At 37.9% G+C, this 263,067-nt stretch overlaps 1 protein-coding gene across 2 annotated transcripts; it reads left to right on the top strand.

Moving 5' to 3' along the window:
- Nucleotides 1-42,014: 42,014 nt before the first annotated feature.
- Nucleotides 42,015-205,297, top strand: LOC134531092 (pancreatic lipase-related protein 2-like). Of its 2 annotated transcripts, XM_063366628.1 has the most exons (12): nucleotides 42,015-42,123; nucleotides 86,071-86,157; nucleotides 90,107-90,220; nucleotides 95,372-95,495; nucleotides 96,372-96,531; nucleotides 104,709-104,812; nucleotides 108,444-108,571; nucleotides 113,183-113,326; nucleotides 135,813-135,926; nucleotides 153,274-153,379; nucleotides 171,424-171,554; nucleotides 204,951-205,297. In XM_063366628.1, the coding sequence occupies exons 1-12, from the start codon at nucleotides 42,048-42,050 to the stop codon at nucleotides 205,022-205,024; spliced, it is 1,362 nt and encodes a 453-aa protein (XP_063222698.1). In that variant the 5' UTR covers nucleotides 42,015-42,047; the 3' UTR covers nucleotides 205,025-205,297. The 2 variants fall into 2 exon arrangements, with proteins under 2 accessions (XP_063222698.1, XP_063222699.1); XM_063366629.1 differs by lacking the exons at nucleotides 153,274-153,379; nucleotides 171,424-171,554; nucleotides 204,951-205,297 and adding an exon at nucleotides 152,822-153,004 and having other exon boundaries at nucleotides 42,021-42,123.
- Nucleotides 205,298-263,067: the final 57,770 nt, after the last annotated feature.

Raw genomic sequence — 263,067 nt, 5'->3', positions numbered from 1 at the left:
GCAAGTTGCTTAACCACATACCCCTTTTGTGATGTGAGGCACTGAATGTTGCAGAGAAATAATGACATTTTTGCCAGTAACCACGATAACTGATGTGTGAAGCTGTGTGTAGTTGATATGGAGAGCTGCCGAGTGCTAGCTCTGCAAGGATGATGCTAGTTCCACAGGTATGACTGCAAGGCTGTAGTGCTGATGTTGTCTCTAGGATGCTGAATGTCAGACTGGTTGTAACAACCCTTGGTGTCGTAGTACACACAAATTTATTATTCGTCATCATCATCACTATCCCCCAAGCCACTGTCCGTTCCTTCATCCACATCTTCGTTCGCCTCTTGCGCTTCCTTTGCGGCCTCGATGCAGGTCATAACAGCCTGATATATATAGGTAATAAATTCCTCTTCCTCAGGGAACTCAGCGAGAATGTTGAGGGCAGACGATGTAAGGTGGTAATGTATATCATTAAAGTCCATACCTATGTGGCGACGTACCACCTCCATTACAAATTCCCGAACATCGTCCATCGTTACACTGTTTAAATAACAATCGCAAACACTCTCCGCGCAAACACTGGTGGAAGCCATGATGATAGGAGCGCGGTTAGAAGCAGACTACCACGTTAGCGGAGCGATGCTGTGAGGCCCTAGAACTCAACCTTCAATGCATTCCCGAAAGTTAACAACAGCCTCAACGAACCGTTACACATTCCAAACCTCCCCCCCACCCCTCTCTCGCGAAGCAGACAAAACAGATGTACGCCACAGGAGCTAGAACAACTGAATAGCCAAATATATATTTAGACTGCCCAACTTCATAAATGACATGAGATAATTCCTGTGCGATAATCATACTTTAAATAATGCAATGTATGTATAAACAATAATCATTCCTAAGTACTTGAAAAAAAAATGTAAGTGAGGTGTTATTCACCTTTAGCGCTTCTCGATTTCTGTATCTGCTACCCACGAATTAAATTGAGACGGGAAACCCCACCATTTCACAAAAGACCGGCCATTTCTTCGTTTGAGAACTTTTTCCACCAAATATGTGTCCGGATACATCGTAGGCTGGATCTCTTCAGCATAGAAGCCACCACGAATAGGCTTGTGGTCCAAGTCTTCGAGGTAGTAGGTCCTGGGTTCCGATTCACGAACGTGTGTCACACGGAAAAGTTCAGAACTCCAATTCGCCGTGAAACCTTTCTCAAAGACACCTTTCTGCTTGGAGATTCTCACAATGTCACCAACATTAGCTTTATGCTTGCGTGTATCTTTCTTCTTCGTGTTGGTGAATACAGTCCCAAGTAGACGATCATCCTTTACATCTTTAGGCTTCATTTTCGTGGTAGAATGCACTGTGGAATTATATTCACTTATAAGTTTCGACAAAAGATCCAACCATTTGTAATTACCATTAACTGTGAACTGACGCCACATCCTGGTGCGCAATGTTCTGTTAAACCTTTCTACTACAGAAGCTTTAACATTACTAAATGTGGAGTAGTGATTTATAGCATTCTTTTTCATCAAAGCCTTGAAGGCTGCATTGTAAAATTCCTTGCCAAGATCTGTCTGTAGGTGTGACGGTATACACCCATCACGTAGAATGTCTGCCATAGCCTTGGTTACATCAGCTGCATTCTTCGATTGTACAGGTCTAGCCCAGGCAAACTTGCTATACACATCGATGACTGTTAGCATGTACGAAGCCCTTGTTTATTCGTGAATATGGAATCATCTCAACAAGGTCTGCCTGAAATAAATCATTAAGACCATACACTATAACCTTACGACGTTTGTAGTTCCGTCTTGCAGGAGCATGAAGCTCTCGGGCAATCCCGGCTTTACTCATGATATGTAACCTGCTTCACACAGTTCTTCCAGAATAGTCAGTATTTCTTTATTGTGACCAGTATGTCCGGCCGATTGCGAAGCCAGTAACAAGCGAAGTCGAGAAACTAATTCATTTGGATCATCCCAGTAAATATAATCCTTTTTGTGCTTCAAATCAAATGTTTTTTGCACTAGTCCACTACCTTTCTGCTGCGGTCCGATACCTCCAAACATGTGATATATAATGCCGAATTTTGGATGTTCCAATGTCTTATAGTGTCCAGTAAAAGCATTATTATTTTTAAAATATCCATTCGTGATTTCAAGTAAATGTCTATACTGTTTTAAGGCCATGTCGGAGTATACAGATGGATCTCGTGTGAATAGTAGTTCGTATAAGCCAGGTGCAGCCCGAACAACTTCATCATTCACACGCACCTCACTTTTGGGGAGAAAGAATATTTCTGAATTTCCTATAAACCATCTGTTTTTGCGACGATATACTCCATATATGACATCATTTACTCTAGGGTTAAAATTACTTAGATATGTTTGTGCTTCGTCGGTATTGGATTCATCTGATGTAGTAGGTTCTGAATTCTGATGTTTCCTATACCATAGATTCAGTGGTAAATCATCATCGCTGCTACTAGATGTAGCCTTAGGTTGAGGGTTTTTAAAAGTTGATTGTAAGGGTTCTTGTTTCACAATGGGCGCAGGTGCTACCTTTTCAAGTCGGGAAGTAATTGGTTGAAAAATAGCTTCATTGATTTCATTACGCTCTAGGCGAGCCCGTTTTGCTAATAAATATTTAGCACGTACATTCTTAATGACGTGGTCTAGCTTATCTGCCTCGAGCGACATAACTGAAGACAAACAAGATAACTGAAGTCTTATATAGCTCTAAACCTGAACCGATAAATGTTAGATCGATCGCACTTGTGTACCCAGATTTACATCCTACGATTTCTAAGGCCTAGTACGGGGAACGGTTTAGGAGTCGCAGGTTTCGGTAGAGCTATTGGTTTAGGAGCAGCAGGCTTCGAACCTGTATTGATGAGAGAAAGTAATTTATGGATATCATTCTTCATACTATCGATAGTGCGAACCATTTGTGTAAACCTCTGAGTGTTGCCTGTGCTACTTACACTTATTGACTGCAAATAATCTGTTAAGTTTGATGTTAGAATATCTTTAACCCCAGTCAAAATCGATTCACGCAACTTTCCTTCAAATGAAAAGAGCTTATTTTCCAACAACGAAGTAAACATGTCACTTAATTTTATTAGCATTTCAGAAAGATTTTTATTCAGTTGATCCACCGTGTGCTGCTTATTTGTTTCCATAGTATGCAAGTAGTTGGTAAGCTCTAATTGTACACTTCTCATGTCAGTGAGTGAGCTATGAGTCCAGTAAACCGTTGCTTTAACTCATCCGAAATGGTTCTTAAGGCATGAGTAATCAATCCGGAAATACCGTCAACATAGTTTTTATTAACAGCATCATCAGGATCTCTAGGTGTGGCCACGCGTTTCAAACGTTTACCACTCGCACTACAGTGTCCATCATATGTAGGAATCAAACACGACTCATACTGATGTTTAAGACTCCCACCACCAAACTTGGAGATGCTATAGTTCATTCTTCAATAATGCACAACTATGAAGTGGTCGAAACCGCGGCGATACCTACCTTTTTGTAAAGGAAAATCCTTTACAATGACGAGAAATCCGTGCTTAATGCTCCAGCATAAGGAGCACATATCTTTAAATTTCTGAAATGGCATGTCTGTGTTTACATGATCATCATAAGCGTGACGTCAATTAAGTTCGTCCATGCGGAAAAGTACTATAAAATTCGCGTTATCGCGGAGCAAATGTTTGGGTATACGGCTATATGTCTGACACAGGTATATGCAGTCTACCTTGGCATGTCTGCCCATGGAAAAGTACGCTTTAATTATGCCTTGCTTCTCGCACGCAACATCGTCGAAAATAATCACCGAATTGGCCCTTGCATTGTCAGGAGACACGACATCTGTATTATCGCTAAATGGAAAATACTCCAGTCCATCCACCGATTGTAGAATCGTAGCCAGTCGCTGGTACTTTGGTTGTTGTAGTGATTTCGAGTATAGGTACACGTTTTCGAACCGAAGACCGTTTGGTTCCTCTAGTAAACTCAGTAGTACACACGTTTTTCCACAGTTGGATGGGCCTGCGATTATGCATCGAACAGTTGAGGGTAATAAAGACCCATGTCGCGAGTCACAAGCATCAACTTCATCATCATTAGTGATGCGCACTGGTAACGACTCGCTCTGTGCTACGAGCTCCATGACACTAAGTGGAAACCTATAAAACAGACATACTTATAAGGAATACTATCAGTTCGTTGTTATGGCTCGAGCAAGAAAGAAGGTACAGAAAGACGGAGGGTTAATAAATTCTGTTATTAACAAGCTACCAATTGAACTACACCTGCCAGGATATCAATACTGTGGACCAGGGACGAAATTATCGAAACGACTAGCACGTGGTGACCCAGGCATAAATTCTCTCGACAAAGCTTGCAAGCAGCATGATATTAGCTATTCACAAAGCAATAATCCAAGTGATAGGCACCTAGCCGATGGTATATTAGCAGACACAGCTGCGCAAATTGCAAATAATTCAGGGACAAAATTTGGGGAGAAAGTTGCGGCTTGGGGTGTAAATAAAATCATGCGTGTTAAACGTAAACTCGGATCGGGTATAAGGCACAAACCCATGAAGAAAAAACAGAATAGGAAAGCCCACACAAAGAAGGGTGGACTGTTGCCCTTTATTTTCCCAGCGCTGGCTGCGCTAGGTAGTTTGATTGGTGGAGCTGCAGGTATAGCCAAGTCTGTTAACACCGCTAAGAACCAGGTGAAATTGCTAAGTCAAAATGCTCAGCATAATGCTACAATGCAGGCACTAGCACGCAATTCAAAAAACGGGTCCGGACTCTTCTTGCAGCCTTACCCAGTTATGGGAGGAGGGGGAAGGCAGGAACCCAGAAGCAAGAAGAAGGGATACAAGAAACAATAATAAATAACTTACCGAAACGTCCTCTTACCAATGTAGACTTAAAGGTAGCAATAAAAAAAATTTAAAATTCCATACTTTAGAAATGTGTTTATGAGGAACAACTTGCCAAGAAAACCATGGCATAATGAATGTGCTATAATTAATTTAGATTCCTCGGAAGGGCCTGGAAGTCATTGGGTTTCCTTTAGCAAGAGGGGACTGAATGTTACATATTACGATAGTTTCGGAGATTTGCCTCCACCATTAGAACTGCTACGATATTTGAAACAATCTAAAATAACCTACAACTATACTAGACAGCAGAGGATAAACTCATGGAACTGTGGTCATTTATGCATAAAGTTTCTGCTCTCTGTATATAAGAAACACAAGTAAGAGTTTAGGCTCACAGTTCAAAAACGAGGGAAAGTTGCACCACGTAGAGAGACGTAATCGTATAACCTGAAATGTCGATCACGTTAATACTAACAGGAAACAGTTCGGAACTATGTTCCACACACTTTCCTCCCCTAGAACTTAGTGGAGGGGAGTGGGAAATGGCTCTTGTTGACTTCCACACCTATAATAGCATTCCTAATGTTCATGAAACAAACAATATATTTCGATATATCCTAAAGGGTGACGAGCAGCCACGTGAACTGGTTCTACCAACAGGCAGTTATGAAATTGCAGACATTGAGATGTATGTGAAACAAATGCTACCTACTGATATCTCCTTCACATTAAGAGGCAACCCCAACACACTACAGTGTGCAATGTATAGTGATGTAGCAATAGATTTCCGTGCTAACGATACTCTACGAAGCATGCTTGGCTTTGAAGCTGGAATCTACAAGGAAGGAATAATACATGAATCAACACTGGCTGTGAATATCCTTCCAGTTAACGTCATACGTATTACAACCAATATCGTCGGCAACAGTTTTCTCAACGGAAAGGTAAACAGCACGCTACATGAGTTTGCTCCACTTGTACCACCCGGATATAAAATAACGGAACTACCAAAAAGTCTCATTTATACTCAAGTCACCGTCAAGAGAATACAGGAACTGATTGTGCGGGTTGTTGACCAGGACGGTTACCTAATTAACTTTCGAAACGAACAAATCACTTTACGTCTACATCTGAGGAAATATGGGCGTGAAATACTTTAATCTGTATAAAGGTAGGGGAGTGACGAAACCTAGAGTCAGTAGATCACGAGACCTCAAGCGACTAACACGTGTAAATGTACGCTTACTTAAGAATTTGGGGTATAAATTTAATCAAAATGGCCGATAGTATTTTAGAAATTGAACAGCCGATACAATACGATGATGACATTACCAAAAGTGAATACCATTCTTATAGGCCATTCCTACATGGTCCCTATGAACCAAGCTCTGAGGTAAGAATTTCAATACAAAATGCTGATATCTACACTCTAATCTCCAAGAGCATTCTACGCATACGTGGCACTTTCACCAAGGCAGATGGTACAGCACCGGATAATGCAAAAATTATAAACAATGGAATAATGCACATGATGAGTCGGATAGCATATGAGCTGAATGGTGTTCAGATTGATGAGTGTCGAGATGTGGGGACTGTATCTACCGTGAAAAACTACTTTTCACGCACAAGTGATGAAAATGGACTTAGTAAAATGTCAGGGTGGAGTCTCGAAGACAACTACAGCCTTCCTGTTACTGCAGCTGGACAGTTTGAGATTTGTGTGCCACTAAACCATCTGCTCGGATTCGCAGAAGACTATAAGCATATTATCATAAATGCAAAGCAAGAGCTAGTGATAGTATTGGCAAATACATTTACTAATGCCATTGTAGATGTAAGTGTCCAACCACAACAAGTGTCACTAACTCTAAATAGCTTCGAATGGCTTGTACCACAGATCACTGTTTCACCATCCCAAAGAACACGGCTTCTTCGACTGGTGGAGAAGGGAAAAAATATCGACCTAGCTTTTAGATCGTGGAGCATAGAATCATATCCTAGTTTACCACATGCTCAAACAATTTCTTGGAATGTGAAATCGAGTTTTTCCACAGAGAAGCCACGGTATATAATCGTAGCATTTCAAACCGCTAGACATAACACCATTAATGCTGATAAATCGAGATTTGACCACTGCAATGTAAAGAATATCAAAGTATACCTCAACTCAGAAAGCTACCCCTACATTGATTTAGAAAACAATTTCACTAATGGATATTACTTACTTGCATATAACATGTATGCAAACTTCCAGTCGAGTTTCTATGGACGGCAGTGTGCACCGCTTTTGACTCCTCAAAGTTTCAAAGACAGAGCAACTCTGTTTATGTTTGATGTATCTCGTCAGGATGAAAGGATTGCTTCAAATGTAATGGATTGCAAAATTGAAGTTACAACTTCAAGGAACATCCCTGCTTTAACTCAAGCCTTTGCGATTATACTACATGATAGACTTGTATCGTATAACCCAAGAGACAAAACTGTTAAAATACTATCCTAGAGAGGATATTGGCTTAGTCTCGTCTCGACCACCATGACGAAATGTGTAAACCTCCAAGGCTTCTCTAGTCAGTATGGGTTTATTATCAAGTAACTTAGCATTGCAGATGAAGAAGGAAATGTAATAACACGTAACTTTCAACCTCCATTTGAATGGCGATATCTCACCAGGAAGCATCAAAAAACAAATGCTTGGCTCACTAGAAATTTTCATGGTTTACAATGGGAACACGGACTCTTTCCTTATGCTTCAATACCCAACATATTGGCAAGTAATCTGACCGGACCTGTCTTGGTTGTAGGAATAGAGCAGAAACGGTGGCTAACTAACTATTGTAAGCATCATGTGCTAATATTAGATGTACAAGCAGAATATGACTGTCCATCATTGAAAGAATTAAATAAATTGTACGCGTGTAATAATAATAGATGTCCAGGTCCGATCTCAAGACACAATGCGAGCCTGCTTAGGGCTTGGATGGTTGATCACCGCGTTGGAATGTTGGAGGCCGCCAGCAAGGCTGTGGGGACAACAACGGAAGCAATGGTACATGTGACTGGACTGGAGGGGGGTCCTAACGGTATAAATTGAGGTCAACACCCTAGACACAGCAGTCAACTCATAGTCGAGTGGGTATAGTGCTGCTGCTACAAATTCAAGCAAATGCCGTTCGATCCGTCTGCAAAGTACGCGGAAGTAACGCCGGGATTCCGCCGTGTGAACTACATCACCGAAGATGGATACTTCCAACTAGAGGTCTGCAACTTCGGTCATCACTGGACCAGTGATTGTGACGAGGAGGCTCTGGACATCATCGAGACATCCTGCAACAAGGTAGATTGTGTCGTCCATTATCTAAGACCTGACAGTACATTCCCTACAACATTAGAAGCGCTTAAGGCTGCATCAGCGACTGAAACTATAAGCTCGGAACCAGACTATTCCTCAGTAAGGTGCGAGTTGCGGCGCAACACCGATCCGGAGGCAGTTATTAGTTGGAAGGAACAGTGTGACGGGTTTATTCACAACACCACCTACGTTAACCATCATTGGTACACATCCTGCAGCTTTCTACTGTGTAGACTCTACCGCTTCTTTCCCCACAGTTAAATTTGTAAGCTAAGAAGAAATTTGAAGCTTTGTGCGGTTGTTATTATGTCTTCGCACCATGACATTGATTTCAACAGCTTGTGGCGGAATACGTGTGAATGTATTAGGACCATACCCTTAGAGGACATACCAAGTGAAGCAGAGGATGAGGGAACATTTCTACACAATTGGTTTGAAATCGAGTACTGCAGACAACGTGGGCAGTGGTGGTCACGTGAAGAGCCGTGGGGACGATCCCCTGAGCTTGATCGTTCACCAATAGAGTCATCACGTCAAGTTTTTGGAGACGTTACCTCAAATCATCCTGCTCGTGAACCAATGTTACCACCAACCATCGTTAGTAACGATGCTGTCGAACAACTGCCAATTGCATCTCGTCAATCACCTCCTACATCAATCACAGAGAGACCGTCACCTCCATCAATTGTGGGGAGACCAGCACGGACATCGCATCTCATGCTAGGAACGAATCTAACATCTAACTGTATGAACGAGAGTGAATTGTCAATTAACATCTCATAGAGTATAACATACAACTGAAAATAATTTTAACAATGGACTGTTCTAATAAATGCTCTACTCTATGGAATTGCATAACAGACATATTTATCCAAGTGATACATATATTTTTAAATACGACCCTCGACTCGTGCGATGGCAGTCGAGCTGAAACTGTGGTGGTGTAAGGACCTACAGCAGAAGTAGTTAACCAAGATGTCTAACTTTCAACCGAACAGGATATACTCCAGTGTAACGCCTGGGCTAGGCACTGTTGATTATAGTGAGTCTATCGACGGGGTTTTAAAAGATTTTCGGAGAGTTGTGACGCTGTGTTTCACGTGAAACAGGTTTTAAACCCAGGACCTCAAGATACGCCTCTAGAAGTTATCAACTGTCTGGGCTATGGGCATTGTAGTGTGAATATGATGAGAGACGATACAGTTCTCCCTGCAACGCCTGAAGAGGTTTTCGCACATGCATTCAACCAACCAGCTATTCAGTCACCACCAGCATCTGCATGTGGTCAGACTTCGTCAGTCCAGACATCATCTAGCTGTACCCAGATGAGTCCCACATCGCCAGCACCTACTACATCAGTAGCAGTCCAGCCTAAACGACGGCGTCAGCTTCGCCTTCCTACATCTCGCAAGAGTCGAACCCGAGAACTCAGTCATCTAGGTCCGATCAGTGAAAACACCACTCAAGTATGTTCCACAGAAACCACTAGTGATGAAAGAACTGTTGAGATTGCTCGTGTAGCTGTACGTTCATTACTTCTGGAACTATTGAGCAAAGTATAATATTTTTTATATAAATTTTCTCTTTAATATGTATTTCAGAGTATATTATACCCTATGTAACTTGTAGTTATGCTTAATATTTAGGTATTGGGTCTCTGGTTTATGTAAATAGGTTATATTGACTTTGTCACTATTATGTGCAGTGTGTGAATATAATGTACTTTTATTACTCATTATTTAATTCTTTTAAATCAATGATTTTTCTTATCCCTTGCTGTTTGTAATAAGATTTAAATAAATATGTGTTTAACATTTAAGTTGTTTGCTTTAATTTCAATTCATTTAATGGTCCCTCTTATTAAAAATTGTTTTAAATTCAGAGTATTTTTAAAAAGTTGTAACTATAAGTTATTAACCTCCTCAGCTAGAGTGATTGCTTTAATACATAAATTCTAACACTACCTTCGAGATGTCTTCCGCCACTACGAGAAGAAGAGAGAGACTCTACACAACACCAATATTTTATAAATACTGTATCATCAAACCTAAACATATAAAGGCATACATATATAATAAACGTAGTTTAGAATATGGCTACAGGTTCCAAACTTATCTCGACTTGCATCGACTGGTTACACATTGCATAACACTTGTAGGTTTTTTAATCAAACTTGGCGCCATCCGGCGACAATGCCTTGAATTAAATATGGCCGACAGTGGCGCCATCTGGTAGCGACTTTATAAATTAAAGATGGCGGAAACGGAGAACTTGGTGAATACAGGCTACCGACTCGTCTCGTCTTGTCCCCCCGACTTGTCTCGACTGTCTAGACTTGTCTCGACTCGTTCCCGACTTGTCTCGACTGACTACATAACACTTGGCGCCATCCGGCAGTAACTTTAAGAATTAAAGTTGGCGATGGTGGCGCGCTCCGGCGGTAACTTTAAGAATTAAAGATGGCGACGGTGGCACACTCTGGTAGCAACACTAGGAACTAAAGATGGCGATGGTGGCGTCATCTAGTATCGATTATATGAACTAAAATATGGCGACAGTGGCGCCATCTACCAGCCAACTTGAGAACCAAGATGGCGGCGCCTCTGACAACTAATTTTTGAATTTGGCGCGCGATACTAGCGACATCTACCAGCCAACTTGAGAACCAAGATGGTGGCGCCTCTGGCAAATAATTTTTGAATTTGGCGCGATATACTAGCGACATCTACCAGCCAACTTGAGAACCAAGATGGCGGCGCCTAAGGCAACTAATTTTTGAATTTGGCGCGCGATACTAGCGACATCTACCAGCCAACTTGAGGACCAAGATGGCGGCGCCTATGGCAACTAATTTTTGAATTTAGCGCCATCTGGTAGTCTGTGCTGGAATTAAAGATGGCGGCTGCATAATAATTTTAATTTCAAATGTGGCGCCTTAGGTATGCATTAAGGAAGGCAAAACCCCCCTCCCCCCAATTTATCATAAACTTGCCGTCAGTATGTAGCATATATAGATTATTTGTTCCACCATATCCCAACTGGTCTCGTGGTCTGGTTGGTAAGGTGCCTGCTTTCTAACCTCGTCATCCTGGATGTTTTCACGTCCCATGGATCGAATCCCAGCCTCGGCACTGAAAATATTTTAGTTAAAGAAAAAAATAAAATAATTCCTGCTGCTACCTGGTGGTGACCAACAGAACTATATGATGTCACAAGATGGCTGCCTCCAGCAGCATATGGATTAGCATAGATTGGCATACAGATTAGCATAGGATGGCATACGAATTAGCATAGATTGGCATACGATTTGGCATAGATTGGCATACGAATTGGCATAGATTGGCATAGATTGGCATGGATTAGCATAGATTAGCATACGGATTAGCATGGATTATAATACGGATTAGATGACGTCATCCAAGATGGCCGCCGGATCCTGGATCCTGCGCCTGTCCTTGAATCGGTATTTCCTATCTACTAATCAAAAATGTTTACATCAGTTCTGGACACTCCTATGTATAAATTATTGACTTTTATGTGACTGATTTCAGTTTCTCGGTTATCTGCCAAACTATTTGAACACCTATATGGTGCCACTCATGCTGCACATTATCTTTTTTTAATTTACGTCAATTTGTATATTGATATTTTTAAACTTTTAATTTGTTATTATAGTAACAGCACCACTGCATTTTAGGCGCCAGCAATTTAGTTTAGTTTTAAAGTTATCAAAAACACATACTTACCAAACAGATAATTTTCCAGGCTGAAGAAGTTGGAATATTTTAAATAGAAATAATTTATTAAGCATGTATTTGTTACTAGCAGCTTTTACATTTTTGTGTTGTAATGATGAAATGTTTTAAAATTAAATTTAACAAAGTTTGGGCCAACTATAAATATTAGGTACATTATAAAACCATTTAATAACAACTACGTAAGTTTTATATAAAAGTATTCACTGGGAATTGGGTCCATGTCGAGGTGCGAGGTTCCGATCGATCTCTGACGTCATGGCCACCTCTGAAGTCATGGCGGCTATCTTGGATGACCTTGACCTTGACCATAGATCTTGACCATGACCTCGACCTTGACAATGACCCTGGTGGCCATTTGTATCCGCCATTTTGTTTTTCCAAAATTGTGATTTCCTACATTTTTAAATTATGACATCACCCTTGACATTTTTGTTATGACTGCCATCTTGGATTATAGACTTTTCACCATATTTAAATCGAATGCCACACTCTAAAGTTGCAATTTTCATTATGGCTGCCATATTAAAAATCTATCGTTTTTATCCGATTATAATGGGAAAATTGTTAAAATAATAAATAATTAATTAATTATTTTAAAAGAACATCCTCCATTTTAAAAAAGTCCACCAAATTGAAAATCCGTAGTTTTATAGTAAATCATTTTGAAAATTTGTTTAATTCATAACAAAATTATATAATTTAACTTTGATAATAAAATAAGGGTATTGGGTTCGAACACAGTGAGGTCATTTGATTAAAAATAGTGACAGATCCTACCTCCACGGAAGCCACCAACAGACTGACCTTCCACCACTAATGCAAGGCAGATAAGTCAGTCGGCATAACGTCATGGCCGCCATCTTGGATCCAACATATTATTTTTGTCTGCTAGAGTACGCTGGTGCCATATTAGTTTAATCTTTATCCGCTAGAGTGGAGTAATTATTTATTTCCAGGGCACCCCACATCTTGAAATTTGGCCACCATTTTAAAAATCTGAAATTTTTAAGCTAGAAAATAGGGAAAAATTCCAAAACTATCAAAAAATCGCTTGTTAAAATAATTATTATTTGATTGTTTCCTGTCCTTGGTTTGATCCTTGCTCGATACAAAAAAAAATACAAATTCAGGTAAAAAAATAAAATTATTTTCATTTTACATTGAAGTTACAGGTTCAAGAAATTAAACAACAAAACTAAAAATAAAATATATTTTACATAAACCATGCACATCCAGATGTTGGCTATACACCTTCAGTCAGTGGCCAGGAACATTCTGTCATCAAACAGACACGACCAGTTGTACACTAAACACGTCCAGTTTGTGGTCAGCCATACATCAAATTGGTAGCCAGGCTCATCCAGTTGTATGCTAGACACCTTCAGTCAATGGCCAAACATATCTAGTCTGTGACACGTCTTGATGTAAGCTAGACACGTCTAGTCGATGCTCAGTAACGCATGTCCAGTAAGTGGCCAGCCACATCCAGTTGGTAGCCAGGTTCATCCAGTAGGTGGTCTAACACATCCAGTCAGTAGCCAAGAGGTATTTTTCTTCGATACTCGGTGAGTATTTTAAACAGTTCATGCGCAGAAGCCAGGCATCTTCGAATCACGAGGCCAATCATATCCTGAATACAGGCTTGTCGATGTTCATTAGTCAAAAAGGAAGTAAAATCGGGTGCACTTTTAAAAAAGGAGGCACATTTAAAAAAAGAAGCATATTTGGAAGGACATTCCACAAAAAGGAAGCACATTTGGAAGCACATTAAAAAAAACACATTTGGAAGTACATTCGGTAAAAAGAAGTTCATTTGGAAGCGCATTAAAAAAGGAAGCACATTTGGAAGCACATTAAAAAAAAAGTAAAGCTCATTCTAGAAGCACATTTGGAAGCACATACAGAAAAAGGAAGCACGTTCGATAAAAATGAAGCACATTCAAAAAAAAGGAAGCTGTGTTACGAGAAATCATTCTTAGTTACAATTCAGATTAAGTAATGTATAGAGATTAATGCACAAAAAATTGTCTTCAAATATTGAAATGTATTAATGTACACTAAATGTTAATCTGTAGAATCAAGGAAGAAGGATGAGCGAGTCTTTCAGTAATTCGGTGAACATCTAACCTCGTTAACGAACAAATTCAAGTGTTCTCATGTTGCAAATAAACTTATAATACGAAACTCGAACACGAAATTAAATGTAGAATTCTTTTAAATAATGCTGAGGGTGATAAATATAGGAACAGTATTCATTTCAGAGAAAACTGGTAAAAAATCTTTCCCCTTTCTAAAACCTAAATATTATATCAAAAGGGGATGGGGATTGAGCAATGTATCGACTGCAAACTCTCACAGCTAACCCCACTTCCTCGATTCATTTTCAAGTGTAAGTGTAGTGCCGAGTGTAATGGATGAACTTTAGTTACTAGAAAGAGCTGTTACAGTTTTAAAGAGGGTGGCCATTGACCAAACTGAACAAATCAGAATACAAAACACAGACTCTTTGATGTTTTCAAGAACAATCACAAATTTCTTGCACGTGAAATGATGTATACAGGCCCACAGCTGGAAAAGTCTTTAAAAACTTTTACAATATTGGGACAGGTAAGATGTCAGTGTGTGTGTGTCTATATCTCTTATCTCACATTCAAACAAATAACACAGGGAAAAAATTAAGTGCGATTACAAATATTTTACCAAACCAACTTCAAAAGATAGAATTAATATTCGCCCAAAACAAGTTATAGTGAATTTGCCTTTTCAATGAGTGGCATAACTTGTACATTCATTAATACCCAAAACAACATGGTTATAAATTGATAATTTTAATGTTACAAAAAACAAGTCAGTACATTACATGCCAAAGTTACTGTTGTACACGTGAAGGTACTTCAGAACTACGTCTTTGCAAAAACTACATACAAACGGAGTAATTCCATGATTAAATATTACAAAATACTTGCAATTCTTTGCATTATATTTCTTAAAAGGGTGCGAATGCAGCAACGTGGCATGGCCTCATTAGAGTTTAAACCTTGCATATAAACTAAATCTGTTCCGTTCTACGAACCCACTACCATGACACAAAAAATGCATAGGCGACTGTATCTCCTTAAGGCCCATTGGAGGCTACAAGCAAGGAAAGTAACGCGCGAGTAATGCAACGATATGCAGGGAAGTTACAGCTAGCATGACTAGATCAATTCCTTTAAATCAAAATGCCAGTTACTAAGGAATTTATCTACGTTCCTCGCACAACGCATTGCATGCCCGTGGATACTCGCGTAACAAATCAATGACCAAGCCGATGAACCAGTTGCGAGACAAAAAATGAAATTCATCACGAGTTCTAACTAGTCCGTACTCCCTCATCAAACTAGACGCATGCATTACTGAAAACATGAAAAAACTTATGTATTGAAAATAGTAATGACAAACGTAATTTTGACAGGCAGGGCCGAAAGGAAATTTAGAAAATTGAAAATTACTGCTAAGTTCTGAGACAACTTACATTTGAAACGCCGCCCTCATGCAAAGGCCGAGCAAAACTAAATTAAATTCGCGGACATACATGTTGCCAGCTTGAAGGCAAGACAGCGAAGAAGCCTCGACACTCGCCAATGTCATATGATGTCACAAAGCGCCTACTGTGCAGGGTCAGGGGAAAGCAAAGGAGGGGAAATGGGGTGGGGATAGTCTCTCGTAGCGGTCAAGCTCTTCGAGGCAAGGCGCGAAGTTCAAATGTCAGTCGCCGGCGACCCCGACGTCGGCTCACTATAACTAGGTTTAACAAGATGGCACTATTGATTTCTCAGGGCTAGCCGATCAACAGGAGTACCATAGGTGTTGCATGTAAATGCCTCAACGATAAACCTTTGACAAATACCCGTATACCGGAATTACCATCGCGTTTATGAGGTTATAATTCATTAGTCTCGTTGAGGGTGAAATTTTAGTTTGCACCAGAAATGCAATGAAATATGCGCGCATTACATAACATAAATTTAACAGGTTGAACGTACAATGCGTATGCATGCAGAAACTGCAATATCCACGAACCAAAGACGTCAAGATAGTGAAACCACGCGCAGCAACATGCACCCGTATATATCAACGTTCGTGAACATCGGGGGACGTACTAGCCATGTTCGTGGGCCAAAGTAAACTTTATGGTAATGAAACTATCTTTGAATACATTATTTAAACTTGAATAGTCATAAAAAAATAAAAATACTTCTTAACAACTTTTCAAATGCCTATAAACATTTTGTTGGTTATCTAAATTATTATGAACGCGGCGCTACCTTTAAAGTATTTTTCAAACTGAGATTTACCGTCTATTAGATAACTTAAAACAAAATTTACCAAAAACATTTTAAAACACATATTATAATATTAAGTATGTGTATGTACTTTTTTTTTTTGCTTAATCGACATATATTAGTCTATAAATACTTTCTACAAACAAACCTTAGCCTTATTTTGCCTATTAAACAATTAACATTTAATAGTAAAAATTTCATCACGAAATTCTTTTATATTTCATGGCTTTGACTATATGTAGGCTAACAATTTGTGTGTCTTTACATTATGATGAACGTTGCGCTATCTGTACATTTCAATGTTAACTAAGGGTGGCCAAGATTGTAATGTGAGCATTTCAACATATTTTTAAGTTATTATTTATTTTTATGAATATATATTATAACATTAAGTATTAAAGGATAGTTATACTGTTAAAAAGTTTACTTTGGCACACCAATACGCTTATTAAAGCCCCAAATGTTCGCTAAAGTTATTATGTACGGAAGAATCACATGGGTCAACTATTTTTTCGAGATTTCTTAGACTTACACAGATGGCAGCACCGTGTTTACACCAGGGTATGTTGATTTTAATCAGCATGATTTCAATCGTGATTTTAATCATGATTTAAATTATGTGATTTTTTTTAAATCAGTGAATAAAATCAATTTATAATATGATAATATGAACGTTAATATTTCCTATACCTACTGTATTGTTTAAACCAAGTAATCATGCCTACTTACATAAAAATTGACTGCTGCAAAGACAGAATGAAAATTGAATAGTACTTAATTTCTTCTACAATGTATTTACGTATAGTTATTTTGAAACACTTGTTAAATATAGGTGGGTGGAATGTACATTTAAATGCCACCTCATTTTCTCTCTTCTCTCCTCTTCCTCATGTGTTTGTGTTGTGTGTGTGTCATATATCTCCTTGGCAACAGGTTTGTCTTCCAACAATGTCAAATGCTATTTTTAGAACTATAGGAAGGAAATTTTCAGTTCTTTGGTATGTCTGGTTTGGTTCAGTCAACATTAATAAATCGACTGGGTACAGAAAAAGCTGCAAAACTTGTATTTTTGTTTTAAATTTTAAATAAGTAATATTTTATGTAGAAGTTTTACTTTGAATACTCTCGTATGTGTGCTATTCTAAGAAGAAGAAGAAAAGGAAATTTTGGTTTTGGTTTAAATTACTTTATTTAGAACAATTGGCCTATAAGACTATAAGGGATGACAGAAGTGACAAAGTTTCATTTAAATATGATATATTTTCAATGATATAGAAAATAACTACAGGACATCTTTTTTTTACTAACATTAACTATGTTACTGTACTAAAAATTTTCATAAAGAGACATCATTAATGTTTCCTTAAAACATTATGCAATGTAAAATGTGGTTATTTCAAAGAAAGAAAATTAGGCTAGTTGTCTTTACAAAATGAATTAATCTGTTACTAATTGTACTGCAGAGCAAAGTCAGGTAATGAAAACAGTCATGAAAATGTACTTATATTACACAGATTACAATTTTTTATATTTTAAACAAAAAATCGTATTTTAATAAAAAAAAAACGATTTTAATCCAAAAAATTTGATTTTTTTTTTTTTTTTTTTTTAAATCTGGATTTTTTCATACCCTGGTTTACACTTTACGTTTCAATCGACTTCCGTTCCATTGATGAAATTATACTGAAAGCCTAGATGTTCACAAAACAAAAACTATTTCCTACAATAGCCACACCTTTACTTGATTATCTATGCTGATACAAATTTTATTCATTCTTAAGAAACTCACCACACACACACACATTTGAAACTTGTCTTGTTGTGACACATCGGCTTTCAATCCGAATGATAACTGGCATATCATCTCTAGAAAAGATAGCCCTGTAAAAAATGCATAGTGGAAACAAAAGTTCATGTTTAAATTATACATTCGTTATCTAACAAACAAACTATAAAATTGAGCAGCGAGCTTGATACAACGTTTTTAATTCTTTCATAAATCTATGTCATTTGTACCTATCACAGTTCCTCTGCATAGGAAAGTTAGCAAATTGTCACAGATGGATATATATATCGCTATATTGCTTTCGTTTACTTCTGAAATATATTTGTGTGACCTTCTTAAATCATACTTAAATATACGTTTTTCAAATGTGTTCCTCTTACAATACAAAGACAATTTTGAGCAAACATTTCTATCCATCCTTTCCTTAGGTTCACTTTCTTATGGGCAGATTGCGGGTGTTCATTGGTTCTACTATGGCAGTAAATAATTCATGTAGAAATTTATTCGTTTTTTTTTCATTAATTTTTTTTAGGAATAGTTATATCTCGCAATTTTCTGAACTAGCATTCCTTTAAGAGTCTAAAACACAAAAACCTAGTATAGGTGACCTTTAGTGTGGAGTTGGACTGAATTTGGTACATTTACATATGACCGATCTCGAGATTTTTTTTTTTTCATTCAGTTTGCAAAAAGTAAATTTTCCTTCACGGTAACAGTTCTATGAAGGACAATCTTGGTGGGAACAGGACATTTGTTTTTAAATATGCCGTCACTACCAATGAGCCCATCGGGAGATGCTTTATGCTGATAGAAACAGTACTTTTTCGTCAAAGAAAAGTCCTAAAAGAATTATGGCTAAGCCCAGCTTCTGTTCCAGCTGACATGCAGCGTGGGTCAGAAAAGTGTAAATGCGGACACAAGGCAACTTAAATCCACCAGATAGACGCTCAATGTACCCTTTATTCCTTTCTTTTCAAATAAGAGTTATACAGGCAAGCGACTAAAGTACAGTCAAGTAGCATGTTGTCACATACTGTGACGAGCATAAAACTAGCGGTGAATAACGTGTGGATCAGGTAGCATGTCGCTTAAATGTTCGACGTGGTGAAGTCTAGTGGTGACTGGAGCGAGAGACAAGAAGCATGTCATCCCACGGTGTGACATGCTGAAGCCTAGTGGTGACTGGTGCAGTAGTCAGGTAGAACCTATCGGTGAATGGCACGGGAAACAGGCGGCATGTCGTCCCATAGTGCATCGTACTGAATAGCGCGAGAGTCAGGTGGTATGACTTCCAATGGTCTAAGTCTAAGGCGTGAAGTCTTGCAGAGACTGGCACGGGAGTCAGGCAGCATGTCGTCCTATCATGCAATGCGCTTAACCTAGCGGAGCCTAGCACAAGTGTCAGGAAGGATGTCGTCTTATGGTGAACATTTCTGAAGCCTAGCAGTGACTGGCGTGGGAGTCAGAAAGCATGTTTCCCCATGGTGAAATGTACTGAAGTATAGCGGTGATTGGCGCGGGAGTCAAGCAGCTTTTCGTCCCATGGTTCGACGCGCTGAAGCCTAGTGGGACTGGTGCGCAAGTCAGGCAGCTTATCGTCCCATGGTGGACATGATAGCTGTTCAACCCTGTTGGCAATCAGTAGTATATGAATGGGGCTCCGACGGCTGGCGCCGGCGCGTGGTGTGTGTGTCCGAGCCACATCTCTGACGTCACGTCCATCTCTGACGTCACGGCGGCCATCTTGGATGAGTGTAAAGGGACACCGCGTAACGGGACACAGCGTAACTGGACATAACGTAACGGGACAAGTTGATCACGGCGGCCATTTTGGATCCGCCATCTTGGATCCGCCATTTTGGATGACGTCATTGTGTTCTCGAAAATTCCGGCGATGTGATTTCCGCCATATTGGATGATGACGTCACCGTTGCAATTTCCGTTACGGCCGCCATCTTTAACTTTTTTATTTATTATCAGATTTTAATGAATTTTTTTAAAAAATTATAAAAAAATCCATTTAATAAAATTTTAATAAAAATATTTAAAAAATATACTTTTACGACACGGAGTTCGGAGTCCTCGGTTCGAACCCGGTGAGGGCAAAAAAAAATTAAAAATGGCGACTGATCCTTCCCCCGTGGTGGGTGCTAGCAGACTGACTCCCACCACTTTTTTCAAAGCATATATATCGTCACCTAGTATGACGTCACGTCCACCATCTTGAAATTTGGACGCCATCTTGAAAATCTTTATTTATTATCCGAATTTAATGAAAAAAAATTCCAAAATTCATCAAATAAATCACTCATTAACTTACATATTGATTCGATCAGCTCCTGTCCTTGGTTCGATACCCGATCGATGCAATAATGTTTCATTTTATTTAAAATATAATAATTGCCATAAACCATGTTCAAAATTCATTAAATAAATTTGTAATCTATATACTGATTGATTAGATCGACTAAGGTCCTTGGTTCAATCCCAGGCCGATACAAATCAACTTTAATTTTTTAAAAAATACCACTAAAGTGTAAGGTTTGAGAAAATAAAAACCCCGCAAGTTCTTTTAAAAAAAAAATTTATTACATAAATTCTACACTACTACAAGTACAAACAAATACACAGGCAAATTACTAAAGTTTTGTGGATTTCTCGATTCAAACAGTCTTCTTGTTGTATGGACCAAGTCCTTTACAAGACTTTAAATGTCTATTCAGTTTATCAGGTCGACATATTGGTACACCACAATTTTCACACAAAGACGAATTATCAACTTCATTAAAAGGACAGTGATATATTTCGTGTCATTGTGCACTTTGAATATTTGCTAATGTTTTGTTACAAAATATACAGCTTGGTTCCGATGAATGTACAGCCAGTCTATCACAATTCCTGAGGTGCCGTTTTAATCTTCCATATTGTACAAACTTGCTTAAACACCTGTTGCACTGATATTTAATGCGTTCAGAGTTATTATTACAATTGTGTATTACATAATCCCGTAATTTCAAGTTTTTGATCTTCTCACAGTACGTGCAGTCGGGTGATGGAACACCGCTGGATGCTCCTTCCTTCATCAATGCCACTGGAACTGTTGACACCCATTGTAACACTGATGACATGTTAACTTCTGAAGCCTTTGAGGTCTGCTCTGCGGAAGATGTTGCACGCATCGAAATCTCCTGCTGTGCTGAGAGAGCAGGTGTAGCTGTAGACGTCGTTGTCATCGTGCTCTGCACTGATCATGGTAGACCTTCGATCCAGGTTGGTGTAGATAGTGATAATAACGCCATCGAGTTCTCAAGAATAGCTAGATACTGTTCTATTAATCAAGTCTAACTATCCGATCCGTTCATTACCGCAGCCAGAGACGGACTGAAGTTCATATCACCAGGGTCTCACTTATATAGACTCACCAGCTGGTACAACACATGAGTCAAAACAATAACCATGTTCATTATACTTCTCGGAGCATTTTTTATAATGATGATGTAAGCTATCAAGACGTGAAATTAGTTTATTACATTTTATACACTGAAATTGTATTCGTTTCAGTAAATTATTCGGACAACTGCTTCTTTCATGTCTGCGAGCATTTGAGGTTATAGTAAAAGATGCGCCACAATATTTGCACTGACGCAATGTACGCTCTTCATTAATTGAAGTCTGGAATGCAGATGGTGAAACTTCAGCTGATGATGGAACAGCACGTATCGTTGTCTCCTCTGCAGTCGGTATCGGGATCTCCGACTCCATCATCGCTGCTGTCGGTAAACTTTCTATTCCAGTCGACATAACTAAATCTCACGAAACTTACTGGAGAGAGCACGTCCGTACTGCACCGTGGTCAGAGGTGAACTGCGGGTCCAGTCGTCTGAACCTCGCTTATATACCCTCGGTCTACTGGTATGCTACATGAGTCAAAATAATGTCTGTATTTAAAATTATTTTTTTATTAGGTACCTAAAAATTATAGAAATAAAAACACACACAAGTTCAAGTTTTACACATTTATTTATAAAACATACACAAATACACATTAGGTTAAGGAATCAAGCATTTTCACAAGCAAAGTCTTTAATGCCGCACACACTGTAACATCAACTCCGGTTCCAACTGGTTCGCAGGCCACGGGATCAGGAACACAGGTTACCCGCTGGTCATCTTCTGCGATGTCGACAACTCCGACAAGACATGGTCGATGACGTCTGTGACCACGTCTACGCCTGGGCTTTGGCTCAGTGCTAGTTGGGACAGATTCACTGCCTGAACTGCGACGACGAGACACACACCGTTTGGACGTCTGCGTAGAAGCATCACAGGTCGCAACAGGTTGCAACACGTCCATGTTTGGTGTTGCACGTGCAGACGAGGCGACTACCTCAGCGATGCTAGCAGGAAGGATTGTGTGTGGTCTCATGTGATAGACGGCACAGTTTCCAGGTTCGCAACAATCTACCAGCTGCTGGGTCGGTTCGTAGGACACAGGAAAGTGCGCAAACCGCCAATGCTGAGCGCCTCCATCACAGGTTTCTGTATATGTACGTAGATACCCGGAATCCCAGTAGCTGTACTCGACACTGCTGAAGCTAGGTCTTGCGCTCACGTACACGTTAGCAGGATGAAACGTAAACATCTTCTTGCAGGTCAAACGTCAACTGAAGGCACGTACGTATGTACGCCATTTATATATGCAGGCTCCTACTAACATTGTGTGTGCCATTTCTGCATTAACTGCGAGTTTGTACAGGCACAGACACGTTCGAACTTGTCACGTAGCTGCACATCGTATATTGCACTAAGCTTGCGCAGGGAAGGACAGCCGTAGTCGGTCTGTAAGTCTACGATTTCAGCTGCTCCGTCGTCGCACAGTTCTCGTAGCCATTTCTTCTGTTCATGTCCGGCAACGTATATTATTTCGTTTTGCAGTAGTAAATCTTGAAGTGTGTTTTTCACTTGGTGGTACGGAATTTTTCCTTCGTCCCACTCTAGTCCGTGATAATATTTACATAGCCATTCGTTCGACCGTTTACTTTTTTCGTCTAGTAGTTTCCACGGATACAGAGGTCGGAAAGTACGTGTTCGAGTCTTGTCTCCGGAGGTGACGCTAATTTCCTTGATCACGAACCCATTTTGGCTCTGGAAACCTTGCAGGTTGCAGTACATCTTGTCGCTACCAATGCTCGGTCGTAACTAAATTATCATAGAAAACGAAACCGTATTTATGTCAGAATTTTTACAAGTTTGTCTCGACAATTGTACGAAGCAAGCCAATCGTGAAGTATCAGACAAAAAGCATAGGTGTTTGGCGGAATATTTCCGCTAGTCGTTATCTTGATCCTACAGTCGATGATGTTTGAATTTATTCGATCATCCTGTTTGGAAATGTCAAACACCATTAACGGTGCCTTGTTCTTGAAACTGTCGGGACTCAGTATCGGTGACTGTCTCCGCCCATAGTAAGCTTGCTGAAACTTGGCATACATTTGATATGCTAGAAGAAATCTTCCACTTTCAAAATCCATGTTCATGTCAACGTACGGATAACTTTCGCTGTTTAAAAATATTTTTACATTGCGTATTTGACAGTTATCGAATACGGAGCGACTTACTCCTGCATTGAGTTGTCTTCCGGTCTGAAGCCCGACGATGATGTATCTTGGTTTTTCCGTAGCGAAGCTGGACTTTACTATCCAATTGATACGCTGACTATGAGGCAAGCCGGGATAAGTTTCCAGGCTCCAGGATCGGAATGGCACATCGAAGTTCTTACCATTTTCTATGTTCTTCAACATCTTGACTCGTTCAACGGTGCTCACTTGGATGTGGGGCAGCATCCACTCGATAGACTGTAGTGTTAGCGAGACATCTTGAGGGTTTTCTGCAGCGGCGACAATTGCATTAATGTGCGTGTTGGCTAGAAGTAGTACGAGCTCTTGCTTCGAATTAATGATTATATGCTTGTAGTCCTCAGCGAATCCAAGAAGCATGGACAGAGGAACACAAACTTCGAACTTCCCTTCGGCATAAACCGGAAGCTTATATTCATCCTCGAGAGCCCAACCGGCCATCTTTGCAGCAGACAGTTCATTTGACGTGAGCGAAAGGTAATTTTTCATAGCAGATGTTATGCCTACATCTCTCGTCTGGTCTACCTCGACACCATTGAGTACATAAGTAATGCGTTCGATTAGGTGAAGAATACCATTGCAGGATATTGACGTCGTTGTCGGGTGCGTACCATCCGCTTTTGTCAGCGTGCCTCTTATACGTAGAAATGACTGTGAAGGTAAAGTACAAATATCTTGGTGCTGTACAGCAATGCGTACTTCCGATGGTAGTGCGTATGGTCCGAGCAGGAAAGGTTGGTACTCGTGCAATTCCATTTTCGTAATGCTGTCATCAAAAATGACCGGATCTTCCACGTTGAGGATTTCGTCTTCCATATTTACTCGGCACTTGTCCAATACTGAGAAGATACTTTATGTTGTCAGGTGTTAATGCACCGATGTCTGGTAGAGAACTGTTCTTATTCACGACAATACGATTTCTTTTATAACTGTTCGGTGTTACGAACTTTATGCCCATCGCTTCAAGTGCAGACGTAATGTAATTTCTTCGTCTTGAAAATTCACCAATCGTCCTCGCTGGTCAACGATTCTGACGACGACTTCGTGTGCGCACTTCACGACGACTGGAACGTAAATGATACTTTGCGGTACTTCTACCAGTTTATATCCTGGCGGGACCATCGGTGAAAACTCGTGCAGCATGTTGCTTAGTCTTCCGTTGAGATACATTCCACTTGCCAAATTACAGTTTATTCTTATGACATTCACAGGCAAAATGTTTACTGCACGCGTAGATTCGTATGTTCTTCCTGTATCATACACCTTTGATTCGAATCCGAGCATCGTACCTATGGTGCCAGGTTTCGTAAAGTCGACATTTTCACTGCATGTTAGAATACTTTTTTGAGTGTTTGGATTCCCACGCAGTTGAAAGTCTACATCCTGTGGTAACATATCCCTGATGTAATTTGCAATGTCGTCAATTTCGTAAGAGCCAACAGGTAACTGTATTTCATGAGCGGTCCCATCGCTTTTCAGGAAGCAGATCTTGCAGTTTTCCTCGTCAATGTTCGGTATGGCATTATACGTTTGAAAATCTACGAGTCCGATACACCATTCTCCGTCTAAATCCAGAGGCGGGAAATGAACCGCCCGCAGCTCAGATGCGTGACCTGTCAAGGTAAGTGTTATCGACATGACTAATAAATTATCATCACTGCACAACCTTTAAGTAGCAATTTTTATTTGTCAGCTATTTTTGTTTGTTAAAAAGCGAAGACACAAGTGTCCGCAGTTTGTTTTATTAGGCCTCTGTTCCGTTTCGTAATTGTAAAACAACGTAGTGGACCGGCCCAGGTACCGCCTAAGTTCGGGCGGAGGACGTAAATTTCCAAAACTATCGTAGTACTCGGCCATGTTTCCCGTCTTTACATAGGCCACCCAGTGCTTGCCGCGACCCGCCGACGTGTCTAAATTAATTATGGCACGTTCATGCGTTTTTGGCTTGCTGGGCAAAGTGTCTCGCATAAACACGCCGCGAAAATTTGGTATTTTAAGTTTGCGTGCGTACTTTATTAAATCTATATTGGTGAGCGGACGTTTCGGCAAAGAACTTAGGATTTTCTCTTTACTCGTTTCTTTTTCATGCCTCGACCTGTCTTGTGAGGTCGCAAGTACAGTCCTGCGCCGTTTTTTTTACCGATGGCAATGGCTTCCATGCTGGCATTGTGTCGCTGTGCTTCTTTTAACTGCTTGCGCTCATTCTTCGAAGTGTTGACTGCCCGCACTATACCGCTCGTTGCACCGATGAGGCCGCCGAGAGCACCCAATGCAGGCAAAAGCAAAGGAAGAAATCCTCCTATAATCTTCTTGTCGAGAGTCTGTAATTTTTGCTTGGCTTTCTGCACGCCTGCACCAGTCTTGCGTTTCTTGTTCTTGCGTGAGTTAGTCTTTGACTTGATGTAGCTGGTTCGACGAGCACCCAGTCCTAATTTCGTCTTTGCCTTCATGATCTTAGATACGCCCCACGCTGCGATTTTCTCTCCTAGTCCCGCGTTCGACGATTTACTTATATCTTCGGCTTCCTGTGCCAATATCTGATCTGCTCTGTGCCTAGATTCCAGATCCTTGCTTAATGAATATGCGATATCGTGCTGCTTGCACTTTTCGTCCAGAGAATTAATTCCCACGTCACCGCGAGCTAACCTTTTCGCTAGTTTAGTCCCGGGGCCGCAGTATCTGTAGCCGGGAATGTGTAGCTCAAATGGTAGGTTGTTTATCAGCGAGTTCACGGGTCCTGCACCGATGTGTTTTTTGTTCTTACCTCTTCGAGTCATTACGCAAAACTGACCAGAAAGTATAAATGTGTTTGATTTTATACAATTACTTTAGTACAATGCAGGTCGTCAAGCAAGACGTGTGTTTGCCCGTGCGCATTACGCAAGACGATGTATTTAGTGCGCGTGAATCACGACATGGCTTACTGTTGCCTTCTGCCGTACGGTGCATAATGGCGGGTCCGTCCAACTGCGGTAAAACGTGTGTTTTACTGAGTTTACTGGAGGAGCCAAATGGTCTTCGGTTCGAGAACGTCTACTTGTATTCCAAGTCGTTGCAACAGCCAAAGTACCGGCGCCTAGCTACTGTTCTACGCTCGGTGGATGGTCTGGAGTATTTTCCGTTTAGCGATAATACCGATGTTGTACCTCCAAACGAAGCATAGTCTAATTCCGTGTTTGTTTTCGACGATGTAATGTGCGAGAAACAAGGCATAATACAAGAGTACTTTTCCATGGGCAGACACGCCAAGGTAGACTGTGTATACCTGTGTCAGACGTACAGTCGTATTCCAAAACATCTCCTACGAGACAACGCGAATGTCATAGTTTTGTTTCGCATGGACGAACTTAATTTACGTCATGCTTATGACGATCACGTAAACACCGACATGACATTCCAGGAATTCAAAGACATGTGCTCCTTGTGTTGGAAAGAAGAACACGGATTCCTAGTCATAGTCAAAGACTGGCCTCTATATAAGGGCAGGTACAGACGAGGTTTCGATCAGTTTATCGCCAAACATGAGTCATAGCATTTAAAAATTCGGTCGTAGCAGTCGAGACTTACGTACTGCTCTCAAGTCTCATGACGGCGATATCCGCAAATTCATTTCGCTACTGGCTCAAAAAGTAGACAGTGTGAAAAAGGAATTACTAGAGTATCTCGTTGCCATCGACCAGCGTGTGGAAGCCTCGGATTCTCGCATTCGCGACATGATCGAAGTATCGAATGCACAAAGACGGGACGATCTGAGGACTTTTCAAAGTAGTCTGAAAGCATCACTATCTCACTTGTCAACAAATTCAGATTCAGCCAAACACAAGAAAGAAGTTTTTGCGACCGAATAAAAAAGTATAAAAAGGAGGTCATGCAATAAGTTTTCAGCCAGTATAATGTCAGACCTGGCCAGTGACCTTCATCGAGCTATAGAGTCTGTTCGTGAAAAATATCTACTTGCTAGACGAACCAGACTTGCACGTGAGATGGCAAATGAGGAGATATTTAAACCAATCACTAGTCGTCTCGACGAACTTAAAAACAAGGAAGAACCGGCCATCATTGTGAAGACAGAAGTTGAAGATGAAATGCCAACTGTAAAGAAGAGAAAGTATGAAACAGATCGAGAAGAAGAGGACTTAACAAGTACAGAGTCCATGCACAAGAAAAAAATACCGAAAAAGGGACATCAAATTAATGCAATGGTCCGACCATACCTGATATCGTTTACGAGCCGGAATAATGACACGACCTACGGAGTGTACAGAAAACATAATAAATGGTTCCTCGGTGCTAAAGAAATAGACTTTCTACCAGGAAATATCGTGCGCGTAGCAGAGTTCAAAACGCGCGGGACTCCGGGTCTGTACGAATTGCTGTTTCGCAGGGAGCCTAAAGGATATTCTCACAACGACTTACAAGAGTACAAAAAACTGCTAGAGCTAACCAATGCACATTTTCGCGATAACGATCCAGATAGTGGTGTATATAAAGACGAAGATCATGAAAAAATGGACATTCTCGCAAATCTCTTCAGTGAACTAACAATACATGGCGAAGGTTTAAAGAAGCTAGAAAGTGGTCAGATATTTGACTATGTATATTGGGATGATCCCAATGAATTAGTTGATCGCCTTAGAATTCTACATGCTTCGCTTAGTGTAGGAAACTATTCGCACATCAACGAAATAGTCTCCATACTTGAAGAACTGAGGGAAGCCGGCTACATACAATGAGTCGAACCGGAATCGCTCGCGAACTTCATGCTCCTGCTAGACGAAAATACCTTCGTCGCAAAGTCATAGTTCGTGGAATTGATGATTTATTCCAGGCGGACCTTGTTGAGATGATACCGTATTCCCGATTGAATAAAGGTTTCAAGTACATGTTGACAGTCATCGATGTTTATAGCAAGTTCGCTTGGGCTAGACCTGTAAAATCAAAGACTGCAACTGAACTAACAAAGGCCATGAACAATATTTTGCGTGATGGACGTGTAGCGTCGCACCTGCAAACGGACCTCGGGAAAGAATTCTACAATGCAACCTTCAAGGCTTTGATGAAGAAGTATGGCATCAAACACTACTCTACATTTAGTAACGTCAAAGCCTCTGTTGTCGAAAGGTTTAACAGAACTTTGCGTTCCAAGATGTGGCGACAGTTCACGGCTAACGGAAATTACAAGTGGCTTGACATCTTGCCGAAACTAATAAGCGAGTATAATTCCACGGTGCATTCTACCACGAAAATGAAGCCAAAGGACGTAACGGACAATCGTCTGCTTCAAACAGTGTTTTCCAACACGAAGAAGAAAGATCCACGAAAGCGTAAAGCTAACGTCGGTGACATTGTGCGAATCTCCAAGCAGAAAGGTATCTTCGAGAAAGGTTTCACTGCGAACTGGAGTCCCGAACTTTTCCGTGTGACACATGTTCGTGAATCAGAGCCTAGGACCTACTACCTCGAAGATTTGGACCACAAACCTATCCATGGCGGCTTCTATGCCGAAGAGATTCAGCCTACGTTGTATCCCGATACGTACTTGGTGGAGAAGATTATAAAACGAAGAAATGGACTGTCCTACGTCAAGTGGTGGGGCTTTCCACCTCGCTTTAATTCGTGGGTGGTTGATGCAGACATCGAGAAATCCACAAAACTTTAGTAATTTGCCTGTGTATTTGTTTGTACTTGTAGTAGTGTAGAATTTATGTAATAAATCTTTTTTTAAAAGAACTTGCGGTGTTTTTATTTTCTCAAACCTTACACTTTAGTGGTATTTTTAAAAAAATTAAAGTTGATTTGTATCGGCCTGGGATTGAACCAAGGACCTTAGTCGATCTAATCAATCAGTATATAGATTACAAATTTATTTAATGAATTTTGAACATGGTTTATGGCAATTATTATATTTTAAATAAAATGAAACATTATTGCATCGATCGGGTATTGAACCAAGGACAGGAGCTGATCGAATCAATATGTAAGTTAATGAGTGATTTATTTGATGAATTTTGGAATTTTTCTTCATTAAATTCGGATAATAAATAAAGATTTTCAAGATGGCGTCCAAATTTCAAGATGGTGGACGTGACGTCATACTAGGTGACGATATATATGCTTTGAAAAAAGTGGTGGGAGTCAGTCAGCTAGCACCCACCACGGGGGAAGGATCGGTCGCCATTTTTAATTTTTTTTTTGCCCTCACCGGGTTCGAACCGAGGACTCCGAACTCCGTGTCGTAAAAGTATATTTTTTAAATATTTTTTATTAAAATTTTATTATTTAATTTTTTTTATAATTTTTAAATAAATTTCATTAAAATCGGATAATAAATAAAAAAGTTAAAGATGGCGGCCGTAACGGAAATTGCAACGGTGACGTCATCATCCAATATGGCGGAAAACAAAATGGTGGAAAGTTCGAGAACACAATGACGTCATCCAAGATGGCGGATCCAAGATGGCGGATCCAAAATGGCCGCCGTGATCAACTTGTCCCGTTACGTTATGTCCCGTTACGCTGTGTCCCGTTACGCGGTGTCCCTTTACACTCATCCAAGATGGCCGCCGTGACGTCAGAGATGGACGTGACGTCAGAGATGTGGCTCGGACACACACACCACGCGCCGGCGCCAGCCGTCGGAGCCCCATTCATATACTACTGCAATCATCTCCATCCATTCTTTGTAGCAGGGAGTTTTAGCATTATTTTGTTCGATGGTTTAACAAGTATATCAATACGTACTCGCTTTAGTCATAACTCGTACTTACATTTTAATGCTTAATACGATTCAAAAAAATCCGACTATCATACATTACTTAAATATACTCTTACTACATTATCTACAAACTTATTCCCACTAATTTGAAGGGCACCTTAAAAATTAATACCTTTTTGTAATTAAGGTGATTTTTGTCCGTATCTTTTTTAATGTCATTAAATGTCTTTCTGTGATAAATAAGTGGACATGACACTAGATGAACGAGCTGGTGTTGCAAAATACACTTGCTACTGCCTTAAATCTTATCTTAGGATAACTTTGTAGTAATATATGCAGGGCCTCAAACTGTTAACTAGTGTGCTGGCACCATTTCAGGAACTGTACGACATCAAGATTAAGTTGAAGAATATATTACTAAAGTAGAAGTGGGAAAACTAAAGTTAGCTGATAAATAAATAGACTTGAAGGTCTGGAAGTGTTTATTGCAGTATTGTCATGAAGTATGTATGCTTCTAAGTTCATAAATGTTTAACAAAGAAATATTACTTGTCACGCTTGGTGTACAATCTCTGGCAGTGCCTGATAACGCATTGACAATGGAGCAAAGGAATAGTTTAGAGGTACATGTGGTAGCTTTGCACGCCGTAAAATATAGTTTCGGTGATTAGGTGGTATTATTGAAAATTTAATCTTACATTTTTACATCAAGATTAGTACAACTTTCTTAAGTGTTTAGTTAATAGTAAACAGAAATAAGAGCAAAATATAAAAAAAAAGAAAACTTTTCATTTAAACCAAACCCAACAGAGTAAATGAACAAATATTAGTATATTAATCACATACACAATTTGTTCAAAAATTCAAGGTGAAATGTTTCGAAAGATATTCCTTATGGAATTTTATGTAGTCACAAATTAATATTAATCACATATACAATTTGTTCAAAAATTCACGTGAAATGTTTCGAAAGATATTCCTTATGGAATTCTAGGTAGTCACAAACAACGTATATTTTATTCTAAGGGTGGTATTCCCTCTTTAAAAATATCCTTTGAAATCGTTGTGTGACCAATCACCACATCAACTATTGTAAATTAATCTTTAATTAATGGATAGTGCTTTAACCTAAGGAGTTCTTCGCTTTATAAAGTCCCTGTTTATATTCAGAATAATAAGAGGTGTCATCTTCTTATTGAAAACAAAGTTTTAGCGTTGGAATGTTATGGATATATTATGCTAATACACGGAGAAGAAATACTATGTGAACAAAAATTCCCCTTCTATTAAAACTCCATAGGACACGTTGTTTCTGCATGGAACGCGTGCAAACCTTTCAGTGGCAATAATGGAATGCCTGGAAGTCGACAATACACCATGCATGCAGAGGTAATCTCGTGGTAGTTAACCAGAATCACCATTCCCGGCAGTTAAACTGAGACGCACCACGGTGGTTTGGGTGAGCTGGCTGCCATGCAGTGTTTCTCTGGCCACGTGTATAAACATAGGTCTCAAATAAGCTGTCTGTTGTCAATCTGTATGGTGACAAACAAACGCGGTGTTCTACTTCTTGCCATAATTTATAACTGTGTTTAGCTCTATGTGCAACAAGTATTGCGTGCTATAATTAAACTTCTGTGTGCGTTTTACGTCAGAACAGCAGTATGGTGTATCAAAATAGGTTTTTTTATTCATAAGGTTTTAAGTATCAATGAAAGACATCAAATATATATTACATCGGAATGCACAAATGTTGACTACAGAAGTTAAAGAGTGCCCCCCCCCCCCCCTCCCCAAATCATCATAAATTTTTTGAAACGTAGAGTGTGTTCATAAAAAGTTTAGTAATAACAAATTAGGGGAAAATTCCTTAGCATAAATAACTTTCCACAAAAATGTTTAACTCTCATAGTTATTATGCCCAAATACAATTATCTAAACAAGATATTTAAATGTTATATCACCATTAGGAATTGAAATAGGCATCGACTTATACATTTGCTATCTATATTTACATAAGTATAATTATCTGAAATATTTCGGGTCAGTTTATAATTAACTCTATGCAATACAAAATATAATTAATAAATGTTCCCATACACTACAAGGATTCATATTCAATCTCCTATTCACCGATAATGTAAAAGTATAGTTCTACATAGCAAACTAGTAGTGTGTAATAGTATTTCCGGAAACTGGCGCCGGCGCGAGGAGCCGAAGCTGGTCCGCCATCTTGGATTTGTGACGTCACGGTGGCCATCTTGGACTCAAAAACTCCTCAAAATTCCTCAAAAATGACTCAAAATGACTCAAAAATTCCCGTTTTGATGAAGAATTTCTCGTTTTCTTCCACAAAAATTCTAAAATTAGGATTCGAAAAACCACAAAAGTCGTTTTGCCTTAAAAACCACGAAATTTCTAATATAGGCTTAAGAATCCATTATACAGCCACCGATAAGACTCTTTTAAGATTATGACGTCACCATTGCAATTTTCGTTACGGCAGCCATCTTGAAAATCTTTTTTTATTAACCGATTTTAATGAAAAAAATTTTAAAATTTATAAGAAATTCAGCCTCCGTTAAGCCATTTCTAGGAATAAGGATACCATGACCGCCATCTTGGATTATGACGTCACAGTTGCCATTTCCGTTACGCATGCCATCTTTAAAATCCGCAATTTTTATGTTAGAAAATCGGGAATGAAATTAAATAATCGAATTAAATAATAAAAATCTTAAAAACCACTGTTGCACGTATTGTTACGGTCGCCATCTTGGATTATATAAACGTTGCATGTTTCGTTACACCCACCATCTTGGTTGAGTAATGTCATCGTTACACTTTATGTTACGACCGTCACATTGGATCCTATTAATGTTGCATGTTTCGTTATGGCCGCCATCTTGAAAATCTTTATTTACTATCCGATTTTAATGAAAAAAGTTCAAAATTCATCAAAAAATTAACTTATTAGAATCCTGATTGATTATATCGATTCCCGTTCTTGGTTCGAAACCGGTGAGGGAAAAAAATAATAAACACCATCAGATCCTTCCTCCACAGAAGCCAACTACAGACTGACCTACCACAAATATCAAGGTATATATCGTCGCTTGTATGACGTCATGTCCGCCATCATGTCTTCGTCCGCTGGAGACCGCTGGAGACCGCTGGCGACATGTTAGTATAATTTTCTGTTCACCATACCTTTAACCTCGTCTGTTGGCATTGAACTTTGTCATTGACCTTGAACTTTGACCATGACCTTGAAATTTGACCTTGACCTTGATCTTTGACTTTGACCTTGACGTCCATCACGGATCCATCTTTTATGTTCAGTACATGCTACCATTAGCTACCACACGCTAGTGGTCATTGCCACCATCATGTTTTTGTCTTCTGGAGGACACCATTTTGTGTGTACTCGTCTTACCATCATGCTAGTTTTATTCTAACTTGCTGCAGTGCAGTAATCATTTATTATTACTGTGGTGTCCGCTTTCTTGAAATTTTGGCACCATCTTGAAATCATGTAATTATTTAGCTAGAAATGCGGGAAAAATTCCAAAAGTCTCCGAAAAAATAAATTATTAATTTACAAATTGAATCGAAGGATTCCTGTCCACGGTTCGATTCTTGACCAGTGAAAGTTTTACTAATTATATAAAAAAAAATTAGATTCTGTTTTCCATTACCTTTCGCGGAGTTTATTAATCATTCACACTACGAAAAACAACTCAAGACAATATACCTGACCAACGAATTAAATACAGTGCCCATTAGCCTAACATGAAAGTCTAATTTTTCAATAATCTGAATAACCTATAAGCCGTTCATGTACAAAGCCACACATTCAGACCAATTGTCTTCAGACAATGAGACCGAGGCATGTCAATATCAGATGTATAGGCTAGTCATTTCAGGACCGCATGGCTTTCTTCGTCGTTAGCTAATTATATTCAATTAGTCCATATTGACATTTTTTAAACATACTAAAGGACCAAGTGACCTTGAAAAATATTTTAGTAACACCAAGAGGTTTTGATCTAGTAAATATTCAGTCACTAAATATTGTACTACGCACAATCAATGAAAAGGCAGCACATTTGTCATTGGCTCCAATATTCATTGGCTCCAACAGGTTCCCAAAGGCTCCATCAGTATTTTGGCTCCAACAGTCTTTTGGCTCCATCAGTCTTTTGGTTCCATCACTCTTTTGGCTCCAATATTCATTGCCTCCAATATTCATTGGCTCCAATATTCATTGGCACCAATAGTCATTGGCTCCATCAGTCTATTGATTCCATCAGTCTAGTGACTCCATCAGTCATTGGCTCCAACTGTCTTTTGTCTCATCAGCACCTAATATATTTGGCTAGAATTCTACGAGTCTAAGAGTCTATGAGGCCACAATGCTACGAGTCTAAAAGGATCTAGCTGGTAACGAGTTATACATGGCTACGAGACTGCGAGGCTACAGAGCTACGAAGCTTCTAGAACACGAGTTTACGTGACTGCGTGGATACACGACTACAAGTCTGCATGATTACTTGACTACGAAGTTACTCGACTACAAGGCTCCAATTGCCGCATCTGTATTCCTCGGAATTTTCTCTTTTGCTCCAACTCCACCAGCAGCATTACGTTATAAGATTACAAGACTACTTGCTTACATAGATTCAAGTCTATGAGGCCAATATGACTATGTGACTACGAGCCATGAGGTTACGAGACTATGAGATTGAAAGTCTTCAAGGATATGTGATCGCTAGGCTATAGGACTACGTAGCTTCCAGAACGCATGGTTACGAGACTGCATGGCTATTTGGCCGCGTGGCTACGAAACTTCATGTCTCTAACTGACTACAATAGCACTATTCAGTGGTGAGAGTTAATTTATCTCATGCAAAGGTTCGTGTTGCAAGTAGTTCCGCTTTTCCACATCAGATGACGCCACGTGTTGCTTGCAGGTAAATAATATTTATTTCTTTTATGCGGGATGCGGGATGCTCATTATTGATCGCATAAGAAGGATGGCTTCGTTAGTCTCCAAGGAGAAGGAAGATCGTCCTTCCTGTTAGTGTTTTTCAGATTTCTCACGGTCCGCCATCTTGGATTGTGATGTCACGGCGACCATCTTGGATGGGTGTGACCTTGACCTTTGACCGCACCCACACGATTGATCGCAAGTACACGGAAATACCATCATAATATTGACATGGATAATCGGGAGCACACGGAGAAAATGCCACACATTTTCTTTGATTACATAAAATTTAAAAATTTTATAAAAATTTAAAAAAAAATTACAAAAAATACATTTAATTCAAGCTTGAACTAGAACTTTATCTTTGCTCATCAATGAGAAGTTCTCAAGCTAGAATTTTATGTATTTTTTGTAATTTTTTTTTATTTTTACATTTTTAAATTTTTTTAAATTTTATGTAATCAAAGAAAATGTATGGCATTTTCTCCGTGTGCTCCCGATTATCCATGTCCACATTATGATGGTTTTTTCCGTGTGCTTGCGATCAATCGTGCGGTTTCGGTAAAAAGGTCAAGGTCACACCCATCCAAGATGGCCGCCGTGATGTCACTATCCAAGTTGAAGGACCGTGAGAAATCTGAAAAGAACTAACAGGAAGGACGAACTTCCTTCTCCTTGGAGACTAACGAAGCCATCCTTCTTATGAGATCGATAATGAGCATCCCGCATCCCGCATAAAAGAAATAAATATTATTAACCTATAGCAACACGTGGCGTCATCTGATATTGATAAGCGGAACTAATTGCATCAAGTACCTTTGCATGAGATAAATTAACTCTCACCACTGAATAGTGCTATTGTAGTCAGTTAGAGACATGAAGTTTCGTAGCCACGCGGCCAAATAGCCATGCAGTCTCGTAACAATTTCGTTCTGGAAGCTTCGTAGTCCTATAGCCTCGCGATCACGTAACCTGGAAGACTTGCAATAGCATAGTCTCGTAACCTCATGTCTCGTAGTCTCGTAGACATGATGAATTGGAGCCTAGTAGACTTGAAGCTACGAAAGCAAGTAATCTTATAACATAATGCTGATGTTGAAAATGGAGCAAAAGAGAAAATTCCGTCGAAGACACATGAGGCAATTGGAGCCTTGTAGACGAGTAGCTTCGTATTCAAGAACTCATGCAGACTTGTAGTCCTGTATCCTCGCAGTCACGTAAACTCGTGTTTAGAAGCTTCGTAGCTCTGTAGCTTCACAGTCGCGTAAACTTAAAGATACGTAGTCACGTAGTCCACTGAATGGTGCTATTGTAGTCAGTTAGAGACATGATATTGCGTAGCCGCGCGGCCAATTAGTCATGCTGTCTCGTAACCATGCGTTCTGGAAGCTACATAGTCCTATAGCCTCGCGATCACGTAACCTTGAAGACTTTAAATAGCATAGTCTCGTAACCTCATGGCTCGTAGTCACGTAGTCATGATGTATTGGAGCCTCGTAGACTTTAATCTACGTAAGCAAGTTGCCTTGTAATCTTATAACGTAATGCTGCTGGTGCAGTTGGAGCAAAAGAGAAAATTCCGTCGAAGACAGATGCGGCAATTGGAGCCTTGTAGTTGAGTAATTTCGTAGCCAAGTAATCATGCAGACTTGTAGTCGTGTATCCACGCAGTCACGTAAACTCTTGTTCTAAAAGCTTCGTAGCTCTGTAGCCTCGTAGTCTCGGAGCCATGTATAACTCGTAACCAGCTAGATCCTTTTACACTCGTAGCATTGTGGCCTCATAGACTCTTAGACTCGCAGAATTCTAGCAAAATATATGAGGTGCTGATGAAACAAAAGACAGTTGGAGCCAATGACTGTAGGAGCCAATAACTGATGGATTCACTAGACTGATGGAATCAATAGACTGATGGAGCCAATGACTATTGGTGCCAATGAATATTGGAGCCAATGACTATTGGTGCCAATGAATATTGGAGCCAATGAATATTGGAGGCAATGAATATTGGAGCCAAAAGAGTGATGGATTCAAAAGACTGATGGAGCCAAAAGACTGTTGGAGCCAAAAGACTGTTGGAGCCAAATGACTGATGGAGCCTTTTGGAGCCTTTTGGAACCAATGAATATTGGAGCCAATGACAAATGTGCTGCCTTTTAATTGATTGTGCGTAGTACAAAATTTAGTGACTGAATATTTACTAGTTCAAAACCTCTTGGTGTTACTAAAATATTTTTCAAGGTCACGTGGTCCTTTAGTATGTATAAAAAATGTCACTATGGACTAATTGAATATAATTAGCTAATGACGAAGAAGGCCATGCGGTCCTGAAATGACTAGCCTATACTCTGATATTGACATGCCTCGGTCTCATTGTCTGAAGACAATTGGTCTGAATGTGTGACTTTGTACATGAACGGCTTATAGATTATTCAGATTATTGAAAAATTAGACTTTCATGTTAGGCTAATCGGCACTGTATTTAATTCGTTGGTCAGGTATATTGTCTTGAGTTGTTTTTCGTAGTGTGAATGATTAATAAACTCCGCGAAAGGTAATGGAAAACAGAATCTAATTTTTTTTATATAATTAGTTACAACTTTCACTGGTCAAGAATCGAACCGTGGACAGGAATCCTTCGATTCAATTTGTAAATTAATAATTTATTTTTTCGGAGACTTTTGGAATTTTTCTCGCATTTCTAGCTAAATAATTACATGATTTCAAGATGGTGCCAAAATTTTTAAGATGGCGGGCACCTCAGTAATAATAAATTATTACTGCACTGCATCAGGTTAGAATAAAACTGGCATGATAGTAAGACGAGTACACACAAGATGGTGTCCTCCAGCAGACGAAAACATGATGGTGGCATTGACCACTAGCAGGTGGTAGCTCCTGGTAGCATGTACTGAACATAAAATGATGGATCCGTGATGGACGTCAAGGTCAAAGTCAAAGATCAAGGTAAAACTTCAAGGTCAAGGTCAAAGTTCAAGGTCAAGGTCAAATTTCAAGGTCAAGGTCAAAGTTCAAGGTCAATGACAAAGTTCAATGCCAACAGACGAGGTTAAAGGTATGGTGAACTGAAAATTATACTAACATGTCGCCAGCACACTCTAGCAGACGAAAACCAGATGACGGTCCCCAGCGGACGAAACAAGATGGCGGGCATGACGTCATACCAGCTGACGATATATACCTTAATATTGGTGGTAGGTCAGTCTGTAGGTGGCTTCTGTGGAGGGATGATCTGATGGTGTTTTTTTTTTACCCTCACCGGTTTCGAACCAAGGACGGGAATCGATATAATCAATCAGAATTCTAAAAGTTAATTCTTTGATGAATTTGAACTTTTTTTTATTAAAATCGGATAATAAATAAATATTTTCAAGATGGCGGCCGTAACGAAACATGCAACATTAATAGGATCCAATATGACGGTCGTAACATAAAGTGTAACGATAACATATTACTCAACCAAGATGGTGGGTGTAACGAAACATGCAACGTTTATATAATCCAAGATGGCGACCGTAACAATAAGTGCAACCGTGTTTTTGAAGAATTTTGTTATTTTATTCGATTATTTAATTTTTTTTATGATTTTTATAAATTTTCCCGATTTTCTAACATAAAAATTGCGGATTTTAAAGATGGCTTGCGTAATGGAAATTGCAACGGTGATGTCATATTGCAAGATGGCGGTCATGGTATCCTTATTCCTAGAAATGGCCTAACGGAGGCTGAATTTTTTATAAATCTTAAAAAAATATTCTTTAAAATCGGGTAGTAAATAAAGATGATCAAGATGGCTGCCGATACGAAAATTGCAACGGTGACGTCATAATCCTAAAAGAGTCTTATCGGAGGCTGTAGACATGGATGCTTAAGCCTATATTAGGGATTTCGTGGTTTTTTAGGCAAAACGACTATTGTGGATTTTCGAAATCCTAATTTTCTAATTTTTGTGGTAGAAAACGAGAAATTTTTCATCAAAACGGGAATTTTTGAGTCATTTTGAGTCATTTTTGAGGAATTTTTGAGTCCAAGATGGCCGCCGTGACGTCACAAATCCAAGATGGTGGACCAGCTTCGGCTCCACGCGCCGGCGCCAGTTTCCGGAAATACTATTACACACTACTCAAAATAAATGAATAAATGACCAAAACATGCACTTATATAGCTATGTACTTATCTTCATCAGTGTTCCAGCACCATTATCTTATAACATGTTTATAGGGCGCGTTGCCGTCTTGTCAGGCGATTCATATTTAGTACTAGCTGCCTGACCCGGCTTCGCACGGCTATACTAATGGAAAAAAAATTAAGCCACATCTGCCATTTACAGTAATGGTAAATTAAAAAAATTCAGTGAAAATTTATTACAATGCTGTATAATATACCGGAGAGAAAATGAATAGCACCGATGGTTTCCCGACTCGTGCACGAAACGTACAACTAATGTACCCGTACTTCGCTACGACAGTCTACAGACAGATCACTCTTGCGCCGCTCATTATACATGCCCCTCCTTGTGGGTACGCCACTGCCGCGCGATGCCCGTTGCCATGGAGACGCAGAAGGCATGAACAATGCAAAATTCTGTTCTCATGCAGACAAAGTACCCACTGTTGCCTGGTTTTAACCACCCATGGGATCTAATTTTCGGTAAATGTCATCCTGCGTAACATAAGGAACATTACTGTGAAGTTTCAAGTCTGTAAAATATATATATTTGGAAAAAAAGGGCAATAAAAAAACAAATTAAACACAGAGAGAGGGAAAAAACAATAGTTTAGGTTTGCGATTTAAAGTGATAAAAAGTATTTAAATACTAATTGAACTCTTATGAGGGTACTGATTGCTTCGTTGTTAATATCACACGGGTGTTTTTTACTTGTATAAGAAAATTAAGAATGATAAGGCATCTAGTGCGTGGCAACAATGTTAATAGGCAATAGGAAATAAACTTCTAGCGCCTGCGGCATTGTCAACACACACTTCGTACGTGTACTGCATGTTGCATCTAACCCCCTCCAACACATTTGATTCTAAATTGGACTTTTAGTAAGGATCCCTAATGTTATTGATAATATAATATAGCCTATAGCCTTCCTCGATAAATGTACTATCCAACACTGAAAGAATTTTTCAAATCGGACTAGTGGTTCCTGAGATTAACGCGTTCAAACAAACAAACAAACAAACTCTTCAGCTTTATAATATTATTATAGATTTGACACTCATGTGTAATTCGTCAAAAACAACTCATGTGAATGTGTCCCACCTTACTTTTTTTTTATTTCGTTATACTGGTTAATATTGGCTGTTGAAAAATCGATTTCAGCTTATTGTGACAACATGTTGTAATATGATAAAAGTGTAGTAACAGAGATTTAATTAATAAAGGGGAACAGTATTGCCGAAAATGTTACCGATTTGTTTAGTTGCTAATAGGAACTGGTATTTCATTAAACTCAGAATTGATATTTAAGGATATTTTAGTAATAATTTTAAATAAAAGGAGACAAATATGAATTTGAATTATTTTTTGTTATGAACCGACAGGCATCTATGGTGTTTCTCGGAAAAATCCTGTACTTAACATATATATATATGTGTGTGTGTGTTTGTGTGTGTTTATATATATACACTAGTATCACTCATGTAAACCTTGCTTGAGTATCGTGTTTCCGTAAATATTAAGTGGCTTATATAAATTATGCCCATCAGAAATGAAATAAAAAACTACTTGAATACAAAAAAATTATGGTGTAAAATAATTCACAATGTATGACAAAGCTATAAAGTCAAGATGGCTTCTACAAGTCATGCAGATGTTAATTTCTTTTAATAATCAAGCTTTAATGTTCAAAGAATCTTTGCCGATAAAGCCAGATTTGTATTTATTTATTTTTGTTTGTCAACTTCGAAAGGAACATTGATCCCGAAGAAAGGCTGCTTGTATTACTTGGGCGTGCAGTGGGGTGGTACATTATTGATTGTATTTTACGAGCTACTCACTCACCTGCGAGAAACCCCCTGCGCGTGCGAGTGTGTGGTTACTCGCTCAGCGAATGTCGACTACACAAAGGGAGTGTAACTCGTTTATTAACCCACGATGGCTTCTCCGTAACGATAAATATTTAATCTTGGATAAAATCGCTGATTTTAATTGGTTTTAAGTCTACGGTAATAATTTAAAAAAATAACAATTTGTCATATTTTTTTAAAATAATTTTGTACTTCGACTGGTTATTGAAACTTTAAATACTAATCAACGTACAGATATGGCAAGCGAGTAGCGAGAATAGAAAGGCCGGTCACGGCTGGTAGCCTGCCCGATCATAATGATCTCGCCAAGCAAGATTGTTTGCATCGAGCGAGTAGCTAGAGGAGGTACTAAAGGGTTGCCGGAGAGGTGCTGGGGGGGAAGAGAGGGGAGGTTACTGAAGCACCGCGCCGCCAGCGCCGGCGCCCGCGAAGGACGACCGCGCGGTGACGTCACGGCGCGCGGGGAATCAGGGCTCCGCGGAAGGCCTGCAGCCCCTCAGTAGGCTGGAGACGCGCGGTCGAGCGACAGTCGACGACATGGCGGTGACGCGAGGGGTTGTCCTGGCGCTGCTGCTCGCCGGGCTGTGCGCGCGCTGCTCGGCCCTCGTCGTGGGTGAGTGCTGCGTCACACCAGTTCAGCCAACTGCGTGGCGAGGATTTGGCTTAGGCAGCACCCGGCTACACGCGAAGACAGCTTTCTCCTAGACCCCTCTCTTACCATTTTTTTATCACGTGAAAATACCACCAAGACAATGAAATATATTTACTGTCTCAAAAATATACCTACACATATTATATAATATTTTTGAAGTGACCTTTTTTTTTTTTTTTGGGCGTGATGAGAGTAAAATTTCAAGGCCTAATTGTAATGCATCGTTTTCGTGGAACATTGTGAAAAGTTTTTTTTTTATCCTAACCTAACTAAAACTAAGTGTATTTTGTTTGGGAGGGTCTGGGTTAGGGAAGACTCTAGGTGCGTCCCAGGCCGAAGCCTTTACGCCTATTCATGCTGGGTTTAAGCCATGCAGACAAGGGAGCATGCATCGTGTGCTTGTTCGGGGATTGGCCAGCCATGGCTGCGATTGGCGCCATGACTAACTCCCCTTCTTAATTCTAGACTATAACTAGATTAGTTGGGCCCAGGTAAAACCTCCATAGACAGAGGGAAAACCCTGGGCACTTTCATGCGGGATGCAAAATTTCATGCATTAATTACGAGCAGGTTGGTTACAGGAAACAGAAGGATGGTTCTGGAAGAAGAGTTGGCCAGAGTAGAAAGAGTCTACCATGCGGGGGTTGGGCGCTTGGACTGTTGTGTCCGCTTGTGTGGTTTAGTGGCACTGGTTTTTTTTGGGGGCGACTTAGTCGTTTCCCCCCAGCTGCCAGCCAGCTGAAACTTAAGACTAAGTTGTATTCTAAATCAAAGTTTCTGGCGCGAAAAGAATGGAGAATAGGATGCGGACGGTGCAGAGAACTCGTCGGGCCTCGTTGCCCTGAGCGGGCCTACGTGGTGGCGTGCGCCTCAGGTTGAACCCGCCGTGCTGCAGGGATAGGCGGGTCGCGCCGGTAGGGACCCGCCTGCGCCTGACGCCACCCCGACTTGCTGGCATCTAGTAAGGGAGTATTTGGGCAGAGGGCAAAACAACGGGGTTTGAGCTTATTGTTTTGCACCGCACCACGAACCATATTCGCAAGAGAATGGTGTTCTTTTAAGTACATATTATTTTAATTATTTGTTTGAATTATTCTTTTTAAACGGTGTTATATTAATATTGTTTTAGCTGTGCAACTAATTTTTTTTACTGGTATAATGCTTTTCATGCTTTAGTTTGACTGGATATTTGTTCGTCACAAAAGAGTAATATATTAACTATATCACTCACCGAACTATAATTATGAGCCCACGAGCGTGTAAATATGTTAAGTCCATATTAACAGTTTTTATTTTTGTTTTAATCATATTTATAATAAATACCAAAATGTTAGGATTCTTAAATATTTGAAAAATAACCGAAATCAATAAAATCCCAGGCTGTTTCATTTTTGGAATTTTTTTCTTTCTCTGTTTATCTCTCTGTCTCTCTCTTTATCCCTCCTCTGATGTTTTACCTCTTACGTTAAACTTACGAGTCGAGGTTTGAATTGCCAACGAAGTTTCACTTCTAGCACGTCTACTGAGTTACACTAGCTCTTTTTTTTTAGTCAAATATATGTTTTGAACATTATTTTAAAACTCTTGTGTTAAAAATTACTTGAATATAAACGTTAATAAAGCTGATTTTGCGGTTCATTACGTGTACATTACGTGTCCAGTGCATACATTGCGTGGTCATTGCGTGTACAATGCGTGGACATTGCGTGTACATTGCATGTCCAGTGCGTACATTGCGTGTTTGGAGTGTACATTGCGTCCAGTGTGTGTACTGTGTGTACTCTATGTCCAGTATGTCCAGTGTGTGTTGTGTTAACTATTTGTGTACTGTGTGTCTAGTGCGTACATTGCGTGGTCATTGCGTTCGGTATGTGTACTGTGTGTACAGTGTGTGTACTTAGTGTTCTTTTCTTTTTTTGAATGTGTGCCGTTTCGTTAAATGCACGTAGTCAAATCTGTAGTAGTTCGTAGTAGCTCTGAATATTTACTAGTCCAAAACCTCTTTGTCTTGATAAAATATTTTTCAGGAATTCTTGGTCCTCTTATAAGCGTAACTCATGATCCGTTGGTCTAATTTATTGTAATTAAGTTTATGATACTTTAGGTCTGACAGTTCGAAGACTTTGTCTTGTCTGGTTGATGTATGTTATATTAGCTATCGACGATGATGATCTTAAGGTTCGGAAATGTTTGGTCTATAGGGTAGGTGACCCAAATATGAGACCCGGCCTTAATATGAGACCCTTGGTTATCTCGACAAGTAAGAGCTGCTACCTATCAGCCGCTCTTGGAACTACTAGCAGCCTCCATTTCCCGACCACGGATAGAGTGAGACATTTATCTGATGCGCGCGAGATCCAAAATAACAGTTTATACGATTTTCTTCATTTTGAGTTTTCGTAAGTGGCATCTTGCAGCTTTATTATCAACATAGAGGTACGTTTATATTAATTATCCATTCATACTTTCTTATGAGCAGTGAAGTAAGCTTCCATGTGTATAAATAAGGAACTATGGCAGTTTAAAATTTCAGCATTGTTGATGTGTTTTGTAGCGGCCATGACAAGGTGCCTAATATGAGACCACTTACATGTCCTAATTTGGGATAGGGTCTCATATTAGGAGTAAGGGTCTCATATTAGGTGATTTAGATTTAAAATAATACTGTCGCTGTAAGAACAGTAACTAATAAGTTTAATTATATATAAAATATCTTAAAATTTTGTGATAGAACATAGTTAGATATGTAGGCCCTGCTGAGAAGGCCAGGGAAAGCCACGTTTCGATCATCTGCTTACCTCCACACTTATCTCATAAGATGCAGCCGTTGGACGTAGGTTTTATGTTACCTCTCAAGAAGTAGAAGACTGGCTGTGCCGAAACCCAAATCATGTGGTTACAAACTTTACAGTGGCTAAACTTTTCAGTGGCTAAACTTTTCAGTGCTGCATACCAAAGAGCAGCAACAATGGAAATATATGTTAATTCTTTTAATAAAACAGGCCTGTTTCCATTTAACCGAAACATATTTCGTGATTATGAATTTGGTGCTTTCTCTAAATCATTAAATGGCCAAGAAACTAGAGAAGAAAATGGAGCTCAAGAGAATTCAGATACAGCCATTTGTAGAGAAGACTAGAGCCACCCAAGAGAAACTTCGATGCAGACAGATCAGCCATGTTGCAGCAGTGTAGTTAGGCCCTTTATCAGACCTGTGGATATTTCACCACTACCAAATTTTCCTTCAAAAGAAACATCCATTAGATGTGGCAGTGCTAATGTTATCACATCATCGCCATACAAAACAAGCTTGGATGAAAATGTCGCAAGAAAGAAAAAGGCTGAAGCTCGTAAGAAATTGGTTCTTGGGAAACAGAAAGGAAACTAAGCTAGACCTACACAAACCATATCTCGCAACACGGACAAATTAAGGATTACTACCAAATCATTCATCGCTGTAGATTCTGAGGACTCCAGTGACGAAAATATTTCGCTGCATGACAGTTCAAATGAAAGTGATGGATCTGAAAGTGATGGATGCAGAGTGTTTGTTATGCGGGTGCCTTTTCTCAGAGGACAAACATGGCGAGAAATGGCGGCAGTGCCTCAAGTGCTATGGGTGCGCTCATGAAGATTGCGGAGCTGATCCATGTTTTGTGTGTCCTCTGTGTAACAAACAAAAGTGCAAAAAGTGACTAAATGATATCAAATATGGAATTTGTAACATAATGTAGGGGGTGTCTCATATTAGGAACACATTTTTGTTTTCACAAAATTTCGCATTTTTTTTATTTCTTAGTTTAATTATTTTCTGTATTAATACAAGTACTCAATCCTGTTTTGAAGTAAAAGTGCATTACATAATATATCATATAAGACAAATAAATCTACCAATAGTGGTTTTAATAACAAAATATAAATATTTCAAAAAAGGGGTCTCATATTCGTTACACTTGCCCTACTACTGACATTTTTCATGACCTGGTGTTGTGGTCGGAAGACACTTGGGCTATACGTATAGCATTTCCCATGAACTGGTAGGGATGTATTCTAAGTATCGAAAAATTAGACTTCCATGTTATACATAGCGACAACATATTTAATTTTTGGACAAGTATATGTCTGGAGTTGTTTTTATCAGAGTGACTGATTAATAAACTCAACGAAAGGTAATGGGAAAAAGAATATAAAATTTACTTTAAGCTTTAGTTATCCTAATCACTGGCCGAGAATCAAACCAAGGATGGAAATATATCGCGCCAATCATGATAGCAATAATTGAATTTTTTGATGAATTTTGAAATTTCCCTGTATTTCTATGTCAGTAAATACAAATTTCCAAAATGACTGACATAAAAACTTACTGAAGGCTAGTAGACTAGGAGACTATGCTATTTTAGGATTTTGAACATGATTTATCAAAAAAGTATTTTTAGGCAAAAATAAAATATTTGCATCTTTCAAGGATCGAAGCAAGGACAGGAGTATATAATTCAATCTGAAAATTAATGAGTGATTTTTTTTATGAATTTTGAACTTTTTCCTTAATTTCTAGGTTAATTATTACGAATTTTCAAGATGGCAGACAACACGACTTTTTGAAGGCTGGTAGACTAGGAGTCTATGTTGCTTTTATGATTATGAAAATAATTTATTGATATTATAATTTTAAAAATAAAATTAAATATTATTGCATCACCCAGGGATCGAACCATGGACAGGAGTCGATCTAATCAATCAGTAAACTATGAGTGATTTTTTGATGATTTTTGGACTTTTTTCCCGACTTTATAGCTAAATAATTACGAATTTCCAAGATGGTGTCCAAATTTAAATATGGCAGTGCCACAATAATAATAAAGGATTTCTGCACTCTAGCATGTAAAAATTAAACTAACATGATGGTAGCATATTCTATCATACAAAAACCAGATGGTGGACTCCAGCAGACAAAAACAAGATGGCGGACGTGATCTAATACTAGCTGGCGATGTATATATACCGTGGATTAGTGGTGGGAGGTCAGTCTGCCTGCGGCTTCCATGGAGTTAGGATCTGTTGTCATTTTTTTACTCTTACCAGGTTCTAACCAAAGATTCGTGTTTTATAAATTTTTTATTAATTTTTTAGTTTTTTCCCGATTTTCTAGCATTAAAATTACAGATTTTCAAGATGGTGGACCATAACGAAAAATGCAACATTTAGAATCCAAGATGGTGTCTGTAACTAAATGTGCAACAATTATGTCATATATGTCCAAGATGGCGTGCGTAACGAAATTTGCCACATTTCTAGAATCCAATATGGCGACCATAACGAAATGTGAAACGGTGTTTTTAAATAATAATTTATAATTTTTTATTATAAATTTTAAATTATTTCCCATTAAAATATGATAAAAATTATGTTTTGTCAAGATGGCGGCCGTAACGAAAATTGCATAGGTGATGTCTTAATTCAAAATGACGGAAAACTAAATGGTGGATCTTATATGGCGGATATAAGATGGCCACCAAGGTCAAGGCCATCCAAAATGTCCAACGTGACGGTACAATCCAAGATGGCAGCTACCCATCAACATTCACACCCAGAACCCAGGCGCCGGAGGAACTATTGTACACTACTAATATACAAAAACTGCCAACCAAAATTTGACCATTTTGCGTAGTTCAACCCCTAAGGGATGAATAAGGGGTGACTATGGTTATAAAATAAATATAACTTTTAATTTAATCAAGTGTAGTAAAAAAATTTGGGTAACAATAAAAAACATACGTAAACTACCAATCATAATTTTACCATTTTTCGAAATTCAAACCCTTTTGTTGATAAAATGAGTGTGTGTATGAAACCAAATCTAACACTTCCAAATCAATTCGAACTAGAAGTAAGAAACTAAGAAAAACTTTTGTATAGAGTTACGTTTTGCTTTTTTTTTTTTTACGTTTATTAACTTTCGTCTTTTAATGGGGGTGAAACGGGTTAAGTTTTCATTTATATTAAAAAATGTATCTTCGATACTAGTTAAGAAATTCCTAAATGGTAAGGCAATAAACAAAAAATTATTATTTCCATTTTAAAATATCATTCTTAAACTGTTTTGTTATTATTAAATCTTTTATGAACCTGACAATTTATTACGCCAATTTCTTAAGTAAAACTGTTTGGAATAAATAACATACTTGTCTTTCAGTAGTAAGATATCATAAATACCCTGTAATAGCGCAAGCGAAGCCGCGGGTTTAAAAGATAGTTTTAAGTATGGGTATTTCGCGTCTGATTAATATTTACGTCTGATTAAATTTACATGCAAATCTGCTGGCCCAAGAGTCGGTTACAGTATATTTACGGACTTTTCAAAGAAGTTACCTCAAATAAACGAAGAGTTCGTAATTTAAAAAAACTGATTGTTCGTAGAAACTACGCCGTATGTCGACTTTCGAGTTGTACGTTTCGTCCTAAACAAAGGGAACACACACCTAGGAAAATAAGTTTTTTTTTTTCTTGCTGTAGACTTAACCTTTTGACATGACAACGTCTAGTAAATCGATGAACGCCGGCTGCACGCACGAAAACGTGTCCCGTTACAAACATTGTTCCGTTACGCTGTGTCCCGTTACGCTGTCGGCGAGTGCAGTAATAATATGTTATGTTACAATTGACTAAAAAATTATGGTGATTCACATAATTGATGATAGATATTTTATTACAGTTTATTTATATGAAAACTTGTTCATAATTATATTTAAACTTTATAGCTAAACGCCAGTTTTTAAAATTAATTACAAGTCATCTACACGTGAACTGTTTCGTCGACTGTTTATAAAATGAAGTGAAAAGTTAATTTGGTTTTCATTGCTTATTACAACAACAATTTCGGAAATAAAGGTTAATTATTCTTTCATGTTAAAAATCTTATTACTAGTATAATTTCAAGTATTTAATCTTATATAATTAAAATAAAAATGATTCAATTTTATTCATAAAAGTATGCAATCATTTCATCAATGTTTTGTTATGACATTGTCACGTTAAACTAACGTCTGTAAACCGACTTTACAGAAAACAATTTTTTTTAATATTTTGTTAATATACTAAAACAATTCTTTTGGATTCATATTCTACATAAGTGAACTCAGTGTCCGTACATTTAAGAAGATGTTCGTGAATTTACAAAGATACCTGGATAATAATTTGTAACCAGCGTTCGTCGTTGTCCCAAAGATCTTCGCTCAGCGCTCACAGCTCAGTGGTGCAACAGGAAATGTGGTCGAACGAAGAGCAAACCAGCCTGAGACTGGAGATCACGCCTGGGCTGTCGAGGTGCAACTGCCACTAACACTGTGCGTGCCGACGCTGGTCAGGCGAGTGTTGTGCTAGGGCGGATACAGATTGAAGGCTAGGAGAGGGCCAAATGACATTCTCAAATGCAATTTTTTTAATTGCAATTTAAATATTTAGTACATATTTTTGTGGTCCAAAAAACGTTATAATGTATTTAGCACTGCAGTAAAATTATATATATATTTTTTTAAATTTTGGTAATATATGATAAGGAATTTGGATAAAATCTGAAAATTATTCAGGTTTCATGGTGGAAGGGAGGTAGGGGGGGGGCATGCCGCTATGCCCTCCCCCTCCCTTCCTTCTGGATCCGCCAGTGGTGTTGTGCGATCACCGGATGTGGAGGACCGTGCTTCGCGTTACGTAACGAGCGCTCCCCGCCCGTTGCCGCGTGCTCGGTAACGTCGACCGACGTCGCGGCGATGCTGGAGTCCCGGCAGCACGGCGCGAATAGAATTATTCCTAGCCTTCTTTCACCAAGGATAGAGTTCTAGCACAAGCCAGAAGCTATTTTTGTGATTTTTACAGATTTTTTTATTGGTGATTCACTGATCTTGATTTGGGAAAACGCGCGTTAGTTTCCTCTGTGTGCTCTTGATTATTCCTGCCATATTTTGATGGTTTACTCCTTGTGTTCCTGATTATTCCTGTCAATATTTCGTTGGTTTTCTCCGTGTGCTTATAATTATTCCGGTCAATATTTTGTTGGTTTTCCCTAAGTTCTACTCGTCATTCCTAGCGAAATTTCTGTTGGTTTTCTCCATGTGGTCCTGGTTATTCCTGGCAAGACTTCTGCTAAAATACTCCAAATATTTTGGTTATTCCTGAAAAAAAATCCCTGCATGTGATTTTTTTTTTTGTACTTAGACAAGCAATTTTATTCAGAATTGAGTTTAAATATGAATTTCTCTAACCAAATCTACGCTTACAATATGTTTTATCAAGTGGATTTCAGGTAAAAAAAAATATATCGTTACTCAGGTGATTTCTATGAATTCAGATAGTTCAGAAACGCTATCGTACAAGAAAACTTCCTTTTTTTATTACCGACGACCAGTCCAAACATCATTTGAAAACAAAAATCGGACGTTCATTTCAGTAGAAGGTGCTTATATGTAACCCACTTTTAATATGGAACCAATCGATATTTCAGCCGGGAGGTGCTGCACTCGCGTGGTGAGTGGCAAAACTGGCTATTGAGAAAGGAGACGTACGAGCTTGTTTTCTGGTTTCCCAAAATACTTTTGGGGTGAGTTGCGTCAATCACTGTGAACTTTGTAGTGTAGGCAACCAAATTTTACCTCGTGTGTCGTTATTATGAACTATCCTTCTTGTCGTTTACTTGGTGTTTAATTGTTTTTATCTTTTCCTTCAGACCCATGATAAAAATTTTTTAATGACGATATCCTAACTAATATTATAAATGCGAAAGTGATTTTATTTGTTTTTTACTTGTTACGCTTTCACGCGCAAACTATTCGACCGATCATCGTGAAATTTAGTACACGTGTTCTCTAGGGTATAGTAAAGAATATAGGGCACTTTATATATTTAAAAAAATCAATATTTTTCCTGAAGTGCCAAAAAATTTATATTGGTATGTACATTATATTTGAAAGATTTGTGCAATGGGAGTGCATGACTTGATGTAAGCTTTTGGACATACGCCATTGCTAAGCACATGTATGTCTGTAGAAGAAAACTACAATGACTAAAAGACAAAAAACACAAACTAAGCCAAAATTTATGTTGTCAACAGGATATATACATCACACAATATTACATGACAGGAATATGGTCAATGGACTAAGAGAACAAAAAAAACACAAATGAATAATTGAACCCCAAAAAAATTCAACACAACACTTGAAACGAGACAAAAACTCAACAAAACGAAAAGTTTTCGTATCTCGCCTTCCGGGTGCATTCAAGTGGACTTGTTCACACAATGGTTAGAACATGTCATTGGTTATGTAAAACTCACGGAGGAAGATACAGCTCTCACTACTCCCACACTCGGAATGTTGATGTCAATTTGGCACGGGAAAATCACACGACTGCGTGAGCCACAAGTTGCAACCGCTGGACCGCACATTATTGGGTTCCCTGAAGACACATTTTTACAAAGAAAATTTCAGGCAGTGGATGATGCACAAAGACAAAGTTCCTGTACCGTACGACATATGTGAGCTTACAAACAATGTTACACTGCTATAAGCGAATTCAATGTGACAGGCATATTTCCTTTCAACAGAAATGCATTTTCAAATGCTGAATTTCTTGCTGGTCAGCATGAAGCAGCATATGCAGCAAATGCTACAGAAGCAGCCAATTAGGCACTTGAAATAGCGCCAGTACTATTTTAACTGTTCACTTTGTACAATGAAAAAGTTAATTCCACCCCTTTCAATCAAGATAAGTTATGTTATTTATTAAAATAATACTCGTCATACGATATTTCTTTTTTTAACAATAAATATTGTTTGTAAGAAGACGTATTTAGTTATTGATTTGTGGGTAAGGTTCCTTATTACCTTCACCAAAAACATGCCACCCACTTTCGACTCCTTCAACCAAATAAAAAATTGGTTTCCTTCTCCTAGCCTCAAGCCCGCGACGTTACGGGAATAGAGATTAGTTTCTAATAGAGAAGTCTGTCGCATCCACTATTTATGTAGTGGTTTTGATTCCAGCTCTAACCTAAACAAACTTTCCTGTTTGATCACCTACGCGTGGAAGAGACCTATCCTCCCGGAAAATATTAAAACTTATTTTCGTGAGAATTTTATTTGTGTACCACATCTAACCTAACATGCCTTAGACTTTTACAACAGCAATATATGAAGACGTACGAACGCAGTATTTAGTCTCCTGACTGGGGTCAGTGAATAGTACATTTCCTGGACAGCCCACCCGCAAGGGGCCCCGCGGGTGTCGTGCATGGACTGAAGATGACACATACTGAGTCTTGTGTGTACGCACGGCACGCATTGGCTCGCCTCGAGATCAGGATGCCAGCAATGGCGTGTGCGTTTGTTCGCAAACTTTACTTCAACAGACACGCCCTTTAGTTCACACGATTTAGAGGGTTTTTTTTCTTTAGGTATACTTCTTTAGGCACGTTATGAAAAAATTATGAGTGTGAATTTTTACGATGCGAAAGCACCATGAAACTAAATTATCACAGGATGAAAACAGACTATAAATAAATAAAAATTAAATATGTGCTTTCGAATCATATACTTTATTGATTGATGTTTATACTGATCCAAATAATTAAAAACATTGATTTATTGTGAATATAAGTGATTTAAATTGTGTTTATAAACTTTTTAAAGTGTATTTTCAAGTGTATTTATATAAGTGATGTTATCTTCCTGTGTATATAATTTGTTTTCATTATCAATTCTAAACTATTACATTATTATTTAATAAATACTTAAAATTAATCTATTATAATTAACATGCAGCATATTTGTATTTTCCATTATTAGTTAAACTTTGTCTCAGTTGTTTTACTAAATTAAATAATTAATTTTATATACGTGTTTACATTGATAATGAATACTGAGTATTTACTTATTTTTTTTTAATTTGATTGAATTTATATTTTAGCAAGAGTATTTGTTATATCACTCCAGTCCTTTTGTAGTATAATAATTTATAATTAATTATTTTCATGAAAAATTAAATTTATTTTTTTATTAAACCAAGTAGGTAAGTGTTAATTCAAACGCATGAAAATAAGTACAGGCCACCATTTTTTTATGTTCTTAAACATTGTATTTTGTAGAGAAAACTTTGAAAATAAATTTTGGAAATACGTTTTCTTGTTGAATTTCAACACGAGCAACATCTGATAATATTCAATGTCGACTTCTAGCAACAGTGTGAGTGTGGACTGGAATCTGAGCGCAAGGCTCTCTTCGCCTCATGAGCAGTCCTCGGGCACAGCCGGACCCGCGCTATGCCGCGAGATCGCCGCGGTCTCCGTGGTCGCCACGTGTCCGGGCTGAAGGCCGCTGCTCTTCGTGCAAGGCCTTCGCGCCGCTGAGCCTCGCGTCGAGCTGGTTCGCTCCGACTGCGGTGGGATTACAACGCAATTTATAAACTAGGGATCGTCCATTAATCACGTGAGGCTCGTAAGGGGGGGGAGGGGGTCGGGAAAAATCACGGAATATCACAAGGGGGGAGGGGGGGGGGGTGTAGAGAGATATCACGTGTATTTATTTTTTCGCCCGATTTCTACTTAACCGAAAAGCGACGCGTGACCTTGACTCGCCGTAGCCAGGCAACAATATCCCCGCCCGCCGCAACATGAACCACCCGGCTCGGCTTGCTAGTCACCAGTAAGGCTGTGATTTTGGCGCCGAATAGGTACATGCGTAAATCACATATAAGCCTTTTCTTTATTATTTTTATGCCAGTGAGAATAAACCTGCAACCTTAATGTGTGTCTGGACATTTTTATCACTGTGCTTAATTTTCCAGAATTAAATTATATTATACATATATTTAAAGATAATATTCTGAAATTTTTAAAAATATTTTGTACCAAAAAAATACACGGGGGGGGGGGGGAGGGGTAAGTCTGAAACCTCGCCATAAATCACTCGGGGGGAGGGGGGTTAAAAATTTGCTAAAAAAACATCACGTGATTAATGGACGACCCCCTAGTTTGAATGCTCTACAAAGATACGTTTCAACGAAGATTTAAAGTGTTTAGTATTGGAAGCCATTTCACACACCATTCAAGTACATGGCATATTTTAATAAACATGTAAAATATAATAAACATTAATTTTTCTTCGAGATGTGGACTTCCCTATGTTTTTTTAATCATCCAACGTGTAATTTTTTTTTACAATGGCTTCTTTACCTATTTTATCAATAAATGTTTTCAAAGACACGTACCATTATGGCGACCATTTTTTTTTATAAATATATCCGCTGTACCTGTATCGGAGGTAACATTTGAGATAAATGTCTACTCATATCATTACATTTGTATTATAAAGATTATTTTTGGACTTTCAGTATATTTAAACATATATACAGTAATACTTTGATCTAATTTTCTTCCGAAAAGCTTAACTACAGTCGTTAATAAAAGCAGGCTAGAACAGCTCTTACAAATATAAACAAACGACCGCCATATTGGTATGTGAGTATCAGAAGAAAAAAATGGAGACATAAACGGCTTTACGTCTGACGGCTAATTCTCCATCTGTACCTTTTCCTAATCTCAGGCTGTCTCCTTTTTCTTCCTCTGTTCCCTATTGGTATAACTTATTCCTGTCGCTCAATCAATAGCCTCTCTGATGTTTGAACAGATATTACATTACTGCCTGGGAACTCCGTCAAGTCGTTTTTGTCCAGCTGTTGATCTGCGCCATGTTTGCGGGACACTGGAAACATTGCTTCAAGTGAAGTTTTAAAGAATTGTATTTTATAGAAGTGGCTGTGTTTGAGGACGGAATTTAGAACACATATCTGTTAACCATCATCAGTTATTGCCAGGCACTATTTCCGCAATGCTTTATGTGTTTCAATAAGGCGACGGTAAGGCGAAAAATAATTTCAACTACGTCACAGCATGCCATCACGTGGCAATTTTTTACACCATGATTTCAACAAATACCGAAAATTAAAATATTTATACGTGACTGAACAGATGTCAAATCATACCAACACTGCAGTCAAATCAGTGTGTTCACTCGGTTAGGTGTTTGCCTGTATTTGCTTCGTTTCAGCGCAGTATAAAAGGTGCGACACTCGCTGGTGCATATAATGCGATAACGTCTTTAAGGGTAAGGCTGTGAACTCTCAGACTATCTTTTCTTCGAGTACAGGGCAAATATGGGCGTCTGAGAGGTGACAAGTTTTTATGGGATAGAAATTAAGATCAATGATGATGCTTTAGCAAGTCCCTATGGTGATTTCAAGAATATGTTATTCAGAAGTGTTGTTTTTAATACACGTGTTCGTCACTTTTACTTAAAAAAAAAAAAATCTTACACAAAGAAACTGGAAACAAAACTACCATTCCAACTTCAATAGTTTTTTATGTTCTTTGTAAACTTCGGTATAATTTATTTGTTTAGCTGTTTTTAAACCACGTGTGCTATTTTGAAGCTCTGCCCACCGTTTGGCTACCCACGTTGATTTCACTTACGATGAGTAAATCACACTGTTATGAATTCAACGATACGATGGTTGCAAGAGCCAGTGCCCCTCACTTTACAAAAAAAAAATCGAAAGTCATGTCGGTTGCACACAAATCCAAAACTGTATTACTATACTGATGTTTACAAAAAAAACTCCATGAATTTTATATTAAATGTATGAAATTAAAATATTTCAGTAAATTTGGAGAAAGCCTACATAAATTAAAATGTTATTTGCATTGACAATGTGTGTGTGTGTGTGGGTGAATATATAATAAATGCAATCAATTAAATCCTAAAAAACATAATGAAATTTGAGTAGGCAAGTAGTAGATCAATAAATGTCGTATAGGAAATAACTTAATGAAGACCCTCCTAAGGGTCCTGAGCCCTGCAGAGCCGACCGCACATGACGCGTGAACACGTGTGCTGCGTCGCTGCAGCGGTACGAGCGCTGGTAGGCCCGGCCGTCATGCCAGGTCCCGACACTCCAGCCAAGCGCTGCAGAGCGCAGCAGACTTCTTTGCGCTGTCCGGTGCCAGGGTTAGCTTCGCGCGGCTCAGCGTTCTTAGAGTCTCCCTCTTCAAGCGCTTTTTCCTAGCGGAGGTCGGCGTTGCACGTGGCAAGTTCTGGATGTAATGTTGCTGCATGAGGAGCTTCTTCCGACATTCTTCTTTACATCAACAAATTATGGACGTGGTGACCTCAATATTTATTACTTAAATTGATACCATTGTCTACAATACTTTCTTATATCCCTGCTTTAGTAAATATCGTTTGTCTATTTGTGGCTAAGCTGCAAGTATGTTTTATATTTACCAATAAAATTGTGCAGTGAATTAAATTAGTATCTTAAATGGCGCGTAGCTCCCTTAGCAATCGTTTTTGGAAAAGGTGATGGCCATGTGTGGTAAGGAACCTCAGACTCGTCATTGCAGGTGTTGCAGTGATTCACGCGGTGTTTCTCGCCTCGGCGGTTTTCCCCGGCCTGGTTGCGCGGACAGCGGACAGCCCCGCGCCGGGCGAGGTGTGGAGTCACCTCGGACACGCCTTGTTTCCACTCAGATAACCAAGGACTTGCGCACGCCCAGGTCCCGGTAGTCACGCGAGGCCTCGCAGTCTCCATTCCCCGACGCTGCTTCGCCGCGAAGGAGACCCAGTGCCACGAGCGCCCCACCGAGCAAGGAAGCTATGTGGAGAGAGTACTTCTTGGACATGAGCCTTTGAAGTTTTGCACTGTTTGGCATGGAAAAAATTCAAGAACGCAAATTAAGAAATGAAAACACAAACCCACAGGGAACAAGGCTAAATCAGCTGATGTCAAACAGATAAACTCAATGATGAACCTAAACTGGTATTGTGGACAACCCAGCGACGACAGCAAAGAAGAACACGTTCGAACTCAAATTTCAGACAGCGCAAGAATTCCGTGGAAGGAATTTAGTCATGAAAAAATAATAATAACAACACCACCACAGACGAGCCAGTGAGCTAAAGAGACTTTTTCAACAGTAACAGTAAATGCAGGAAGACCACAAAAACCTGGACAACGCAGAAAATATACCAATGCAACGATGGATATAAACAGACATTATAGACAACACAACGGCCACAACACCGACGAACACAGTAGGTTTCCTGTGACAGCAATTGCGGCGTTTCGGGAACTCGCATCTGTTCCCGTCATCAGGCATAATCAGACCGGCATGGCAAACAGTGCAAAACTGCAATGGCGTAAATTCAAGAAATTGTATTAAATAATAATTCACCATTGCACGCGAATAATTTTAAAGCGAACCTAAAAGTCGTTTACTTTTTAATATAAATTGTTGACTATAGGAACTACCTATATATATGTAGTTTTTAAGTTTTGAAACAAATGATAAAGCACTTTAACATAGTAACATAGTGTTTTGGTTGTTCCGTATTGGAAAATAGACAATCTGAATATTTACGGTGAATATTCTCAGCAACGAACCAATATATATATATATATATATATATATATATATAAATAAATAAATATATACATATATGTATATATATGTATGTGTGTTGAAAATATCGTAACTTCTGTCACAATTGCAAAAAAAAAATTACAAACGTGCACACGTCTGCACATGTGCTCATGACAGCCATGTTTATTTAATTGCTACCGAGATAATTTAGCATTGTCAAAACATATTCCCAAGTATAATAGTTTGCAATTTATACTCAATATGCCTCTCCATTAATATCCCCATTCCATAAATTCGGAACTAATAATGTCTATAAAATTCCTTTTTGAAGCGAAAATTCTTTGGGCGTGATGAGAGTAAAATTTCAAAGCCAAATTGTAATGCAACGTTTTCGGGAAACATTGTTGTGAAACGCTTTTTGCGCGGAAAGGACAGAGAATAGGTACTTGTCCAAAGAGATATAAAGAGAGCACTGTGCTATATACTTATGTTGCGGGTATCGTTTTCGTTCTCCTCTTTGTGCGCCGAAAATAAATAGTACCGAAAGAGATATATGAACGAAAGAATAAGACAGAGAGTGTGCACATGCACTTGTTTCAAATATAGATATTGAAGTCCTATACAGTCAGCTGTGAATGACTTGTATATTATACTAAAATCAATCCACGTGATTCGTCGACAGGAACACGGTCATTACCGATAGTGAGCAATTGCTCAGAGAAATCTTCAGCAGATGTATCGTTCAGCAATGCAACTCTCATGTTTGTTGTCAGCTGAAGTTTATTCACATAGCGCCATAGATTCGATGATTTGTGGCAAGCGTTTATTTCGTCGGCAGCAGTTGATCTTTGAATTACGGGTAATGTTTGACGGAAATCGCCAGACAGTAAAATCATTGCTCCTCCAAAACATATCGAGTCATTGCGTAGATCTTTCAATGTTCGGTTAAGTGCTTCCAATGCACGTTTATGCGCCATTGTGCATTCGTCCCAAGTGCTGTCAATCTGTTTTTTTTTTTTTAATGTGGTAATGCTGTAGTGTTAATTCGAGTGGGTGATTCATTTTAATTAATTTTAATGATAAAAGAAAACAATAAATCACAAAATGGGTAAAAACAATTGTCCCAAACATGGTGACGACAAAAGGTTTAGAGCTTTAGTTTTTCTTACTCTCTATACTTTATTCTTTAGAATAGCTTCGCGGCTATTGCTTGGCGGACATAGAGAAATAACACTCACATTTTGTACGTCTGTAACTTTTTATGTCTATGGCCAACCTGCGTGACATGAGTTGTCAATTGCGGAATATGGCGGAGTTAAAAACCTAATCTATTTAAAAGTTATTATTTTTCCTGTGAATTTTATCAACATTTTAATAGTTATTCTGCTATTCGGGGCGGAGACGAATCCAACAAATCAGAGATCATTCAAATTGGCCCAGCCGTTCTTGAGTTATAAATGGTGTAACTAACCCGACATTGTTTTATATATATACCTATATATAGATTAAATTTGAAAAATAAGATTTTCGTCAATTTATATAATTTCACAATATTTAGTAGGCTTTGTTTATATCGCGCCAAAGACAAACTTAAAGAAAAGAGTTCGCACATTGTAAAGAAAACCATTTCGCTCATGTGCGAACTTTTCTTTCAGTTTGTCTTTGGCGCGATATAAACAAAGTCTACTAAATATTGTGACATTTAATTAAATAAAAAGTGACATTTAATTTAATGAAAAGTGAGAGTGGGTTATGATTATTGTGAACAATATACTTTTTTGATTTTCTATTTTTTAGTTTGGTTTCCTATATAAAGCGTGTTTTTTTTTAGTTTTTTAAAACTATTATTTATTTTTTCCCCCGGGAACAGGATAGAAAGTATTCTATGTCCGTATCCTGGTTTTAAGCTACCTCCCTACAAATTTTTAGCCAAATCGGTTCAGCCGTTCTTGAGTTATAAATAGTGTAACTAACACGGCTTTCTTATATATATATATTTATATATATATATATATACATATAGATTTGCTGCCAATGCGCTCGCGTTCCATCTTGTTCAACCAGCAGCGCAGAGAGCGCTGTTGAGACAGTTCCTGCATTTTCCGCATAGATAGTGCTATATTTTATGGATTTCATGTTTCTTTCAGAGATTTGGCGTGTTCCAGATGGCATAATTGTTTAAAAAAACAGTAACATTCACAGTTTTTGTATTTATAATTTTTTTCTCTTTCTCTTTCACTTTCTCTCTCTCTCTCTCTCTCTGTATATATATATATATATATATATATATACAGAGATATATATATATATATGCCGTTTTACCCCTTACTATATACTTACGAGTCAAGGTTTGAATTGCCAAAGAAGTTTCACTTCTATCACATGTACTGCGTTACATGCGCTGTTTTTATTTAAGTCAATATATTTAAGAAATGTTTATGTTTTATTTATGATTAAAATTTTGTTTTTGCTGTTGTCTTTTTCTCGAGCGCACAGTTTGTTTTTGGTAACCATATCCCGCCCCCTGGAGCTGCCCACACCACCCGGGCCGACTGCACACTCGCTCCGCGTGGCCTCCCGCCTCGTCTCCTGCTCACTCAAGTTAACATTGCGTGTGTTTTCAAGCCATAATCTTTTCAATTTTACCAACCCGCATTTTAAAAATTTGAATATTTTAAGTAACTAATATTTGCACAGGTTTTTTTTTTGTAAATGGAACAAAAATATTCATGTAAAATTACAGATATGTGTACATTTTAATGAAAATAAATGTATCACTGCGAAAAATTTTCTGCAGTAATACTAAGTTCAGATTATTACCCGGGCATTTAATGCGTTGTGTTGTCCGAGTACCTCCAACAGTTAAAAGTTATTTGTAAATATCGTTCCCTGAATAGCTTTACAGTATTGACTGCGCACATAACAAGCATAAAAAAACAAAATAAAGTGCAATTGTTTAGTATTCGATTCTCTTTTCTACAATATAGAAAATTTATGCTTGAATGAAAAATCTATTTAAATATTAAATTACTAACAAATTTTCGTAATGAATATTCAGTACTGTTTCCAAAAACGAATTTCATATATGCAAAAATAACAATAGCCATTTGTTGTACAAAATTACAATATATTTCATGTAGTATTACATACTTTTTCTTGGCAACTGGTTTCTAAAGAAATATTTTGTAAAATTACAGAAATTTTTATTTGCGTGTAAGTAAAAACCCAATCCGTGAGTAATATTACGATATAGAAATGAGACCAGTTTTTAACTGTTGTATACTTCAAGATGAGACACAATTAGCCTGTGCGCTAAGCCGAGGAGTAAGTGATGGTGTTGGTGATGCCTGGTGGTGCAGTCGGGTTTACCAAGTGGAGCCGCAAGTCGCGACTGGAGTATTCGGGACCGGGACTGAATTTCAGAACCGGGAATTTCGGTACCAGTCTTCAACGTAACCGAGAATTCCCGGTACTTTCGGTACTAGGTAGTTTTTTCTATTATTAATGGTGCAGTAGTCTGTGATTAAGTAGTAATAGTAACGATTTGGACGATTAAATAAGTTTTCGGGACCAAAGGTAAATAGATAATCATATGTGTTACAATATTTTATTACAAAAAAAATGTATCTTTTAATGTGGAAAAAAAACACTTTGTGCTCAGCCTTACTCTCAAACTTTAATTTTGAGGAAAAAATATTAAAACAAATAATCGTTTTTGCATGCCAAATCACAGAATTACCAACTTAAAATAAAGATTTTAATATTTTCATTACAAACTTAAAAGAAAGTTATCGTTTTTAATAACGCATAGGCTTGAACACCTCAGGCACAAACACGGAGCAGTCCTAACACCGACTGGCGCCCGAGGGGAGCCCGCATCATCGCCTCGCCAGAGGAGAGTAGCGAGTGATATTCACCTTAGCGCACAATAAAAGTACCGAAAGTACCGTTAGAACCGGTAGGCCCTAATCGATTTTAAATACCCAGTTCTTCTAGTAAGTATACCAATAGTACCAGATATCGCCGGTAGGCTACTTTCGGGACCCGGTATATCCCGGTTCGAGCCCTAGTCGCGACCGTGCTGCCGGCCTTGGCCGAGTCTGGAAGCCGCGAACCTGACCGACCTCGGCGGCTCTGCTCGGAGCACATGCCTGCGGCGTGGAGGAGGACTAGTCAGAACCCTGGGCTGGGCTGGTGAACTAGTTACGTACCGTCCCCGCATTCAGCCGTGTGCCCCCCCCCCCCCCCCCCCCCACCACCATTTTCCCTTTTCCACAAAAAACCAAAATACTTCAATACAAAACTCACTGTATCTGAACCAGCCTACTTAAAAATTAATACTTCTCAGCTCTGTCTGCTCCGTGCTTCCCAAAGGCGGGGCTACAGTTGTGGCAGTGTGGGTATTCCTATTCCCAGGCCCCAGATGCTAACCCATTGATTTTGTCAAACGAAAAAATAAAATCCGTTTCCCGCCATTTGGTTTTTTCGGCACAAATCCTTGATGCTGATTGATCAGCCATCGTACATGTCACGTGTTTTGAGGCGCGGCAGCTATTGGCAACAACAATTCGGTCTGCTCAGGCTCTAACCTTACAAGAGTTATTGTGCATTAAGTGTGTTACATGTCCCGGCAACACTTAGCAACATAATATTTGCTTAGGAAACACATGAAATAATGGTAGTTTGTGCTTGGAAAGAACATTTACTTCGGTTAATGGCAAAAAAATATATGTTTACCTCAATATCCTTGAAATATGATGTTTTTTATATTTCAAGAGGCATACATTCAAAATATCTTAGTTATGGAAAATTTAAAATCTTGCTTCAGTGTGTTTTTAGGTACCTGAACATATTTTATTAGGAATTTATTAAGACTGCTTACATAAATAACACTAGTTATTTAAACACATAAAAATATTACGCAAACTTCAAGAACATTTCGATCAATTTAATGGATGTAAAAGTAGAAAATAAATAGATTTTTAATTCTAAAATATCTGTAAAATCATGACTGAAATAATTGTTGAACAGTTTGTAGAAAATCTGTGTGAACTTATGTAAAAAAAAAACGCGTTTCATTTTTAATTTTAAATCATTTTACTTAAAAACTATTTTTTATACTTGGAAAAATGAAAAAAATGTCCACAACAATAGAAGTCACCAATTGTGTATGCAATAAGAGGATGCACACACTATATATTGTTACGAAAGTGAGCAAGGCCGCGACATGTGCAGGTGAACAGCTGGCTGACATCATGTGGCCATGCAACATGAGACGTTCCGCGCGCACCTGGGTCGCCGCTTCCTCTCCCTCCAGCCCTCAGCTCGCTGATAGTTTGACATCCGAAACCTGACAGCTGCGGAGTTACGCGAGCCGCCGACACGTGTTTCGAGAGATTTCTGCCGTCGGGTCAGCGCGGAATGACGCGACTGGCCCCAGCCACGCTCGTGATTTCTGGAAAGCGCCTGGGCTGATATAAAAGCCGGGGTATGCCGGCCTTAGAGAGTCAGTCAGTCAGTGAGAGTTCAGTCAGTCAGAGTTCAGTCGGGAGCTTTCCCGCGGTGGAGTTTCCGTGACGATTGTGCCGCGGGTGCGGCAGAGTGGCGAAGTCCTTGGACGAAGGTTCCAAGGCAGGAGTTCAGTGGAGTCGGGAGCTTTCCGCGGCGGATTTCCCGGGCGATAGTGTCGCGGGCGTGGCGGAGTCCCGAGCGAAGTTCCGAGCGAGGCGTCGAGTGGGTCCTTGGCGAAGGGAGGTGCGACGGCGGCGGCGGAGTCCTGCGACGGAGGTACGCGAGGGGTGCTGCGGCGAGAGTTGCGTCAAAGGTGCGGCCCAACGAGGTGTGCGAATTGTAAGAAAAGATACGAAGAAAAAATACAAAATGTTAATTAGAGAAAAAAGAAGATCATCTTGGCTTAATTTAGTTACCAAGAAAGGAAATGAAGATCCTTGGGGTGTAATATATCGATTATGTGCTGAGAAGAGTAAGCTTCCTACAGAAATACCAGGCCTTGTTGTTAATGGATTACAGATATGCTCTATATCAAAGAATTTAAAAATTATTCTGGATGGACTTCTACCGGATGATTGTTCTGCAGACGAGGATGAATTATGCAAACAGAAGAGGGAAGAAATGAATCAAGTTCCTGCTACTCTTCCCATACCTGAGTTTACAATACAGGAGTTAAGGAAAATTATAAAGGAGCTAAAGCCGAAGAAAGCACCTGGACTGGATAATGTAACTGTAGAAATGCTCTGGAGAGTATATACTAGAATGGAAGATGTATTGTTGAAAATGTATAATAGGGCCTTGTTCCAAGATGTTTTCCCCAGTGCCTGGAAAAAGGGTTTATTGAAAGTCATATACAAAGGATATGGGAAGGACCCTTCACTGGTTAAATCTTACAGGCCTCTTACTATGTTACCCATTTTGGGTAAAATATATGAGCGCCTAATAAGTAAAAGACTACATGCTTACTTGGAGAAAGTTCATGGTTTACATAATCGCCAATACGGATTTCGCAGAGGTAAAAGTACAGAGCTGGCTCTGATGGATGTGCTTTCTACAGTTGAATCAAGCTCATATGAATATATAATGGGAATAACAATCGACATATCTGGGGCCTTCGATAATGCTTGGTGGCCCCAGATTATGTTTCGATTGAAGCAACTGAGGTCTCCCTCAAACATTTATAAAGTGATACTTGATTTCTTATGTGATAGAGAATGTACATGTCAACAGGGACATGTTGTATATAATAAGACATTAACCAAAGGCTGTCCTCAAGGCTCAGTCCTTGGTCCACTTCTTTGGAATGTGCTATTTGATCCACATCTTAGAGAAGAGTTACCAGAAGATTGTGTCATATATGGATACGCTGATGATAATTTTTTTATTAATCCCTGCTAATTCAAGATTCATGCTAGAAAAGAAGTCTGAAGAGGCTTTAGGTATTGTTCACCAATGGGCAACTGCTTCTAAACTAAAGATTGCTCCAGAAAAAATGGAAGGTATTTTACTCAAGGGTAAACTTAGTGTTAATAGACCTCCCACAGTTCGCTATGAGGGACGTGTTGTAAGAATTAAACAACTTGTTAAATATTTGGGAGTACAGATTGGGACTGGATTCCGATTCCACGAGCATATGAAGTACATAACGAAGAAATCTGCAATATTATTCCACCGATTACGATCTACTACACCTGTTAATTGGGGCTTAAACTATAAGACCCTAGAGATTATTTATAAAGGAGTTTATGTGAGTATATTAACATATGCAGCTGGTGCTTGGAGTCGCATTGCTTGTCAAGTTCATCCTCGAAGAACTTTATTATCCAGCCAACGAACTGTACTTATTGCTATAACTAAATCTTATAGAACAATTTCAACAGATGCACTCCTAGTTATAGCCGGACTCATACCCATTGACCTAGTTATATATGAACGTGGGCAAGTATCCCAGTTAAATAGGGATAGGAAGATCTCTGTGGCAGAGAAGAAGGAACTTCGGCGGAATGTTATATCAAGATGGCAGGAAACTTGGGACTCCTCAACAACAGGAAGACATACATACAATATTATACCTGACATTAACGCAAGACTTAAATGTCGGTGGATCACACCCGACTATTATGTATCGCAATTTCTCAGTGGCCACGGAAATTTTAAAGCAAAACACTATTCACTCGGATTAGTACAGTCACCTTTTTGTCAGATTTGTGAAGTAGAAGATACAGTACTGCATGTTTTAAATCAATGTAAGAAGACAGAAGATATCAGAGAAAAATATACTCAAGAATTACTGACACTAGGATATGACTTTCGAGATCTTCGAAGTCTTATCCATAATAAGAATTCTTTTGAAATTTGGAGAAACCTAGTAACAGAAATGGGGAAACGGTTAGAAGAATTTGACCGGTGGTATGCAACTGTGGAAACGGACAGCGATGAAGATTGACTGTAAGAAAATTTTAGAAGAATTTCTCTCCAGTTGATTTATGTGATAAACATTATGAAGATACACTCTAAATATAGATGAAGAAAATTTAGTTCTGGTTATGGAATATATTTAAGGTTTTTGAAGAAAGAAGGAAAATTTGTTCACTTTCATGATGTGATAAAAATAATAGTCTAAAACCCCTTTTTAGGTGAAGAAAATATTTATTATAATTTTTGGTGATGGCATATATTCAGAAGATTCTGAAGAAAGAAGAAAATTTTTGTTTAATATTATTTATTTTGTTTACTTTAACATTTATTTGGATAGAGGAAATTAATCTTACATGAAGATATATAATATGCATATAACATTAACTATGGGGACAAGTCAATATAATCTCTCACTAACCCCGATAAACCTTTTGAAAATAAGTTAATATGAAGATTATATGATTTGAAGATAAAACTATTACTAGATTGATAAATCTCCTATTATACCCTAACAGGGATTACATATAGGAACGAAGCAATAGAAATATGCCTTTATTATTTATTGGAGTAATCTGTAAGAAAAGAGTGGCGGGAGTGGGTCCTGACCTATCTGGGGGTGGCGCTGAGGTCGGGCAACCGGGCTTAAAAACGAGCTGTAAACTGCACGGCGAGGTTCCCCCTTTAGCCTTGTAGTCGGTGAGGAGATTGAGGCAATCCCGAGATCTCTAGGCCCGCCTGAGGTTTTCACGCACCATGGGAAGGTGATTGTCGCCTGAGGTGTCGGAACTGTTGCTGGTTCTAGTATCCAAGACATGATCCAACAGGTCCACGGAAAGGGTGTGTGATGCGATTATATAGCCTCTCCACATCAAGTGGCAACCCTCTGCCTCCACGTTGGCACCGCTGTTGGGGGAGGATTGTGGTGGCTATGTTGAGAAGGGTGTTCCTCAACCTCTGGTCATAGCACCTCTCTAACTAAAGAGGGCACTGCCGGGTCCAACTCTGCCTCAGTTGCATCCTCAATTGCATGTATGAGACTGGAAATGGTGAAAGGGCTGAATCTGCGGGCAACAGCAGATGCGATAGAAGCCTTTCCAGGAGGTTAGACGGCCGAGCCTCGGTGCATCGGTCCCAAAGGGCCCCATAGTGAATGGATCAGGCCCTATGGTAAAGGAATTGACTGGGTATGGTGGTCGTGGTGTCGGGCTCCCGGGCCTAAAAACGGGCTGTTAACTGCACGGCGAGGCGTCCCCTTTAGCCTTGCAGTCGGTGGAGGCACTGAGGTAACCCCCAGGTGTCTTCTGCCCTGCCACTACGATTTTCATTTTCTAGCTGGGGCTTACGGCGATCGTCGCCGGATGGGAGTAGTTTCACCCGGGCCTTAATCGGCTGTAAACCCGTCGGGCCGAGGTACGGCGGGTCGGGAGGCGTGCCGAGGCGACGAGGTAGCCTTGGGCTCTCCCTGAAGAGTGATGGTTTGGTAAGTTACCGTCGAACAGTCTGCCGACGAGGCCAAAAGTCGGTCGTAGTACGGGGAGAATCCACCATGTTTGAATGGTCCCCGCTGAGGTTTCCTCTAAGGCCCAGGATTCTTGTTGGGAAGGACTCGTACTTGGGAGTGGTGCCCCGAGTGCTTTAGGGGCAGGTATCAGGGCTCCCTAGCCCGATGACATGCCGACGTGTTGAGCGACGAGAATGCTCCGGTACCAGCCTGGTCAGCTGGGAGAGGTTGGGTAGGCCTCCACCGGACCGCGGGTTCGCTGGGTGATTGAGGGGTCCCAGTGTGAGGCGGGAAACTGGGGCAGGCGCCAGAAGCGATGTCTCTAGAGGGCTAAGGGAGCATTCCAACTTACTGGTTAGCCGAGTCCTGGTTGCGTATGCGGCGTATCCGCATCCACGCCCATGGGGGCCCTAGCCTTAAAAACCCTTCTGAGGCGTGAAGGCTGGGTTATCAACTTGGAGGAGAGATCCTCAAAACTTGTAAGAAAAGAGTGACTGGGGAAGCAACATTATTTTTAAGTGCAATTGATTATTTGCTATTTTAGAATTGTATATGTAAGTGACATAAGTAGTGGCAATAAATAAAACTGTAGTGTAATAAAATCTTTAATTGGGCTATCCTTTACGAACCCCGCGGTAAATCGTAACAATATTAATGAAGGGGTCTGCATACTTTTAATGATAGTTAATAGGTTTAAGTAATCCCTAGCAGTAGCGGATCAAGAGGGGGGGCTAAGGGGCTCAAGCCCCCTCCAAAAGCATCTGGGTCCACTATTGTTTCAGTGTTTGCCTTGATAAAGCCTAGCCTCAGCTGGGTCAAGCCCCTCCCAAACCAAAATCCTGGATCCGCCACTGATCCCTAGCACTTAACATTTCCCAGGAATTATAGTTGAATTCAATTTTTTTTTTTTTTTTTTTTAGATTTTTTGCACGAATACTAAGAATCTTGTTTAAACTAGCTCAATTTTCATAAATTATCACTTCCTACAATATTTTGCACTAGTTTCCAAAAACTGTTGTTATTTTGTGCTGTTCTTAGGGAGAAGTGTGGTTGCCCTTCCGATCCCCTCCCCCTCCCCCCCCTGACCATTTTATCTTGAATCCCTTGGTATGACAGCTGAGGCAGGCACTCTGAGCCAAGTTACACAACACGGTGCTGTTACCAAATCAACATTTGTGACGTAGAATGTTTTGTGTATGAATTTTGGACATAGCTGTTTTTCGTCTCTGTAAACATTAGAAAAATACCCACAGCTAATGGTGGTTTTGCAATCACAGAGAAAATGAAAATAAGCAACTGGTTATATAATATAATTTGCGGTGAAACTTTAATGAAAACTTGTAAAAATAAGATCATAAATGACTAAGGAATGTTTTGTACATAAATAATATTTCGTCTTAAAAATTTTAAATCTGGCATTAAACAGTCATTAATATACAATTTTTAACTAACAATCCAATCTGTTTACTCAACAAATGAAATTTTTTTACAATTTTTTGGAAACGAAAAGTTGAAAAGGACGATACAAACTACAGCAACCACCAGTAACATAATTATCTGTGTTTACGTGTATCAAGGTCAAGGCGAGACTGTGAGTCCCTGAGCACTATGAATCACTGGTATTTTCCCGACTAGCTGCCCGTAAATTACGCGTCACGGGAACAGGCTTTTGCCGTTACCGGTTGGCCTTTTCGACAAACAGACACGATGTCTTAACACCATTTAAGTAAGGCTTTACGTCGAACGGGTTTTCACAGAAAAACTAAATGTTATTTAGTTGCAAGTATCATATAGGTTATTTTTATACGTAGGTAAATATATAAGTAAATTACATATTTGTTTATCACATAGTACATCAGTTATGTTAGGTCCTAGTCGATAAGCTTCGGTCTAAGCAAGAAATATCACATTTTATTGATCTTAAATGGTAACACTTCACCTGAAATTCAAATTTAGGTTGTATCACATTTACTTCATCTTAGATCGCAACATTGTGACTTGAAATATAAAGTATGTCATGGATCTCAGCTTTTTTTATGTGTGTGAAAACCATAAACCATTTGGTACTGGTTCTTACTAAGGTCATTGGCAGGCCACTCGAAAAGAGGGTTTGGAGGTTGGACGTCACTGAACTTCGTTTCAAAGCGACACGTTGGCTGTCCTGGACTTGGGAGCAAGTGGTGGTCTTTGGGTTCGGTCTCACACAGAAAGTTTATAATTTAACATTTATGACACTAACTTTTATTTGTGTAATGTCTGTTAATTTTACACAGTATTTCTCTTCCATTTGTTAATTTACTACAAAATATGTTCAACATTTCTTATATTTAGTAAATATATGTAGAAAATATTTGTGACAGAATCACAAATTTTGATAAGTATCTGTTAAGTCATTTAAATATTACTTAATTAAAAGTAATACAAAAAATTTAAAAATTAACATTTCATAACCCCGAGCCTTAATTTATAACTACGTGAGTGACGGCAATGATTGGCTTGGATCTATTATCTTTTCTTGGAGAAAATTTTGTGAGATTAAAATGTGTTAGATATAGTTTGGTTACATATAACTCGCTGCCCTCGGTGTTATTGTGGTTATTGCTACTGAATTATTCACTCAAGTTTGCGAGTTTGAGTCCCAGCTTAAGAGTATGTGTATTTAGAAAAAGTTAGTGCCTGGTTTTCCAAAAATCATTTTGTAACTATCCGGTGACTCATACATTTAACCGTTAAAATTCAATCGTGTAAAGTGAAATCATTTTAAAACCACCAAACATTTAGTTTGCACTCAAGGAACTTCTACTCACAAATAACAAAGCCAGTTTTTTGTGATTTCAACTGTCACAGTACATTATGGGGTTACAGAGAATAAGAATTGAGAAGATCTTGAAGCCTGAGCTGAAATACGAGACTAATTTAATATAGACCCAAACATACCATATTCCTTCAACTACGCTTGATGGAGACATAAATGCAATACGCAGAAGACATCTTTTTTTCTTGTACATTTCCCACCAAGTGAGTGAAATATAATGTTGCAGATACACTTTAAAGAACACAAAATAAGATATAAAATTGCTATGTAGAAGCAATTTTCAAGACAGAGACCGTTGAATCTAAGAGTAAGTTTAATTTTATACAAACACTGTGTAAAAATTCCAAAGAAGATCTATTCAAAGAAATCTTAGAGATTGACCTTACTCTAGAGAACTATGATAATCCGGTTCAATTGGTCATAACAATCTCGCATGTACACATACTCGCAGCTGTAGAAAAACTTTCTTTTCTGGGTTTGACAGAGACTAAAAACATACTCTGGGAAAGTATGACTATCTTTTCGAAGTATCCTTTACTCGAAAAGATTATTTATGCAGGCGAAGATCTCTTACAGGTTAAATTGGTTTATAGGCGAGAGAAATGGTGCAATATAGTGTCATATTTATAAGTGAAATAAAACAGTCATAAAACACGGAAACTGCTGAAAATATTGAACAACGATGGTAAAGCTACTCCACCACCGCATAAAATGGCACATAAGTTGATATCTGCTTAGTATATACATCTAGAGACTATCATTTGTCACAGTTAATCCAGTGTTTATTACAACATAAACAATTCTTTATCACTTCTAATAACAAAAAGAATGGCAGAAATCTGAAAAACAGCCTTTCAAAAGGTATTTTACTAACTCTGCTACATTACAATATCCACACTAAAGACCAAACTATTAATCCTATTTGTGCAGATGATACAGAGATTACTACTCAGGGCAAAACATTTGAGGAGGTGACAACACTCCTTGAACACTTAGCTGACTATTATGACACGAACCACCTAAAGCGTAACTCTGGACTAAACGTAATTCCCTACATTCTATCTAATAGTTATATAACCCAAGAGGAACCTGGATGTAATTATGAGAGATCATTAGCTATCCCACTGATATGCTCTTAGGTATCTGTGTATGCAGCTTATTCGTACCACTCACTTTTAAGACTCACTGGAAGGACACGAATGCATGCCATTTAGAGAAAGATTATACAACAGTAACGTTGCTGATACGTTGGCAACACGCACTGCATAATACGCTAGGATAATGGTTCACAGTGCATAAGGTGCCACCGTAGTTAATAAGCGGATGTACATTGGTTGCAAGGAGAGGACCATTAAAATATTTTGTGTAGGGCATGTTGTCTACTTGTCAGGCACTGCAATTTACTTTTTGACACGTATGCATTCCGTAAAAGCGGCTCACTAGAGTATGTTCCAACATAATTACTTTTTTTTGCGGAATATTGAAGTACTGGATAGTAATATAATCCGATAAATCGATGATATTTCGTGTTAAAATTTAATGCGAAGGTTTTCATGTTTTCACAGGTATAAGATCTCTGTTATAAGGAACATTGTTCACTAATTTGTTGCTTGGTTCCAAGAAGTCTCTGATAATTCATTAGAAAACATTAGGAAACTTTTTATTTTAGTGAATTTAATCCACTTAATAATCTCTTTAATAAATAGGTGGTAGATATGTTTTCGTCTTGCATTTTCTTAAAAAAATCACTTTCCGGGCCTCGTAGGTTTTTTTTCGGAAAATTCCTGTATGTTATTATTAGAGTGATAGTGACGAATTCAATGTTTAGTGTCCCACTACAACAATGTAATATCAAAATGTAGTAATTATTGTAAATATTTCCTTTAGAACGAGTGACATTTATTGCAATATTATAATATTGTTTACCTGCTAATGAAGCGTGATTTAGGTTATACAGACTGAAACACAGTAATTAAATGAAAATATTTATAAAAGGAGGAAACATCAGGAGAAATCGAATTTTAATAAAACCTTGACTAATAGAACTATAGTAGAATCTCAGTGGATAGGCATGCATTTAAACTAGTTATCTATATTGCACTCAATTAACAAATCCAAGGAGGAAAGCCGGAAGTGTGTAGTAATAACTTACTTACTGCTAGACGTAACCACGTCTAGCAGAAGTCACTATGCAAAAAAAATTATAAAAAATTACAAAAACAGCTTCTGTCAGCTTGTGAACTTCTCCGTTGTCGAGAAAGAATAGAGTTCTAGTACAAGCCAGATTTTTTGTTTCTATTTTAAATATGTTCTGTGATTTTATGTTATTAAGAAAAACGTGTTATGGTTTTCTCCGTGTGGTCCTGATTATTCTTGTCAATATTATGATGGTTTTCTCCGTGTGCTCCCGATTATTCTTGTCAATATTTTGATGGTTTTCTCCGTGTCCTCCTGATTATTCCTGTGGTTTCTTCAAGTGATTGTGGCTATTTATGAGAAACCAATCTCTGCATGAAGGATTTATTACTTAATTAGACATGTCATTATATTCAGAGATAAATTTAATTAGTGAATTTCTGCTACTAAAAAAAGGACTTGCAATATTTTTACCAGATGGAATTCAAAAAATAAACTACCATTACTCAGTCAAATAATAAGCTCTGAGACATCTGAGAAGTACTAACATGCAAGACAAACTTCCTTCTGCTTGGTGTCTAGCGAAGCCATCCTTCTTTTGCGATCGTTAGTGAGCATCCCACATCCCGCACAAAATAAATAAATAAATGATATTTACCTGCAAGCAACTCGTGGCGTCATCTGTTGACAAGAGTCGGGACTTCTTGCAACAAGTTATTTTGTATGAGATAACTTAACTCTCGCTGATTAAATATTAAAATAATTCTATTTAAGAAATGGATCTAATTTAAAACTCTCATTTTGTATCTGGCATTAGTCTCAGTAACTAATATAAATCCTGATTCGGTGTCTGTCGCTGTATCGAAAGAACACAGGTGTAAGTTTTGCAGCAAAGAATTTATCTTGAGAAAGAATGGAAGACAACACGAGAAGAATGACTGTGTTAAAAATCCACTACGCAATATGATTAGTTGTGTTCGATGTAGCAAGTCGTTTACGCGAAGAGAGAGCTTAGACATGATAGAACTTGTAACGCCAAGCCTGCGTACAAGATAGAGGACAACGATGGATCTACTAGTATAAAGAAGAGTGGTCTGCGTTACGTCAATAATTTTCCTTGTCTTGGAAGAAATTATGTTCATGGCTCTTCCGATCTCGACAAAGAACTTAAATTAAAGGACGTTGATGATTTATGGAAGAATGAAGACAATGGAAGAATCCTTAACGTGAAAAGTGAGAATATATTCAAATATAATTCAAGTATATCTTTCCTACTTTGTAAAAATGATGGACTCCTAAAATTGAAGCATGACGACGATGAAGAAGCTTTGACATCGACGATATCGAATTCTTATAGTAATCTGAGTGAAGACGATGTATTCTACGGTGATGGTGACAGTGACTCTGAGGCTGATGATAAAAGCAAAGAATGTGATGAAGCACCTAAAGCTGACAAGATCGAAGACTGTGATGGTGTCCTGAAACCGAAACGATGGAAACGTCGTAATAAAATAAATTATCCTAATCAAGCTAGTGATGAACACTGAAAAGTTAGTGATATAAAAAGTATTTATAATTAACATTCCAGGAACATAGTAGCAGAAGAAGTTGATTACACATCATGGGAAGATCCTAACATATTGGTTGACCGGCTAAGACTTCTACATTCCTCGCTTTGTGCAGGAAACTATTCGTGCATCAAAGAAATATCCTTCATACTCAAACAACTGAGGGAAGCTGGCTACATACAATAATGACTTAAGTTATTTTACCTGCATTTGTATAATGATGAGAAACAAAATAAATAATTTAAATTAAACAATTGTTTTATTTCTTGTATCCTAATTTCTAACTAAGACTTAGTACTCGTAACACAGTTCCTTTTTTTTCTTTGTGCTTCCAAATGAGCTTTCTCTTCAAAGATTGTGCTTTCGATTGTGCTTTCTTTTCTATAGTTGTGTTTCCAAATGGGCTTCCTTTTCGATGATTGTGTTTCCAAATGTGCTTCCTTTTCGATAATTGTGCTTCCAAATGTGCTTCCTTTCGTTAGTTGTACTTCCAGATGTGCTTCCTTTTCCATGATTGTGCTTCCAAATGAGCTTCCTTTTCATTGATTGTGCTTCCGATTGTGCTTCCTTTTGTTGATTCTGCTTTCGATTATGTTTCATTTTGTTTATTGTGCTTCCGAATGTGCTTCTTTTTGATGGTTGTGCTTCCGAATGTGCTTCCTTTTCTATGATTGTGCTTCCTTTTTGTTGATTGTTCTTCCGATTGTGCTTCCTTTTATTTATTGTGCTTCCATTTGTTAAATGTGATTCCGATTGTGCTTACATTTGTAGATTGTGCTTCCGAAGGTGCTTCCGTTTTGATGATTGTGCTTCCGAATGTGCTTTATTTTCTATTATTGTGATTCCTTTAGTTGATTGTGCTTCCCATTTCGATGAATGTGCTTCCAAATGAAATTCCTTTTCGATGATGTTTTGACTCGTGTATTATAGTCAATGTATCGATTTTACTAGCATATTGTTCCTTCTGTTGCGGGTATATAAGCGAGTTCTCAGATGGTGTGATTTTCAGTTTGTTTTTTCAACGACGGTGTAAGGATCACCTAGTTTGTCTCATCTGGTGCATAAGCGGCGTAATTACCTGTTCTTGCGAACTCGATGGCATCTTTACCATCTTTAACGTCGAACTCGATGAAGGTTGTACCATCGACTACGGGAACCCTGACGTCAGTGTCAATGATGATGGTGCAGATCCCGTTGTTAACGATGACGCCAACACTGGAGGAAACTTCAACAGTCGTGGTACCACCAGCAGAAGAGAGCTTAATTACTTCAGTACTGGCTGCACAGGAAACCTCGACGAACGACGTTTCGCCCTTCAATGGATGGTGATTCGTCAACAACTAACGAACATCGGTGCCGTTACTGCGACAAGATTTTCTTAAACATCAGCAATGCTCGACGACACGAGAAGAGAGAATGTGCTAAGAATCCTCCTCGCAAAATGTTTAACTGTAACCAATTTCGTAAGCATTTTGCAAGGCATGATAAGTTGAAAAGACACTTGAAGACATGCAAAGGTCCTGCTGCGCGGCAGAAAATAAAGGTTTATATACAACAGCGATGAATTGATGTGCATAACAGTGCACCGGGAATTGGTACAACTGCTGCAACAACATCATCTGGTTCGGATCTAAAAGGTTCGTCTTTATCAACTAGGTATCCTTGCGGCTACTGCAATATGACGTTTGCATTTTCTGATGATGCACGAAGACATGAACGAAGTAAATGCATGACGAATCCTTCTCGTATAAAGTTTCACTGCGATGAAAGTCATGTTTGGTTTACACGTATTGATAGTCTGCGACGTCATGCGAAAAACTGTAAAGGTGAAGTCCGTATGCCTACTGCTGAACTACCTGCAGAAATTACGACTACTCGCTTTAGATTGGAGACTCGTAAGCGTATAAGCAAGAAAACATATGTGCAGCAATCGATTGCTATGACACCTGAACATAAAACTGAACCTAAGACTGTGTTCGGTGCATTAAAGGTGAATGATAATGGTTTCTACTTAGCAGTCTGCATTTCATGGAACATTGAAAGACTACTATTATCTAAATACGTTAAGTGAGCTGAAAGATATTTGTACTTTTCTTGACGCTATCAGGCAGAACATTATCAATCAGCTTACTGATGACGTAGCAACAAACGGTCCATTAAAATATAACTTGTGGTTGGACTGTATACATGGAAAGCCATATCCGTTCGATGACAAAGTGAAGAAGTGTGCATTCATGACAACGGCTGCAGTAATTTACAGTTCTAACGATGTGAAGCAAACTGTTTGTTAACAACGGTGTTTAGAAACAAGAAGAGGAGGACTATGTCAGTAAATTTTCTGGCTGGTTTCAGTCTAGTATAAACTGATTGGAGCTAGGAATTAGTCATTTCACGCCTATGCAGACCTAAATGATTATATGATCGCTAACTTTCGCAAGTGACCCTGTAGTTGAATATAAATTATGTAATAAAATGTATTTTGTAAAAGAACTTGTGGTGTTTTATTTCTCGAACCTGTCACTATTATGTTACATGGATGTAATATTAAATTAATTTTTTGCATCGTCCAGGATTGTACCAAGAACATAAGTCGATCTAATTAATCAGTAAATTAATGAGTGTTTTTTAATGAATTTTGGGATTTTTCCCGGATTTCTAGATCAATGATACAAATTTCCAAGATGGCTGATATAAAGACTTACTGAAAGATGGTTTATGTTGAACTTAGGCTACTTTTAGGATTTTTAACATGATTTAATGATGTTATTATTTTTACATAAAATTTAAAATTATTGTTTCCATAAAATATCGAACCAAGGACGGTAACTGATCGGATCAATCAGTATAATGATAACTTATTTTTTAAAAAATGAATTTTGGAATTCTTCCCGAATTGCTAAATAATTACAGAATTCAAACATGGCGCCCAAATGTCAAGATGGCGTTTGCCTGCACTCTAGCAGGTAAAACTTAAACTAATATGACGGTAGTACACTCTATTATACGAAAACAAGATGGAGGCATACAGCAGACGAAAACAATATGGCGGATGTGATGTCATAGTAGATAATTATATATACCTTAGTATTGGTGGTGTGAGGTCAGTCTGCTGGTGGCTTCCATGGAAGAAGGATCCATTGACATTTTAATTTTAGACCTCGTCGGGTTCGAACAGAGGCCTTCAAGGCATAGGTGCATTTTTAAATAGTATTTTATAATATTTTTACTAATAATTTTTTTAGGATTTTTTCATTAAAATTGGATAATAAAGATTTTCAAGATGGTGGTCATGACGTCATACTAGCTGACGATATATATGCATTTTTCGAAGCGGTGGGAGGTCAGTCTGTCGGTGGCTTCCGCGGAGGAAGGATCGGTTGCCATTTTTTTTATTCTTGCTCTTACCGGGTTCGAACCGAGGACTCCGAGCTTCATGACGTAAGTGCGTTTTTTTACATTTGTTTATTAAAATTTTATTCATTATTTTTTTATAAATTTTTAAAAAAAATCCTGATTTTCTAGCATAAAAATTACGGATTTTCAAGATGGCGGCCGTAACGAAAAGTGCAACGATCTAGAATACAATATGGCTTTCGAGGCCAAGGTCAAAGTTCACCAGTGGAGTTCAGAGGCTGTATACATGGATGCTTAAGCCACTATGGGGACATTTCAAGCTGCTTGTATTTTTAAGGACTAAAAATGGTAAATTTTCCGTCGGAACAGGAATTTTTCCCACGAAAAAAGAATTTTTTTGATTGTTCGAATCTTTTAAGGTTTTTTGTCCAAAAAACTCGAAACTTTGGCGAAATTTGGGGAAATTTTGACAATTTTGAAGGTCAAAGGTCAATATCAAAGGTCAAGAGTAGTATGTAATAGTTCCTCCGGGCACAGGCCCTCGCAGGAGGAGCCATAGGAGCCGACCACCATATTGGATTTGTGATGTCACGGCGGCCATCTTGGATGACCGTGACCTTGACCTTTGACTTTGACCTTGACCTTTGACATTGAATTTGACTTTCAAAATTAGCCAAAATTTACCCAAATAACCTCAAAATTCGCCAAAATTTCCAGTTTTTTTTTTTAAAAAATTCCGTAAAATATTCTCAAAAACTTTAAAAAATTAAAAATTTCTCTTTTCGAGGAAAACGTTCTCGTTTTCCTCCACAAAAATTCAAAAATTTGTATTCCAAAACCCTCAAAATACTTTTGCCTTAGAAAGAACCCAAATTCCTAAAAGTGGCTTAAAAGTCATAAGAGCTAGCCGCTCTAAGCCGCAGACGTCATCTAGGAGTATGACGTCACCGTTGCAATTTCTGTTACGGCCACCATCTTGAAAAACTTTATTTATTATCCAATTTGAATGAAAAAAAATTTAAAATTCATAAAAAAAATCAAATAATAAAATTGTAATAAAAATATTTTTAAAAACATTTACGACATGGAACTCGGAGTCCTCCGTTCAAACATGGTGAGAGCCAAAATAATAATAATAATGGCATCTGATTTTTCCCTCATGGTGGCTCCTGGCAGACTGACCCCCACCACTTTTTTTCATAGCTTATATCATCAGTATAACATCATGTCCGCCACCTTATCTTCGTCCGCTGGAGGCCGCCATCTTGTTTTCGTCTGCTATAGTGTGCTAGCACCATGTAGTATAACTTTCTGTCACCATACCTTTGTCCTCAACTGTTGGCATTGAACTTTGACCTTGACCTTTAACATTGAACTTGACCTTTAACTTTAACCTTGAACTTGAAATTAAACCTTAACCTTGAAATTTGACCTTGACCTTGAATTTCGACCATGAACTTTGAACTCGACCTTTGAAAATTGAACTTGACCTTGAACTTTGTCCTTGACCCTGAAATTTAACCATTACCTTGACATCCATCTTAGATACGTCATTTTGTGTTCAGTACTCGCTACCAGGAGCTACCACCTGCCACAGGACATTGCCACCATCATGTTTTCATCTGCTGGAGGACACCATCTTGTGTGTACTCGTCTTATAGAGTGCATTACCATCATGCTAGTTTTATTCTAACCTGATAGAGTGCAGTAATAATTTATTATTACTGTGACACCCGCCATCTTATCATTTGGGTGCCATCTTGGTAATTTATAATTATTTAGCTAGAAATTCGGGAAAAATAACAAAATTCATTAAATAAATTTATGATTAATATACTGATTGGTGCGATCGATTCCTGTCCTTGGTTAGATTACTGGTCGATGTAAAACATTTAAATTTATATAAAAAATAATAAATTCATAATGCATTTGGAGCGGTTGGAGTTGTTGGAGTCAATGACTGATGGAGCCAACTAAAAACTGATGGATTCATAGACCGATGGAGACATTGTATCCTAACTTAACATTGACGATCGCATCCTACCAACTTGAATGTACGTGACAATGTACCTCCTTTTCGTTAAATGAGCTTTCGTTTTGTATAATTTGCTTCCTTTTGATTGATGGTGCGTCCAAAATGTGCTTCCTTTTTTTTTTTTTCGCTTTGAAATGTGCGGCCTTTATAATTGTGCTTCCAAATGTGCTGCCTTTTTGTTGATGGTGTTTCCAAAATGTATTGTCTTTTTGTTGATGGTACTTCCAAAATGTGCTACCTTTTTGATTATGCTTCCAAAATGTGCTGCCTCTTTGATTGTGCTTCCAAAATGTGCTGCCTTTTTGATGATGGTGCTTTCAATATGTGCTGCCTTTTTGATGATGGTGCTTCCAAAATGTTCTGCCTTTTTGTTGATGGTGCTTCCAAAATGTGCTGCCTGTTTGTTCAATGGGCTTCTATTTTTAATGTTGTTTTGACTCGAGAATAATAGTAAATGGTTCTTGATTTGACCATCGTATTATTCCATATGGTGCATGTATATAAACGAGTCCTAGACAGCAGGTCGCTCCGTTTGTTACTGTCGTCGACGGTGTAAGAATCACCTAGTTTGTTTCATCTGGTGCATAAGTTGTGTAGATTACCTGTTCTTGAGAACTCGATGGTATCTTTACCGTCTTTAACGTTGAACTCGATGGAGGTTGTACCATCGTCTACGGGAACCCTGACTTCAGCGGCGACGGAGCAGATCCCGTTGGTAAAGGTGACGTCAACACTGGAGGAGACTTCAACTGTCGTAGTACCACCAGCAGAAGAGACTTAAATGCCGGTATTGCTGGCTGTACAGGAAACCTCGGCGAACTCTGTTTCGTCCTCGATGGAGACTTCAATTGGTGATGATTCGTCAACAACCAACAAACATCGATGTCGTTACTGCGACAAGATTTTCTCAAACATCAGTGAACTATTACGTGTGTAGTAGTTCATGAACTAGGGTCTTTACCTATCTGAACTATTATTCAGCATATAGTCTCTATGGACTATTTATTACTCTGTTGAGTATAGACTCTTTGGTTAAATTTTAATATGTCTCTGGGCGCCACCCTTATGTAGTGTGGTACATAAGAGAAAAGAAGAAATAATTTCACACTTTAAATCTATAATGGGCATAAGATTGGCAACATGTAATTTGAGATCATTAGGAAAACAAACATATACACAATAAATAATAACAGGGTAACATAGGATTAGTCAAATAATCTTTAATCAAATAAAATATAGTTAATTAATGGTTGTACCAGTGGTATACTATTATGTTTCCTTAAATAACAGGAGGTATGTTGCACACATGATAAAACACACTAAAAGTTCATACAGTTCAAACTAATAGTGTCTGTTGCTCTTAATTCAGAATCGAAAATTGGTGTGAGAAAAAAAATTATGTTTATTTTATTATCTTCGTAATTTAAGTTAATTTTAGTGTACCGCGGCTGAATTCAATGTGTAATTGCGGTAGAGCATCATGAGAGCTCTGTCTCATTTCACCTCTGGGTGTAATAACTAATTAAAGTGTAGATCAGGATACGTAATTGGCTTTAACAAATGTTTATCTCAATAGATCTTTAATGTGTTCAGCACAAAACTCAATGTTCATATGTCCGTCGGTAATATTAAAATACGTTAATGCAGAAAACAGTTCGTTCAGGATAGCATCATGAGTCGGTATTTTACTCATGGTAATTCACTTATAATTACACGTCATATAGGACGTGCCCTAATTAAACAACATGTAATTTATACTCAAACGACGATTTAAAACATCCTAGTAATAGGATGATCTACTTATCTCGTAGATATTTCTGATTTTTAAGGGGATTGAAACCCGGGCTATGTAGCCAACGCCGTCGTTGTTCCAAGACTTTTTCGTTAATTTCAGTAATGACGCTTATCTTAAGTAACATGGCATTTCATTGACTTAATTATCACATCAAAACAAAATACATACACTTAACAATACAACTTAATATGCCAAAAGTCTTAAATTTAAAACATGATTTTTCAACAATGAAAGTTTTGTTATGCAAATTATGTATAAAAAGTTCAATTTGCCGTTTAAGTCAATTGCTCCCTAGAGGGGTCTTGCTAATTTAGCTTCAAAGTCACTTGGGCTACGCCATAGAGTATGGTAGTCGTAGATATGTCCAAATACACAACAATAGAGCAAAACATAAAAAAGTCAACTAATAATAATATTAATTAAAAATGTTATTTATAATAAAAACAAAACACTTTCTGTGTGTGGGACAGTCATGTAACAGCACATCAGCAATGCTCGACGACACGAGAAGAGAGAATGTGCTAAGATACCCTCCTCGCAAAATGTTTAGCTGTGTGTAATATCATAAGCAATTTGCAAGACAAGATAATATGAAATCGCACATGAAGATATGCAAAGGTCCTGCTTTTCGGCAGAAAGTAAAGGTTTCTATACAACAACGAAGCATTTATATTCATAAGAGTATGCCTGGAGATGGTGCAACTGCGGCAACATTAGTATCTGGATCGGGTCTGAAAGGCTCGTCTTCATCACCCAGGTATCCTTGCAGCTACTGCGATATGACGTTCGCATTTGCTCATGATGTACGGAGACATGAGAGGAGTAAATGTACGAAGAATCCATCTCGCATGAAGTTTCGCTGTGATGAGTATCATGAATGGTTTACTCGAATTGATAATTTGCGACGACATGCGAAAAACTGTATAGGTGAAGTCCGTGCGCCTACTGCTGAACTACCTGCAGAAATTTCGACTCCTCGCTTTAGATTGGAGAAACGATAGTGTACAAGCCAAAAAACAGATGCGCAGCAACCGATTGGTATGGTATCTGGACATGGAACTAAACCTAAGACTGTGATCGGTGCCCTACAGGTGAATGATAATGGTTTCTACTTGGCGCAGTCTGCATTTAGTGGAACATTGAATGACTACTATTATCTAAATATGCTTAGTGAGTCGAAAGACATTTGTTATTTTCTTGACGATATCAGACAGAATATAATCAGTTTACTGATGACGTAGCAACAAACGTACCTTTGAAATATAACTTGTGGTTGGACTGTATATATGGAAAGCCATAGCCATTCGATGAAAAAGTGAAGAAGTGTGCATTCAAGACATCGGCTGCAGTAATTTACAGTTCTGACAATGTGAAGCAAACTGTTAAATACAGTATCCAGAAACTCTGTCAAGAAGAGAAGGACTATGTCAGTAAAGGTTCTGGTTGGTTTCTGTCTAGCATAAATCGATTGGAGCTAAGAAATAGTCATTTCACGCCTATGCAGGGCTAAATGATTATAAGATTGCTGGCTTTCGTAAGTAATCCTGTAGTAGAATACAAATGATGTAATAAATATTATGTTTGTAAAAAGAACTTACGGTGTTTTATTTCTCGAACCTGACACTTTTCTGGTAATTAAATTAAATTTATTTTTAGCTTCGTCCATAGATCGAACCAAATATCGATTCAATATGTAAAGTATTGTGTGATTTTTTCGGTGAATTTTGGAATTTTTCCTGAATTTCTAGGTGAATAAATAAATATTTCAAAGATGGTGGACATAACGGCTTACTGGAGGCCGGTAGTAGATGATTTTAAGTCTATTTTAGGACAATGGTCTTGATTTATTGAAGTTATTTTTTACATAAAATTAAATTTTTTGCATCGACCAGGGATTGAACCGAGAAAATGAATCGATATATAATCAATCATTACTTTAATGAGTGAATTTTTGATGAATTTTGAACTTCTTTTCGTTAAAATCGGATAATAAATAAAGATTTTCAAGATGGTGTCTGTAATGATAATTGATACAGTGGTGACAATTCAAATTCCAACGACTGGACTCGTGATTTGTTGATGGTCATCGCGAAGGCCAAAGGCACGGGGAACTGCAGCCGTTTAAAATCGAATGGCAAGTCCGTTGGAATCATCGGAATGCAAGGAATCAAAACATCCTCTCCTTTGTACTTTCCTTTGATAATCGTCGCCTCGACGACGAGCTATGTCAGAAAGTCCTCTCCTTGACATTGTAATGAACACTGTACAACAACACGGAATTGTTTTCATAGTCACTGAAAAACCACCCCAGTACTGAGGTGAACAAAAAAAATAATTATTCAAACCGGTCGAGCCACTTTCGAGTTTTTGCGAGACTAACGCACAGCAATTGATTTTATAGAGACTAACTAATGCCTGCATGCGTTGCAATACCTCTTTAATTTTAAAGTAGGTCTACATAAACAGAGCGTGTGTGAGTGTGTCTATCCCACTCTATCTCTGTACCTCGCTTTAACTCTCTATATCTCTCTATCTATCTCTATCTGTATAGCTCTCTCTCTCTACGCCTATCTACACTACTATTGTAAAGAGGAAAGATTTGTTTGTTTGTGTTGAATAGGCTCCGAAACTACTGGACCGATTTGAAAAATTATTTTTCCGTTAGAAGCCGACATTATCCCTGATGAACATAGGCTACTTTTTACCGCGTTATTTATTAACCACATTATTTAAGCAACATATTTTAATTTTTCTATGTTTGTAATTCAGTAACTAGCAACGTCCGTCGCCGTCGTGTCTCTCTTGACGCTCGTGTTCCCACCACCGCCTGCCTCTGCTCCCGCGCCCCGCCCACAACCCGCTCGGCTAGCAGGCAGCAGCATTTCACCTAAGCGTCACTGCGCTGCGGGAGGGGAGTCAATGTCACTAAATAAAGTGCCGCGCGGCCGGCTCCCTACGCAGCGGTTGTGTGCGATTTCGTATATTTTTCCTTGAAAATATTTTGAATTTTTTATAATTTTTCAATCGCCACTTCATATACAGGCTAATTCCTGTTCAACATGTAAGCAAATAATTTAGTATTAGTTGATGTAGTATTTAGTTTTTTTAATCATTTTAAAATCCCCAAAAGATAAAGATCTCAACTTTCTAGAAATAGTTTACAGGCTAGGGCAATAAAAATACGTCGTGATAGAGAATCTCCATCAGAAACTGAAAATCGTCTTGCAAGTCAGAGAGAATACGCGTCGCAATCGCGTGCAAGAGAGTCAAGTATTGAGCGTTCACGACGGCTTGCTGAGCAAAAATTGCGAACGACTCAAGTCCGCGCGCGAGAGTCGAGTATCGATCGTTCGCAGCGGCTTGAAGAACAAAATATTAGAAATGTACAAGCTCACGCTAGGGAATCGAGCTCTGAGCGTTCCGAACGCCTTCGGAATCAGAGAGAAACACAACAGACGTCAACGGCTAGAATTCGCAATTGAGTTTTAGCTCACAGTAACAGATCGGCTTTCAGATACGATCCACAGATTGATTATGCTCAACAGTCTTCCGTCCAAAACGGAGCCATGAATAAGATCTGCTCTAAATGTTCTGCCAAAAAATGGGTCGATGAACCTAATGGTTTGTGCTGTGCTTCTGGAAAAGTCAGTCTCCCCAATATTCAGGAGCCTCCACAGCCAATAAAAAGTCTTTTGAAAAATAATCATTCTCTATCCAGACATTTTTTAACCAACATACGTAGGTTCAATAGCCTATTTCAAATAACTTCGTTTGGCGCGAAAGAATTTAGATAACAAAATTTTATGCCCACTTTTAAAATAGAGGGCCAAGTTTATCATCTTGTAAGTAGTCTTTTACCACCATCAGGCCAAAATCCGCAATTCTTGCAGATTTATTTCATTTCAGACGCAGAACTGTCAATATGATGGAAAAAATGATTTTGAGACTATAGTCGATAGCGTGAATAATAACAAAGAAAAAATTTTCTTTTTGTATGCCCCACGTGGCACTGGAAAGACGTTCCTTGCAAATTTGATACTTTCTAAGATAAGACAATCAGGTAAGATAGCAATAGCACTTGCTTCGTCAGGAATTGCTGCAACGCTCCTAAAGGATGGAAAAACTGCTCATTCTGCTTTTCAACTTCCGTTATCTGTAAATATTGAGTAACAATCTAGATGTTCTATCCGCAAAAATGGACAAAAAATTAAATAAAACACTTTGAGAATAAAAATAGGTGTATAGAATAGTAGCTGGATACAAATAATAAAATAATCATCAAATTTATTATATCGAAACCTTCTAATATACTCTATTTTAGTAACCTCCAGTACAAAAAGAAGGGTGTAGGTGTGTATAATGTGAATAATTTACTAAATAATACATAAAACAAAAATAAATACAAAATATACTGAGAGAATGAAAATAGATTCAAGTATATAATAGTAGCTATAGGTAAGCACAAAAAAATTACAAATATAACCAAAATATATGTACTGTAGATACGCGCATAGCTCCGAACGACTGCAACAAATGTCTTATTTTTTTTTAATGGGTACACCAACCGTGCGAAGCCGGGCCGGGCCGGGCCGGGCAGCTATATTCAATAAATTAAGTGTTTCTGACGCGGACAAAGTCGCGGGTTTCAGCTATATATCATATAGTCGTTAATTTTTGTGAATCAATTTTCACAATGAAGTACTATTTGTAACGATTAAAAATTCCCACGCGGACGAAGTCGCGGGCCACGGCTAGTGATATATAAAGGACACTATTAGTTTTGGAAACATTAAGATGATCTAAACTAAAAGTATTGTGAATACTTTAAGTCATTCTTGAATATAAATGAACCCAGAATTACCATATAATTACTGATTCCCTAACTTGGTACTTAGAAAATACCTTATTATTGTTGTAGTTTATTAATATATACCTACATGTATAGTCTCATGAAAAAAAATGTTAATAATGTTGGAACTGCATGGGATGCGCCATTTCAGCGCACATCACGTGCATAGTTTTAAGCAAGAATGATAAAATGCCTGGCAGTGGGCACTTCATCCAGGCAGGTTATTGATACCACTTTCTCGTTCAGATTATTTATAATGGCAGAAATTTTCGATATAGCCTACACATCCTGAAAGCTACAATCATAATATTTATGATTTGTGATACATACATCGTTCAGACTACGTTCAGAAAAATTTTAATTTAGTTATAAAAACTGACAGAAAACCCTTATGAAAATTAGACTATATATTATTTAAAATGAGCCAAATGAAGCAAAATGTTTTTGTTTTTTACAGGAAAGGTAGTAAAAACAATCCACGATGCGGCCCATACTACTGGAGACGTTTTAGTAGATACTGTCGAGAAGATACCCGTGGTTGGAGGTAAGATTTGATACTTTAATTATAATTAACAGTATATATTTACTTGCAACTACAATTCTCAGAATTGTAGTGATGGAAGCTATTTTTAAATAATTAGCTTACTAGTAGTTTAAATACACAAAATTCTGTAGTACCTCATACAGTCAAGTTTATGGAAGACAGAAGAGTCCTCTGTGACTGTGGTCCCTGTGGTATTGTTTTACTTAGCGAGGGTCAGTGGTTCGACCCCAATCGCTGGTATGAGATAGTTTTAAAATACCAAGTCTGTAACAAGTATTGCGGAGCTTTAATAATTTAGAGGTCCTATTAACATAAGCCTCTGCGCAAAATTTTGCGGCGTAAACTCTACCTTTTTTTTCCTGGAAGATAAGACAAGAATAACCAAATATACGCAGCAGTGTGTATAGTCAGTTTACTCGTTGTAGTAAAAATGAAGAATAAATTGCAGCTATAGGTGACAGAGTATGTTACAAAGTTTAAAATCTAACTTACATAAGTAAAACGCTATGGGCGGGAATTGAATTAATCTGTGAAAAAATGTGAAACAGTTTTGTTTGACCCGCATTTCGTGCGAGTTAGTTTTATTACAATAAGATTGTCTGATTCGTATACTGAGGACTCTGCGTTATACAAAAGCTCAAGGGTTTCTCTAAACTAACATATATAGCACCGGATAAGGAATTAATAATTTTTTTCGACAGCAATTTTATTAGATACGGTAAAACGCAATGCCATTGGCCCAGGATACTGGGGAAAGAATCGCTCATGGGCTATAGACAATAACCATCCCAGATTTTACCTTAAGTGATTTCAGAAAACCACTGAAAACCATTTTCATGATGATTATACCGGAATTGATAGCCGGTCTACCGGAATGCAAGTTCAGTGTCGTACCTCTGCGGCACCTCATTCCATTCTAGAGCTTAGTATTTATTGTTAATTGGAATGTGTCTTATGCTTGACCTAAATTTTATGTTACCAACTGTCACCACATTCATGTGATGACCATAACAAATACATTCTAAAGTTGCCAAAAATTGATTATCTTTAATGTCGTGATTTATCTAAAAGGAATTTACTGTCTTTTTTTAATCAAAGACTCAAATGAGTCGATACAGTTCTTCACGGAGTGGGTTGTCATTAGGTATTTATTCGTTTGGGTTCCACTCCAAGTCATTAGTAGAATATAGACCCGGACAGACTTGTTCCGTAGAGTGAAGTCACCCTCGTGGCTGATAGAAGTGTTCTTTGATTGCTTCGTGATATCTGATGCCAAAATCTCCATATTGTAAGCGAGGGTTATAGTATTCATTGTTTCAAGATGGTTATTGCTCTCAACACCTCGAGATTCTAAGCCGACTTCCCTGCGCGTTAATGAATTAGATGACATAACACCAAGTTAGTTACAGCTATTTATGGTTGGATGATAGTTCACTTGCGACCCAAAATTGGTGGTTGGGGTTCTATTCCAGACGTTTTAGTGAATCTGTGGGTTGTCTAGGGGTGCTCACTCATAGACCCTTTTTCTCATGAAATCCATCAATGCACCATTCTCATTTCATCGTCCCTCATCGTCTCTAAATGACCCCGATGTAGACGAGATTGTAATCCCGACTTCGACCCTTTATTAGAGTTGTTAGTTACTGATTCACTGACTAGAGCTTCTGGCGGGTGAACCAAAGGCCCGGGTTAGATTCCCACAAAGGGTCGCAGATTTTCCCACCTGTGGCAAATTCCCTTTTTGGGTGCAGGACCGAGTGTTGTGCGTCTCTCCTCTTCCATACTGCAGAAGGCAATCAGTGACCACTGCAGGAACATCTAGTCTAGTCCTCCCCAGTAATTCTATGGCTATCTCCTCGTTGCCATGGTTTAGGTTGTAAACCAGTCTCCAAATTATTCACCTGAACATTATTAATTTAGTCCAATGTTTTTTTCTACAATAGTATTAGACACAAAACTCCTTATAAAAGCAAACAAACAATGACTTATTATAAAACTCCACTGACGTATTCTACTGACAGCATCTGGGTTGCTGGCATGCTGTTTAAAATCAGTCACACTGCACACTCACTGAGGTCAACGCACTTAACATAAGCACGGTACAACAGGGCGCATCATTATCAATCGTTTAACCTCAGAATCTTTTTATTTCCTCACGTTCGTTTGGCCTTACATTATTCAAAGGCAGGTAGGTGTGGACCACTGTAACCCTGCATGGGAATAAAATAAACCAGTGCTTCTAATCGCAACGGCTACTAAACATTTTTGGAAGAATCAAGGCTATTCTACAACAGTCCGAACCTATGGGCGGTCCGTGACCTTATCCTAATGTGAATGAGGTCATTTTTGCACTGAAAACTGTGCGGTATACAATAGCGATGTCAGATATATAAAACCACTGATTTCTTAAGCAGTCACCAGAATGCATTTAATATAGAGTACCAGAATAATATATATATTTTTTTTAATTTTTGATATTGTTTTCATGCATTGTATATGAGTAAACACCTAAGTTATGAATATTCATTTAACTTGTAAAAGTTGTGGGAGTTCAATAATATGAAGTTTTTCGGTAAGGCAAAAGTAAATTCTAATAAATGAATTGTAATCACACGCTAAAAATTAATACGTGTGTTCTGCCTTTAAAACGCACCAGTTGTAAACAGACAGCACTGATCAAATAATTCGTCTTCGTCTTCTCGGCATCCTATTCCTACAACACCGTCCGTTCTTTTCTGTTTACCTTTTTGAAACGGGAATCCGGAATAGTAAACGTCATTAGTGTCCTTCCATGCTACTGTAAGGGAAATTAATATTGGAATTTTTACAAGGTTATTGTGCGTTGTGAGAGTGTTTATTCGCCTCATCAGCTCAGAGTTCGCCAACTGGGTCCTGCACAGCTAGAGGCGTCTTATGTCAGTCAGAACCTGCTGGTCATTGTACAGAAATCGTTGACTTGCAGCATGCAGGCGTCCCGCGAGGTCGCATGACGAAAGTTCACTTGCTTTTTATGAGAAAAACTTTCAGTTGGACGTGTGTAGAAGTAGTTATGTTTTAAAGAGAGCTGGAGTAATGATACTTGTATCATTAAGTCCGTAAGACGTAATTTGTTTGTGGAATGATAGTTATATACGAGTATAGCGGGTTGGCTACCCTATAGTCTCAGTAGGCGCTGCACTCGAGTCGCGCACCCCGGAGGGAGTGAGAGCATCCAGCGACCGGAGCTATACAGGACAGATCTGTGCAAAGGAAATAAATAGCCTGTTAAGGAACCGAACAGGCATGAACTAGTTTTTTGAGTATAGCTCATGATTACCCAGACTAAGGCAAATCCTTAACCGATAAATGCGATGTTCCAGAGATCCAAATTTCGCCCACTACGGTCCTGTCCTCTCCGCAACCTCATCCCACCTCCTCCTCCATCTGCTTCCTTCCTGAGTTTACTCTGGTTGTGTCATACCCCCATCCCACACAACGCCATTATAATACCAAAATACACAGATTGGAACGAATTTGTACCAGGGAGATTCGGACAATCGCCCACACCACCCATTACGTCAGAGGGTCACGTGGACCAATCAGCGGTTAGTGCCTGTAGAACGCCATTTGGGGAACTGCAATTGTATATGGGCCTTCATAGGTCAAAGGTCTAGATTCAAGATGGTGGCCTGATCTGGCTTGAAGGTTTACAGTCTGTGATTTCTCTTCAAATACTTTCTGTATCTCGCTACTCTGGGTTTTTTTTTTTTTTCCCTCGTTTGGTGTATCGATAATTTATGGTTTATTTGTCCATTTTGCCGCATTTTACAGGTTTCACAAGTGAAAGTGACCATGCACTCTGTCATAAGTTACATAGACTGCACGCGCACCTAAGGAATGTGCGGATCCACCCCCGGTCTTGAGGAAGCTACGTATCGCAGGCACTCGGAGGAGAGCTTGTCTGTTGAAGGCGTGGCGGGGACCCTGACGGCGAGTGTGGCGGACGCCGCCCACGACGTGGCAGCGACGGTCGGCGAGCACGTGGGCGACACCGTGCAGGCGGGGCTGGACGCCGTGGCTCCAGGTGCTTCACGCCCTATTAGCTTCAACAGTTCTTCAATTTGATTACACATCAAGACATTTTAGTTGACCATAGCATAGAATCTTCTGACAGTATTATTACAGTAGTAGCCATTACTGACAACATATTTTGTACTAAATGCCAATGACTTCACACGATGAATTAGTTGCAGAAACCAGTCATTATTAACTTAAGCCATTCCATTTAAGTTGTATAAAATGCCAGTTTTTGGAAATGAAACGAAAAAACTGTTATGGCTCAACAACTGTTGAAACCAGGATGGTGTCTTTCGGTTTATAATTCTGCTCCTCAGGACAACAATTTAGATTTTTAGATTTTTAGATTTTTACAATTAGTTACAGTAGCGGATCCAGAGGGGGGGCTATGGGGCTCAAGCCCCCCCCCCCCCAAAAGCATCTGGGTCCACTATTGTTTTAGTGTTTGCCTTGATAAAGCCTAGCCTCAGCTGGGTCAAGCCCCTCCCAAACCAAAATCCTGGATCCCCCACTGATTAGTTATAATATTAGTTATACAATTAGTTATACAATTAGTTGTATGGATGAAAAGTTGGACAGAGTAGAAAAGAGTAAACCATTCCCGGGGGTAAAGGAGGGGGGCATGGTCCGCTTTCATATTTTTATCCATTGCTGGTTTTATGCTCTAAAAATATCAGAGCTTGTCGACCCGCCGAAGCTCAGTGGTCGAGAGGTCAGAAAAGGGTTACCCGCAAGTGGGTACGTGGCGGACGTTACCCAGTGAGCCTATGGGTTTACTCGGAGTACCAACTCCCTCTCCCTCTACTACGCATTCCGTCAATGCTCCGTCCTCATCTTGTCACCCCTCAGTGTCTCTAATGACCTCGAATACAACGAGACGGTAAGCATTTATTCATTCTTGATGTCACTGTAGACCTGTTAGTCGGGCAGTAATGATGTAGGGGGCGCATCGTTTTGCCTAAAATCGTTTTGCCTAATCGTGTTTCCCAACCTTCGTTTGCCCAAAATTCATTTTGCCTAAAGTCTATTTGCCTAAAGTTGTTTGGCATAAAGTCATTTTTCCTAAAGTCGTTTGCCTAATGTCATTTCGCCTAAAGTTAGTTTGCCTAAAATTATAATCGCATGCTTAAGTTCCCCTAAAGTCGTTTTGCCTAAAACCGTTTCGCCTAATCGTGTTTCCCAACCTTCGTTTTGCCTAAAATTCATTTTTCCTAAAGTCTATTTGCCTAAAATTCATTTTGCCTAAAGTCTATTTGCCTAAAGTCTATTTGCCTAAAGTTTTTGGCCTAAAGTCGTTTTTCCTAAAGTCATTTTGCCTAAAAATAGTTTGCCTAAAGTAGTTTTGCCTAAAATTATAATCGCATGCTTAAGTTCCCCTAAAGTCGTTTTGCCTAAAACCGTTTTGCCTAATCGTGTTTCCCAACCTTCGTTTTGCCTAAAATTCATTTTTCCTAAAGTCTATTTGCCTAAAATTCATTTTGCCTAAAGTCTATTTGCCTAAAGTCTATTTGCCTAAAGTTTTTGGCCTAAAGTCGTTTTGCCTAAAGTCGTTTTGCCTAAAAATAGTTTGCCTAAAGTCGTTTTGCCTAATGTCATTTCGCCTAAAGTTAGTTTGCCTAAAGTCGTTTTGCCTATAAGTTTTTTTACCTAGTCATTTTGCCTAAAATCGTTGTGCCTAAAGTCGTTTTGCCTAAAATTATAATCGCATGCTTAAGTTCCCCTAAAGTCGTTTTGCCTAAAACCGTTTTGCCTAATCGTGTTTCCCAACATTCGTTTTGCCTAAAATTCATTTTGCCTAAAGTCTATTTGCCTAAAATTCATTTTGCCTAAAGTCTATTAGCCTAAAGTTTTTGGCCTAAAGTCGTTTTGCCTAAAAATAGTTTGCCTAAAGTCGTTTTGCCTAATGTCATTTCGCCTAAAGTTAGTTTGCCTAAAGTCGTTTTGCCTAAAAGTCATTTTGCCTAAAGTCATTTCGCCTAAAGTCGTTTTGCCTAAAGTCATTTTGCCTAAAGAACATTTTAGGCTAAATGACTTTAGGCAAAATGACGTGTACTCATGATGTACACCGATTTTCCAAGTGCTCTGCGTAGACGACTTGAGGATGTGCGACGATATAAACACACATGTACTATCCATATGTTTAAAAATTGGATGTACAAATGTTGATTATACCTTGGCTCCCAGAGCCTAATGGGTGGGCATGGCGCCTACTAAGGGCGCGTACACTGGGAGCTCAGGGGTAGTCATTGTCCGCAGTTGCTAATTCACAATATAAAATTTACCCCTTTAAAATGTTTGCATGAGTCTTTTCTGTTAGTTTCATGAATATATTGTTAGAAAAACTTATATTGACAGTGACTTATATAATTACAGGGGAATAAAATTATAAACTTCATAAACGTAAAAACGTAAATATTTACGTACGTAGGTTTGAAAAGGCATAAATAATAGCTTTTCCTATACTTCCTTAGTTTGAAATTTTCTCACTATAATTAATATATTAATTAAGTAAAGAGAACATAGAGCATATTACTTAGGCTAAAACTTTGTTTTAACAAATTAAAAATTGCGAACAACCAATCTTAATATATATAAATCTCGTGTCACAATGTTTGTCCTCAATGGACTCCTAAACCACTTAACCGATTTCGATGAAAATTGGCATTTATGTGTAATTTTTTCCAACTTGAGAGATAGGATAGTTTTTATTTCGATTAATGGTCTTAATCTGATAATTTTAGAGTTTTCTAATGTGATGTATGTATGAGTTGGCAGAAAATCACCACGGCAACGGCTGTAGCATTGTTGATGCTTCATTCGTCTCCATGGCAACGACTATTTCATTGTTAGTGTAGTCCTCATCACTCATTAAATACAGACCACCAATTTTTAGATATATACAGGTAAATAACTATACACTGGTAGAACAAAGTCGGTCGGGATTTGAAAGTGATATAAATTATTCAAATTAAGAAGACAATTACTAACTACATCTGATTTCTAAAAAGGTCCAGTGAACTCTTTACCAAGTCAACCGATTTCGATGAAAATTGGCATTTATGTGTAATTGTTTCCAACTTGAGAGATAAGGTAGTTTTTATTTCGATTAATAGTCTTAATAATTTATAATTAATAATAAACTGATTATCAATGTTGATTGGTGTTTAAGCCCGGGAAACAGTGGGTACTTCGTTTCCATGACAACGTTGCGTGCTTGAGAGTCGGGAAACCATCGGTGCTATTCGTTTTTTCTTCGGTACATTACAAAGCATTGTATTAAGTTTTTGTCAAAATTAATTAATTTTCATTTTATTTCATTTATTATAACTGTAAATAGGAGATTTGGTCTCATTTCCCCCCCCCCCCCCCCATAAATACAACCGTGCGAAGCCGGGTCGGGCAGCTAGTATAAATATAGAAATTGAAACATAAGTTTTGAAAATACTTCATAAAGATGTATTATGGAAGTGAAACACAAACTGTTGGTATTCCAGAAAGAGAGAGAGGAGGTTTGATGTTTTTGGAATTCCTTACAAGCAACGGTACTATTACATAGGTACAGATGCTTACTGCAACTTTACTTTTAATATTTTATTTCAACTGTATAAAGAAAAGGAACACATTTCTCCACTACAGACTTGTAATTCGTACCTCTTTGGAACTGTATATTATGCATTTTCTTTTAGTGTCATGTTTTACAATTTTAACAGGTATTTGTTAATTGTTACTTTTAAAATTGCAGAAATTTGTATGTTCGAGATGATATTGTGCTAGCTGTGATATGTAGAACCTTTGTAGCCCTCAGGTAAGTTATGCAACCTGTTTGGTTATCAGTTTGTTGGCGCACTATTCAAATGGAATGTTAACCCCTGTTATCATCTGGAATTGTTTTAAAAATAGGTGATAGTGAACCAGAAAGTATAGATTTTAAAAAAGGCTCTTCTACCATTATGGAGGAAAGATAGATATAATTTTGGCTTGGCCCAATTTATGGCCTAACGGATATTCTAGGCAGATATCCGAATTAAATACTGTTTAAATTTAAAGCCAAAAGAGATTGAAGTATTTTTGCTATTTAGTATGTGCGATAGAAGTGTTACTGCAAAGATATTTGATTATATAAAAATCAATGGTTTTGTAAATTGCCATAGCCATTTTGGTATCTTCTGGATGAGTTTAACTGTTCTTACATAACTATTTTTGACTGCTTGAACTTAGATCAATTAATAAACAAGCTTTGATCAGCAATTTATTCTGCAATAGTTAATAGCTAAATCCAGAGGTAATGAACGGTGATTTAAGAAACCTCTGTCGTGAACCGACTGAGATAAACATTTTCATAATTCTTTTTGCTCAACCGAAAGAATTGAGAACTAATATCAAGTGCCTAATGTTATTTTCACTAATTAATTAAAAGTTTTTAACAAACTTGTGAACTTTAGTAATACAGAGCACCAGCTTAATTCCTTAGCTAGGGAATCAATATTTTCTTGATTATACTAATGTGGAAAGTAGTGTTTTTCTCAATAACAAGAAAATTTTATTTTATTTTGATACTTGTAATTTTATTCGTTATAATGGTGTACTAAAATACATAGTGCATGTTTGTTGTTAAGTTTATGTGTGTTTATGTTGTTAAAGAAAATATACACACAGAAGTAAATAAATACTGAAAATTTGGAAAGTATACAGGGCAACAAATGAAGTTCAGGGTACTAGTGAAGGCTTATAGCTACGTTTTACTTATTACTTCTTAGAATTCAGTGAGTATAAACAGGTTTTTTTCACATTCTCTAAGATGAAAAAACAAAACATTATTCTTTAATAAACCCGCCAAATTATACCAACTATTAATTCACAATTTTAACAACATTTAAAACTACCACAGGAGTGACATAAATTGTATGTGGTCAGTAACTGCTGGTTTCTGTGTAGATGGGTTAATAAGGGTTAATGGACTAATTAATCATAAATGCATCCATTGCTGAGATGAGGTTGAAACCCATGTTACCAGGATATAGAGGCAGGAGAATTTACCATTACATCAGCAATATCATCTTCTATAAAAATATCATTTCATCTGACAGTTTTAAATTCATTATCTGGTTTTTGACTAATGAGTGTAAATCTCAGAATAAGCTCATGCTTCACGTTGCAGCTACCCCCTGCTACGAACATCTGGGATGCTTCCCCATGATGGGGCCGTGGTGGTCCTTAGACAGGCTTGTACCTGCGCCACAGACTCCAGAAGACATTGAAACCAGATTCTATCTCTACACAAGGTACGGTTATGAAATACACTGTGCAGCATCTGCAGATTCATTGTTTTCCGATCCTTTTTCCAGTTTGTCTGCAGCTGTCCAAAGTGCTAACTAACGGTGGACTTTCGTAGAGTTTCTAGAAGTATTTCGTTCACAGTTAAAGAAAATCATCCTTTGTTCAAATATTACTGTGCCTTTATTGCTTCTTATTTGATACATAAATATTGCTTGGTTATTAATTTAACTGTCGACACTTTCCACAATATACTTAAGATATTTTTGATCATAATTTTTTTTTAAATATAAAATTATGCAAAAATTAAAAAAAACACAAATAAATGTGTACATATATATTATTATAAAATTTTAGTTAAATCTTATTAAAAACTTATTACATCTATTTAAATCACTTGATACTGCTTGAACCTTCTTTCAAAAATAACTTGATTTTTACCTATTCATTTCTCAGATTTCCTTTAGCATTTATTAACTTGAAATTAATAATATATTAAGTTTAGATAAAATAAATGTGAAGTTGTTTCATTCAACTTAGTCATTACTTTTATTTTAGATAAAATTAAACTCTTAGCTATCTCGGTATATTAGGTATAAACTGCATCTTAATTTATTCTACAACGCCTAACTTCATGAATATTGGATTGACAACCTTTCAATTTTTTATGATTCCTGTAAAATACTTAGTAATTTATTTAATTTGATTTTTACGCAAGAGTTCAGTGACAATATATTTATGAAATATTTATTTTGCAAATAATGACGTATAAATCTGTACCTTGAAGGTCCTGTGACTGTATGATTATGTATATAACTTGGACAGAGTGATTTCCGTGACTTAGTACAAGTGTGCCTGATGAATTCTTCCTTGACTCTCATCAGGGCACAGCCTGAGCGTTACTACATCCAGACCAGACCCAATGTCTCTGTGGATGGGTCAGACTATAACGGCAACCGTGTTACTGTAATGATTACTCATGGGTTTGCCAGTAATGGAAATTCTTCATGGCTGGAGGAAATGAAGGATGCAGTTCTGAACAAGGTAGGTCGTCTGATGTCTTTATGTATCATTAGGGGCATGCATATTTTGGGATATTTTTTCAAAACTAGTTGTCTGTATTTCGTGATTGGTTAGGTTTTTCTCAGGTTCATGTCTACTGCAGGTGCACAAATCCCATCCATTCAATGTGGGAGCAAACACGTCCTGGTGGCACCAAACAGGGCAATTGCCTTGCTTGCAGACGACCGCCAATCACACCGGGAGAAACTGCTGGCGCAGGCATACTTGTTTGCAGTCTAACAGAGTTCAGATCTTTTTGCAAAAAATGCATACCACCATGCACCATCCATTCCACCACGTATCGAAAATAACATTGCTGTAGGTACAAAGACTTGCATGCACGCATTTGACATAAAAATAAGTCTTCAATTAATATAACATGTAACCATTGGGAACCACCCCGATTGGAGTCTCGGTGGTTGAGTGGTCGGACCACTCGCCTCTCGCAAGGCCATCCGAGTTCGGTTTCCAGGCCAGATCGATTCCGGAGTTTTCTAAAGTAGGAAAAGTGGCGGACGTTGCCATGAGCCAGCGGGTTTTCTCAAGGTAATCCTATTTTACACAATAACACATTCCTTTACTGCTCCGTTCACGTCACTAACCATCTTCGTCGCTTATGACTTTTATGTCAAGGAGATGTTCAAACTCAGTTTATTTATTCATTCAATCATTCATTAATTGCCCTGATTGTCATTATATTGTACACGTAGCGTAATGGGAACCGTTATGGGGACACAGAGCATCATGAATGAGTGTATTAAAGAATTAATTGACGCAGGCACCATTTCATGATGTGTCAGACTTGAAGACCCAGTGGGAGACATAATACGATCTCAGGGTGTGTCGTCACCCAAGTGGCACTTGACTCCTGTTCGAGCGGAGCCGAAACCTTTCCTTGCTCTCTGCGACGAGGAATGCAAGCACAGCAAAGAAATACACTTCGGAATCCTGGCTTCTTTTACGGCGTTCCACACGTTTCACTCACACACCTTTGCTTCCTCGTAATGACCAATGTTGAGCGAAATGAGTTTTTACGTCCTTTATTATGTCTTTTCATCCATGTTCAACATTAGTTAGAACTATAAAAAAGGTAAAGAGATTTGGTGTACGGGAAGTCCGTATCGTGCCACAATAGGCTACTAGACAAAGAATATAAATTCAAATTGGATGATGACATTTGTCGAACAGAACAAATAATAAACTAAAAAGCCTGACATCACATTGAGGATGAAGGAGGTGGGTCTTCAGACAAAAGAAACTGTTTAAAAACCAAGCGCCAGTTAAAAAATTGTCCAAGTGAGAGGTACAGACCTACTGGGGAAAAATAAATGTGTATATTTTCCCATTTTTTAGTTAGGGCCTATTTTTTATTTTCCTGTGCATGGCGTATTAGCTGTTGTGTTAAAAGATATGAATCCTTTTTATTATCATTACAATCCTAAATATTCAATCTCAAATGTTAAAAAATATATTTAAGTGTCTAAGTAGAGAAAAGTGCCACATGGCCCTCTAAACTTGCGCTTGTGTAAAACATATTACGAGGAAACAAGTACATGGTAAAACAAAGCGAAATTTTAAGTAGCCAAATGAATAAGCACTTTCTACCTTTTCCGGGATTTTTAGAATACTGGGTGAAACGCGCAGGCATAGCCTTAGAAGAAAATGATGGTTACAATATTTTAAAGCCATAATGGATTAAATAATTTTACTAAATCAGCAATTAGAACAAGTTAAAATGAAACCCTTTTGTTTGCGGTTAGAGAAACATGACTCAGGATATTAGCATAAAATTGACAGTTAAAGCATTCGTTTTGGTATATGTTGGCAATGTTTGATAGCTGTATCATTATCACAATGTTTCCTGCTGTGAGGATATATTTTTTTGCAATAACTGATAAATTTATAAATTCACCTATTGTTATTTTAAGCCAATTACCTTCAGTTCAACAGCTTAGGAGTTCTAATTAAGGATTTTATTTTGAACATACGCCATGGTTGGTTACACTGTATATCATAAGAAACCTCAATAGCGGACAAAAAATATTAAAATAAAATAAAATACAACACGCAGAAAACAGCAAAATTCAGCCGATGTCAAAAATTCCAAACATAAGCAGCACAGAAAAGTCCGTGCAATGAATAAGTTTAAAAATTATTACAGCACAGACGGACACAGAGGGATAAAACGAGACAGGAATGTAAATAGAGAAAAAAACGACCTTGAACAACACAGCGACAAACGGACAAACCCAGCGATAATAGTAGTATAGTAAAGGGAATCCGAGTGCTGGAGACTGGACGTGGTGGTGGTCGTGGTAGTTTCTGCTGCCTTGGAACCAACATCTCCGAACACGTCACGGTAGCCAACTTGGATGACCTTGGCACTTGAACTTGACATTTCACCTTGACATTTGACCTTGACCTAGAAATTTGAGTTTTAACTTTGATCTTCACATTTACCTTGAATTTTGACCTTGACATTTGACCTTTACCTCAACCGACATCTCGACACTTTTCTTTACGGCCGACATATTGAAAATCCGTTATTATTATCCGATTGTTTTCGGTCCTCGGTTCGATTACAGGCGAGAGAGAAAACATGTAATATATTGGTACAAATTAAAAAAAAAAATCTTAATTACAATTTAAAAAAAAAAATAAATAAAAATTATTTTAGTCACACCCGCCATATGGGATTCTAGATTTCGTCACGCACGCCATCATGAAAATCTGTACTTTTTGTGCTAGAATATCGGAATTTTTTTTTTAATTCATAAAAAATTAATCAGACATCACGATTAAACTTTACATTATGCCCGCCATCTTTGATTCTAGAATGTTACAATTTCTTTACGGCCGCCATTTTGTATGTGTATGAAGTCATCATTGCACTTTATGTTACGACCGCCATCTTGGATTTTAGAACATTGTAATTTTAGTTATGGCCACCATCTTTAAAATCCGTAATTATTAACCGAATTTAACAGGAAAAGTTTTAAAATTCATAAAAAATTTATTTAATACAGTTTTACTTATATATCGCACTTACGACATAGAGTACTCGAATCGAACCTGGTGAGGAAATAATAAAAATGGCGACAGATCCTTCCTCCACCCGACAGACAGACCTACCACCACTAATACCAAGGTAGATATTATGCCAAACAGTATGACATCATGACAGTCATCTTGTTTTGGCCTACAGTTGGATCCGACATTTATAGTTTCCTTCTGCTAGAGTGTGCTATTGACATATTTGTTTAAATTTTGACCGCTAGAGTGCAGGAATAATTTATTACCGTGGCATCCGCCTTCTTGTCAGCCGTCTTGGCCACCATATTGAAATTCTCTTAGTATTCATTTGGTAGCCAGGTGCATCCAGTAAGTGGTCAGACACATTCAGTCAGTAGCCAAGAGGAATTTTCCTTCGATACGCGACTATATTTTAAACAGGCCATGGCCAATTTCAGGTGTATAGAACAGTCGTCTCCAAACCACGAGGTCAATTACAGTCTTATCGATAAACATTCAAAAAAAAGAAGCACATTCTTAAAAGAAAGCACATTCTTCAAACCGGAATCACATTCAAAAAATGAAGCACATTAAAAAAGAAAGCACATCAAAAAGGAAGCAATTTAATGAAAAGGACATACATTTGTAAAAAAAATTTTACTCAGTGGGATACTATCTCATCGCAGGGATACGGTCTCATCAGAGGGATAAGATATGATTACACGCATACGATTTCGTCACAAGGATACGATCTCGTCGCAGGGATACATCATCAGTACGATACGATAATACAGGCTTGACTACGTACATTTAACGAAAATTATATGCATTTTCACGAACATTCAACTCAATAGAAGGCAATCGTCAATTTATGGTATGTTTCAATGCCTTCAACAGTCTTTGGCTCCCAAAGTCATTGGTTCCAAAAGTCATCGGCGCCAAACGTTTTGGCTCCAAATGTCATTTGTCATTGGCTCCATAAGGCTTTGTCTCGAAAAGACTTTTGCTCCAACTCTCTTTGACTCCAAATATATTGGGCTCCAATGGTTAAAATTTTTTTAGAAATTACAGAAACAACTTTTTCCAGCTTGTGAACTTCTCCTTCGTTCAGAAAGGAATGAGTTGTTGTACCAGCAAGTAACTGTTTTAATTTTTTTAAATATATATATGTGTGTGTGTGTGATTCAGTGATCTTTATTTTTAAGAAAACATGCGTTAGTTTTCTCTGTGTGCTTCTGATTATTTCTGCCAATATTTTGTTGTTTTTCTCCATGTTCTCCTGATTATTTCTGTCAATATTACATTGCTTTTCTCCATGTGCTTCTGATTATACCCGTCTTTTTTTCCTCCAAGATCTTCTGTTCATTCCTATCGAGGTTTCTGTTGATTTTCTCCATGTTCTCCTGGTTATTCCTAGCGAGACTTCTGCTACTATTCTCCTAGTGTTTTTTTTTTGTTTTTCTTGAAAAAAAAACCGTTTGTATTTTTTCGAACTTAGACACGCAATTTTATTCAGAATTTAGCACTTAAAATATTTTTTATTAGATGGGTTTCAGGCAAAATACAGCCTTAATGTCTTGCGAGCCCTGATCGTGTGAATAAATTTGAAAACTAATTTATATTTTGGATTTAAAGAGTGATTGTTTCATTTCACGAAATATTATTTCTTGGAGCTGTTGGAGCAATTGGAGCATTGGAGTTATAGAGATTTTGGAGCTGTTGTAGCATTGGATCACTTGGGATATTGAAGCTGTCGCCGCATTGGAGCACTTGGAGCTGTTGGAACCTTTGGAGCAATTGGAGCTCTGGAGCTGTTGGAGCATTCAAGCAGTTGGAGCTGTGGACCATTTGGGCAATTGGAGCTGTTGGATCTCTTGGAAAATTGGAGCTGTTGAAGCATTGGAGCTTTTGGAGCAATTGTAGCTTTGGAGATGTTGGAGCTGTTTGAACATTGGAGCGTTTAGAGCTCATGGAGCACTTGGGCAATTGGAGCTGTTGGAGAACTTGGACAATTGAAGCTGCTGGAGCACTTGGAGCTGTTGGAGCCTTTGGAGCTATTGGAGCACTTAGAGCTGTTGGAGCCAATGAAATTTTGAGCGAAAGACTGTCGGAGCCAATGAATTTTGGAGCCAATGACTTTTGAACCATTGACTTTTGGAGCCAATGACTTGGAACCAATGATTTTTGGAGCCAAAGACTGTTGGAGACAAAGACAGCTGAAGTCAAAGACAGTTGGAGCCAAAGATTTTTAAAGCCAATGACTTATGGAGCCAATGACTGTTGGAGAAAATGACTGTTAGTGCTGATGACTTTTGGAGTCAATGACTGTCGGAGCCAATGACTGCTGGAGCACTTTGACAATTGTAGCTGTTGTAGCATTTGGACAATTGGAGCATTGTAGCTGTTGGAGGACTTGGGCAATTGGATCTGTTGGAGCACTTGGAGTATTAGAGCACTAGGACCATTGGAACACTTGAAGCAATTAAAGCATTGGAGTACTTGGAGCTGTTGGAGCGAATTACTTATACACCTTATCCCTACGATGATATCGTATCTCTGCGATGAGATAGTATCCCACTCAGTTGAATTTTCGTACAAAAGTGTGACCTTTTCGTTAAATCTTCTTCTTTTTTAAATGTGCTTCTTTATGTAATGTGTGTCTTTTTGACGAATGTGCTTTCTTTTTAGAGTGAGCTTCCTTTTTTTTAATTTTTATCGATAAGACTGTAGTAAAGCCATGATTGACATCGGGGTTTGGAGACGACTGTTCTATACGTCTGACATTGGCCATGACCTGTTTAAAATTTGGTCGCGTATCGACGAAAAATACCTCTTAGCTACTGACTGAATGTGTCTGGCCACTTACTGGATGCGCCGGCTACCAAATGAATACTAAGAGAATTTCAAGATGGTGGCCAAGACGGCTGACAAGAAGGCGGTTGCCATGGTAATAAATAATTCCTGCACTCTAGCGATCAAAATTTAAACAAATATGTCAACAGCGCATTCTAGCAGAAGAAAACTATACGTCGGATCCAAAATAGAAGCCTACTGTAGGCCAAAACAAGATAACTGTCATGACTCCAAACAGTTTGGCATAATATATACCTTGGTATTAGTGGTGGTAGGTCTGTCTGTCGGGTGGAGGAAGGATCTATCGCCATTTTTATTATTTCTTCACCGGGTTCGATTCGAGTACTCCATGTCGTAAGTGCGATATTTAAATAAAATTGTATTAAGTAATTTCTTGTGATTTTAAAACTTTTCCCATTAAAATCGGTTAATAAGAACAGATTTTCAAGATGGTGGCCATAACGAAAATTGCAATGCTCTAAAATCCAAGATGGTGGTCGTTACATAAAGTGCAATGATGACTTCATAGACATATAAGATGGCGACCATAACGAAAAGTGTAACAATATAGAATTCAAGCAGGCAGGCATAATAAAAATGTAAGTCGTGGCGGCTGAGGTCAAGATGGCGGCAGTTTAATTAAAAATTTAATTAATTAATTTTTTATGAATTTAAAAAAAAATCCGCTTTTCGAGCACAAAAATTACAGATTTTCAATATGACGGGTGTAACGAAAAGCCCAACGTTTCTAGAATCCTATGTGGCAATTTCTTATTCAAATTGTATTCAAATTTTAATTAATATTATTTTTATAATAAAATTACATGTTTTCTCTCGCCGGGAATCTAACCAAGAACCGAAAACAATGGGATAATAATAACGGATTTTTAATATGGCGGCCTTAAGAAAAGTGCCGATATGGTGGTTGAGGTAAAGGTCAAATGTCAAGTTCAAATGTCAATTTGAATGTCAAAGGCAAAGTTCATTGTCAAGGACAAAGTTCAACATCAAATTCATAGTTCAAGGTCTAAGTTCAATATCAAATTCATAGTTCAATGTCAAGGTTAAAACAGATAATATTCTAGTTCAAGGTTGAAGTTCTAGGTCTAATGTCAAGTTTAAAGGCAAAGGTCATCCAAGTTGGTCGCCATGACGTCATCAATGATGTAGGTTCCAAAGCAGCAGAAACCACCATCACGTCCAGGCTCCAGCGCTCGGAGCCATATTCTATATGACTGATAATACTAAACAGATAATGTTGACAACACAACGACAACACAGAGACACAGGTGAACCCTGAAAACAGATATTCTGGACACCACAACAACGACAGCGCAGACGAGCACAGTAGGTTCCTAGATATCAGTAGTGACGTTTCGGGAATTGAGATCTCTTCCCGTCCTCAGGCACAAACAGACTGGAAAAACAGGGGTCAAAGCTGTATATACCACCGTTGCATTGAATATTCTTTGACGCATCAAACCACCTTTTTTAGATGTAGGTCTATTTTGCTGCTTAAAACCCATGACCCTTGAGAAAGGAATTCGCTCAGTAAACAAGAGTGGCAATGCCACGGGATTGGGCTGGAGGTCGTGGCGTTTTCAGACGACTCCGTCGATCGCATCACGCACATTGAAACATGATTGTGGAGGCAACATAAGAAACGGGCCGTAGCCCTGAACGATTCATATGTGTTTAGGTGTGAAGTAGGAACTGCCGCCTAACCCTCTCGCTTGCTGCATTCGCCTCCATGCTGTATTATGTTCTCTTTTTAATTTTAGTTACATTTTATACTTAGTTTTTGTCCTTAAAACTCACACTCTCTCTTTCCTGATCTTGCCAGTCTTCCTGGCTTCCTGTTCTTCAGAACACAAACCCTCGTATAGTTAAATATATTGCACTCCCTTGTGTTGCCCGTGGTCATCCGCGTTTACTTCTTTCTGGCGAAGAGCCACGATCGGTCATTTCTGTCCAACCATTCCTCTAACGTGGTCGTACCCTCATCATGGCTGTAATTGGTTCTCTAAAGCTCGTTTTATGTTTTAATTTCCTCAGGTCCCTTCACTCTAAGAAATTCAGGCTTATTTCAACCATTATTTCCCCTGCAGTTACTTTCAGATTTTACTAAATTAATATATAGGATTTAATTTTAACGTTTGTCTCCACCTAAACGTTGTGATACACATGTAAATATTTATGTATACATTTAGCATATCTTAAAGTGAAATGAACAAATAGAAGCCTATCAAAAAGAGCAGAGGAGTTAAGAAGCAATGTTTTGATTTGGTCCTCAGATTGATGCTAACGTAATCATAGTGGACTGGGGAAAGGGCTCCTCCAAACTCAACTACTTCCAAGTGTCAGCCAATACCAGAGTCGTCGGTGCAGAAATTGCCAGGTAAAGACAAGAGTGCCTAGAGTCTCGAATGAGTGCATGTGTTACGATCATCACATAATACCATTGGTCTCTTATTCTGTTTTAATATAAATACAGTCTAATATCTAGGGATCAGTGCCATGGTCTAAAAATCTATTTCTAATCAGAAAATATTTATCACGACATTCCTGAAGAAAGGCAATTGTAATTTTTGTATGCATAACTTAAATTAATGTGCAATTTTAAATCAATGAAGATAAATGTAGGAAGATATAACATCAAGATAGATTTCTGTTTAAACCTTCAATATCTTGAATTTCTCACAAAATTATATTCTGCTGAACAATCAAAGTATGCCTTTTCTAAACAAAATAAATTAACCAAGGTTTTTCAGACTAATAATAATGGAGTGTGTGTCTATTTGTCATATGTAAATATAAAAATGGATTAATGTATTTAAATTAACACTGGTACATGGAGCACATACATCTTAGGTTAGATACATAATGAAATTACTTAGAAGAAAAATACACATTGGAAGTATTGGTTTTGAAATAATGCTTTATCACCAAATAATTAAAATTGTTGTATCTAAATAAAAGTTTATGTAAGATTCCTTAAATGACATATATTTTTAGATTACTTTAAAAGTAACCTTGCATACAAAATATTTTTAAGTTATTTTTAAAATTATTGTAACCAAAATATTTTTAACGTGGCAACGATCCTCCCTTAAGCCTGCTGAGCCGTGCACACCTACAAAGTAAATCTGGTTGTCATAACAATGCCGTACATTGAGAATATGATATACTTTGTAAGTTGTTCTTCCACAGACGTTTACCACCTCAAACAGGTCGAGTCAACACCTATGTCAATTAAATGTGAATAGACTAGTATGAAGTAGTAAAAGTATGCAGTGTTGGTGGTAAGCATATACATCCCTAGAAAATCTACTAATCAGCGCAACGTCCAGCACCATAGTACACTTGGAAACAATTGAAGTTGGTTGCGCCACAAATTGCACCATTATTGTTTTTTGCAAAAATCAAGTGACGATCTAGTAATGGGCTAGAAAATAATTCATGCATTGAATTCCGAAAAAATAAATCAATAGCATTCCCCCTTTTCTTTTTCCTTCATTGCCCAAGTAAAATGTCTTGTCTTTACTGTTAAGTAAGGGCGTATTTTAAAATTATGTTAATGCCCCATTAAACCAATGCCAGCAAGGACAGTACTGTAACAATTGCATCTACTAAAAATATTAATATTTTGTGTGAAAAAAAAGTACACACGAAATCTAAACTGATAAAGTTTTAATCAACTTTCAAGTAATATATTTTTAATGTTATTTGGCGTAGTCAGATAGTTTGTTTGATTTGTTTTTAATAATAGTTGCAGATAAGGAAATGGCTACATTGAAGGGACTTGAACTAGGCATTCTATGGTTCGATACATTCTGTGATACGGCACTAATCAAGACGCTGGCATTCAGGTTTTTTCTGGTGGATCCGTGCCGTCGACCTTGCCCGCCCAGTTCTTATTGCGTTGCCAAGGTTTCCAGTTCGTTCAGAGTTCATCATCACTTTCAGTTCTCACTTCAGTGAAGTGTTTCCTGTTTTCTAGCGGGTTACATTTCAACTTTCGCACTTGGTAATCCCATGGCACCGAACGTCCCGATTAAAGAACTCATTTCACTTTACTATAAAAATTGTGTTGCCCTTCCCTTGAATGGATCTTGATTATGACAAAGTTACTGCGAAAAGTAAATACCTCTCGTGTGGTCGAATGTTTAGTAACCAAAACACGGATAACTTGCTGGCACCTTAATATGACCTTTCAGATGATAAAAAATTGGCACACGCATATAGGGAAACAAAGGAGTTAAAAATATTTACAGAAGTGTTATTATTTCCGAACAAAGATGTTAAAGACATAAAAAAACTGTATATTGACGTGACAACGTCTAATAATACGATGAAAGCCGGCTGCACGCACGAAAAAGTGTCCCGTAACGCACATTGTCGCACTACGGATGTGTCCCGTTACGCTCATTGTACGCATGCGCCGTATCTCTCTTCCACTCGATTGGAACAACAATCGATTTGACTTTTCAATCATGTTTTCGTCGTTTGAATTATTAATATTATACAATTTAACGATCGTCCACCGATTTTTAGCACAATCGGTACGGTTATTTAAAAGTAATGTGGAATTTTCAAATACGTTTTTAACGAACAATGGTGTTTTACAGTAACACATAATAATTCAAATTACACCCGGAATCTTTTGCACAATGTTTTAAAAATATTGTAAGACTTTATAAATAAGTTTGGTGTATTTGGGATGCGTATTTGTTATAAAATCGTATTTTAAAAACGAAATATTATTATTACCCTACGGTGATGCTATCTATGTGACAGACGCGAACCGATCGAATCGTACTCTCTATCAGCTGCTGCGGGAACCAGGCACTCGTTAATACATATTTTCCTTTGTTTATCGCGATGGGCGTTATTATTAATGAATTATAAATTAAATTTCATGCCCGGGGCCACAATTGCATATCATTTTGAGCACTGGAAGACATAAAAATGTAAAATATTCTCGACGAATTTTAATCTGTGGTTTTGATTGCTTATTAGGTACAACAACAATTTCGGCAATAAAGGTTAATTATTATTGCATTTTAAAAATCTGATTACTAGTATAATTTCAACTATTTATTATTTTATTATTATTAATAAAAGTAGCATCTGTCGGCGAGTGCAGTAATAATAGATTTTGTTAGATTTTTGATTACAGTTTATTAATATGAAAATTTGTTCATAATTATATTTAAACGAAAAGTTAATGTGGTTTTCATTGTATATTACAACAACAATTTCGGCAATAAAGGTTAATTATTCTTGCATTTTAAAAATATGATTACTAGTATAATTTCAAGTATTTATTCTTTTATTATTAAAAAAAGTAGCATCTGTCAGCGAGTGCAGTAATAATATGTTATGTTACAATTGACTAAAAAATTATGGTGATTCACATAATTGATGATAGATATTTGATTACAGCTTATTTATATGAAAACTTGTTCATAATTATATTAAAACTTTATATTTAAATGCCAATTTTTAAAATTAATTACAAGTCATCTACACGTGAACTGTTTCGTCGACTGTTTATAAAGTGAAGTGAAAAGTTAATGTGGTTTTCATTGCTTATTACAACAACAATTTCGGCAATAAAGGTAAATTATTCTTGCATTTTAAAAATCTGATTACTAGTATAATTTCAAGTATTTATTCTTTTATTATTATAGTAAAAATGATTCAATTTTATTCATGAAAGTATGCAATCATTTCATCAATGTTTTGTTATGACGTTGTCACGTTAAACTATCGTCCGTAAACCGACTTTACAGACAACCAATTTTTTTTAAATTTAAAAACGTTCTATGTTATGACCACCAACATATATTACAGAAATAACAAAATGTTTTAATTTCTAAGATTTTGAGTGCATTGTATTATTTATCTGCTGGAATCAGACAACTAAGCCCATCTCTAGAAATATCACTACACCACTGTATTTACGTTGCAAGATATGCAAACAAATGTTTTGTGTTGCAATACAATGAGTGTTGTTGTGTTCACAGGGTTTGTTTGTACCTGCAGAAAAATCATAGCATGTCCCCTAAAAGACTTCACCTCATTGGCCACAGCTTGGGAGCTCACATCATGAGTTATGTCAGCAAGAATGTAACAAGAATAGCAAGGATAACAGGTTTTATACTCCATTGTTTTCTAAATAACTATTATTCCTTGTTCCTAATGTGCATACTAGTTTAAATTTAGAAAATATGTGTACGGTTGCTTGATTAACGTATCCGTGTAATTTTTCTTTCTTGTCTAGTCTTGTCTTTTACTCTTTTTATAGTCATTTTGTTCTTTTATAATTAAGTAGGTACGTTTGTAATAATCTAATATAAATCTCAAACATGTGCAGATACACGTATTGGTAATGTAAAATATTATAAATAATCTCACTGATGAACTGGATGATTTCCTCTTCTCTCAAGTCAGGCATATTCGTGGCCAGTGTAAGGAGTCATTCAGCATTCTGAGAAACCCTGATTGACTGGATCTGGAGTTAAATCTGACTTCGGGGTGCGAATCCACTGTCTTGCCGCTGCGTAACCTCGCCCTGGCTTGCATCCTATGTGCATATAGGTTTATGAAGTGTGTTATGTTGTATTTAAATGGTTTTAAAATGTATCAATAGCTCATAAACACTATCAAAAACAAATAATTTTTCCAAGCAGCATTCTTTTTTAATTTATTTAAAACAATCTATTCTCGTATAAGTAGTTAATTTAATCATAATGACTATAACTTAATGACTGCAACTGTATGACTTCATATATGTTAATAATAATCTATTTCAGACAAACCAGCTAGAGAGCAGCACGGGACGCAAGTGATGTCTATAGCCTTTTTAGTTTATGAGTTTTTTCTCAAATACATGAATAACTTCTCTCTTAATACATGACATCACTTTAGCTCTCATGCTTTAAGCACACTATGAATTTAACCTAACAAATATAAGTTATATTAATCAACCAAAAATCAGATGAGTAAATATTAGGTTGTACTTATAAATTATTTTAACCTAACAACGCAAAGAAAACCCTTTATTTAGTGAGTGATTTGGTCAGTATAACAGACAAAACTACATTCAGTAAATTTTCTCATTTGAAGAGGACGTCACCACGAAGATCTGTTCTCGCGCGTCGCTCCCCCCCCCCCCCTCCCCCCACACACACACACACCCTGTTCAAAACAATACTTCTACCCTTTCCCACCGCAGCGCTGCGATGTCACGTCTTTTTATGTGTGCCGTCCCTCTCTGGCGCCTGTGTTAGACATAAATACGGGTGGTCGGGGCGGAGCCTCCGCTTCTTTCGGGTTTTAACTTTGATTAATGCTTTTGTAGTAAAATTTCACTTGCGTTGACCTCTACGACGGGAGCCTCACGTCTGCATGACTGAGTTCAACTTAGAGTTTTCAGTTTGTTAATAAGTCAAAGCAATCACGTCATGATTTTCGTAATTGGTTACCTTGAAACAGTACAGGCTCGTATAACTTTTTAATGTATCTGTACTTTAGGTATAACTTTTTATGTGCTGCGATACTATAAACGTCAAGTAAGAGTGTTAAAAATATGTGTGCGTAGTAATTCTAAATTGTTGTAAATTCGTTTTATATTTCCTAGAGGCGTAATTTTTCAAATATTTAGTGTCATAAATAGCTTCAGACACAAAGTATAGAAACGTGATTGAAATTCGCGCTGTTTTGTATTTGCATTGAATATTTTAATTTGTCAGTTTTGAATTGGCCAAATTTTGCCATGCTAATTTATTTACCCATACTTGTAATTTTACTAAACTGTTTAATTTTTGTATAATATTTAAGCATAATTTTCCTCTTTGATTTTTTTTTTAATAAAAATTACCGGAACGTACCTAAAAATTATCTGCTATTATATTCATTCCTTAATTACTTTATAACACATTTTCTGGTGCTCTGCACTTTGGTTTCTGGAACCCACCCTATATATATGGTTTCGACTTTCTCGTAGTCTTGTAGTCTGTCGGGATTCGTGTGGTCCCGGGCGCTACACTATCACTTTAAATATTTTTTACTGTGTTAAGAACCCAATTAAAGTTAAATCTTTAGTAATATTTGGAGTTGTATAAACTGCAATCAAATTCATTCTTTTAAGGACTCATGTGACTGAGAACATTTAGTTGAAGCATATTTATGGACATACGCACTTTTTGGACATATAACATATGGACATATGTCATCATAGATAATACACAAGAATAGACAAGAAAGATATATTCATAAATGCAAAGGAAAAAAGAAGCTAAAGTCAGCCAATGGCAGGTGTCAGATCTTGCTGCCTATTTTTTTTTTTACTAATTCCTGCCACAGAATTATGTGTGCTGTCTTAAGCATTTAACGGTTGACTGGTTGGCTTTCCTTTTTTATATATGTGTATTCATTTTTCTTGTCTTTTCCTGTGGATTATCTACGACATACAGTGAAAACCAGAAAAGGTGTAGTTGCATATAAATGATGTAAATGTAATTGAATTGAATTGTTGTTCACAACATTAGTAGCTGGGCTGTACTGTTGTTGCAACCCTCAGTATCCCTACTATCTGGTGGCAACCCTCCTATCTGGTGGCATCCCTCCTATCTGGCGGCATCCCTCCTATCTGGCGGCACCCACCTATCTGTTGGCATCCCTCCTATGTGGCGGCACCCCGCCTATCTGGTGGAATCCCTCCTATCTGGCGGCATCGCTCTTATTTTGATTGCACCCCTATCTGCCGGCACGTCTCCTATCTGGCGGTATCCCTCCTATCTGGCGGCATCCCTCCTATCTGGCGGCACCCTCCTATCTGTTGGCATCCCTCCTATGTGGTGGCACCCCGCCTATCTGGCGGTATCCCTCCTATCTGGTGACATCTCTCCTATCTGGCGTCACCCCACCAATCAGGCGGAATCCCTCCTATCTGGCGGCATCCCTCTTATTTTGCTTGCACCCCTATCTGCCGGCACGTCTCCTATCTGGCGGTATCCCTCCTATTTGGCGGCATTCCTTCTATCTGGCGACATCCCTCCTATCTGGTGGCATCCCTCCTATCTGGCGGCACCCCTACTATCTGGTGGTATCCCTCCTATTTGGCGGCACCCCATCTATCTGGCGGCATCCTTCCTATCTGGCGGCATCACTCTTATCCGGCGGCACCCTTATCTGCCGGCGCCTCTCCTATCTGGAGGCACCCCACCTATCTGGCGGCATTCCTCCTATCTGGTGGCACTGGCGGGTGTGGGTCTGATCCCTTTGGGGTAGGTGATTGCTCTTTTGAGGTGTCGGAACTGTTGCCAGTTCTAGTATCCGAGACATGTTCCAACAGGCCCACAGAAAGGGTGCGTGGATGCGAATATATAGCCTCTCCTGCACTTATGGCAACCACCTGCCTCCTCGTGGCACCGCTGATGGGGGTGAAAGTGGTGACTGTGTAGGGATGGGTAGCCCCTACCTCCAGTCATAGCGGAAACCCTGTTAACTGAAGGTGGCTCTTCCGGGAATACCCCTGCCTCAGGCATCCTCAATTGTCTGGTTGGGTACTAGAAATGGTGGAAGGGCTTTATCTGCGGGCAGCAGCAGACAGTGATTGAAACCTTTCTGGGTGGTTCGCCTGGGCCAAGGCCTGTAAACCTGGGCTATTGCCTCATGTCGGGGGAGAGACCGTGATAACTTCTAGGTCCTCCACTCCCCCAATCGGTTCGAGATGGCGGACCAGACGTCACCGAAATTGGTAGTGGCACGGGGTGGACCTATTGTGGAATAGGCCCCGCTGAGGTTTCCTTTGTCGGCCCAGGACCACAATTGGTGTCGGCTTCGTACTAGGCGGTGGGGGCAAGCACGAGGGTTCCCTAGCCCAGAGACATGCTGACGTAGTGAGCGACGGAGACAGCTCCGGTTACCGGCCTGGACAGCCGGGAGAGGATGGATAGGCCTCCACCGGACCGCGGGTTCGCTGGGTGGTTTGAGGAGTCTCAGTGTGAGGTGGGAGATCGGGGCAGGCACAGAAGTGATGACAACTCCGGGGGGCTAAGGGAGCATCCATCTTTCTGGTTAGCCGAGTGAGGTAGGGGGTCGAGGTGGTACACATGCTGGGATGGGTAGCCTCAGCCCCTGTGTATAGCCAATGCTCTATCGCCCTTCCTGATTACGTATGCAGCGTGATCCGCATCCATGCCTGTGGGGGCCCCAGCAGGGTGGTATGGCCTTTTGGCTAAGAGCGCGGGGTTAACAAAGAAAAGGGATGTACTTTACTCTAATTTATTAATTCACTTATTCAATCAAATAGACTCGATCTTACATTTTGTTATATATTATATTCTATTTCATTACATTTATGTAAGGAAATTTACAGATAATACATCGCGATAGTGCTTTGGAACTCTATGTGTCAACACAAATGCTGTTACCAGATATTTACTACGTGTTAAATGTGGGTTGTGAAATGTCACGCAAGACTATTTACACTTGCATAATGTTTTATCGAAATTATGTAAACAATGCAGTAAACATGAGGTGACAAAATTTGTGATAAAACATTAAATCCAAGACAACTAGTGGGATAAATTTTATATTACAAGAAAATGAAATTGCCAACATGGCATGTGAGTCCGAGTCTTAATTCATTCATTCATTCATTCGTCTCCTTTAAACTTGCACATGCCACTCACACTGTAATTTGCTTCACATATTCTAGCGTATGTCCATAGTGTGATTGAACTGCTCTGTCTTTCAGGCCTGGATCCAGCACAACCGTTGTTCGAAGACTTCCCCAACGAAGTTCTCCTCGACCCGTCTGATGCCGTGTTTGTAGACATTGTGCACACGGATGCCGAGCAGTTCCTTCCCTTCTTGGGACTAGGGGTGGTCAAAGCCCATGGTAAGAACTTTAAGTTTTAGAGTGAGCCATTGCATGAATTTGACTGTACAACTTAATTTAAATGTACAATAATTTTATACCTATTGTAGAGAAAACATAAAAGTAATATCAACTTATAATAATATTTTATGTGATAATTTAAATTTGCTTACATTATCAGCAGACTTTTATCAATTAATGCTTTCTCATTTCCATAAGGGAAAAAAGATACAATAGCTTATACATTTATATTCAGGATGTTAATTAGTTAAATTAATGTTTAAATATTTGATTTTCCTTTAATTTTATTGAGTACCATCTTGAAAATCCTTTTTTTTTTTTATCACAGAAAATCTGAAAAATTTTAAAATTTATACAAAACTAATAAATTATATTTTGATAAAAATTATTTAAATAACAACATTACACATATCATTATGATTGCCATCTTGGATTCTATAAATCTTGCACATTTCGTTACGCCCTCCATCTTGGACATAAATGACATAATTATTGCGTATTTTGTTACAGACACCATCTTGGATTCCAGATCGTTGCACTTTACGTTATGGTCACCATATTGAAAATTCATAATTATTATGATAGAAAATCGGGAAAATATTTAAAATTTATAAACTAGTAATTAATCAAATTTTAATAAAATATTATTTAAAACATACACTTACATCCTCGGATCGAACCTGATGAGGTCAAAATAAAAAATATCTACCGATCCTTCCTCCATGGAAGCTGCAGGCAGACTGAACTTCCACCACTTATGCCAAGGTATTTATATATATATATATATATATCGCCAGCTAATATGATTTCAGGTCCGCCATCTTGTTTTCGTCTACTGGAGGCCACCAAATTATTTTTGTCTGCTAGAGTGCACTGCCACCATTTTGTTTAATTTTTACCCGCTAGAGTGTAGTATTCATTTATTATTACTGTGGCAACCGCCATCTTGAAATTTGGATGCTATCTTAGAAATTCTTAATTATTTTGCTATAAATTCTGGAAAAATTTCAAAATTCATCAAACAAATCACTCCTTAATTTATTGATTGATTCGATTAGTTCCTGTACTCGGTTCTATCCTTGGGCAATGCAAAAAAATGTAATTTTATGTAAAAAAAATAATAATTTCAATAAAATATGGTTGTAAATCCTAAAAGAGACTTAATTTTCTCATATACCAGCCTACTGTGCTGCCAAATAGTATTTTTGGCACAATTCTGAATTTGAATTTTTTAAATATTCTGTCGCCAGTCATTTTAATTTTTTTTGCTGATAGAACTTAAACTTTTTCCACCTCCTGTACACTTCCGTTTAATCTTTGTCAAACCTGTCTCCCCAATCTTTCCCAGCATAAATCTAATTAGCCAACCATCTAATGACCCAGCAAGTACTATCGTCTTATCACCGCCTTGGTGCAGATACGTCGCCTGAAATTCGTCTCTGAGCCGTGACCGGAAGTGCTATGTCCTGCAAGCTATTAGGGCAGGCTGTTTCTAAGACCTCACCTGATAAGAGCACTACATGGCATGATCTAGAGTCATTTTCACCAAAGTCCAGTCACGCCTCCGGGCTCAGTAGAGCCTCGTTCCCACTGTCATCGCAGTTTCCTCCCCTCCCCCCCACTTCTCTCCAGCCTTTCCTGGGAACTAGGGCCAGTTCACTGGCCGGCCAATAACACCTGCCTGTCTCAAGGTCTCGACACTAGTCTTCGAAAGTACAGCCTCTGACCTCTAGTGACAGAGTTGCGAATTATTTCCCCTGGGTATTTGAACGCCCGCTAAATGCCTGCCCCCTGGCGTCTCCCGCAAGAAACAGTACCCCGTAGTTCCTTTCCAGGCCACCAGAGCGTTGGACGAGTCCCTTCCATAAGCCCAATGATTTAGCAGTCGCCTCGTGTGAGTCGATCTCTCCTGGTTTCGGACACCCCTCAGTAGGTCGCGCTGACATCGGCCAGTACTACCAACTTCGAGATATCGAAGTCAGTATTTCTCGACAAACCCCTCGGTAATCTTCGGAACCTTTCGGACTGGAAGCCGAAGCCTCCTGCCTTTGAGTTCGCTTCGAGCCTTGGCCGAGGACGGACGCGTCTAGCGGAGCTGCGAGATTCCAGGAACAGCCTGTTTGCTCGCACACAGGCCAGGTGGTATTCCCAGGTTTTTTCTAAGAAGTGTAAGCGTGCAAAACAACCCGGGTTGTAGCTAACCCTACAGCCTAGCCACAACCCGGCTTAATACCGGGTGCGTGGTCAGTGGGTGTTAGTGCGTTGTAGGGTGTAACTAGCGACATGACTGACCAGTTAAGTGACGAGCAGGTGATGCAGGAGTGTATCGATGTGCCCCTGCCGAGCGACGACGAACAAGAAATGTCTAGCGACGACGGCTTTACAACAGTCGTCTCAAAAAAACAAAAAACGGGAGGAAAGGACGAAAGACTGCGCCCCCCACTGACGAACCCCGCGATCGCCAGGCAGCAGGCCGAGCGACTTCGCAAGCAGCCCGTCAGAAGGGCAAACAACTCGGCCAGTCAAACGGCCGCCAACACGTCCGCAGGTTCGAGCCCTGCCCCGCCAAACCCTGCCCCTCAGGCAAAGAAAATGCAGGTGAAACCCCTGTATGTATTTGTTGATTCTGGCCACAGCTACCCGGCCATTAAAACAGTGCTGGATGCAGCACTGCAGGAGCGCTGGTCGTGCGTCAGTCGCGGCCATGACCAGCTCATGATTCACACTGCCACTGTGGAGGAGTACCACAGGGCAGTGCGTGCACTGGAGCAGGCCGGAGTGCAACACTCTGTGCTGCTGCAACGGGACGAGATCCCGAACAAGTTTGTGTTTTGTCGAGTGCATAGCAGCACCGACAAACAATTCATTCAGGCCGAGTTCGCCGCAATGGGTCTTCCAGTGCAGAACTTCTGGTTTCTGTACAACAGGCAGACAAGGCAGCCTATAAATAAGTTAGTCGTAGAGCTCCCGAAGGCCGTAAATCCAGAAAGGATTTACGACCTGAAGTCATTCGGAGGCCTCAGCATTCGTGTTGAGGACTATCGACACCCCAAAGGCCCCCTCCAATGTGGCAACTGTCAGAGGTTTGGCCACCCCGCAAAAGGCTGCAGAGCCTCCCCTGTGTGCCGATGGTGCAGCCAAGGGCACAAAACCGAGGTTTGCCCCCAGGGAGGTGACAGGACGAAGGCAAAGTGCGCGCGATGTGAAGGCCCGCATTGCGCCAATTACAGAGGCTGCATGGCCTACAAGAGGGAGAACTGGCGTCACCTCCCGCAACAGGAGCGGAAAGACAGAGAGCTGCAGTCCAAACGCGCATTGCGCGAAAACAAGCGAGCAACAGCCGCGGCTCAAGTCCGCCCGCCCCCACAACAAGCCGGCCCCTCAGGCTACTGCCCCCAGCCCCCAAGGCAGCCGTGGCGAGCCCCGAGCTACCCCACCCCCCCGCAATGGCAGAGCCCTAACCAATACTCAGTGCTGAGCGATAGGCATGAACTGGAGTATCCTGTCTTGGCAAACCCACCCAGACCTAGAGGCCAGCCCCTGCCCCAGAGGCCCCCGAAGAAACACCATTCGGGGCACAAAAACGGTAAAGGCCGGGCGCAAGGTCAAGTGATGGATCAGCCAGGTACTACGGCGCCACCCAACTCCACCACTCCCCCCAGTGATTCCAAGAAAGTCGCGCCTGGGCAACAACAAGCCAGCCCGTTGCAGACTGACTCACCAACAGTAATGCCAACTGCTTCAACGCAGCTAAATCCCGCGGAGAAGCCAGCGATGGACGCGAGCGACTTTCTGAAGCTCGTAGGCCAATCGGATGCCATTACACAGGACCCTAACCTGGCACACGTCCTGGAACCAATGGGCATTTTAATGGCTATTTGGTGTAATCCGTCCAAGTCAATAGAGGACAAAATAAAAGCCACCACGGGCTTCGTGACAGCATTAGCGGCCAGCTTTAATGCTGCACACCCTTAATTTAGGTTCTGCCATTAATACTACCCCCGTAGACAGTAGATTAAGTACCATCCTTTACTGGAATGCGCGAGGAATTAGAAATAAAATAATCGAATTTACCGATCATTTAATTAAACATAATATTAGAATCGCGGCGATAAACGAAACACACTTAATTCCAACAGATCGTCTAACTATCTTAAATTACACTATTTATAGGCGCGACCGCGATACCAGAAGTGGAGGGGTTGCCCTACTAATCCACAGAAGTATACAACATAGTGAATTTCATTTACCTGAATTTAATAAATTAGAAGCTGTGGCAATTACTTTTAAAGTCAATAAACAACAAATTGTGCTTATTTCGATGTATGCACCACCGGGCAGGTCACTAACTGAAAACGAGCTGGACATCTTATATGGCTCAGCTCCCACATTCCTAGCAGTCGGCGATATTAATGCCAAACATAAAGACTGGAACTGTCGGAGCAATACAGCCAATGGCCTACTGCTGCAAAGACACGAGTCTAACAAAAATTATCAAGTACATGCTCCCTCAGAGCCCACTCACGATAGCGGAGTACTAAGGCACAACCCCGATATTTTAGATATTGCATTAAATAAGAGAGTTCAAACGGGATTCGAACTCAGAGTCTTTCACGAAATGTCGTCTGACCACTTTCCAGTACATCTACTATTCGATGACGTGGACACTGACATCAGTCCTCCGAGAAAAATTAAAGACTACAAGAAAGCTGACTGGAGAGGCTTTCAGACGTATTTAGTCGATAATTTGCCTGCAGCCGATGCTGCCAACTTCAAAACAAAAGATAACATCGAATCAGCAGTCACTGAACTTACAGTTAAAATTCAAACTGCAATTAACTCGTGCATCCCAGAAAAGGTGGTTAGATTTAAGCAAGATGAACTGCCGGTGTATATTAGGGATTTAATTTCTCAGAAAAATAGATTAAGGCGCGAATATACTCGACGTAGGCAGCGCGACATTAAAGCGAGAATTAATGAATTACAGAAAATAATTTCCGATGAAATAACTCTATGGAGGAGCAGCCAATGGGAGACGAAAGTCTCTCAGCTACAGGTGCAAGATGGTAGCACCTGGAGTATGACAAAGCGATTCCTTCATAAGATAGATAAAATACCTCCACTACAAACACGCACTGGGTTCGCTTTTACACCGACAGACAAAGCACAAGCCTTCGCGAATACCCTTGAATTAGCCTTTCAACCTAATATCGAACCCTGTGACCCGCAATTTAATGCCAGAATATACAGAGACCTTACAATTAAACTTAATCAGCCTTTAACCTCAAAACCTTACTTAACTCAATCTCAGGAAGTTAAACAGGCTATCAGGCGTATGAAACCACGTAAGGCACCGGGAAACGATGGCATTCAGGCAGTAGTCCTTAAGAAACTGCCCGATGAAATTTTGGAATACCTAGCTCAATTAATAAATGGAATACTTAAACTACAGTATTTTCCATCGCAGTGGAAAGAAGCGAATGTGATAGTTTTTCATAAATCCGGAAAAGATAAGACACTGCCCCAAAATTATAGGCCCATTAGTCTGCTGAGTACATTGTCAAAAGTAGCTGAATGCATAATTCTACAGCGACTAAATACTCACATTAAAGAAAATGACGTACTGCCGGACGAACAATTTGGTTTTCGCAGCGCGCATTCAACAACGCATCAACTGGTCCGTATGACAGAACAAATAATAACTGCGTTCAATCAGAATAGCTATAATCTCGCAGCGTTTTTGGACATAGAAAAAGCCTTTGATAGAGTACTTCATGAAGGCTTAATTTATAAATTATATAAAACTGGCTTCCCCGATTGTTATATTAAATTACTGGCCTCGTATTTAGAAAATAGATCGTTTAGAGTCACGACAGAAGGAGCACAGTCCGATTTAAAAATAATTAAAGCAGGAGTCCCACAAGGCAGCATCTTGGGGCCGGTTTTATTCAATATTTATATCCACGATATGCCTAAGCCCGCACACCGATCAGTTCAGTTTGGCTGCTACGCGGACGATACGGTATTGTTTAGCAGATCTAGTATTCTAGAACTCGCAGCAGACAGATTACAAACCGCGTTAAATTCAATAGAACAGTGGTGCACAAAATGGCGAATTAAGGTAAACCCTACTAAATCAGAAGCTATAGTTTTTACGCGTAAACATCTCCCGCCACTTGAAGATAGACCACGACTAACACTTTTCAATGAGCAAATTCCTCACAAAAATGTGGTTGAATATTTAGGCGTACACATGGATAGGAAACTACTATGGCGCGATCACATAGAGGCGAAAAGAAAAACAGCATTCACTAGGCTCATGACCCTCTACCCCGTCATGAGCAGACGTTTAGGTAGCTCTGTTAAAAACGGAATAATAATTTATAACGCACTAATAAAACCAATAATCACGTATGCAGCGCCGGTGTGGGCAACAGCAGCGGAATCTCACTTAATCAAGCTACAGAGAATTCAGAATAAGAGTATTCGTATTGCGACAGATGCGCCTGTGTATTGCCCCGTAAGGGCTATACACAGAGAGCTCAAACTCGAACTTTTAAAACATTATTATTTCCGAACTGCGCAAAAATTCTATGATAAATGTGCCATAAGCAGAAACCCATATATTTCATCACTGGGCGAACAAGATCCAGAGTTGCATGGAAAATATAAAATGCCAAATTCAATCTTGGCTCACAGACCTCCGTAGTGTGCTGTGGCTGGCTGAGCGATCGGCCAATCAGTCTCCCGCGAGTTGAACTTAAATTATAGACATTAACGAATAATTTGCTTATTCAAAATGGTCCGAAGCACGCAGGTGTAGGTTCGGCTCCCGGGAGTTCACTGCCTGTGCTGTTAGGGCTGACTCCCTATGCACGATGGGCATGGCCCGCCTGGCAGGCTTCACCTCCAGTGCCGGTTGTGTTTCTGAAAGACATGGGATTTTGAATTACAAGCTTGCAACAATGCCAGAATGCGAATAGGTCTTGACTTAATTCACCTGTAACTTTATACACCGACAGTTCCTCTATATTTAACTAGTAGTATAGTAGTAGATATTAGAGATTTGTAAATTAGTAATAAGTCCTAGATACTAAGTAATAGTCATCAAAAATATATATTTCTAAAATAATAATAAAAAATCTAAAAAAGAAAAAAAAATTAAAAAAAAATTGTTTAGTTCTTATTTTAGTTTTATCTTAAGCACTGCACGTCCATCCCTGAGTTGGGTGTTTGCATATTTCGTAACGAAATGCCTAGTTTGTAAGTCATTTATCTTTTTTCTGTTTTAGTTTCTTAGTTTTTTAGGTGCTGACTGGCGGCGGAGTGAGTGGTCAGTGCAACCACTCACCACCAGGGACGCTTGCGTCCCTGGTCACTAAATACAGTCCTGGATAAAAAGCAAAGCGGACTACGAGTCCAAGTTCCCAACCCCCGCATGGTAGACTCTTTTCTACTCTGTCCAACACTTCATCCAGACCATCCTCTGTCTCCTGTAAACTCCTACACGTAATGCATGCCAATTTGCATCCCGCATGAATGTGCCCAGGGTTTTCCCTGTGTCTATGCAGGTTTTACCTGGGCCCAACCTATCTCTAGTTATAGTCTAGATTTAAGAGTGAGGGGAGTTAGTCATGGCGCCAATCGCTGCCATGGCTGGCCAATCCCCTCCTAGCACATGATGCATGCGACCCTCTCCTTGCATGGCTAATCCCAGCATGACTAGGCGTATAGGCTTCGGCCTGAGACGCACCTAGGTCCCTCCCTAACCCGGACCCCTCCAAAATACACTTAGTTTTAGTTAGGTTAGGAAAAAACAAAAAAAAAATCCTGCCTTTCTTTTGATTGTCGTCGTCTTTTAATTACGAGTCGCTGCCATCCCAAACTTACTTCGCGCCGCGACTCCAGACTGACCACGCCGCATTGTCGGCATCAAGACTTCACTCCGGTCGTTGTTTAAGATGTAATCAGCTCGGCAAAGGATGTGACCCTACAACTTTAGTAATTAGTAACTAGCCAGTCTGTGTACCTCGTAGAAGTAGTCATGCTTCGTTAATCATACTTTATTATATTTTCTATTCTTTTGAATCATGGAAACGTCCGTGACAACCGCGGGTTCGTGAGCTCCCCACCCTCGCTGACGCTGGAAGCCATCTCCCTGTATGGTGAGTTTTTGACAACCTTTATTCCCCGACCATCATCGTGGTTAGAAGGCATTTTCTGCCTATTTTGCCGAATGTCTGTGAACCAGTTCTGAAAATGTTTGTTTCGGATCTGTTCACAGACAGGGTCCAAGGGCCGGATGAGGTTCCAAGGGTCGGATGCGGACCTAAGAACACCGCCCTTGAGTCCTTCCTCCAGCAATCAGGACGACTAAGGCGCCATGACGGCTCGTTAGCAGGCCAACTTCGGCCAGCAATCGTCAAACCTCTAGTCCTTCAGTTTTTTTTATATCTTCAGAATAAAATTAAATCACGACGTTGAAAAGATCGGAACACCATAAATTTTTCTTTCGGGACTTTAATTGCTCTAAGTGTTTTGGGATTGTAAATAATTAACCTGTTAAGTAGTATGTAAATGACGGTCCTGAAACAGGATTCAGGATGTGGTTTCGGTATCGGTGTCCGCCATCTTGGATTGTGACGTCACGGCGGCCATCTTGGATGACCTTGCCCTTGACCTTTGACATTGACCCCGGCGGCCATTTTGGATCCGCCATCTTGGATCCACCATTTTGGATGACGTCATTTTGTGTTCTCGAACATTCCAGCGATGTGTTTTCCGCCATTTTGAATTATGACGTCCCATTGCAATTTCTGTTACGGTCGCCATCTTTAACTTTTTTATTTATTATCCGATTTTAATGACTTTTTTTTAATTTATAAAAAAATTAATTTAGTAAAATTATAATAAATTTTTTATAATAAATATACATTTACGACACAGAGTTCGGAGTCCTAGGTTCGAACCCGACGAGTGCAAAAAAATAAAAATGGCAACCAATCCAACCCTCACAGTGGCTGCTGGCATACTGGACCCCACCACTTTTTTTCAAAGCATATATAACATCATCTAGTGTGACGTCATGACCGCCATCTTGTCTTCATATGCAGGAAGCCACAATCTTGTTATCGACTACTAGAGTGCTCTGATGCCATGTTAGTTTAATTCTTACCCGCTAGAGTGCAGTAATAATTTATTATTGCAGCGACACCCGCCATCTTGTCATATGGACGCCATCTTGGAATTGTGTAATTATTTAGCTAGAAATTCGGGAAAAATTCCAAAATTCCACTACGGCCCAGGTACTGTCGCAGTTCTGGTGGAGGCCGTAAATTTCCAAAACTATCGTAGTACTCGGCCATTTTTCCCGTCTTTACATAAGCCACCCAGTGCGTGCCTCGACCCGCCGACGTGTCTAAATTAATGATGGCATGTTCGTGCGCCGCGGAAATTTGGTATTTTCAGTTTTCGAGCATACCTGAACAAATCTATATTGGTGAGCGGACGTTTCGGCAAAGAACTTAGGATTTTTTCATTCGTTTCTTTCTCATGCCTCGACCTGATTTGTGAGGTTGCAAGTAGAGTCCTGGGCTTTTTTATTTTTTACCCATGGCAATGGCTTCCATGCTGGCATTGTGTCGCTGTGCTTCTTTTAACTGCTTGCGCTCATTATTCGAAGTGTTGACTGCCCGCACTATACCGCTCGTTGCACCGATGAGGCCGCCGAGAGCACCCAATGCAGGCAAAAGCAAAGGAAGAAATCCTCCTATAATCTTCTTGTCGAGAGTCTGTAATTTTTGCTTGGCTTTTTGCACGTCTGCACCAGTCTTGCGTTTGGTCTTGCGTGAGTTAGTCTTTGATTTTATGGAGCTGGCTCGACGAGCACCCAGTCCTAATTTCGTCTTTGCCTTCATGATTTTAGAAACGCCCCACGCTGCGATTTTCTCTCCTAGTCCCGCGTTCGACGATTTACTTATATCTTCGGCTTCCTGTGCCAATATCTCGTCGGCCCGGTGTCTGGATTCCAGATCCTTGCTTAATGAATATGCGATATCGTGCTGCTTGCACTTTTCGTCGAGAGAATTAATGCCCACATCACCGCGAGCTAACCTTTTCGCTAGTTTAGTGCCGGGGCCGCAGAATCTGTAGCCGGAAATGTGTAGCTGGAATGGCAGATTTTTTATCAGCGAGTTCACGGGTCTTGCACCGATGTGTTTTTTGTTCTTACCTCTTCGAGTCATTACGCAAAACTGACCAGAAAGTATAAATGTGTTTGATTTTATACAATTACTTTAGTACAATGCAGGTCGTCAAGCAAGACGTGTGTTTGCCCGTGCGCATTACGCAAGACGATGTATTTAGTGCGCGTGAATCACGACATGGCTTACTGTTGCCTTCTGCTGTACGTTGCATAATGGCGGGGTCCGTCCAACTGCGGCAAAACGTGCGTTCTGCTGAGTTTACTGGATGAACCAAACGGTCTTCGGTTCGAGAACGTTTACTTGTATTTCAAGTCGTTGCAACAGCCAAAGTACCAACGCTTGGCTGCTGTTCTACGCTCGGTGGATGGTCTGGAGTATTTTCCGTTTAGCGATAATACCGATGTTGTACCTCCAAGCGAAACAAAAGCCAATTCCGTGTTTGTTTTCGACGATGTAATGTGCGAGAAACAAGGCATAATACAAGAGTACTTTTCCATGGGTAGACACGCCAAGGTAGACTGTGTTTACCTGTGTCAGACGTACGGTAGAATACCCAAACATTTGCTGCGTGATAATGCGAATGTCATAGTTTTGTTTCGCATGGACGAACTTAATTTACGCCACGCTTATGACGATCACGTAAACACCGACATGACATTCCAGGAATTCAAAGACATGTGCTCCTTGTGTTGGAAAGAAGAACACGGATTCATAGTTATAGTCAAAGACTGGCCTCTATATAAGGGCAGGTACAGACGAGGTTTCGATCAGTTTATCGCAAAACATGAGTCATAGCATTTCGAAATTCGGTCGTAGCAGTCGAGACTTACGTACTGCTCTCAAGTCTTATGACGGCGATATCCGCAAATTCATTTCGCTACTGGCTCAAAAAGTAGACAGTGTGAAAAAGGAATTACTAGAGTATCTCGTTGCCATCGACCAGCGTGTGGAAGCCTCGGATTCTCGAATTCGCGACATGATCGAAGTATCGAATGCACAAAGACGTGACGATCTGAGGACTTTTCAAAGTAGTCTGAAAGCATCGCTATCTCACTTGTCAACAAATTCAGATTTGGCCAAACACAAGAAAGAAGTTTCTGCGTACGAATAAAAAAGTATAAAAGGAGGTCTTGCAATACGTTTTCAGCCAGTACAATGTTGGACCAGGCCAGTGGCCTTCATCGAGCTATACAGTCCGTGAAAAATATTTACTTGCTAGACGAACCAGACTTGCACGTGAGATGGCAAATGAGGAGATATTTAAACCAATCACTAGTCGCCTCGACGAACTTACAAAAAAGGAAGAACCATCCATCATTGTGAAGACAGAAGTTGAAGATAAAATGCCGACTGTATAGAAGAGAAAGTATGAACCAGATCGAGAAGAAGAGGACTTAACAAGTACAGAGTCCATGCACAAGAAGAAAATACTGAAAAAGGGACATCAAGTTAATGCAATGGTCCGACCATACCTGATATCGTTTACGAGCCGGAATAATGACACGACCTACGGAGTGTACAGAAAACATAATAAATGGTTCCTCGGTGCTAAAGAAATAGACTTTCTACCAGGAAATATCGTGCGCATAGCAGAGTTCAAAACGCGCGGGACTCCGGGTCTGTACGAATTGCTGTTTCGCAGGGAGCCTAAAGGATATTCTCACAAAGACTTAGGGGAAGTCCGGGCAAAGCAAATAACTTAATTTTAAACTAATATCTGCATGTCACTAAATAACTCAGGTGACTGAAAATTGTTGTGTTGATTCGTTGTTTTATGTACTATTAAGTTTTGCCAAAATTAAATTTTATTTTAAATTATACATTGTTTAAATTATTTATTTTAAAGTATCATACACATTATTCGCTTTGCCCTTGTATAGGTCCAAAGCGAATAAGAGTAAAGGGCAAAGTGAATAACAATGATATCAAAAACAATATTAAGCAAGTACAATTTAGCTACGACTTGACAGCTTAAGTAGCAAGTTATTTCTCTTGTAAATAATAAGCTTTAATTTGTCATATTTCATTTTTTTTTTCATAAACAATATAGGCTGCAAATTAACTTTCTTAATGTTAATGTAGGCCCTATTATTTATATTGCAATATAAAAGTCCCAACTAAAGCATATTCTGAAATTCTGTTACACTTTAAAACATCATGCTTGGGATGTTGCAGCGTTATATTTAAATTCTGTCACCTCACTCACACTCACGACACAAATATTGTCCAGTTCCACAATATGAAGTGCAGGACTCATGACTCCAGAGTTTGCACAGAGCACACTGAATCCAGTCTTCTGTTGGGGGATCCTCATATGGTGCTTCACATATTTGACAACTGTATTCTGATGCTGTGCTTTCGACGTGTTTTTCACTCTTCTTCAGTATCAACAATTTTTTCTTTGCTGAAACGTGAAGAGTAGTGCATTTTTTAGCATTTTGTTTCAGTTTCAACTTTTGGTAGACCTTAACTGGAGTGCTAGTCAGTACTTCAGCTTGCTGGGATTTTCTTTTTCTTGTGTTTTGCTTGCGAGATGCAATTGGCAGGGGTCTAATGTCTCTTGGACTAGTCCTGGAAGCACCTGATGGTCCTGCTTCACCTTCTAAAACATTTGAAGTGCCAGGGACAATGCTGGAACAATAATTGCTATGCACTACTGATTCTCCACTACCATTTTCATTTGCATTTCTGTCTGGCACTAAAGCAGGAGCATAATCTTCATCACCAAAGATATTTGGGTTGTAGGGCCACAAGCCAGCAGACTTGAATCCGCTTACAGCATTCTGTGTTGAGGCAGCTTTCAAGTATGCTGGGCAAAGCAATTTAGAAATATCGTATTGGTTGATAACTCTACCAGCATGGTTCTTCTGAAACGAATTTACTTCTTGTTCAAAGTATTTCTTCAAAGGCCCGTAAACAGCTCGGTCAAGAGGCTGCATTTTGTGAGTGGTGTGTGGAGCAAAAGAAAAGACACAAAAACCACATTATTTTCAGTGGCAAACTGAAGGGCAGGGTAAAATTTGTGTGATTCGTGGTTGTCAAGCAAAAGCAGAATTTTTTTTTCTGGTTTAGGGCGGACATGTTCAACAAAGAATTGCAGCCACTGCAAGAATGCTTCACCATTACTCCATCCATTGTCTGTGCACGTTGCTTGTGTTCCTGGTGGCGCATCATCCAGCAGTCTCTCTAGCATGCGCTTTCTAGCAAAAATTAAGAAGGGTGGAATGAAACCTCCAGCAGCATTACAACAACAAATCACCGTAGTAAGTGTTCCTCTTTCTGCACTTGAGATTATTCCTACCTGTTTCTTTCCACAAACTGAGAGAATTTTAGGGGGTTTATTTGTTGTCGTCTGAATGCCTGTTTCGTCCATGTTGAACAATGTGCTTGCACTCACATTATATTTCTCCATCTGGTCCCATAAAATCTTGTAAAACCTATCAACTTGCGGCCGATTAAAGCCCCTTGCTCAAGCGATTGTTGTCGGTTCCGGCTGTCTGAGCGAAATTTCAGGATGCCTTTGCTGAAATCCCATAAGCCACTCATTACCAGCACTACGATTCTTATCCCAGTTTGATGGATGAGCTATGTTGTTCTTCTGGGCGAAGTCATATGCTAGTCCCATGAATTCACGTCTTGTCAAACCGTAAAAGATGCTGTCCTTTTCTTGTATATATTCTAAAAGTTCAATTTATTGTTCATTTGTGAATACAGTTCTGAACCTACCAAGCCGCTTTTTGCTTGAACCTGACTTACAATATCTATAAAGAGTTGCAAAGGGTATTCCATATTTTGTAGCAACAGAATTTATTGAATTAACTTCACATTCTTCCATCGCTCGTTTCATGGTTTCCTCCGACCAGTTTCCTTGGTTGGTTGTTCCTTGTATTTATACACCATCTGTGGACAGAGTTAATTTTGATATAAAATGTCGTATACTGATTGTATGGTGTAATATTTATGAGCATTACGGAAAGTATAAAAAATTATTAACTTATTATAAAAACACATAGGCCTAAACTTAGAATTTTTTTTAATTTATTCATTAAGTGCGAGTTCCTACCACAACTGTATGCTTGCAGTTATAAAATTATGCCAGTAAACTAAAAGTTTAAGAACAACAAATATGTGGTAGGATTAAAAGCACTGGAAGATGAGTGTTTAAAATCTTAGTATAAAATAAGTTTTGTATAGAGTAAAAAGTTCCTGCTTCGTAATTATAATACTTATATTTTATAACTCGGTTTTTATACAGTTCAATATTTACATGTTAAAGAAATTTAACCGTTTTTTACATACAGAGAATAATATATAATTTACAAAAATAAAATTAATTCTAACATTGTCAACATTCCACGAACAGCAGTTTATTTTCCACTGTAATTTTCGGTGTTATTCTGCTGAATGATACGACATGCACACTCGGGACACTTTAAATATCACTATGAATCATGTTTGTATAACAAAATTGTTGTCAGGGCAAAGTGAATAGCTAATAATATTAATCCGGGCAAAGTGAATAGCTATTCACTTTGCCCTATTCACTTTGCCCGCTTTGCAGCCATTACAGAACAATGAGAGTAAATAAAATTTACTGACACATTACTATTTACGTTATATGCTATACATGTAGGCCATTGTATGGGTATCATATGATACAGTAATAATTATTCTGTCGTTAAAACTTCTTGAGTAGTTTTAAAAAACTCACCTTTATAAAATCTTAACAAATCTGGCAAAATCTTTTGTAATTATCTGTATGCGCCGTTCCTGTCGATGTCCATCTCGTACCGAGTTCCTTCGAGGGCCGATAGGTAGCTCCACCTCCTGGGCGAGTAGGCTAGAGCCATCTGTTGTCATTCAGTTAATACTGCCTTTATTCGTTTTACCCGGCCTATTCTCTTTGCCCGGACTTCCCCTACAAGAGTACAAAAAACTGCTAGAGCTAACCAATGCACATTTTCGTGAGAACGATCCAGATAGTGGTGTATATAAAGACGAAGATCATGAAAAAATCGACATTCTCGCTAATCTCTTCAGTGAACTAACGATACATGGTGAAGGTTTAAACAAGCTAGAAAGTGATCAGGTATTTGACTTTGTATATTGGGACGACCCCAATGAAGTAGTTGATCGTCTTAGAATTCTACATGCTTCGCTTAGTGTAGGAAACTATTCGCACATCAACGAAATAGTCTCCATACTTGAAGAACTGAGGGAAGCCGGCTACATACAATGAGTCGAACCGGAATCGCTCGCGAACTTCATGCTCCTGCTAGACTGAAATACCTTCGTCGCAAAGTCGTAGTTCGTGGAATTGATGATTTATTCCAGGCGGACCTTGTTGAGATGATACCGTATTCCCGATTGAATAAAGGTTTCAAGAACATGTTGACAGTCATCGATGTTTATAGCAAGTTCGCTTGGGCGAGACCTGTAAAATCAAAGACTGCAACTGACGTAGCCAAGGCCATGAACAATATTTTGCGTGATGGACGTGTACCGTCGCACCTGCAAACGGACCTCGGGAAAGAATTCTACAATGCAACCTTCAAGGCTTTGATGAAGAAGTATGGCATTAAACACTACTCTACATTTAGTAACGTCAAAGCCACCGTGTCGAAAGGTTTAACAGAACTTTGCGTTCCAAGATGTGGCGGCAGTTCACGGCTAACGGAAATTACAAGTGGCTTGACATCTTGCCGAAACTAATAAGCGAGTATAATTCCACGGTGCATTCTACCACGAAAATGAAGCCAAAGGACGTAACGGACAATCGCCTGCTTCAAACAGTGTTTTCCAACACGAAGAAGAAAGATCCACGAAAGCGTAAAGCTAACGTCGGTGACATTGTGCGAATCTCCAAGCAGAAAGGTATCTTCGAGAAAGGTTTCACTGCGAACTGGAGTCCCGAACTTTTCCGTGTGACACATGTTCGTGAATCAGAGCCTAGGACCTACTACCTCGAAGATTTGGACCGCAAACCTATCCATGGTGGCTTCTATGCCGAAGAGATTCAGCCTACGTTGTATCCCGATATGTACTTGGTGGAGAAGATTATAAAACGAAGAAATGGACTGTCCTACGTCAAGTGGTGGGGCTTTCCACCTCGCTTTAATTCGTGGGTGGCAGATGCAGACATCGAGAAATCCACAAGACTTTAGTAATTTGTCTGTGTATTTTTTTGTACTTGTAGTATGTAATAAAAGTATTTTAAAAGAACTTGTGGTGTTTTTATTTTCTCAAACCTAACATTTTTTTAGTATTTTTTAAAAATTTTAAAGTTGTTTTGTATCGGTCAGGGATCGAACCAAGGACTTTAGTCGATCTATTCAATCAGTATATTTATTGACAATTTATTTAATGAATTTTTGAATTTTTCCCGAATTTCTTGCTAAATAATTACACAATTCCAAGATGGTGTCCATATGACAAGATGGCGGATGTCGCTGCAATAATAAATGATTACTGCACTCTAGCGGGTAAGAATTAAACTAACATGGCGTCAGCGCACTCTAGTAGTCAATAACAAGATTGTGGCTTCCTGCATATGAAGACAAGATGGCGGTCATGACGTCATACTAGATGATGTTATATATGCTTTGAAAAAAAGTGGTGGGGTCCAGTATGCCAGCAGCCACTGTGAGGGTTGGATCGGTTGCCATTTTTATTGTTTTGCACTCGTCGGGTTCGAACCGAGGACTCCGAACTCTGTGTCGTAAATGTATATTTATTATAAAAAAATTATTAACATTTTATTAAATTAATTTTTTTATAAATTTAAAAAAAGTCATTAAAATCTGATAATAAATAAAAAAGTTAAATATGGCGACCATAACGGAAATTGCAACGGTGACGTCATAATTCAAAATGGCGGAAAACACATCGCTGGAATGTTCGAGAACACAAAATGACGTCATCCAAAATGGCGGATCCAAAATGGCGGATCCAAAATGGCGGCCGGGGTCAAGGTCAAAGTCAAAGGTCAAAGGTCAAGGTCATCCAAGATGGCCGCCATGACGTCACAATCCAAGATGGAGGACCGACAATCATAATCCACCGCCTGACGCCTCTTTCAGGAGCCCCTATTATATACTACTCTGTTAATTGTTCTGATTTTATTTTAATTGTAACTAATGATTAATGGTAGTTTTATAATTAGGGCTGGCCCATTTTTTAGATAATTTGATTTTATATACATGTTAATGTAATTGCAAAATCTTAATACATTTGTCAATAAATATATCAAATATTATCTTATTGTGAAAGTAGTCGAAAGTTAAATAAACATAGAGGTACTTATATCTAGACGAAATCATTATTTTGCCTTTTGAAACTACAAGATCCACCAGTTACACAAGTCATTAAGAGAGAATGAAGTGTGACAAAATAATAACAGAACTTGGGTTCACTCTGTTATTATGGAAGTAACACTACTATAAGCCGTTATGACCACGATATTGGTAATTTGTATTTGTTGACCAAGAAATTCGGGAAAAAATTCCAAAATTCATAACAAAAACACTTATTAAAATAATGATTGATTCGAACGATATCCATCCTTGGTTGATTCTCGGCCAGTGAAAAGGATAACTAAAGCTTAAAATAAAGTTTTTATGAAACGACACACATTTATTTTCCAATATTAATAACAGTAATGTTATTTTAATTTTGTACAGCTCAATTAAAACAGAATAGAAATTAGCATTTTGCTATCGGAATTAATTTAAAATATCAATAAACTGTACTAGTCCATACACATAAAACATAAACACGACCATTTTCGTTACTTCTACATTTATTTAACACGGTATGGATGTTACACAGGTATTCAGCATATCCTCTCTTCACGTAAAGCTACTTTCGTGTGTGATCCGTGGAAAAAGCATCTGTCTGCACTCTGCTTAAAATAAATTGTATATTTTGTTTCCCATTATCTTTCGCGAAGTTTATTAATCAGTCATCTAAGATAAAGAACTCTGGACGAAATAAAAATGCTGTCGCGATGCCTAACATGGAAGTTTCTTTTTCGATGCATGAAATATATCCCAACCAGTTCATGTACAATGATATACGTATAGGCCAAGAGTCTTCGCACCACGAGACCAGGTCAGGTACAATGTCAGACGTATATTCCAGATGTCTCCGAACCAAGAGGCCAATTATGTCCTGAGTAAAGACTTGGACGCACATTAAAAAAAGGAAGTATATTCAATAAAGAAATTAAACTCGTCAAAGACGAACTATATTTAGAAGCACATTTGACAAAATGAAAACAATCCAGCTTTGGACAAAAATTGAACTCAGTAGGATACAATATCATCGCAGGGATACGATCCCGTCGCGGATATATGGCACAAGGATACGATCTTGCCACAGGGAAAGTATTTGGCTCCAATAGTATTTTGCTCCAAATGTCATTGGCTCCAAGTCATTGGTTCCAAATTTCAAGTCTTAGGCGAAAAAGCTTTGGCTCCAAATGTCATTGGATACAACAGTCTTTTGATCCAACCGTCTTTGGCTCCAAGAATCTTTGGCTCCAACATTCTTTGGCTCCAAAATTCATTGGCTCCAAAAGTCATCGAATCCAAAAGTCTTTGGCGCCAACTGTCTTAGGCTCCGAAATTCATTGGCTCCAAACTACGCATGGTCGGGCACACTCGTCACGTATTGCAGACGAGTGCTGGAGTCAGGTTGCTGATGGCCAGAATTCTCGTCCACGCGCCGTCTCTTATAAGTCAGGCAATTGCACGTCTTGCTGTGCGTAATATGTGTATCTTTGCGAGTAAACTCGCCCTGGCATTTCATGCATGTAAATGAAATGCGACCAGGATTTAACAGGCACTGGATTTTCTAATGTCGTCTGGCATCATGCCCAAACATGAATTCCTACCCGCAAAACTTGCACCGTGAACCTCCTGTTTGTCCAGCGTGCCAACACAAGTTATAATGTGGCGGGTAAAATTATCTTTCCGCGAAAACGTTATGCCACAGATATGGCATGCTGACCAATGTTGCGGCCAGGATTAGCTTCATGAACTCTCTCGTGCCGTCTAGTATTACGGCTTACGGAAAACAATTTGCCACAGTAGGCACACCCATTCCCCGATGATGGTGCACATACTTGAGAAGCCCCCGGTGTGGAGAGCTCGAGGGCTCTGGACACGGGCTGGCAGGATCCCGAAGTCTAATGCTCGGCCACGGGAACACCAGACGCAGTTCTCTTCATGATGAAGTCTGTAACACCAGCGAAAAAAAATATAGCAATAATAACAGCAAATTCGCACACACAGCGAGACAAATAAACATACATAAAGACAAACACACACATACATACAGAAACAAATAAACATTTACATACATAAAGACGAACACAGAAACAAATAAACATACATGCAGACGAACAGACAGAAAAACACGCGAATGAAAAATTAAATAAAACTTACCAGAAGAAAAAAACAGACAAAGAAAAGTGTACTGCACGCACGCTCGAAGAAGGACTGGAACGCCGTACAGAGAACTGGTTGCAGAAACCTTAAACATAGAAAGGGTACCACCTGACTAAGTAGCCTATACATGCACACACTTAATTTTTTTGATGGTGGGCCATATATGTTTTTTTTTTCATGTACTGACCTGAAATGTAGCAAATCTGCGCTGGACTCCAGAGGGCAGACAGATGCTTTTTCCACGGATCACACACGAAAGTAGCTCTATGTGAAGAGAGGATACGCTGAATATTTGTGTAATATCCATACCGTGTTAAATAATTGTAGAATTAATGAAAAAGGTCGTGTTTATGTTTTATGTGTATGGACTAGTACAGTTTATTGATTTTTTTCATTTAATTCCGATAGCAAAATGCTAATTTCTATTCTGTTTTAATTGAGCTGTACAAAATTAAAATAGCATTACTGTTATTAATAATGGAAAATAAATGTGTATCGTTTCATTAAAACTTTATTTTAAGCTTTAGTTATCCTTATCACTGGCCGAGAATCAACCAAGGACGGACCTCGTTGGAATCAATCATTATTTTAATAGGTATTATTAATGAATTTTGGAATTTTTTCCCGAATTTCTTGGTCAACAAATACAAATTACCAATATCGTGGTCATAACGGCTTATAGTAGGCTGGTATATGAGGAACTTAAGCCTATTTTAAGATTTACAACCATGTTATATTAAAATTATTATTTTTTTACAATTAAATTTTTTTAATCGCCCAGGGATCGAACCGAGGACAAAAACTGATCGAATCAATCAGAAAATTAAGGAGTGTTCCTTGCTGAATTTTGGAATTTTCACAGAATTTGTAGTTAAATAAGAACCTATTTCCAATATGGCATCCAAATTTCATGATGGTGGTGCCACAGTAATAATAAATGAATACTGCACTCTAGCGGGTAAAAATTAAACCAATATGGTGGCAGTGCACTCTTGCAGACGAAAATAAGATGGTGGCCTCCAGCAGACAAAAACGAGATGGCGGACATGACGTCATAATAGCTGGCGATATATACTCATATATATCAATATAAATATATATATATATAAACCTTGGCACATATGGTTGGAGTACAGTCTGCCTGTGGCTTTCATGGATGAAGGATTGGTCACAATTATTTATTTTATCCTTCCCGGGTTCGAACCTAGGACTTAAGTACATGTGATAAGTAATATTTTATTCAAATTTGATTAATTAATTTTTTTATAAATTTTTAACAAATTTCCGATGATCTAGCATAACAATTACGAATTTTCAGTATGGCGACCGTAACGAGAAGTGCAACGATCTGGAATCAAAGATGGTGTCCGTATCAAAATGCGCAATGGTTATGTCATACATGTCCAAGATGGTGGGCGTAACGAAATGTGCAAACTTTATAGAATCCAAGATGGTGACAATAACAATATGTGCAAAAGTGTTTTTAAATAATTTTTATTAAAATATTATTAATTAGTTTTTTATAAATTTTAAAATTATTCCCGATTTTCTAGCATAAAATATACGAATTTTCCAGATTGTGGTCGTAAAAAATTGTAAAACAGTGATGTCATGAATCAAAATGGCGGAGTGTTCTAGAAGACAAAATGGCGGAATCAAAAATGGCAGAAAGTTCTAGAAAACAAAATGGCCGAATCCAAATGGCGGACCCAAGATGGTCATTGTGGTCAAAAGGTAAAGGTCATCCAAGATGGCCGCCGTGACGTCAGAGCAATCAGTCATTGACCCCATCCTCAATCCTCAGCTAGAAGCCAGTCTTCAGATCCCCATTTATACTCTACTTTTTTGATTAGTGTACGAACAACAAAACCATTGATTATAGAATTCATTAACTTAAAGAGTGATTACACTTTCAACAAGCAATATTACATATAAATACTCTTATATTGTGCTAACTTGACTGAATGTAACTCTGCAGTTTTAAGGTAAAATGTTAAGTTACTAAAGGGTAAATTTTGTTTCAAAGTTGATTTCAAAAAAACCTCAAAAACCACAAAAATTACCTAAGTACATATCATTACGCGCATTAAGTATCCTATGCACGTAGAAGTAATATACAAAATGTTCCAGGTAAAAATTGTAAGAGTATCAACTTTAAACTTAGTAGAATTTTTGTTCAAGGTCACATTTAAAGAGTAACTTAAAATTTTTTAGATAAGGCATGTGTGAGTACTTCTTTGTTTTTATCTCGCTTGCAGCGCAAAATGGTGTCTCCTGAGCGTAAAGTGTTTTGTGATCTGCAATTTGCTAAGAGTTAAACTGTTTTTTCAGCCCCCTCCCTTCCCCCCCCCCCCCCCGGTTCGACAATTAATTGTAATCTTTTTCTACGAGAGTGTTTGAACGTCTAAGTCCCTGACCTTTGGATAGGTCGTAATGGTCGAGACGAGACCTCTTTTTCGCTGGCCTCCACGTTCACCAGACGTAACGCCATGCGATTTTTTTTGGGAGGCTTTATAAAAGATCGGATCTATGTTCCGCCGCTACCTAATGATTTTCTAGAGTTGATGCACAGAATTACAGAGGTTTCAATTACTCCGGAATTGTTAACCAAATTGAAGGAATGATTGGACTTTAGGTTGTATGTTGCCGTATAACTAAACGTACACGCATTATACATTAGTTAGAAAAACTAGGTTAGTTCACCTTCAATTTGATGTATGATTTGTTGTAAATAGTCTAGATGAAACTGTTATAATATACCATTGGAACTGGGACATTCTTCTATGGACATCCTGTGTATTGATTGAGTTGGTGTCTGTTGTCACTCCGCAGGTCACGTTGACTTCTACGTGAATGGCGGCAACAACCAACCCGGCTGCAGCCTGAAGGACCTCATCAAGCCTAACATCACGTCCATCGCGCAACTCGCCACAACTCTGGTGGAAGGCAAGTTGCCGCCGGCCCCTGGGGAGGAGGGGGGGGGGAGAGGGTTGGGATGCCAACAGTATCATGGATGGAGGGAGGAGCATGTTGTCAAAAAAAAGTTTTTAAATGTTTAAGTTCCAGGTTTTCTCTCCTTTCCGAACAAATGTAATCAATGCTCAAATTTGCATAGTTTTCAAGCATTTCATAGTTACTTCAGGTTTGTGTGTTCATCTCTGGTTACTGTGGCGTACTCCTACCTTGTACCACCTTGTAAAATGTATGATAAATCTGGCTACATTGCACTTATTATCAAAATGTGACACATGTACGCACATGTGTATAGGTAAGTACATATATCATAATAATTTTGTTTATAAAAGTGGTAGGGGAAAGGTGGGCACCAAGCGAGTTCAAGACTTGCAAATAAGTTATAGTCAACTGCCCCAGTGTGGCTTCACCTTGTCCTTTGATATACCAGTGTGCTAGTACAGTTGTGTGGAAGCTATCAGTTAAGACATTTTATTGACTAGCGAAGTAAAGCACTAACTGATACCGGCCACGTCCTTTGGAAATTTTGTCTGCAATCCGTCTAGTTTTAATTGCATGTAAACACTCGTCCACAGACTGTACTGCCAGCTACGGGCAGCTTAACTGGGGAGGGGGGCAAGGATTCTCAGCCCCCCCCCCCCCTTCCCCAAAATAATTATTAAATGTTTTATTTCCTTCCGTCCCCCAATAATTTACGCACTTTTTTAATTATCTAGAAAACCACATAAATTTAATTGAGAAAAATTTATGGTTTAAATGATGTTACACGTTCATATTGAGTACACTGCCATGCTACTTTAAACCTTTTACCCTATAACGATAAGGCTTGGCTGTGGCACTATTAGTAAAGGATGTAGGTGTGCCTAAGCGGGTGACATGATTGTTTTCGTGTCTATGCACGAACGTCTACATCATCTCTGAGCTCCGACCGGTGGCATAGCACTGAAAGCTACATAAATACGTCCTTATTAATCTACGGAATGGTTTAATGTTTTACGTAGCACAGATAGTCACGCGCCGGCGGGATCTCCATAATTACAGTGGGCTGTTTCACACCGACTCTTTGCTCATAGTAAACTGAGTCATTACAAGAGGTGGTTTATTACCCACGACCATCTTCGCATAAGCATGACGCCTCAGTGATCACAGCCACAAAGATCACATTGCGTTTTTTCTTTTCTCTTTCAGTATTTTGTAGTATAAGTATTAAAACCTCTTAAAGGCTGGTATTATCTACCAGTGTTGTGTTACCGACTGTTGAAAATAATCAACAAGTTTTTACTAATGTTTCAAAAATTATTTATTTTTTAAGTAAAAATTCAGTTAAGATTACATCAATAAAACAAAATAAACATAGAATTATGTGCGCATACTAGGAAACAGTATAAGTATACATAAGGGTTTACACAATAAAAACCATTTAAACAAATAAAATATTAAAGGTTTTATCATAAATTTCATAATGTATGGAGAGTTAGCTTCAGTGCACTTGGGGGCATGTGTTCATAAATTATTTGATAAAGTAGCTAAACATCAACGAAGTGACACAAAAGTTTGGGCATCTAAAGAAATGTATACACGAAGATATTGTTTCGAAGATTTGATTCGCTATGTTATTATAGTATCAGTGGGTTTTATGGCACACATCACCTATTAAATAAAATCCGTGAAAACTTTACAAAACTTATGTAAAATATTAATCAAATAAACTAATATAATCAAGTGAGAGGGTGAATTTTTTTGAACTAAGCATAAATAGGTATTTATCTACTCACACGTATGATAAGGAAAATGATACCAGTAGTATAGGAATGTATTTCCGGGCACAGGCTTCAGGCTGTGGTGCCTGTGGTGCCGACCACCATATTGGATTGTGACATCACGGGGGCCATCTTGGATGAGTGTGACCTTAACCTTTAACGTTGACCTTGACATTTGACCTTCAAAATTTGCCTAAATTTTCCAAAATTTAACCAAAACTCCTCAAAAATCACAAAAATTTCCATTTTTTCGGAAAAAAATCCCTCCAAAAATTCCTCAATTCAAAAATTAGGATTTCGAAAATCATCAAATGTTATTTTGTCTTAGAAAAAACCCAAATTTCTAAAAGCGGCTTAAAAGTCCTAAGAGCTAGCCGCTTTAAGCCGCCGAGGTCATGACCTTGAAAATTAGGATGTCAAGGCAGCCATTTTGACTCATGACGTCACCGTTGCAATTTCCGTTACGGTCGTCAACTTTAAAATCTTTATTTATTATCCGATTTTAATGAAAATAAATTTAAAATTTATAAAAAAATTCAATTAATAGAATATTAATAAAAATATTTAACAAATTACTTTTACGGCACGGAGTTCAGAAACCTCGGTTCGAACCGGGTGAGGGCAAAAAAAAATAAAAATGGTGTCCAATCCTTCCCTCACAATGGCTGCAGGCAGACTGACCCTCACCACTTTTTTCAAAGCATATATATCATCACCTAGTATGATGTCATGTCCGCCATATAGAAAATCCGTAATTTAAATGCTAGAAAATCGGGAAAAATTTTAAAAATCATTAAAAAAATTAACTTATCAAATTGAATAATTAAAATTTAATTAAATATTACTTATAAACCACTGTCGCACATATCGTTACGGTCACCATCTTGGATTATATAAATGTTGCATGTTTCGTTACGCCCGCCATCTTGGTTGAGTACGATGTCATCGTTACACTTTACGTTACGACCGCCATATTGGATCCTTTTAATGTTTCATGTTTCGTTATGTCCGCCATCTTAGAATCGTGTAATTATTTAGCTATAAATTCGGGGAAATTCCAAAATTCACCGAATAAATCACACATTACTTTTCATATTGAATCGATATTTGGTTCTAGAAAAGTCTCAGGTTCGAGGAATTAAACACCGCACGTTCTTTTACAAACATAATATTTATTACATAATTTCTTTTCTACTACAGGATCACTTGCGAAAGCCAGCAATCTTATAATCATTTAGCCCTTCATAGGCGCGAAATGACTAATTCTTAGCTCCAATCGGTTTATAATATACAGAGACCAACCAGAACCTTTTCTGACATAGTCCTCCTCTTCTTGACAGAGTTTCTGGATACAATGTTTAACATTTTGTTTCACATCGTCAGAACTGTAAATAACTGCAGCCGAAGTCTTGAATGCACACTTCTTCACTTTGTCATGTAACGGATATGGCTTTCCATATATACAGTCCAACCACAAGTTATATTTCAAAGGTCCGTTTGTTGCTACGTCATCAGTAAGCTGATTGATTATGTTCTGTCTATTATCGTCAAGAAAATTACAAATGTCTTTTGACTCACTAATCGTATTTAGATAATAGTAGTCTTTCAATGTTCCACTAAATGCAGACTGTGCCAAGTAGAAGCCATTATCATTCACCTGTAGAGCACCGATAACAGTCTTATGTTTAGTTCCATGTCTAGACGCCATACTAATCGGTTGCTACTCATCCGTTATTTTTTTTGCCTGTACGCTCACGAGCCTTCAACCTTAACCGAGGAGTCGAAATTTCTGCAGGTAGTTCAGCAGTAGGCGCACGGACTTTACCGTTTGATTTTTTCGCATGTCGTCGCAAACTATCAATTCGAGTAAACCATTCATGACACTCATCGCAGCGAAACTTCATGCGAGATGGATTCTTCTTGCATTTACTCCGTTCATGTCTCCGTGCATCATGGGAAAATGCAAACGTCATATCGCAGTAGCTACAAGGATACCGTGCTGATGTAGACGAACCGTCCAGACCCAAACCAGATGTCGATGTTACTGCAATTATGCCATTTCCAGACATACTCTTATGCACATCAATCATTCGTTGCTGTACCGAAACCTTTACTTTCTGCCGCGCAGCTGGTCCTTTGCATGTCTTCATGTAGGTTTTCATATTATCTTTTCTGGCAAACTGCTTATGACATTTCTCACAAACAAACATTTTACGATAAAGGTTCTTGGCATATTCGCTCCTCTCGTGTCGTCGAGCATTGCTGTTGTTTGAGAAAATCTTGTCGCAGTAACAGCACCGATGTTCATTAGTTGTTTTCAAATCAGCAACCATCGAAGCCTCCATCGAGGGCGAAACAGCGTTCGACGACTTTGCCAGCATTACCGGCATTAAAGTATCTTCTGCTGGTGGTATCTCGACTGTTGAAGTCTCCTCCAGTGTTGACGTCGACGTTGCCAACGGGATCTGCTCCACCATCGTCGTCGCTGACGTCATGGTTCCCGTACTTAGTCGATGGTACAACCTCCATCGAGTTCGACGTTAAAGACGGTAAAGATTCCATCGAGGTCTCAAGAACAGGTAATTACGCGACTTATGCACCAGAAGAAACAAACTAGGTGATCCTTACACCCTCAACGTCAGTAACAATCTGAGCGACCTGCTGTCTAGGACTCGCTTATATACATGGATCGGATGGAATAATACGCTAGTCAAATCAAGAACCATTTACTATAATACTATAGTCAAAACATCAATGAAAAAAGAGGATCATATGATCGAAAAAATTCGATGAGTCTCATAAGATCTCGTCTCATGAATTCGATCTCTCCAGTATATGCTAGGCTCCAAGAGCTACAATTCGCGCCATCAGATTCAAATGCGCCCATAGCTACAATTCACGCCATTAGATCCAGAGCTCCAACACGCAATGTACGCAATGTACGCGCAATACACGCAATTTACACGCAATCAATGTAATGAACACACAGTACACGCAGGAAACAAAATGAAGAAATAGTACACACAGTAAAAGGAACGAACACGTAATGTTCTCGCAATGTACGCAAAGTTCACGCAATGTACGCAATGTACGCAATATACGCAATGTACACACAATGTCTACGCTTCGTTCGCGCAGGACAAGCACTTAATGAAAACGAAGCACGTTTGGACGGAAATTCTATAAAACGAAAGCTCATTTAACGAAAAGGAGGCACATTCTCTCTCGTTCATTCAACTCGGTAGGATGCGATCGTCAATGATAAGTTAGGATATAATGTCTCCAACAGTCTATGAATCCAACAGTTTTTATTTCCATTAGTCATTGGCTCCAATAGTCATTGGCTCCATCAGTCATTGACTCCAACAGTATTTTGGCTCCAAACATCATTGGCTCCAACAGTCATTGGCTCCAACGGCCTTTTGCTTCATTAGCTCCAATGATATTTGGCTAGAATGCTACGAGTCTAAGAGACTATGAGACTACAATTCTACGAGTCTACAAGTCTCCTCCAACTGCCTACGTGTCTACGAAGCTCCAACTACTCCAGCAGTTTTATGTTATAAGATTACAAGACTACTTGTTAACGTAGCTACAAGTCAACGTGGTTACTTGGCTACGTAGCTACAAATATACGAGGCTCCAAGACATCATGACTACGCGACTACGAGCCATGAGGTTACGAGAATACGTGACTACGAGTCTTCAAGTTTACGAGACTGCGAGGCTATAGAGCTACGAAGCTTCTAGAACATAAGTTTACGAGACTGCGAGGATACAGGACTACAAGTCTACACGAGTACTTGAGTACGAATCTACAAGTCTACATGGCTCCAATTGCGGCATCTGTCTTCGGCTGAATTTTCTCTTTGGCTCCAACTGCTACAGCAGCATTATTTTATAATATTACAAGGCTACTTGGTTACGAAGCTACACATCTACAAGGCACCAAATTTCGCATCTGTCTTCGACGGCATTTTCTCGTTTGCTCCAACTGCTCCAACAGCATTATGTTATAAGATTTCATGGCTACTTTGTTACGTAGCTACAAGTCTACGAGGTTCCAATGCATCATGTCTACGAAGCTTCCAGAACACAAGGTTACGAGACTGCAAGGCTACAGGACTACGAAGCTTCCGGGACACGAGGCTACATGGCTACGAGACTACATGACTCTAACTAATTACAATAGCACCATTCAGTGGTGAGAGTTAATTTATCTCATGCAAATTAACCTGTTTAAAGTAGTGTAGATTATTGTCAACATATGACACCACATGTTGCTTACAGGTAAATATTATTTTGTTCTTTAATGTGGGATGCGGGATGCTCACTAACAATAGCAAAAGAAGGAGGGCTTCGCTAGACACCAAGGAGAAAGAAGTTCGTCTTACATGTTAGTGCTTCACAGATGTCTCTTGGCATATTATTTGACTGAGTAATGGTTGTTTATTTTTTTAATTCCACCTGATAAGAATATTGCAAGTGTCAATTTATTAGCAGAATTTCACTAATTAAATGAACTCTGAATAAAATTACATGACTCATTAAGTAAATATCCTTCATGCAGAGATCGATTTCTCACAAATAATCATGGAGCACTTGGAGAAAACCATCAAATTATTAACAAGAATAATCAGGAGCACACGGAGAAAACGTAATGACAAGAATAATCGGTAGCACACGGAGAAAACCATAAACATATTGAAAAGAATATTCAGGAGCAAACATAATGACAATAATAATCGGGAGCACACGGAGAAAACCATTACACTTTTCTTTGATATCAAAAAAATACTGAAAAAATATTTAATAAATAACAAATAAATTAAAAAATTTTAAATTAAAAAATTAAAAAAACAGATTCTGCTATCTTGGGAACTTCTCATTGTTGAGCAAAGATAGAGTTCTAGTACAAGTTAGAATTTTATGTATGTTTTGTATTTATTAATTTTAATTTTTTTTAAAGGTTTCGGTACAGCAACGAATGATTGATGTGCATAAGAGTATGTCTGGAAATGGCATAATTGCAGTAACATCGACATCTGGTTTGGGTCTGGACGGTTCGTCTACATCAGCACGGTATCCTTGTAGCTACTGCGATATGACGTTTGCATTTTCCCATGATGCACGGAGACATGAACGGAGTAAATGCAAGAAGAATCCATCTCGCATGAAGTTTCGCTGCGATGAGTGTCATGAATGGTTTACTCGAATTGATAGTTTGCGACGACATGCGAAAAAATCTAACGGTAAAGTCCGTGCGCCTACTGCTGAACTACCTGCAGAAATTTCGACTCCTCAGTTTAGGTTGAAGGCTCGTGAGCGTACAGGCAAAAAAAAAAACGGATGAGCAGCAACCGATTGTTATAGCGTCTGGACATGGAACTAAACCTAAGACTGTTATCGGTGCTCTACAGGTGAATGATAATGGCTTCTACTTGGCACAGTCTGCATTTAGTGGAACATTGAAAGACTACTATTATCTAAATACGATTAGTGAGTCAAAAGACATTTGTAATTTTCTTGACGATATTAGACAGAACATAATCCATCAGCTTACTGATGACGTAGCAACAAACGGACCTTTGAAATATAACTTGTGGTTGGACTGTTTATATGGAAAGCCATATCCGTTACATGACAAAGTGAAGAAGTGTGCATTCAAGACTTCGGCTGCAGTTATTTACAGTTCTGACGATGTGAAACAAAATGTTAAACATTGTATCCAGAAACTCTGTCAAGAAGAGGAGGACTATGTCAGAAAAGGTTCTGGTTGGTCTCTGTATATTATAAACCGATTGGAGCTAAGAATTAGTCATTTCGCGCCTATGAAGGGCTAAATGATTATAAGATTGCTGGCTTTCGCAAGTGATCCTGCAGTAGAAAAGAAATTATGTAATAAATATTATGTTTGTAAAAGAACGTGCGGTGTTTAATTCCTCGAACCTGAGACTTTTCTAGAACCAAATATCGATTCAATATGAAAAGTAATGTGTGATTTATTCGGTGAATTTTGGAATTTCCCCGAATTTATAGCTAAATAATTACACGATTCTAAGATGGCGGACATAACGAAACATGAAACATTAAAAGGATCCAATATAGCGGTCGTAACGTAAAGTGTAACGATGACATCGTACTCAACCAAGATGGCGGGCGTAACGAAACATGCAACATTTATATAATCCAAGATGGTGACCGTAACGATATGTGCGACAGTGGTTTATAAGTAATATTTAATTAAATTTTAATTATTCAATTTGATAAGTTAATTTTTTTAATGATTTTTAAAATTTTTCCCGATTTTCTAGCATTTAAATTACGGATTTTCTATATGGCGGACATGACATCATACCAGGTGATGATATATATGCTATGAAAAAAGTGGTGGGGGTCAGTCTGCCTGCAGCCATTGTGAGGGAAGGATTGGACATCATTTTTTTTTTGAACTCACCGGGGTCGAACCGAGGACTCTGAACTCCGTGCAGTAAAAGTAATTTGTTAAATATTTTTATTAATATTCTATTAATTGAATTTTTTTATAAATTTTAAATTTATTTTCATTAAAATCGGATAATAAATAAAGATTTTAAAGTTGACGACCGTAACGGAAATTGCAACAGTAACGTCATGATTCAAAATGGCTGCCTTGACATCCTAATTTTCAAGGTCATGACCTCGGCGGCTTAAAGTGGCTAGCTCTTAGGACGTTTAAGCCGCTTTTAGGAATTTGGGTTCTTTCTAAGACAAAATAACATTTGAGGATTTTCGAAATCCTAATTTTTGAATTGAGGAATTTTTAGAGATTTTTGGCGGGATTTTTTTTTCCGTAAAAATTGAAATTTTTGTGATTTTTGAGGATTTTTGGGTAAATTTTGGAAAATTTAGGCAAATTTTGAAGGTCAAAGGTCAGGGTTAAGGTAAAAGGTCAAGGTTACACTCATCCAAGATGGCCGCCGTGACGTCACAATCCAATATGGCGGTCGGCACCACAGGCACCACAGCCTGAAGCCTGTGCCCGGAAATACATTCCTATACTACTGATACCATTATTATATGTTTAAAATTAAGATGTGATTGTTTCAAAAATATTCAAATAATGTAGGTGTCAGTAAAGTTTAATTTTAATCATTCGGTGCACATAATCAAATTAAATGGAAGTGGAAATGTCAAAGATGACAAAATATAAATTGAAGTTAAATACAAACACGTGTGTTTCATAAATTTTAAAATAAGCTATCGTAGAAAGAAAAAAAAAGTGGTAAGCATGTGGGTTTTCTCGGGGTAGTCCCGTTTCACACACCAATTTATACCCCATCTCATCTCCCCTCATGCATTCTCCTTTCGATAGGGCAGCCGGCTCCTCTGAGTGTCACCCCCATTATATTCATGTAGACCCTTGCTTCAGGCGGGTCACTATATGTCGATTTTCGAGGTACTTTTTACAACATTACAAATTTCAACCTTATATAATTTTTTTATGAATGAAATCTTAAATATATCTGATATTTAATGTGTTTTTTATTTAAAAGTATTGGAATTGTTCACAAAAATGTCTGACAGTGGCGCAATATCAGCAATATTCTTAAGTTGCCACTAGCGGAGCCGCAGGTTATAAGATAGTTATTTATAACTTACAAGGACGCTTTAAGTTAACTTGTTTAAAACAAATACCCATGGGGATCAAAAGAAAGAAACACAACACTTTACTTATTTAATTTAAAGGGCTACACAGCACTGAAAGGGCGGATGTCTTGTGAAGCTGCAACACACTGAACAATCACTCATACAGCGCTCATGTACTGCTGTGGTACAAATGCTGGAAAAGGATTGGTGAAGGTCGAGAAGGGATTAAAGTCTTACCAGACTCACAAGGGCAAAGCCCCGGTCAACATCAACCTAAAAAAAAAAAAAAAAAATTCTTCTGCTACTACTCGAGCTCTCAACTAAAAAATAATGAAGTATAGACTCTACTCGAAGGTATAAATCCTGAATGCCACTTTCCTTGACTCAAAATTTGCAGACTGGAGTACTCCTAAAAAACCCATCAACTCTCAGCAATATTTGCCACGTTTACCACTCGAGAGAAATCTTGTTTTGGCCTTAAATGGAATTTTTTTATCCCAGCTTCATTGGTGAGAGAAAAGTGACCATCAAAGCCTAACAATATTTAATTTAATAATTATTGAAGTTATACTTCTTTAGGCACATAATGAAAAAAATTATGAGAGTGAATTTTTATGATGCATGCAGACTATGCAAAAAAAATAACATAATATGAAAAAAAATCTACATACAAAAAAAAATTTCGTGCAAATAATTAATAGAAATAAAATAATAAAAGGACTGGAGTGATATAATAAATATGATTGGTAAAGTATAAATTCAATCACATAAAATATTTTTAGTATACACTTTGTATTCAACATTAATTGGAACATGTGTATAAAATTAATTATTAATTACAAAATAATTTATTAATTTATAATGCATATAAATTATACATATGGAACATAACCTCATTTTATATAAATACACTTGAAGAAGTTTATAAACACCATTTCTATCCCTAATATTCACATTAAATAAAAAAATTTAATTATATGGACCAGTATTCAATATCAATCTCTAAAATCTATGTTGCTGGGAAGTTAGCAAGAGGCCAGACAATATGGCGGCCTAATAAGTCGTACGTGAGTGACTGAGTTTGTACTAAGTTGTCACAGTGAATAAAGGTTGTGTACGAACTCATGATGCATTATCATTCAGTAATGAACTACAACATGGTGCAGTCGTCAGGATCGTGAGGGAAAAAAACAAGAAAAGCTTACTCCCACAACCAAAAGTGAGACAATGGCGACCGGCGGGGTTGTTAAACTCCCACCAGATTTAGATCTGCAAAGGAAAACAGCCTACAATGACTGGAAATACTGGGAAGCCGAATTCGAAGACTATCTCGTCAGCACAAGGCAAGATGGGGCGAGTGATAAAGTGAAAATATCCCTCCTTAGGAACATGGTGGGAAGTGCTTCGGCCCGCATTCTTGCGTCACTCAATATCCCGGAAGAGGACAGAAGAGTGTACAAAAAGGTAAAAGAGGCAATTGAGCGGTATGTTAACCCCAGGGTGAATGAAGTGTTTGAGCGCTATGTATTTAACCATAGGGTGCAGGAAGAGGGGGAGGGCTTTGAACATTTCCTAACCTCATTGCGTTTGTTGGTGAGAACTGCAACTATAACAGTGCGACAGCTGAAGGAAGAAATGCTGAACAGAATACCAACGAGCGGGAAAGCGCCGAAGACAAGATGCTACGAGACCGAGTCGTGCACGTAATAAGGGACGAGAGCACACAGGAAGCCATGCTCCGTATGGACAACTTAACCTTAGAAAAAGCTGTAGCACATTGTCACGTGTGTCAACAAAGCAGACTGCAAGCCAAACACATCCACAAAACAAGTGAAGAAAGTGCAAGTGTGCTGGTGAACTCAATAAAAGAATGTAGGTACAGGGAAAAGTCTCGTGCAAAAGGGCACAAGAGTTAAGACAGTGACTTTCAGTGTGGGCGATGCCAATCCAAACATGGACTCAGGGCATGCCCTGCCTATGGTAGGAAGTGTGCAAAGTGTGGTAAACTCAATCACTTTGCTAACTCGTGCAGGGTCAAATCAGTACAAGTAATTGAGACTGGTGATTCTGAAAGCTCAGACGACTCATTGTATTGCAATAGTGTAAAAATGTGAGTGTGAATGTCGTGGAGTCTAAAAGGGGTTACAACATGAGTAACCTGATGTATCCAAATGAGTGGCATGAAACCATCAAGGTCGAAAACACACAAATGAAGGTAAAACTTGATACTGGAGCCCAGGTTAGTGTACTGCCTTTAAACATGTTCCGTCAAATCAATCAACAATTTAATGTAGAACCAACACGTGTTAAGTTAAAAATTCTGGATGGAGTAATTAGGCTCACAGGAACAGTTCGCTTAATGTGCAATGTTTGTAATTGTGAGGCCTATATTGATTTCATGCTGGTAGATTTAGCTATCATGCCACTATTGGGTCTGTCGGGTTGCGTAGCCTTAAATTTAGTGCAGCGAATAAGCTCTGTCACAGAAGACAGCAAGGAGCAGTTCACAGAGGAGAATAGGGATGTATTTCAAGGACTCGGGTGCTTTCCACAAACTGGAAAAATACTAATCAAACCAGGAGCAGAGCCAGTTAGCAGACCACCTAGGAGGGTACCGGTAGCTTTACGCAAATCGCTTAAGGACGAACATGCATGTTGGTAGCGAAGAAGGTGATATAACGGGTGGATGATGTTGACGAAAGGGCTTGGATAAGCAACCTTGTAATCACAGAAAAGCCAAACGGGAAGATTCGATTGTGCCTTGACCCTTCAGATTTAAACAAGGGGACACTCAGACATGGCCATACTGTACCTAAGGTTAGGGAGATAGGTGAGCAACTGCCAGGCAAAAAACTATTCTCTGTCTTTGATTTACGAGAAGGGTTTCATCAAATTCAACTCAAGGAATCATTCCTTAAATGTTGCTTCTCCAGTCCTTACGGCACATACAAGTACCTAAGGTTACCCTACGGAACTTCCAATGCCCCAGAACTGTTCCAAGATCTAGTTGAACGAAATTTCTCTGACATTCCCAATGTCATCATTTACTTTGATTATTTGATGTGCATGGGGGAAACCGAGGCAGAACATAATGATACAGTATTTTGGGTTGTCGAGAGAGCCAGAGAAAGGAACATTAAATTTAACAAAGAAAAGCTTCAATATAAACAAACAGAGGTAAAGTATGTGGGGCATTTGTTCTCTATTGGGGTAATGAGAGTAGACCCAGACCGGATAAGGGCTCTCGTAGAGCTTAAACCCCCCTCCTCTAAGAAGCAGCTACAACGAGTCATTGGAATGTTCAACTATGTACGATGCTTCGTACTTCACATGGCAACCACAATGGCTCCCCTGTGTGAACTACTCAAGGCTGGGGTAGAGTGGCAGTGGCTACCGGCACACCAAACAGCCTTTGACAAACTTAAAGATAGAATATGCACAGCACTCACATTAACCTCATTTGACCCCACAAAAGAAACTACCCTCGAATGTGATGCTTCTCAGCATGGGCTGGGTTGTTGTTTATTTCAGGAGTCCCACACAGAGCCAGGTAGGCTGCATTTATTTGCTACAATGTCACGGGATCTTAATGACACTGAAAATAAGTACTCCCAGTCGGAGAAAGAAATGTTAGCCATTCATTTTGCTGCATCCAAATTCCATGAGTATGTTTATGGGTACAAAGTGAAAGTGCAAACTGACCACAAACCACTAGTCTCCATAATGCAGAAAAATGTAGCTAACATAGGGTCATCTCGTCTTCAACATCTACATCTCAAGCTGTTAAAATACTCCCTTATGGTATACTGTGTTCCTGGAAAAGACCTACATTTTGCTGACATTATGTCGCGGTCCAACTTGAATTAAACTACTGATGACCCTGACATGCTAGAAATAGTCCACATGGTTAGTGTACATTTACCAATAAGTGAGGGCAATAGGAGTTCTTTAGCAAGGAAACTGCCTAAGATCACACTCTGAAATTAGTTGCAGAAATGCAAGTTCAGGGCTGGCCACCTGCCAGCAAGGTGAGAGAGGACTGTATATACTACTACAACTTGCAGCATGACATACACATGGCAGGGGGCATATTATTCTTATCTCACAAGATCATAGTTCCGAAAACCCTCAGATCAGTTGTACTGAGGTGGGTCCATGAAGGGCACCTAGGTACAGAGATAACAAGAGCACGGGCACGGCAGCTGTTTTATTGGCCAGGTATGTCAGTAGACATTGAGAAGTGGGTCTCAGAGTGTAGCACATTTGAAAAGTTTAGGTCAGCAAACTACAAAGAACCTTTACATCCCCATGAGGTACCAAAACTTCCATACCTCAAGGTGGGGGCTGACATTCTTGAGTATTCAGGTAGGGCATTTCTAATCCTTACCGACTACTTTTCTCACTGGCTGGATATACACCCAATAGCGAGTAAGAGTTCAAAATCAATCATTGGTGCAATGCAGGACGTATTCAATGTCCACAGATTCCCACAAGATCTTGTCGCTGACAACGTGCCATTCCTTTCACATGAATGCCAGGTGAACTTTAAAGGTAAAGGGATCACACTGGCTACTAGCAACCTCCATTACCATAGAGCTAATGGGATGGCTGAGAAAGCTGTTGGTATTAACAAAAATATATTGCGTAAAAGTACAGTAGAAGGGTCAGATTACAGAGATCTCTTTGAGAGAACACAACGCCCCAGTGACAGGGCTACAGGCTTCCCCTGCCCAGATATTGTTTAGTAGGACCATACGAACAAGGATGCCGACAAGCATGGATGCACTTAGACCAGTAGTTCAGGCCTACACTCACAAATTACTCTGCACTAAACAAGAAAAGGTAAAAAATTGCACGATAAAACAGCCAGACGGACAGAGACAGCGTATGAACAAGGAGACAGGGTAGTAATCAAGACAGATAAAGAGAATCAGTGGGATACAGGTGTAGTGCTGAGGAAATGTAAAGAGCCCAGGTCATATTGGGGTGCTGAAAGATACGGATGGAGGGCAGGTTAGGCGTAACACTAGTCACATGACGACTTCAAAAACTAAACGGGGAGAGCAGGAGGTAGTAACATCTGAAAAAGTAACTCACGCCACCCACAGTCAACACACACATACTGAAAGTCCAGTAGCCGAGGACGCTGAGCAGGCCACACTAAAAGATGATGAAGTAATGGGCACACAATTAGAAAAAAAGGGGAGCAACCCAAGGGAGTTTCCCATAGAGGAGGGGTTTAAGGTATTTGAGAGTATGCCCCACAACCAGTCAGGCAAGAGGGAATCAACTATCTCCGACAAGAATGAAGTAGATGGGTAGGTATGTCACTAGAAGTGGTAGAAGAGTCATTGCCAAGATACCATTAGAGTTATCATAGGAAACGTTGTAAAAGGGGGAGATGTTGCATGCTGGGAAGTTAGCAAGAAGCCAAACAATATGGCGGCCTAATAAGTCGTACATGAGTGACTGAGTTTGTACTAAGTTGTCACAGTGAATAAAGGTTGTGTACGAACTCATGATGCATTATCATTCATTAATGAACTACAACAGTCTAAGACTTAAAAACAAATATATAATTTTTAATTGCATGTCACCATTTTTTTCACCCTGTGAAAATTTTGTTACATGGTAAATGTGCATCGTAAAAATTCTCTCTCATCATTTTTTCATATCACACCTTTAAAGTATAACTTTGAGAAGGCTGCATGCAAATAAAACTTATGTATATTTTTAACTCTTTATACTTTAGTGATTAATATTGAATACTAGTCCATATCATTAAAAACATTTATTGTGAATATTAGTGATCGAAATTGTGTTTATAACCTTTTTCTAGTGTCAGGTTAAGTTTCCATAGATATAACGATGTCAGATTGCTTTAAACCCCCATTGTCGCAGGGAGTGTCTGTGGAAGGTTTGGTGTTCTCCTGGCCGTTTTCATGGGAGTGTTTGTGAGGTTATGTTTCAGTTTGTATAATTTATTTGCATTATAAATTACATTATTTAATAAAAAATTAAAATTAATAAACTAGAGTTAACATTCAGAACATTTATTTTCATTATTAATTGAAATATATCTTGATTATTTTACTAAATTACCGGTACATTAGGTATTAATTTTATATGCATGTTTACATTAATATTGAATACTGAGTAATTATTTTATATTTTATTAAATTTATAATTTACCAAATGTATATACCTATGTTACTCCAATCCTTTTATTATTTTATTTCTATTATTTGTTTGCATGCAAAATTAAAGTTAGTTTTTTATTACGCCAAGTAGGTAATGACGCCGTCCCCGCTACCTCTGAGTATTTAGACGTGATTTTGTTCAGTTCGTGTTCTCAGGGAGGGTTCGGCCTTGTGGCTAGAGGTAGGGGTCAACGCAGTAGGGCCCCCCGAGCTGTTGAGGCCACTCGGGACGCCTGAATAATAACACAAAACCTCTTCAGATAGTTGGTGAATTTAATACAGCACAGCCCAATACATGGTGCTGCCCGTTCTGGCCGTAACGGTTTGCCCGACGCGACTAGTCACACGCGCAGCTCACTTCCTCAGTGGCGGCTCACGATTCTTATGCGCGTGAGGGGCAGACTCGTATACGTGACGCGAAAGTTACAAAAGACACTCTGACATGGCACACGATATTTTGAAGCACAATACACTACACTAATACCTAGCTCTGGATAAACTGGGCTAGCAACACGTAGGCCCGTGTCTCCGGCGACTCTACGTGGTGACTAGGTGTGTCCCAGGGACTGAATCGTTATTAAGTTTGGTGGCGCACTGCAGTACGACGGTGATACATAAGCCCTGACATGACGAATTACACTTAGGCGAACAACTATTCCGCTAACACATTACACTTGATAAACTGGGCTAGCAACACGTAGGCCCGTGTCTCCGGCGACTCTACGTGGTGTCTAGGTGTGTCCCAGGGACTGAATCGTTATTAAGTTGGATGGCACGTGTCGCCTGCTGGCTGCCCCGTGCGGGCCAAAACTAAGTAGCCTGTAGGCTAGGTTGGGCGTGAAGCGCCGACGTAAAAACACATACTCTCCCCACAGTACTTACGTATGACGTAAACACTCATCTCGGAGCACTGATTGAATTAAGTTAAGTACCTCATGGTAAATTTAGGCCGACCGCGGAACTGTACAAAAGGTTGAAAAGAAATTACACTATGGAAAACTACATGTCGGTGAATGCAAAGGTTGAAGGTTCCGCGTTGCGCGCAGGCTGCCGGCCTGGTTCAGCTCTCGAAGGACACTGGCGGTGTCGCCGCGCGCGACCCCCCTCCCCCGCCAGCCCTCCCGCGGAAACGTGTGAATTTCGCGGGAAACTGAACCGGCCAGGTTCGGGACAAATCGCACATTGAAACATGATTTTGCAAAGACTTAATTATTAATTAATAAAAAATAATGTTTAATAAAATCCTGTGGAAAAACATAATTATAACAATTTGTTGTAGTGCGGCGGAAGGATATGCCACACCCGGCCGGATCCTTGCGCCGGTGTAGCACTCGTTGTATGGCGTTCGCCTCGTCGCACGAACTGCACTTTGCTGCGCGCACGGGCGCGTTCGGTGCACACGCTTTTGCGAGACGTTGATGAGGCATAGCGGTCTATGCGACAGAGGAGCATTGGCGGTCGGCGTCAGTAAGTATAAATTTTAACACACAGATCTAATAGTAAAACATTCGCAACAATAGTAACACTAAAAGTATGAGAATTGGAATGGTGTACTTCCACAATTTCTCAAACATATACATAAATTAATCCAAACTGACTTATCAAAATGTCTTCACCTGAATCAAATTAGGTAATTGAATGCTTTCCATATACTGAGAAGAATAGTTAACTTTAAATTCTCCAGTGGTGAATGATTTAACAAGTAAATGTGTATTGTGTAATGTTTTTCAGTCATAGCTGACTACGTGAGCTGTCCTCATGGCCGTTCTTACGAAGTGTGGACTGCTTCATTGCGTTACGATAACTGCACCTTCCTAGGAGCTCTCGAATCACAAAGGTACAGCAAAAAATTAATTTTTATATACTTTTATGTAATGCAAGTTAGGTACTTTAAATTAGTTTTACAAAATTCTAGAGCATGCAAAGATTTTGTTACAAAATTGACTTTCTAAGAAAAATTATTATATATTTAGTACCTACCTTAAATGGTGCGAAATGTTTACTTTGTAGGTAGTTGCAACCAAGCTCTTGTTCCACAGAGCTAGGCAGCGCAGACTCTGGGTTCTTGCTCCAGAGGAAATGGGTTTGATACCTGATCCAGTTATCCCGATATCAATCGATTTTTGTATTTTCTGTACATATTTATAGATTAATACAGAGATAATTTCTTATACCATCGCCAATTCCTTCAAAAATATCTAATCTTAACTTGTGATGATGTGATTTTTGTCTAATAATCACTATAGAAGCACAGTTGAAATAAATTTAATCCACACAACAGACTCATTAAAATTAATTAACTTAAATTGGTTGTAAAAAATATAGTGTGCTTTTTTGTTCATGATTCCAGTTTCACACAGGACACCAAAAAGTGGGTAAAACTAATGACTAGAAACTGAAACCCACTTAAAGGTCTCTTTACACACACCAGTGTCGTGACAGTGCCGTGACAGGCCCGCGAGTGCACCAGCGAGGTGAAAAAATTTCTTCCAGGAATTCGAAGGGTGTTGTTCAAACCCAACCGCGGCGTGCCCGTGGCAGTGCAGACAGCGCTCTCGCCGACGCCGCGCCATGGTCGTCGTGTTTCTTGCCACTGATATTTTCTCGTTTCACGGCCGCGCCACTGGCAGATTTGTGAGTGTCGTATAGTGTTTAGACATGAATGACTAACAACTCATTGAATTAGTCCGTGGCAATACTGTTTTGTATGATCTGTCAAATCCTAAATACATGGACACAGAATTCAAGAATACCCATGGACAAAAATAGGAGCGGAAATGAATACAACTGGTAAGTAAATACATGTATATATAAGTAATATTTCATAGTATTGGCAATGCAAAAGCACAGAGGAATTTTTTCATCACTGTACATACTGGAAATATGTAAAAGGAGTACATTAATAATATTTAATCAAATGGTACACAATTGGTGTAAGTAAGCATAGTATCAAAATTGTAGGTAGTGACACATATGATCATATGTTTTGCACAGTGTACTTTAGTTGTGACTATAAGTTTAGAGTATATTTAGCTACTTCTTTGCCAAGGCAGAGACCCTGGCTCGGAAGAGAAATAGTTTGTGAACAGTTCTCTGATACGAAATGCACCTGTCGTATCATTGCCCCCTTGCAAATGTAAATTACGTAGTGTGTGATTCCCTCCCCCCCCCCCTGCCTAAATCCACTTCCTGAGTAACGTAATTATACATATTTCTATCGTATTTTTTAATGAAGCTATGCAGTAAGCAAGTGGCCAGAATTATGTCATCTACGTACTTTGGTACGGATTGAATCCGCCTATTATAAAGTCTAAACTTTTGAGACAATATTCCAAACGCATTTTCTGATGTCCTCCTGGCGCGACTCAAACGACTGTTGAAGCAGTGGCGTCTCGTCAGGGCAAGCAAGGCAAGCAGTGCTTGCCCAGGCAGTTTCCAGACATTGTATTTTTTAAATAAATATTTTATTCAGAATAGTGTTTTACTTTGGCTCGTGACGTTAGGTGTATGTATTTTTTACACTATCTTCTTGGGACCTAGTACTGTGCGCTGTGCGCTATAAGAAATGAACTCGTTGACACACAAAACATGCTGTTTTAGAAGCGTTGCTAGGTTTAGAAGCGCTGGTAGGACCGCTTTCAGCAGGAACGCTGCCGCAGTAGTTTCCTTTCGGAAGGGGGGGGGGGGTGGCATGGTACAAAGGTTCAGGGAGGGGATTGGCTGTAAAAACACGTGGTAGAAGCTACGAAGGTAGCGCTTTCTTGCCGAACTGAAGCGAACATGGCCGAAGCAGACGGTGGAATTCTTCCGCCGACTGCTTCGGCTATGTCCGCCACAGTTCGGCAGGGCAGGTGGCGAGGTCGCGTTTCAGTCGGCGGTCGTCTCTCGGGGCGCGCGCATCTCTCTCGCGGGCTGTTGGCTGGCAGTGCGTGGGGGATTTGTGGGCGTACGGGAGGCGGCCTAGCAGTGCCAACTGATACCGACCGCGTCCCGCGGGTGGCGGATACGGGAGCCCAGCTCGAGAGTTGCAATCTTGCTGGGGTGACTGTGAATAACCAATAGCAGTCCGCGGACCAATGGCCGGCCTGTGGAGTCGTTATTACGGCTATCGGGGTGAAAGGTAGCCTGAATGCAGCTCGGCGCGTGGCAGAAAGCAGTTCCGTCGGTGAAGGCACCGCAGGGGAGCTCGATGTGCCCTAGATGCGAAATGTATACGAACTGCGGGCTGGAAATTTCGGAGCTGTGAACTGCCGCGCGCGCAACAGAACTGAACAGCATCGTAACTCTGAAGGAAGAGATGGCGGAGCCTTTAAGTTGGGGCCCTGTTGGAGCCAGTGGTAGCCTGGGCGGCGCGACCTTCAACCGTCCCAGGATTTTGGAGGACAAGAGGGTCCGACTCGCAAGATACTTAATTCGCCTGAACGACTTACCCCCACCCTGGCTTGAAAGGTTGTTGGCTGTTGACTGGAAGAAGGAAGATGAAGATGGCGCAATTTCAGGCTGCCTTTCGCCCCGTACGCCCGCAGTTCGAGCCGGTTTACTGGCTAGTCTGCCCACATCTGGTTTAACTGTGGCTGCCTGGGCAGCTGGGCTGGGCTGACGAGTGAAGTCGCCCGCCCCTGGGGGCGCATGCGCCCCTGGTTAATAATAACCCAGGAGTACCCAACATTTAAATGCGGGCCGCAAGGCCCAATCACCCAACTCCAGCATGGTTGATTTTTCAGCCCCTCCAACTCTTCTTACCTGGACCCTTCTTCCCTCTTGTCCAGTAGTTACCTGCTTGCTTAATGCATGTTAATTGATCCCCGCATGACCCGGCCCAGGGTTTTCCCTGTGTCTATGCAGGTTTTACCTGGGTCACATTAGCTAGCTTTTAAGCTAGGCGACCAATGGGGCGTCAGTCATGGCGCCAATCGCAGCCATGGCTGGCCAGTAAACCCCAATAGCACACGATGCACGCGCCCTTGTCCCGCATGGTTAAAAACCCGCATGGTAGTGTGTATAGGCTTCGGCCTGAGACACACTTAGGTCCTCCCCTAACCTGGACCCTCCCCTTGCACACTTAGAATAATTTAGGCTAGGAAAAAAATCGTGGCGTTTCAGGAATGATTGACGTGCCAGTTTCTTGGTACACGTACCAGTTAACAGAGTTTCTGATCACGTATGAAGATAATTTCTTTTGTGTTGGTACGAAAAATACCAAGATTTAATTTTTACTATTCTAGTACATTTTTATGAGGTTCTTCTCTTTATTTTAAGTACTTACTTTGCCATGTGTTGTCTGTTTATATATTTTGTACCAGATAACGATGATACTACACTCCCACTTAGTATATAAGTAATGTAGAGTAGGTATTTTACTATCAGAAAATGTAAGTCAAACATTATTTTTTAAAAATAATTTATTTAAAAAAAATGTCAATTTTTCTACCTGTGGAATAGTCAATGTTCAGTTAAGAAAACTACTTAAATAGCACCATTTTGTACCTTGAAATCATATTTTCCCGGGGGAGGGCCCCCGGCCCCCCCCCCCCCCCCCCCATGTTTTGATGTGAACGGAGTTGTTGCTTCCCCTCATATAAACCTCACGCCTCGCCACTGTGTTGAAGCTACGCTTACTGTCATTAAACTCATCTCCTAGATAAGGTCACATCAGATAGGTTTTGAGAGGAAAAGCCTCATCAGCAACAAAAAACGTATGGGACGTGAGTATCAGTGTTTGGTATGGTAGAATCTGCTGGTACATTCAAAGAGCCTTGCTGAAGTGCTTTACCTAAATTTGATACTGCAAATATTCCCCCATCACTATTATTGCCATATGCCCCTACATCGACAGCAATAAAGTTACAGTAAGCGTCTACAAGTGCCAACAAAACTATAGAGAATGTCTTTTTGCAATTAAAGAAAAGTGATCCAGTGTTCGGAGGAGCCTGAATAGTGTGCTGAAACATGACTGTCCCACGCACAGAAAGTGTTTTGTTTTATTTTAATTACATTTTTAATTATTATTATTATTTGTTGACATTTTTATGTTTTGTTCTATGGTTATGTATTTGGACGTATCTGCAACTACCATTCTCTATGGTGTAATCTGAGTGACGTCGAAGCTCAATTAGCAAGACCCCTCTAGGGAGCAATGGACTTAAACGGCAAATTGAACTTTTTATTCTTAATTTGCATAACAGAATTTTCATTGTTGGAAAATCCTATTTTAAATTTAAGGCATTTTGATGTATTAATTTGTTTTGTTAATTGTCTGTGAGTGATTTTGAACGTGTAATTAAGTCAACAATCTTAGTGTTTCGGCCAATCAGCGGCCGTGTTACTTAAGCTAAGCGTCACTACTGAATTAACGGTACAGAGTCTTGGAATAACGGCGATGATGGCTACATATCCCGGGTTTAAATCCCTTCAAAAATCAACGAAGATAAATAGCTTGGTAGACCATCCTACAACTAGGATGTTTAAAACGTCGTATAAACCTATAGTACATGTTGTTTAATTAGGGCACGTCACAACTGACGTGTATTTAGGAGTGATTTACCGTGAGTAAAATACCGACTCATGATGCTATACTAATTTAACTGTTTTCTGCTTACAAACATCGTAATATTGCCGACGGACTGTTAAATATTGCATTTTATTGCTGCGCAAGTTAAAGAACCTATTGAGTCAAACATTTTATTAAAAACAATTACGTATCCTGTTTCTACACTTGATTTTGTTCAAACACCCAGAGGTGAACTGAGACAGATGTCTCAAGATGCTTTACCGCAATTATCTATTGAGTTCAGCCGTGGAATTAAAAATCAACTTTAATAACGAACACTACAAATAAACATTATTTTCTCACGCTAATTTCTGATTACAATTTGAGATTTCAACAGACATAATTATTTTGAACTATATAAACTTTTGTTTTCTTTCTATCATGTGTGCAACATAACTCCAGTAATTTTATAAAATATGAATAGTATACCACTGGACCAACCATAAATTAAGTATATTATTATTTGATTAAAGAATATTTGTGTTAATCATATGTTTCCCTGTTGTCATTTTACAGTGTATGTGTATGTGTCCTTTATGATTTCAATTTGTCTGTTGTTTAGTCTCATGCCTTGTGAAGATTTTTAAATTGTGAGAATATTTAATCTTTCTCTTATGTACCACACTACATTAGCCTTGACCTATTAAGGAATTTAAGTTGTGCATAAGGGTGGCGCCCATATATCAATTTTAAAAATAATCAAGGAATATATATATTTGACAGAGCCATAAATAGTCAAAGAGAATTATTTATTATGCAAATCTTATTACACTAAGAGCTTTTTAACTGAGTGAAGTAGAGTGTATGAAATAGAGTAAACATTATTATTAAATATAGTAAAAGCAAACTATTTTTCTCTCTAATAAACAACACTCATTCTCCTTCTACCATTCCTGTACTTATTCAGAGTTATATTCAGAGTGGCAACCCAACTAGTGGGGCCCGATTTGTTTGTGTGAAAATATGATAGGTTTGTTTACATGCAAGTATTTAATTGAACTTTCAAGTGCGCAGGATATTTGTTGTAATTGTTAATTGTAGTATTGTTAGAGGTCTTACACAATGGCTCAGCAGACATACAATCTAAGAAGTAGGGCCAACAGTATGTGTGAAGAGTGTCCCACGACTCACAGCTCTGACAGTGACACATCGTCGGCCATGGAGGACTGCATTTCACCAGAAACAAGAGTAATGGATGCACCTACACACTCACACGCGCAGCATAGTGAGAGGTTAGGGCGGCCAGTGTCACTTTATTCCCACAGGGGGGGGGGGGGTAACACAAGAACATGACAAGACAACAACTGCACCGGGAACATCCACAACGAGTCCTGACATGACACTAATGCTACAACAGGTGTTACAACCGCTCACAAAACAGGCCGAACACACAGAGCAATCTGAGAATAGGATAATGTCCCAACTCACAATACAGGCCGAGCAATCTGAGAGCAGAATCATGTCTCAACTCTCCAGGCAGGCAGAGCAGATGGAGGCAAAGCTAGACATCACTTGTTCCAGTGTACAAAGTCTGGAACATAGTATAGAGGAGAAACTAGTACAACAACAGAGGGAGATTGATCAGGTAGTGGAGAAGGTGACTCAGACAGTTGAGCGGGTAAGGGAGTTGGAAACACAACTACTAGCCATTCGCGAGAATGTGACCCTAGAACAACATGGTCTGAGGGAGTTTTGTCAGCGCAGTCAGGTCAGCATGAGGGACGAGCTGCATGGGCAGACTCGACGACTCGAGGTCAGGCTGGATGACATAGAGGTGGCGACCTCTAACCTACGAGATTGCCTGCAGAATATGACTGTAAGTCAGAGTCATACACCTGACACAACTGGTAGTACACAGCGAGAGGCACCTGAAGTGCCACCTACAGGTACAAGTAGACAGCTGTACACCACACCTGGGTGCAGTTATGACACCCACCCTGCAGAATCACTACCTAGGCAGTCTGTAGAGACTAGGGCAACAGTTGAGCCTAGAGCAACTACAACAACAACAGAGCGCCAGCTGGACCCGGTAGCTCTGATGCACCACCCAGCAAAGCTGTGGGCTGAGGCCATGCCTACTTTTGCAGGCAGAGCAAATGAGAGTCCTATGAGGTTCCTCAGAAAATTCGAGGAATATGTGGCCATGTTTAACCTCACCGACGGAGAGACTCTGAAATGTTTGAACAACGCGTTAAAGGGTCAAGCATTCTATTGGTGGGAGCTGACCAGCACCAACACCCACAGTTTCACACAATTCAGGGAGCTGTTCAAACTGCAATTCTGGAACATCAGAATCCAGAGTAATCTGAGGGCACAACTCCACACAGAGAAATATGACCCAAGGAAGGGCACATCTCTGGAGGCACATTTGTCTACCATGTACGACAAGACCAGGTATTTGGACCTCCCTATGACCGATGAGGAGTTTGTGGCGGCCATGTTAACACAGCTGCCGCTGAAATACCAGAAGCAGTTGTCTGGCCTACACTACCGTAATGTCACTGAGTTCCGTGACCGGCTGCTCAACTACGATAAGCTCGAGAAACTGGATCGAGTGGTACCCAGGACAGAGGAGGCAGACCGAGCACCACCTCATCAGAAGCAGCACCAGGTCAACCCTTACTGGCAAGGACGTGAGGGGAAACAGAAACCGGAGCGCCAGGCCGCAGTCAACTACATGAGCTGGCAAGCAAGTGGGGAAGCACCTCGTGGTAACGGCGGGCCCTACCACAACCGATACAGAGGGGCACCCTACAACAGGAAGCGTACCTGGTGGCCCAGCAACAGGGGATACCACAGTGGTGAAGAAGGGGCAGAACGAGCCAGGAAGAGTGCTCGCTATGAAGAGAGAAGGCGGTCCTACTCGCCGGAGCAACGGCCACCCAGGGAGTCCCGCAACTACGGTCGTCGTGCCTCATCCGATGACGAGAGAGAGTATCATTACAACCAGCATCGTATGATGAAGGAGAGACAGTACCACGACCAACGCGAAGATTCCCGCCTGCCATACTACCGAAGCCCCAAGACGACAGACAGCGGTGGAGGCAAGGCCCACTACAACCACCCGTCTGAGCAACCGGCGTCGCCCAACAGGACGTTTCGCCAGAGCCAACAACCTGGAACGACCAATCAGCATGGAGCACGTCCATGCTATCTACTAGAAAACCCTGTTGCGGCAGAGTTTAAGTCCGCAGTACAGGAAGCAGCAGGTACCAGTACATGGTACAATAACAACAGAAATGTGCCAGACTCGCAGGATGCGCGAGTATCAGCAGGCACATTGTACTAACTGGATAGGTCCGAGGCGATCAACCCTATCTACCTGCCCCGACTGAGTCAAGAACAAGAGGAGAAAGATTTAACCACCGGTGAAGAGGTGGAGGAGTTTATAAGCAAGAAGCTTACAGCAGAAGCTGCAGTCCGCAAGAGGAGGCACCCCGCAACAAAATTAGCAACCTTCAAAATTGGTGACCTAGTGCTCAAGAAAACTAATTTAGTGAGCAGAGCTTGGGAAAATGTTACCAAGAAATTGTTTTTATTGTTCGATGGTCCATATGTTATAACTGGAACCATTCATGAAAATTGCTATGCTTTAGCCGAGCCATCAACAGGCCAGTCAATAGGCCGTTACAACATTGCACAGCTGAGGGAATATAAGAACCCTACCACTGCAAAATAAATATTGGTCGATGCACTAGTTAATGTTTACCTCATTGTCATGTGAGCGAGTAAGCTGGAGTAACAGCTGAGAGCAGTCTGTATGTGATTGCTAGCACAAGAGCCATGTAATCCCCGTGTTTATGATGTGTTATGTTGTTATGTTTATGGTACGCCAGGAGAGGCGTAATATAGCCGTTGAGTATACCCTTGCGTAAGAGCGGAAGTGTAATTCCCGCCAGTGTCCTGTGACGAGGTGAAGTGACATGCCACCCGCACTGGGATTTTGAGTAGCCAGTGAAGCTATTATGGGTATAAATTATTTATGAGGTATTTGAGTATTTTACGGCTTATGTATTCTTCGATTTGGGTACTGACCCACTAACACTAACACATATTGGGAAGCACTAGACTCGCCCTATTTACTGTGAAGAGCTATGTAATTATCTAGCAAGAAGACATGAGTGTAACTGTGTTCGACAAAACACATGTGAGATGTTATTTCACCTAGCTGTGTACATATGTGTAAACACTGGCATGCAAAGCAGTTCTACAAGCACAAAACACTTTGCAACTACAAGCAAAATTATTCTAGGTTACCTTGTTATGGGTTATTCCAGTTGATATTTCGTTGCACTGAGACACTTTTTCTTGCAGAGATCACCACAATTTAAAATGAAAGAGATATATTATTTCTTTGGTTTGATATGAGAAAACTAATGAAATTTGAAGGAGTAATCCTTTTTCTGATGTTTTAGGTTGGTATCACTTGGGGATACTGATTAGAAAAGTATGCATCTATTTCGCATACAAAGCCAATCTGTTAGTAGTGTTGAATTTAATTAGGTTTTATTCCTATATTTGTTGTTAAAGAAAAAAAAAGGGGGTATGCTGATCTGCTATGAAATGATAACAAGAAATTTGCAGAAAACATCTATTCAAAGTTTTATTGTGAAAAGGACCCTATACAGAAAATTTATAAATTTCCACTATACGATGAGCACTCGATTTTTCGAAGTTTGTTTATTATGTATTTTTTTTTGAAGAAGAATATTGGTATAGGCTGACCTGAAAAACACAGTGTAGAATCCTATGTCGCGAGATGACACGCTCTTGCAGTGAGTGTCCACAGGCCTCAATATAAACAAACTTCAAGCTACACTATTCTCCAAGCAAAAGAGAAATTTTCAAGAAAATATAATTTTTTTTTGTCTTAAAAAAAATACTAATTCAGCTCTGAGAAAAGAAAAAATTGAAAATTTACTACTCAGCAGGAACTGTTGCAAGCTATCCTGAAGAACACATGTTTTGTTTACAATTGATAAGATAGCATGTTGCTATCTACACCGAGGCCAGGAGCCTCAGACACATTACAAGGCTCAATTCCTATAAGGAATATATTCGTGAAAAATGAACGTGAATTTCCGACCCAGCGAAGCCCGCTGCGGGTCGATAAAACACGATGAAAATGAAAGTGAAATGAAAGAGCACCGAACAGCTGATCTGCTCCGATAGTCGCCAGAGTGAAATCGGAGACCACCAGTCAGATAAGAGTTCAAGTTACTCACTCGCCGAGACGACTGAGAAAAAGATGAAAAAGAAAAAGAAAAAAAGAAAAGACAAGAGAATTCGCCCGCTGCTGTAATAAAAGAGGCGGATGAAAATTAAACAAGAAAAGAAACATATAGTGTGATTTCTTTCACACAGCCTTGTCACCTAGCTAAAAACACTTTGTTTAGCTAAAAACATTTTTTTGTGTAAAGAATGTATTTAAAATCTTATTAAAATCAGGCTATCATAATAACAGCCTATAACACTGTATATAAATGTAATGTAAATGTTATGATATGATATTGTGAATTGTAAATTTTTGTGAATTGTTGATGAAATGTAGATGTAAGATATACATGAAGCTGATATGTGAAATGATGTTGTGAAGCATATAGGCAGCAGTATGCTTAGACTGCAAGTAAATAGACATTGGAAAATCACATCCTAACAATATGAGAAATATATTAATTTTCCAATTAATTTATGCAAAGTTGTAGTAACTTGAATTTAAACATTCCAAGAAATATGTTATTCATGTTTAATGAGCTTATTGTTGATTAAGCTAATATATTATTCTTGTTAATAGGTTACGAACCGAGAGTTATCTAAATGATTTTATTCGTTATTGTTACATTAAGCATTAATATTCTAAGTATATTTGGTTGGCTAGTGGTATGCATGCTTTAAGAATAGAAGTTGATAGGCCTGCAGACACTCGTGCTTGCAAGTGCACGATCACACATGTTATAATTGATAAACTTTGATTTACGAACGAGAGGTTTCAGTTAAGTGAGTGCAGTGATTACACTCAACAATAGGAGCGAACAGAGACGCGAATTCCTTCGGAAGTGTACCTAACAATGACGTGTGCTGCAAACGATGTGCTGGCGCCGCGGTGCTCCGCCCCGTCACGCACTGGGCCAGGACCAGGGCGGCAGGTGCCGTCGCTCCGAGACGACTACCCCAGCGGGAGCAGGTGGCGGTGACCCCGTCTGCTGTTCCGTCGCCGCCACGCGCCTGTGACGTCAGCCGACGTCCCGCGCCGATTTAGTCGGCAAGGCTGTCCAAGGGCAGTTGAATCACCACCCGGTGATGTATGGTCCCAGGTTCGCCTTCCACAGGATGCTGCCAGCACCACGGATGGAGGCCGATCCACTGCTACAGTGATGACCTGGATAAAGTCCCATTGTTATGCAACATGTACATTTCCTCACATTTCCCTTGTGATTGCGACGAATACTTACTGTGAGTATTGTCCTCCGAGTGCACTGCATCCAACTTAGTTCCAGGACTGACGATGCCGAGAACTTCAACAAGATTGCAAGTTTTCCCGCGAAAATGCACCGACGACCAGCGCAGGTCTGAACTCTGTGACGGAGTGCCGCGTACTGAGGGAATAGTCCACGAATCAGGAGGAGGGGTGCGGGACAGGTGTCCTTTCTCGCGCCAAAGTTTTTTTTCTTCTCCCTCTTTCTTTCGTCGTTTTGTGGTGTCGCGCGAGTCGTTGCCTGGCAACTAACTTTTTTATTTAACTCAAGCAGCGAGTTTCCAACTGAAAAGCACATCGTGTCTTGTTTGAAATTTTGAAAACTGCAACACACTATGCTTATCAAGGGCGGCAATTCTGTGCTGAAACATGACTGTCCCACTCACAGAAAGTGTTTTGTTTTATTTAAATTACATTTTTAATTATTATTATTATTTGTTGACATTTTTATGTTTTGTTCTATGGTTATGTATTTGGACGTATCTGCAACTACCATTCTCTATGGTGTAATCTGAGTGACGTCGAAGCTCAATTAGCAAGACCCCTCTAGGGAGCAATGGACTTAAACGGCAAATTGAACTTTTTATTCTTAATTTGCATAACAGAATTTTCATTGTTGGAAAATCCTATTTTAAATTTAAGGCATTTTGATGTATTAATTTGTTTTGTTAATTGTCTGTAAATGATTTTGAACGTGTAATTAAGTCAACAATCTTAGTGTTTCGGCCAATCAGCGGCCGTGTTACTTAAGATAAGCGTCACTACTGAATTAACGGTACAGAGTCTTCGAATAACGGCGATGATGGCTACATATCCCGGGTTTAAATCCCTTCAAAAATCAACGAAGATAAATAGCTGGGTAGACCATCCTACAACTAGGATGTTTAAAACGTCGTATAAACCTATAGTACATGTTGTTTAATTAGGGCACGTCACAACTGACGTGTATTTAGGAGTGATTTACCGTGAGTAAAATGCCGACTCATGATGCTATACTAATTTAACTGTTTTCTGCTTACAAACATCGTAATATTGCCGACGGACTGTTAAATATTGCATTTTATTGCTGCGCACGTTAAAGAACCTATTGAGTCAAACATTTTATTAAAAACAATTACGTATCCTGTTTCTACACTTGATTTTGTTCAAACACCCAGAGGTGAACTGAGACAGATGTCTCAAGATGCTTTACCGCAATTATCTATTGAGTTCAGCCGTGGAATATAAAAATCAACTTTAATCACGAACACTACAAATAAACATTATTTTCTCACGCTAATTTCTGATTACAATTTGAGATTTCAACAGACATAATTATTTTGAACTATATAAACTTTTGTTTTCCTTCTATCATGTGTGCAACATAACTCCAGTAATTTTATAAAATATGAATAGTATACCACTGGACCAACCATAAATTAAGTATATTATTATTTGATTAAAGAATATTTGTGTTAATCATATGTTTCCCTGTTGTCATTTTACAGTGTATGTGTATGTGTCCTTTATGATTTCAATTTGTCTGTTGTTTAGTCTCATGCCTTGTGAAGATTTTTAAAGTGTGAGAATATTTAATCTTTCTTTTATGTACCACACTACATTAGCCTTGACCTATTAAGGAATTTAAGTTGTGCATAAGGGTGGCACCCATATATCAATTTTAAAAATAATCAAGGAATATATATATTTGACAGAGCCATAAATAGTCAAAGAGAATTATTTATTATGCAAATCTTATTACACTAAGAGCTTTTTAACTGAGTGAAGTAGAGTGTATGAAATAGAGTAAACATTATTATTAAATATAGTAAAAGCAAACTATTGTTCTCCACAACAACAACTCTACCATTCTCCTCACTCCTGTGTGTATACAGATTGTATACACTCTAAATAGACATAAATATATATATATTCAATAGTGACGTGCTTCCCATTAAACGCTCCTATGCAGTTTGGAAAATTCCAAATGTCATTAAAGTCCTTAGCGATGGTCTTCCACATGTCTTCTGTGGGCGTAGGCATCAATTCGTCCATTAAATTTTCTGTAATTATTTTGCATGTTTCTCGTACAATCTTGTGGACTGTACTATGACCCATGCTATAGCTAAACGAAATCACCAGTAGTCAAATACCTGAAAGAAAAATGAAACGTATGTATCCACTTAATGGGAAACCATGAATCATGCATACGTTTGTGTACATTGAGTTCAAATGTCAAAAAGACAAAAATGCACTAAATATTATTAAAGTTTAAAAAAATAATTTGAAAATTTGCCACAGTCCACAAAAAATGAGCTAAATAAACCAAATTTCCAATACAAACCACAATATGTAATAATTGTTCAAGTTGTCACAAGATATTCCTCCATGTAAACAAATGTATTAATATTTTCCTACATTTCCCGCTATATCTCAAAATCTGAACATTCTTTAAAATGTTCTAATACGTTCGTAATAGCTTAACCCCCACACTTCCTGAAACAGAATAAACTATATTTTTAATCTTTTAGAATAATTGCAAAGAATTTTATAATTAAAGCACAAATTGCTGAAATTAAAACAAACATTTCAACAGATTACAAATTGTTCCCAGACTACTGAAATAGTTCACCATAAAACGTTTTCAAAAAGTTTTAAACTTTTCAGACAATTTTCCGAAGCGTTTTAACATTTCTTGTATCGCAACAATTTGCGCCGATTTTGGAATGACGTCCTGCATATAAACATATCGATATTAGAAACACAGTACAACTAAACTGTTCATTTGTAAGGTAAATTAATAACACAGAAATGTTATTTAACTAATATTATTTGCTATGTGTTTCAGGCCCGTTATGTAAAACTAGATGGGGAAACATCAGGGATAACTTCAGAAAGTCGTTGAAGGAAAATAAAACTGTGAGTGATCAAAACTCCAAAAATGTGAAGCTTTACAAGTATTCTGAGCAGTTGAGCTTTTCGAAGGACTATTTCCAGGAGAGGGAGACAAGGAGAAATATTTATGAAGCAGCAAGTAACGAGGACCTCAGAGGCGAGGTTGACGTAGATGAGTCTATATCTTGCTACCATGAATAAGATGCTGAAGACCAAACAATGGAAGCCAATACGTCTGTAACTGTACAGTCACAAAGTCACACTTGGACCAATCCAAAACCAACAGGTTCAATTCAAAGTGTAATACCACGAAAGAAAACAAAACACTGCAACCCCAAAAACTGCCGCTGCTACAGTAATGGAATATCTTATACAAAAGAATGAAAGTGGGAACTGCTATTCGCCGCCACTACAACATCGCGGTGATGCTTTTCTTTGTGTAATAGCTCCATCTTTGAAGAAATTGCCGCCTCATTATTGGCATTATGCTAAATCAGATATTTTTTCTGCCGTTCAAAAGTATGAGTTGAAACTGCTTCTAGACCAGCAGCAAGTTCCACAGTCGTCTGGCTCATCACACGGATCCACCCCTAAGTTTCCGGAACAACCTTCCCCTGCAGGAAGCTCTCATCACTCTTCTTTAGAGAATGTATATCAAACATCAAAACCATCTACTGATGAAGCCCAGCCAGCCACTCCAGTCAACTTTTCATTGCAAGAGTATTACCACAGTTATTCAGAGTGAAAATAAGCTAAAAGGAACAGTTTGTGACATTTTCAGCTTTTCTTCTCATAGTCGCGAAATTTAAAATGTCTAAAAGTAAATTGTTTTCACGTATTTGTTTTCTAAGAATATTGCACATACTTATACTTACATACATATTAGGTTTTCATTTATTGTGTAGTTATATATTCCTAATATACAGGATTGTCCTGAACTACAGGTACAAACTCAGTAAGTTGATTATTTATGAAAATTAAAGTATGTTGATACCTTCAACCTTCAACCTTCAACCTTCGTAACAATATATATTACATATGTGATATTTAATTACATATAATGTAGGTATAGTTGTAATTAATGATGGTGGATGGATACTGATTTCAGATATTTTATTCTACTAAACCTGTCACATATTACTTTTATTCATGTGTGTTGGTCATATACCAGCTTACCTCAGGCATATAGCGAGCCGTTCTCTTGCTGTGATGGCTTTCCTCCAGTGAGTGTCCCGCTTTTGCAGATAATCTTCCAATTTCTTCAACAGTAAGTTGAAAGGATTTTCTGGCATTCTAAAAAATTCATAAAACTTTGCTCCATCGTCTGTCAATTGACTGTACAAAGTAGCAAATTCCCCTTCTCTTCCTCTATTTTGCTACACCTGATGGACCCACTTCAGTTTTTTCACTTGCACTTCCTCTTCTTCTTCATCCAAAATCACAGCAATAGCCAAGAGGTCATCCTCCGAGCATGTAGCCATCTCAATTACTGCTACACGCCGGGTGAAACACTGACCATTGTGACTAAACAGCACTGTGACATCACGGCCGGTGGATTCACGAGCCGGTCACGGCACTGTCACGGCACTGGTGTGTGTAAAGAGACCTTAATCCTGCTGTTAAATCCCTACGTACAACTTTACTTATTCATTGCTAACTCTTTTCCCCGCCACCTATGAGACAGAGTCCGTAGGCGCGTTTTTTAACTTTCCGCTAAGAAAATTGAAAATTTTAAAAAATCGGGAAGTTATTGGTTTTACCCAGTTTTTCTAAAATCGAGTTGTTATCAGATCTCGACGTTTAGAGGCGCTAGGAAGCTTCCCTGAATGTTTTCCCTCGTTTCCCTGTATGTAACCCTCTTATAACTTTTGAACGGCTTGACCAAATGGAATGAACTAAGTGGGGTTCCAAAGAATTCCACTAAATTTAGATTTACTAAAAATTTGAACCGATTCGGACCAGTATATTTTGAGAAATCTCAAAAATAAAAAAGTTGAAACACTGTTTTTTTAATAAATTTTTAAAAGCTTAGCTAATCAGCTCTAAAGCTTAAAACACTACGTCGATCGCTGCAAACAAGGTCAAAATCGGTTAATTCGTTTGTGAGTTATCGTCGTTAAAAGAATTCGAAAAAACTGATTTTTTGGAATAACTTTTAAACAGCTTTACCGATCGACTCAAAAACTAATCAACTCTTAACTTTAAAAAACGTCAATCGCCGCTAATCCGGTCGAAATTGGTTGATTCGTTCGAGAGATATCGTTGTCGGAAGAAAATAAAAAAAAATTGTTTTTTCGGAATTTCTTTTATCGGAAAGTTGTACAGATTAAACAAAAAATTTTAAAAAATGTGTTTACAATAAAAAAAAAAAGATCATCAAACTAAGTTAAACATTTCGTTTTGACCGGATTCTCATGAGCATTGACGAACCCGATCAACTTTGGAGCGCTGTAACAGCGTTTTAAATGAATGAAATTAAAAAACATTATAGAGAAAAAATTTTCTCAAAAGACGATCTACAAGATTGGTCTCAGGTATTTTTTTTGTAAAATGTATGGGAAAAAAGTTATAGAGCAAAAAAGAAAATTTTTATAGAAATTTTCTTACTTTTTTGCTTATACCTTCTTTAATTTTAAATTTAGGGCAAAATGTTATATAAACATATTTGTAGGCAAAGCAATTTGCTACAAATTATGTTTTCACAAATTTTTTGTAGAACGCATAGTTTCCGAGATATCGCGAAAAATGTGTTTGCACTCCTTTTTCCAAGATGGCGGCCGGGAGACAAGGGTGGCGACCCCACAAACTTGAGGTTAAGCTTCTATTGACCCCCCAAACATGTCCCAAAAATAAAATTGTGTCCTCTAAAAAAATGCAATATTCGGTCCTTAAATTGTAACATGTCAATGGACTATTTTCATCTTTGGGACTTTATTTTACTGCACACATTTTAATGTTCTTTAAATTTTTTCTTGAATCATTTAGTTTTTCTTGCCCATTATTAAAAATATTTTTTTTTACTTGAATCAGTTAGCTATCATGTTGAGGCTCTACCCCAGCCACTATGTTGGATTATTACATTTTTACATGTTTATTTAGATTTTAAAGATTATATCCTGTTTCACACTATAATTGTAATGTTCATTAAAAACTATTAAACTTGTAGACTTTTTAGTGGCTAAATTTCAAAAACTGAAAAATAAATATATGGCATATTTTTTTTGCATAATATCATTAATTTAAATCCCATATGCTGCCAGTCTGTCTCTGGGGGGCTGTAAAATAACATAAATTGTTCTGGAATATATAACGCTATCCGTTTTGCTAATTAAAGTAGCAAAATCTTTAAAAAAAAAAAACCTTTGGCGGCAGCTGGCCACTCCAACAGCAGCGGACGGCAGGGCAGTACCACGTCAAAGTTAAGCCACTCTTTAAGTTTACTAGTTTAACAGTGTTTAACGTAAATATTACATTATAACCAAGAATGGTACGCACACCCTATATCTTCGGATGTTTCACTGTATAATGCAAGCATTGCACTATCTGTTTTTTTTTTTTTTGCAAACTTTGTCGCAAGATATAAGCTTAAAATTATCTGTTCTCTGCAATAATGTTTTGCTGCATCACACAAGAAGTTCATCTTACATGCTGCCACACCTGGGTAAAACATGCAACTCAACTTCTACAGTATTATTTTTGACAAAAAAATTATGATTTGTAATGGAAAAACCTTCATGGTGGGTAAGGTGTAAGGCAGAGAGTTAACATATCAAAAATCAGTTATGTTTATTTTTAAAATGTGTTAGTGATAAAATAATTTGATAATGTTGAACCATTATATGCCCAAAATAAAATTTTGACACTGCTATTCTTTTGGTTGTCTAATAAAAAACATACTGCTGCAGTTATCCTCAAATTCGTTCCAAAAGCAATGTAACAACTTACTCTTCGAAACAGTTATGACTTTGTTTATTCTCTACAGCAATGAAGACGGCAGTAATGAAGAGGGACGTGGTATTCTAGACATTGTTGCTCCTCTAGGGCTGTCGACAAACCTTTTTCCTGCTAGAGGGTCCTTCTATGTTAAAACCAGCGGAACTGAGCCTTTCTGCCGTAAGTCACTTCATTTTTTACTTTATAATTGATTTTTAACTCGTATAATTTGGTTGTAACGATTATATTACAATATAATTAGCCAAGAGATCTTATTTTTCACCCACAATTGTTTGTTTGTTTGTTTTTGACAGGTGTCTAAGACTAAGATTCACAATAATGGAGAGTAAATCGACACGAGTTTATAAAACAATGAGTGCATATACTTAAAACTCATTGTTATTTGAATGTTAAAAATTGCAAGCTGAAACCAAACAAAAGCAAATAATCAGCATAGCATTTGGGTTTGATTTTGCTATTGACAGCTTTTCCGACTGCTTATTAGATTGCACACATGCACACTATGATGTTTGTCTCATTAAGTAAATTCAATACCGGAAAAATTGCCACATATAAATACACTCCATAATTCTAAACATTATATAAATAAAAATTATAATAATAAATACATTATAAAGTAACAATTTTGTTTTAAAAACATTAAAACCGATACATTCAGCTTGACAAAAAAATGCTGAACTTATTTTACTTCCACCAATTTATTTTAACCTTCTGCGGTTATTTCTTATTTCTGGAACTATTTTGACCTTTGCAGTACTTGCAAAATATAAAATTGCATATTTTTGACAAACCGAATGAGTGTATACAAATCATTCATGTTCAGCCATAGTGATATTTTGGAGTTGATCATCTTATCAGTTGGGATTGGGAAAGGAAAGGAAGTGTTTATATCCTATTAGCTGACAAACAACCCAATCAATATTCATTTTTAGGTAGGTAAGTCTCAGTGCTGAAATTCTCACGAAATTTTTTTGCTTTACAAACCAGGAGAGATTATATCAAAAACGGCTGTTTTGAATCTGATCAGAAGACAAGGACTTCAAGATATTTAGTCTAATTGGCGCTTCTGCCAATATTCAAATTTTTGGCTGAAATAACTGAACATAACAAAAGTGGCTGCAGCAACATAATATTACAAAACTGCCGGTTTTACTCTTTTTTTATAGTTTTGAGGACTCCAGTATCATGTTTATTAGCATAGATCTAAAAAAAAGTCTTCAGCTTACATTGTAGTGGTGGAAATGAGGAGAGGTAAGTTGTAACCACAACTCGTAAGGAAAAAACACACTTGTGTGGCCATGCATACACACTCATGCACTTAGGTTTGCGTAGACATTACATTTATGTAGGGTTCAGATATGCCTCTGAGCCAATGGCGGATCCAGAAACTATTTGAAGGGGGGAGGCAGGTCAAACACTGTTGTGGTTGGCGAGTGAAACCAGACCCATGCTGTAAATCACAGATTTCCCTTTTAAAGCATTGAGTTCTGTGGCCTTCCCCAAGGAAAATTAGGATTTAAAGAATGCAAAAAAAAAGGGCTATTTACGTGATTTTTGGATCTAAACATTGAAAAAAATTTAGTCAGTGCTCAAGCATAATGAAAAGGCCTCATTTACTGCACTGGGCAAAGAAAAAAAATTCTAGAATTAACTTGAAAAGATGTTGATATGTCCAAAACATTTTTATTGGACTTTAACCTCCCAATTGGAACAATGAAACTAAACCACCACATATACATTTAAAAGCTTATATTACACTGATACAATTGATTTAAGGAAGAATATTAAGGTTTTTTTTTCATTGATGCTTCAAAATCAATTTAGCAATTAAACTCTGGTTTGTTAACAACTCCTTTCTACAAAGTATGTTATTCAAATTAGGTGTCTTTCCAAGCCTTATTTGAAATCTAATTAATTATTTAATTAAAACTAAGGAAATCTTTAGCTTATAAACGAAAAAAAGTACTTAATTCACAAGTAAGTTCACAAAAGTTTTAATAGCAAGAAGAACACATCACAATTAGGCCTACAAAATTAAAAATCCAATGGAACAAAAATCAGGGACACTTATCCAAATTCTGAATAGGCAGAGATAGTTTTCTAATTTTTTAACTTTAACATACTTCTTCAAAGTAGTTGAAAAATTTACATGTCTGATAAAATCTTTAAACAAAAACGTAATCTGATGTAAAACTTTCTGATTTAATTCAGGTGGTTTTTTCTTTGACAAACTTATCACAAATTGTTTGTGTTGGCTAGTTCTTGGTTCACATCACAATTTTCATGACTTTAGAAGGCTAACTTTGAAACCTAAGAAAATAAGGATGATGGTTTTCCTGAATAAAAACAAATAATTTGTACTACTCAGTTATTTGTTGTTTTTTTTTTGCCATAAACTGCTTTTTTTATTGAAATGTTAGCTATTTCTCTGAATGTAATACACACATTTAAAAATAACACTTTTTTTGTTAACTTTTAATTAGAGATGCTTACCGCAATTTAATCTGCCTCTGCAAATCAATTGTACATCTCGTAAAATTATATTGATGTATCGCCATATAGACATAAAATGGTGTATGTTGATGCAACATTATTTTAAAAGCATGTATTTGTAATGTAATGCAAGGACCCCACGTGTTGCTGCGGATGGGAAGCTTCACTCGTGCAGTGGCCAGCTTCTGAACTAACAGTCCACAAGTGTTAGTCCTTTCCCTGGCAGCCCCTACAGTGGAGCAGTCATGGTGCGAGGAACGGGAGCAGTACCCTGAGAAAACCCTCTCTCTGCTGGCAATGTCCTCTGTGTTTCCTAAGAGGAAAAATCTAGGCGTGAACCCATAAAGGGTCGAGCCCCACTGCCAGGTAGACAGGCCCCGATTTCACGTAGCCATCTCTCTAAGCAGATAATCTGTAGCGGCCCCCTTTCTTTCCAGTTCCCCCGAAATATCATACAATTTTACAAATTTAAGCTTATTTCTTATAAGAGTAGTGTGTAATAGCCGTTTCTGAAACTGGCGCTGGCGCGTGGTTTCGGTATCGGTGTCCGCCATCTTGGATTGTGATGTCACGGCGGCCATTTTTGACCCAAAATTCCTCAAAATTCCTCAAAAATGACACAAAATGACTCAAAATTTCCCGTTTTCGAGGGAAAAATTCCCGTTTCGTGGAAAAATTAGGATTTCGAAAAACCACAAAAGTCGTTTTGCCTTAAAAACCACGAAACTCCTGATATAGGCTTAAGCATCCATGTCTACAGCCTCCGATAAGCCTCTTTTAGGATTATGACGTATTGCAATTTTCTATACGTCCGCCATCTTGAAAAACCGCAATTTTTATGTTAGAAAATCGGGAAAAATTTTAAAAATCATTAAAAAATTTAACTAATAGAATTAAATAAAAATCTTAAAAACCACTGTTGCAGTTATCGTTACGTTTGCCATCTTGGATTATATAAATGTTGCATATTTCGTTACACATGCCATCTTGGTTGAGTAGCATGTCATTCTTACACTTTATGTTACGACCACCATATTGGATCCTATTAATGTTGCAATTATCGTTATGGTCGCCATCTTGAAATTTAGACGCCATCTTGTAAATCCGTAATTTTTATGTTAGAAAATCGGCAAAAATTCCAAAATTCATCAAAAAATTAACTTAATAGAATTCTGATTGATTATATCGATTCACGTCCTTGGTTCGAAACCGGTGAGAGCAAAAAATAAAAAATAAAAACGATCAGATCCTTCCTCCACAGAAGCCACCTACAGACTGACCTACCACCAATATCAAGGTATATATCCTCAGATAGTATGACATCATGTCCGCCATCTTGTCATCGTCCGCTGGAGACCGTCATATTTTTTTCGTCTGCTAGAGTGTGCTGGCGTCATGTTAATATAATTTTCTGTTCACCATATCTTTTACCTCATCTATAGGCATTGAACTTTGTCATTGACCTTGAACTTTGACCTTGGCCTTGAACTTTGACCTTGAAATTTGACCTAGACCTTGAAAATTGACCTTGACCTTGAAATTTGACCTTGACCTTAAAATTTGACCTTGACCTTCATATTTGACCTTGACCTTGAAATTTGACCTTGACATTGATATTTGACCTTGACCTTGATATTTGACTTTGACCTTGTCGACCATCATGGATCCCTCATTTTACGTTCAGTACATGCTACCAGGAGCTACCACATGCTAGTGGTCATTGCCACCATCATGTTTTCGTCTGCTGGAGGACACCATCATGTGTGTACTCGTCTTACCACCATGATAGTTTTATTCTTACCTGCTACAGTGCAGTAATCATTTATTATTACTGAGGTGCCCAACATCTTGAAATTTGGTAGCCATCTTGAAATCATGTAATTATTTAGCTAGAAATGCGGGAAAAATTCCAATAGTCTCCGATGAAATCAATTATTAATTTACAAATTAAATCGATGGATTCCTGTCCACGGTTCGATTCTTGACCAGTGACAGTTGTAACAAATTATTAAATAAATTTTAGATTCTGTTTTCCATTACCTTTCGCGGAGTTTATTAATCATTCACTCTACGAAAAACAACTCAAGACAATATACCTGGCCATCGAATTAAATACAGTGGCGATTAGCCTAACATGAAAGTCTAATTTTTCATTAATCTGAATAACCTATAAGCCGTTCATGTACAAAGCCACACATATAGATCAATTGTCTTCAGTCCATGAGACCGAGTCATGTCATTATCAGACGTATAGGCTAGACATTTCAGGTACGAAAGACCTTCGTCGTTAGCTAATTATATTCAATCAATCCATCGTGACATTTTTTATACATACTAAAGGACCAAGTGACCTTGAAAAATATTTTAGTAACCCTAAGATGTTTAAACTAGTAAATATTCAGTCACTACATTTTGTACTACGCGCAATCAACGAAAAGGCAGCACCGCCAACGAACAGGCACCACATATGGAAGCACCGACAAATAAAAGACAGCACCGCCAACGAAATGGCAGCACATTTGGAAGCACCGTCAACAAAAATGCAGCACCGCCAACGAAAAGGCAGCTCATTTGGAAGCACCGTCAACGTAAAGGCAGCACCGACAACGAAAAGGCAGCACCGCCAACAAAAAGGCAGCTCATTTGGAAGCACCGACAACTGAAAGGCAGCACCGACAACGAAAAGGCAGCACCGCCAAAAAAAGGCAGCTCATTTGGAAGCACCGACAACTAAAAGGCAGCACCGCCATCGAAAAGGCAACTCAATTAGAAGCACCGACAGCGAAAAGGCAGCTCATTTATCATTGGCTCCAATACTCATTGGCTACAATATTCATTGACTACAATATTCATTGGCTCCAATATTCATTGGCTCCAATATTCATTGGCTCCAATATTCATTAGATCCAATATTCATGGCCTCCAAAATAAATTGGCTCCAATTGCTCCAAATGCTCCAACAGGCTCCAATAGGCTCCAAAAGGCTCCAACAGTCTTTTGGTTCCTATAGCCAATGGCTCCTATATTCATTGGCTCCAATATTATTGGCTCCAAAATACATTGGCTCCAAAATTCATTAGGTCCAATATTCATTTGCTCCAATACTCATTGACACCAATATTCATTGGCATCAATATTCATTGTCTCCAATATTCATTGGCTCTAATATTCATTGTTCCGATATTCATTGGCTCCAATATTCATTGGCTCAAATTGCTCCAAATGCTCCAACAGGCTCCAAAAGGCTCCAACAGTATTTTGGTTCCTATAGCCATTGGCTCCAACATTCATTGGCTCCAATATTTATTGGCTCCAAAATTCATTGGCTCCAAAATTCATTGGCTCCAATATTCATTGGCTCCAATATTCATTGACACTAATATTCATTGGCTGTAATATTCATTGACTCCAATATTCATTTTCTCCAATATTCATTCGCTCCAATATTCATATTCCATTATTCATTTGCTCCAATATTCATTGGCTCCAATATTCATTATCACCAATATGCATAGGCTCCAATAGTCATTGGCTTCAATATTCATTGACTCCAATATTCATTGGCTCCAAAACTCGTTGACTCCAATATTCATTGGCTACAATATTCATGGGCTCCAATTGCTCCAAATGCTCCAACAGGCTCCAAAAGGCTCCATTAGTCTTTTGGCTCCATCAGTCTTTTGGCTCCTATAGACATTGGCTCCAATATTCATTGACTCCAATGTTCATTGGCTACAATATTCATTGGCTACGATATTCATAGGCTCCAATATACATTGCCTGCAATAGTCATCGACTCCAATATTCATTGGCTCCAATATTCATTGGCTCCATCAGTTATTGACAACATTAGTCTTTTGGTTCCAAAAGTCTTTTCAAAAGGCTACATCAGTCTTTTGGCTCCAACAGTCTATTAGTTCTTATAGTCATTGGCTCCAATAGTCATTGGCTCCAATAGTCATTGGCTCCAATAGTCATAGGCTCCAATATTCATTGGCTCCAATATTCATTGACTCCAATGTTCATTGGCTCCAATATTCATTGGCAACAATATTAATTGGCTTCATTATTAATGGGCTCCAATTGCTCCAAATGCTCCAACAGACTCCAAAAGGCGTCAGTCTTTTGGCTCCAACAGTCTTTTGGCTCCTATAGTCATTGGCTCCAATAGTCATTGGCTACAATATTCGTTGGCTCCAATATTCATTGGCTCCAATATTCATTGGCTCCAATTGCTCCAAATGCCCCAACAGACTCCAAAAGACGTCAGTCTTTTGGCTCCTATAGTAGTAGTATATAATAGGGGCGCCTGGGACTGGCTTCTGGCTGAGGTGCCGAGGTGCCGACCGCCATCTTAGATTGTGACGTCACGGCGGCCATCTTGGATGGTTGTGACCTTGACCTTTGACCTTGACCTTGAATTTGATCCTCAAAATCCGCCAAAATTGGGCAAAATTTGCCCAAAATTCCTCAAAAATCGCCAAAATTTCCATTTCTGTGGAAAAAAGTTCCGCCAAAAAATTTCAAAAAATTCCACAAATTAAAAATTTCTCTTTTCGAGGGAAAAATTTCCCGTTTCGAGGGAAAAATTCCCGTTTTTAGTCCTTAAAAATCCCAGCGGCTGAAAATTCCTAAAACTGGCTTAAGCATCCTTAACTCAAGCCTCAGTTAAGCCATTTCTAGGAATAAGGATGTCATGGCAGCCATTTTGAAATATGACGTCACCGTTGCAATTTCCGTTACGCCCGCCATCTTTAAAATCTTCATTTATTATCCGATTTTAATGAAAAAAAATTTAAAATTTATATAAAAAAAATCAATTAATAAAATTTTAATATATTTTTTTTTAAAACAAACATTAACGACACGGAGCTCAGAGTCCTCGGTTCGAACCCGACGAGGTCAAAAAAAAAATAAAAATGGCGACAGATCCTTCCACCACGGAAGTCACCTACAGACTAACCTACCACCACTTTTTATCATCATCTAGTATGACATCATGGCCGCCATCTTGTCTGCGATGCTGGAGACCACCATCTTGTTTTCGACTGCTAGAGTATGCTGACGCCATGTTAGTTTAACTCTTACCCGCTAGAGTGCAGTAATCATTTATTATTGCTGTGACACCCGCCATCTTGTCATCTGGCCGCCATCTTGAAAATCCGTAATTATTTAGCTAGAAATTCGGGAAAAATTCCAAAATTCATCAAAAAAATCACTCATTAATTTACAGATTGATTCGATCAGTTTCAGTCCTTGGTTCGATACCCGATCGATGCAATAATGTTTAATTTTATGAAAAAATAATAACTTCAATAAGCCACGTTCAACATTCTTAAAGAGACATTAAAACCTTTACTGTCATCATCATCCTATAAGCCACCAACACCAACATATTGGTAATTCATAATTTTAATGCTAGAGATTCGGGAAAAAGTTCAGATATCATTAAATAAATTTCCAATCAATGTACTGATTAATTAGATCGACTAAGGTCCTTGGCACGATCCTGGACGATGAAAAAAATATCAATTTAACATAATAGTAACAGGTTCGAGAAATAAAACACCACAAAGTCTTTTACAAACATAACATTTATTACACAATTTCTATTCTACTACACGAACACTTACGAAAGCCAGCAAATTTACAATCATTTAGTTCCGCAGCGGTGTGAAATGACTAATTCTTAGCTCCAATCGGTTTATACTAGAAAGAGTCCAGCCAGAACCTTTACAGACATAGTCCACCTCTTCTTGACAGAGTTTCTGGATACCATTTTTAACAGTTTGCTTCACATCGTTAGAACTGTAAATTACTGCAGCCGATGTCTTGAATGCACACTTCTTCACTTTGTCATCGAACGGATATGGCTTTCCATATATACAGTCCAACCACAAGTTATATTTCAAAGGTCCGTTTGTTGCTACATCATCAGTAAGCTGATTGATTATCTTCTGTCTGATATCGTCAAGAAAATTACAAATGTCCTTCGACTCACCGAACGTATTTAGATAATAGTAGTCTTTCAACGTTCCACGAAATGCAGACTGCGCCAAGTAGAAGCCATTATCGTTCACTTGTAATGCTCCGAACACAGTCTTAGGTTTAGTTCCATGTTCAGACGTCATAACAATCGGTTGCTGGGCATCTGTTCTTTTGGTTGTACGCTTTCGTGTCTCCAATCTAAAGCGAGGAGTCGAAATGTCGGCATGTAGTTCAACAGTAGGAGCACAGACTCCACCTTTACATTTTTTCGCATGATGTCTCAAACTGTCAATTCGAGTAAACCATTTAAGGCACTCATCACATCGAAACTTCATGCGAGAAGGATTCTTCGTACATTTGCTCCGCTCATGTCTTCGTGCATCATGGGAAAATGCGAACGACGTATCACAGTAGCTGCAAGGATACCGTGGTGATGAAGACGATCCTTTCAGACCCGATCCAGATACAGACGTTGCAACAGTAGTACCATTTCCAGGCATCCTCTTATGCACATCGATGCATCGTTGTTGCGACGAAACCTTTACTTTCTGCCGCACAGCAGGACCTTTGCATGCCTTCATGTGCGTTTTCATATTATCTTTTCTGGCAAACTGCTTATGACATTTCTCACAAACAAACATTTTACGATATAGGTTCTTGGCACATTCGCTCCTCTCGTGTCGTCGAGCATTGCTGCTGTTTGAGAAAATCTTGTCACAGTAACAACACCGATGTTCGTTAGTTGTTGTCGATTCGGCATCCATTGAAGCCTCCATCGAGGGCGAAACGATGTTCGTCGAGTTTTCCTGCACAGCCAGCACTACCGGCATTAAAGTCTCTTCTGCTGGTGGTATCGCGTCTGATGAAGTCTCCTCCAGTGTTGTCGCCGTGGTTGTCAACGGAATCTGCTCCTTCTCCGTCGTAGATGTCGTCAAGGTTCCCGTAGTCGACGGTACAACCTCCATCGAGTTCGACGTTAAAGACGGTAAAGATGCCATCGAGGTCTCAAGAACAGATAATTGACACGACTTATGCACCAGAAGAAACAAACTAGACGATCCTTACACCGCCGACGTCAGTAACAAACTGAGCGATCTACTGTCTAGGACTCGCTTATATACATGCACCGTATGGAATAATACGCTAGTCAAATCAAGAACCATGTACAATAATACTAGAGTCAAATCTACAAAATTAAAAAAGAGGATCATTTGATCGAAAAAAAATTCGATCTCTCCAATATACGCCAGGCTCCAAGAGCTACAATTCACGTCATCAGATCCATCTACATTTTGCTCCTATGCTTCAATTGACCATTAGCTGCAAGTTCTCCAACAGCTCCATCAGCTCCAACACGTAATGTACGTAATGTACGCGCAATACATGCAATTTACGTACAATAAATGTAATGATCACACAGTACACACAGGAAACGGAACGTACACACAGTACACACAGAAAACGGAACGTACACACAGTACACACAGGAAACTGAACGTACGCACAGTACACACAGGAAACGGAACGTACACACAGTACACACAGAAAACGGAACGTACACACAGTACACACAGGAAACTGAACGTACACACAGGAAACAGAACGTACACACAGTACACACAGGAAACGGAATGTACACACAGTACACACAGGAAACGGAACGTACACGCAATTTACGCAAAGTACACGCAATGTACGCAATGTACACAATATATATGCAATGTACACACAATGACTACGCTTCGTTCGCGCAGGACAAGCATTTAATGAAAACGAAGCACGTTTGGACGGAAATTCTATAAAACGAAAGCTCATTTAACGAAAAGGAGGCACATTCTCTCGTTCATTCAACTTGGTAGGATACGATCGTCAATGATAAATTAGGATATAATCTCTCCAACAGTCTATGAATCCAACAGTTTATATTTCCACTAGCCATCGACTCCAACAGTCATTGGCTCCAACAGTCATTGGCTCCAACAGTCATTGGCTCCAACGGCCTTTTGGTTCATCAGCTCCAATGATATTTGGTTAGAATGCTACGACTCTAAGAGACTATGAGACTACAATTCTACGAGTGTACAAGACTCCTCCAACTACCTTCAAGTGTACAAAGCTCCAACTACTTCAGCAGCATTATGTTATAAGATTACATGACTGCTTGTCTACATAGCTACAAGTCAACGAGGCTACTTGGCTACGTAGCTACAAGTATACGAGGCTCCAAGCCATCATGACTACGCGACTACGAGCCATGAGGTAACGAGACTACGTGACTATGGGTATTCAAGCTTACGAGACTGCGAGGCTACAGAGCTACGAAGCTTCTAGAACATAAGTTTACGAGACTGCGAGAATACAGGACTACAAGTGTACACGAGTACTTGACTACTTCTTAGCTTCATCAGCTCCAAATGGCTCCAACAGGTCCAACAGCCTCCAAATGCTTAACACAGCTCCAAATGGCTCCAAATGCTCCAAACGACCTCCAAATGCTTGACAGCTCCAAATGTCTCCAGCAGCTCCAAATGCTCCAACAGCTCCAAAAAAAAGGCTCCAAATGCTCCAACAGCCTCCAAATGCTTAACACAGCTCCAAATGGCACCAAATGCTTGGCAGCTCCAAATGCTTCAAAAGGCTCCAAATGCTCCAAATGGCTCCGAATGCTCCAAACGGCCTCCAAATGCTTGACAGCTCCAAAAGGCTCCAAATGCTTAACACAGCTCCAAATGCTTCAAAAGGCTCCAATTATCGCATCTGTCTTCGTCGGCATTTTCTCTTTTGCTCCCACTGCTCCAACAGCATTATGTTATATGATTCCATGGATACTTTGTTACGTAGCTACAGGTCTACGAGGTTCCAATGCATCATGTTTACGAAGCTTCCAGAACACAAGGTTACGAGACTGCGAGGCTACAGGACTACGAAGCTTCCAGGACACGAGGCTACATGGCTACGAGACTACATGACTCTAACTGATTACAATAGCACCACTCAGTGGTGAGAATTAATTTATCTCATTCAAAGGTACTTGTTGCAAGTAGTTCTGCTTTTCAACAACAGATGTCGCCACATGTTACTTGCAGGTAAATAATATTTAGTTCTTTTATGCGGGATGCGGGATGCTCACTAACGATCGCAAAAGAAGGATGGCTTCGCTAGACTCCAAGGAGAAGGAAGTTCGTCCATCCTGTTAGTGCTTCTTAGATTTCTCAGAGATTATTTGACTGAGTAATGATATTTTTTTTTAAATTTCCACCTGATAAAAATATTACAAGTGCTGATTTATTGGCAGAATTTCAATAATTAAATGCAACCTTGAATAAAAAATGACATGACTCATTAAGTAAAAAATTCTTCATGCAGAGATCAATTCCTCATCAGTAACCAGAAGCACTCGGAGAAAACCATCAGATGTCTAGTCAGGAAAAATCAGAAGCACCCAGAGAAAACCATCAAAATATTGTCAAGAATAATCAGGAGCACACGGAGAAAACTACCATAATATTGTCAAGAATAAACGGGAGCACACGGAGAAATCCACCATAATATTGACAAGAATAATCAGGAGCACACGGAGAAAACCACCGCAAGTTTTCTTTGATATCATAAAATTTCAGGGAAAAAAATAATAAAAAATAAAAATAAATTAATGAAAAATTTAAAAAAAAATAAAAAAATACATAAATATATTCTGTTAGCTTGTGAACTTCTCATTGTTGAACAAAGATAGAGTTCTAGTACAAGCCAGAATTTTATGTATTTTTTTATTTTTTTTTAAATTTTTCATTAATTTATTTTTATTTTTTATTATTTTTTTCCCTGAAATTTTATGATATCAAAGAAAACTTGCGGTGGTTTTCTCCGTGTGCTCCTGATTATTCTTGTCAATATTATGGTGTATTTCTCCGTGTGCTCCCGTTTATTCTTGACAATATTATGGTAGTTTTCTCCGTGTGCTCCTGATTATTCTTGACAATATTTTGATGGTTTTCTCTGGGTGCTTCTGATTTTTCCTGACTAGACATCTGATGGTTTTCTCCGAGTGCTTCTGGTTACTGATGAGGAATTGATCTCTGCATGAAGAATTTTTTACTTAATGAGTCATGTCATTTTTTATTCAAGGTTGCATTTAATTATTGAAATTCTGCCAATAAATCAGCACTTGTAATATTTTTATCAGGTGGAAATTTAAAAAAAAATATCATTACTCAGTCAAATAATCTCTGAGAAATCTAAGAAGCACTAACAGGATGGACGAACTTCCTTCTCCTTGGAGTCTAGCGAAGCCATCCTTCTTTTGCGATCGTTAGTGAGCATCCCGCATCCCGCATAAAAGAACTAAATATTATTTACCTGCAAGTAACATGTGGCGACATCTGTTGTTGAAAAGCAGAACTACTTGCAACAAGTACCTTTGAATGAGATAAATTAATTCTCACCACTGAGTGGTGCTATTGTAATCAGTTAGAGTCATGTAGTCTCGTAGCCATGTAGCCTCGTGTCCTGGAAGCTTCGTAGTCCTGTAGCCTCGCAGTCTCGTAACCTTGTGTTCTGGAAGCTTCGTAAACATGATGCATTGGAACCTCGTAGACCTGTAGCTACGTAACAAAGTATCCATGGAATCATATAACATAATGCTGTTGGAGCAGTGGGAGCAAAAGAGAAAATGCCGACGAAGACAGATGCGATAATTGGAGCCTTTTGAAGCATTTGGAGCTGTGTTAAGCATTTGGAGCCTTTTGGAGCTGTCAAGCATTTGGAGGCCGTTTGGAGCATTCGGAGCCATTTGGAGCATTTGGAGCCTTTTGAAGCATTTGGAGCTGCCAAGCATTTGGTGCCATTTGGAGCTGTGTTAAGCATTTGGAGGCTGTTGGAGCATTTGGAGCCTTTTTTTTGGAGCTGTTGGAGCATTTGGAGCTGCTGGAGACATTTGGAGCTGTCAAGCATTTGGAGGTCGTTTGGAGCATTTGGAGCCATTTGGAGCTGTGTTAAGCATTTGGAGGCTGTTGGACCTGTTGGAGCCATTTGGAGCTGATGAAGCTAAGAAGTAGTCAAGTACTCGTGTACACTTGTAGTCCTGTATTCTCGCAGTCTCGTAAACTTATGTTCTAGAAGCTTCGTAGCTCTGTAGCCTCGCAGTCTCGTAAGCTTGAATACCCATAGTCACGTAGTCTCGTTACCTCATGGCTCGTAGTCGCGTAGTCATGATGGCTTGGAGCCTCGTATACTTGTAGCTACGTAGCCAAGTAGCCTCGTTGACTTGTAGCTATGTAGACAAGCAGTCATGTAATCTTATAACATAATGCTGCTGAAGTAGTTGGAGCTTTGTACACTTGAAGGTAGTTGGAGGAGTCTTGTACACTCGTAGAATTGTAGTCTCATAGTCTCTTAGAGTCGTAGCATTCTAACCAAATATCATTGGAGCTGATGAACCAAAAGGCCGTTGGAGCCAATGACTGTTGGAGCCAATGACTGTTGGAGCCAATGACTGTTGGAGTCGATGGCTAGTGGAAATATAAACTGTTGGATTCATAGACTGTTGGAGAGATTATATCCTAATTTATCATTGACGATCGTATCCTACCAAGTTGAATGAACGAGAGAATGTGCCTCCTTTTCGTTAAATGAGCTTTCGTTTTATAGAATTTCCGTCCAAACGTGCTTCGTTTTCATTAAATGCTTGTCCTGCGCGAACGAAGCGTAGTCATTGTGTGTACATTGCATATATATTGTGTACATTGCGTACATTGCGTGTACTTTGCGTAAATTGCGTGTACGTTCCGTTTCCTGTGTGTACTGTGTGTACATTCCGTTTCCTGTGTGTACTGTGTGTACGTTCTGTTTCCTGTGTGTACGTTCAGTTTCCTGTGTGTACTGTGTGTACGTTCCGTTTTCTGTGTGTACTGTGTGTACGTTCCGTTTCCTGTGTGTACTGTGCGTACGTTCAGTTTCCTGTGTGTACTGTGTGTACGTTCCGTTTTCTGTGTGTACTGTGTGTACGTTCCGTTTCCTGTGTGTACTGTGTGATCATTACATTTATTGTACGTAAATTGCATGTATTGCGCGTACATTACGTACATTACGTGTTGGAGCTGATGGAGCTGTTGGAGAACTTGCAGCTAATGGTCAATTGAAGCATAGGAGCAAAATGTAGATGGATCTGATGACGTGAATTGTAGCTCTTGGAGCCTGGCGTATATTGGAGAGATCGAATTTTTTTTCGATCAAATGATCCTCTTTTTTAATTTTGTAGATTTGACTCTAGTATTATTGTACATGGTTCTTGATTTGACTAGCGTATTATTCCATACGGTGCATGTATATAAGCGAGTCCTAGACAGTAGATCGCTCAGTTTGTTACTGACGTCGGCGGTGTAAGGATCGTCTAGTTTGTTTCTTCTGGTGCATAAGTCGTGTCAATTATCTGTTCTTGAGACCTCGATGGCATCTTTACCGTCTTTAACGTCGAACTCGATGGAGGTTGTACCGTCGACTACGGGAACCTTGACGACATCTACGACGGAGAAGGAGCAGATTCCGTTGACAACCACGGCGACAACACTGGAGGAGACTTCATCAGACGCGATACCACCAGCAGAAGAGACTTTAATGCCGGTAGTGCTGGCTGTGCAGGAAAACTCGACGAACTTCGTTTCGCCCTCGATGGAGGCTTCAATGGATGCCGAATCGACAACAACTAACGAACATCGGTGTTGTTACTGTGACAAGATTTTCTCAAACAGCAGCAATGCTCGACGACACGAGAGGAGCGAATGTGCCAAGAACCTATATCGTAAAATGTTTGTTTGTGAGAAATGTCATAAGCAGTTTGCCAGAAAAGATAATATGAAAACGCACATGAAGGCATGCAAAGGTCCTGCTGTGCGGCAGAAAGTAAAGGTTTCGTCGCAACAACGATGCATCGATGTGCATAAGAGGATGCCTGGAAATGGTACTACTGTTGCAACGTCTGTATCTGGATCGGGTCTGAAAGGATCGTCTTCATCACCACGGTATCCTTGCAGCTACTGTGATACGTCGTTCGCATTTTCCCATGATGCACGAAGACATGAGCGGAGCAAATGTACGAAGAATCCTTCTCGCATGAAGTTTCGATGTGATGAGTGCCTTAAATGGTTTACTCGAATTGACAGTTTGAGACATCATGCGAAAAAATGTAAAGGTGGAGTCTGTGCTCCTACTGTTGAACTACATGCCGACATTTCGACTCCTCGCTTTAGATTGGAGACACGAAAGCGTACAACCAAAAGAACAGATGCCCAGCAACCGATTGTTATGACGTCTGAACATGGAACTAAACCTAAGACTGTGTTCGGAGCATTACAAGTGAACGATAATGGCTTCTACTTGGCGCAGTCTGCATTTCGTGGAACGTTGAAAGACTACTATTATCTAAATACGTTCGGTGAGTCGAAGGACATTTGTAATTTTCTTGACGATATCAGACAGAAGATAATCAATCAGCTTACTGATGATGTAGCAACAAACGGACCTTTGAAATATAACTTGTGGTTGGACTGTATATATGGAAAGCCATATCCGTTCGATGACAAAGTGAAGAAGTGTGCATTCAAGACATCGGCTGCAGTAATTTACAGTTCTAACGATGTGAAGCAAACTGTTAAAAACGGTATCCAGAAACTCTGTCAAGAAGAGGTGGACTATGTCTGTAAAGGTTCTGGCTGGACTCTTTCTAGTATAAACCGATTGGAGCTAAGAATTAGTCATTTCACACCGCTGCGGAACTAAATGATTGTAAATTTGCTGGCTTTCGTAAGTGTTCGTGTAGTAGAATAGAAATTGTGTAATAAATATTATGTTTGTAAAAGACTTTGTGGTGTTTTATTTCTCGAACCTGTTACTATTATGTTAAATTGATATTTTTTTCATCGTCCAGGATCGTGCCAAGGACCTTAGTCGATCTAATTAATCAGTACATTGATTGGAAATTTATTTAATGATATCTGAACTTTTTCCCGAATCTCTAGCATTAAAATTATGAATTACCAATATGTTGGTGTTGGTGGCTTATAGGATGATGATGACAGTAAAGGTTTTAATGTCTCTTTAAGAATGTTGAACGTGGCTTATTGAAGTTATTATTTTTTCATAAAATTAAACATTATTGCATCGATCGGGTATCGAACCAAGGACTGAAACTGATCGAATCAATCTGTAAATTAATGAGTGATTTTTTTGATGAATTTTGGAATTTTTCCCGAATTTCTAGCTAAATAATTACGGATTTTCAAGATGGCGGCCAGATGACAAGATGGCGGGTGTCACAGCAATAATAAATGATTACTGCACTCTAGCGGGTAAGAGTTAAACTAACATGGCGTCAGCGTACTCTAGCAGTCGAAAACAAGATGGTGGTCTCCAGCATCGAAGACAAGATGGCGGCCATGACGTCATACTAGATGATGATAAAAAGTGGTGGTAGGTTAGTCTGTAGGTGACTTCCGTGGTGGAAGGATCTGTCGCCATTTTTATTTTTTTTTGACCTCGTCGGGTTCGAACCGAGGACTCTGAGCTCCGTGTCGTTAATGTTTGTTTTAAAAAAAATATATTAAAATTTTATTAATTGATTTTTTTTATATAAATTTTAAATTTTTTTTCATTAAAATCGGATAATAAATGAAGATTTTAAAGATGGCAGGCGTAACGGAAATTGCAACGGTGACGTCATATTTCAAAATGGCTGCCATGACATCCTTATTCCTAGAAATGGCTTAACTGAGGCTTGAGTTAAGGATGCTTAAGCCAGTTTTAGGAATTTTCAGCCGCTGGGATTTTTAAGGACTAAAAACGGGAATTTTTCCCTCGAAACGGGAAATTTTTTCCTCGAAAAGAGAAATTTTTAATTTGTGGAATTTTTTGAAATTTTTTGGCGGAACTTTTTTCCACAGAAATGGAAATTTTGGCGATTTTTGAGGAATTTTGGGCAAATTTTGCCCAATTTTGGCGGATTTTGAGGATCAAATTCAAGGTCAAGGTCAAAGGTCAAGGTCACAACCATCCAAGATGGCCGCCGTGACGTCACAATCTAAGATGGCGGTCGGCACCTCGGCACCTCAGCCAGAAGCCAGTCCCAGGCGCCCCTATTATATACTACTTATAGTCATTGGCTCCAATATTCATTGGCTCCAATATTCATTGGCTCCATCAGTCATTGACACCAACAGTCATTGACACCAACAGTCCTTTGGTTCCAAAAGTCTTTTGGCTCCAAATATATTTGCCTAGAATTCTTTGAGTCTAGGAGACCATGAGGCCACATGGCTACGAGTCTAAAATGATCTAGCTGGTTACGAGTTATACATGGCTTGCGAGGCTACAGAGCTACGAAGCTTCTAGTACACAAGTTTATGTGACTGCGAGGATACAGGACTACAAGTCTGCATGAGTACTTGACTTCGTAGCTACTCGTCTACAAGGCTCCAGTTGCCGCATCTGTCTTCGAAGGAATTTTCACTTTTGCTCCAACTGCTCCATCAGCATTATGTTATAAGATTACAAGGCTGCTTGCTTACGTAGCTTCAAGTCTATGAGACTACGACCCATGAGGTTATGAGTCTATACGATTGCGAGTCTTCAAGGTTACGTGATCGCGAAACTATAGGACTACGAAGATTCAAGTCTACGAGGCTACTTGGATACGTAGCTACAATTCTACGAGGTTTCATTACATCTTGTCTACGCGACTACGAGCCATGTGGTTATGAGACTACGTGACTACGATTCTTCAAGTTTACGAGACTGCGAGGCTACACAGCTACGAATCCTCTAGAAAACGAGTTTACGTGACTGCGAGGAAAGAGGTCTACAAGTCTGCATGAGTACTTGTCTACGAAGCTACTCGTCTACAAGGCTCCAATTGGCGCATCTGTCTTCGTCGGAATTTTCTCTTTTGCTCCAACTGCACCATCAGCATTATGTTAGAAAATTACAAGGCTACTTGCTTAGGTAGCTTCAAGTCTGCGAGACTCCAATGCATCATGACTACGAGACTACGACCCATGAGGTTACGAGACTATGCGATATCAAGTCTTCAAGGTTACGTGATCGCGAGGCTATAGGACTACGAAGCTTCCAGAACGCATGGTTACGAGACTGCATGACTAATTGGCCGCGTGGCTTCGAATCTTCATGTCTCTAACTGACTACAATAGCACTATTCAGTGGTGAGAGTTAATTTATCATATGCAAAGGTACTTGCTGCAAGTAGTTCCGCTTTTCAACATCAGATTACGTCACGTGTTGCTTGCAGGTAAATAATATTTATTTATTTTATACAGGATGCGGGATGCTCACTATCGATCGCATAAGAAGGATAGCTACGATAGTCTCCAAGGAGAAGGAAGTTCGTCCTTCCTGCTAGTGCTTCTCAGATTTCTCACGGTCCGCCATCTTGGATTGCGACGTCACGGCGGCCATCTTAGATGAGAGTGTCCTTGAACTTTGACCGAAACCGCAGGAATAATCGGGAGCAAACGGAGAAAAACGACACAAGTTTTCTTTGATATCAACAAATTTCAGGGAAAACAATATTTAAAAATAAAAATAAATTAATAAAAAATAAAAAATAAAAAATAAAAAATATATATTCTGCTAGCTTGTGAACTTCTCATTGTTGAACAAAGATATAGTTCTAGTACAAGCCAGAATTTTATGTATTTTTTTATTTTCAATTTTTTATTATTTTATTTTTATTTTTAAATATTGTTTTCCCTGAAATTTGTTGATATCAAAGAAAACTTGTGTCGTTTTTCTCCGTGTGCTTCTGATTATTTTTGTCAATATTATGGTGGTTTTCTCCGTGTGCTCCCGATTATTCCTGCGGTTTCGGTCAAAGTTCAAGGACACACTCATCCAAGATGACCGCCGTGACGTCGCAATCCAAGATGGCGGACCGTTAGAAATCTGAGAAGCACTAGCAGAAAGGACGGACTTCCTTCTCCTTGGAGACTATTGTAGCTATCCTTCTTATGCGATCGATAGTGAGCATCCCGCATCCTGCATAAAATAAATAAATATTATTTACCTGCAAGCAACACGTGACGTAATCTGATGTTGAAAAGTGGAACTACTTGCAGCAAGTACCTTTGCATATGATAAATTAACTCTCACCACTGAATAGTGCTATTGTAGTCAGTTAGAGACATGAAGATTCGAAGCCACGCGGCCAATTAGTCATGCAGTCTCGTAACCATGCGTTCTGGAAGCTTCGTAGTCCTATAGCCTCGCGATCACGTAACCTCGAAGACTTGATATCGCATAGTCTCGTAACCTCATGGCTCGTAGTCTCGTAGTCATGATGCATTGGAGTCTCGCAGACTTGAAGCTACCTAAGCAAGTAGCCTTGTAATCTTCTAACATAATGCTGATGGTGCAGTTGGAGCAAAAGAGAAAATTCCGACGAAGACAGATGCGCCAATTGGAGCCTTTTAGACGAGTAGCTTCGTAGACAAGTACTCATGCAGACTTGTAGACCTCTATCCTCGCAGTCACGTAAACTCGTTTTCTAGAGGATTCGTAGCTCTGTAGCCTCGCAGTCTCGTAAACTTGAAGAATCGTAGTCACGTAGTCTCATAACCACATGGCTCGTAGTCGCGTAGACAAGATGTCTTGGGACCTCGTAGAATTGTAGCTACGTATCCAAGTAGCCTCGTAAACTTGAAGCTTCGTAGTCCTATAGTTTCGCGATCACGTAACCTTGAAGACTCGCAATCGTATAGACTCATAACCTCATGGGTCGTAGTCTCGTATACTTGAAGCTACGTAAGCAAGCAGCCTTGTAATCTTATAACATAATGCTGATGGAGCAGTTGGAGCAAAAGTGAAAATTCCTTCGAAGACAGATGCGGCAACTGGAGCCTTGTAGACGAGTAGCTTCGAAGTCAAGTACTCATGCAGACTTGTAGTCCTGTATCCTCGCAGTCACGTAAACTTGTGTACTAGAAGCTTCGTAGCTCTGTAGCCTCGCAAGCCATGTATAACTCGTAACCAGCTAAATCATTTTAGACTCGTAGCCATGTGGCCTCATGGTCTCCTAGACTCAAAGAATTCTAGGCAAATATATTTGGAGCCAAAAGACTTTTGGAACCAAAAGACTGTTGGTGTCAATGACTGTTGGTGTCAATGACTGATGGAGCCAATTTATATTGGAGCCAATGAATATTGGAGCCAATGAATATTGGAGGCAATGAATATTGGAGCCAGCGAATATTGTAGCCAATGACTATTGGAGCCAATGACTATAGGAGCCAAAAGATTGTTGGAGCCAAAAGACTGACGCTTTTTGGAGTCTGTTGGAGCATTTGGAGCAATTGGAGCCCATTAATAATGAAGCAAATTAATATTGTAGCCAATGAATATTGGAGCCAATGAACATTGGAGTCAATGAATATTGGAGCCAATGAATATTGGAGCCTATGACTATTGGAGCCAAGACTATTGGAGCCAATGACTATTGGAGCCAATGACTATAAGAACCAACAGACTGTTGAAGCCAAAAGACTGATGGAGCCTTTTGAAAAGACTTTTGGAACCAAAAGACTGATGTTGTCAATAACTGATGGAGCCAATGAATATTGGAGCCAATGAATATTGGAGTCGATGACTATTGGAGGCAATGAATATTGGAGCCTATGAATATCGCAGCCAATGAATATTGTAGCCAATGAAGATTGTAGCCAATGAGCATTGGGGTCAATGAATATTGGAGCCAATGACTATAGGAGCCAAAAGACTGATAGAGCCAAAAGACTGATGGAGCCTTTTGGAGCCTGTTGGAGCATTTGGAGCAATTGGAGCCCATGAATATTGTAGCCAATGAATATTGGAGCCAATGAATTTTTGAGCCAATGAATATTGGAGTCAATGAATATTGAAGCCAATTACTATTGGAGCCAATGAAAAATTGGAGCCAATGAATATTGGAGCCAATGAATATTGGAACAATGAATATTGGAGCGAATGAATATTGGAGCCAATGAATATTGGAGTCAATGAATATTGGAGCCAATGAATATTGGTGTCAATGAATATTTGAGCCAATGAATATTGGAGCCAATGAATTTTGGAGCCAATGAATTTTGGAGCCAATAAATATTGGAGACAATGAATATTGGAGCCAATGGCTATAGGAACCAAAATACTGTTGGAGCCTTTTGGAGCCTATTGGAGCATTTGGAGCAATTTGAGCCAATGAATATTGGAGCCAATGAATATTGGAACAATGAATATTGGAGCCAATGAATATTGGAGTCAATGAATATTGGAGCCAATGAAAATTGGTGTCAATGAATATTGGAGCCAATGAATATTGAATCAATGAATTTTGGAGCCAATGTATTTTGGAGCCAATAAATATTGGAGCCAATGAATATAGGAGCCATTGGCTATAGGAACCAAAAGACTGTTGGAGCCTTTTGGAGCCTGTTGGAGCATTTAAGCAATTGGAGCCCATGAATATTGGATTTAATGAATATTGGAGCCAATGAATATTGGAGCCAATGAAATTTGTAGACAATGAATATTGTAGCCAATGACTATTGGAGCCAATGATAAATGAGCTACCTTTTCGTGTTGGGTGCTTCCAATTGAGTTGCCTTTTCGATGGCGGTGCTGCCTTTTAGTTGTCGGTGCTTCCAAATGAGCTGCCTTTTTGTTGGCGGTGCTGCCTTTTCGTTGTCGGTGCTGCCTTTTAGTTGTCGGTGCTTCGAAATGAGCTGCCTTTTTGTTGGCGGTGCTTCCTTTTCGTTGTCGGTGCTGCCTTTACGTTGTCGGTGCTTCCAAATGAGCTGCCTTTTCGTTGGCGGTGCTGAATTTTTGTTGACGGTGCTTCCAAATGTGCTGCCTTTTCGTTGGCGGTGCTGTCTTTTAGTTGTCCTTGCTTCCAAATGTGGTGCCTGTTCGTTGGCGGTGCTGCCTTTTCGTTGATTGCGCGTAGTACAAAATGTAGTGACTGAATATTTACTAGTTTAAACATCTTGGGGTTACTAAAGTATTTTTCAAGGTCACTTGGTCCTTTAGTATGTATAAAAAATGTCACGATGGATTGATTGAATATAATTAGCTAACGACGAAGGTCATGCGTACCTGAAATGTCTAGCCTATACGTCTGATAATGACATGACTTGGTCTCATGGACTGAAGACAATTGATCTATATGTGTGGCTTTGTACATGAACGGCTTATAGGTTATTCAGATTAATGAAAAATTAGACTTTCATGTTAGGCTAATCGCCACTGTATTTAATTCGATGGCCAGGTATATTGTCTTGAGTTGTTTTTCGTAGAGTGAATGATTAATAAACTCCGCGAAAGGTAATGGAAAACAGAATCTAAAATTTATTTAATAATTTGTTACAACTGTCACTGGTCAAGAATCGAACCGTGGACAGGAATCCATCGATTTAATTTGTAAATTAATAATTGATTTCATCGGAGACTATTGGAATTTTTCCCGCATTTCTAGCTAAATAATTACATGATTTCAAGATGGCTCCCAAATTTCAAGATGGTGGGAACCTCAATAATAATAAATGATTACTGCACTGTAGCAGGTTAGAATAAAACTATCATGATGGTAAGACGAGAACACACATGATGGTGTCCTCCAGCTGACGAAAACATGATGGTGGCAATGACCACTAGCATGTGGTAGCTCCTGGTAGCATGTACTGAACATAAAATGAAGGATCCATGATGGTCGACAAGGTCAAAATCAAATATCAAGGTCAAGGTCAAATTTCAAGGTCAAGGTCAATTTTCAAGGTCAAGGACAAAGTTCAAGGCCAAGGTCAAAGGTAAAGGTCAATGACAAAGTTCAATGCCAATAGACGAGGTAAAAGATATGGTGAACAGATAATTATATTAACATGACGCCAGCACACTCTAGCAGACGAAATTAATATGACGGTCTCCAGCGGACGATGACAAGATGGCGGACATGATGTCATACTATCTGAGGATATATACCTTGATATTGGTGGTAGGTCAGTCTGTAGGTAGCTTCTGTGGAGGAAGGATCTGATCGTTTTTTTTTATTTTTTGCTCTCACCGGTTTCGAACCAAGGACATGAATCGATATAATCAATCATAATTCTATTAAGTTAATTTTTTGATGAATTTTGGAGTTTTTGCCGATTTTCTAACATAAAAATTACAGATTTCCAAGATGGCATCTAAATTTCAAGATGGCGACCATAAAGATAATTGCAACATTAATAGGATCCAATAATGTGGTCGTAACATGAAGTGTAAGAATGACATGGTACTCAACCAAGATGGCGTGTGTAACGAAATATGCAACATTTATATAATCCAAGATGGCAACCGTAACGATAACTGCAACAGTGGTTTTTAAGATTTTTGTTTAATTCTATTATTTAAATTTTTTTATGATTTTTAAAATTTTTCCCGATTTTCTAACATAAAAATTGCGGTTTGTCAAGATGGCGGACGTAACGAAAATTGCAACGGTGACGTCATAATCCTAAAAGAGGCTTATCGGAGGCTGTTGACATGGATGTTTAAGCCTATATCAGGAGTTTCGTGGTTTTTAAGGCAAAACGACTTTTGTGTTTTTTTGAAATCCTAATTTTTCCTCCAAACGGGAATTTTTCCCTCGAAAACGGGAAATTTTGAGTCATTTTGAGTCATTTTTGAGGAATTTTGAGGAATTTTGAGGAATTTTGAGTCAAAAATGGCCGCCGTGACATCACAATCCAAGATGGCGGACACCGATACCGAAACTACGCGCCAGCGCCAGTTTCAGGACCGGCTATTACACACTACTTATAAGTCTTAAAACAAAACATTATTCAACTAAATACTGAGGTTTTTCAAAAACATAGGTTGTTCTAGGGTAAAAAAAATTTTTTTTTTAATATAAACTACAATATTATAATATTGCCAAAATAATTTTTTTTTTCATGCAGAGGTTTTCAAAAAAATTGAGTATTTGATTTTATTTATTTTAAATACCATTGAAAATAGAACATGTTTTATAGGCAAAAAACTAAATATAGAACGATGTAATAGGTAATATATAGTATAATACTAAAATATATAATAAAGTATTTTAATTGTTTTTTTTTTAAATATGTGGAGAAAAAGGAAACATCTTTTCACAGCGCAATACTGTAAATAACATAGGAATGTTGATTTGAATTAAACTTCGGGTGTAATGAGTTATAAAAAGTTATTTAAAAAATCTCTAAGTTATCATTGAAAATATTTTAGGACCAGTTCAATGCTTAAAACATAATTTGTAAATCTGTACATGTGGCAGCAATAAATTCTTTACGTTTTAAAAAAGATTTTTCCTTAATTTTTTTCTTAGCAATTTCATTTCAGCGCACATTTCAACTAAAGAACTTAACATATCATTTAGAAGGGTTGCCCTCTTAGCATTTTGGACTCTGCTTAAAACTGAAAAAATCTTCAGTACAGTTTGTTATTGGTAAGGTCAAAAACATTCTAATTGTAATTTCAAGATTGGGAAAAGTGTGTGATAAAATATTTTCTTTGATATAAGAATACACTTTAAATAAGTATTTAAATCTTTCAAGTTCAATATAGGTACATTTGAAAATGTACAGACTCGTTTACAAAGTCAGAACTAATATCGTCAGAGTACAGTGAGCAAAGTTTCAAAGCAGCATTCTTGACTTCAGATAGTTCAGATGAGCAAGTCAACAAGAGAGGTAACACTTTCTTAAAGCTACGACTTCATATGCTCCTTTCCTTCGTGCCAAGTTTGCTAAAAGTGAGTCCATTATTTTAAGGAACACATTATTTTTGAAATTTGTTCTTTCACCTCCTTCAATCCTTCATGTTTCACCTTCACCTACAAACATTTTTTGCTTCCTTACTCTCGAGTAGCTAGGAACATCACATCCAGCCAATTTCATTGCAAATTGTTCATAGACACCAAAGTCTCCCTTTTTCTTTGAAAAATCCTTCCAAAGTTTTCAGTTGGTTGATTACCGCTTCAAGATTAAGACTTTCACACTTCAAGTTGTTAGAACATTTGTCTACTCTTTCCAAAATGTCATTCCACATAAATAACAGAAACGTGTTCTCAAAATTCTGAAACTTTCTCTTAAGAGGATTCATCATAGGGAAAATAATTCAGCTCTGCCTTTTCGGTAGTCTTCGTACGTGACGTGGTGGGCGGAAGGTTGAGAAAGTGAGTGGGGAGCAAGGCAAGCGAGGATTAGCTGTAAAATCAGCGGGTGGTCTGGGATGCAGGGGTGTTTGAAAAGGTCTTACAATGGCTTGGGTAAAGTGGTTGAGGATGACCGTGAAGAAGAAAAAAGGAGGGAGGGGGGAAGGTCCCAATGTTTCTATTCCCTGCACCAGATTGTAGTTTTCTGTATCATCTTTAGTTACCGCCGCACAAAAAATAAATCTGTGAATCATTCAAAGCTTTCCATAAGGTATCTGTAATGCATGATGAAGTGATAAATAAAAAATAATCACATAAAATTTAAAAATTATATTCAAAATAAAAAAAGTCAAAACATTGTTTCATGACATATTATTTAGATTTAATACATTTGCAGACCTTTTATAATAGAAACGGGTACAACACTTATCTTACAGATATACTTAAAAATCGCCTACGCAGTTGTGAAAGTAAAAAATGCATATAAATAGATATACAATTTTGTTTAATATACGTTTTTAATAAATTCCATAACTAGTGAAAAAAACTTTGTATACAATATTCAAACCATACACTTTACATAACAATAACACAATCTATAGCTGTGCAAATTATCTGTGTTAAAGAATGTTTGTAAAAGAATCCTACTAATATTATAAACGAAAAAGTTTGTAAGTATGGATGGATGTTTGTTACTCTTTCACGTAAAAACTACTGAATGGATTTGAATTAAATTTGGCCTACAGATAGCTTATAACCTGGATTAACACGTAGACCCCATATTAATATGAAATTCCATTCCTAAGGGAGTGAAAAAGTGATAATTTCATTTTATAACAGAAAAAATCATAGGTCATAGACATACAAATAGTGAGTGATTGTCATTTCTCTATGTCTGACACACGATCATACACATAGTAAGGTCTGGCAAATTAATATATTTCTCCTTGGTGAGACCAGTCCGCTTAGTGGAGCTCGCAGCGGCTAGCAAAATAAAGGCGCTAATAACAGTTTTGTTCTTAACTTCGTCAATACATAGAGTTGCCTTGAATTTTAAACGCACCATCGTTTGATGCATTTGTCATGTCTTTAATTATCGTTTGTTTGTGCCGTATGCGTTCCTATGCCATTCATCCGATTGCGATGAAATTTTGGTGATTAGTTACGCGCATGCCCATGAAGGTTATTGAGACGGTATAACTATTTCTCAATAGTTGGAGCACGAATCGTGTCAAAAAATGTGTTTATTTCATTTTATATAGCGGCACTTCGTCTGTTTTTGTGGTATAAGTGCGCATGCATGACACAATTTATTTAAATATAAAAGAGAGACAGAGATAGTGTGATATATATATATATATATATATATATATATATATATATATATATATATAGGGAGATAGAGACGGAGAGATAAGTTGAGATAGAGCGAGGTATAGAGAATGAAATGGGTTAGATAAAGAGATATACCTAAAGATGTATAGAGCTATATAGAGACTTATATTTAGAAGATATAGAGATAGTGGAAAGTATATATGTAGCTATAAAGAGATAAATAGAGATAGAGAGATACATAGATGTATATAGATGTAGATAGAGATAAATATATATATATATATATATATATATATATATATATAGAGAGAGAGAGAGAGAGAGATGGATAGATGATTTGTATATGTGGAACTACTTCAAACATATGACAAAACAAAACTGAATGAGGCATTGCAATGCAGGCCAAGTATTAGCTAGATAATGGAATCATTTCAATATTAGTAATCTCTTATTTTTAGCATTTTTATATATTTCTTTATAAAGTCTAAATTACATACAGACCAGGTAAATAACTATAAACTGGCAGAACGTCTATCGGGATCTGAAAGTGATTTAAATTAATTTTCACATTTGACATTCTACGCCCTGTGTTCAGCCCGGGCAAGGCCGGGTATTGCAGCTAGTATATCACTAACGTTTATTAAAGTACCAGACACTTTTGCATTAAACCAAATAATAAATAATAGTTTAAAAAAACTAGAAAACACGCTTTTATAGAAAATTGAACTAAAAAATAGAAAATAAATTTTAATAAAATTGAATTAAAAATAGTGTAAAAAATGTATTTTATTTTAAAAAAAAAGCGTGGGGTGCATGGTGTCAATAATAATTATTTTATTGACAGATGAGAGTAGAAGGATTATCATTTTGATAATATCTTAAAAAGCACCCCACACTTTTTTTTAAATAAAATACATTCTTTTACACTATTTTTAATTCAATTTTATTAAAATTTCTTTTCTATTTTTTAGTTCAATTTTCTATAAAAGCGTGTTTTTTAGTATTTTTAAACTATTATTTATTTTCTACTTCTTAGTTTGGTTTATTTATAATTTAAAGTGATACTTCTTTATCGACGTATGCAAGAAATTTTATAACAATGTCAAAAAACTTGATAGATACATCAATTTACTACTAAAGTAGGTTGTGAATAGATATTGGCTGCAGTTAAAATAAAATCGATAAATATTGTTTTATCTCAGAAGTGTCTGATGTGGCTCAATTTTTTATTTATTACATGACTTTGCTATTAAAGTTAATTTGAGTAGATATTGGCTGCTTCTAAAATATATATCCAATATAGCGTGTTGAAGAACTCCAGTACTCAATAATTTCAATATACTGCTATGAAAATCAATATATTCGGGAAGTCATTGATGTTTATTCTAAGTCAGCATATCTGATGGGTGACATCCTTTGTTTTCAAATGTGTCACAAAACATTTTCTCCCATTTGTTCCAGTCCGATTCCACTGTAAGTTTCATTTGCATGCAGTTGTACCAAACTACACTGGAGTATTCTAAGAAATATTTTAAATTTTCTATTTTCTTTTTGTCTTCTTTGATTAGCAAACATTTACATTCTTTGTTGAAATCTTTAATCCACTGGTAAGCATTTGAGTTTCTGCCCGTGAATTTCTCAATCATGAAATCGTATGCAAATTTTCCGTAAATTTTGAGTTTCAGATATAGTTTTTTTTCTTCAAGAAATTTTCAACAGTTTTTCTAATTTTTTATTTGATCCACTAGGTATAGATTCAGCACTTTTTGTTTTTTCCTCAATTTCGTCGAGGTAAAAATCCTTAAACTGTATGTTTTGCTCTTTATCCAAATATATTTTTGATATATCATCTGTCAAACTTATCCATATATTCTGTGTTTGATGTCTTTTATTTAATTATTTACTGACCTTGGCATAGTTTGGAATATTTTTAACTTCTTGGTGTAGATTTGCAGGTTGGTGTTCGAGTGAAATTTCAAAAATCTGCCATCAGGTGTAGCTATTGAGGTTATGCATATGGTGTTTGATTTCCCATCTGCTGTTGGTTTCACAGCAAAATCAAACACCAATTTTGCCATGTTTCGTGAAATATTTGCAGAAAATTTTGTTTTATAATGATGTTTCACTCTTGGTTAATTGGTAAAATGAAAAAAAGAAAGAAAGACGTTATTGTGTTTCTCTATTTTACGAAAGAAACAACATTAAAAGCCCTTATTTCAGGGATTTTTTTGTCTTCATATTTTTACAAATATAGATAATATTCTCTTCAAGAAAGTATATTGTTCACAATAATCATAACCCACTCTCACTTTTCATTTAATTAATGTCACAATATTTAGTAGGCTTTGTTTATATCGCACCAAAGACAAACTGAAAGAAAATAGTTCGCACATGAGCAAAATGCGAACTCTTTTCTTTCAGTTTGTCTTTGGCGCGATATAAACAAAGCCTACTAAATATTATGAAATTTTATAAATTGACAAAAATCTTATTTTGCAAAATGATAAATGGAATAATCTTATCAAATTAGTGTATTGTCATCGGTCTTCGATAAATCTACAAAGTTTGAATGAAATATGGCCGTTTAAAGTGGGTTAAAATCGCACCCAAAGGAGTCGGTTACAAACATACAAACATACAGGTGAAGCTAATATAAATCGTGTAAAAATAAATCAATTATACTTATTTTGTAAACTTATATTATTACCATTTATTTTATTTGTTGAGAGGAAAACATGAAACAGTAAATTATAAAACCATTACAGAATGACAATTTTAACTGTTAAAGATATTAACATTATCAAACAACACTTTAAAATAAATATCGCGCGCTTTCACGGTTTTTGCTTTGCCTTTGGGTTCTAGCCGCGTCACATTGGAAGTTATTTCGACGTTGCGGAGTGCATTGCAGCCTCTATCCTTAGGGAAGCAGCAGCAGTCGTTTCTTACCTACTGTCAGTAACAGTAAGTAGTAGGTTACTGAAGAACAGTAGGTAGTAGGTTACTGAGAGTAACAGTAGGTAAGAAGCGACTTCTGCTGCTGCCCTGAAGATGGAGGCTGCAACGCACTCCGAAACGTCGGAAAGAACTTACATTGTGACGCGGCTAGGACCCAGAAGACAAGAACATTTATTAAAATATTTCTAGTTGATTTGATTACTTAAAGTATTTTAGTAAATTCTTGCTTATTACCATAATGTTCCTGATTTGTTATGAAGTCGCTTGAAATCTCGATTATCAATGACTCTGACATCTTATCATGTTTATCATTGGCCAAACATTATTAAATTTGCAAGAGGAATTACCTCACAAAATGTGCCAGCCAATTTCAAACTTACCATACATAGTTTATCAAATACAGACACAAATACAGACTTATTAGTACCTCTGGCCTGCACCTCTTTTTCCTGTATGCTGATAAAAACAATCTGGCTTTGCTAGACTTCCGAGCCATTGATAGCTACACTTCCTTCTTCTGGCGAGTTGCGAACCTCAGTTTTGGGACAGCCCCACAGGAAGTGGTAACCCCCACCCCCTGCACTCTTCCCTATTGTTGTTGGCAGGCTCGGGCAGAGTCCTGCGCCCAGCAGGGGTCAGCTTAGCAGCTCCACAGGGGGGAGGGCTCTCGCTGTCTACACCTCTTCTTCTCTTCTCTGCCTCCCACCATGTTTCCCGCGCGACAATCATCTTTTCCGCCCAGCAATGTGTGCATTACTTTAGAAATACATAATTTTCATCAAATATCTCAATTACGACAGTGAAGACACATAAAGAAATTTATTTTATAAGGTTAAAACTATGTTTCCAATGAAAAATATTTATGAAATATTCAATTAGAACTTCTGAAAATCACGCTGAAAACAGCTTAGAAACAGTACTTTCAATGCGTGATAAAACTTCTTTAATCACAAAAATTAAAAAAAAATTATTCACTAGAAACGTTCCTTATACCTTTTTATATTTTTCAATATTTTTTATTTCTTTTCAGTATTAAAATTACGCCATTGAGACTAGGAACCGCGAGACCCTGCAGTACACAATTTTAGCAGCTGTGATGAATCCTCTTAAGTCTACAAGCAGGTTTCACACTGGGATCTTCAGATAGCTGCCTCAATGATTCTCTTATTTACTTTTAACCTTTTACTAAAGCTGGGACAGCATCTGCTTTTGCAGACCATCTTGTTTTTGACAAGGATTTTACCATGGATGTGGTTTTTGCCAATTATTGTCTCAAAATATTCCACCTGTATGTTGATATGGAAATGTAGTTATACAATTCCTGGACCAAAGAAAAGAATAATACTACTGTAACAGTGCAGCATTCTGCGGCAGCAGAGCCAACAAGATTTAATGATCGTGCAGCACACAGTATGTATTCAGCAAAGGAACAATGGTGCCTTATTCGGGCCTGAAGACCTGAGTAGGGTCCTGACATGTTGGAGAGGCATTGTCATAACTTTGGCCCCTACAATTCTTGATACTATCAAAACTTTCAAGACAGCCAAATACAGCTTCTTCTATGCTAGAAGATGTATGTGATATTGCAGGCAGAAGCTTAATATATTGTTCTACAGGTTTAGGTTCTGTTTGAGCCATTTGATGTATATAGCATAAGTTAATAGCCAACTGGTCAATGTGAGAACAATCAGGTGTCGAATCTACTATGAGAGAGTAGTATCTACTTTCTTTCACTTCTGCAAATATGGTTTAAGCACACAGTTACCCATAATTTCAATAAATTCACTAAATGTTTGAGAAGACAGGTATGAGGTGTGCCCTTGACCCTTATAACCACACTTACCAGTGTGCTGGGCAAGGAATGGATCACATTCACTAATTAACTCAGGGCATCCAGAAATAAACCATTTGAAGTTGATCCAAAATTTTAATTATCTCCTTGGCATGGTAAACCCCTAAATGCCAAAAATCTGACAACAGAAACTATTCTTGATAGTACACTTCGCCAGTAGTTAACTTCTTTGTACTGTGCAAACAGAATTTTATCAACTTGCATTAATTCTTTTTGTCTCGTGATATACGTAAGAAGATTACGCCTATGGTCATGCGACTGTTCATGGTGTTTAAGTAGTTGTATCTGTGCTTCCAGTCATTAAAACCGGTGGAAAAATGTGTTTTCGCATTGACTGGTTGAAATAAACAGCATGGACTACAGAATAATTTACCAGTTGTCTGTGAATATAACAACCAATTTCTTAAAACTAAGTCCCCATTCGAAACAGTGATTTTAAACATAGTCTGAGAAAAAGTTCTTTAGGTGTCGTCGTAAGTTGCTGAGATTTTGAAAAACCCACCAAAAGTTTTGTTTTTGACAATTTTTAGGAACATATTTAAAGACTAAGTTTGACTTGATATTCCAAGTAGCAGGATCATGTATAGAAAATGAAATGGGTAAGCCTACCTCTGCCTCTGCATGAAAGCTAGTTTCGTACTGCTGCTGTTCCGACAACTTCAGGCACGTTATCAAGTTAACACTAACGCAAGATTGGTCAGTCTGTGTCTCTAGCAGGTCTTCTTGTGTAGAGTTCAATGGGGTCGGTTTCGAAGTCGATGGTCTCGGTGAGTCATCGTGAGACTCAGAGGATGGGGTTGAATGAGTCAAACTCAAAGTAGATAATGTTCCTATTTTTGACACTTTCTTAAAGTTCAAGTTCGTCAAATTGCTTTTTAGCAGCGCGTTTTTTATATTCAGTACCACTTAACTTTTTACTCATTATAACATTATAACAAACTCAAAATCACTAAAAATTTGTAACGAAAATACAACAAATAAAGCACACAAGTGACACGCGTCTCAACTAGAACTGAGGAACAGAATTCTAAGAATATAGATTGATGTGATGGAAAGGGAGCGAGACAAAAATGTTTGCATTTCCCCCTGCACTGCAATATTCTCACCACACTGTACGCCCTGCCATTTCCCTCCATGCCCCGCTCACCTGGTTAGCTTACCCCGGCCACCCTATCCCTCCCCCCACCATCATTCTCCAAACATGTGAGATCATCAACCTGCAACAGGTTGTGTGTTCTCGTATGGCAAGTGCGGGTATATTCACGCATTTCAGATGTGCGTTAAATTGAAGTATTTTACTATTTTCTTTTTTAAATCAAATCATTACTATATGTTAAAAAAATTATTTTTCATGTCCCTCTTTTTTGTCCTATTTTTTTTCACACCTCAATTTCTCCCGCCCCTCAAAACTGGCACTCTGGGCAAAAAAAAACCGGTTTGCCCGTATGTAAATAAGGGCCGGCAGGTAGGTGCTTTAACCATACAGGCCTCCATTTTAATATATGTACTATGCATAGTTTGTGTTACCTAACACATGAAGGGGTTTTCCTAATCAGCCAATAGTTATAAGATATCACACTAATAATTGCTTTCTTTGGGTGCCAAGGACTCTTACCACATTTTTCCAAGTATAACAAGTTTTTCTTAAATGTTGTGATAGCTACTAAATAATAATTTGTAAATAATGTCTCTAAATAATTAATAACGTGTATTGTATTTTTTTCAGTTGAAGACTCTGAAGCCGAAAAAGTGTTTTCCTATGCTATGAAAGTATTAAGTGATGATTCAGCCGAGGCTTAACACACCATCGTTGCAAGTTTAAAGTGTTTCATCATTAGCAGTTGCCAAGCTCTGATGAGAAGCGAGATGCTAACCTCACAGTTCTTTCAAAGTTTAATAAATGAATGTAAGGATGCCTGGCATTTGCTGTTGAAATTAAATTTAACGTAAAGTACAACATACCAAATGAAAAAAAAATTGTAATTACATTGAAAATGTCTGTATACCTGAAATATGTAATAAACTATGTTTGAAAATGTTATTGGCATAACATTACAATTTTAAAAGTCAGAATGTTACTATACCACTCTTATTTTATAAAGGAGATGGATATCGTTGGAACCAAAATAGAAAAATTACCATGGTCTTTGAAAATATGCAAATCAAATTATATTTTTGAAAAACTAAATTTTGTGTGAATTTACTTACGCCCCTTGGTAAGATGGTGCCAAGCCAATGACTAGCAAATGTGTTTACACCATTTAGATGGCTCATGGGCCTGGTATGTAGATTAAACTTAACAGTTTCGTTTATATAAACTAATATTACAAAGAAAGCATGAATTTGTTTGTAAACTCAAAAATTACTACTTCTGATTTCAAAACTTCTCTCACTGTTACATAATTACATTATTCCTGATGGACGTAGGCTACGTTTAATTTTAAAAACATTTTTGGTTCCATTATATTTAGCAAAATTTTTTACAAAACACAGAAAATTTAATGGGCCCTCCTAGTCAGGGGTGGTAAGTGTGATGCTCGCTGGTGCTTCCAGCACAGTATCACCTCCAAGCGCAAGGCTCTGGACTGGCTTGCAGACTTCTCGCTGTGGATGGGGCAACAGTGAGATCTGACTAGTAACCATATTATATGGTGGAAAAATTAAGGTACAGATGTGATGCAAGTTGCTTCAAGAATCTGTACCAGGTGTTTTATGCCTCAAAATTAATCTGAAAACCTGCATTTTAGCCATTTCTTACAAGTACAGTTAAAAATTAAATACAATAATAGAACTGCTCATCTGCTTTCAGCTTGTTCTAAATGCTTTTTGTAAACAGACACTACTCTGTGTACCGTAAGTAGTTTTTAATTGCGTGGTTCTTTCTGAAGCTCTGCACAACATGTGTGTGGCCAGGTCCATGATCTACATAAATTCTCTTAAAATTATCTTGGTGTATTTATCACCACAAATAATACATAATGTCTTAATGAAAATCTCAAATGTCTAGAAAAAATGTTGTGGCTGCAGACAGCATAAAATTGTGTGTCTGAACAAAAGTGAAGAAGGCAGAGAAGTCTGGATGTCGTTAGATTCCTTGAAATTACATACTGTTTATTAAGTTTGCAGTGCACAATAAAAACAATAGTTGGCTGCCATTATAAATAAAACATATAAAGAGACTTTCAGTGGAATTTTTTACTGCTCACATTTAAGAAAATATTTAAGTTTTATAATATTATTATCTGAGCATCTATAACTCAATTCCAAGGTATGCATAATTTAACACTTTCTTATCCTTTGCCTCACAAACTAACCCATAGTTAAATTCACCTTATTCAAAACACAGAAATTGAAGCAGATGCACTCAAAAAATAACTAAGTTATTTTAAGACCATGAAAATAACTGTATAAAGTATAATGATAAAACAATTTAGCAACCTAATTTGCTGAAAACATATTTAATGTGGAAACAGCAGTTACCTAATTGTTTCCAAACTGAAAATTTTGAAGTAAAACCAAAAACAACCTACTCCTTTTGAAGAAGCAAAAAAATTTACGTTGCCACTGTCTGCTGTGACTCTGATCTGCCATTCTCATATCACCCAAAACATTGGTGGAAAAACTTTGAGAAGAGAGGAAAAATATAAAAATTTATATGAGAACAAACTGCCACTGCATAGTTTTTTCTGATTTCCACTTTTCGAATGAATCAAGCTAAAAAATTAAAATTAAATTAATCTACTACGGCAATTAAGATGTGCATTAAGTAGGTTTTAAAGGGAAAGAAATCAGCTATGGAAAAATGTTATCACTGTAAGAAATTAAATGACCCAGTGCAAATAGGTGTAGTGAAATCTAAAATATTTTATTGGATAAAGATGTTGGTGCTAGTAGAAACACAGGTCAATGGAGAAACCAAAAATATTTTTATCAAAAATGTATTACTAGTAGAGAATTTGAAGTACAACTTGATATCAGTACCAAGGCTTGAAATAAAAGGTTTTAAACTTGTCTTTGAAAGAGGTAAGTGTTTTATTACTAAAGGTGATTGTATTGTTGAGATAAGAAAGAGATATGGGAATTTGTACAAACTACCCATTGTACCAAATGTTGTCAATAGTAAAATTGAAGCCTGTTCAGTTGTAGGAAACACCAAACTATGGTATGCTAGATTGGATCACATAGGTAATCAGAATTTACAAAAACTGCCAGTGATTGTACCCGATATTGGAAAAGTTGGAGAAGTAACTGATTTATGTGGTATTTGCATGGAAGGTAAACAAACAGCAAGTTCCCATAATCACACTAGGGTAACAGCATTAAGACCTTTAGAAAGAATACATAGTGATTTGTGTGGTCCTATAAATCCTACCTCGCTTGATGGAAAAAAAAATTTTTGTTAACCTTAATAGATGATTTTACTCACTTCACAGTAGCCTTTTTTAAAGTAAAAAGATCAAGTACCATAAAATGGGGTAAATACAAAACACTTTTAGGCATTAACACTCATACCAACAACTGGATCAGTGTTACTTATGTTTTAAATGCTCTAAAACCTGGGTCTTGGTCTACTCTATACTTTCTATGTAAATTAAGTAAATATAAACACATTTTTATTGATTTTATTTCCAAAAAATATAAAATTTTCTATTCACCTGCCATTGGGGTGAATAGAAACACCTATTGAAACCAATGGATTTTTCTTGTTTTCCTGTTAAGAGGTGAATGGAAACAGTCTAAAACACACTTATACATAAAATCACATATTGTTATTTTTAAAATAATACATAGGTGTTACAATACATCAACATATAAATGCTATATGAACAGTTTTAAAGGCTCTTCTTTACTCTTTTGGATAAAATTTCCAACTTCGTTACAGTAATCAAAGATTTTGAGCTTAATAATCAAACATCAACGTCAAACTTTTTTAAACCTCTCCTGTAATCTTCAGGTGGATTAAGTTTTCCAACCACTTGACAGTAGTCGAAATCTGTGATGTCAGGACAATCTGGCTGTCCATAAATAAACCCTTGGAATTCCCTTGAATTTCGGTGACGATAAAACTCGCCAACGAATTTCATGTTTCTTGAAGGCCTAATTCTTTTTACTTCTCCTATAAAAGGTTTGGTATTTCCAGTTGATGTTCCAGCCTTACTTGTATGCACAGAAAAATTTACAATAAGCCAGTCCCCGTCGTTTATGTCTTCTTCTTTAACCTTAAAAGTGTATGATGATGCAGTAACTTTTGACACTTCTCTGTCAAATAGATCTGATGTACGGGTAGACAATGGCCTTGTCTGGGTTCTGCCGACTGTCACCTCATTGCTTAAGTCGCCCGATAACTCTGCGTCAGACGGGATGGCTGAGCTTGCATTGGCCAGACTTTCATCATCTGAAGATTTGGAGGAACTGGACTCTTGCACAAGAACACTTTTCCCAGGAATGTCATGAACTTTTGTTCTTTTTTTCCGTGAAGGTGCACTAGCCTCATCATACCTCATGCTTTTTAGAAGTTCAACAAAAGTTTGGTCTATCACTGAACAATTATTTTGCTCCCTGGGAGTATCAAGAGGTGCAGGAAGCATCTCTAGCACTGGATGTCTATCCAAAGGCACAATCCCGCATTTTATGAAGCCTGCTCTGACATTAATTGCCCCATTTTCAGATATGCTCTCCATCACTTGTTTCAGAAGCAAAGGGAATTTGTCTTTTGGTAAAGAGGTCTCATTTATGCCTGGCCCACTTTTTCATGGATGGAGGATTTGACGCCATTTTATCTTCAACGGGCGAAAAAAATCAACGTCCAGTGGCTGTGTGAGGTGGGTTGAGTTGGCAGGAAGAAAGATCAAATGGATGTCATTTTCGGAACACAGTTTTATAACCTCTGCTGTCAAGTGTGAGGCTAGATTATCCCCTATCAAAATCCTCTTCCCGGTTTGCTTCTTTAAGTAAGGGATTGCCACCGTAACAACCCAATCCTCAAAACAGAAACTGTCGAACCATCCATATTTTGTGCGGTTATACCTGGTATTCTTAGGCCCATTTTCAGTCCATGAGTTGTACATGTGCAGTGCATAAGGAGGCAATATTGTGCCATCTGCTGCCGCACTAAACATCACAGATATTGAAGCTTTTGTGGTGTTCATCAGTCTCTCAGGATATTTCATGCCCCGTCTGGCAATGATCTTCTTCCTGCCAGGGTCATCACACAAATTAGTTTCGTCAAAGTTGACAATGTTTTCAGGAGGCACACCCTGCAGCTCTACCACCAATCTGTCGAAATAATCATTGATTGTTTCCACAGAGACAGCAGCTCGATTCCTTTTGATGTTTTGGCACATCCTGTTAGATAAATGTTGTTTGTGGCGATTCAAAAACGAATAAACAAATTCTTTACCCGGTAGGTTGTTCTTGAATTTCGCCACTTGTTTCCCCTTTCGGTCCAAAAACTCTTTCACTATTATTCTTAAAGTAAACATGTCGACAGGATAACCCCAGTCAGCACATATTATCAGTCTGTCTACAATCACATGTTCTTCGCTTGCAGATAAACACGTCTGTCCTCCTTGAGTTTTTAAGCTGTCTCCTTTCTTCAAGTGACGATATATCACAGAATAACTTATGACGTACTTTGCTGCAGCTTGTCTTAATGAAATTATTCCATTTTTAACATCAGCGACCGCTCTCTTTAATGTTCCTGGACTATGTCTTTTATAAGACTTTTTGCCATTTGGTTTGTAGACTCTTGGCATCTTGACCACCTGAGACAATCAAACACCATACCATCGTTAAATCTGTATGTATGGTTGGCATATTGATGAAAAAGGTTTTTTTTTTTAAACCAAGTAACACATATTTACTGCATTATATCAAGTTGTATGAAGCTATGGTTTCAACTAGGTTTTCACAAAAGATTTGTAATTTTAGATGTGACAATGGTGGGGAATTTGTAAACCAGGGTGTTAGAGATTTTTTTTCAGAGAAGGGTATTCATTATGATTTCACCACCCCTAGGGTATACCTGAAAATAATGGGGTAGCCAAGAGAATGACTTCAGACCATTTTTGATAAAACCAGGTGTATGTTACTTAGATCCAATCTAAAAAATTAGTTTTGGCTAGAAGCAGCATTTACAGCTGTTTACTTAATAAATCGTAGTTCCACATCTACATTACCCGAGGGAAAATTACCAGCAGAGGTATGGTATGGTATGAAACCTGATATGACCAAAATTAGGGTTTTTGGATGCATTGAATATGCACATAAAGTTAAGTGTGAAAGAAAGTGTAAACTTGATTTACATAGTCAAAAATGTTTTATGTTAGGTTATTGTGACAATGGGTATCGTTTGTGGTGTCCGGATTTATATAGATTTGTGGCATTTAGTAGTGTTAAATTTGATGAAACCAAATTTCATTTTGAGGGAAAACATGGGACTTATGAGTGGCAGGTGACAGAAGAAGAAAACAAATATGGGACTTATGAATGGTAGGAGACAGAAGAAGAAAACATTCCAAAGGAAGTTTATGAGGACCCAGATTCAGGAGGGGAACTTGAAAATTTCAGGGGTTTTGAGAAAATACCTGTAAATGTAGATGAACGCAAGGGATGCAGAGTTATAAAGACCCCAGAATATCTTAAAGATTATGTAGTAAGTTGGTTTAAAAAGGGTTCTAAAGAGAATGAAAGTAAATAGAGGGATGACACATCTGCAGAAGGGGTGAGTGATTGTATAGACTTGTTAAGTCCAGGGCAAACTGAGAATTTTGAAGCCTTTGTCACTGTGTCTTCTGTGAATGATGTGCAGCTTGCTATGAATGCCAATAGCTATTGTGAAGGGCTACCTATGACCTTTGAAGAACAAAAAGATAGGAGTGACAAAAATAATTGGTATAAAGCCATTGATGAAGAGATAATAGCTCTCAAAGAATGTGTGACATGGGAGGAGGTCATATTACCAAAAGGTGAGAAACTCCTCAAAAGTAGGTGGGTTTTTACAATGAAACAAGATAAAAATGGAGATTTGGAGATATATAAGGCTACATTAGTTGTAAAGGGTTGTGGACAAACAAAGGGTTATGATTATGATGATACTTATGCCCCTGTGGCAAAGTTGACTACAGTGAGGGTATTTTTGTGTTTAGCTAACAGTAAGTCATTGCATGTACATCACTTAGATGTAAAGAATGCCTTTTTGCATGGAATACTGAAGAATGATATGTATATGCAACCTCCTGAAGGTGTTCAAGTCAAAAAGGTAGAGTTCTCAAGCTAAAGAGAACATTGTATGGTTTAAAGCAAGCTTCAAAAGAATGGAATTCGAGATTTGATGTATTTGTGAAATTACTTGGTTTTAATCAGTGTCATGCTGATACATGTGTATATACATGTATGAAAATGATGACTGTACTTACTGTTTATATGTTATATGTTGTTGATTTTTTAATTGCGTGTGATTCATTACATAAACTTGAAGAGTTGAAGGGAAAGTTCTTATTAGAATTTAAGATGAGGGATCTAAAGGATGTTCAGTACTTTCTTGGTATACAGATAACAAGAGAAGGTAAAAACATGTATTTAAGTCAAACTTCTTACCTGGGCCCCATTTCATAAACATTACAAGTTACAAACTTACAAGCTACGAGTCACAAGTTCACAAGTTACAAGTTCTGGGAAATGTGTTTCATAAAAAAAGTCTTGTAACTTGTAGAAGTTGGTTAGCTTGTATCAAATTTTCACAAGTCACCTGTTTTATTCACAAGTTGTTTACATGAAAAATGGGGAGTGCACGAGTAGCAAAATATTTGAAATTGGCAGTACTGCAAAAAATTAAAGAGAACAGGGATTTCTTGTACTGACAGTTTAATGACACTTTGACAAAAAAGGATAAAAAGTGATGCGTGGAAGCAAATATTTGATTTTGCGGTTAGTATTGGAGCCGTAAAAAAAGAAAAGGGTTGGGAATATTTGAGAGACACGTTTTGGCCAAATTTGAGACAAGCAACTATGGTGAGTTACAGTAAATTCTTGCCATATTTATATATTGAACTGAAAACTGAAGAGATTTAAATTACTATCATTTGTTTAAAATATTTTATTTCCAGAACAAAGTAGATAATGCGAAACAAACTGGGGCAGCAGGTGGAACACATGCCAAGTATAATGACATTGACAACATTGTTCTTGACATAATTGGGAAAGACTCGCCAACTATAACAAGTTTGGGTGTACTTGAAACATGGAGCAATGCATCCACAAATGTATCAGAGGAAAAATATTTCACTGCTCAAGGTGATGAACAGTGTGACGATGATTGTCATACTTCAATAACACAAATCTCTAAAAAAATGGAAAAAGGCATATGTAAGTACAACATTATATAATAAAAAAATTAAATTGTATAACTAAATTGTTGATACTATTATTGGTTAATGTAGAGCAGTAGCGGCCGGTATTAAAGAGCACAAGTGCACGTGCACACCCAGTTTTCTACAGAACATTTATTTATTTTGTAGAGTTCAAAGTTCCTTTTTATCCACTTTTACCAGTGGCAGCTACCAGAGTTACACTCGTCGCTTTGTTTGCATCTGTCACGGACGTCTGTTTTTATTTTTTCAATTGCGGCGATACGGCAACGCTGTAGTGTTCACAGTGGATCTGTGCACAAAACGCGCTGCCTGCATGCCTGCCTCGGTCCTTTTGCGCATGCGCACGAAGGAGTTACGTCACATCCTACGGGACATTTAACACTGGACGAGTGCACGACTCTGTTGTGCTCTGGCATTTCGTCGCTCATTGATGGAGTTCCAAATTTCAGCACGCACAGCAGCACCGATCAGAGAAGTAAGTCATAAGTTATGAATCAGCCCGGTAGATGCCAGTATTGTTCACTCCAATACTATCACCCCCTAACCAAACAAACTTTTCGTTTTCAGTTTTTTACGTCCATTGGAAATAAGTAGTTGCGTGTGGTTCAATGCGAGAGTAAATATCTTCAATTAATTAGTGTGCGTGTGCGTTTCTAAAATATTTTTCTGCGCCTTAGGGGTCGTCCATTAATCACGTGATGTTTTTTTAGCAAATTTTTAACCCCCCCTCCCCCCTAGTGATTTGTGGTGAGGTTTCAGACAACCCCCCCCCCCCCTCCCCCTCAATAAATCACGTGTATTTTTTGGTGCAAAATATTTTTAAAAAATTCGGAATATTATCTTTAAATATAGGTATAATCTAATTTAATTCTGGAAAATTAAGCACAGTGATAAAAATGTCCAGACACGCATTTAGGTTGCAGGTTTATTCTCACTGGCATAAAAATAATAAAGGAAAGGCTTATATGTGATTTACGCATGTATTCGGCGCCAAAATCACAGTCTTACTGGCGACTGGCAAGCCGAGCCGGGTGGTTCATGTTGCGGCGGGCGGGGATACGGCGAGTCAAGGTCACGCGTCGCTTTTCGGTTAAGTAGAAATCGGGCAGGAAAAAAAATACACGTGATATCTCTCTACACCCCCCTCCCCCTTGTGATATTTCGTGATTTTTCCCGAACCCCTCCCCCCCCCCCCTTTTCGAGCCTCACGTGATTAATGGACGATCCCTTACGCAGGACAACATTTTTCTGAGGTATGTTATAAAGTTTCCCTTGCTGTAAGGCTTTAAATGTGATAATGTGACTGCGTTATTTGGCGCGTACATCAAACATGTGCGATTTTTAAAAATCGCCATAATGAATTCTGTACAAACAATTTTAGCGAACAGAAAACTTACGTACGAGGAAAAGTTAGCAATTAAAAATTTAGGTCCTGATCAGCCTCATTTAGAAATAACTACGGAAACAAAGTCACAAAAACGTATTTTCAGACGTAAATTTAACATAAATATTTACACAAAACACAAGTGGCTATGCGGCTGTGTAAAAACAAATGCTCTGTTTTGTTTTCCGTGCCTGATTTTTAGTGCAGAAGTTAGCGCGTGGACAAAGTCAGGTTATAAGGACCTCGTACATTTTGGCGAGAAAATTAATAAACATGAAAACTCTCTTGCTCACAAAAATGCCAATATTGAACTTACATTGTTAGGTAAAATAAACATCAGTACACAGCTAGACAGTGCTTACAGAGAGTCTGTTAAAAAACATAATGAACAAGTGGACAGGAACAGATATATTGTCAGTAGACTGATAGATTGTGTAAGATTTTGTGGAGCGTTTGAACTGGCGTTACGAGGGCATGATGAAAGTGAAACTTCTGAAAATCCTGGTGTCTTCAGAGGCCTCGTTAATTTTGTAAGCTCAATCGACATTGCAATGAAAGAACACTTAGAAAATGCCACTGTGTTTAAAGGTACTTTAAAGACGATCCAGAATGAATTATTAGAATGCATGTTGTGTGTTTGCAGGGAAAGAATTTCAGAGGAAATAAAACAAGCAAGTTATTTAGCTGTAATGGTAGATGAAACCACTGATGTGTCCACTTCACAACAAATGGTATTAGTATTTCGATACGAGAGAAATGGCGCCATTTTGAGAGATTTTGGGGTTTTTTTTAATCCAGAAGGTTTAGATGCTGAATCTATATACAAAGCTGTTTATTCATAAGTAGACTCGCAACTGGGAGAGAACAAGGCAAAATTAATTGCGCAGTGCTATGATGGTGCTGCTGTCATGAGTGGCCGTGTTAATGGAGTGCAAGCAAAAATGAGAGAACAGTATCCTTTTGCGTATTACATTCACTACTATGCTCATCAGTTTAATTTAGTTTTGCAGAAAGCTGCAGCCATAAACAGTTCTGTGAAACTATTTTTCTCCAATTTGTCAGGTTTCCCAGCATTCTTTACTCGGTCTTCGCAGAGGACAAAACTACTTGACAGTGTTGTGAAAAAGAGACTTCCGAGATTGGCAGCCACAAGATGGGTTTTCAACATTCGGGCAGTTAACACTGTATTTGAACGAGCTGATTGAGTGCTTAGATGATATCTGTAATTCAGAGCGAGTAGAAGACAATGCACGACGAGAAAGCAGTGGTCTGGTTTCTAATTTACATGACCCAGTATTTTTATTATGGCTCGAGTTTTTTTATCGTATCATGCCGCACGCTGACATTTTGTTCAAACTGCAAGCCACTGACATTGACTCTGGAAAAATCAAAACATGTATTGAGCAGTTTGAAAGTTATGTACAGGTTGCTAGAGATAAAGTGGAGGACATGTGTACTTCAGTGGAGCAAACTGATCAAAACAAAAGGAGAAAATTATCATTTACATCCATAACTGCAAATGCTAAAGAAGTCTGCGATGCAATTATTGTTGGCATTAAAGATAGATTTTCGTTTAATGGTCATTTGATAGTTTCTAAACTTCTTCACGTCAATAGTTTTCCAGTGTTTTCAAATGCATTTCCAGAAGAATAATTTAGAGTAGCTCTTGAAACATACCCATTTCTATCAAAGGAGCAACTGCGAACAGAGCTGCAAGTTTTATATAGTAGGAAAGACTTTCATCAAGCTCATGGTGCTTTGGTTATACTGCAGTTTCTTTTGAGCAATAATCTGGACCTGGACACATTTCCTCAATTTAGTAGTCTTCTGAGGATTATTGTAACAACTCCCATGACAACAAGTGAAGCTGAACGGTGCTTCTCTACTCTCAAGAGGGTCAAGACGTTTCTTCGGAACACTATGTCAGAAGAAAGACTTACTGCTTTAGCAATGTTGTCAATAGAAAAGACTCTAATAAATAGCATGCATGATTTTAATCATAGAGTCATCAACAAGTTTGCTCAGCTGAAAACCAGAAGAATGGATTTTTTTAAAAAATAAATAACGGTGCTATACCTATGTAGCATTAAAGTTTGTAAAATCATATTTTTTAGCTTCACATTACTTTCAGGTGCAACACTTTGAAAAATCAAGAACATCAAACATAATTTTCTATTATTTATGTGAGGCTTGATCAGCGATCTACCATTTTAAAATACAATTTAAAATATCTTAAAAAACAACTAGTCTGCTCAATAAGCTTCGTTGTGTTAATTCGGGCTAAAAATACAGACATGAGTTTGTGTAATAAACGAAATATATCTTTCACGACTTCAAGATAAGCAGTAACTGCTACGATGCCGCACCAACTGACACCAAAACAGGCTTCAAGAACGCAGTAAGGTAGGAGGTCTTCTTTTTTTCCTTTATGAGTGCATATGTGTTCATATGTGTGTATGTATGAGTGTGTGAACACCCATAATTTAACATCACCGGCCACTACTGATGTAGAGAATCACTACTTTTGGATTTGACTAACCCAAAATAACATATGGCAAAGCATAATGTATTGCAAACTATTTAACCAAAATTTAAACACTTTAAAATTGTCAAAACATAACCTAATCAAACATACTCAGGAAAGGATGTTTTTAAACAAACCTAACCCAACCAACCTCTTTTTTTAAACCTAGCATACCTCGCACATAACATAGGATGGTAATCGTGGATATAAGTTACTCGTGCAGAATGACGGAACTGTTAGGCTTAGATGGAAGATTTGTTAATGAAATATGTTTTTATATGTGGGAGGTATATTAGGTAAAAAAAATAGTTTATTTATGATAGTTTAGCTTATGTTGGTCAATGCTCATTTAGGTTAGGTTAGTTTTGTTAAACAAATTCCCTACCCCAATTAAGTTAAGTAGGTTTTTACAGTATATAAATTGTCGAAACTTTGTGGAAATAAATTGTAGTAAATTGTGGTTTGCCTTTTTAGGTTAGCTGGGCCAGGTTAGTTTAATTAATGTATAAAAAGTTATTAGTCCATAAGTACCTAAATACTAGAATTAGTGCTATTATTGACTTCCTTTGCAAGTTTTTTTTAGTGATCTATGGATTAGGTTATAATTTCAGTACAGTTTTTAAGAAAGTGCACACATGGTATTTTAGAAACATGCAAACAATGTCTGAACATTTCAATAACTCCTGTGTTTGATAAAATAAATTAATATTTGAATGTAAGTAAAAAAATGAGAGCATGAGAAAAAAAATTAGGCGGAGATCATTTTCATAACATTGTGTTTTACTATCTCTAAATGTTTTTGCAATTTAAAGTTGTGTAGTCATGTCATTTTCTGACATTGATATGACTTTTACATAGCACATAACATAAGCAAGTAAACTAATGAAAAACTTCATTAAATAATTAAATGATAGGCTTACTATTGAAACATCTTTAGGTACCTAATTAAAATCTACTAGTACAATATTCTTATGACAAAGAAGTTTACTAACAATGAACAAAAATATAATTATTTTTCTGCTGCAGTTACACTTTTTTCTTTCAGTTGCAGCTCACCACAAACATGAACGAGAAGTATGAACTGCAAGTTCAGAACATGAAATTATTAAATGAAAAACTGAAAGTGGAGACATACAAGTTACTTCTGGAGACACTAAAACTTGAAAAAGAACTTGGTATTCCTCCAAATTACACATTGTGCGAAGTGCAAAATGAAACTGATGAAATTGATCTATTCTAAAATGCAGTTATAATTAATGGGAACACTAAAGTGTTAGTAATGTTGGTATGTGTTGCGTGTTGGTAATGTTGATTGGACAGGGGTAATGTTGGTACACATGTTCTACAGTGATAAAACATGTAACATGACGAAAGGACTTAATAAATATTGTATGTACAAGATTACAGGTTGTTAGTATATTATTACATAATACAACATGTCGCAGTCGAGTGGATATGATAATAATGAACAAAATGTTCCCTAGCACATCAAGAAGGGACAAAGGCCGCAACGGGTTATATGGGCCTGCTAATACGGTAAAGTGACTAACGGCAACGGGTGACATACTATAATGGCGTCAGTGGGAGTGCTGTTGCCGCCACCGGGACCGGTTGATATAAATGGCCCAAATTACGCTGAAAATTGGGAAATGTTTTACCAAAAATTTCAATTGTACTTAACCGCATCTGGACAGACCACCGCGAAAGTTGAAGTGAAGTGTGCATTGCTATTGAGTCTGATTGGAAAAGATGTGTTACACACCTTTAATACATTCAAGATTGATGGTGAAAGTTATAGTCGTTATGTTCATGTAGTGGCGGGATTAAAGAAATACTGTACTCCAAAAAAGAACACAACTTACGAACGTTTTAAGTTGGCACAATGGAAATTGGAAGAAGGGTAAAAGTTTGATAATTTTTTAACTGCGTTGAAAACTAGCACACTATTGTGATTACGAGGATCAAGAAGAGAGCATCATTAGGGATCACGTAATTCAAGGATTCACAGATCGCGCGTTACAGGAAGTTCTGTTGAGGCTAGAGGACACTTCATTGGGAAAGGTGGCTCAACATTGCCGGGTGATTGAAGCAAGTGTGATGCAGGCGCAGCAGATAAATGCAACATCATCTACCAATCACGGCCAACAAGGATTAAGTGTGGATGCTGTGAAGTCGACAGCTGAAAAATATAGGTCAAGTACAAATAACTAAATCAACACATGGTAAGCAGTTCAGTGGGAGCTACAAAAAAGGTAACCAACCATGTACTCGATGTAATACCAAACATACAAGAAGGGAGTGTCCGGCATGGGGAAAGAAGTGCAACAAGTGTGGTATCTAGTTGTAGAACAAAGCAGGTTCGGTCAGTGCAAGTGAATGAAGATAGTGACAGTGACTGTTTTAATATAAATCACTTAAGGGTTGTATCCTCATTGCAAACGTCAAGCCAGGTCAAGGTTAATCAGCGACATTGGAAGGAAACTCTTCACATTGTAGGCAAGGCAGTCACTCTCAAATTAGACACTGGGTCTGAGGTAAATGTAATGTCATTGGTGGTCTTTAAGAAAGTAAACAAGCAGTTCAAGGTAAAGCCAACTAATGCAACGTTAGAACCATATGGTGGGGGAAAACAAATTCAGCCAGTGGGGATAGTAACCTTACATTGTACAGTAGGTAGAAGAGAAGCCAATCTGGAATTCTACCTAGTTGATTGCAAATCAGACCCTCTGTTGGGTCTTTCAGGATGTATGGAGTTAGGATATGTGCAAAGGGTGCACTGTGTGTCTGGGGGTGAGGCTCAGGACCTAATCAACACCAATCCTGATCTGTTTTCCGGTTTGGGTTCCTTTCCCAGGAAGCACAATATTACAGTTGCACCCAGTGCACTCAGGTTTCAACATCGTCCTAGGAGAATTGCCAAGTCAAGGCTAGGGCCTTTAGAGAAAGAATGATAGGTTAAAAAACCTAGGTGTGATTGTTAAAGTAACAGATCCTAACCCTGAAGGTTTCATCAGTAATATAGTGATTGTAGATAAGCCCAATGGTACTGTAAGAATATGTTTAGATCTGGTAAATTTTAACAAGGTCATCTTCAAGAAACAGTATGTAATTAAAACGTTGCAAGATATTCAGGATAAGATAGACAAAAAAAGGTATTGTTCAGTTTTTGATTTTAAGGAAGGATTTTCTCAAATCAGACTTAGTAAAGATGCTATGAACTATGTCATGTTCTCCACCCCTTATGGTATATATAAGTACACACGAATGCCGTATGGGTTAGCTCCGGCCCATGAAGTCTTCCAGGAGGAAGTTGACAAAAATTTTGGTAATATCCCAAATTGCATAGCTTACATAGATGATATTATTTGTTATGGGGAGACCGAAGAGGAACATAATATAGCTATACAAGCAGTTTTAGACAAAGACAGGGAAATAGGGGTTAAGTTTAACCCTAACAATGTTCAGTACAAACAGGCAGAATTTAAGTATGTGGGACATGTTTTCTCAGTTAAGGGAATGAATATCGATCCGGAGAGAACTTTGAGGCTTTGATGGAAATTAAACTACCCAAAAACCTTAAAGAGTTGCAAAGCATTCTAGGAATGATCAATTATGTTCGACCCTTCATAAAGTACATGTTCAAACTTGAACAACCGCTGCAAACCCTCCGAAAATCAGATGTAACATGGCAATGGTTACCCTGTCATGAGATGGCTCTAAATCAGTTACAAGAGGCAGTAGCTAAGGTGCCTTGTTTGAAGAGTTTTGACCCAGCAATACCCATCACCTTGCAATGTGATGCATCCCAGACAGGTCTAGGAGCGTGCTTATTACAGGAAGGGCAGCCAGTAGCTTTCGCTTCGCGAAAGTTAACAGAAACTGAATGTAGCTGGGCACAAATTGAGAAAGAGATGTGGTCAATAGTTTTTGGTGTAACAAAATTTCATGTGTGGATGTTTGGGTATAGAATAAGAGTAGTCACAGATCATAAACCCCTGGTGCCCCTAATGACCAAACCAGTTAGCAAGATAGGCTCCACATGTCTTAAACGACTTAGGCTAAAAATTCTGCCGTATGACCTGTCAGTGTCATATTTACCTGGCAAAGAAATGAATGTTGCTGACTTATTATCTCGTTCCTATATAACTGATGATGTCCAAGATGATGTAGGGATGTCGCAAATGGTGCATAGCGTGTCGAAAAATTTGGCAATTACTCCATCTAGAAGAGCGCAGTTTGAAAGAGAAACTAATAAAGACCCACAACTTCAGATATTAATGAAGTATTATGTTACAGAATGGCCAGAACACAAAAAAAATTATCCTAGGGTTAGTTCTTTTTGGCAGATACGTAATGACATATTTGTAGAAGAGAATTTGTTGCTTTTTCAGGATAGAATACTTGTGCTCACGAAATTACGGTCAGAAATGTTACGATTAGTGCATGAGAGACATAGTGGGGTTGAGAGGTCACGGGCGAAAGCAGGGAGCCTCCTGAACTGGCCAGGATGGGCCCATGATGTAGAAATGTATGTTAACAATTGTGAAAGTTGTGAAAAGTACCTATGCTCCTAGAAATCGGAAGCATGAATATCTGCCCAGAGAAATTCCCAAACTCCCATATGAGCGAGTATCGGCAGATATCTTGGATTTTGGGGGTAAGAGTTACCTTAATGTGATAGATGCATACTCTAAATGGTTGGACATAACGTAACTACAAGGTAAAACTGCTGAACATGTGATTGATGCTTGCAAATCCATTTTTTCAACACATGGGTATCCTCAAATATTAATTGCGGATAATGTACCATATGGCTCCCGGGAATTTGGGAATTTCGCGAGGGACATGTTTCAACTTCAACTTAGTAGTCCTAGGTACCCCCAAAGCAATGGTTTTGCGGAGAAAGGGGTACACATCGCCAAGCAACTACTGCGCAAATGCGTTGATTCGGGTACTGATTATAGGGAGGCATTATGAGCCTATCGAAATATACCAATTCCAGGTCTAGGAGTCTCCCCATCAGAATTATTAAACAGTCGCTTGATACGAACCAAGCTACCCGTCACAGTTGACAAACTCCAACCTAAAGTACACCTGGGGGTTTCTCAATGGTTAAGGAAAAGAAAGGATCGGACAAGGAAATGATATAACAAAACAGCAGGCAGAAAAGATCTAGATTTTAGGATTGGGCAGAATGTGGTAGAGAGAACCATCCAGGACAAAGTGTGTAAAAGGGGTCAAATCATAAGTAAATATGATACAGCACCTAGGTCCTATTGGGTTGCCAACCACAGAGGTAACATGGTTAGGCATACATCCAAAGATTTAAAGCCTTCTTACAATCAGTACGTGCCTAGAAAAAACTACAGTGATCTGAAGTTATCTAGCACAAGTAACAACACAAACAAGGAGGCAAGTGATGGTATTGGGGAAACAGTCAAATATAACTTAGCAAAAAGTGGGGAGGAAGAAGATTGGCCAGGATGGGGCGCAAATAATGCCGAAGCTCAACCAAATAAGGAGAGCATGGGAGGTGAAACAGAGGAACGATTAGGGGCACAAAAAAGACCACAAACACACAGTCTCTCTCATAAAACTGAAAAAGAAAACTTGTACTAATTGTCAATAAGGTGAGTTAGGTCAGGTCAGTTCGCTTGAAGTTTGAGGAGGGTTATGTACATATTTCAGTAATGTGTTAAACAAGAGGTGAATGTAAAGTGCAAACTGTAAGTGTTGTATGTAAAGAGCAAAATGTGTGTGTAAGAGATGTTGCATGCATGTTGTAAAGAAATATTATTATGAGTTAGCTGAGGTAAAGAAATAATAGTGAGTTCATAGTGTTAAGTGGTAATAAGTAACTAGCATGATCAATTAAAAAATGGAAACACTAAATGTATGTGGAAAGGGGATGATGATGTGTTAGTAATTTTGGTACGTGTTGTGTGTTGGTAATGTTGATTGGACAGGTTCTACAGTGATAAAACATGTAACATGATGAAAGGACTTAATAAATATTGTATGTAGAAGATTATGGGTTGTTAGTATATTATTACATAATACAACAAACACTGTTGTTGATGAAAATGTGTGAATCATACTTGAGTTAATCTGTAAACACGTAATCTTTCTACTTGTAATTGTAAGCAACTTTACTTCACCATATAAAAATTAGTGTTGCAAAATATGGAAATTTGAATTACAAACTGTCGAATCTTATGAATAATCATACCAAAATTGTTCTGCATTTATTTAGCCTGTATAGTTTATCTGTATTCAAATGTATCTCAGCCTGTTAAAAATTTTTAAATACCTTTCCATGAAACGGATGAAAAAAAAATTTCCTTCCAAAAAGCTCCCGTAGCCATCTAGCGAAAATGGTTTATTAACTGTTGTAACCTTAACTGTGCCCCAATCTGTGGAGCAGGATGTTCTTCATTAGCACCATATTCAACTTCATCTTCATCTTGTAACTGAATGCCTGCTTCTTCATCAGTGTTTTTTGATACATTGCACAATGTAGTACAGCACTTAAAAACGTTGGCTGCAAATGTTGGACTAACATGTAAGTAATTAAGATAAGGAAATTTTTATTTTAGTATGCCCAAGGAACATTCTACATAGGTACCATCTAGTTGATTTGTGAGCCCTATCGAAGCGATTAATTATGGGATCATTTGTAACGTAACGTTTACAACAGGAGTAAAAAGCCATTCCTTCAAAGGGTATCCTGAATCTCCAAGTATTATTGCGTTCGGAATGGGTCGCCACCCACCATCCATTCGGTGAAAAAATGTGCTGTTTCTCAAAACCCTTGCATCATGTACACTACCAGGCCAGTTGGCACTTACGTAGTAAAACATGAGATCTGGTCTACAGACCACCATGCAATTTATGGAATGTCTTCCATGTCTGTCCACAAATGCTGCTTCATTTTCATTAGGTGCATCAATTTCAATTAATGTTCCATCAACTATGCCTACGACTTGAGGCATCCCTGCTGCGTCGTGAAATTTTGCAGCTACATGGTAAACATCTACTGGCCATTTTACAACTTCGTCGATCTTTATTTCATTCACAGCATCAACAACTCTGTGAATAACTCTGGAAAAACTTGCTGCAGAAACACCATGCATATCAGCTACAGCATGAAATTGCCCTCCATTTCCTAACCAATGGAGTGCTATACATAGCTGCTGCTTTGAAGTTAATGCTTTGCTTCTTTTTGTCGGATGCTGAAATAAATGACCAATTTCTTGCAGAAGTTCTTCTAATTTTTGTGAACTCATCCTAAAATGTTCATTGAATTCATAGTATGTGACAAAGTTCATATTTATTCTCTCCTTGAAAGTTGCCTTCTAACCTCAACTTATATTTCTTCATCTGAGTCAGTAAAAACAATGTCCATTGTTTGTACTAACAAAAGTACTAATTCAAAAGAGATTCACATTCAGCAGAAAGGTTTTTAACCTCTACTTTCAACTCGAAGTAAGATTTACAAACCTCAGAATGCTTGTAGAAACTTAGGGGTTTGCTACAAGTATTTATTTGTGAAATTTGGTTTATGAAATGCTTTAAATTTTTCACTTGCAGAAAATACTTGTAAATTGTTAAAAACACTGGTAGTTTGTTGCTTGTAACTTGTACTTTTATGAAACAGAATTATAGGAATTTTCACAAGCTACAAGTGATTGACTTGTAAATTATAGACTTATATATTTTATCCAACAGGGCCCTGATATTTGTATTGCAGTAAATTTTTACAGTCAATTTCAGACCAATGCCTCAGAGAAGCAGTGGGTAGGTTTGAAAAGGATACTAAGATACCTTAAAGGAACTTTGAATCTAGGGATATGTTTTAAGGGGGACAGTGATGTTCAATTGCTTGGTTATGCTGCTGCTGATTTTGCTCGAAATGTATGGAGACGTAGAGAGTTGGGCTACTAAGAAGCAGCAGACAGTTACTTTGTCAACTACAGAGTCAGAGTTTGTAGCCCTGGCTTCAGCAACAGTAGAAATGCTATGGCCTAGGAAATTACTGGCAGATTTAGGCATTTAATTTTAATACTTTTATAATGAAAATTATGGTTCTTATTGTTTGTTTTTTTGGGTTACGTTTGTGAACCTATAGGTAACCTATGGCATTCAGTCATGTATTTGTGCATTAGGGAATTGGGACCAAAAACGTTTAAAGCATATAGACTTAAGTATCGTTTCATTAAAGAATTGTGTCAGAAAAATGTAATTAATGTTGTATACATTCCATCAACAGAGCAAAAGGCAGACATACTGAGCAAAGGTATAGCGAGTCAAGATTTAATTAAACATAGGGAAAATTTAGGAATAATGGGAATTACTAGTCACACATCAGTCTGATATGAAGATAAATTGAGGAGGGGTGTTGAAAATAATACAATTTATTATGTATGCAGGGTGTCTACCAGATCTAGTAAATGAAATTCCCTGATTTTTTCAGGTTTTCCAGGTCTAAAACTGAATTTTTTCAGGTTTTCTTTAACACAATTACGACATTCCACGTAACTGAAAAAACTGCATAACAGTACATTGACGGGTTTCAAAGTATTTCAACTCACTTAAATTAGAAAAATAATTACCTTCTTCCAGATGTGGCCAAGTGACTCAACTGATGGCAAATAAAACATGCTGCTAAAAATATTTCACACACTTACTTTTGCAAAAACATTAGTAAGTAAAAGGGAGCTCCCATCAATTTCGCAGTGACTAAACTTTTGCATCTATTGCACTTGCTTCAGAGCGAGCCAAATCCAACACTCGAGCCTTCTTCAACTGCAATCCCTTGTACGCCTCTTCGCCTCTTCAACTCTTCTTTTTTCTGCCTTCTTCTTGTCTGTAGTTTCCTTTTCTTTTTGTTTTGTTTGCAGGGGTTTCTTATGTCTACAACTAGCATTTCTTACATTCTGTAACATGTACTTGGTGATATCAACATGCTCTACACCTCCAGAACATTGAACAAAGTCGTACACTTGTCTTTGTGCAATCAGTGTTACTTCCTGCTAGTTTTCAGTCAGTAGATAAGAATTCACTGAAAATCCTCTTTCCAATGATGCATTTCCATGGGAAAGTACCAAATTCATCCTCACAAACCTTAGAAGGCCTGTTTTGGTAGCTACTGTATGTGCCTTAAGAATGAGCATCCACAAGTGATCGAGGCGCCCATCTTCTCGAGAAAAAGACAAGAACAGTGCTTCAGAATCTTGCGAGGAACATACCAACTGACATGATCACTCAATGTTATCAGCTTCTTGTCCTGATAGCCACCTGTTTTGAAGACAACATTCAAAACTGTACTTCACACTCTGTTTCCTCACACCCGAATTTAAAGCCACAGATGGACATAAGCAGGAAATACCCTTGGTAAATTTGTACGTCAGGGGACTTTTGTCTTGAAGTTTTTTTAACCATAACCTTTGGACAAGTCCTAACATCATTTTCAGTAACAGGACAGACTTTTCTGGTACTTTCTCTTTCTTGATGGCATGGTGTATGGCATAACCCAACTTGATATTGTTAGCAGTCAATAGATTTTCCTGGTTATCTACATCCAATCGAGATACATTGTGTTTCACCCTAAAGCTCTTCAGTATCTCTGGTTTCACAAACTTTCCTGCCAAAGCTATTAAAATGTCTACCAGTGAATCATAGAGAAAAGGTACCATGGGTGCTTCACTTTGGAACATTGTAAGAAACAATTCCAGCTCTGATGCCAAAGAGTGGAAGAATGTCAATTTTACTTCTAGAATATTATCTTCAAGAGCACTTTTCACTACATTGAAAGACAGATGAAAAGAAACTTCACTAACAAATTTCTTTAGGTGGGGTAACGTTTTCATGACACGCTCAGCAACTGCAGTATTTTCTAACCATCTGATTGCACAAAATTTCTTGGGAAAAAGCTCTGATCCCGTTATTCTAATGTAATTTGCCCTCCTTGCAGGTACATGCTTAAACAAATAGTAACTGTGCCTCAAAAAAACTAACAACGTCCTATTGTGTAGCAGAAATTCCAGTTTTGAAAGCACCATGGACTGTATGAAGCCCACAACTACCAATTTCTATCAATGATGGCGAATCTTCACCAAAAGTGTCGGTGATACGTATTTTTAAAGCTAACAAAAATGCCGAGTTTACGTTGGGGTCATACATAGATACTTAAAATTAAATGCACCTGTCGGTATAATCCAAACGTGGGAAGCAATGCTGCAGCACGTCATGTCAGCAGGATAACAGACTAGCTTTAACCAGTTTGTATCACGTGATTTGACGCCACTTCCGAATCTGATGTTAAATAAAAGAAAATGGACGTGGGAACTGTTCGTTATATGCCATTCAAAAATAAAAATGGGAGGGGATATACTTGATGCTACGTCAATGCAAGCTGATCAATAAACAAAAATCGTATTGCAAACTACAACCTACCAAACAAAAATTCCCTGATTTTTTAAAAAAATCCCTGATATTTCCTTGATTATTCCCTGATTACAATATTCCTTGATTTTTCCAGGTTTTACAGATTTTCCAGGGTCTGTAGACATCCTGTGTATGACTTAGTTTACATGATTACCTATTGTTATTAAGTATGGTTCTAACATTTATATTAGTTTGTGTTAATGTTTGAATTGTTGGTACAGGAAGTGTTTTTTTATTTTTATGGTGAAGTCAGTTGCATCCTTTCAGAACCATGTTTTTTGTTCTTTCTCGGCTATTAATAGTCGGTAATAAAAAGTTATGTGTGCTATAAAATAGTTTTACATTTATTTACGTGTATATCTGATCACAAATACCATGCCTTCTAACACATAGTACCATCTACAACGAAGTTAGAAAATTATAGTGGGTTACCAATAGAAGTGGTAGGAAAGTGCTATTGTAAATGTAATTTTCGAGGAGATGAAACATGAGTAGTAGAGTTTCAAGTATAGTAAGAGAAAAGAGAAACACACCCTCCATCTTGGGACTTTCTACTATTGAAAAATATAGTATAGTGCAAAGATTAAAGTTGGTCAAGGAGACAGAACAGGAAAGTAAAATCAGCTCTGGTAGTCTAGTGAAAGAAAATAAAGATATATTTGAAGATATCAGGGAATTATATTGCACTTACAAGATTGTATTAAAGGAGGAGGCACAACCACAGTAGTATGTAAATGGGCGTCCGGCGCCAGGCTTTAAGGCTGAGGAGCGCGAGGAGCCGACCGCCATCTTGGATTGTGACGTCACGGCGGCAATCTTGGATGGTTGTGACCTTAACCTTTGACCTTGAATTTGATCCTCAAAACGTGTCAAAATCGCCCAAAATTGGGCAAAATTTACCCAAAATTCCTCAAAAATCGCAAAAATTTTCATTTTTGTGGAAAAAAAATTCCGCCAAAAAATCTCAAAAAAAATTTCTCTTTTCGAGGGAAAAATTCCCGTTTCGAGGGAAAATTTCCCGTTTTTAGTCCTTAAAAATTCCAGCGGCTAGAAATGTCCATATAGAGGCTTAAGCATCCATGTCTACAGCCTCCGATAAGCCTCTGACGTCATCATGGAATATGTCATCTTGGATTATGACGTCACCATTGCAGTTTCCGTTACGTCCGTTATCTTTAAAATCTTTATTTATTATCCGATTTTAATGAAAAAGAAATTTAAATTTATAAAAAAATTCATTTCATAAAATTTTAATAAAAAATATTTAAAAAACAAACATTTACTACACGGAACTCGGAGTCCTCCGTTCGAACCCGGTGAGGGCAAAAAAATAAAAATGACAACAGATCCTAAACCATGTTCAACATTCGTAAAGAGACTTTAAATCCTCTACTACCATCATCCTATCAGACATCAAGACCGTCATCTTGGAAATTCGTAATAATTAACCTATAAATTCAGGAAAAAGTTCAAAATTCATTTAATAAATTTGCAAACAATATACTGATTAATTAATTAGATCGACTAAGGTCCTTGGTACGAACCTGGAAGAAGCTAAAAATAATCTTAATTTTTAGGTAAAAATGCCTCAAAAAATGACAGGTTCGAAAATAAAACACAAGTTCTTTTACAAACATAATATTTATTACATAATTTCTATTCTACTACAGGATCAATTGCGAAAGCCAGCAATCTTATAATCATTTAGCCCTGCATAGAAGCGAAATGACTAATTCTTAGCTCCAATCGGTTTATACTAGACAGAGACCAACCAGAACCGTTACTAACATAGTCCTCCTCTTCTTGACAGAGTTTCTGGGCACTATGTTAACAGTTTGCTTCTCATCATCAGAACTGTAAATTGTAACAGCCGATGTCTTGAGAGAATTTCTTCTCTAGGTCCTCGGAATGGATACGATTTACCATATAAACAGTTCAGTCACAAGTTATAATTTAATTTCCGTACGTTGTTACTTCATAAGTAAGCTGATTATGTTCTACCTGATATCCTCAAGAAAAATAAAAATGTCTTTAGCTCCAAATGATCAATCGACTCCAAATGCTCCAACAGGTCCAAATGCTCCAAATGGTTCCAACAGCCTCCAAATGCTCCAAATGGCTCCAACAGCTCCAAATGGCTCCAAATGCTCCAAACGGCCTCCAAATGCTTGACAGCTCCAAATGGCTCCAACAGCTCCAAATGCTCCAAAAGGCTCCAAATGCTACAACAGCCTCCAAATGCTCCAACAGCTCCAAATGGCTCCAACAGCTCCAAATGCTCCAAATGGCTCCAACAGCTCCAAAAGGCTCCAAATGCTCCATCTTCAATTGGTTCCAACTGATTCCAATTACTTTTTTATCGAACTTGGCATTATTACTGACATGACTTTATTAGTATACATTTTGACTGGCAGTGGTAACGTTTTTTAAACCTTTAAGTTATAAGTTTTATTTAGAAATCATATTTCGATACATGGTAGATACCATCTGGAAAGAAAATATATTAATTTATCTTCAAGTTTATACACATACATTTAATTTAAGCCATTACTGTATGTAGCCAGCTTCCCTCAGTTCTTTGAGTATGAAGGATATTTCTTTAATGTTCGAATAGTTTCCTGCACAAAGCGATCCATGTAGTAGTCGTAGCCTGTCAACCAATATGTTAGGATCTTCCCATGAGGTATAATCAATTTCTTCTGCTGCGTTCATCATCCTGGCATGTTTATAATAAATATTATTATCTCTGGTGTCTATCGTTTTAACACCAACCACAAGGTCACTTTCGTCATCTTGCCAGTGATTATCACAAGCTTGATCAGGATAATTTATTTTATTACGACGTTTCCATCGTTTTGGTCTCAAGCCACCATCACAGTCTTCGCTCTTGCATGCTTTTGGTGCTTCAGCACAGTACTCAATCATGTCAGCCTTAGATATGCCAGCACAGTCTTCGTTCATGCCAGCTTCTGATGTGTCACCACAGTCTTCAATCATGTCAGCATCACAAACTTGATCAGGATAATTTATTTTATTACGTCGTTTCCATCGTTTTGGTCTCAGACCGCCATCACAGTCTTCGATCTTGCCTGCTTTAGGTGCTTCAGTACAGTACTCAATCATGTCAGCCTCGGATGAGTCACCACAATCTTCAATCATGCCAGCTTCAGATGATTCAAAGTCTTCGACCTTGTAAGCTTCAGGTGGTTCTCCATCTTTCACATGTTCATGGAGACGACTAGATATTGGAGTAAATATATTTTCATTTCTAATGTGGTTACAACTTCCTTCGTTTGTTTTAAATTTTAAATTTTAAATTATCATCTTGATCTAGATCAGTAATTTTAGCATTAACTTTTTCGCCTTCGTTCCTCTTCCGCGATGTTGTAGCCCAGTCTTCGTTATCTTTATTCATCTTAATTGTACAGGTCTTGTAATGTCTATCCAAGTAATATCTTCTACCAAAGGATTTCGTTTTAAATTAGATATATTACTTAAATAGAATTTTTTAATTATTTCATCAGCGAGAATTAATTTATCTCATTCAAAGGTACTTGTTGCAAGTAGTTCTGCTTTTCAACAACAGATGTCGCCACATGTTACTTGCAGGTAAATAATATTTAGTTATTTTATGCGGGATGCGAGATGCTCACTAACGATCGCAAAAGAAGGATGGCTTCGCTAGACTCCAAGGAGAAGGAAGTTCGTCCTTCCTGTTGCTATCAGCCGGGGTTTCGGGTGCGATTCCCGCGGCGAGTCTAAGGAGCTGTACGTGAAAATTGGGGTGTTTTCCGGGAGGGCGCCAGGCTAGCTCTGTCGTCTAACCGTGAGTGGGTCGATCGGCCCCAGCGTGTCCCCTAGACTCGGTGGCTTGACTTGGAAAGTAGCGACGGCCGGGTTAATCCCTGCACCGTAGAAAAAAAACCGACCCGGAGTCGCGTGGGGAGTTGCGTTGAAAAAGGTATTCGGTGGTGACTATAGTTACCAGTCGTGAGGGATCAGAGACAAAACTTGAAGGCTCCCCACGGTACGCGCACGTCCGCTCCATGCCGCGAGCTGATCAGAACTGCCTCAGGGGTTGGCGTGCGGAGGGGGCGGACACTCCCTCCATGCACCAAGGTTACGCCGCTCGTCTCACTTGGGTGAAGACTTGGCGAGGGGTGCGTTCCGCCAGCAGGAGCCAGTACTGCGGGCTGAGGCCGGGCTAATGGCCTTCGGTCGGTACGACATCACTGTTAGTGCTTCTTAGATTTCTCAGAGATTATTATTATTTGACTGAGTAATTATTTTTTTTAATTTCCACATGATAAAAATATTACAAGTGTTGATTAAGTAGCAGAAATTCACCAATTACATGTAACCTTGAATAAAATGACATGCCTCATTAAGTAAAAAAATCCTTCATGCAGAGATCAATTTCTCATCTGTAACCAGAAGCACTCGGAGAAAACCATAAGATGTCGAGACAGGAATAATCAGAAGCACTCGGAGAAAACCATCAGATGTCTAGTCAGGAATAATCAGAAGCACTCGGAGAAAACCATCAAAATATTGTCAGGAATAATAAGGAGCACACTGAGAAAACCACCATAACTTTGACAAGAATAATTCGAAAGCACACGGAGAAACCACCAAAAGTTTTCTTAGATATCATAAAATTACAAAAAAATAATAAAAAATGTAAAATAAAAAATTAAAAATACAAAAACAAAATTTGGCTTGTACTGGAACTCTAACTTTGTAAAGAAAACCATTTCGCTCATGTGCGAACTCTTTTCTTTCAGTTTGTCTTTGGCGCGATATAAACAAAGACTACTAAATATTGTGTCATTTAATTAAATGAAAAGTGAGAGTGGGTTATGATTATTGTGAACAATATACTTTCTTGAAGAGAATCGAATATTATCTATATTTGTAAAAGTGTGAAAAAAACCTGAAATAAGGGCTTTAAATATTGTTTCTTTCGTTAAATAGAGAAACACAATTACATCTTTATTTCATTTTACCAATTAACCAAGAGTGAAATATTATTATAAAACAACATTTTCTGCAAATATTTCACGAAACATGGAAAAATTGAGGTTTGATTTTGCTGTGAAACCAAAAGCAGATGGGAAATCAAACACCATATGCATAACCCCAATAGCTACACCTGATGGGCAGATTTTTGAAATTCCAGCCGAACACCAACCGGCAAATCTACACCAAGCAGTTACAAATACTTCAAACTATGCCAAGGTCAGTAAATCATTAAATAAAAGACATCAAACATGGAAAATATGGATAAGTTTGACAGATGATATATCAAAAACATATTTGGATAGAGAGCAAAACTTACAGTTTAATGATTTTTACCTGGAAGAAATTGAGGAAAAACAAAAAGTGCTAAATCTATACCTAGTGGATCAAATCAAAAATTGGAAAAACTGTTAGAAAATTTTCTTGAAGAAAAAAAAAACTATATCTGAAACTCAAAATTTAGGGAAAATTGCAAAAGATTTCATGATTGAGAAATTCACAGGCAGAAACTCAAATTCTTACCAGTGGATTAAAGATTTCAACAAAGAAAGTGAACGTTTCCTAATCAAAGAAGACAAAAATAAAATAAAAATTTTAAAACATTTCTTAGAATACTGTTACGGCCGTCGACTTGCTCTTATCTGTGTCGACCGTAAAGATGGAAACGGCCGTAACAATACTCCAGTGTAGATTGGTACAACTGCATGCAAAAAAAACTTACAGTGGAATCGGAATGGAACAAATGGGAGAAAAATTTTTGTGAGACATTTGCAAACAAAGGATGGTCACCCATCAGTAGGGACCCCAGAAAATGGTGAACCGCGAAATACACGAAATACCGCGAAATTGGGCACTATTTCACAGTTTTCACTAAATCTGCTATTTTTTCACAAAACACGAAACTTTCCGCGAAATCCACGTAATTTCCGTTACCAAGAATGTTTACATTGGTCGGATACTGTAAATAATCTTACTATCGATTGTATTGCTATCGCGTAACGAAATCGATTGTAGTTCAAACATGGCGGCAAACGTGTATATTTACGTTGCCGCTATGTAGCAGCGTTACGAACACAATTTTTGTGTAGTTGGTATTAGTTATCAAAAATTCTAGCGCACAGAAGCGAACACAATATTTACGCTTACATAATAGTTTCATTCTGGCTGAACACAATATTTTTTCGTGTGCGTGCCACTACGGCATAAATGTTTTTACGGTGCAGCTTGCAGTAGTGTTTTTTTTTTATGACGTCTCGGTTACTCGGTATTAATTTCCAAGCATCTAGTTAGTAGTGCTTATTTTTGTGTTAAGATGCCGAAAATATTTACGGTTTTCGATCGAGAACGAGAGATGAAGCAGGAAGGATTTTATATATTTCATGATAAGGATAAGATGATAATGTGTAAGTTTTGCTACGTTCGTGTGGACTGGATGCGTCGAGACACATGCCTAAAACACGTTTCTAACGCAACTCATAAAAAAAATTATGTGCAGCATCAACGTCGACTACCGGTACTGGAAAACAGACGTCTATAGGAGCTGCTTTGCAAACTTCTAAAAACATAGTTGTAAACAAACAACAATTTATAATTGACTTTGTTCAAATGATGGTGGGGGCAAACATACCTTTGGAAAAAGCAGATACCCCAAACATGAGGACCTGGTTAAATAAATATGTTCAAGGTACTCGGGTTCAGTATTTTTATTGCATTTTTAAAAAAAATTTATTATTTTTTATTTGGTTAGAAATAGATGGAATAGAACAGGCTAGGGGAATACAGGGTTGCTGTAAAGGAGACAAGACCAAGAAGAAAACTAGAAACACTAAAAACTTTTTAGTGTTTGCCAACTGAGTGCATTTTATGTTTAATATTGAAATTTAAAAAAATTTTAAGCTAAACAATCCTCGTTTGCCAATTTCAATTTTAATTTAATGTATCTCACCAAATTTTTACACCGATTTTTAGCACCGCTTGCTTATTTTTACACTGATTTTATGCACCGCTTTTGTCATTTTTTTTACACCGAAATGAGACAGTTTTATTTACCATTTTCTGGGGTCCCTACCCATCAGATATGCGCTTGCCTTTAAATATCAAGCAGGTTCATTACTTGAGTATGCTTTAAAAAAGAAAGGTTGTTACTGGAAGTAAGAAAAACCATTGATACTGGGACACTTATGTTATAGACCTTATTGCATTCGGCTTACCTAATTATGTGGCTGATAAAGTTGACAGAGAAACTTTACAAGGAACGGAAGATCTATACAATGAAATAGGAAAATTTGAATATCTTGTTGGAAAGAATAAGTATGATAAAAAAAGTATTATATATTCTGACATTAAAACCAAAAAAATTTAGGAAAAGAAACCATGCCAAATTTGTGTAAACATGAAGAAATGGAAACGTTACCATCCTAAGGAAGATTGCTGGTTAAAGGAAAAAAATCAAAAACCAGTCTTGAAAACTGTAAATAACTCAGAACTGGAAATTGAACTAAACCAGAAGAATCCAAAAAATTAGTGGTGCCACCATTAATACAAGTAGAGTTACTATTAAATTATACTTTAAAAGTTTCTGGAATTTATGATTCAGGTTCAAATATGTCATTAATTAATGGAAAATTATTGAAGATACAGCAAAAAGAAATTACAAGTGTTACACAAATGGTTAACAAATGGTTAAGAAGACAACAAAAGGTATAGTAACATTAAAAATAAAAATCTACAATATTGAAAGAATGATGGATGTGTTTGTAGTAGATAGTGAACATTTTAATTACGATTTTCTAATTGGTTTGGATTGTATCAAAGATTTCAAATTATTGCAAAATGAAGAATTGAAGATCATACAATGTAACAATCTGAAGAAAAAAAGAAGTTAACCTCAAATGATGAGGATATCAAAAACAAAAACTACTCAAAAATTAATACTTCAAATTGACCAAATGTCAGAATTCCTAATGTATTTGGTGACAACAATGAAGAAAGAAATTTTTTACACTCTGAAGTGTTAAAACAATAAACTAAAAAAAAAAAAAAATGTCAAATAAATTTTAATGAACGGATGGATTTGAAATGTTAGTAAACCATTTAGATTTATATCAACAATCAGAAATTGATAAGTTGATAGAAAAATACCAACCAGTATTTTCTAAGGATAAATATGATGTCAGTACTGTACAAGATTATGAAGCTCATATTGACTTGATGGTGGATAAATACTGTTACAAACGTTCATACAGATGCTCAGTTGAAGACAGAAAAGAAATAGAAAAACAAATATCAAAACTATTAAAGATGAATTTGATTGAGGAATCTTATAGCCCATTTACTGCTCCAGTAACTCTAGCATATAAAAAAGAAGATGAAAACAAAACAAGGTTATGTATAGAGTTCAGAGAATTGAACCAAATTGTCGTCCCTCAATCACAACCTTTTCCATTGATTGAGGATTTAATGGTCAAAACTGTTAACTATAAATTTTTTTTCTACATTTGACATAAATTCAGCATTTTGGTCAATCCCTTTGAAGATTCAAGATAAATACAAAACTGCATTTGTTACACAAGAAGGTCATTTTCAATGGACGTGTCTCCCATTTGGATTAAAAACTGCACCCAGCCATTTTCCAAAGAATACTGAGCAACATCATAAGATAATTACAAACTCTCTAGTTTTGCAGTAAATTTTATTGACATCTTAATTTTTTCGAAAACCTTTGAAGAACATATACAACATCTATCAAGACTACTGGAAGCAATACAAACAGAAGGCTTTAGACTAAAATTTTCGAAATGCAGTTTTGCAAATAATTACGCCAAATATTTAGGTCACATAATAGAAAACAATTAAATCAGACCTCTAAAAGATTATTTAACCGCAGTCAAAAATTTTCCTATTCCAGAAACAAGAAAAATGTACGTCAGTTCCTAGGAAAAATAAATTTTTATCATAAATTTGTACCACACAGTGCAATTATCCTTGACCCATTACACAATTTACTACGAAAAGATGTGAAGTTCATATGGTCCGCAGAATGTCAGGAATCATTTGATAAAATAAAAACACTGCTGTGTTCAAAGCCAATTCTGAACTACCAATAAAAATTTATACTGATGCTAGTATCAAAGGAGATGAAAACGGAAACAGTAAGCCAGTCGCTTATTTTTCAAAAAAGTTAACTGCAGCACAAAAAAAGAAAGCTATATATCTAGAATATCTGGCAATTAAAGAAGCTGTGAAATATTGGCAGCACTGGCTTATGGGAAGAGAATTTATGGTATACTCAGATCATAAACCATTAGAAAATATGAATATCAAGGCTAGAACTGATGAGGAACTAGGGGATTTGATGTATCATTTATCCCAATATAATTTTAAAATAAAATATAACCCAGGAAAATCAAACCAAGAAGCAGACTGTTTAAGCAGAAATCCAGTTCTAGAACCTTACGATAATACTGACGATTTCTTAAAAGTAGTAAATTTAATAAACCTAGAAGATATAAAAAATGACCAACACACAAATCTAGACCTCCATAATGGAAAACTTATATTGGAAAATGAAATTTACTACAAAAAGAACAAAAGAAGAAAGAAAATCATACTATCAGAAAAACTTAGTAATATTTTAATAAATGATGTCCACGATACTTACTGCCACATTGGGAAAACCCAGATAATAAATAAAATAACACCATTCTACACAGCAAAGAATATCATCGCAAATATTAAACAAACTTTAAAAAAGTGAAATTTGTATAAAAAAACAAATCAAGGAGGAAGTCAAAATATGGCTTAATGTCACTTTTAGGTCCAGCAACATACCAATTTGAAATTATATCTATTGATACCATTGGGGGCTTTGGAGGAAAACTGTCAACAAAAAAATACTTACATCTTCTGGTTGATCATTTCACAAGATATGCTTACATTTTGACATCAAGAAATCAAAGCTCGAGTGATTTTATTAAACTAATACAAACTGTGACACAAACTTATAATATTGATAATTGATATGGTATTAACTGACCAATACCCTGGCATAAATTCCAAAGAATTTAAACAGTTTCTGAAGAAGGAAAACATAAGACTGGTTTTCACTGCTGTGGATGCACCATTTTCAAACGGACTTAATGAAAGGCTAAATCAAACATTAGTTGTTAAGATGTAAAATAAATGAAAATGATAAAAAAACAGCATGGTCTACTATTGCACAGAAATGTGTAGAAAAATAAACGAAACAAAACACACAGTCACGAGATTTGTTCCAAAGTACCTTTTGAAGGTGAAAACATGAATATTCTACCACTTGAATTGAGATCAAGATATACAAAAGAAGATCTAAAAAGAGATAGGAAACTAGCTCTAGAAAACACAATAAAATCTCACAATTATAATAAAAAAAAATTTGACCTACAAGAGAAGAATTTAAATTGAAAGTGGGAGATAGCGTGTACGTAGAAAATGGAAATCAACAAAATAGGAAGAAAATGGATGAATTGAGGATTGGACCATACAAAATTCTGAAGAAGATTTCAAATTCAATCTATGTAGTTGATGACGGACACAAGAAAAAGGAATCAAACCAGCTCCATCGGATTCAAATCAGCATGGTATGGAGGCAGGCGAATGGCATCATGGCCATACTCCGTGATTAACACATCTATTTTAAATTGTTTCTTTACTGGCACACTTTTTACTAAAAGCAGAAGACTCGCTTTGGTCATTGTTAAAGAGAATGAAATATTGCTTTTTGCTAGCCAGTTCTGGATGTCTTGTTTTAAGGATGATGATGTAGGTTGTTTGTTTAGCTGTGCATTATGATAACTGGCGTTGTCCAGAACTACAACACATTTTTCAGGTAAATTTGGCAGTAATTTACTTTTCACCCACATTCAAAAGTTTTCAAAATTCATATCGTCCTGGTAGTCTCCAGAATTTTTTTTGACTTAAAAATAAGTAAAGCATTCGGAACAAAACCTTCTTCTCCACTCGCATGAACAATAATTAATCTTGGACCTTTCCCAATGGATTCTGTGACGCCTATTTCCATATCTGACTGCCAACAAGAACTTACGCTGTGTGTAGCATGAACTTAAGTTTCGTCAACATAAACTACGGTTCTGCCCGCCTCACGTAACTCACGCATTTGTTCAAGATAGCGCCCTCTCCAAGCAGCTATTTCTGGCTTTTCAATCAAAATCTTTCTCTTCGATTGACACTTTTTCCAGGGAAACCCTAACCTATTCAACAACTTTCGCAAGTATTCCCTGCTACAGTTAAAAACGTTGTCTTCTTACAAAGCATTAGTCAACTTATTTAATGTCGGAACCGATTTCCTTACTGTATAAAACTTGTGAATTTTTCTTCGCACGGCACCACGTGTAAAATCGTCTACTTCTATTATTTTCCTATGCTCTGTTTTCTTACCCGTCGAAGTCGAAAAAGCTAAACTGGTTTTGCTCTTTAATTTCGCCTTACCTTCTGCTAGAATTAGTCTAACTGTTGATACTGAGACACCTGTTCCAGCACTTGTTGTTTCAGAGACATTCTACGTCAATTTATACAACTGTTTTTGTTTACTGAGATGTGTTGCAACATTGTAAACAATCTCACGAGCTTGTCCCTGCACTGGCATGCCAGATTTAATACGTGATTTAAATCCCGACGTAGAAGCCATTACGTAGATCGGTTCGTGTAATACGGACTGCGAGACAGCCAAGCGCGAAGGTGTTATCAGCCAGACAGCAGCTCCATTACTAACCCCCTCCACTTCCTGACGCGCTCATCATGTGACCGTCAGCTGGCAGTGAGATCTGCGCAGGTTCTTTTCCTTGTTGTTGCACTATAACAAAATGTCAGTTTCAAGGTCAACTTTCATGTCTATAAATGAAGACATGTAAACAACATTCTGTTTATTTTTAGTGGCATTATTAATAGCCCTAAGTCTCCTCTTTGCAATAACATTGCACATGACTTTGTATCTTTTATAGATATGTATTAAGATATTAAACAAAACATAAATGCTTGAAAATGTAAATTTTGGTACACGGCAGTGGCCATTTTGGTCTGTAAAATCAAAATGGTAGCAGATAAAAATCAGTACCTTCAGGTTTGCACTGTTGAAATATGTACTTTTTATGTGACAAAATTTAAAAAATTTTTTAAATTATTCAGCAACCAAATTAATTGAAATTGGGTGATTTTACATGGAATGACCCACTAAAGAGGGGGTCAATTTCGTTAGTGGTTTGATTATTTTCTTCACCCCAAGGTAATCCAGGCAGAATCATTCCTGGTTTTTTCTCAAACAGGAAATGTGGCAGATTTGTAGTAACACCAATACATTCTATCGCTGCTCCAGCGCATCATATCTGTTCTCATTCTTCTCTAATTAACTTGATTTGATGACTCTCATTCATTATCTTCTTCCCCTAAATAAACTATTATTTCTCTTACTTATTTCAATATAGCTTCAAATCATGCTCACATTTAAATTGAACTATCAGAATAGCCACTCTTTTGACAACACAAAATTCCAGGTTTTTCCCCCAGAATTTTTAAAGGTTTTTTTGAGAATTTTCATGAAATTTTACTACATGCATTAATAAAAATATACTTAGCTGATAATTTTGGTGTTAATAAAACCAAACCAGCATTTCACATTACATCAACCATTTAATATTATATAAAATAAAAAGTAACATTTAAATATTATTTCTGTAAGACTATATTACTTCTGTGATGTTTTCTTTAACATAATTAATTTTGGTGTTAATAAAACCAAACCAGCATTTCACATTACATCAACCATTTAATATTATATAAAATAAAAAGTAACATTTAAATATTATTTCTGTAAGACTATATTACTTATGTGATGTTTTCTTTAACATAATTTAGTAGTTTTTGTACATTGTTTAAACAATGTGAGTTCCAATCAACAGCAAAATTTTAAGAAAAGACCACATTGGTATAAATAATGTGGAAAGTAAAAGGGCACAATCAAAATTACTTTAACAGCTGCCTGGGATAAAAAAAAAATTCATTCATGACAATACTTATTAATAAAAAAAAATTCTCTTCATGGTTAACTGAGTTATGTCCGTATTAAATTTTTTGTTTGGTTGCCATTCATTTTTTCTCGTAAATTTTACTAATTAAACACCATTTTTACTTTAAATCATTTGGTTAGTTTTCCTACGCTCAGCTACATTGCTGTCCATTACCATCACGACCTAACAGTGAACTACTTTTTTGGAAGGATATAACACACGAAGGGAGAAAGCCACTCCCCGCTGATAGGCATTCCCTTTCCTCATGCTTACCTCTAACACACTTCACCCCTACGCTGACAGCTTGCAAGACTTTCTAGCCTGTACAATACATTACTTTACCCTCCACTTGGCATCACCTTCTAAACTGTGAACCACACCCATTGTTCTATTTCTCAGATGTCTAGGTGAAAATGTCTTGTAAACTAGACCAGACACAAACGCTGAACCAAAATAATTTGCTAACGATGAACAGACCTTTAATTAAAACACCAAATAGAAATCTGGTAACTGTTGAAAGTAGTGACTAATTTAATAGACGATGAAACAACCAACAAATAATTTTTGTTTGGAAACTTAGTTATTAAGAATCTTAACCAACAGTAGGCTTACTGAAACAATTACAAGTAGTTTATACTAATAAATATTTATATTTTCTTTCCAAACATTCATGTTTTAATATAATTTCAACCACATATTAAATGTTTATGAATGGATGTCACACTTTATATTCATGTCTAGACAAGAAGTTCAATATTGATGTCTGATGGACATTGTGTTAATTTAATTGACAACTGTATCAGAGATTTGAAGAAATGCATAAGAATTATTAAACTAAATAAATTGATGAGTGAAAATAATAAAAACCAAATGCAAGACAAGCACCGTGTGTTTTCTAGGTTCGTGCACTTAAAAAATTGTGCTAATCATAAATGTAGATAAAATACATAAACAATTGGTATGTTGTCAGCTAATAAATCATGAAATGTTGAGAAATATTAACTTAATATTTTTCCATGTTATGGTCTATTTATATTAATTGGCAAAAAATATTTACTGCAACAGTAAAAATACCTACAACAGTAAAAAAAAAATATTTTTTGGCTTCTTTTGATCATTTATGTTTATCATGAAAACATATAAAATCTTCAATAATTATGTTTAAAAGTGTTATTTCCTCTATATTTGCAAAAGTTTAAAAAGTGAAAATATGTATGAATTAAATTCACACAATGATCTATCCAAATCACATCAGAGGTTGAAAGTTGGCAAATAACTTGCATTTTTGTATTGTGCGTAGTTTACAAACAGGTACACCTATCCCTCACTTAACACGACTAATTCGTTCCTAAAAATGCTCGTGTTAATCGAAATCGCGTATTCTGAAACATTAGTTTCCATAAATAGCAAGGCTAATTTATTTAATGTGTTCCAAAATTGTGTAGGAAAATATACTTTACGTAATATACATGCATTGAATAACATTAAACTATAAATGTCACACCATTTATCTTTAAATGCCTCTCATTGCACTTTGTATGACAAATACGACACTGCGTAATGGGAGATACGTAGTTATGTAATTTATCGTCAGTCGGCTGGCTGACTTGCCTGCCTGGGCGTGACCAACTCACATCACGTATTTTTCCAAACCATCCTTTACTGACAGTGAAACCGATATTACTGTTGGGATAGTTATAATTTAATTTTTCACAAATTAAAGTGTTTATCAGCGTATCACCACCTGGTTCATACCAATCCTGTCAAGCCAATTTTTTTTTCATTGCAACAGTCATTTAACAACCTTTTCCACGTGAATCATCCGTTCATTTCTGTTCCGTAAGCTAATGTAAAATATATTCCCGCTAGTACAAACAACAGCATCATACTTATAAAAACTTTAGGTGAGAGTCCTTATTTCATACGATTGTGCGCACAGTTGACTTGCTTAAAACTAAAGTGCAACTAACATAAGCGAGGCCTTCATGACAATCTTAGCGCTGTAACACTTCTAGTTCTGTCTCAAATACATGAACACGATGCATTATGAGTGATCAAGCACATACAGTTACTGACAGCTGAATGGGCAAATGTTGCTTTTGTTTGAGTTAATTTCCTGCCACTGGCTAGACTGAGTTCACGGCCCGGTCTGTGGCCAGAAGACAACGGTACGGCAGGGCGGCATACGTGCGGACGTAAAAAACATTCGGTGTTTTACACTCCATAGCCGCAATTTCACTTGCCACAGCTGATGTTCGTACAACAGCCGATAGCGTAGACAGACCTGCACGCGATTCTCTTCCCCCCCTTGTTTGGCTATATGTATCCCACAGCACATGTTCACAGAAATTGAAACAGACTTTGTGGTGTCGTGCTCGACTTTTTTTTTTTGCCTGTCGAGATTTCGTGCCAACTGAAATTTACAGACGTGCTATTTGAGACTGGGGCAGTAAAATTAAAACCACGCTAAATGAATTCGCACAATCTGAAGCCGTGAGGTATAGGTGTACTTGAAAAAAGTCATTACTAAACCTTATAGAATTGTGTTTCTTGCATTGTTTATTAACCTGGCTTAATAGACTCAGCCACATTGTTGGGAAGCATTATGCTCCATTTTGAAAGAGGTTAATGCGAAAAATGTCTTGAGTAGCAACTTCTGGGAAATAAGGCAGATGATAATTATAACTTGTGTGAAAAGGTAAGTTAGTTTAGTTCGGCTACATTCATAAGGGAAAGAGAGAGAGAGATAGAAGGATCCCGAGCTCCCCCTGGAATCACAAAGCTTCTCACTGAGGAGATCCACTTGCACGTGCAAAATCGTAAATGTGAAATGGGAAAGTCATCCCACTGCCGCCCCTCCCCCCCTCCCCCCCCCCCCCCCCACAGCCCGGGAATCCAACAGATTTTTTCCTATGTATACATTATTTAAAATCTTTGTTAAACTCTTAAAAAAAAAAAAAAAAAAAAATGCATTTTTATTTTCATTTAAAATCTGCCATGGTAAACATAGATGCCAGGGGTGCATCAAAACAATGGCAAACAAAAATCTGAAAATGTATTTTTTATTTCCTTGCCTTCTTCCTATTCATTGAACTAAACAACACTGCAATAACAAAAGTAGTTTAGCAGAAATTACTGTTTTAATGGTCAGGTTATGTAAAACAATTCAACCACGTTTATTAGTTTATGGGTGGTATAAAATTATTGTTAACATTATCTGAAATGTAAATATAGTGATGTGAACTTTTTATGTACTTTCTTTAACCACATTTTTCCATCTTAATTGGTTTTCAATATCAAGTGGGTATTGTTAAATATTGTTCAACATTCACTTGAAAAGGAAAACCAATTAGGGTGGAAAACATGTGGGTAAATATGTAGTGTACGGATTATCATCAAAATTTTTTTTTTTTAAATCATAATAACTTTCATTATATGCTCTTTTACGTCCTCTTTTCATTACAGCCTGCGGAGATAAGAAATTCCAATTACTTTTGGAGATATCGCCGTTCTTATTTTGCAATACAAGACCTATGTAATCATTCAACCGCCGCCATTTTATATTTTGCCGTGTGTGCGTGAATGCCTAAATAACAGACATTTTCCATTAAGAAAGGTTAGTTACATTATAAATACTTCAAAATAAACGGAAATTAAAAATAATATCAATTAATTTTACTTGTATAGTTTTAAGTATTTATAATGTAACTGACCTGACCTAACAAAACAGGACAAAGGTAGATTAGGTCAGATCAGCTACATTATAAATACTTTGAAACTGAACGGACATTAAAAATAATAAAATTAATTTTAATGGTTGTTTAGTTTTAAAGTATTTATAATGTAGCTGACCTAACCTAACAAACCGGGACAAAGGATGAACAGTAGGAACTCACGTAATTTTCTTTTTTACTTATTACTTGCGCAACAAATAAAACATTAAAATTTGAAACGTTAAAAACTCACCTAAGTTAGAGGCGGGTACAATTCCTTTGACATTAGTAGAAAATGATGTAGTCGTTCACCTATGTCACAGAAAAAAAAAATCATACTCATAAACAAGCAACAATGGTGAAAATTAAAAAATTTGATATCTCTTAAAGTATTAGAAATTTCTTATCTCCGCCATGTTTAATGAAAAGAGGAAGTTAAAGAGCACAGAATAAAAGTATTTTTGGAATTTAAATTTTTTTTTTAACAAATATTGCCCAAATATGAAAATTAAAAAATTTGATATCTCCTAAAGTATTTGGAATTTCTTATCTCCACAGGCTGTAATGAAAATAGGACGTAAAAGAGCATATAATGGAAGTTATTTCAGATTTTTAAAAAAAATTTTTGAGGATAACCCGTACACTACATATTTACCAACAAGTGATGTCCTCGGCTGTAATATAGGCTACTGACAATAAAAAGGAGGTACTTTTTCTTTTTAACAGTCTTGGCTACACTACATTTCTCAGAATCTGTAAGAGAACCACAGGATCATGTTGCAGCTAGTATTAAAAAACAGTAGGACTGCAACAACAGTATTAGGGATATCTCTCGTGCTACTAAAGCACAATACAAATTTACATAACTACAGTTTTAATTGTAGTCTAAGTATCCCACTTGAAGTGATAACATCATTTTCACAAAAACAAAGTATCGAGTAGAAGTAATCAAAAGAAATAATAAAACATATTTTTAAATATTGTTTAGTAAACATAAATGTTATCATGGTTCATAATATACCTTATATTAATTACACCTGGAATAAATACTCCTACATAGGCATTATTTCTTCCAATATTTCAACTAGTTAATACCATACATTTAGTTTACAAAGCATATTTAGCCTTTTAATAAAAAAGAAAACTGCTGGTATAATACATAGTTTCACATTTATGTTTTATGAAATGATTAAGAAAAATAAGGAACTAAAAATAAAATGCATTTTCAAATTTCAAACAAAAAAGGCGAAAATCATGCCTCTGAAACATGCTAGACTTACTGTAAAATAATTACACCATAGCTAATAAAATAATAAGCATATCACAATGAAGTTTCATAGTGATTAGGAAGAAGGTAAGTATATAAAAATGCATTTTCAAATTTATGTTTACCATTGTTTTTATGGGCTTCGTCCTCAATATTTACCTCTTCCACTTTTCTTCCAAAAAAAAAAAAAATCATAGGTATTTTTACCTGTGAGTTTCGTTTCATTTAGCTTACTATTAACTACTACTAACAGTGCTAAACAAATAAAATACTATGTTAATAAAATTATTTTACAATATTGTACAGTAATTTTAATTAATCTGAAAATTACTACATCTATCATGACTACAGACAGTGACACTTTTAGCCTAGTCCCAATTCCACACACGTCCTGGAGTGGGACGTTTCTTCCCTACAGCGACAGCAGTTTCACCACTTGTACCAGCTCCAGAAGATATTGCACTCATTTTCGGTCCTGCGACAAGCACAGGTGGAGTCACTAATCTCCTTCCATCCCGCAAACAGTAGTAATTCGCCGCTAGTTTGTGTGCGGGCCCTTCTGGAAGAACTGGCGGGGGTTGAGTCCTCTTTGAAATTCCATCCGCAAATCGTAATGCATTTGTGGACTTTCTTCCAAGCAGAAATTCCCTGAAAATCTGAAGAGCCGGAGCAACGTTTCGGGGTTCAATTTTCTTAGACATTCTAATCAAAACTAGTTTCTTAAATTAGCTAACAGGAAATATCCTCCCCATAAAAACAACCGGAGTCAAAATTATGCATTTGGACAGCAACAGCTACAGACGCACACATACATTGCGGCCATGACAGTTTTCGCGTTTCAAAAACATTTACCCAAACATAAAATAGACAAAATGTAAACCAAAATACAACTACGAAGTCATAAAGGCAAAACGTAAGGCTAGTTAATAATATTAAAAAAAAGTGAATTTTTATACGTAATGTTAAAATTATTTAAAAGTCAAATATGATATATATTTCAAAAACCGGTATTATATTATAACAACTCCAGGACTCATAACAAGTATTGGCCGAATATCAACCATGTACCAAATGAAAGCTGTAACATTTCTTAACAAAATATAGTTTTCAGAATTTTTGTCTGGGCCGACACTTTTAATGCCGACGGACAGCAACAAGATCGCGCGCCCAGTTTTCCTTGCAGGCAATAAATTTACCCGCCCATTAGAGGCACTGAAAAAACCATTTTATTTCTCCGTTTCAAACTGAAATATAAAAATCCAACTACAAGGTCCTAAACGCAAGATATGACGCTTTGTATTAAACTAAAAAAAATAGTATTTATTAATAGTATTCTTTAAATTATATAAGGTCAAAGTAGGTACATATTTCAAAAACTTGCATTTTATAAAAACGACTCCAGGACTCATACCAAGTATTGGCCGAATATCAGCCATGTATCAAATGAAAGCTGTAACATTTCTTAACAAAATATACTAATCAGAATTTTTGTCTGGGCCGACACTTTTAATGCCGACGGACAGCAACAAGATCGCGCGCCCAGTTTTCCTTGCAGGCAATAAATTTACCCGCCCATTACAGGCACCGAAAAAACCATTTTATTTCTCCGTTTCAAACTGAAATATAAAAATCCAACTACAAGTTCCTAAACGCAAGATATGACGCTTTGTATTAAACTAAAAAAAAATAGTATTTATTAATAGTATTCTTTAAATTATATAAGGTCAAAGTAGGTACATATTTCAAAAACTTGCATTTTATATAAACGACTCCAGGACTCATACCAAGTATTGGCCGAATATCAGCCATGTATCAAATGAAAGCTGTAACATTTCTTAACAAAATATACTAATCATAATTTTTGTCTGGGCCGACACTTTTAATGCCGACGGACAGCAACAAGATCGCGCGCCCAGTTTTCCTTGGGGGCAATAGATTTACCCGCCCTATACAGGCCCTGAAAAAACCATTTTAATTCTCCTTTTAAAACTGAAATATAAAAATCCACCTACAAGGTCCTAAACGCAAGATATGGCGCTTTGTATTTAATTTAAAAACTTAGTATTAGTTAATAGTATTATTAAAATTATTTAAGGTCAAAAAAGGTACATATTTCAAAAACTTGCATTATATTAAAACGACTCCAGTACTCATACCAAGTATTGGCCGAACATCAGCCATATACCAAATGAAAGCTGTCACCTTACTTAACAAAATATAATGTTCAGAATTTTTTCTGGGCCGACACTTTTAATGCCGACGGACAGCAACAAGATCGCGCGCCCAGTTTTACTTGCAGGCAATAGCTTCACCCGCCCATTACAGAACCTGAAAAAACCATTTTATTTCTCTGTTTAAAACTGAAATACAAAAATTCCACCTACAAGGTCCATCAACGCAAGATATGGCGCTTTGTATTTAATTTAAAAACTTAGTATTTGTTAATAGTATTATTAAAATTATTTAAGGTCAAAAACGGTACATATTTCAAAAACTTGCATTATATTAAAACGACTCCAGTACTCATACCAAGTATTGGCCGAATATCAGCTATATACCAAATGAAAGCTGTCACCTTACTTAACAAAATATACTGTTCAGAATTTTAGTCTGGGCCGACACTTTTAATGCCGACGGACAGCAACAAGATCGCGCGCCCAGTTTTACTTGCAGGCAATAGCTTCACCCGCTCATTACAGGCCTTGAAAAAACCATTTTACTTCTCTGTTAAAATGTGAAAAATGAAAATCCAACAACGAGGTCCTAAACACAAGATGTGAGGCTTTTTATTTAATATAAAAAATTTGTATTTTTAAAAACGTTATTTAAAGTTATTTAAGGTAAAACAAAGTACATATTTCAAAAACTTGCATTATATTAAAACGACTCCAGGACTCATACTAAGTATTGGCCGAACATCAGACATATACCAAATGAAAGCTGTCACCTTACTTAACAAAATATACTGTTCAGAATTTTAGTCTGGGCCGACACTTTTAATGCCGACGGACAGCAACAAGATCGCGCGCCCAGTTTTACTTGCAGGCAATAGCTTCACCCGCCCATTACAGGCCTTGAAAAAACCACTTTACTTCTCTGTTAAAATGTGAAAAATGAAAATCCAACAACGAGGTCCTAAACAAAAGATGTGAGGCTTTTTATTTAATATAAAAAAATTTGTATTTTTAAAAACATTATTTAAAGTTACTTAAGGTAAAACAAAGTACATATTTCAAAAACTTGCATTATATTAAAACGACTCCAGGACTCATACCAAGTATTGGCCGAACATCAGCCATATACCAAATGAAAGCTGTCACCTTACTTAACAAAAAATACTTTTCAGAATTTTAGTCTGGGCCGACACTTTTAATGCCGACGGACAGCAACAAGATCGCGCGCCCAGTTTTACTTGCAGGCAATAGCTTCACCCGCCCATTACAGGACCTGAAAAAACCATTTTATTTCTCTGTTTAAAACTGAAATATAAAAATCCACCTACAAGGTCCTAAACGCAAGATATGGCGCTTTGTATTTAATTTTAAAAATTAGTATTTGTTAATAGTATTATTAAAATTATTTAAGGTCAAAAAAGGTACTTATTTCAAATACTTGCATTATATTAAAACGACTCCAGGACTCATACCAAGTATTGGCCGAACATCAGCCATATACCAAATGAAAGCTGTCACCTTACTTAACAAAATATACTGTTCAGAATTTTTGTCTGGGCCGACACTTTTAATGCCGACGGACAGCAACAAGATCGCGCGCCCAGTTTTACTTGCAGGCAATAGCTTCACCCGCCCATTACAGGCCTTGAAAAAAACATTTTACTTCTCTGTTAAAATGTGAAAAATGAAAATCCAACAACGAGGTCCTAAACACAAGATGTGAGGCTTTTTATTTAACTTAAAAAATTTGTAATTTAATAAAAAAATTTTAAATTATTTAAGGTTAAACAAAGTTCATATTTCAGAAAATGGCATTATATTATAACGACTCCAGGACTCATACCATGTATTGGCCGAACATCAGCCATATACCAAATGAAAGCTGTCACCTTACTTAAAAAAATATACTGTTCAGAATTTTTGTCTGGGCCGACACTTTTAATGCCAACGGACAGCAACAAGATCGCGCGCCCAGTTTTACTTGCAGGCAATAGCTGCACGTGCCCATTACAGGACCTGAAAAAACCATTTTATTTCTCTGTTTTAAAATGAAATATAAAAATCCACCTACAAGGTCCTAAACGCAAGATATGGCGCTTTGTATTTAATTTAAAAACTTAGTATTTGTTAATAGTATTATTAAAATTATTTAAGGTCAAATAAGGTACATATTTCAAAAACTTGCATTATATTAAAACGACTCCAGTACTCATACCAAGTATTGGCCGAACATCAGCCATATGCCAAATGAAAGCTGTCACCTTACTTAAAAAAATATACTGTTCAGAATTTTTGTCTGGGCCGACACTTTAAATGCCGACGGACAGCAACAAGATCGCGCGCCCAGTTTTACTTGCAGGCAATAGCTTCACCCGCCCATTACAGGCCTTGAAAAAACCATTTTACTTCTCTATTAAAATGTGAAAAATGAAAATCCAACAACGAGGTCCTAAACACAAGATGTGAGGCTTTTTATTTAATATAAAAAATTTGTATTTTAAAAAACATTATTTAAAGTTACTTAAGGTAAAACAAAGTACATATTTCAAAAACTTGCATTATATTAAAACGACTCCAGGACTCATACCATGTATTGGCCGATCATCAGCCATATACCAAATGAAAGCTGTCACCTTACTTAACAAAATATACTGTTCAGAATTTTAGACTGGGCCGACACTTTTAATGCCGACGGACAGCAACAAGATCGCGCGCCCAGTTTTACTTGCAGGCAATAGCTTCACCCGCCCATTACAGGACCTGAAAAAAACATTTTATTTCTCCGTTTCAAACTGAAATATAAAAATTCCACCTACAAGGTCCATCAACGCAAGATATGGCGCTTTGTATTTAATTTTAAAAATTAGTATTTGTTAATAGTATTATTAAAATTATTTAAGGTCAAAAAAGGTACATATTTCAAAAACTTGCATTATATTAAAACGACTCCAGTACTCATACCAAGTATTGGCCGAACATCAGCCATATACCAAATGAAAGCTGTCACCTTATTTAACAAAATATAATGTTCAGAATTTTTGTCTGGGCCGACACTTTTAATGCCGACGGACAGCAACAAGATCGCGCGCCCAGTTTTACTTGCAGGCAATAGCTTCACCCGCCCATTACAGAACCTGAAAAAACCATTTTATTTCTCTGTTTAAAACTGAAATACAAAAATTCCACCTACAAGGTCCATCAACGCAAGATATGGCGCTTTGTATTTAATTTTAAAAATTAGTATTTGTTAATAGTATTATTAAAATTATTTAAGGTCAAAAAAGGTACATATTTCAAAAACTTGCATTATATTAAAACGACTCCAGTACTCATACCAAGTATTGGCCGAACATCAGCCATATACCAAATGAAAGCTGTCACCTTACTTAACAAAATATAATGTTCAGAATTTTTGTCTGGGCCGACACTTTTAATGCCGACGGACAGCAACAAGATCGCGCGCCCAGTTTTACTTGCAGGCAATAGCTTCACCCGCCCATTACAGAACCTGAAAAAACCATTTTATTTCTCTGTTTAAAACTGAAATACAAAAATTCCACCTACAAGGTCCATCAACGCAAGATATGGCGCTTTGTATTTAATTTTAAAAATTAGTATTTGTTAATAGTATTATTAAAATTATTTAAGGTCAAAAAAGGTACTTATTTCAAATACTTGCATTATATTAAAACGACTCCAGTACTCATACCAAGTATTGGCCGAACATCAGCCATATACCAAATGAAAGCTGTCACCTTACTTAACAAAATATACTGTTCAGAATTTTTGTCTGGGCCGACACTTTAAATGCCGACGGACAGCAACAAGATCGCGCGCCCAGTTTTACTTGCAGGCAATAGCTTCACCCGACAAATATGTTGATATTTTTATTTATTTCATTATATTTGAACCACTATTATAGATTTTATTATTTTTTGCATACTTAATTATTGTATATACGTTTTTGATATGTCTTACTAATACTGCAAGGGGTGGAAAATTTTCAATCTGCGCTGCCATCGGAAGAGGACGTGTTGTGGAGCTACTCCAAGGGTTTATGACGAGCGCAACGACCCGACCTTTCAAAGTATAAAGAAAGGTTTCCTTTCTGCTAAGACGCTCAGGCTATAAAAGTGTCAACTCATCTATAAACTTATAGTCACCCGACTTGGCTACACCCGGGAAGCTAACATCCCTATAGCCTCTGCCTTGTCGTCGGGCGTACATTCGCTAGCTTCGCTCGCGCGTGCTGTCGGCCGGTCCTAAGGCGTGCAGTTCACCGAAGGGGAGTTGATGCGGGAACCGTAGCGTTTACTCACGGCATGCGCGGGGTGTGTCGCCCTGCCCAGGCCCTTGTCTAGGAAATACAAAAAGAATCACAAATCTGTGAAAAATTTGTCCAAAGCTGAATTTCTGCCAATTGTTAGAGTTGACTATGCTTAATAACATACCTGAAGTTTACCGTTGTAGACCTTATGCGTATCACCGAAAACGTGCAGTTAAGTCCTAGAAGTTAGAGTCTTACAGCAGTCCATTAAAATGATTCCCGTTTACGCAGTTAATAACGTAGACTCTCTGTAAGTGCATAAAAATAATCCAGAAACACTATTCAACACGATCAGGTTAAAAAAAATTCAATGTTGAATAAAAAGATGAAACAAAGTCGATAACGTTATTGATTATGTTTTTTTTTAAACATTCATTGAAATAAAAGTATGATTTACATACAAAACAAGGGTCCAATGTGAAAATCTTCTGTATAGATGTTTTTGCTTACTTATTCAGCTTTAAGGCGGTATAACTATTATAGTCTAGCGCAATTAGTTGAATCGCTAGAATAGCCTAAGCGTCGGCGTGTGTGCCGTCCGGCGGCGGTGCTTTGGTCGCAGCAAGCCGGCGCGACGAGCGTTGCACGCGACCTTCATGGCCAAGTTTCAAAGTTCCGAAGATTTAGTTTAGGGATTGCTGCAGATATGTTACGTTTATTCGATTTAACAAAAAAATCATTTAAATTATCGCAAATAAGATAATAATCTAATATTTTTTCTTAAGTTATGATGGCTCCATAAAGTTGCAATAAACAATTTTGTTAGAACTTGTCAACAGGAACACCCAAAAATACCAAGTTTAACAATTATGTATACAAATATCTAAAAAAAATTGGGAAAGCTTTCCTTCTCATAAAGAACGATTTAAGCTTTTATTTTTTATTTGACTAAATCTGTTTGAAATGGGAAAATCGAAACACTAATGAACTTTAAAGTAATAAATCTAGGCATCGGACGCATGACGTCACGTTGGAGATGAGGCACAATATCAATATTTGAGAGCATGTTTTCAGTTCGTAAACTTAAAAAAAAAAATGCTTTAGTAAAGATTGAAAAACCAGATTAGAAAAACTAAGTAAAGAATTTAAAATTAATACCAATACTTATCAACAAATAAATATATGATAGTTATTGTCTTATTCTATCACTTCAGTAACGTAATCTATTTTTTATCCAGGCTTCATGGTCTATTAGAAACAAAACATTTACAGTTTTCATAGCGCCCATTTAGGTTTGTGGTTTTTATCTTAGGTAAATATTTTCATTCTGATGTATTGTAATAAAATCAAATAAACTTTTGCATCTACTTACATTAGTTAATTGGAGGAATTTACTAGCGATTTTTATCTTTATTTTTAATATCTTTGTTGCCTGTGACTAAAACACTCCAACACAAACGACTTTAGCATGAAGCCTAGAGCAGTACACATTGCGACGCTCTAACGGCTCTAGCGACCCAATAGGTTATTGTAGACAACTAAATATATACCATTTAAAAACTAATAAATATCAAGAAACTTAATTTAAAAGACTTTCAAGTTCCTGTAGTTTATATATATATATATATATATATATATATATATATTAATTCCTGCGATTTTGTAAAAAAAAAAACATTTCGCTAAATTTTGTTGATACAACTTTCTTATTTTGCATTTTATATATATATATATATATATATATATATATATATATTAATTCCTGCGATTTTGTAAAAAATATAATGCAAAATAAGAAAGTTGTATCAACAAAATTTTGCGAAATGTTTTTTTTTTTACAAAATCGCAGGAATTTATATATATATATATATATATATATATATATATATATATATATATATATACACACACACACACACACTTCTAAACTTTCAAAAGTATAAAAGATTTTGAAAACTAATTTTATTTGATAACTGAGAATATACAATAATAAAAACGTTTGTAGAATTCATATTTGTAGAGCGCAACAAGGAGCTAAGATTTAGGACATAACCGTTAGTTTTCTGAGTGATGCACAAGGTATGGGGCGATAAACTGTTGATATGTTACTACAGAACGTTGATTCTAACTCTACTAAATAAATTCAGCGTTTATGTTTTTTTATATTAAAAGTGTTAGTTTCCTAAGAGCTAAATTCACCGCAGCCCAAGTGACTTCAGCACCTCCCGCAGTAGAATAGGCCTACACATTACGACGCTCGGAACGCTTCAGCGCCAGCGGGCAGATCAATGGAGTCACTCTCTTAAGCAATATACCATTTGTTAAAGCTTAAAAAATATGCAACTTCGTTGGTTTAAATGAATTTTACGTGGGGCCTTTCATGTTTATGTAATTGTATTTTTATTTTCTTAAATTAAAAAAAAATTGGTTGTCTGTAAAGTCGGTTTATGGACGATAGTTTAACGTGACGTCATAACAAAATATTGATGAAATGATTGCATACTTTTATGAATAAAATTGAATCAATTTTATTGAATTATCACTATTTTGTATTGATACAAAGAAGGAGTGAAATGAAATCTACTACCTATTTAATGAAAATATATTTAATCTTTATAAATGTGTTTGTTTTTAACAATTGAAGTTAAGTTCCTAGAACATTTTGGGCTTCATTATGAGATTATACTATAGAAATTGCATTTACAAAATTTATTTTTGTGGGTCAATGCAAGAAATTGTAACTTAGGCCTTAACTGCACGATTTTGGTACAACGCACAGGGTTTGCAGCGGTAAACTTTTGATATGTTACTAAGAAATATTGATACTGCTGCTGTACAAAATTTCAGGTTTTATGTAATTTTCCATATGTTAAAAAACTTTGTTTCCTAAGACCAAAATTTGTTCCAACCCGAGCGACTTAAGTACCCACACGGTAGGATACACACTACGACGCTCGGAACCTTTCAGAGGCCCGGTCAATTGAGTCAGAGAATTAACCAATATACCATTTTAAAGCTTTAAAAATATGCAACAACGTTTGTAAAAGTGATTATTACGGCGGACCATATATATTTATGTTAATCGTGTTTTTAATTCTTTTGTTGTGAATAAAAGACACTTCTTATTACTTCATGGATTAATATCGTACCTTTAGTATTAACATTTTGAAAATGTTTTAACATAAATGTGTAAAATGGCGTTTCTAGATTATTTGGATGCATTTACGGAGAGTCTACGTTAATAACTGCGTATACGCGAATCATTTTAATGAACTGCTGTAAGTCGCTGCCATCTAGGACTTAACTGCACGTTTTCGGTGATACGTACAAGGTCTACAGCAGTAAACTTTCGGTATGTTATTAAGCATAGTAGGCTCTACCACTGTGCAAAAATTCAGCTTTGGGCAAATTTTTCACAGATTGAAAGCTTTGTTTGGTGGACGACTCGGGGTGCTCGCCTCGCAACAAGAACCGGGGGCGACAGCTGCAGGCACTCTGGAGCCGGGGCGCCCGCCCGGGCTGTGTGCCTGCGGGGAGGGCGTAGAGGCAGTCAGTCACGCCCTGGAGGTTTCCAATACAGGAGCTCTTTGTTGGGAATATAGTGAATACCAACTCGCGGACAATCTGGCGGAAGTCGCTGTTGTATCGTCGGCCCTGAGATCAGTGGCAGCCGATTTTTCAAGTCGATAATGGGAAAGGAACGAGAATATTATAATAATTCAAATTTGACAAAAAGTTGCGTGTAAAACGTTACACTACCAAAGCGTTGTGTTCTTATTTATGACAACTTGGTATTGTTCTACGTGGTGAGAACAAAACATGCAACACGCTTTGTTGCTGGTAAGACGAGAGTCGTAGCGCCAAGGAGCCATCCTTAAGGACGCGGTTCAGGTGTATAAAACATTTTCTGCCATTGCGATAGTTCACTGTTATTCTATTTGAAAACGGGAAAACTTCTATTGCTGCCTATTCGAAGACTTAACTTTGCTATTGCAATTAAAGCTAACGATAATTAGATAAAATAACTTTTAACTCTAAAAATAGGAGCTAGAGTATGAGTCAAAATGCTGTCAATCAGTGTTGTTATGTAACAGATACCTAACATTTTATTCATACATGATAATCAAAATATGTAGTTTCATTGTTTTTCTAAAGTATTATCCCTAAAGTCTCCTACAGATACAATTGGATCATAGTGCTCCATTAATGAGGAAATAATTATTTTCTTTATTTTGGTGAATACATGTGATGACAAAATTAAAATTTTTAAGTGAAATAAGTATAAATACTGCTAAGAGTAAAATAAGTTTTATGGATTACTTAGATGCTTTGTGCGTTTCCTTTTTTTTCTTAACCTAACTAAAACCAAATGTATTTGGGAGGGTCTGGGTTAGGGAGAGACCTAGGTCCGTCTCAGGCCGAAGCCTATACGCTCTAATCATGCAGGGGTTAGCCATGCAGGAGAGGTCGCATGCATCATGTGCTAGGAGGGAATTGGTCAGCCATGGCCACCATTGGTGCCATGACAAACTCCCCTCACTGACTACTCTAGACTAACACTAGATAAGGTGGGCCCAGGTGAAGCCTCTATTGACAGAGGGAAAACCCTGGGCTCTTTCATGCTGGATGCAAAATTAATGTATTAATTAACAAGCAGGTTGGTTACGGGAACAGAAGGGTTGTTCTGGAAGAAGAGTTGGACAGAGTAAAAAAGCACTACTAAGCGAAGGTGGTGAGCTTGGACTGTTTGGTCCGTGTTCCCGCCATGCTGCCAGCCAGCACACATTCTTAAACTAGAAATATCAGTATGAATGTGTACATGTGTATGGGATTATTCTTGGGCGCTTCGCCATTCAGGGTCTCAGGAGACCAAAAAAGTGGAAAATCAGACGATAATTCGAGGCCTGCTGGGCCGAAACACGACAGTATTTTTCGCCTACACGGAAGGGCCTACAGGGAGGGCTGCGTCGGTGTTGGGCGTTGTATGTCAATTAGAACCATATTATACTTAATAATACTTAATACTATGAACTGCCAGCTTAGGATTGCAAGAACTGTGCTTTTTCGCTCCGCGCGCATTGGCCGGCAGTCTGCGCGGCCAATCACGCGCGACTAGGGCGGCCGGTGGGCAAGGAGCGATTTCGGCCGCTTATATTTTTGTCTTACGTCCGGATCAAAATTTCCGAGCGATAAAACATGTGGGTTTTAACTATTTACGCATTTATCGTAAAATGTTTCTGGGGTTCGAATGTAAAAGTCTTGCAAAGTTTCCGTGTCCTTTTCACAATGCAAGGCTTCTGTAGGGTAATACATTGGAGCGTCTGTAGCTATTCGAATACATTTATTCTGAATTCGCTGCAGCTTTAATAAATGTGTTTTCGCAGTGGTTGCCCAGACTGGGGCTGCGTACGTAATAATAGGGTGAATCAGTGTTTTGTAGAGCAGTAAACAGTTCGTTACTGTGCCTCCACATCGCCTGCTCATTACTGGATATAGTGAGCTTAGTCTAACCTCAGCTTGAATTCTCTAGGCATCTATATGATGGTGCCAGAGAAGCTTCCTGTCCATGTGGACGCCTAGATATTTTACGACGTCCTTGTGTGGGATTTGTTCGCCAAACAAACGTATTTATGGCCTGTGTTCTACAGGTGGAAGATTTCCGCGAGTAAACACAATAGCTTCGGACATCGTTGTGTTCACTTTGCTAAGCCAGGTCGTACACCATTGCTAGCACACAGCTAATGCATCCGTTTTTTTCCTAGCCTAATTTAATCTAAGCTAATGCAGTCTGTTAGTGGCTAGGTGAAGTGTGTATGATCTGCTATACAGAAACGTGTCGTTTGCATAGCACATAGCAGCCTAACTTCACTAGGCGGTGTTCGGGGCGTGGCAAATCTCTAGAAGGCTATATATGTTAAATAGAACAGGGCCTAGAATACTGCCCTGTGGTACGCCTGCTCTTATTTGTTTGATGTCAGACATAGTTCTTTAAGTTGATACTGTAAACGTTCTGTCTTCTAGGTAGGACGCGACTAGCTTGGTATAGCAGACCAGGAAATTAGTTTGATATAGTTTGTATAGATTAGCCCCGCGTGATAAACACTGTCGAAGGCTTTTTCTACGTCTAAAAACGTCGCAACTACATAATCTTTTACGTTGAAGGCGCTTGTTATCTCTTCAGTGAGGCGTATGAGTTGGTGCACTGTCGAGTGATTACTGCGAAAAATCGAATGGCCTAAGTGTACAGGCCTGCCCGATCCGCGGACGAATATTTTCACGTTCTGCGCGCATACTTTTCGTTGGTGATACTGCCGACGAGCGCGGGTTTGAATGGTAGTTTGATGATATGAATTGACAAACTGCTAGACTGTGTGTAATATAGTTACCCAAATAACACTAAAACAACAAAAATGAATTAAATAATAAATAACCATCTCTTTTAAAACTATAACGTGTCAGAACTGAGTGTTATTGTGCAAACAAAGACTAATTTTAGCAAAGATTATTGCACAAAGTAAGGGAGGTAGGGTTATATGAATGGTCAAAATAAGTTTTTATAGCAACTGATCTTGAGAAAATGATTTTTTTGTTTGTGTAGGCCTCAACTTTGACAGCTGAGTAAAGTTTATTTAAACAAAGGCACAGCATTTCAATAAGTGTTTTATTTTTTAATGAATTTCTGAATTATAACCTTGTCACAAATTTTTATGTAGGATACATACAGATGCAAGTTTATTAAACTGAACTATTAGTATTAATGTTTATACGTTTCATTTAGAAAATAAATTTAGCTCATATTGTTACATGAATTAATATATCTGATACGCTTACTTGCGTTATTAAAATAACTTGCATTAACTTCGGAACAATTGTAACGTGTCCCAAATTTTCGGTTGTAAACGCAAACCAAATATTTTCAGTTAATTATATTATTAATTTATGTCATGTTATGTTGATAGAACTAACAAAAAACGGCGAAATATAAATTCAAATTTTTGATATTCGTGCTTTATTGTTTGGCTATTTATTTTGGCAATTTTTCATAGTTTAAGCACTTATGAAAATATTTACATAAAATTCTTATAAATGTTTTTTGAGATTCTTTAATTATGTGTGATGATTCTGCTAATAGTTGTTGAGATAATTGAGGTAGATTACCGGTATTTTACCATTGGTTTTGTATTTTGTATTACGTTAGCTACTTTTAAAATACTTTTAAGTCATTTGGATGGTTGGTTAAGTTTTGTTAGCTTAATTTAAAACATTGTTTAATCGTGTGAATGGCTGGAGGGATAAGGTAATTTAATTTCGAACACTGTTCAATTATTTGAATGATTGGTTGTATACAATATTCATTTAAAATACTGTATATTGGTGTAAATGTTTGGGTAAGTTACGTTAGCCACATTAAAAATACTTAACGGCGTTCTTCGGGATAGGTGTTATTCAAAAAACCATTAAATGTTCTTAATGGAGAACCTTCTCTAGAAAATTAGCATTACTTGAAATAGGGATAACAATCTGCAGGTAGAGAAGTAAAGATTGTGTTAGGTAAGTTCCGGGAAGAGGAGTGGCAGATTTTGCATTTAAAACTGCAGAATAAAAAGTACGAATTTTTGAAAAATTTAAATATTTAAGCTTTGTGAAACGATTAATAACCATGCAACATTTTTAAATAATCAATATTAATATTACAAGAGTGACATATTTTTAATTATATAATCTTGATTTTTGAAATAAATGCTTTTTTTTCGGATGAGGTTGTACTAACCAGCGAAATGATTTTTTTTCCGTATCTAAACTACCGCGTTATTATTTTCCTGCATAGTATTTTGTTAGTACAATATATAGTACACAATATATAGTGCACAAAATAATTTATTACGGTTGTGGCAAACAACAGTTAACTGGTGTCACTGCTACAAAAGTTTAACATTATTTAGCCAAACTTGTGTTGTGAATGTATTACACTGAAATAAATAATAAAATCACTTCAGGCTATATAAAAAAAGATTGTCAAAATTAAATTATATCGTAGCTTTCGTCCATTCGAAACCTAAATTGGGCGGAGACAAAACAAAATACAGAAAAAAACTTATTTTGTAATAAATGAGGCAATAAAATTAGTTATAGGTATCTAATTTCTTGTTTTATTTACTTGAATGGAAATAAATTTGCCATTAGAATCATCATTTGTTGATAACCGCCGTTCTAACAAAATGTAAAACTCAGATTAACGTATATTTCCGTATACATAGCCTACTTTAGCAAAATATCTCCAGAGTGACGTCACAAATTGCTAGCCAGTGAAAGAGAAAGGTGCGCAAAAGGATACTTATATAACTTCACGATGATTCACCCGTTATGTTCACAGTTGACAGAACAGAAGAACGAATGAATATCAAGCAATGATTTGTGTAACATTTTCTTAAGTGTTATGAGTACGTAATAAATATTCTCGCAGAAACTGTATGGTGTTATGTAGGCTGAAGTATCTATTTATTCGATTTTTTATTTATTAGAAAACAATTTGATCCGATTTCCGCATAGGTAGTTGAGAAGTGTAATTAGGATAAGAAATTTTAAGCTCAATATTGTGCTAAAACAGATTAAGATAAATTGTAATTGGAACCGAATTAGGGGTCCATATGTAAAAATACAAATGTTTGTTAAGTGACACAATATTTCTGTAAACCTTTGTGTTCTGTACCATTACAAGAAGGAACAACCATATTTCTATACATTTGAGAATAATAACAGTAGTATTACAGAATTATTTTTATTTGGTTTCATATAGAACTTCTATAAGCACTCGAACTATGGTCAATGGACTCGGAATGTTGCGTTTAATGCCGATTATAATTTGTTGTGTTTGTTGCCAGCCAAACTTGTTTAACTATATGATAGAACCTTACACTTAGTACGTGTGGTTTCCAAGTGATGTTATGTTCTCTGGATTATGTAATTACAGTTTCCCTTATACGAATGTACCGAACAAATATAAAGTGTTGTGGTGTATACCACCATTGAAATATAAGAAACCTCTTAGTTAACACTAGGAAAATAACAAATGCAAGTGACAAGTGGCTCATTTGTCATTGAACAAGAGGATCGTTCCAAAGAGAGGTTGCACCCTCCTTCCTGAGCGAGCCTTTTGTGACGTTGCAAGTTGTTTCTTGTTTCATTACAAAGAAAAATTGAAAAAGTAAGCCATAAATTGCACCATTTTAAAACATATTTGCAACATTGCAAATAATTGCTTGAATATCTTTCACACTTGGGGTTGGCTAATGACTAAATTTCGAATAAAATTTTCTATTTACTCATTGATATAACGTTACGTTAACCATACAAGCACATTTGTTGAAATGCAGCATGTACTTTGTATGGTGTACAATTAACAGCATCTTTCATGTACTTTATTTTAATAATTCTTGGGAATTATTTTTCCAGAACTAATTGATATGTTCTCGCCCCTTAAATACAGGTAACGAGATGCTGGCCCGTTACCATCACATGCAAGATCTCAATAGTATATAAACAACATTATTCTAATGTTTTGTTATTGTGGTGACTAGCGAATGAATGCAGCAGATTCCAACTCTTCAGAATTGTTTCCAGTAGACGCAGGGTCGCACTGCGTGGCTGCGACTGGTTGATAATCGCTGGCTCCTCTGTGACATTGTGGGCATTGGTGAATCAAGCTTGTCGTGAATGTCAGTGCGCTTGCAAACTGACTCCCCTGCTGCAGCTCATACACCGGTCGTCACTGGATTCTGATGTACTTTGTAATAATTAAGATAGTTTCTGAACCAGAACAGTTGATAAGCTACGGTCCTGAATCAAAAAAGGTAAATTTAAAATGTGTCGTAACTTTATCTTTGAGCCTCATTTAGAAAATGTTAACATACTCACCTTTAATTGTTAGGTACATTTTTTTTTACACAATCCCGCATAACCCTGCAAGTTATAAAAATTCTTCCAATGTATGAATTTCCCAATTACATACATATTGATAATGCCGAATGTGGACTTTATATATATACACACATGCATACTTACACATATATGTATAATAATTGAAAGAAAATGTTTGCTTCAATGTCTCCCCTATAAATAATAAATGAATTACCTATATGATTAAATATCCGTGTTCTTAGTGGATATAACTAGGAAAATCTGCATAATTTGTATGTATTTTGGTAGTTATTAAAAAAGTACAATTAAACTTACAATATTATGAATTGTCATACCTCTAATGTTAAATTTTACTCTTGTACAGATAGCACACTGTATCTAAGTAACATAATTAAGATGTCACAGATATAATAATTAATACTTACTAATTTTATTCGACAATGTGTTTCCGATTCATTTGACTTCTTTCAAATGGGTTATAAATTAAGTATAACTCCAATGACGTACCAAATTAGGTTACCTTGAGAAACTCATGACGTCAGCGTGTATGGTTTAAGTGTTAGGGTAAATTTATTCAAATACTGTGTATTAAAAAAGTGCATGACATGGTATATTATTGTTTTATTTTGAAACAATTAACCCCAATTATTGCGAACAACATGGTAATATGCTTAAAAAATGTGTGAACTCTGGAGTGTATGAGAAGTTATTTCCAGGCCGGCCGTCAAATCGTCCGGTTTTAGGATCGAGTATAAATGACAGACACTGCGACTATCATCCCTTTTCTACGTGTGTCTAAAGCCAGCCAGGAGCGTGGAGAAACCCCCCCGAACAGCCTGACTCGAATGACAATTGAAATGTTTTCCTAACCTAAATTAAACTAAGCTAAAGTGTGTGGGAAAGGGGCCAGTTTAAGGTAGGACCTAGGCGTGTCTCAGGGCAAACCCTATACACTAAAATAAATACCAATTATTTAAGTTAAATACAAAGCGCCATATCTTGCGTTTAGGACCTTGTAGTTGGATTTTTATATTTCAATTTTAAACGGAGAAATAAAATGGTTTTTTCAGGGCCTGTAATGGGCGGGTAAATCTATTGCCTGCAAGGAAAACTGGGCGTGCGATCTTGTTGCTGTCCGTCGGCATTAAAAGTGTCGGGCCGGACAAAAATTATGATTAGTATATTTTGTTAAGAAATGTTACAGCTTTCATTTGGTACATGGCTGATATTCGGCCAATACTTGGTATGAGTCCTGGAGTCGTTTTTATAAAATGCAAGTTTTTGAAATATGTACCTTCTTTGACCTTATATAATTTAAAGAATACTATTAATAAATTTTTTTTTTTTAGTTTAATACAAAGCGTCATATCTTGCGTTTAGGACCTAGTAGTTGGATTTTATATTTCAGTTTTTAACGGAGAAATAAAATGGTTTTTTCAGGGCCTGTAATGGGCGGGTGAAGCTATTGCCTGCAAGTAAAACTGGGCGCGCGATCTTGTTGCTGTCCGTCGGCATTAAAAGTGTCGGCCCAGACAAAAATTCTGAACAGTATATTTTGTTAAGTAAGGTGACAGCTTTCATTTGGTATATGGCTGATGTTCGGCCAATACTTGGTATGAGTACTGGAGTCGTTTTAATATAATGCAAGTTTTTGAAATATGTACCTTTTTTGACCTTAAATAATTTTAATAATACTATTA

The sequence above is a fragment of the Bacillus rossius genome, chromosome 3 (assembly GCF_032445375.1).
Source record: "Bacillus rossius redtenbacheri isolate Brsri chromosome 3, Brsri_v3, whole genome shotgun sequence".
Classification (NCBI taxonomy): Eukaryota; Metazoa; Arthropoda; class Insecta; order Phasmatodea; family Bacillidae; genus Bacillus; species Bacillus rossius.
This window is presented reverse-complemented; position numbering and strand designations above follow the sequence as displayed.

Excerpts from the sequence above, each read along its gene's own strand:
- LOC134531092 (XM_063366628.1), top strand. The coding sequence starts at position 42,048 with ATGGCGGTGACGCGAGGGGTTGTCCTGGCGCTGCTGCTCGCCGGGCTG. Across the intron at positions 42,124-86,070 it reads CTGCTCGGCCCTCGTCGTGG|GAAAGGTAGTAAAAACAATC; the intron begins GTGAGTGCTGCG and ends TGTTTTTTACAG. Across the intron at positions 95,496-96,371 it reads AGATTCTATCTCTACACAAG|GGCACAGCCTGAGCGTTACT; the intron begins GTACGGTTATGA and ends GACTCTCATCAG.